Source organism: Aptenodytes patagonicus, chromosome 6 (assembly GCF_965638725.1).
Source record: "Aptenodytes patagonicus chromosome 6, bAptPat1.pri.cur, whole genome shotgun sequence".
Taxonomy (NCBI): Eukaryota; Metazoa; Chordata; class Aves; order Sphenisciformes; family Spheniscidae; genus Aptenodytes; species Aptenodytes patagonicus.
Genome location: NC_134954.1, coordinates 44,273,823 through 44,562,180, shown reverse-complemented (window position 1 = coordinate 44,562,180; position 288,358 = coordinate 44,273,823). Strand labels below are relative to the sequence as shown.

General features: G+C 42.3%; 4 protein-coding genes across 9 annotated transcripts in view; 2 read left to right on the top strand and 2 right to left on the bottom strand.

The window, feature by feature from the left end:
- Window positions 1-452, bottom strand: part of MAIP1 (matrix AAA peptidase interacting protein 1) — a 9,172-nt gene extending 8,720 nt beyond the window's left edge. The window contains exon 1 of the mRNA XM_076342318.1: window positions 132-452. Within this exon, the coding sequence (XP_076198433.1) occupies window positions 132-452 (321 nt within the window). The remainder of the gene's footprint in view (window positions 1-131) is intronic.
- Window positions 453-561: 109 nt separating this feature from the next.
- Window positions 562-11,082, top strand: TYW5 (tRNA-yW synthesizing protein 5). Of its 2 annotated transcripts, none has more exons than XM_076342316.1 (8): window positions 562-865; window positions 1,866-2,020; window positions 5,052-5,121; window positions 6,015-6,059; window positions 6,583-6,720; window positions 8,230-8,317; window positions 8,838-8,954; window positions 10,695-11,082. In XM_076342316.1, exons 1-8 carry the CDS (start codon window positions 779-781, stop codon window positions 10,949-10,951), a joined length of 957 nt encoding a protein of 318 aa, XP_076198431.1. In that variant the 5' UTR covers window positions 562-778; the 3' UTR covers window positions 10,952-11,082. The 2 variants fall into 2 exon arrangements, with proteins under 2 accessions (XP_076198431.1, XP_076198432.1); XM_076342317.1 differs by lacking the exon at window positions 562-865 and adding an exon at window positions 1,191-1,254.
- A 6,427-nt stretch (window positions 11,083-17,509) lies between these two features.
- Window positions 17,510-22,785, bottom strand: C6H2orf69 (chromosome 6 C2orf69 homolog). The gene is made up of 2 exons (XM_076342315.1): window positions 22,441-22,785; window positions 17,510-20,990 (listed from the first exon to the last, which is right to left on the bottom strand). The coding sequence occupies exons 1-2, from the start codon at window positions 22,762-22,764 to the stop codon at window positions 20,151-20,153; spliced, it is 1,164 nt and encodes a 387-aa protein (XP_076198430.1). The 5' UTR covers window positions 22,765-22,785; the 3' UTR covers window positions 17,510-20,150.
- Window positions 22,786-140,413: 117,628 nt separating this feature from the next.
- SATB2 (SATB homeobox 2) lies at window positions 140,414-281,174 on the top strand. 5 transcript variants are annotated; one of them, XM_076342311.1, is made up of 12 exons: window positions 140,414-140,428; window positions 143,893-143,971; window positions 147,703-147,921; window positions 167,707-167,883; window positions 204,422-204,548; window positions 206,721-206,844; window positions 211,649-211,751; window positions 225,140-225,612; window positions 239,220-239,432; window positions 244,104-244,259; window positions 255,325-255,522; window positions 278,033-281,174. In XM_076342311.1, exons 3-12 carry the CDS (start codon window positions 147,753-147,755, stop codon window positions 278,486-278,488), a joined length of 2,196 nt encoding a protein of 731 aa, XP_076198426.1. In that variant the 5' UTR covers window positions 140,414-140,428; window positions 143,893-143,971; window positions 147,703-147,752; the 3' UTR covers window positions 278,489-281,174. The 5 variants fall into 5 exon arrangements, with proteins under 5 accessions (XP_076198426.1, XP_076198429.1, XP_076198427.1 ...); XM_076342314.1 differs by lacking the exon at window positions 140,414-140,428 and adding an exon at window positions 141,561-141,578; XM_076342312.1 differs by lacking the exon at window positions 140,414-140,428 and adding an exon at window positions 142,876-142,895.
- The last annotated feature ends 7,184 nt before the right edge of the window (window positions 281,175-288,358 follow it).

The window sequence follows — 288,358 nt, the reverse complement described above, 5'->3', positions numbered from 1 at the left end:
CCGGCGGGCCGGGGCGCAGCCAGCACGGCTCGGGCACCCTTCCCCTCAGGCAGGCGGACAGGCCCTCCTAGTCTCCCCGAGGCTCCGCACCAGGCCGGGCGACCGCGCCCCGCCGCCCGTTCGGCGCTCACCTGCTTGGCGCCCCGCGTGAACTCCTCGATGCTGAACTCCTGGTCGAAGTAGAGGCGGATGAGGAGGTAATAGAAGCGGGTGCGGAGCCAGGCGAAGGGGCTGGTGATCCTCACCACCACCACCCGCCGCTGCGGGCCCTCGGCCTCCGGCCCCTGTCCGGCGGTGCTGGCGAACCGCGCGGCGGGCCGGAGCGGGCGGAGCCCGGCCAGCGGCAGGGCCGGGGCGGCGGCGGCGAGCGGCGGCGGGACCCGGGCCGCCGCCGGCGCCGCGAGCGCGCGCGCGAGCCAGCGGCCGCGGCCCGGAGCCGCGCGCAGCGCCATGATGTCCGCTGACCCAGCCCCCCCCCGCCCCGTCCGGCCGCGGCGCCCGCTCCGCGGGAAACAGAGCCGCCGCCGCCGCCGGCGGTTCCCCCGCGGCGGGGCGTCCTCCGGAGGCGGTGGAGGTCCGGGTGACCGGCGGCTCTGGATCGCGCTGGCTCAGAGAAGCGCGCAGTTTTCCCCAGGACCCCCACTCCCGGAGAAGGGAGGAATCCGCTGGTTCCCCGGCCCTCGCCTAGCGGGAGGACGCGGGGAACGTTTCTGCGCGAGCTCTTCATTCCGGGGGGAGCGTCGGGAGACGGACGCGCGTCACCGGCACGGAAGCGGCCATGGAGCGGCGGGAGCAGTCGGTGGTGCCGGTGGCGCGGCTGGCCGGGGTCACGCGGGAGCAGTTCCTGCGAGACATCTACCCCCGGGTACGGCTCCGCTTCTCTCGGCTCGGCGCACCCGAGCGGCCCGGAGTCGCTCCGCAGCCGCTCCGCAGCCGCGCGGGGGAGGGTGGGGTTCAACGGCCGCGGTGGGCCCGGGGCAGCTGCCCGACCTGGCTTCGCGCAGGCTGGGTGTTGTGAGCGGGGCCCCCGCTGGAGCGGGCTGGGACTGCACGGGGAGACAAGGGAAGACAGAAGATTTCCTGTGACACCTCCTCACCTGGCAGAGCTAGCGCTGACAAACCGCAGGTTTGGGGTTTCTGTGTTTCGTTAAGAGGTATCGCAGTCCGTTAAGTTGAATGTGAGTTTAGGAGCAAGGAGCTTCTACAGGCAAATCTCTTCTGAGCTGCTGAAAAGCTCTGACAGCTGATCTCTCTGTGAGTTCATTTTCTTTGACAGTCGTTAAAAAAGGTGTGATTGCTGTTTTTGTTGCTTTGTCGTCGCTGCTTCCTCTTTTCCCCAAGGTCCCGATTCAAAGCAAAAGTGTCTTTCTACTGATTTTTTTGTGTGCACTGCTCGTGGTTGTCAGCATCAAGGAGCCTTAATATAGGTGGAAAGAGCTTCTTTCGTGAGAACATATAGCACCACCATAGCTCACAGTCTACACCTCAACTGTATGGTCTTTTGTCTGTTTTCTGCTAAGCTCTGGCTAGAATGACTAAAGCTATTCCTTAGCCTGGCTAGATTCCTCAATGGCCCCAGCACGAAGTGAGTGTTAAAATTGTCTTTGCCTCTCCGTATTCTTCCTTATCCTGCTAGGAAAGAGGATATAGACAATAGAGAAACAGTCCTACAATTTACTGCATTTTGTTTCAACATTCAGCATTCTGATTCACTTTATTCATTTGTGAACAGATCAGTTGTGACTTTGTGTAGTCCCAGTATTCAACTGACTTGCTTGCGCGTACTTCATTTGAAAAACTAATTCTGATTTTTTTTCCACTGGATGCTACGATCGTTTCACCATTGAATTTTTTTTGTTCCTTAGAGAAGGCCGGTAGTGCTGAAAGGAATGGAACTGGGCACTTGCACAACCAAATGGACAGTAGATTACTTGAGCCAAGCCGAAGGATCTAAAGAAGTAAAGATTCACGTTTCTGCAGTGCCACAGATGGATTTCCTCAGTAAGAACTTTGTGTATAGGTACTTTATTCCAAGGCCTCTTGTATTTTAAAGGCATGTGCTTGTAACTTTCAGACATACAGTGCATCTGTTTGAAGCTGAGGGTAAGAATATGAAGATACTTTGTGATAACTTCAAATTACGTATCAAAGTGCTGTCCTTGATTTCCCCCTCATCTTTTCATTCCACAAATATCTCAACATCCTGAACAAATACTTACGGGGTGAAAGGAGGGGCCAAACAGGGCCTTAAAAGTGATGGCATGAAAAAGTGTTATAAAGGTATTTTGACAGAGCACTCCTGTAGGAAACTTGAGCCTGGCGTTTGCTGGTGTTAATAGAAAAAACAAACCAAAAAGCCCTTGATACTAAATGATATGCTATTTTGTTCTAATTATTTGGTGTGTTTTCAATGTTACTGAATAGTGCTAGTTTCTGACTCACCATGTGTCTGAACCTCTTTGAATGCTGGCACGTGGCAGGCATGCTATTCCACTCTAGAGGGATGTTACTAATTAAAACCAAGCTCCTTTCAAAGTTAGCATGTGCAGTTCTCAGAATGTTCAAACTACTGGATGCCACACATCTCACCAGCTCTTTAATCTTGATGTGGGTCACATAAACTCCTGATCTCCTCTGAAGTTCCTCTCGTAGCTGCCAAAACATTTCATCTAATCTCAGTCATTGTGTTGTTCTTCAAGGGTAAATGCCTTTATTTTAGTTGTCATTTGTTTTCCCTAAATGGGAACAAGATGTGTTCAGTCTGTTAAACTTTGAAGAAGGCAGAAGCATATGCTGTAAGTGTAAACAAGCTACAAGTCTCTATGAGTGGAGCCTGTTGTTCAGGGGAAAAAGCACTTTAGAATCATGCTTCATTCTGCTCACTGCATAATGAACTTTTGAATCTTTGAAATTAGGTCGTACTTGAATGACTTTGCCTTATCTCCATATTTCCTTTCCCCTGCTCTATTTCGTTTCTTTTTATAATACCTCTTACTGTGAGTTCACATACAGTTGATCCAGCGTGCAAGTTTTAGCAGGTTTGTAGACAGCCATATGGAGGTGCTCTGATGGTTCTTCATTATAGCAGGTGTTAGGACTTTCACCTACTTCACTTGAAATTCAGGAAGCTTTGACCCTTTCCACAGCAAGCTCCTCATTCTAATATGAAGGGAGAATAAGTAGAACTAAAAGAATGGAAACACTGAGGACTTAACATGCAGTTCCATGATTTTAAACTGATGCACGTGAGTAGTACTGCAGTCCTGTTGTAAGTTGCATGCTCCTACCCTGTCTTTGTGTTGGTTCTGGAACTCGTTCAGCCACATTGTGATGTGCTGCAGAAATCTGAATGTTTTTCTGCTGTTTTAGCTTTGCTAGCAGGTTCACCATGAGGTCAGATGAGCGCCAGTGCTAGCATAAGGGAGGAGATGGGATGAGTGGGGTAGACAGCAAGGGCAGAGCTGTGGCAGCACCAGCATGCATCAGTTTAAGCCGTCATGGAGCTGTGCTCTCACTTTCTTCACTAGAAATTGTAGATGGGCATGATATAACAGCTCAACTGAAGTCAGAGGGTTGTTTTTTGTTTGTTTGTTTTTCCATTGACTTCAGTGGTTGTTGTATTTGACTGTTACAAACAAGCCTAAAATGTTTAGAGAAGTGGTCTAAGTACTGTCAGATGCAGGTCACATTCTGGTAGAAGGGATAACAGGATCACAAAAAATTTTGCTTGAGGATAGTTTCTTCTTAACCCTGGGTACTTGTGGTTGCTCTGAAATTTGATGTTTATATGCAATATATTCGTTATCCAGTGACAATGTGAGATGGTGAGTTGAATGAACGTAACATTGAATTAATGACATAATATTCATAACAATGAATACATGTCCTATTACTACTGCTTGTGCTTGGTTTGCCATTCAGCTATCAACTGATGCCAAAATCTGTAACGCTTATGAAAAGCTCCCATTATTTAAAGAAATATGTAACACTTATTGACTTCAGAGGGACAGGCTTTAATGCCCAGTGATTCTTTTTGAATCTTCTGAAGTTGTCTTTAATAAATTCAAGGAAAACTGTAAAGAAGCACTTGAAAATACCAAGATTCCTGTGTTTTGCTCAGCTGAGGTAGCACATATTTAAAAAAAAAAATCAGATAACATAAATTTTGTAGATCTACAAATGAAGATAGGTATCTGTGTTCATGTACAAATTCATAGCAAAAAATGCATAGATATAAACATATGTATATCACCTGCAGTAGTTTTCTTGATGCTGAGCTTTTCTGCAAATTTATAAAAATGTACAGTAAACAAGCCTAAAAATGACACACTATTAGAGAAATAGTCTAAGCAAGCATTGTCAGGCGTTGGCCACAGTTTGAATCTAATTTGACTGTGAAGAAATTTCTTGCACTGTGACTCAAACCATTCAGACCTCTTAAGCTCAGGAGGGAATCTTATCGAAGTGTATAAATAGCTGATGGAGGAAGTAAAGAAGATGGAGCCGGATTCTTCTCAGTGGTTCATGGTGACAGGACAAAAGGCAATAGGCACAAGTTGAAGTACAGGAAATTCTGTTAAACTGTTTTAAAAAAAACCACCCTCTTTTACAATGAAGGTGGTCAAACAATGGAACAGGTTGCCCAGGGAGGTTTGGAGTCTCCATCCTTGGAGATACGCAAAACCCAACTGGACGCTGTCCTGGGCAATCTGCTGTAGTTGACCCTGCTCTTGGCAAGGGGGTTGGACTGGAGGATCTCCAGAGGTGCCTTCCAGCCTCAGCAATTACATGATTCTGTTTGGATATACACTGGAACAATTTATTAAAGCACAGAGGTTTGTAAGTGTAGGATTTCTATCTCGGTAGAACTCTTCAAACATCCACTGCAATCACTGATTAGTCACGATGTTAAAAAAAAAAAAAAAAAAAGCAGCATATTGCATCTTCAGTTATACTAGATATGGTAAGAGAGCTTATGATTTTAAACCTGGAATTTAGACCATGTGTTGTTACATTGATTCATTGTATAAATTTAAATATTTATATTTCAGAACTCTGCCTTTTGATGTATTTGTACAAAGAGCAGCTGAAATCAAACACAAGGAGTACTTTCTTTCTGAGGTAATTTCCTTAGTGTCAGTTTCTTCTGTCAGTTATTTTGCCAGTATATGGAGGGGAAAATGATGAATTGTAATTTAAAGTCTTACTCCAGTAAAGCACTTGATCTCAGATTTAACTGTTTTGTGTGGCTTGGAGCCAAGGGGAAAAATGTGAGGAGAAGTAATTTTTCTCGGAAGTTGTTTTGTATGTGTACAGTGTGGTTAACTTCAGTCATCCTGTTTCTGTTAACAAAAACTGCTTATATGAGCAAAAATTCCAGCGTAAAATTTAGAAATCAAACCTTGCTTTAGAATAACAACTGTATTATTTACGTGTTTTGTAAGAAAATGTCATGAAGATATTTTAGAGTTTGATTACATCTGCTATCAAAATACAAATACAGATTTATAGTAATATAATTTGTGAGTAGCAAATGTGTGGCTATCTTTACGTATCAGTGTTCAAACTAGGATTTTTCAGATAGCTGTGATTAGGAAGCAAACGGTTTTGAATGCAGACATGCTTTTCTCCTGTTATGCTACGTAGGATGCTGTAAGTTCTGAAGCCAATTGAAATAGCTTCCTGCATCAGTGTTCTGAAGAACTTAAATTATAATCTGCATTTGCTTTGAATCCGTTCAGTAACAGCAATGCTGAAGCAATTCACAAGTCTCCCCCCACTTTACTGTTCTACTTTCAGTTAACATATTTTTTCCATTTCTTGAGATGAACAGCAGGGAGCAGTAGAGTAAAGGCAGTATAACAAAGTAGCTGAATTTGTAAATGCCATTTATTCATACCATGTTTTAATGAAGCCCTGCATTAGATTAATGAGAAAATACAGGCTCTTTGTTTAAGTGGGTTTTTAATTCTTATTAAAAAACCAAAACAATTCTCTTTTTGTGTTCTCTTCAGGATGAAAAGTACTATTTGCGATCAGTGGGTGAAGATGCTAGGAAGGTGAGTTACTTGAGATTACAGTTCTAATATTGTAAAGCCACAGTTTAGGAATATTTTAAAAAGCCTGTTGTCATCTGCTGGCTGTGTAGTACAGGCATACAACTTGTTTATGGTCACTTGGCCTGTGAATGTGACAGGATTTAGGTCAGAATATTTAAACCTCAGTGTCTAAAATAGTTGCTGTTATAGGAGAGCTAGGCTGATCACTGAAGAGTACATTCCTCACCTCCCATTCTTTAGCTTTTGTTGTAAACTAATATAAAAGGATTTCTGATGATCTCTTGCTTCTTCAGTGTGATTTCTAGCAGCCATGGTTCAAAGCAGCTCTCTGGCTGTTCTTATTAATATCGTTGACCAAGTCAACGCTGAAAGGGTGACCACCAAAAAGCATTGCTATTTTCAGCTATTTGCCAATGCTAAAGTTCTAGCCCTGTGTTTCATATGATGGGAAATGATAGTGAAGTGCTCCCTTATTTTAATGTGCATATATGGTTCTCTAAGAGTTATGTCCTTTTTGTTTCAGGATATTGCAGATATCAGAAAACAGTTTCCTATTTTGGCAGAAGATGTTCAGATTCCAGAGTATTTTGAGAAAGAACAGTTTTTCTCCAGTGTCTTCCGTATCAGCTCAGCTGGATTACAGTTATGGACACATTATGATGTAGGTAATACATGTGTTTAGCATAAAATGTTGCAGATGGTATTATGGAGTTGAGATATTGTCGCGGATGGAGTGAGACTGCACTTCACTCATAAGAGAGAAGCAACAGTACACTTTATTGATGGAAAACAGTGAGTTAAAGTGCGAGTTAACAAAGTTCAATGGTAAATGCGACAGTGATTTAACAAGATTCGATGGCAAGGTACACTTGATTACTTACTGCATGGAGGATAGGGTCAGACAAAACCGTCAGGGAGACCCTCCTGTTGAGTCATGAGGTTCAGAAAGGACTCCCTTGCTTTCTAAAATCCTTCTCAGAGAGGAGTCTAGGTGCGGCTGGATCCAATCCTAGTCCCAGACTTGGTCAACGGTTTATGTCTAAAGGATTATATATGTGCAATTAATCCTTTATATCACTTAGCTAAGATTTCAAAGTTCAGCATGCTATTAGTCACTTACCGAGGATCTGTTGCGGCAAGGAATCTCTCAACCTCGAGGACTAACCCTGAGAGGCGTCCCTACTCAAGGGGAGATCCCGCCGTGCAGGCCGCTGCCGCGCAGGAGAGCTCAACGGGCTCTGGGTTGTCCACTATTTATAGAGTAAGATGATTGACTTATAGTCATATTTGCATGTCAGCAAGTCATTTGAGTCACTGCTCTAGACAGCCCTTGGCTACTGTGTTGCCGTCCATTCCCAAAGTCTAGCATAAGCTGGATGGAGCCACAACCACCCCCACTGGTGGTCATTGCCTACGTGTCAGGGGCGGAGCACACCGCCACAGATATTAAGGTGCGAATCTCTGACAAAGATCAGTTAATGACAAACTTTGCATATTTTGAAATAGTGAAATGAATCACATTCGGTGGTGCAGTGAATTTTAAATATGTGTATTGTGTGGGCATAATATCTTACTGTTTTTATGTCTAATTCTATACTTGTAAGATTAAATGATGTTTGATTTTTTTTTTTCCCCCCCCTTTTTTTTTTTACTGTTTTGGGTTTCAGTTAAAACTCTGAAACACAGTAACATTATGCAGTGTAATTCTGAATAAATTTATTTATAAGAAAAAGTTTTTTGCATTATAATTAGCAAAAAGAATCCTTTATCAATAGAAAGTCAGCAAAATGAGATAGGAATAACACTGAAAAAGAAAAGGAATATATTTTGTATTATATTTTGCTGGTTTATATGTCTAAAGTATGGCATGTCTTTTTGTTTTAAGATGGAAGAGCTTGATTCCTATTTAAGGAAAAACACGAAGCTGTTGGAAAGCAAGACTGTGTTTCCAGATACACTGTTTGTCAAGAATGTGCAGCTAAGGGGATAAAGTAACTCACATTCTTGAGTTTTTTAGATTAACTATATGTGGAAGCTCTTTTAGCTAATTCTTTACATATGAAGGTTTTAATAATTCCCTCTTTTAAGCTGATGATATTTTAGATTAGTTGCAGGCTATGTATTCATTCTTAACTCTTGGCTGACATCTCTCTTACTATGCTTATTCCAGGTAATGGATAACTTCTTAATCCAAGTAACAGGGAAAAAACGAGTTGTTTTGTATAGTCCCCGAGATGCACCGTATTTGTATTTATCAGGTATGCATGTCATATATATCTAGTTCAGAGTTTGGTGATCGTAGTTGCCTTTCCAGCTCACAAGCGTTGCACTGTAGAAAAAAATCACTAACAGACAGCTTGATGTAAAAGAAGCCATTTGGTCCCTTAAGTCTGATCCTGTTTGCTTTAGTCAAAGCTAAGCATTTTAGTGGGGCAGGTTAGGAAATTTGCAAAGGCTTTGCCTGGTTCTGTTGTCAGCACCTAACTGTGGAGCAGTACAGTGTTCCGTCTGGATTCAAAATGGTGTTTTAAATGGCAGGGAAAGTGTCTTTTAGTGTTAATAAGGTTGCAGTTACAGGAGAAATATAGACAACAGGAGAATATGTCTCTTCAGTAAATGAGGAGTATCATCAGGTTTGCCTGGTTTTTAGAAGAGTTACAGAAAAATAAACCAGTATTAAATTTGATTCAAGAACTGCCATTTCCAGCAATGTGATAATGCTTTGTTACTGTTGGAAGAGTACGAACATTTATTTACCACTTCTGAAAACTTTCCTAGGTACTAAGTCAGAGGTGCTGGATGTGGATAACCCAGACTTAGAGAAATATCCCCTTTTTGTGAAAGCCAAGCGCTATCAATGTTTTCTGGAAGCAGGAGATGTGTTATTTATTCCAGGTAAGTAACAAATAGTTCCTGACCATGTTGTGTTTTTAAACAGTTTTGTTTGCAATTTCTCATTACTAGTGATGGTAAGAGGTTACTAAAGCATTTCTGTGTTGTAAGTAGGAGCATCTAAAGACATTGGCAAAACTTGTCTACTTTTCCAACTGTACTAATTAGCCTAGTAAGAGGTATTATTACATCTACCTACAAATCTTACCTTCCCTCAAGATTACACTGCATGCTTCTGAATTTGTGTCTTAATAGAGTAGCACTATAAAATCAACTCATGAAACCTGAAATTACTTAAGTGACCTGAGTTTTCTAATGACAGAATTTGAGTGAATTACCATTTCTGTTCTCCCGTAGCTCTGGCACTTAAGAACTGTGAGGGACATGATTTGATGAGAATTATGGATGGTAGAGTTATTGGACCTTCTAGAAATCTATAATCATCTTTGGGGAATGGAAAGACAAGTCCTAATCATTTTTCTGCACAAGCAGAAAATATAAAGCTGCTTCTTGGGCTGAGACGACAATTCTGGTGATCAGGGAAAGGCATTTGAATTAACCTATTGAACTACTCCTACTTGTTATTAATTTTTTATTTTAACTCATCATGAGCTTGGGGCAGATACTTATTCTGTTGCTTTTCGTATTATCTGGGCAATATAAACAGGCCAGTAAACAAGAAGGCAGTAGGTTTTTAGGAAGTTTTAAAATAGATTCCTAGCCTTGGACTCGTTACTTAATTTTGAACTTACCATTTGTGTTTCTTTCTAAAGAAACTTTTGGTTACAGTTAGTGAAAGGTATGTCACACTGTTGCTAATGTCAGCATACATAATTTCTGTTTTATTCTATGCAGTACAGATACTAGTTTGTCTTTGCCAGTAGGTGTGCTGGTCCAAACTTAAGACGCACTTGGCACTCTTTAAGAATGACTGGGGAGTATAGGGATTTTTGAGTCCAGAGAATGGTGCTAGCTTTGTCAGCATTCTGGAATGCATATCACTGAAAAAACGAGATGTTCTTTGAGAAATGTGTGTGGTTATTATGGAGAAGGTAGAAGCAGCCCCTCTTCCTAACCTGAAAGAAACTTCTTGTTCATTTCTCAGAATAAGCTTTCCTTATGTCTTCGGCACATACAAGCAACTAAGCTGCAATAAGCATGGCATTGTCTTTTGGCTTAAAATTGAAATAGGGTAAATATACTATATTAAACTTATTTTTAAAATGTACTCGATGAAGCAAAAATGTCTTTGTCCCTTACATAGCCATGATGATTCAATTGAAAAGCCTCATAACTTCACTATGAAAAGATAAGCAACTTGCATCGGTGACCTGGCTGACGCTGGTGATTTACATGAATGCTTGGATAATCTGCGCAAGGTTAGGGACTAAATCTATGAAAATAGATACCTGCATTCAGAGTAGAGATGAGTGAGGTGAACAGGGAAGATGTATTATTTTCATCCTACGCATGCTTATCGTTTGCTTACATTTGACTATCTCTTTATACTTCAGCAATTGTTACTTTTGTGTGAAGTTATGGATCAACGTAGACGTCTTGAAGAACTTACTAAATTTGGCACAATGCAATATATTCAGGGATGAATATTTATAAATAAACAAAAAATATAGTAGTTGAGGCTTTTCCACAACTAGATTTAGTTTGGGCGATTCTGACACTTGTTATGAGTCACGTGGAAGTTTCAGATAGTAATTTTCATTTTAGACATTCTTCTTTCTACAGCTTTGTGGTTCCACAATGTAATTTCTGAGGAATTTGGAGTGGCACTGAATGTCTTTTGGAAGCACCTTCCTGCTGAGTCCTATGATAAGAGTGACACTTACGGAAATAAAGACCCCACAGCAGCCTCTAGAGCTATACAGATCTTGGACAGGGCCTTGAAAACACTTGAAGAACTACCTGAGGAATACAGGGATTTTTATGCTCGGAGAATGGTGTTACGCATCCAAGAAAAAGCCTATAGGAATGATTATGGATAAAATAACACATTGTAATTCAGCAAGCTCCTATGAAAGTAGAAAATCGTATGTTAATATGGAAACTGTCCATGTGTACATACATATACTTTCTGTAAGACTAATAAAAACTATGCTGATAAACGTTGTTATAGATTAATGTTTATCTTGTAGATTTTTTTTCTTGTTTTTCTTCATGTGCAGTGAGTGCACAGTCTTCTTGATCTGGAGATGGTCTCTCTTCTACAGTGAGGCATACATTTGCAGTGCCTGCACTTACAACTCTACTTTTTTGGAGTGTTCCATTTAAATTTTTCTGAACAAAAGTTTTGGTATCTGGGCTGGGCTGACAGCATGTATGCTTAGAAGTAACTGCACATCTTCCTGAATGCTACCTCGTTTACTAGAGTTTAGGAAAGCCATAGTGGTTTCTGAGGCAGTCCAAGAAAGCCATTGGTGGTGGTTGTAATGGTCATGGTTTCTTTTTGAGTAATAGCCTGGTAATAACTGTTGGGAGTTTCTGCTCCCCCTTGTGGTGAAACTGAGAGTGGGCATGGGAAAAAAGCAAAAGCTAATCATGCAAGGGTAAGCTTAGAATTGTGCAGCAGTTTGACTGCAAGGTAAACGATTTACCCCTTTCCTAGCTGAATAAGGTATTGTGCAGTAAACCTTGTTTGTCACTGCCCCAGTGCAGTTGGGCAGCATTGCTGTTTCTGCAGCTGTGAAATGCTTGCAACTAATGTGCCCACAAATCCATCCAGCTACAGTCCTAGAATCTGAAATTAAGTTCATGGTTCTGGAGTAGATGTAGAATCTATTGGGAGCAATGTTTGAGGTGCATTATGTTACCATATGAAAGGGGGTTGCATCGCACCTTTTGGGATAGAGCCTGTTGTAGAGGTAGTGTAGATGGCTACTTTTCAGCAGATTGCCCTGCTTACAGAAGCCTTGTGAAACAAAGATGGGCATCTCACAGAAAAGATAGGTTGTCATTGTCCCTTTGAAATCCCTCTGATGTTATTACTCATGCTATTTGGGGAATACAGCATTTATCTGACTTAGGTCAGTCTGTTACTTCTAGCAGTGTTTTTTGAGAACTGTAACTTCTTAAAAGCTCTTAGACTAAATAGATATGTGGTGTTAATAAAGTGCTGGAAAAAACTTTCTCCGTAAGAGCAGGAGATTGAAACACTGCAGATTATTCTTCTAAACCTGTTCTTCTTGGCAGTTCAACACAGTGAAAATAGTCTGCTACCATGTGAATGGGCACCCGGCCATCTTAATGAATAGGCATGAATGGAACCAGCCAAGCGATTCTGATGGGCATCATTGTACGTTCTGAGGGTAGAATTTAAATTTGAGATCACAAATAGGTCTCCCAAATTTTTTGTTCAAAAACGAACAAGGATTGCTTGTGCATACTGCTGAGACAGAATCTCTGTGTCTGTTAGGCTGGGGAAGCCTCTTGGCTTTGTTGGACTGGTAATGTCGAGGGCCCCATCTGAATTGCAGAGGTGTACGGAGCAAAGCTTCATGGAGCAGCAATCAGTGTATGAGCGATCTGCTTATGTCTCAGCTTGTGAGAAGTGCCTGCTGTGCTCCAGAGGGAAGCTGGGAGTCATTTCGGGCTCTTAGGGAGAGGAGAAAGTAAAAGGAGGAAAATCCTGTGGGTCAAAGGCATTCACTGCTGTGCCAGCTAATGGTGATATTAAGATTTTCAATAATACTTCTTTCGCAGTATGTATGCAAAAAGCATAAATAAGATCTGTCCAGCCACATGTATTCAGTATGCCATTTTGAGTATTTTTCAATGCCCCTTTTCATTTTGTAAGGGAAACTATTAAACTATTAATCTAAACATCTTAGGCCAAATGAAACCCTTGCATCCCTCAGTTGCAGTTATTAATGCTGAGGTAGCCCAGCAGGAAAGCTGCAATAATTCACTTGTTTAGGCTAGCGTGAAGTTTGGATTGGAAAATGTGTATCTGGCCGGGAAGAGAGGGTCACGCTGAATTAAATGTGAGCCAAGTGCAGCTACTTCCTCTTCACAGTACCAACTTCAAAATGAAGCCTTTATTTGATTTTTATATGTCAGCAAATGAGGTTATCTCACCCTGGTCAGCTGGTGGATAACCCAGCCCTGCTCGTGCTTCTCTTCCACTGTTCTGTAAGAAATCTCTGCAATGATAGTGGTTCTGGGTTTTTTTCCCCTCCCCATGACCCCTTTGGTTTTCACTTCTCTAAGACTGTCAGTAAACCCCACCAGATGTGATGTAAGTGCATATTCAAGAAAGATCAACAAAAACTATTCTACGTAGATCAGTGGGAAAACCAGCAACAGTAATTGTTCTGTCAGCGCCACCCTTTTTTCACTTTGAACCAGTTTCTTCAATTTCTTATTTAATAACTTCTATAAGACAGTTGTTCTGAAATACTATGAAAGAAGAAACCAAGCAGTTTAAAAATATATTTTCTTAATTTGAACATAATGTGACTAGTGATAAAAATCTTGAAGCTACTGTGTTAAAAGAAAAAAAAAAATTACTTGGTGCTTTCTAACCACTGTGCTATATGGTGTGAAACAAGCAGTGAAGTGATGAAATGAATGGTGAAAGCATTAAAGGAATAACTTCCAGCTAACATAGTGAGAGAATACTTGTAGCCATACTTAAAAATCCATTACTGAAATAACACAAAGAATTACAGCCATGGACATTTTGCGGAAGTTTGTCCTTTAGAGACCTAAAGCAAAATGGGATCATGCCACAATAAAACAGATGAAGTTGTGGTAACAGGTATTAGAAAAATAAACACTGACCATCTTAAGCATTCAAAACAGCCACTTCAAGCAGTGTATTCAACAGAGGAGTTAGGTGATGCAGACTGCCCAGGACTGAAAGATGAGTTAAGATACTTAAATATAGACAGTACCTGAAATCAGCAGTTTAAACTTGGCCTACCCCAAACTTTGAATTACTCTAAAAATTTGGTGACTGAGGCTTTTAAAATGTAAGTAAGTTCATTGCAAATCAACACCTGGAAAGAATTATTTATTCTTGGTCAAATGAAATATAAAGGACGACAAATAATTTCAGAAGATGCTTTATACATTTTTCTTAATGTGGTTGCTGTGGAAAGAATCAAATGAAAAAATTGATGTCAAAATATTCTCGTCAAACTATTAAACAGGTCACTAGAAATCTGCCTATCATGTAAGTGCTGAAGATTCGATGTACCTAACTTAAGAATGTGTTTCTTTCCAGGAGCTACACAGGGTCTAGGTTCTTAATACAAGTGTCAAGTTAAATGCCTAATGTGAAAGGGTTTGACTTGATCATGAAGGATCAGAAATACATTTGTAATCCTTTTTAAATATGCAGTATGAAACTATTTGCCTCATTCACGCTGTTAGACCCACAACAGGACTACTAACTTGACTAAGATGAGGATGATTTTATCCCAGTAGAGGTTATATTACATATGGTGTGATTCCAATATGCATCACTTCACAGCTTCAAAAAAATTCCTGTACAGACGTGATTCTTTTTTCCTCTGGCCAAAATGCATCTTCCCAAACCTGAGACATTTAGATGTTTCCATGCAGACAACATCTATGTTGAAGATAGATACACATTCTGAGACAGTAACTTTTACAAGGGATTCTCTGTAAGTTAGTATCACTCAATAACCAAAGATTCTGGTGTTACTAGAAGGACAGATGAAATTTTAAATTTTTTTTTTGACAGTTATCTAAGTTTGTGGTAAAGTTGCATGTTAAGATTTCCTATTTTGGTCAGACTCTAGGAGTGGGGATAGATTCTGAGCTCTGTATGTGGTAATTCCTGAGGGCAATGATCTCTTTAAGTGGCAATTCCTGAGAGCAACAAGAGCAGATTACTTTGTTTTCAATTGTTCAGATCTGTTCCTAGTCAACATTTTTAAGAGCAGACTGAAAACATCAAAAGAACTGCTCAACCATGTAAAACGCGCAGCTCCACGTGCGATGCTATGTTCATACAAAAATGCTCAGAAACTATCGCTTGCAATAATAACGCAGATCGCAGTAACGGACAATTTTTGCTGTGAAAACATTTATACTTCAGCTGTCAAGCAGTATATGAATTGCTTAAAACTTCCATCACACAAAAGCAATGTATTTCTCGTGATGGGGAATGAGAAAGAAGAGCTATGCAGATAGCCTGTAAGGGCTGCAATAGCTTTATCTGACACCCAGGCTTAGGAGTATTGCTCAGAGGGTAAACTCTGGTATGGGAGATGAGAAGAGCCTTGTTTTGCACGTCAGCATTGGTACGTCTCGACTGTTTTCTGTGTCTTGCAGCAGTGCTGTCTTTAGAAACAACTCAGCTCTGAAGTGCCAAGTTTAACAAAGGAAACTAACAATCGTGACTGAAAGTGCTCTCTGAAAGCTTACTGAAAGAAGGAAAATTTATTCTGAACCTTGAAGTAATGGCATTCTGCTCCTTTTCAAGTACATGAGATGTTTATACACATGAAGAAAAAAACAGATAAGAATATATTTTTCCCTTTTGTTCTACCAGATGCTTTTCTGGTCATTTGCTTAAGTAGAATTCGTCACTTCTTGGGTCACTTGGAAACATGTAATGAAGCCTTAATGACAGGAAACGACGACGAAGCCATCACTACTTTATAACCCAAACTACATTATATGCAAAATGAATGCCTGAATCAGTTTTCCATGGTTTCCACAGTGATGTGGAACAGCTAATCCTGTGCAAGTGTTTTTTGTCAGTGGGAGGAGTGAATTATGCTGTTAATACTGATGATAGAATGAATTTAGTCAGGAACGGTATGTCTGGCATTGGGAGAAGCAGTGCCTGTCTCTGCCACATAAGCGTTCTATGATCTTGGAGTACTTGCTTAAGGACTTGTTATTTTATTCGAGTTAAAAACAGTCACCTTGCATCTAAAGAGAGTTAAGAGATCAGTAAGACCAACAGAAAGCCAGCCTTGGTCTTAGGGTCTCCACAAGCAATATTTAAATGTGTCTAAATTTTCATCAGGTTATGAGCATCAGAAGTAAACTTTTTTTTCTTTAATCTACCATCCTTAAAAAAAATGAAATGAGATTTCAATATAAGATTAAAAAGATTTTGAAGAAGTAACTCCAAAGGTGATTTGAAGAGGCTGTCTCTTGTGGATTGCAGTCTGAGACATCCACCTTTGCTTTTGTATTGCACAGGGACACCAGACACACGATTCATGTTTGTGGATTCTGCTAGGCAGTGATGTATCTAAAAATGTGGCTCACAACAGAGCACACACATTCCAGAATTTTTACTGTTGTTTAACTTCTCTCTTATACTAACTAATAAGACCCCATGTAATTTAAAATAAGCATTCAAGATAAATGGATGGGTATACTTTAACCTCAGTGCTTCAACTTTCAGACAACAAATATTGTTTATCTGCAGAGATGGTGAAGTAACTGTTAGCTTAGGAAAGACAGCATTGTAAAAAGCACCATAAGAGGGAGGAAAAAACAGGTGACGTTTTCTTTCTGCAACTAGCTCAAAGAGAATCTGTTGGGAAAACTTGAGCGCATGATCATGCACAATCACTTTTATATGTGAATATCCACAGCTGTAACAGCCTAACTCCTGAACTGACTTTGCAGTCTTATTTAAAATAATTTCTATGACTATTTAAATACATAGCACTCCTGTTAGTTATCTCTATCAGCAATAATGTTAATTTAGTAAGATAGAACAGCTCACCATAAAGTGCTCGTGCTACCATAAGGGAGGCAGCAGGATGTTATCAATGGCAGGACAGAAAAGATTGCTCCTTTCAGCAACATGTTAAGACTCGGACCCTTAATCACCTTTCAAAATTACGGGCTGATACTGATTTATGCAGTAGCATTTACAGAGATGTGATTAAGTTAGTCCTAGATAGGAAGAAGGTTACCAAAGTTTCTAGTATTTAAGATGCACACAAAATAAAATAATTTAAGTCATATACAATCTGGACAATTTCACAGAATCAAGCCGTGTTTTACAGGAATTTAACAGGCACAGCTTAAAGCATTTTAGCATTTCTCAAAATCTGAAGCATTTCTTGTCTATTGTAGGAGAAACAAGCGTGTAATATAAAGAATACCAGCTATTACATACTAGGTTGTACTAAGGACTCTGTAATGTTGCTCACTCCATTCAAAAACAGAAAAGTCTTGAACTAAACCACTGTAAGTAAGCATGAGAATCACTTAACTTTAGGCATTTACATCTAAGCTTATTAAAAACTGCTTTTACAGTTAACGTCGAAAAACAGGCATATACAAATCATGACCCATTTCATCCTGACAGAAACGTTCACACCCTTGGGTACTTCATGTCAGCTTTCCCACGTATTTGAGATGCCAGTAAGCTGTTTTAGAATTACAGATGCTGACTACACAAATATACAGCCTGCCTTGAAGAAAAGCTATCAAATAAATCTGATTTTTTTAGACTAGGTCTCCACAAACACCTGATAAAGCTTAATCCACGAAACGTAACTGCACATTCCTTGTTTAATGGTTTTACATTCACATTGAAGTGGTTTCACCCATTAGAAATAGTTTATTTTCTACATTGTTTGCAAAATTTATTTTTAGCATGCATCGTAGTGAATGACAGAGGCACATTCCAACAGAGTACTACAACTGTTCAGAGAATGAAAAACAACCAGTTTTCCCTCCACAACATGAAGTCTCACAACAAGATTAGTTTTACAACAAAGTGCTTATTCTTCAAATTAATACAGCAACACTTGAGCCTATTTTATTTAACAGTTATTCTAAGCAGCCTCCATCAAACAGGTTAATATTATTTTCATAGGACAGCCATCTGGAAACTTCTGAAGACAACATCAATATTTTACTATCTGTTTCCAAAAGCTTGCAACAACCTACTCCTGCTGTTTTGGCTGGCACAGAATTGTTTAGAAATTGGTCTGTGATCTGCACTGTTATTGGATAGGGCCAGTTTTAGCATACTCAAGTTAGCCTGGTCAGTCTGAAACTGAAATGAGAGGGAGCAAGACCACTGGGGTGTTTTGGGGTTTTTGTTGTTTATTTTTCTTAATTTTATTTTCTAAGTGGATAATCAAAGATATTTCAAGCAATTTGTAGGCTTTCTATTAAAACCACTTTGTGAGGTGACCCATATTTCCTTTACAGAAAAAAGTCCTTGCATATGGTGCAAGTGTTATCAAAAGGACCAAAAAAGGGACATAGCCTTCCTTGGAACACATACACAAGTTGTTATAAGCCCATTAAGAAGGTAATCAATAAATAGCGTTGAACAATGTCTCCAAGAAAGAGGTTTTTTTAAAAAAAAAAAAGCTGATAGAACTAGATTTCAGATTCTTTTATAAAATGTTAGAATTCGTTTGCATGTTGCACTTTTCTCCATCAATTAAAATAGATTATTTCCCCTTTTGATCAACTAGGTACATTAGTCTAATTATTATTAGCAATAGAGTTCATGTTGACATTGTAAGGTGCACACTGTATGCATAATCCTACTACCCTTAATATTTTGAGTATTAAGAAAATTTTCTTAAGAGTTCAACACACTTTCCGCATTCTTCAGTGATCACTAACATGTGCACAACCTCTGCAGGAGTTGTGAAAATGCTGTCTCCGGTAAACCTTGTAAGTTCTAATGATGCCAATAGAAGAAAGATGACCCAGGACTTTCCTTCCACAGTGTAAGAGTCATGGGAAGCAAGAAGCAGGGGGAAGATGTTGCTAAGCCATCAAACATAGGAACAAAGTTGAATAAAACGCCTTTTTTCAGAACTGAGCCACATTTGTCTCTGTAATCTTCACAGTGTTTTGCTAACTTGCTTTTGTATTCCTGTACTTCCAGGAAATCCAAAACCATTTTAAGCTACTGGTTCATTGTTAATAGCTGCAGTTGTCTTTAACAGTGATTCTCAGATTTATTTGTAGACAAATGGAAAAAGTTACTTACAACAGTAGAACAGTTCCACTAATACCCTCATTTGTCCATCTTTCCATAATTCTTTCCGAAGAACATTCGGGTTTGGGGCCTGAACTAGATTACATCTTTTGTATCTGATTTGTCCGGCTTTGTATTTAATTAGAAGGGGTTTTTTCCTGTAAGAAAAATTAGGCTCTGAAAGTAGATTTTTGGGTGGCTCTAGAAGCAACTACTGCAATACATTTAAAGGAGATAATAGTTCTAAAAACTGAAGCATTTTGAAACAGCTACAGTCAACGTAGTCTAAAAATTTTTATGCAACTTGTAATACATTATGTACTTATGGCTCGATTTAGATCAACATCAATGCAGCAATTATCAAGAAAAACCTCACCAGTCCAAGGCAGGGATAAAGACACCTCTTGACTTGAAAATACAGATATTACTGCTGGTCCTTATAGAAGTTAGTCAAAGCAATAGCAAGGTATGTTGAAACAGCAATAAGCTACACCTTCATCAACATTCTTGGTCACTTAACATAGCTATGTCAAAATTTTCAAGCCCCCAGGTGAAATGGCTATTCACTAGCAGATACTACACAATGAACTAAGGAAACTTTATAGAGACAGAAAAGGCAAAGCGCACATAAGGAAGAAAAATGGATTGGCACTATTATTCCAAAGGTAAATATTTGTGACTTTGTTTCAATTAGGAGAAATGTTACAAAACTGGAAGATTTAATTAACTAATTAAAACAATTTTCACCAAAATAGATAACTAAGATTGTTCTAGCAATCATCATTTTCCTTAAGCCAAAAAACTAACGTTACGTCTATTATTGACAAAGACCAAAGTTTTAGCCCTGGAAGCTACTAAATTGAAGTATCCAGACATTTGAGAGTCTTGAGTACTTTAAACTCCCATTAAAGTCAGTATATGATGTTAGACATCCAGGACTAAAAATTTTGCCAACAGGTTGAGAATAAACGTTCTCATTTAACAAAAAAACATGTATAGGATAGTTCTTCATACCACTTTTTTCCAGGAATCAAATGACAACATCTGTTGTAGGTATGGGGTCCCAATCCTCCTTTTTAAGCTACTGAAATGTATATATAGTATCTATCAGCAACGCAGGACTGATTTAGTATTCTCTTCAGAAAGCATCTGCTCAAAGTTGTAAATCTAGATGACAACATTTACAGTGTTAAAAGTGCTTTTACAATGAATATACTATTCAGATACATACAGTCTCAAAATACTTCATGAATTCTGAAATGGTTATCTAAGGAGGGAACGTCATCAGCAAAATGTAGTTGATCATTTATTTCCACACCAAATTCTTCAAGTATCTGTACAAATTTCTCATGCTCTCTCCCAATCCATGACCTCATTGTGTCAAACACTTGGTATGGTGTAACATGAGCATGAACTTCAATTCCTGTCTGTGCAAGTTCTTTCAGCACTTCAGGGTAAGTAACCCAAGTATTGCTTCCTCCCGAGTGACCACCATCCAGCCAGTAAATTGCTTTTATATTTTTTAAGAAGGCATCTGTATTCTTGTCTTTTTTAGCTTCCTTCAGCTCATAAAGCAGCTGGTTCAAAACCACACAACCTTTACTGAAGCCAATCAAAGTAAATGACACTGCACCTACAGCAGACGGTATAATGAAGTTCATAGCAGAATTATTAGAGCATTCACAATCTCTCTCTCTTTCTGTGGATGAGCAGCCATTCGTTGCAGGAACAGACTGCGGCTGTGGTTTACAAGCAGCTATTTTTGCATCCTTGCTGACACCATGCACACTTTTCTGGGACAGCAGAATATTCTGAGAGAGTCTGAATGCATTAACTAGCAATGCATGGAGATGCTTGAAAGCTCCAAAGTCAGTGCTGTGCTCTGGTGCTCCAAACATGTTGCTTGCCACAAAGTTGTCATAACAACTGAATTTGTGCAGGTGCATTCGAGAACACTTTACAACCCAAATAAAGCTATTAGGGAACCGGCGAGCGAGTATGGTAGCAACATTTTCAAAACTCCAGTGCTCCCACTGAAAGTTTTCTGGGTGGCAAGACATGATGTCATGATAGTTCTGAAAAATTAAAAAAGATAGAAAAGACGCATTACTACATTGTGAAAATACTTCAGCTCTGTCTAGTGTACTTATATTAATAAGAAAGGACAGTAACTAACAGGAAAACATGCATTGAAGAGGCGCTCGCTTGCCAGGCTTCCAGAACAAGAAACACATTAAAGAAACGGGCATATTTAGATTTACTAATTCTACTTTAATATTTGTACCACACATTTTTAATACCCCAAAAATTAATTAAAAAAAAAAAGCACATGGAAGTATTCATAATTTTTGTTGACTTCACTCCAAGAGAAGATTAATGTATTATTCAAGTTAGTATGACACAGAATACATAATTTTACTGTATTATCTCCATCTGCAGAAATACTGATTATCTTATTACAGACAAACAATAGACTTAAAATTTCTTAATAAGTTTTCTATTTTTCATACAAGAAACCACACATCCCTCTCATTCAGCTTTAGGGAGTCTTTATTCCCCTTGTTCACATCCATATGGAGCATAGATGGAAAAAAATTAACCCCCGAGTCATGAATGATCCTCACCTCTGAATTCATAATGGCAGAGAATGCCAATTAGTTTATTTTATTAAGGAATAATAAAGCCATACCCAGGAACGGTAATCAAAAAGCTTTTCTTAAGCCATTCCAATCCTTAAAATGAAAATCCACAAAGTTCTGCATCTTTACCTTACCGAAAAGGAAAGCCTTTTCCCAGAACAAAAAGACACTACCCCTGCTTTTGAGAACTAATGACTTTTGAGATTAGCTGAGTACCCAGAGCACCAGAGTATGCAATGTTACAGAGGCCGACCACATGCTTAGGACCGCACTTCAGAGTCTCTCTTTTCAATCTCTTGTCAACTCAGAGACAACACGTGCCTTCTTCAGGACACGCTGAGAAAGCATCAGCACCCGTGAAACATCCGCAGGACGGTGTCCGAGGTGTTTGTACACCTGCACAGAGACGCGGTGCTAAGCCTGCCGAGGAAAACTTGCCATCTTAGCATTTCGTCATCTTCTCTCCACTGAGACTCTTTGATACGATTTCAGATATTGCCGTCACCGCCAGAAACGTCAATCTCAGGCAGGACTATAGAAGACGACTCCCCCTCCATTGCTGCTCCATTTCGGCTTTCAAGAACGGCCCATTCCCGCTACGTCTACCCGACGGTAACGGGCAGAGAGCGCGCAAGAGATGCTTCCCCCAGGGAAGAGCTCTGACTCGCCGCGGCGGGATCCCCCCAGCCCGGCTCTGCCGTTTCCGCCGCGGGAGCTGCGGCCGCCACCCCCTCCCCACCCCTCACCTCCGGAGAGCCCGTGCGGTCAGCGGCTCCCTCCAGCGCCGCTTCCCCGCTCTCGCCCTCCCGGCCCCCTCCGCCTCCCGGGCCGCTCCCACCCGCCATTGCTTATCGCCCTCGGCCGCCCGCAGCCCGCCCCGCCGTACCTGCACGTCCCCCGGGAAGTAGACAACGTGATGCTGCGGCGGGGCCGGGCCGCGCGGAGCCGGCGGCAGCAGCAGCAGCAGCTCGTTGGCCCGGTGCGGGTCCGCGCCCGGCACCTCGGGCAGCCGCAGCCACGGCGGGCTCAGCCGCGCTGAGGAGAAGCCCGCGCCGCTGCCGCCGCCCGCAGGCCCCGCGGCGCAGGCGGCAGGCGCCCCGCAGAGGCTCATGCTCATGCTCATGCTCATGCTCCTGCTCAGGCACAGGGCAGCGGGGCCGACGAGCCCCCGCAGCAGCGAGGCGGCGGCTGGCGGGCAGCGCCTGCTCATGGGAACACCGGCCCCGCGCCCCGCCGGCCGCCTCCTCCCCGGCCACCCACCCGCGGCCCGGCCACGTACCGCGCCTGCGCGCCGCCCCCGCCCCGCCCCCCCCCCCCCAGCCTCCGCCTATCGGCGCCGCCCGCGGCCCCCTCCAGAGACCCAGCAGGGGGCGTTGCACGTGCGCGCCGCGAGGCCGCGTCCGAGCGCCGGGGGCGGGGTAACGCGCGTCTAACGGCTGCCCGCTTCGGCGATGACGTCACAGAAGCCTTTAAAATGAGCCTGGCGGGAAGGCGGGAGCCGTCAGGCGGTTGTCGCGCGGGTGGCGGTGCCCTTCCTCAAGGTGCCCCTCAGCCCCTGGGGGGGCTGGGCCCTCGGGGCGCTTCTCAAAGCCTCCTCGCGCCTTCTCTCACCGGGGTTTTGGGTACCGGCACTCCGTCAGCTGGGCTCGGATGCTGGCTTGTTGCTGGGTGCCGCCCGGCTCTTCTCAGGCTGTGTGGCGCTCCAGGTGAGCCTGCGCAGCTGCCGGCCCCTCGGCCTCGCCCTGCCCTTGCTAAATAAAGTTGAGCTGGCGGTGCCCAGCCGGTGTTCGGTCTGTGCTGCCTTAGCTTGAAAATAGTGCTGGGCTGATAAATCCTGAGGAAAGGTAGGCCGGTAGGTACCTCTGAATTTGACAGTGTGACTGTAGAAGGCCTCCTGCAGTGCAGTACAAGCCCAGAGTGTGTTGCTGTAGCACAGTTACAGCACTGGGGTATCTCACACTCCACATAGAGCAGTTAATTTCAAAACAAAGAGGTATGTGGAGTCTGTTATTTCCTAAAGGTGTTGGTTGTATTTAAAAAAAAAAAAGCTTAGATATGCTTACTTTACTATGGTTATACTAGTGCTACTACATTGGAGGAAAAGCTTTCATGTGTACCATTGTGAGAAACTCTGCATTTTACATGGCAAGCAAAGCAAGGAAATGGAGCCTTTCCTTTATTCCTAAGCATTCCTGGCTGGTTTGTCTAGAATTTTCCTATTCCATGTATTTGTTCCTTTGTTCTATTTTCATAGTCTAGTTAAAAATGCTTCTATGCAAACCTGGGAAACTACTAGATACCAAGTCTGACTTACTAATTGAGTCAGTTATGCAAGAAAGCAAAGTTAATTGAACAGTGATTGCATAATCATGTAACTTGCATCAAACTATTGACTGGTTATCTTCTTCTTGGAAAATTCAACAAATGAGAAGGAAGTATGGTGATATTAAGGTTATTTGTTAGTGTAGCAAGCTAGTAGCAAGAAGAGTACTATAAAGTCGCTTATTTTCTAAGTACAAATTCTGGCCTGCATGCTTTTGTGCAGCCTACTCATGGAGATTCAGTTTGAGCAATGATGTGTTCATGGTCTACTTGGTACACTTGTATTATTCATGGGTATGTATTTGGGCTCATGCTAGAGCAAGCTCAACAGTTCTTAATTCCCATATTCTAAAGCTCATCCAAAGGGTCTTCCAGAAAGCAGACCTTGTCATTGTGGTCCACATACAAACTCGGAGGAACATTGCGTTGTGATGTATACATGTTGTGATATATAGGTTAACGGTTGGACTTGATGATCTTAAAGTTCTTTTCCAATCTAAATGATTCTATGATTCTGTGATTCTATACTTGGAGATTTCATTGTTGTTTATGTGAGCAATATGTATTTTTCTTTACTTGCAGAAATCAGAACAAGGTTGATGCCTGGTCCTCTTGATGAGGAGGGTAAGACATTTTAAAGGATTTTTTTTTCACTTTGTGTGTTTCTAGGTATAACAGGGGTTAATAAAAATTTTTGGTGACTTCTGTGTTTTATAGATGTTGGTTATTTTAAATTGCTTATTTTTAAACTTAACATTACTATTGCTTGTATGATAATTATCTTTGATATGGTTAGAGTTTTCTTCTCAAAGCCTGAAAGAAAAAAAATCCAACTTTTTGCTCACCAGAAGATGGTGCTGTGCAGTGTGGTTTGAAAAATCTGTATCAGAACAGCCATCTGATTAGAATTGCTTTCAAGTCTTGGGAGACTGACATTAGATGTGCATTTCAGCACAGCTTTCTTTTGTTTAGCAGCTGATTAATATAGGCACTATTTCTAATACCTTTACAGTAGAGCTATGGTCAGTTCCAAAGTCTATCTTTGGAGCTGGAATTTCTCTGGGAATTCCTGCCTGTGCTCCCAAGAGTTTAAAGCTCTGAGCAATTTAGAACCATGGAGTGGCTGAGGCTGGAGATGGTCTAGACCAACCCACCTGCTCAAAACAGGGTCAGCTAGAGCAGGTTGCTCAGGACCATGTCTGTCTGGGCTTTTGAATATCCTGTTCCAGTGTTCGATCACCCTCACAGGAAGAAAGGCATTTTGTTGATGGTTAAACACCTTCCTGTATTTTAACTTGTGCCCGTTGCTTCATGTCCTGTCACTGGACACCACTAAGAAGAGTCTGGCTCTGTTGTCTTTACTTAACCTCATCAGGTGTTTATACACATTGATAAGATCCTCCTGATCTTTCTCTTCTCTAGGCTAAACAGTCCCAGCTCTCTCAACCTCTCCTTGTATAACAGATGCTCCTGTCTCTTAATCATGTTGGCAGCTTTTCATTGGACTTGCTCCAGTATGGCCATGTCTCTCTTGTAGTGGAAAGTGCAGAACTGGACACAGCACTGCAGCACTGGTGATGCAGCATCTGAGTAGAGGGGAAGCACCACCTCCCTTGACCTGCTGGTGAAGCTTTTTCTAACGCAGCCCAGGATGCTGTTGGCTGCCTTTGCCACAAGGGCACATTGCATGTTGTGTCCTGTATATTTATCACTTATATTGCATATTTATCATTTTCCTGTAGCATACATCATCTAGGAAGTCTCAATGTTTAATCTGTTCACACAGCCACCAGGGTAAGACACTCCAAATACCCACTTGGTAGAGCCACAGAATAAGTTGAGTGTAAGAACTTACAACACTTTCTGATGAAATTTCAGGCTATATTTGGGAAAAAAGTAAAAATGGATGCCTGAATTAGCTCCTGAAGTTAGGCACATAAACCAGTAGTTTGATTTTCTGAAAAGATTTAATTGAGCTATTTAACATGCCACCTGTATGTATTAGAAATCAAACTATGTGACAGACAGATTTGGACCTTTATACTCAGAAAGATACTTAGCTTGACTATCTGGAGGAGCAGTAGTAAAGTTAGATAATAAAGACATCAAGTAAATGTTTGCAAGTGTGGGGCCCTGTTTCACCCTTCTGCACAGGCTGTGGTGTGGCATTGCCTGCAGGAAGGTGGGGCTGCACTGGAGTTAGTAGGGCTCTGTATGGAAGGAAGATTCATTTAGGAAAAAAGTTAGGGTCAAGGTTCCTAAAAGTCTTGTGAGGCACCTGCATTTGTTGGGAGTACAACTTATTGTGCCTGTGGCCAGCTAGAAATATTCAGGTGTTCACTTTGGAATCTCCCCAGGCAAATCCTCATTCTCCTTCTGGTTTGAGTTTTTGGGGTATAGTTGTAGAATGTTTTCTAGATTTTTCTCTGTGAGCATGACCTAAGGCTAAAATCTTAGTGGAAACTTCCACAATGCCTCTGCTAGTGAAGCAAAATTATTAAGGAAAAAATCTCCAGCTCCTTCCATACGACTGCTTATTTCAGTTCATGCAGACAGATTTTCTTAAGCCAGTTTTGAGCAGTACTGGTCCACGCTGACACTAAAACTCTTAATTAGAAGGGCTAATGAAACTTTGTCACTTCTGTTCCCTATTAGGGACTGTGCCAAGGAAATACTAGGCAAGACCTGCTAAATGTATAAGCATAAGAAAAAACACAGGTGGTCTGCTTTCTCATATTGTCACTGAAAATTTGGAATAAAACTCCTTAACACTGGGGGTATTAAAGAGCAGGCATTACTTTATTTGGCCGGGTGCATGGGGGATCTCTCCTCCTAGCATGCACACCGTATGCTGCATCAACTGTCCCTTATATGGTTCTGCGATATACATATTCATAATAATTTCTTGGAAAAATCATGCATATTCATTATATTTCTAGGAACTAACTATAATATTTTCATAGTCTTTCACGCGTGCGTTTTGAGTCCTTAGGAGCAGCATCTACGGGTGTCTTAGGTGGTCTCTGGAGGTCTCTTGTGGTCTTTGCAGGAGGTGAACTTTTCTTGAGCCTTTGGGCCCTTCTCGTTATATGGTCACAAATTGGCTTATCACTGCCACTTGCCACAGTTTTGGTTGTCCTTGTCTGGTTTCTGCTAGTACTTACCTGTCTCTCATGATGTGCTCATTAGCTGTGGCCTTGTATGTGATGTGCTCGTTAGCTTTGGCCTTGTATGTTTGACGCACGCTTGATTAGTCCAGCATTTTATCTTACAACTATTTACAGCAATTCCCCCCTTTGAGAGTTCCAAGATTCTTTTCTTGGGAGTCTCATAACTCGTGTTCATAGTAATACATGCTCTGTTTTGGAGTTCTACATAAAACTTTGCAACATAGAGTGAATAAAGGAACACACTGTATCAAACACAACTCAATATACATATTACTACTATCCCCACTATAACTAAAAGTATTTCCCTAACCCACTGTAGGTTGGGCAACCAGGAGGTGAGCCAATTCCAATTCCACCAGGGTTTTTCTTTTATCTTTTTCCATTCTTGTACAGCCCTCTCGATGATATTCCAGATTGTTGGATCTTAAAATCATCTTCTGTATAACTGCAGCACTCTTTCCCTATGATGACACAAGTACCTCCTTGACTAGCTAATATATAGTCTAAAGCCATTCTGTTTTGTAAAGTCATCATCCTAACTTGCAGTAGTTTGAGTGAAGTGCTTTGACAGTTTCATTAGCCAATTGTTCAACTAGAGCACTCATTTATATATGTTTCATACTTTCTGGCTACACACATGTGGCACATTACATACAAGAACCTACTCCCCTCACTAATTACTGGTTGATCACTGATGTCTATCATCCTTCTATGTCTAGGGTGTCCTTTGGGTATGGTTTTTGTAACTCTAAAGGGTGGAGCCAGTATTCCCATATGACAGGAACTGTACCATCCAGAAGGAAGCCATTTGTATGCATTGTCTCCACATATCCAATAGGTTCCGGCATTGGCAAGTAAAGCCGCTTTTCCTTCCCTCCACAGTTTACTCATAGATGGAAGGATATAATCAACAAACTGGTCTGATGTGCCATTCGGATGGAGGAATGGTATGGTGGCATTTTGGGTAGGAGTTAGATGATATTTACAAGTACTGTTTCCAGCTTTCCATGATTGTTTCCAGGAATCATTTTTGTTTATACTGAAACACTCAAACCCTTGCTCTCTATGGTTTCTTACTAGTATGGGCTGAGGTTTTTCAGTGGGGAAATAATTTGGTTGATTGCCAAAGTTAATCATACTTTGATTTACCATCAAGGTACAGTTTTGATACACTGCATCAGATGCAGTTATGTTCTGTTTTGTTAACCAAAAAGAATACATCTCAGGCCAACTTAAGGGGATAACTTTCCAAGGAAATCCTGTCCCTCCTGTCATTATTTGTGAACAAATCCAACAATCAGTCATATTCACCGCTTTTGTAAAGCTTATCTTTAAATTCTCACAGGTATTTTCATGTCCAACCCCATTGACAATAGCGGCCCCTTTTAATACACTAAACTCCAGAATGTACAACAGAAAAAGTATCATTGTCTCTTTGTCAGTTTTACTTGCAGACCTTCTTTTTTATTTTCCACTGAGGTTCACTAGGTTCTGGAGCCGGTTTTGTCAGAGTGAAATACACCCATGAATTTATTTGGTCTACCTTTACCGCTGTATGGGTAGTCAGAAGAACTTGCAAAGGTCCTTTCCATTTCTCTTTGAGTGGTTCATCTCCCCAGGTCCGGACGTATACCCAATCTCCTGGATGATAGGGATGTACCTGGACGTCCAAAGTTATTGGAGAAGCTAAAACAATAAATCGATGTAAAGATGAAAGTATCCTCTCCAGAGATATTACATACTCCTTTAAATCATGGTTTCCTTTTATTTGGCTTTCCCCTGGAATGATAGTAACTTGATAAGGTCTCCCATAGAGGATCTCAAACAGGCTCACCTTTTCCTTAGAATTTGGCTGAATTCTGACTCTCAATAAGGCTAGGGGAAGAGCCTGCGGCCATTTAAGTGATGTTTCCTGACAAATTTTACTCATTTGTCTTTTTAGACTCTGATTCATTCTTTCAACTTTCCCACTGGATTGTGGCCTCCATGGAGTATGTAAATCCCATCTGATTCCCAACATTTTAGACAAGTTCTGTACAATTTCTGCTATAAAATGTGGTCCTCTATCTGATGACATTCTGAAGGGAATCCCAAATTAGGGTATTATTTCTTTTAATAATACCTTAGTAACTTCCCTAGCTTTGTTGGTGCGACAGGGAAATGCTTCAGGCCATCCAGAAAATGTATCAATTAGGACCAGCAAATACTGGTATCCTTCTTGTCGAGGTAGCTCAGCAAAATCTATCTGCCAGTAGTCTCCAGGACTATTTCCTTTTTTTGTAACTCCTAGGGGGGGTCTTTTATAGGAATGTGGATTATTTTGTAAGCAGATTTCACACTTACCCACTATACTCTTAACGATTCCTGTCATCCTTACACTAAGTACCTGATCTTTCAAGGCATTTACAATGGCTTCTGCATACCAATGTGTTGCTTTACGTTTGTCTTCGTCCAACTGTCTCATTACTGCCTGGGGTACTATTACTTGTCTATCTGGTGTTATTCACCACCCTTCAGGGTTTAGGTGGGCTTTTAATAGTTCGGCCAGTTGGTTATCTTGGTTCTGATATTCTGGGGTTACATTTGGAAGGTTCACATACCTCGATGGAGCAACAATCAGGATGCTTTCCTCTGCTATCTCTTTTGCTACTTTATCTGCCAATCGATTCCCTATATTGGTTGATGTTTGTCCAGATTGATGAGCTTTGCAATGCATTATGGCTACTTCTATTGGTAGCTGAACACTGTCTAACAGTTGTTTAGTTATATCCCCATACTTGACAGGAGATCCCTGTGCAGATAGCAGTCCTTTCTCCATATAGCTCCATGAGCGTGTACTACCCCAAATGCATATTTGGAATCAGTCCATATGTTGACTCTTTTATCCTTAGATAGTTCTAAGGCTCTTTGGAGTGCCACTAATTCTGCCTTTTGAGCAGATGTGTTCCCAGGTAGCGGATGAGCTTCCACAACTTCAGTCTGAGTCACAACTGCATAACCAGCCACTCTTTTCCCTTTGTGCATAAAACTGCTTCCATCTGTGAACAGTTCCCAGTTGGGATTCTCTATCGGGGTGTCTTTCGAATCTTCCCTGCTTGAACAAACTTGTTCAATGGTCTGTAGACAGTCATGTAATATTTCTCCTTCTACTGATGGCTCAAGAAGCATGGCAGGGTTGAGGGCAGTCGTCCTTTTCAATTCAATGTCTTCTGGCTCCAAAAGCACAACCTGGTATTTCAGCATCCTACTTAGAGACAGCCGGTGACTTCCTTTTTGTTCCAGAACAGCTATAACCATGTGGGGTACGTAAACAGTCATTCTTTGTCCCATAGTTAGTTTTCAGGCTTCTTGGATTAGTAATACCGTGGCGGCTACTGCTCTGAGACAGGCCGGCTATCCCTTACTTACGTTGCCCAGCTGTTTGAAGAAATACCGTACAGCTGTTTTCCAAGAGCCTAATCTTTGAGTTAATACTCCCAATGCGAAATGAAGGCATTCATATACAAAAAGTTCAAAAGGTTTAGTCAGGTCTGGTAAACCTAAAGCAGGGGCTGTCATCAAAGCCTTCTTAAGAGACTGGAAGGCTGTTGTACATTCAGGAGTCCGATACAATACTTCTTTAGATTCTCTTAAAGTTTCATATAGGGGTCTCACAAGCAGCCTGTAATTAGGGATCCACAACTGACACCATCCAGCCATTCCTAGGAAGGCACACAGTTCTCGCACAGATCTTGGCTCTGGTGTCTGACAGATTGCTTCGCTTCTTTCTGTTCCCAAGCTCCGTTCTCCTTGCGATATGGTGAATCCCAAGTATAAGACTTGAGCTTTTGCTATTTGCGCCTTCTTCCTTGACACTCGGTAGCCAGCTTGCCCTAGGAAATTTAATAAACTGATTGTCGAACGGATACATTCCTCCTGTGTGGATGCGGCGATCAGAATATCATCCACATAAGAGAGGAGAGTTAGATCTTAATTTTCTTTCTTCCACACTTCTAATTCTTTTGCTAATTGATTTCCAAACAATGTAGGACTATTTTTAAAACCTTGGGGCAACACAGTCCAAGTAAGTTGTGTTTTTCGGCCTGTACTCGGACTTTCCCATTCAAATGCAAACAACGCCTGACTTCCTGCCTCTAGAGGTATGCAGAAGAAAGCATCCTTTAAATCTAAGACTGTGAACCACTTATCATTCTCCTTGATCGTATTCAATAATGTATATGGATCGGCTACAACAGGGTGTATATCCTGCACTATTTGATTAATAGCCCTAAGATCTTGTACCAGTCTATATTCATCTGAATGAGGTTTCTTTACTGGCATAATAGGAGTATTATAGGCTGATTGACATTCTACTAGTAATCCATACTGTATAAAATTATTAATCAATTTTTCCAATCCCCTTCTTACTTTCAATTTTAAAGGATATTGTTTTTTGTCTTACTGGTCTGGCGTTAGGTTTTAGTTGTATTCTTACTGGTTCTGCTGCTCATGATTTCCCTGGGATTTCACTGGCCCAAACCAGCAGAGTAACAGCATTCTCTACCTCTTCCGGAATCCCTTCTTCTGCCTTGGGTTGCTGTGACATAAAAACTTGGGCTTCCAGGGCTTTACTTTCTGGAATATGGACTTGTACTCACCCGTTTTCAAAAGTTATTTTTGCATTCAGTTTACTCAGGATATCCCTTCCTAATAATGGCATTGGGCATTCAGGCATGTATAAGAATTGATGTGTCAACCATTTCTTGCCTATTTTAAAATTTAATGGCTGGGAAAACGGCCTGTTTTCCCCTTTCCCTGTGGCACCAACTATATTTACGGTATCTTAACTAAAACTCCCTTTACAAGTATTTAAAACAGAGTATGCTGCTCCAGTGGCTACTAAAAAATCTGTCCTCTCATTCCCCAGCGTCAGGGTAACCAGGGGCTCAGCTGGGCATGACTCCCCCGGTCCTCCTCATGCCTCATCTAGAGTCAACAGTTTTACAGCCTGATCAGGGGTAATCCCATTAACTCTCCTCCTTCACGGACAATTTCATTTCCAATGTCCTTTTCCCTGCAAATAGCACATTGATCCCTCTCCAGAGGACGGCTCTGGAGTCCATTTCCTCCATCACCTCCCTGATACCTTACTTCTTGCAATCCTTGTTCTACTAGTGCAGCAATCAGCTTCCTTTCCCGATTCCTCTCAACGACCTCCCTGTTGTTATACACCTTCCAAGCAGCCTCTAATAATTTGTTAACATTCCTGGAATCTTCTCCCTCTAATTTCTGAAGCTTTTTTCTGATATCTGGTGCAGACTGCCCTACAAACAAAGTTACCAACTGCAAAGCATCCCCTTCCTTTTCAGGATCTAAGTTTGTGTACTTCTGAGCTGCAGACATTAATCGTTCGTGAAAGTCAGGGGGAGATTCTTCCCTCCTTTGTATTACCTGGTACAATTTGGACAGATTAATAGCTTTCAGAATAGCATGTCTCATACCAAACACTATCAATCTCTGGTATCTAGTCAATAGTTCGCATTGAGCTGGGTTATTAGGATCCCATCTGGGATCTGTGGGTGGAAAATGGTCATTCACAGTTCCTGGTTGGGCACTCTGAGCATGTATCCTTTCTGCCTCTTCTTTAGCTTTAGCTAATACCGTAATTCTCTCATCTAGAGTTAACAAAGTATCCAACACCACCTGTATGTTAGTCCAATCCAGATACTGGGTTCGAACTACGGCCTCAAATATTTTTGTTACCTTCTCTGGATCTTCTCTGTATGTCCCTGCCAATTCCTTCCAGGACCTTAAATCAATTACTGAAAACGGAACTTTAACAGTAACCGGCCCGTTAGTTCCAACTGCTTGCCAGAGAGGTGCTTGAAGTGCCTCCCCCCTTTCCACATCGCAATGTTCCATTCCCCTCCTAGTTCTCCCGGCTATGGGGCTAAAATCCCCTTCTTCATCTGTACTTGACTCATCTCCCTGCCTTATCCCTGATCTCTCCTGCCTTTGCAACTCCCGCTTCCTTTGCCCTGAGGCCACCAGTAAATCTACATCCTCTTCCTCCGATTTTCCATACTTAACACAACGCTCTCCAATACTACAAGCAGAGCAACATCTCCTTGGTTTCTTTCCTTGATCCTTCTCTAAAGTCAGAACCATAGGGTTGTTCGGCACTAAACAACAACCTTTCTGCCATTCCGGTCAATTTCGCAATGTAAAGAACAAATCAACATAAGGCACTTCATTCCATTTCCCTTCATGGTGGCAAAATAACATTAATTGTAATATAGTATTATACTTCAAAGTCCCATTCTTTGGCCATCTTTCTTGGTCTTCCAAAATATACAGCGATTACAATATTCAATCAATTGCTTCCTTGTGAGGGCGTCATTCCCAACATCCTTCCAGTGCTTTAATAAACATCCCAGAGGTGACTTTTTCAAAATTCCCCTTTCTAAGGATTGTCCAGAACCCCATGATACAACAATTACAGACAACAATTACAGACAATTAACAATATCAGACATGTTCACACACTCTCACAACAACACACACTTCTGCGGATATACTCACATCCTCACACTTTTCCACGGCTGGCACTTGTTACCAAGTAACATGTGCAAACAAGCCTTCCCTTACACGGCTGGCACTCCGGGCATCCCCATAATAACGTGCAAACAAGCCTTCTCTTTAACTGGTTTCCCTTTTAGTCCCTTACGGACTGGTTCCCTTAGAAGTAATGCCTTATAATCCCAAGGCATTTTGCATTGAACTCACCGGATCAGGGGATCAGAGGGTCTCCCCGAAAAAAGCTTCGGTGGCACCGGAGTCCTCTCGATCCCAAGAATCTGTCGAGCGTCAGATGCGGAGTCCCATCTGGGTCACCAAATTGTCACTGAAAATTGGGAATAAAACTCCTTAACACTGGGTGTATTAAAGAGCAGGCATTACTTTATTTGGCCGGGTGCATGGGGGATCTCTCCTCCTAGCATGCACACCATATGCTGCATCAACTGTCCCTTATATGGTTCTGCGATACACATATTCATAATAATTTCTTGGAAAAATCATGCATATTCATTATATTTCTAGGAACTAACTATAATATTTTCATAGTCTTTCACGCGTGCGTTTTGAGTCCTTAGGAGCAGCATCTACAGGTGTCTTAGGTGGTCTCTGGAGGTCTCTTGTGGTCTTTGCAGGAGGTGAACTTTTCTTGAGCCTTTGGGCCCTTCTCCTTATATGGTCACAAATTGGCTCATCACTGCCACTTGCCACAGTTTTGGTTGTCCTTGTCTGGTTTCTGCTAGTACTTACCTGTCTCTCATGATGTGCTCATTAGCTGTGGCCTTGTATGTTTGACGCACGCTTGATTAGTCCAGCATTTTATCTTACAACTATTTACAACAACATGAAGCAGATATTTTAAAAGAATTGACCACAAAAGTATAGAAACAATATAATGCCTGTGCTCTGAAAATCTAGTTACTTGGATCTTGATTGCTAAGGTTTGCTTACACAGGCAGACCTGTTATGGTTAATGATATCCGATGAAGTAGTAAGGATCCATCTAAGAGAAGCGGCTAGGAGAATGAGTTTCCATTTTAGTAATTATTTTTGAGAAATGTGAATAATTACTATGAGTAACGTGAAAAAAATCTGTGCTCTTATCCTCTTGTTGCCTATATGCCCTCCTGGTTTCTCCAGATGAGAGATTAGTTTGTCCGGAAGGGTTTACAGACTTAACATTCTAGTGACAGTTATTTATGGTAACCAAAGGTGATGCTGGTACTTCTGCCCAGAAATCCTTATACAGTGTGTTCATAATGCAACTGTTAACAGATAATTAAAGCTAATATATAAGATGGTATACAGACTTTCATCTTCATCCCAAATGCTACATGGGAGAGCATGAAAATTAGTCCATATCTTAGCCAGAATTCAGATACACACAATTACCAAAATAATGAAATGGGCTCTCTTTTGGTTATAGGAAATAATGATATACATAACATGTTGTTCCCACTTAAAATAGAAAGCACCAACCTATTCTACTTTCAAGAAGATACAAGAAATCTTCCACAGCATACTATAAATTTTAATGGTAGAATGATTGCTCTGAGTTTGTTTCCAATCTTTGTCATGTGGCTATTGCAATATGTAAGCAGATTCAATAAACTTCAGTGAATCAATCCTTACAAATTTCACCCAGTGTAGGCATGAAATACACTTGTCCTGTTCTCTGTGATGCCGCATTCCTCCATTCTTCTGTTTTCTTATTCTTTACAAGTTTTTGCTTGCTATGCTTTCTATCATTGTAGAGGGAAAGACCTTTTCTTTTTACATTCTCTTCTTACCACATCTAGTGGTCTTTCCCTACAGCAGCCCTCACTGTTTTCATATAGTGAATCAGCCATGAGCCAAGCGCTGAGTTGCTAGCCTGTCTTACGTGCCGGCGCTGTGCAGTTCACTGCTCACTTTTGCTGCCTACTATAGGTTGGGCAGGGAGGTAAAGTGCATAGTGTTTTTTTCTGACTCTGCAGAAGTCTACCCATATATCTCGGAGTTTGGCAGAAAGAATGTGTATCATGGTTGATTAGCAGTGATGAAAGACATTCATATCAAAATTAATTCCTCTGGAGAGAATTAATGGCTTATTCACCATTTCAGTCTCTCTGAGCTGCCATACAGACCTTTGTGGCTGCCTGCAGAGTGGTTAGTTTCATCTATCAGAAGCAACTATATCTGCAGTTTCTAAGTAGAAAGGGTACCACTGCAAAAGTAATCTTTATTACAATCAAAGTACTTTTTCTGGAATCGGCTATGTTTCATCGCCTTTATAGCTCATACACTAATCCTGTGCTTTCATTCAGAGCGTATACAAACAGCATAGAAGATAATATAATTCTGGCTATATGTATTTTCTCAGACCAAGAAAATACGTTCTACTTTGTTTTAATCATACCATTTAAATTAAAGCATTTTAACAGATACTTCACCAAAATTCTAGGTGAAGATCAACTGTCTGGTGATGTGACAATAATATCTTTAGCCAAGTATCTAATATATATGAATTTCTATGTGTTCATATGTATCAGCTGTAATATTTCATGGTACTTCAGATATCTTCAGAAAAACACGCTTCTTGCCCAACTAATGTGCAATGTGCATATATACGTATTTGCATATCTGTGTATTATATCTTATATTTGAATTTCCTTTTAAACATTTTTCAGCTGCATATGCATTCAAATTGCTAGTTTGCATTTTGGCAGAGGATTGGAATAGCTGTGAAAACACCTGTTAAATACTGATAGGAAACTCCTTTGCAGTTGATATGCAGCTATGTCTTTCACTATTGAGAGAATGAGCCAGACCTGGCTCATCATTCTTTCAGGTATACTAACACTTAAAGGACTGAGTTACCTGTCTCTGTGGGAAGTGTGCACAGAGAAATTCCCAGCGGCTACACAGTGATGAATGGCTAGGTCTTGACTCATAGTTTTATTAGCTTATTAGGGGCAACAGTTCAAAGGAAATTACAGCTATTATGCTCCATTGTAAGTACTAAACCATTTACTTCTGCTGAAATTCCTACTGATGCCTCTGCCTGCTAGCATCCATCTTTTGTGTATGTATGGATATTCAGGAGAGCATAAGGTAGAATAAATTACTCTCTCGGCAATTTACTGAGTTGTATGAAAGTGAGAATAAAAGCTTTTCAGCATGAAAAATAAATCCTTGTTCTTCTTCTATCAGCTGTGTGGAGAAGCTACTGAAATAGCAGGATATGTGATCTCATTTCTGTTTTTTTCATTGCTGAAATAATTAGGGTGTATAAAGAATTAAGAACTACGGCTACTGTTTAAAACACCTTTTTCTCTTGTTCTGTTTTTCTGTGGAAATGGGTTTTGTTTAATGATGCAGTCTGTCTACCTGTCAGTCCTTTCCAATGTCCCTATTGGCCACTTTAAATGAAGAGTAGGAGTCGCAGAGCAAATAATCTGGCAGTATTAGGAAAACTGCTGAATGAATAGATGAGGATGACTCAAACGAATGGCCCTACTGAAGGAAAGTTGGGGAGAATTCAGCCTTTGTATAGCATGTTTGAAAGCAATAGACTGAAAATTCAGTATGTGTTGGCTCTGCGTACTGGAGCCAGCATGTGCTGTCTCTGTCCTGGTCTGGTTCACAGAGGACATGGTGTGTAGGGAGGGCTGGAATTACTTTAATAGAAAAGTTAAGAACAAAGGACCCGAGTCCATAAAAAACCTTAGGTAGTTCTGCTGTTCGTGGAACACATAATTAAATGACAAGCAAAATTTCTGTGCTTTGCAGTTTGTCTAAGTATACAAGAAAAACTTGTGGCTTAAGGAAGCTGTACGCTGTCTGGTATAAATCAATATAAATTGGGAAATCTATTTGGGATTTAAAAGAACACACAGTGGCCCAGGAAGTGGAATAGAAGAGGATTTTCTTCCTTAAAAAAATGGACCAAAGCTCAGCCTTCTAACCATTTCTGCAGTCTGAGGTTTGTCTGGCAGTGAAATTATGAAATTTTGGCTTGTGCATGCTTGTATCTCAATTTTCCTTCTCTCTCATTCTTTTCCTTGGAATATTCTGTCTGTGTGGATGGGTACTGCAATCTATTCAACATGAGACTAACTTCTGCCATCCCATTTATTAACTTTGATTGCTGCGTGCACAAAAATGAGGTCAGAATTGGCCTCAGACAGTATCTTTGCACCATGGGTTTCAGGAATTTATACCACATCCTCTGTTCTAGTTTTTCTTTCCAAAAGTGGTTTGAGACACTGCTTGCATGGTACATTACACAAATAGGAAGGAAATAGGTCCTCAACTTGAAATTAGTTATTTGTCAAAGAACAATATTTGCTTAGGTGGAGCACTGCAGAAGCTCAGGACTCTGCTAGTTCATTTGTTTATGGGATGCTGATCTAAAAAGGTATTATTCAAGTGGAATACGGTTATATGAAATGAGGGACAGATTCAGCTGTGTGACTTCCAGTGGATACAGATTCTTCAGCTTCCAGTAATATTCTCCAATAGTTAATGACAATGGAAAGTATGCAACAGGCAACATTTGTGAACGTACAGTATCAGGTCTCTAAAGGCAACTCTTCATTCCTCTTAATGCAAATAATCCTGTTGCAGTCAGTGCGTAACTTGGATAAGGAATATCCCTTTTATTTGCAAATAGACTTGGAAGATTTCAGCACATGTAGTATAGATACTGTAAATAAAGGTATCTCTCAACTTAAATCATTATCATTCAAAGTATTTAAGCACATGCTTTTGTTCAGCTTTATCAAAGGACTTGTCTTTAAGTAAGTGCAGGCAGAAAGTTACATATACACTTGTGTGATATGGAGAATTGAGGTTTTTGCTATTTGCTGCATACTTGAAATCTTGAATTTTTATCTTCTAGGGCAGAAATGTAGTCAAGTAGCAATGCTAAATACATCTCCAGATTATGCCTGTAACAGTCTGTTTGAATCAAAGCAACTCCTGTCGATATGTCAGGTAAGAAGATCTCTTATTTTTTTTGTGTTCCTAAATCCCTTTTAGCCCTTGTCCCAAAAGAAACTTCTGTCTGACTAGAAGAAAGATGGGGCTTATTTCCCACTTGTCTGGTGTATCTGCCACTGGTTTTCGCTTTTTCCATTTGCAGAGCTTTGCTATTGCAAGTACCAGTAGTGAATTCAGACTTACTGATGATAGGTTTACTTTTTTCTTATCTTTCTTGGATGGCTATGACATTGTCCATAGATTTGCAGACCTGACTGGAGATTTACTGACTAAATCGGGAGTTAGGAGTCCCTCCTGTGATAATTTTGTAAGAAGGGTTGAACATATGTTTTTTTAATTGAAGTGGATACTTCGTAATAACATTAAACTTGATGGAAGATGTTTGCATGAATGGTGAGATTTGCACATCTACCAGAAGAAGGTAGCTATCTAATTCATATGTACGGTTTGAATACCACCAGTGAGGTGAAAAGACAGTCATCTACTAAAAAGACACTGCTATATCAGGTGATATTAATCCACCAAGAATTTTAATTAGATAATGGAAATAACTAAGTATAAGAAAGCTTGTATCTTAGTAGGATTGTCTGAGTGCTACTTTCAAAAGCTAGAAATAAAAAAAAAATAGTATTAATGTTATATAAGCATTATTTATTTAAATATTCGATAGACTGGTATTTTACCACAGTCTTTACTGTGTCAACATCAAAACAGCTCTTCTATTCAAAAAGAGTCAGAACTTTTTTCTTACACTAAAATAGACACATGCAGGATGGGGACATAGCTATTTTCAGATGCATATGATTTTTTAATTAGTCAGGTCAAATATTAAAATGGCACAAAGCCAATCAGTGGAATTAAGGTTTCTCCTTGGGGAGAATGCTTTTATTATGGCGGCAGTATAAAACTTTTGCCCTTACTATTCATTTTTTCTTGTTGAAGTACTTGAGATTTGCAGCTCACATAAGTGGTTTTTTGTCATACCAACTCCAAGTTGCTTTTTAAATTCTTCTGTTTGATAGACAAATAAGACTTGCCTTTTTTCCTTTAAAAGGCATTGTTTTGATATTTGACATGCACAAACATGCGATATTGATAATAAAGCAATATGTGAATGTCAAGAACCATCAAATACTAACATTCTAACATTCAGTGCCCGAACAAAATAAACTGTTACTGAGTTTTGTTCAGTACCAAAACCAGCAGCATAAAATGCTAATTGTATTCTGAAAAGGTTTTATTTCCCTCCGAATTTTTTTTAGTTAATTTCTTAGTATATTACAGGCTTTCTTAAAATAAGCACATTTCTAAGAGTTGTAAGACCTTGTAAATTTCTTTAAAACCTCTTATCTGAGATCAGGTTGGAGGGGGAAAAAAAAAAATCAAGTTATTGATGTGTTTTCCAAATGTGGATTCATGTGGAATACGTTGTCTTGACTTAAAATGCTTCTTTCCCCTTTCCTAGTACTTCACAAACTCTGCATTATCTCACTCTTATGTTGGAATTATAATTCCTCTTTTGTGGAGCTACTAGACCTTTCCTTCAAACAAAAAAATCACTGAACTCATTACCGAAATATCCAAAGCTAAGAGTACCATTTTGCAAAGCAGTTGTTTCAAATGACTTTAAATAACTTTAGCAAAAGTCAGATATTATTTCTAGCATCTTTGTTGAGAGTCTTTAGTCCTCAGTCAAGAAAACTCTGAGGTAGGACACTCTGGTGTCTGCTAAAACTTAGACTTGGTTACTGAAACAGTGTTGAAGCATCAGTGGAATGATGTACCGTTTTGGCATTGTGATTCTGACCTTTTTCTGGTCTGATATATTTTTGCTTAATTAAGCTTATACAGTTAAATCTAAAAGTTGTTTTCTGTAAAATAAAGAAATTGAATTATGTCTTTTATCCTCTTTCTTCCTTCCCTTTTGACCTATTTTTCTTTGGTTTTCCTTTTCCCCTCTTTCTTCTGATGTAGCTGAGCATCTGACTTTGTCCTAGGAACTAGTGTGTTTCTTGAGCAGGCTGGCAAATGAAGTCTCATTCAAAGAAAGGAGTTGTTTTTTTAAGGAAGGATTTCAATTTACTGGCACTTTAACCTGATGTAGCAGTTCTGTCTTCCCAATGATAAGGTCCAAGAGGTAGGAACTGCAACACTTTATTCCATGAATAAAGTGTGCAAATTCAGTGTAGTCAGCAATGTTCGCTCTCAGCCTAATGTGAAGTCAATTAGTCTATGGAGTAACTCCCATGGAGTTCAGTGAGGCTTTTGAGCATGCTTGCTGAAAGACTTCTAATTCCTTTTGTAAGATTGTTATTCAGACAATGAGAGCAAGTGAGGAGGTCCATTGGTCATCTTAGTTAAATAAAACAATTTGACTTTGTAGTAAAATCTAAACAGATTATGCTGACAGCCATTAAAAAGTACAGGAGAGAGACTTAAAAGGTCTTGGTTTCTAGGAGGAAGGTGAGGCGAGTACATGGTCTGAGTTCTGAGAAATAACTTACTAAATAACTGTTGAGTCATTATGGAAAAGGAACAGAATCTTCCATATGTTTCATATGAGACCAGGCAGGCGTCACTCCCTGCTTTACAAGTAAATCTGCTTAGAATTGAAAATTCTTGTTCAAGACTGGCATTTATCATTATTTTCTCAGCCATCAGCTCCTGAGAAGAAAACATTGAGAGAGAAGCTTCTCTAAGCATTTAAGTTATTTTCCCCATGGTCACGTACAAATATGCAGAGAATTTTGGCTAAATCATCGCTGTTGGTTTTGTTTTTATTTTAAATTTCTATGCGAATCTGCTAATTCCTAATTTCATCCTGAATACTTTATGAAAAATACAGATATGCTTTCTCCCAAATAGAGTAAAAATCTGTGCTACAAGGCACACCACTTCGAAATCATACAGAAGGTTCTTTTTTTATGTTAAAATGTAACCATAAGCAAACTTTTGTCTGCAACAGATTTAATTAACTGTCATTAGAAATTTAGATAAAGGACAAACAAGTAAAAATCAGTAGTGTTCCTCATTTCCAGATCTGAAGTATTATTCAATGAATGTCTGTTAAACTGATGTGTTTTAATATTTCAGGTCTAGTGTTTGCAAGGGAACCTGAAGGAAGATAATTTTCTTTCATTCCGTAACAAACACAAGTAAACTTTTCATGACATTAAATAACTAAGGAAACGACAAGCAAATTCATACAGGCTGTATTCACAGAAGGACAATAAGAAGTCAGGCTATGTCACTTAATCAGAGGACGAAAGTTCATAAAATACGTTTTATGTTTAGGATTCCAAAATGTTATAAATGAAAGTAAACGATGAACAAAGATGACAGAATGGTCCTTTTAGAAGGTCCTGTTATAAACTTGAGCTACAGCGTCACTGTGAGTGAACTTCTATCAGTAAAGTTTAATACTGCAGTGGATTCCATAGGATAGTTCTGTTTTATGTAATAGCTATTATATTTGCCTGTATTGCATCTAATATTTATTAGCAGATACAGGATTTTCAGTCAATGTCTTTCTCTCTCTGGATTTTCCACAATCCATTTAAAAAAAAGTGATCTCTACTTTCTAACTCTTGATGTCTTACAATGTCATATTGCTTGTGGGTGGACTTATCAATATAAGAATCCTTTAGTCACTATTGCTGAATTTTAGTAAATAATATAAATGACAAAATGCCTGAATACTCTAAAGCTCTTATTTGGAATACTCTTTGGTCAAGGAAATGCATAAAAATGTCCAAACTAATCAGATTTTGAATTTTAATTGGAACCTAGCACTGCAGTGAAACGAAATTGAAGAGTACTGTGAAATCTGCCAATGAATTTCCAGAGCATCAGAGATTCTGACACTGCCACTACTGAGAACCTGATTTTATTGGTTGTATGATTGCTCAGGATACATGCAACTTGTGAGCAAATGTAAGCATGGAATAGAAACTCAGGCCACTTTATCAAATGCAAACCTGTATGATGACACTGAAAGTTAATGTGAAGAAAACTTTCCACAATTCTGGTTTCTAGAATGGCTTTTGGGAAAGAGGTCTGTGCACCTGCAGTAAGGTTGAAAACAACCATGACAGGCATTCTGCTCTAGGACTTAAAGCTAAAATTCTGTAAAACCTAGTAGCTTTTGGTTTGTCTCCCAAGCTTTGCTTTGAATTTTAGGGTTTTGAAAACAAATACATGTTGGGGGAGGAGGGAGGGAAGAGGTGAGAGGAAAGGGGCAAGGAGGAAAGAAAAGTCTCCAGACGCAACTCGCTTGAAACCACTGTGTGTTATTTTGCTTCAAAAAAGGGGGTATGCAAAGTCTTGCACCTGTGGAATAGGAGGCTGGCCAGCTGGAAAGCTGCTTTGCAAAAAAGGCACTGTGGGTCCTGGTGGACACCAAGCTGACCATGAGCCAGCAGAGCACCCTTGTGGCAAAGGCCAGTGACACCTTCGGCTGTGCTAGGAAAAGTGTTGACAGCAGGTTGAGGTTTCCCCTCTACTCAGCACTGGTGATGCCACATCTGCAGTGCTGCGTCCAGTTCTGTGCTTTCCACTACGTGGGACATGGCCATACTGGAGCAAGCCCTGTGAAAAGCTGGCAACACGATTAAGAGACAGGAACATCTGTCATACAAAGAGGGGTTGAGAGAGCTGGGACTGTTTAGCCTAGAAAAGAGAAAGCTCAGGGGGATGTTATCAATGTGTATAAACACCTGATGAAGTGACTAAAGATGACAAAGCCAGACTCTTCTCAGTTGTGTCCAGTGACAAGACAAGAGGCAATGAACACAGACTGAAGTACAGGAAGCTATGTTTAAATATAAGGAAAAACTTCCTTCCTGTGAGGGTGATGGAACACTGGAACAGGTTGCCTAGAGAGGTTGTGGAGTCTCCATACTTGGAGATATTCAGAAGTCCAGCTAGACATCGTTGAGCAACCTGCCCAAGCTGACCCTGCTTTGAGCAGGTGGGTTGGTCTAGAGGTCTCCAGAGGCCCCTTCCAGCCGTAGCTGTTCTGTGATTCTCTTAATTCATCTCAAGCAAACAGATGTGAAACCTGAGACAAAGAAATATATTGCAGGCCATGTTGACCTGAAGTTAAATCTACCTGCGATGCAAAACTTTCCTAATCTTCTTACTCATTGATCTAAGGGCTTGTAATGACATTCAGGATGCTGTTTTGTTCTGTCAGGAGTTCCACATCCAGACTTCACTCAGCTGCATTTGGAATGAAAGTCCATCTTCAGAATAGCTGGTGGCATTCACAAGTGTCTCTAGCTGATATAGTCTTGCCCATTTGTGTTTTTCTGGGGAAAAAAAAACCAAACCAAAAAACCCCAATCAACAAACCCTTAATTGATTACAGATCCAACAGAGCGGTTGCTTTTTAAGAAGAATTTGGTGCCATCTTGTGAAGTTTTGTTTTTGTTAAATCTAACATTGGAAGCACAGTGACTGATAGCAATATGAATAGACAAATTTTGGCAGGATACTTTGCCAGAAGTGGCTGCCAGAAACCCACACACAGCAAGAAGATGACAGGATGGATATTTTCTGCCTACCTGGATCATGGGTTTCCCAAAGCCTCTGGTTTGGCTGTGTTCAGGCTTTTATGTTTTTAAAAATTTGGAGCAATAATCACCAGAATGCTTCTACGTGCATATCTCACAAAAAAGACTAATTGGTAGGACTGGTTTTACATAGCTTTAGCAAACACTACAGAATGTCTCAATAGGAACAGGCAAGGAAACAAATTCATATTATCCTACTTTAGCCACTTATAATAGGCAGCTAAATTCCGTGCAGAGTCAGTGACAGGATGCACCTCCAGCTGTTGATTTAAAGCCAGAGATCAATTTAGGAGACTCTCTAGCAAATGGATGCCTGATGTCAGTTTGGTGTGAACTGCTTCTCTAAACTGCCAGCAATTTTCATTGTGTCCCTTACTGAAATGGAGAAGCCGCAATTCTATGATCTATTTTTAAAGATGTAAATTCTTAAACCCAAGTTTATAAATGAAGCCATTAATGCAGCTAGACTCCTCAGCCTGTTTAGTACCAATTTATTTAATCTGAAAAATGTTCAGGGAAAATAAGCAAATATGGTACTGAGCTATCTTTCTCCCTTTAAATAAAACAAGGGTTTTGCATATACTTGAAAAATACATTCTTTCAGAACCTTAGATTTTATTGAGAATGGCAGTGTTTGGATCCATTTTAAGAAAAGTTATATGTGAATAACTTTCTGAGAGAAGAATACATGGTTTTCTTCTGTAATCACTGCTTTTAATTTTCTTAATGTACTTTTCACTGTTGTTTTGTCTGAATACATTTTTATTTTTGCTTTTCCAGACAGGATCCTGCCACAAGCATTTTTAAATCGGACATTAATAGCATAGTTCACAGTTGTTACTGCCAGTGCTCAAACACAAATACTGCATTTGTGTTCGGAGGAAAAAGCAAACATCAGATCTTAATTATGTGCATTTGTGCTTTCTTCTGCATTTAATCTGGCATAAGGAGTTTACATCACTATCAGTTAACTGTAGGTCTTTAACTATCAGGATCACCAGCTGTATGGTTTGCACCGGTGGGCTTTTTGTCCCTTTTTTTTGCTTGTTGTTCTTAAATGGCAGAATTGCCAGGGAAACTTGAAGCTTTGTATGATTCCTTTATCCGTAAAAAAAATAGTAGGAGAGACTTTTGTATTGAATGCTTAACTAAAATTAGTTGATTTATTTGCAGACTATTTGCAAACAGCTTTTTGGGTTTCTTTATGGGATTCAGTATGATTAAGCAGGCTGAGCATTAAAGCAGAGATCAGAATTATGGAGTCCTGTCTTCATTTCTGTGACCAGCACTATAACCTCTCCTTTTTGCGTTCTTGTTTCTGAACAGACAAATGATGAGTGGTTTATCAGCTCCTTGGAGCATGGATTGGGTTTCAGTCTGTCTGTCACAATAGGACTGTCCTTTTGGCATTTGTAGGCACATATCTAGAGATAAGCTTTAAAACTTGAAAAACCTATATAGGTCATTCAGGCTTTGGATTGCTGATCAGTTGTTGAAAGCTGCTATTGTGATGCATCATTCTCTGATGGATCGCTAGAATCACATCACAGTTATTCCTTCTTCCATTTTGTAAGGTATGGGAGGTGCTGAACTTCAGCATGAGTAAACTCATGTAAAGACTTTTATTCTTTGCAAAGAACTATAAACAAAAATTCTTTATATGTTAAAGAAGATAAGAAAGGTCACAAAGAAAATTCTATTACTTGTTGTGGAGCTTGGTCAGATCTCATTTGTAGAAACAAGAATAGAATTGAGCCTATTATGCATTAAGTGCCAGAGAGTGCTCAGAGAACATCCAGCAAGGACTCTGATCAAATCACTACTCAGAATAAAAGAAATATCAGCTAAACCTGAGAAGGCTTGTGTGCCATGCAGAGCCCCAGGCCTTTATAAATAGAATTGCGGCAAGTAAACCAGGAATGCTGTTACCTGAGATTCCCAGTATTTACAAATTGTACCACTGAACAAAGTAAAACTTCAGCGTACTATTTTTGGGTTTATATAAATCCACTTACGCTTGTTTCTCATTTTAAAATCTGGTCTTCTAACATACTAGCATCTTGGTTTAGATTGGTATTGTAAACAGTTGAAATTATTTTTAATTATTTTGTAATATATTTAACAGAGAACATGAATCTGATATAGCTGGCAGTGAATGGCAGAAGGTTTAGATTTGGTTGACTCGTCCCCCTTTTCATAGAAATAGGAGTTAGCATTAATTCATTCAGTTAGAAGTTTGATTATAATCTAGAGACTCTTGTTAACAAGTGTTGGCTAAAAGGAGTGTTACAAGCAAGATGTTTTCATTTTGTTTGCAGCTGGGAAAGTTTTGTTAAGTGTGCTGTTGTGCCAAAGCCGTAGAAATAGTTCCTTTTTTTCTGCAGTGTGAAGTTGAGTCCAGCAGACTGAACATTAAGATCTTTCACGAGCAACAAACATTGGTGACTTGGAGAGATAAGTGCTCGTTAATTGTATTTTAAAGTTTTGGAGACTGATCAAAACAGAATCCATGTTCAAGATTTTTTCTAAAACACAATGATACGTCAATTTATTGTTGATCTTTTTTGGAGAAAAGTATATACCAATTATTACTCACCTCTCAAAAGAATTTGAGTAGATACATCTTATGCTCCATTTTTGAGTAGTGGAAAGAAGTTTAGTATTTATGAAATCAGCTCCTTTTTTTCTAGCTCTTTCATGCAGAACACTCAATAGGAAGACCAAGAGACCCACCTTTGGAAAAATGAATTATTATTTAGGTGTTACTTTATAGTATGGAGAATGAAGCTGGTATGGGTGGATAAAAGGGGACGAATGAAGTACATCTTGTCTGTTTTCAATAAATGCCTTTCTGTGTACATCCAAAAGACCTTTATTTTTAGCACACTGAAACAAAGGAACAGAAGAAATACCAAAGTAAAAGCAAATTGTGTGTACATATTGGATATTTGTGATTAAGAAGGCACTTGGAGAGAATGAACTTTGAGAAATGAAGATAAACTGAACTTAAAATAAATACTAGTGGGACAAGTGGAGGCAATATCAGTCCAGGAACTCTTACCTGAGTCAGATGTGATGCCAGCAGGATAGGTTTGGAAAAGCTAGAACCCAATCTTAATTTTTTTTATGAATATGAAAGAACATGTAGAAGGAAAAGTGAGGGGTTTTGTTCTGACAAATCTGTTTTTCTAATGATTATAGGTATTGGAGCCAGCTCATATGTAATGAGGTGCAGTGTGACTATGGACGCTCAAGACTTGGCTACACAAAGAGAAATAGCAAGTGCTATCCAAGGCAGCAGTGCAAGTGGTTTGAAGGATCTGTGGATGATTGCTTTTCCTCACAATGTGAAAATTGAACTAACTTGTGGTGTGGAAAGCTTTAAAGATGACAATACACTGACTTTGCATGAAGACTGAATATATTTAATACTGTGTTCTTGAGAATGCTTCTTGTATGTCTGTCCTCAATCAGCAGAGGCTTGCTTTAGAGAATTGGCCCATGACCATGGAAAGAAGGCTGCTGGGGTGGCACTAGTTGGAATCACTCCAGAGGACTGTAAGCGTTGTGCATCATGTGCATTAATGAAAGGCACTGGATAATTTTGGAAGAGAGGAAGCAATTTCCATATTATTTTATAAGACGTATATATGTATAATCATATATCTTAAACATATGTATTTTAAATCTCAGCATTGAAAAACTTTGCTGTATTGAATTGGTGAAATATATGAACTTAAATAATCCTAACTTGTCGTGTTTGGGGAAGCACAAATGAACAATGTGAATCTGGAATCATTCCATATTAATGATGGTGCTTTGTTCCAATGGTTTAATTAGGGAATGGTGTCACATATTGCCATAGAACATCAGGATTTATCTGCCCCTATCTGATGATCTTTTGGCTTTAGTAACAAATAAGAGCACAGTCCTCTTTGGAATGGCTTTGAAGGCATGAGATGAAAATATTATTCAAAGATGGATAAAATTAATATATCCTTTTAGAAATACGCACAGTGAAGTTAACTGACCTGCTCAAGATATATTAACAAAGTGTGTCAGCAGTCGAGAGCATTTAAATTTCCTGACTCCCAGCCCCTCTTCTTACTTCATTTTTTCCAGATCAGTCTACAGAATGGTGCTCTCACCAGTGACTGAGGTAGTCAACAGAGCTGAAATATTGTGTATATATTTTTCCTACAATGAGCTTTCTTCTTGTAAGTAACTTACTCCTTTAGGACTTATTGTTTTGGGGTTTTTTTTAGATGAGAGGAAGAAAAAGGGAGTGAGGGAGATAAATAGGGAGGCAAGTTAAATCTGAAAGAAAACTTGGACATTTGTTATTGATACTTATACTTCAGAAGGAAATGGACATCACCATAAGTTAACAAAATGAAAACGTATGTATATTAAAAGGAGATTTTTGTTATTCCTGCCGTCAATAGAATGCCTTGAGTAACAACAGTTGGTTTCATGTCTAGGAATTGGGGTCAGTGGCCAGAAAGAGTTCATACAACAGATTTGTAAGAAATTTATCATTTCCTCTGGCTATCTAAAGCAAGAGTTCATGTGTTATACCTACTTCAAATATGCTCATTTGATGATTTACTTTGTGGGATGTAAGATTGTCAGTCAGTGCATTAAATCCATGCTTTTTGGAGATGTTTTTGACCCTCTTTATTTACAGTTTATGTAGCAGTGGTGATTTCTCTCTTGCACAGCAAATTCAAGTTGCTGTCTAAAAATTAAGCTTCAAATCCTATACGAATGTCTGTGGAAGGTAGGCCCTGTATGACCTGAAGTTCTTTCAAAAATCTTATTTGCCTTGAATTGTATGTAAGAATATAGCTTTGTTTTGGAGAATCTATGCTGTGTTGCTGTCATTTAGCTATTGCAGGGGATGTTACGGAATGTCCAGGTGAACAAAAAATTCATTATAATTAATCCTGTGTTTAGCAGTCCTCTAAACTACAGAAGGATTACAGTGAATCAGACAAACTGGATGCAGTATTAGCAAGGATACAATGACTCAAATTGCATTTTCTGTTTAAATACTGTTAAAGATTGCTCTGTTTTCATTTGTATGGTAAACTTTAGACTCATTGAATTTGCAGGTAATTTTGCCACTGATTCCAGTAGGACTAAAATTTTAGCTACAATATGCAGCACTGCTAGGAATTTCTGCTGACTTTTCCCTTTGAATACCTGACTCTTTTATGCTTTTTAGTATTAATACTTAGATGGCTTTAGTGTCTCTTGTTTGTGAATGTTTACTTTTATTTGTTGATTTACTTATGTCTATTTTGATGTTAAACACATCCCTTCTTTTGAACTGCTTCTTAGCAAACATTCAGCAGACCAAATAAACAGCAAGTGGAACTAGTCCTTGTCACAGCTACATAACAAAACCTCCCAACATATCTCAATATCCAGCAAAGCTAGTGCACCCCACAGCAGAACTGTCAGAATTCATTGATCCTACACATGCTGATCCAATGTGATGATGTACCTCATCCAGTGCACGCTAATTCCTTACTGTTTCACAACAGTTGATCTTACCTGCTTTAGTACTGTTTCTGTGCCATAGGTACTAACTCCTTTTTATTCCTGTCAGGTTGTTTGAAATAATTAGGCCAAAATAAGAGACGTTTTCTAACCTGGTTTTGGCTTCCAGTTTGCTGCTGCTTTGTCAGATCTGATACAAGTATTTTTCCTGAAGTCCATTCTGTTTAAGTGTAGTCGTTACTCAGATGTTTTCCATTGGAAACTCGGATAGCCACTGTGGAACAAACCACAAAAAATGAGGTTTTCGTGACCGATTTGTAGACCAAGATTTTTAAAGCTTGGGAGTGATCTTAAGTGCTTAACTATCATTGAGGAGCTTGATTTCTTAACATTACTCTGTTGTCTCATAACTCAGACACTTTTCATAAAGGATGATATGATTACTCCAAAATTAAGCCATGAAAAAGCATCAGAAACATTTCAAAGATATGGTTGTAAAATGGATCTAAGTTATGGAATCTAAGTTTTACTTCAGAATTTAAAATTCATTGAGGCAAATACAATCTTCTCGGGACAAATAAACCTCTTACTGAAATCATGCTTTTTAGAAAAGCACTGCCTTTAACAATGTTATGCAGCTTCATGTACTTTGTGGTTTTCATCTCCATGTTTGTAATAGCTTTCAACTGCCAGACAAGCTAACACAGATGATCAAAGGCCGATATGTGATTTTTGACAGCTTTGGATGACGTGAGTGAAAAGCAGCATAATTCATACGAACAGCTTACAGGAAGACTGAGTGTTGTCGTAGCTGTTACCACTCAGCTGATCTCAAGAGTTATATCACCCTAACTTCAAGGGCTGGATGCATTTTGTGTCAGACCTTCTTATTATAGAAGTAACATACAGGATAATTGAGTTCTTGGAAGAAATGAAATTAAGGCAGGAGCAAGGGAAGAGCAGAGGAGCTTTTTCTGTGTATTACATTTGTGATGTATGACTCTTAAATTTCTAATAATACAAGTTGTTAAAGTGCTGGTCCCTTCTGATAGTGCTGGACTTTCCGAAGCTTTATTTCATGCATAAAAATGGTCCCATTTGCAGGTCATAGTTTCAGTAATCTTTCAGTTTAATAATTGCAGCATGGATATCTGTATCTGCTATTAACCCCTTCTTCTAAAACTAACCTGACCAAGAGCATAATTTGTTACTGTCATCTTCTGAACACTTGAGCTTTTCAGCCTCTTCAGTAAGAGAAGCAGAGCCTAGCCTTTACCCCCTTATTCGCTAGGTTAATCAAATATACAAAGAAAAATAAAGTAAGCTATTACACCCACCCCAAGTGTATGCTGTTAACCACTCCAGTACATTTCCCAGTACCCTGGCCTGTGTGGTTTTCTCTCAAGCTGCATTGTCAGAGTTCAAGTCACCAAAAATTGCTTCTGCTTTTGCAGTTTCTACTGCAGGATGTGGTTCCATAGCAATATATAACAGTTAAAGTTGGTATAGTACCATGCTCTTATTTCCATGATTTTATCCTTTCCTGACAGTGTTCCTGGCCTTTGTGTGATTAGGGCCTGAGTTTATTCTGCTCAAGATTAGTCACTTTTCTGTTGGCTAATTTTCTCTGAAGTGCTTCTCCATTAGAGCAGTGAGTATGTTGCTCAGGATGGAGAAATGTGTGGGGCAGCAGCTACAGGTCAGATGAGATGGAACCCCTATGGGACCTCTCCCTGAGAACACACCAAAATTATAACCATGGGAGAAGCTATTCCCTGTCGTGTTGCAGCATGGTATGGCTCAAACTTTACAAGTTTTATAACAGCATCTTTCATTTTCACTGAAAAGGACTCTCTTAAACAAATTTGTAGTGAGCAGTTAGGACTTCCCAAATTCTGCTGAATGAAAAGTAAAAAGAACAGTATGCAAGATACACAGATGGCAAAGTTGCAATTTGGAGCAAGCAATTTAACTTTTTCCCTCTCTTCCCACATTATCAGCAATTTAAGATTTTCTCCAGCTTTTATTATTCAGAACTATTAATCAAATAGCTGTGGGCATTTGTTCGTGGTATGTATTTTGCACATAGATGATTGACTGCATACATTTGACAACTCAAATTCTGAGCTGATACGTTTGATTGGATATTTAGGTCACATGATGTGTTTCCTTTCTCTGACTTGATGACCTTTATTTCTTTTGATTAAAGTTTCCTCAATAAATGTTCTTAAGTTATCTGCAAATAATTGTACTTATAAAATTCCCTGTTTTCATCACTTTTGCTGATAAATTGGAGTACTTCTAAGTATCTATAAACAATGGCCATGACCTGAGAGATTGAGACACAAATTTGAGTGAATATTTGTGGGCAGAAAAATGAAATAGTTTTTCAGTTGTGTCTCCATCCATCTGAATTTGAAAGAGCATGCAGGTCAGTAAGCTTGGAGCAGGGCATCGTATGTGTGCCATTCTAGAATATCCTCTCTGGTTATAACAAAATAATTGATAATATTTTATGTTTAGAGAAGGATATTGGTGCTTTTAAACCTAAATGTTTCCAAAGGAAAGCAGCATGTTTTCCTCCTTATGGAGCGTGCTTTAGAGCTGCAATGCATTTTTATGCAAGCAATCTGTCTTTCTGTTCTAAACCATTTCCTGTCCATGGAACACCTGTCGATTGGAATAATTTCATCTGAATCTTTCATCTTAATACTGATTTAAGATTAAAATGTCAGTGTTGTGGCATGTGGTTCAAATGTTGCTGTTATGCAGCCTGTTACATACATGCTGTCTGCATCTTCACATCTGCCACTGCAGAGCTGTCTGCGAAAATACCAAGCTCAGATATGAAAGGTGAGGAATGTCCTCAGTTCCTCTTGCCTTCAGGTGGAGCTAATAGCACTCATGCTTTTGTAGAGCACTGCAGGATGAGAAGTGCCATGCAAATCACTATTCATTCTGTGGCTGGTTGAAAGTCATCACTGTTTCACTGACTTCATAGGCTTTGAAGTCTAAAAATTTTCAGTGAAGTGTATGATAACAATGTACTGGCTTTAAAAAAAAAAAAAAAAAATCTTGATTTATATACAGCTTTATGTGCTAGGTCAGTGGGGTAAACAATTTTCTAAATAGGAAGAAGTGCCAAAATGCATACAGGGTATTCTGGGGGAGCCATAACCACAAGCCTAAACTTTCAGCTGTCTTGAAGTGTTTTGTACTTTCATGAATGTTTAGAAGACCAAATTAGACTAATGTTTCAATTTTATTCAAGCAGAGATGGGTACATTCTGACAGTTTTATGTCTGAGCAGGAGAGGATGGAAAGTCCTCATCTCATGATGACCTTCCCAATGAAATCTGGTCATAGGAATAATTTCTAGAGTGTGGCTCCATTGCATGATGAGTTGCCTGAGAACATGGCAAAGTGCTGCCAATTTTTATTTTCTGCCATATGTGTACAAGAGCAAACACTCATTTTCCTATGGTGCTTGATTTCGCTTGAAATTTTATTGTATTTTGATACTGAACTCTCTGTGTTTGTGGTAGTACTTGCAGGGCTAAGGTGGCCTGAAGTGAAAAACTTTGGTGGAAAGGCTCACTGTTTATTCCACACAATACAGAAGCTTTCCTTCTCCTTCGCGAAAGGTTTATTCATTTCTCATTTGTATCTTATCAGCACAGGATGAGATGCACCTAGCTTTGCAACCCTACCTATTACTGTGATTACTAATTTTGATGTTTGTTTGTGGAGTGAGGAAGAAACAGTTGAAAAGCACTGGGCACAGCCCTGCACTTTCTGAAATCACTAGACTATTTCATACTGATTAGACCAAGAGTTGGAGGAGATTCACTGAGGTCAAAGAAAATAATGTAATGACAATGTCTGAATTAAACATGGGCTTTTATTTGCTGTTGTTGCAGCAAATTGTTTACCGCATTGCACTGCAAACAATGCTTTAGCTTTGTAGAAGAAATCACGGTTTTAAGGAGCAAGAGGAATGCCAGTCGCATTCATATCCTACCTGCTGGTTACTTTTAATACTATGGCTTGTGAGGGTAGTACATCTAGCCTGAACCACAGAAATGAAAAGATTTTCTAAAGACGCAGCAGTGGAAGAAGAAAAATATATACCCAGCTTAAACATTTTAACTCTGAATTGTAGTGAGAAGACTTGGTTATAATAAATCTTGTGTTTAGACACTCGTTTGTTGTTACTCAGTTTAATATTCTTCAGATTTTCTCTGCTGAATCCTCTTTTATTTTGTAGATGCTTAAATCTCATCGACACATCATGCATTGTGATGGAAATTGTCATTGTAGACCTGATTCCAATGTTACAGTAGTGCAACTCAACTGACTTCTGCTTTACAGGTTTGTAAAGTGAGATCAGACCTGGGTCACTACTTAAAGTGTTGTTTCTCAATATGCTGTGTCACTTCAGTAAAGAATAAGATATTGCCGGTAGCCCTCCAGCGTCTATTTGGAGGGAGGTGCATCAATTCACCCTCTCCTTGTTCTTCCATCCTGTTTGCAGGTAAGATTTGATAAAAGCATCTGAGAAACAATAGAATTTGCTTGTTGTAAAGGTTTTTTGTTTTGTGGCCTCAATTGGTCATATCTTACAGATCAATACTGGTAGAAGGGGTCTTTGAGTTAGTCTTTTGGTACAATACAATACATGGTTCTGGGAAGTGTAGGAATAGGTGGGGAGATAGCCCTCTAGACCAGAACTTTGTATTACAGAATATTTTGTTGAAATAATTCCCCCAAATTATTCGTAATGGAAAATATCTTAAAAAATTCCAGTAACAAGAGGTTTTTTTTCTTTTAAAAAAGACACTCGCCTCTAATTACAATGAATCCTTTCTTGTGTTTTACTTAAAACTGGAGCCCATCCCACCCCATGGATGTGGGTTTCATGTCAAATTCCACATTCTAGGAGTAAACATTTAATATATTTGAAGCGCAGCAAGGACTCACTGATAATTTTTTTCTTTACCTCGAACTTTGGCTTCTGCTTTTTCACCTGTGTTTCCATTTACTTGTCTTTGTGTTTCATTTGTGTAATTGAATTGACTTCCATGCCTCCTTGTTTATCTCTGTGCAAATGAATGTTGGCTGAGACTTCACTAAGATCATGAAAATCAGGGTCTACTCCTTTTCGTTTCACTAATTTGTTGTGTTTTTTCCAGAACTAAGTAGCACTGAGTACTTATCAGAGTGTGTAGGAAGATGGAGTAGCATGTAACTTCAATTGCAACACAGACTGCAATACAAAATCCTTGCCTGCTTTGTCAGTCATTTTATAAACTGGTTTGTAGAGCTATGTGGAACCCTAATTACTTTCAGCTTCTCAACATTTTGCTAATCCAGAAAATGTAGCATGTCATTGTTCTGGAGTCTCAGCGTGTAAGGAGCTGTTGTTTTTTTCATCGCTACATTAGAGGGCGGCAGCTGGCTACTAATGTGTGAATCACCCGGACTTAGCATTATCCCTTTTGCTGTCATCTTGCCACCTGGTGGCAAAACACGGAAGGCTGCAGCATGTGAAAAGCAAAGCCTTCCTGCTTTTAGAGAAGGCCTCTCTTATGCTTACATTGAGTACAGTGGACCAAGTCCTACCTGTTTCCCAACAAATCTAGGCTCTTTGTCTCCAAGTGAATCACTTTATTTAAAATACCACAAGAATTTTCAGAGCGGTCCAAAGGTGTTAAGCATTCAGCTTGAAAGAAAAAAAATGAGCTTTCCTAGCTCCTTTTCTCAATATCAGCTTAAAATGGGTTTGTGTTCTGTGTTTCAGAGGGCTGAGTCTAACTCTGCTTTTGCTGAAGTAAACAGTAAAACTTATATTGACTTATGGTTTTGTGCATGTTGTGAATATTAGAAGTAAATATAAAGTTTACTTCTATCTAACAACTTCAATGTTGTGTTATAAAGTGGTCACATTAAATCTCTTCTGTTAATTTTTTTAAACAGCTACCACACAGTAGCGGCTGAAACACACTGAAACAGTTTCTCCAAATTGAAACAGATGAAAGCTCTGCTGTGTTGGATAGTACATGGTGAGTTTGCAAAGTTCTTGTTTTAAAAGAATTAAATTACAGTGGCTGTAATTTTGAAGTTCTCATAACTGTTTCTAAATTACTTTTAAAATGCAGCCCTCAGTTCTATAGAATACACTAGTGAATCAGTGCCTTCAAAGTTAATTAATAAAAGCTACTACACAGCTGAGACAGGAATTCTCTAAGTCTAGGACAACTGTTCCAGGGACTCCTGTGACATTTCTTAAAAACTTAATGTTTGCAATATTTTGTTCTTTTGCTTTTTTCTGAGTTTTCTTATTACAGGATCCTGTTTTTATGTAATTTTTAGCTGTTATTTAACCAGGGAAATAAGGTATATTCTCAGTTTTTAATAAGCTATTTGGTATACTACTTCTTGACTAATGCAAGCCTTATCCCTTCCCTAAGGATGCCATTACTGAGGCAGTTATAGTATGTGTTTTAATGACTACCAGTAGTAAATATATGCTTACCTGATGCAATTTAAAAATAAAGCATGATACAGCTTTCCCATATTTTCATAAGTAAGGTTGTATTCTTTGAAATTTGTAATATAATGAAATATGTGGTGTAATACAAGTTGAACTTTTGTTTCTATGTGTATGTATAAATATAAAGCATATGGGTATACATACAAACATTCAGACATACCTCCTTCAGTGAAAACTATTGCTTCATCATATGAAATGATGGCAGAAATGCTGTCTTCAGTTAATGCTGTTTTGCTGTTGGTTCTGTTATGATGCTTAATTTTTAATGAAATTAAAATGTAGCTCTGTCTTTATTCTTGGACTATTTCACATTGAATTCCTCAAGGAACTGTGCAAGGGCAACATTAGGTTTGCATTAGTGTTATTTTTTCAGATCGTGCACATTTTGCAGTCATTGAGGGTTCAAAGCCCATGACAGTTTAAATAAGGTGGCCATTTAAACTGTAGACCTGAGAGCTTTTCAATTTTTAATGTTTGATTTCTGAATAAGATGATGATATAATTTAAGATGAGTTATTGAATGGAACACAGTGAACTGCTCATGATGAAGTAGGCTTCACTGAGGTAACCTTGGCAGTGGGGCTGATGGGATTCATGCCAGTTCATCGGTCTGAGTATATGAATTGGAATCCCCAGTTGTGCACCGAAACCTGGACATTGGCTTTGGATAATAATTGTGTCAGAGATATCAGATAACTGGATAACAATTATCAGATGGACAGGTTTTCTATTTACCAGCAATGACTGCCAGAGGACATTCATTCTTCCAAAGCATATAGTCAGGCTGTTAATCTGTTATGTTTGTTTAAGCAAGGCTACAGTGGCTTCTCAAAGTACTTAAAAACATCTTCAGCTTGCAAACTAACTTTGTAATTCCACAAACTGCTTAAGCTGACAGGAAGTAATGCTGCTGCTCAAAGAGGTAATTATACTCTCATTCCACCCATCTGGTCATTCCAACCATTTCACTCTCCCTTCTTCAGTTCCAACTCAGCTGTTTATGCACATGGTAAATCAGTTCAGAGTGAGCTATCTTTAAAAACAGCGAACTGGCTGATCCTGGTATAAAAGAAGCTACAGAAATTAGAGCTTGTAGCATGAATGATGAGTTGATTTCATCATCATGTGAAGACAGTGATATGGCAAATTTTTGAGTCATTTGTGTAATCAACAACCTCCTAAGAACATGGTATGATGATAAAAGAGTACTAATGCCGCTTTTAAGGAGACACTTACTAGATAAATCACCTCAAAATTAGTTTTCAGTAAGTGTGCACAATAGCTGGCAATTCACTTTAAAGCTGCAACTTCTTAATTTTGGTATGGTAAGTCAGTGCCCATGGAAGGCATGTGTTAAACTCTGTCACCTTAATCATCTAATTACTCCTCACTAGCAAAACTCAGTTTTTCTTGACCTCTCCAATGCACAAAAGCAAATCTGAGTTCTGTTTTTCTTTTTATTTGCTGGGGGGAGGGGGTGAAGACAAACATACATGCTACACTGCAAGCATTGTGCATTGTAGTTTCGTTGGTCATATTTTTCCAATATCCCTCTAAGTAATGAAAACTCTGGTGTAATACCTAATATATCAAAGATCAAGTGACAAAACTGTCTAGTTCAGTGGAACACAGGTATTCAATTCAAATACCTGTTAAGGGTATAGCTCTGCTGTTCATTTTCACTGTGATTGGCTGAAGAATATTGACTTTTTTTGTGCCAATAGCAACTGCTAACTGTGCTTTTTATGGGTGACAATGCAGCAAACCACCATCTTCGAATATGTCTGAAAGACACTTGCAAGTCAGTCCAGTTGCATCCTAGAATAAATTTCAAAAGTGAGCTGAGATGAAAGCTTGCTTGTTGTTGGGCTGTATCCTAAAGAATAAAGAAAATGTTAGATTGCACAAAGATGGAGAATAGTATGGGAAGGTTAAAATGCCATTGTAGAAAACTAAGACTTGTCTTTACTTGAATTGCTGTGATCTGGTTACCGTTTTGCAAGAAAAAACTAGTGGGTTTGGTGACAAAATAGTTAGAAACCACAAAGTTTTTCATAGGAGAGGAGGCCGAAAATATTGTGTTTAGTTTCAAATGTGGATGAATAAGAAAATACATGGTAGTCTGAAAAGAAATAATGGCTAGCATAGATTGAGAAGTTAGAGTAGAAGGTCTTTTTTCCCATTTCTCATATCAAAAGGAATCCAGGTAGTTTTAAGTGATACTCTTAAAATTTATAAGAGCAAATTTATAATTAACCCATGGAATTCTGCTACAAGGTACTGAACAACTTGAGTCAGAAAAATTTGAGGCTATTTTGTGGCCATGAGAATTACTGTTCCATTTCAATGGGGAGGGGCAGAAAGGAAAGAGATCCTTCGTTTTTGGGGTGTGAACAGCATTTATAGGTCTTAAACTTTCACTACAGTCACCTTTTTCTGAAGTACATTGAATTCTAGCTACTACTAGACATAATTGCATGTCCCAAACTTGTTTGAATTATTCCTATGATAGTTATACATATAAGCATCTCATTTTTATGCGTATCCGTATGCCATTTCAACACAATTGATTGACCTGATTTTCAGTGCTTGCATTAAATCTATAAAACGATACTTTTCTCATTTGTCAATTCACATTTTTTCTTTACAGTTATATAATCTGGTCTGACACAATCCTATTCCTTCATAATTATGTACATATATGTGTGAGTATACACTTATAAATATTTGTTATATATGTGTGTATAGTATATATATTTTTATATATGTGTGTGTGTGTATATACTTAAATGTTGTTATTTATGGCTTGTTTAGCGTAGCAAAGTGAAAACTAAGAATGTGATAGCTTTCTATATGGAGGAACTAGAGATGGAATAAATACCAAAGCAGGAAAAGGTATTTAAACTGAAAGAAAACGTTTCCAAAAAGCAAAAAGACATAATATGGTTATAAGTAAGTTCTGACAGGAACTTAGTAGAAGGCTCCAAACCATCATTAGAGTGAGGCTTTAGAATGACATTGTTAGAGTAGTGGGAGTAAGAAAACCCTGCTAGTTTTAATTCAGAACTTGATAAATTTGAGTAGGATAAGATTAAATCAGCCGTAGACTGGACCTGTAACCTAGGAGGTCCCCTCCCCAGTCTCATATCCCTAAATGAATAGTTTCAAGTGCTACAATATGATGTGGATGTAATATAAAATTCACATTACATATGATAACACTCTTAAATGTGTTAATACAACACATTAAAGGACCGTTTCTCTTTAAATTTTGACGTTCAGCATATTTTTTTGATAGTACGAGAGAACTGCTAGAACCACTCTGTAAAACTGCTTTGCAAGTTGCCATAGCAATTAAATCAGAGTTCTACAGTCTTCCTTTCCTGAGTGTTAATTCTGTTGTATGATTTCCAATATTTCACATTTTATCCTCATTTTTCTGGCTAGTTAGAGAATAAATCCAAATTTTTTTGAATTCTTGTGTTCCTTGCATTAACTGTGCTAAAATATATCAACTGTTTTAATTTACCCACAGTTTGGATTCTTTCTGTCTGCTTAGATTGCTCATGTACATTGCAGGCAGCACAGGGCAGGGCCAATGACTTCAAAAGATCTCTAGCAACTTGGGGATCTGTTCTTGTGTTTTAAACGTTGTCCCTCTGCGTGGCTCCATTTGGCAACACTTCTAAGCTGTATTTCTACTTAAAAATAATAATTGATGGATCTTTTTTCCTTATCTGCTTTGCTGTTGATCCTTACAATTATGAACTCAGGCAGAACTTAATAAGGAAGCTCTGCTTAGACTCTTCACTTATTGTAGCTTTTCCCACAGGCCACAAATTAGCACACAATAAAAGATAACTTCTCTCCTGGAGTGTTTTCAAATCAACCAAGAAAGACTGAGGGAGGGAGAAGAGACAGTGATAACTGCCATGTGACAGAGGGGGACCTGAAACACCAAAGACTGTATTTGGTATTTTTGCTATAGTGACCAAGGTGGAGAAAGGCTTTCTCAGAGAGTTCAAGCTACCTTCTTTCCTGGGTCATTGCACCCTTGTTCATGGAGACATGGAGTCCTGTGTTGATGTGGAGAGAGTCACTGTGGTATGAATGGGACACAAGCTATGCCAACTGAGCATGGCCCAAAGAGATTGAAGGGAGAGTTAGTGGGAATTCAGACCTTTTGTTCTATGGAAAAATCCACAAGAACTTCAGAAAGCTTCAGAAAGTTATTCTGGTTGGGAGAAAAACTTAGAAATTCTGAAGCTTCCCACAGAAAGGGACTTCTAGAAAATTAACATTCTTGAAAGCCCTGAAAATATAATTTGTTTTTCTGTTGCTACTGAAATGTAGCAGACAGCTGCCCTCAACTCCTGGGAGACATCCTGTGAAATCTCATTACATAAAGAGGTCTCCATAGTAAAACTATGAATCTGAAGATCCCATTTTTGCCAGGTGAGCTGGCAGGAGAGTGGCCAGTGTTACATCAGAATTTCATTGAACATGCAATAGTGTTTCATGGAAACTGGTTTTATGAATCAGTATTTTCCAATGAAAATTCATTCAATGAGAAAATTTCCAGCTATAATTAATTCCCGGTTTTAATTAGAACATTTCCTAAAGGCCATTCAAGAAGTCTGTGTCAAGGTTGAGAACTGAAACAAAACCTTCTTTGGGTCCTTGCCTTATTGGCAAGACTAATTCCAAACTGCTGCAGATGAGTAAATAGCTGCTTCCTTCTGTATTAGTAAGGTGATTAGTGATGACTTGTGCTAGAAAATGTGTTTAATAAAAAGCCTTCTCAATCTTACGTGTGGTAGGAAAACAACATTAGGTTTTTCCAGTAATTTACTTTGTACTAGGTTCCATTTAGCAGTCACCTATGAAGGGTCCACAAAACCTGAATGGGTTGTTCAATTTTTTATTCCATAGATTTTCTGTTGAAAGATTATATCTTTTTAGATAAGAGCTCTAATCTTGTTTTCTAATAAGCTACTGTGTGTTAGCCGTAGGCTGATGTCTTCTGTAAAATAAAAAATACTTCATGTTCTGAATTTTGATTCAGAAATGTTTCTTCCCATTGAAGTGAGATCCTGTCTAATGAAGTGGCTTCCTTGTCATATGTCAGATCTACATCTGTATTTGGAATGGGTCAGGTGGCACTTTCTTTGGTTTCCTTACTGGTTGATACTACCCTATGTATTCTGGTGTGTCTGTGGACCCCTTTTTGGCTGTGGAAAAATGGCTGTACTTTGGCTCAGGAATGCAGCACAGTCAGAAATAACATTTTTTTATGTTATGAATCTCAGGAGCTTGAGGATACTTCCAGGTGTGGGCCTTTGCTGATCAGTTGTATCAATAGGGCAATACCCCAGAGCCTGTCTTGGAGTAGGAAAGCTGTAGTCCTAACTAGTGTTTCTGTTTCCTGGATGATGCCCGTAGGAGGAAGGGTAACTTGTACAAACCTCAAATCCTAAGCAAGATAGTATCGTGTGCCTCTCCCTGCCTGAGAAAACAGGCAAGGAAAGGCACATGTTTATTGCTTTTGGAAGGCCTTCAGCTCAAACTGGCATTCTTGGAGACTAAGTTACAGAAGCAAAAGTCTGTGAGGTCTGGTGGACCTTTGTAAGGTTAAAAATTACTGATGTTGAATGCTAACCTTTAATATTCTCCTATTTCTAAACTTGTATATTGTTGCTTTTCTGGAGTTAATGTGATTTTTGCCTGTAAAAGTTACCTGTAGTGCATACTCGTAGTGTTTTTCTAGAGGCTTACAGTACAGATGTTGAGTGTTGTAAATATCAAAGTGATATAAAAAGAAATAACCAAGGAACAATTTCAAGAGAACCATATGTACATTTCTCTAGCAAGAATCAGATGTATATAATAGGTCCTGCTTTTATTGATGGCATTTAGGAGAGAAATGGGCTCCAGCTGGAAACATGCAACTACTCATCTCAACAAGTCATGTCTTAAAATATTTGCCTTACAGGCACTCCTTTTGCCATGCATCTCTGAAATGCCTGTTCCTGACTTCCTTCAAAGAGAGGCTCAACAGCTACCCCCAGCTCTATCTAGGCATAGCTGGTATTGCAGTCCCTGCTGTGGCAGGCCTTCAGCCAAGATGTGGAACAGAGAAACTGGTCTCTAAATGTGGAATACCCTGTTGGAAGAAACCAGAATATCTAGTTACAGATGTCTTAGTTCTAGCCCTTCCCAAAATAGCATTGTCTTTTAATGAAATATCTCCGCTGAACAGAGAAAAAGTTCTTTGCATAAACTTTGTTTTTGGGAGGATCTTAGATACGTGAAGAGCCCAGATAACATTTTACATCTGAGCACTATCTATCGTACATGTAGAACATACTGTTTGTGTACATGTTTATACATATATAGACTTAGATGTGTGTCTATATATGCACATGCATACACACAAAGACACATATAAATCATGTGTGTGTACTTATGAATTTTCCCAATCTGTTTTCCCAGGCTTTTTCTGGGAAGGAGTGGGAACTGGGTAGGATTCTGAGACTGATGGCTTGGAGGAGCCATCTGTTGGCTCTGATCCAGTTTGTAAATGCTTTTGTATTGTTGCTGTGCCAAATGTAAAACATGTGTTAAGAAAGTGACAATCAATGCATTTAGTAAGGGCATTCTTATGCATAAACTCTGCTTACTGTTTAATTTTGAAGCAAAAGACAACGTACCTATGGTCATCCAGTATCATTTTGTTAATCCAAATGAGAAATTTTGATTTATTTTCCTCTATTTATACAAACTGTTAAAGTGCAGCTGATAGTATAGTACAAAGCTGATGGAGCTGAGGCATTTTATACTGGCTGAAGATCTCATCTTGTGATCTCAGAACAGTTCAATGTCATGCCAAATGCTTGGGTTGTTCGCTCACAAAATAATTTTTGTGCATAGATGCAAGCTCCAAGAAATGTCTCAAATGTAATAATCTTATGTTCTGAGGTACTAACTTTTACTTTACTAAGAACCATCCCGAACTACTTATGAGCTTACATTATTTTGTTTTATTCAAATTATATAGTTTATAGAGGGAGTTGGATAGAATACACTACTCCCTCCCCCTTCTCAGTACTGTACAGAGAACATCAATAGTCAGTGCCTTGGAAGTGACAATGAACACTTAATCACTTCCATAAAACTCTTCCATTGACAGGGCAGAGATAAAAAATACTTGGGGGGGGGAGCATACTGATATAATATTGTTCCTTTCAGAGGTAAGTGCAAGTCCTGCTTTCCAGAACAAAGGAGTTGGCGAACAACAGGAAGCAAGTTCCTTGTATATAGCTATACAAACCCTCTTTCAGCTACCTCCTCAAGAAGCTTTTTCTTTTCCTTCAGTATCATGAAGCTCGTGTTTTTGAGACTACACTTGACTTCAGGGCTCTTTCTTTTCCTCCTTTCGTGCTTTGCTTGTCCCATACCTTTATTTGCAACTCCACCTACACAATTCAAATTTCTGACCAATTTTTCGATTGTTCTTGCTCAATACAGTGCCACATGCTAAAGTTTGAAAACAATTTTCATTTTGCAAAGAAACACTACAGTTTTATAGTGTGAGGGCAGCAGTCTTAACTTCAGCAGGGGAAGTGGAGAGGGAGGTGCTGATCTCTTCTCCCTGGTATCCAGTGATAGGACGCATGGGAGTGGTTCAAAGCTGCACCGGGGAGGATTAGACTGGATGATAGGAAGCATTTCTTTACTGAGAGGGTGGTCAAACACTGGAAGAGCCTTCCTAGAGAGGTGGTCGATGCCCCAAGCTTGTCAGTGTTTAAGAGCTATTTGGACAATGCCCTTAACATGCTTTAACTTGGTCAGCCCTGAATTGGTCAGGCAGTTGGACTAGGTGATTGTTGTAGGTCCCTTCCAACTGAAATACTCTATTCTGTTCTATTAATAGTGGAGTCTATCAGTTTCTCTGCTCCATGGTGACTTTAGTTCCATTCTTCATGGCTATTTTCTCTCATTGCCTGGGATATCTAAAGAAGGAAATGAAAACTTGAGACCTATGTTCCTCCTGGTTGCTAGTTTGCTCCTTTCATGCCACCCCTGAATGCTGTGCTGCCTTGCAGGGTGTTTTCCCGTGGCTGCTCCCAGTATTGAGCAAGCTGTAGAATCAGTGGCAATACAGTGCAGACAGCACTGCCTTCAGCACCATGTGCCTCTGAAGTGCCTGCTTGTTAGACTGGAACTGTCATCCATCAAATAGCTGTTTAACTGTGATTAACAGCCACTACTTGAGATATGTTGTTCAACTGTATCCTATTGGACTTGTGACAGGCATTCTATACTGGATTAGCAAATCTATAGCAAAGCTGCCATGGCTGATAAATAATTTTTCTCCCAGTGAAGCTTGTGCTGTTTTCAGTGAATAGAATCAGGTGTTTAATGATGTGGAATCTAGGAATGAGTAATTTGTAAGGTAAGTGACCTTGGATTGCTAAAATACCATGGGCTGCACAGTCTGCTTACACTATGGAAATATTAGGGGGTTTTGTGGTGGTGTACTCTACATGACTGGTTCACATGCTTGAAAGTCTTACTAGTATGCTTAATCTCCTGAGCAGAGTGAGGAGAGAATAAAAATTATACAAATCGTGATGTACTCGGTCACAGCTAGTATTGAGAAGGGGCTGAAGCAGTATCAATGGGGTGATCTGACAGTAGCTTCAGAAAGTGATTAAGTGGTCGGTTGTTCTACTGCTTGGGCCTAAAGAAGTCTCAATTTCTGTCATTCTGTAGGAATAAAAATAACCTTCCCGTGACCTGTTTTCTTTTCAGAGGGTTTTAGTTAATACTTTTAAAGCCTATATTAGCAAAATGGATTGTATACTGACAGTCCCGAAGTACTAATAACTGAAGATATAAATGAAGATGACCTTCTTTTTAAAGGCTATAATTTTCAAAGCAAAAGATATTATTTCTCAGTTGAGGTTATTCAAAAAAAGGACATGCCTGATCATTCTCCATTACAGTATTTTGTGCCAGTTTTACAAAGCTAAAGAACTTTCAATATAAAGAATGACTGTTTTCTATGAATTCTGAAGAGTGATGGACATTGTGGGGCTTACCATCTGTGTGATAAAGCAGAATTTTCAAAGTTGGCTGGGAGATGGGAGGAACACTGTAGGAAACCTATTTGCATCGTCTGGTGTGACATAGCACTCAAGTCACACAGTCCGTCAGGCACAGGCCTCTCCTAGTGGCTTACCTCTCCAGTGACTGTTTGCTTTTTCATTTGAAAACTTCAGCTTGTGACCTGCCTCTTTTCCATTCTTTCACATTGCAAGTAGGAAAACTTCAGCAGGACAGGTCCTTGCACAATTTATGCTCTCGGACACAAGTGCTGTAATTGTAAATGGGTTTGTGAAGTTTAAGGTAATAATCTGAAAAGGACTGGACTTTGCAGTACTTCTTCCACACGTGTGGGGTATGTAAGGGTTAACAGCGATCAAGAGCGGTGGAACTTTTTCCTATGGGTAAGTAAAGCATTCAGCATCTAAGCATTGCTTGGATGAAAATGGATTCAGAACTGTCAGAAACAAGTCCCTAAATAAATGTCCTTATAAGTCACTTTGATATAGATTTATTCACTTTTTATATATTATAAATAATGCGAATTTAATGTCCATCTGGACAGTAGGTTTTTGCCAACTGCTACCAGACCAGCTGCAAAATTCACTGACTACAAGCTATGCAGCTGCCATGTGCAGTCAGTGCCAAGAAGGAGCATACTGCTAATGCTCCTTCAAGTGCCTGGGCTGGTATGCTGTACTGGAAAACTGATTAACAAGGAGTGAGACATCAAGCAGGGAAAGTAAGGGCTTATGTATGGGCATGCACCTTTGTTTTAAGAAGGTCGCTTGGAGAGAGAAGCCAGCTGAGATCTAATCACCTTTGCTTGCAGTGTCCCTCGTGATTCTTGTTGTGTTAACTTGTTTTCTATTGTAATGCATGTTGCTGACATATTGTCTGCACTTTGTGGCATGTTGTAGTAATGAGAGCTACACAAATGCATAGAATCTCTACATGCCTATGATTTTGATGTCTCCTGAATGCTTTTGTTTTTCACTTTGCTTAGTCTTCTCTGGCTTGTAGGCTGCTTATTTGAATGAAACTAGACATGTTTCCTTAGGGAGAGCTCCCTGTCAACATCTTCAAACTGTTTTGGCCACTATGGTTTTGGATCTGCTTTGCACTCTTAAATATTGGGGATATCCCTATTTCCTTAGGCAACTGGTCTGCTTGCTTTGTCATTCAGGATTTTGTTGACGCTCTTCCAACTGCTCGGTGTTTTGGAATGCATGTCCCAGTGGACGTGAAGATGCTGATGAGGAGCCTAAGGCTAATGCTCTGTAAATTGAAACGGAGAGCTCATAGCAAAGGCAATTGAAACTCTGATGACAGGGGAAAATACAAGGTCTAAATTGGAGATGGATCCAAGATTATTGCAAGTTTTTTTTTCATTAAGAGAGTGTTCTTTACCTTCAGGGAGAGATCTATGCTTTTTGACCACTGATATTTATTGAATTGGCTAATATATTTAGATCTCTCTAAACACAAAACTTATGCTTTGGACACCTACTGTATATATTGGCTATATAAAGCAATGCTCAGTTACAAAAGGAATATAGCTTTCTAATAAAGAGTTCGCTGGACAAATATAGTTATCTTAAATTGAAGGCATCTGATACTCAGCCATGTTCTCCAGCTGCTTCAAGGTTCAGGGCAGATTTTGAGCTGGCAAAAATCAATGTCAGCTTTTTGACTGCATTGGATCTATGCAGGTTAACATGAGCTGAGAAGCCAGGCATTACTTTGTTGTCTTGGCGTGTGTGTGTGTCTGGGTGATTATGCTGCTCTGTTCATGTTGTTCAGCAACCCTAGCACTGCACTTGGGAGTTTTCAAGAGCAGGAGGAGCAAGCATCTTGATTATTTATGCTGTCTTCTTCCAGACCACCGTGCATGGTCTGGTGGGAATTAGTCTTCTCTGCTACAGAAAACAGCATCGTAGTACCTTAGTGGGGAGGCATGCATAAACATATATACTTTAACTATGAAATACGTAACTAGCCCCTTCAGCAATAAACTTTTTTAAAAGTCCTGATTCTGGGAGGTCGTATGTTATTGGTGAGTCATTCAGAATTTTGGTTAATGTCAGTCACATTACACTTGATAAAAAGGGTTGGGTTTTTTTATGAAGGGGACTAGGCTAGGCTAGCATGTAGCTCTGGACATTTCAGGTTTTGTGTTCAGCTCTCAGTTGCAGTGGCCTGGCTTTTCATACACTGGATATGGGGGCTGCCCTGAATCCTAGACTTTGGGAAATACAGATCGTTACCTCATGCTCATGGCTTGCCTCATTTCCACATTTTCACTTTGCTTTTGAAGGCTGTTAATATTTCATGGTGTAAACTTTTTGCTGCTCCACAGTAGTTTTAATCCAATGGTTTTCAGTTTTATACAGGAAATTTGCCATATAATGAATCTGGTTTTATTAATTTTAATAGAACTCTTATGACAGGAGTTGAATCCTGAATGTTTTTAATTGAATTAAATAAATATTTCATTTCACTTTGATAGCAGATTTCACCTGGAGAGCTCAGGTGTTGTGTTGTTAGTTGAGAAGTGGATGTATAGCACAAATATGACTTGGCCAATACACAAAGCAAGGAGAAACTATGGGAATAGTTCTGCTGTGCCAGTGCAACTGCCCTTGGGTTTAAAGTTCAGGATGTGCTTTGTCTGCTGTACTGAATGAGAGCCCCAGTTCTGCCATGCAGCTCTGACTGTAGTGTGTTGGCTTTCCATTTGTGTAAGCTCAGTGAGGAGAGGATATAAGGCATAATCTGGATAACACAAAACACGCATATCAAAATGGAAACCAACAGACATAAACAGAAGTGATCTCTAGATACATAAAACAGTGTGGTATAGAGGTATTAAGTCAAAGGGTGATCTAGATTGAAAGGGACCTCTGATGGTCTCCTGGTTGAAACCCTACAGAAAGCAGGGCCTACTTCAAAGATAAACTCAGCTTCAAAGTTGTGTCAGATTGCTCAGGCTCATAGTAACATAGTTCTGAGTAACTCCAAGGCTGGAGATGCCACAACCTCTCCTGGAAGCACGAAGACACCCATTGGATTCTTGCCTGTTATAGGAGTCTGAAATGAGACTTTTTCTTTTCACTGTCAATATATTGAACAAAATATATTGGGAAATGCGACCCTGTTAGGTTTCTGGTCCTGGTTACCACTGTGTCCCCCCAGATAAACCTGTCCCAGGTTACAGTAATAAATACTTACAGGTAGTAAACAGGAATGGATCTATGTTAAAAGTGATGGCTGTATTGCATCAGAGGTTGGAAAGCTCTTTGTCATGTACAGAATCTTATTCACAAGGGTTTGAGTCATGGGAATCAATTCTTCTTTGCAGTTGGTGTTATCTCTGTACTCTAAGTTCACCTTAAAACAGAACAAATAAATGCTAATGTTGTTCCAAAATTATGACCTCTCCTAATGAAGAGAAGGATAAAAAAAAAAAAAAAGGAGAGTTTAGCCCCCTAGGCATTTATGCAAGCCCAGTCAGCACAGCAATGAAACTTGCCTTTTCCCAGATCCTAAATTAGCGTTTCTGGGGTTACTCTGCTGTGCTCAGGATGTCCTGTTCTGAAGAGACACATGCTGGAAGGATTAGAAATAGAAGAGCTATGAGGCAGTCAGAGCTGGAAGCCAATGCAAAGGCTTACCAGATTTTGGAACATCTGCATGTCTGACACTTCCTTGCTAGTCCTGCTCTGTCATCTTCTGAGGTCCAAATGCACTCAAGGTTGCTTTTTGGGGCAGCCTGTGTGAGGATGATCTGTTCCCTGGCTTGTGATGACAGATTCCATATTCAGTCTGAAAGAAAGAGCTATTAAAGATTACCTTGTTTTTAGAGATTGTCAACCTCTGCTTGTGTTCTTCATCTGTGTATTCCCATTAGGGGCTTTTTTCCAAGTGTCTTTGGAGCTGGACTGTCATTACTTTGGGAACAGGGCCTAGACAAACTGCAAAATATTGAGTTATTCAGTGCCATTTATCTTTTTCTAAAAGAAAGAATTATGAATAGTGGTTTCAAGTTGCTTTTTTACAAATGTTCCTGCAGACAAGAATTCTACCAGTTAACGAATCAGCTCAAGCTGCTAAAGTTCTTAGTGATGTCCCAAGCATTTAAATAATTTCAGTGAAAGCAAATCTTTCATTAACTCACTGTGAGCATAGGTGCAATGCTTCTTTATGTGAGTAGGAAAAAGGAAGGTGGAAAAGTTTTCTTTATACAAAGGAAATTATACGGTTTCAGATGAGCATGTCTCCTGCAATATTATATTTAAATAAAATTTCTTTACTGAAAGAGTGGTTAAACATTGGAACAGGCTGCCCAGGGAAGTGGTTGAGTCCCCATCCCTGGGAGTATTTAAAAGACGTGTAGATGAGGCGCTTAGGGACATGGTTTAGTGGGCATGGTGGTGTTGGGTCGATGGTTGGACTCGATGATCTTAGAGGTCTTTTCCAACCTTAATGATCCTATGATTTACCCACCATTGTAACATAAGTGACTCTGGGGAGAATATTACTTTCTAATTAAGACATCATAAAATTTTGCTTCTTCTGTTATAATTATTTTGAGTCAAGTAAAAACACTATATAGAAAATCAGCAGAATTCCTTCAAAACGGAACTCAACCTGGTAGTATTTATCCCAAGTCATAGGTGCTAGAGCTGGCTGCTTTTAAAATTCAGAATTTTAGCTACCCCCAGTTTTACAGCTTTCATGTTTAACTGTCCAATGTATATGGAGAATGAAACGTGCTTTGGGCTGGTCATTCAAATAGTTTGTTTACTGAAGTCTGGTGTCAAAACTATTAAACCCTGGGATCTGTGCACACTGAGATTTTATAAAACCTCTACGTGTTTATGATGGACTCAGCCAGCCCTCAGAACTGAACTTCCCCAGATGCATTCAGCTTGGCCCTGTTTCTATTAAAATCCATTTTGTGAGAACAAGTGCTAACATCAGCTTGTTACTAGGTAAAGCTAATGAGTTGGAGACACCCATCATGATGATGGGGTGGGCGTTGAAGTCCAGTAATGGATTTTGATGGCCAAAATGTACCATTATGGCTTCTAATATGTGCCCTGGAAGACTTTTATTGCATCTATAAAATAGGACTTTTAAAATATGAAGCATTTTTCTAAGAATTTACAATTAGTCAAAGATTGCTTTTGAAGAAAATACTGTGATATAAAGTAGCTAATTGAGCAATATAAGCCATAAACACCTCAGGGAAACTCTTAAAGGACACTTTTAAAGCCGACTTTAGAAATCTGCTGGGCTTTTTTTTAAAGTATTCCTGCCTCTAGCAACACTTCTTTCAAAAGCTGACAGGCAATGAGGAGATTGGAGACAGAACTTTGCTTCCATGAAAGGAAGTGGTAAATTCCCACTGACTCCCACTGCCGGTCCGCTTTCATAAAACAAGGAGGTAGAGAGAAGAACTGACAGACACTAGTGGAGTGGGGAATAGCTTTTGGGGCCTCAGGAGGCTTTGTTTTTATGACTTTGTAAAAGTTACTTTCACATGAGAGAAGAAGGGGGAGAACGCACGTAGTTTTCCACTGCTCATTTTTGGGTCTAGGTCTGTATGGCAATAGGAGCAAAGATGATCATGAGATTAATATATAAATTTGAGGAAATCTTGGCTTTAGTACAGCCATTGATGAAACTGGCTCTTCATCTCTGTAGGGCCAAGGCTTCACCTGTAGTTCATGCAGTGTTTGTACCTTTTGTCAACTTGCTTAATCTGTACCTGCATCACCTGCAAAATGGAACAATATTTATGTAGTTCCCAGAAACCAGTTGTGATTGCAACATCTCTGCAATCAGTGGATTGTAGGTTGAAGATGTTATATTGTTTCCATTGGGAAGTTTTTGTCAAACTACAAATGGACCATTAATCAAATCAGTGAATTCTAAAGCTGCTCAAGATTACCTACTCTTTTCCTCAGTCTCTGTGTTCATCAGAGTATGTTGCAAAAATGAAACAAAGTTAACATGTACATGTTTTTTAAGTACTTCAAAGTTGACTTCACACCTTCTAAAACATGTTTGCTAAAATTTTGCACTGTTTTCATTTTGTGTTTTTATTCCTTTAAAGTTTATTACTTTTATATATTGCTCCTTAATTACAGTAGGATTTTAAAGCATATTTAAAATGTATTTAAAACTACTTTTCAGTTCTCTTGAATTCTGTTAGCAGTGAATGAACATTTTTTGACAAAATTTATTTGGTTTTCATGTAATAAATGAAAAATAACACTTTTAAATGAGGTAATTTTTATGATACTGAAATAAGTTGGGCAAAACGTATTTTGAAAATGCTGACAAACATTGCTCTTTTAATGGAAAATCCTGTTCACTGTAGTGTGCCAAAGTAGATACTTGGCCCTAACTTCTTTTCAGGTGGTTGGTGTAGTTCCTCACAGGGACTTTTAAGATCATGGCTTTCCCTGGTGAAGCAATTATTCTGATGATGATTGCGATTGCTCTTAAGGTTGAGATCTGTAAATCACCCAGTTTGTTTGAATTCTTCCAGTCTTTGCTTAGTACAGGAATGCAAGGAAGGTCTCTATGGAAATCATTATTCACACTCTAACAGCTGCTATGGACATATTCACAATATAGATAGAAGTTATTGAAACCCCTGTGATATGCTGGCTCTGATGTGGTGGTTAAATAATTCACCATCAGATTAAAGAGCTGATTTGACAGAGTTGAGCAGCTATAGGGAACTGGCTGAGATATTGCCAGTGTAATTTTACCCATATAGTAGGATTAATTATAAATCCCAATCAAGCTCCCCTTGGAGACAATGCAAGTTTCAAATGAGCCCAAAATGAGGCTAGAGATTTGGGCTGAGATTTCCAGTGTTACTTAAAGTATTTGGGAATTCAGTTCCCACTGAGATGAATGGAAATTGGGCATCAAACACTGTAGGTGGCTTGCAGATCAGTCTTTAACAGTGATCTTTCAGTCCTACTAAGACTTTATACCTCCTATTATAAGGAAATAAACAGGGGCTCTGACCTGAGCCTGGCATCTTCGTAAAGACAGGCTATGCCAGAACACATGTGCAAAATTGCAGGCACATCCACATACTCTGCCTAATGGGCCAGCCTATTTGACTTCCAGTGATGTACTGTCTTTATTACAAAACTACTGATTAGGCAAGGAGCTTTAATACATTAATAATCAGTGCCTTAGGCCAGGTATCAGGTGGCTTTTATTATGGCAGTCTGTGTGGTCCCACATTTAACTCCATGGATATAGAATTGGTGAAACCACTGTCACCTTCATTTATTTTTGATATCAGATAGCTGAACACCTTTCAGATCTCTGGCCTGTTTCTATTGCTAAGTAGTTCCCTTCCGCATTATTTCAACAAATAGGATATTAAGAGATTTCTGGCCAGAGATGGTTAACTATTTGCGTATGGACAATCCTATTGTTAGCATCAAAGCAATTGTGATCATTCTGTCTTTATTTTCATTTTTTTAATCAGTGTAATAAACCTCCCACAAGCAACTCAGCACTGTTTGATTTTAGTGCCTATTAGCACTGGAATGGACTTCAAGTATTACATCAATTAGCACTATATATATCATGATGAACTTATATCCTGAAGAAAGCAGATAATGCCTCATCTTAAAATAATATTTAATTAGGAAAAATAGAAAAAAAAATTAGAAGTTATTCATTTTTAAAATAATGCAGAACAGCAGAAAGTGCTGGCCTACTTGACTACATTGCTCAAGAGCCAATTGTGTGATGTGGGGCAAACAGGACATTAAAGCATTTAACATGACGATAGTTTAGTACTAGTAAAAGAGCAGCATTTTTTTTAACAAGACTATTTTCCCTTTTTATCTTTACCCATAGACTTGCATGAGAATCTCATTTTTCCTTAAGAGTCTAGTTCTCAAAGTAAACTAAATCTTGAAAATGCACATAGAAGGTACAAAACAGGAAGACTGATAAAAGGAAACACAGATTTATTATTTTTATGAATCTCTTGATTTGGGTGGCCTGGTTCATGATCTTTTAATTTTTGGTGTAGGCAGTGCAGTACTCCCTGGTGCTTTATATCTTTCTTGAGCTGTACATGCATTGTTAATTCACACCAGACCCCAGAAAAAAAGATTAGCTCATTCATAGGTAGAAAACTGAGAGAAACTAAATGATTTGCTGAAGTGTTGGTGCCCGGAGGAGCAGAAATTGGTGCCCTGCTCAGAATTTCAGCTCTCCAAGGCCCAAGGTGCTTGTTTCTTAGCAGCAGGTCAACTTTTCCCTTCTGTCTCTCATCTCATATTCAGGTTTCAGGTAGGTTTGCTTTTCTTCTCCCTGGGCTTGTTTTTTCCCCTCTTTGTGACATAAGGAGGTCCTTTGAAATATCTCTTAGCCTAAAAAGAATCCCGAGATTTTTTTAAACACAGGGAGGTATTTACAGCTCTCAAAACATGTTTGAAAGAATAAAGTTAAACTTTTATGTCTTTATAACCTTGTTGCCAGAAGTGCTGAGCATTCTGGTGACTTCAGCTAGCTTTGGTGTGAATTGGCATGACAGCGACTCTCAAAAACCAGGCTCATTTCTTTGAATACTTAAACAGGTGCCTAGTTACCATATTGCAAGCTTGAAAATGTTGGCTTTAGTTGTCTAGACTGGGGGGAGAAAAAAAAAATTAACATCCCGAGGAATGTTTCATGTTCCCTGAAGTGTTAGGGGCTAGCCACTGTAGCGATTTACTTTTCAACAGGCAGGATAAGTTCTGGGTTAATTTAAGTTTCTTCTTTAATTGTCTACTTCTTCAGCTGGCTCTTTGCATCCACTCCAATTTTGCAAGGCAGTGCCAGAAGGTGCCAGGGAATTCAGCACCAGATGTGCCTCTAAACTGCCCTGCTTGCTCTGCTGTTACATTCCTTTACAGAGAAACCACATTTGGAGCATTTGCTTGCCCCAACTCTTCAAGCTCCACTTTAGATGCATACACGGAAGTGCCCTTTGGGGGGGACTGTGGTAAGGTTTGCACCTCTATATTGGTTCTAAACACTCTTTATTACAAATAACCTCAAAGTTCAGTACTGCAGATGATACACAACTTCAAAGATAATCTGGGCTGTGTATTAAAAGGCATTAGTATCTTGTCAGCACAACAGTTTATTTCCAAATTATCATAATTAGTAGTTTATTTAAACAACATGTTTCATAGCTTTACATTGTCATTTTACTTTGATTACCACGAATGAACTTTGAAATAACTGGTGTTGCCACAGGTACAAGTTCTGACTGGTCTGGGCAGGCATTTGGTCATGTGAACTGCACTTAGCTGTATTTTTACTGCCCTAAAAATACAGTCTTCTAATGCTGGCCGTCTAGAGGTCTGCTCCTTCAAGTGCTCGCTGTGAAGAAACTGTTTGCTCCAAAGAGATTAGTAAGTATTGGGATTGTGTGGGATTGGTGAGGCTGAGCCCACCAAAAAGAAAACCTTTGTGTGCTTTATGAATAGCTCCCATGCTAATATGGCCCAGGGCATAACAAACTTGGTGGCTTTGGCATATTATCAGTTTGTGTTAATGTGAAACTCAAAGCAAACCTTGGAGGGTGTGAATACAGATGTGAACCAAACCCACCAAAACCAGAAGAAAAGTTTGTACAACCCCGTGAGAACTGAAATTAATTTTTTGTACTGTTCTTGTCTGAAAGGGAAATGCATCAAGAAATAAAACCTTTATAGTACCATCTTAGTGAAGAATGATACAGACATTAAAAATTGCTTCTAAAAATGTAATGATCTGCTTTGAGTGGTCAGGAGGACCACTAAGGAAGGAGTAGGGTCAAGCTTGGGGGCGGAAGCCTCCACTGTTTTGAGTGAGGCACACTCAAATTGTGATTCAGATTCATACTAGACTGCTGCAGTTCGATTTCTTGCACTGAGTGAATAAGAAACTCAAGTTCTGGATGTTTCAAAGGTTGACAAACAGAAACTGGATTCACGCGTCCACTGTAGGTCCCTCAATTAACAAAATAAGAGTCCATTTCCATTGAACAGCCTCAATTTCCTTTCTTTTTTTTTAAAGAAGGGAATGTTATAATCCCCTCTTCCTTCTCTTCTTCACTCATCTCCCTTATTCATTAGTAATTTGCATTTATCAATTATTCAAACATATTTAGGACCAGCTTGCAAACTCCAGTGGAGATAGATGCAAACTAGTTGCATAAAGAATCAATAAGCTCACTCATGCGGGTTCATCATCCACAGCACAAGATTCACTAATGTCCCTAGTGATAGAATTGTGAAAAATATTATTAATCAATGACTGGTTTCATTTCTTTGAGACAAGTTTAATAATTGCATTGTGGCAACAGAAAAGAGCTCCAGCAAAGATTATACTGTACTAAGTGCTGACCAAAACCAGAAAAAAAGCATAGTCCCTGCCCCAAAAGGCTTATAGTCAGTGTAGAAACTGCAGTGCAGGGGCAGGAAAGCACAATAAAGACAGTGCTGAACACAGATATCTTACAGGCGTTACAGCAGAGTATATGGAGTGATGTAGAAGAGAACAGTGAAATAGTTTTACAGTTACCTCCTGTCATGCATGAAAGTCCATGTGGGATAAAGCACGAGGAGGTTTTTCTGGAAGTGTAACAGGCGGGTAATGAATGCTTGCATTGCAAAATGGGGGGCAGAAAGCTGTTGTCATGACAGAATATGTGATGATAAAAGTAGAGTAAGACTTGTCCTTGAAGGCCTTGAAATAAAGATAGCATCTAACCCAAGTCCTTTCTAAAAAAGCCGATCAAAGTTGAAAAGCTATGTGAGAGTAAAAAGGAAAGATTCTTTTTTCTTATTTGGTGATTGGTGTATAACTAATTGCCTGCTTTCTGAGTGTCCTGAAATTCCTGGGAAGTAAGTGTCATAATCCAGTATATTCAGAAGAGGGCAGCATCAACCTAAACAAGTGGGAAACACATTTAATGTAAGGATTTCAATCAAAATGGGAGACTCCAAAAGGTAACACAAATACAGGTGTTGAGTTTGTTAAAACCAGAATCTAGTTTGTATTCTGACATTAAGACAAAGCAAGTCCATAATCCAGAATTATAGGAGCATTTGTAGTGTCTCTGCAATGACGTGATAATATTTGTTTTGTTATCTTCCAATAGTAACACATTCCTCAGATTAGTGGTTACCGCACCTTAGTTACAGTTATGACACCTACAGCCCTCTAATTACAGGTCTTTTGAAACAAAAATGGAAACAAAATGAAAAAAAGACCAAAATTCTGCGTATTCTGTTACTGAAATGCTGCTGAAGTCATAGCCACAGCTAATGCAAACTAGGTATCAGTACAGGTGATGACACTTACGCTGGTCCTGAGGATCTCAGTTGGTAGGAAAGCTCTCAAGGACATCAGTTTGGCTTTGGACCAGGGATTGAGTCAGATGCAAGATTTGGACTAAAACAGGCAAATACTCATGTAATTACATGATGGTCTTAGGCTTAAGTGAACTTGCTAGAAGTTTTGACTGAACAAGGACTAGACTGGGTCCAGTGTTATTGGGTTAGCCATTCCTCATCTAGCTGCCCATGACTAATAATGCTCCATGTGATGAGTTAAATTCCGTTCCCATTGAATGGGCCTCTGAGATTTTACTCATTTTACCACAGGATTTTACTTTAACAAAGCACTTGCAAATACGCACAAGTCCCACTCATGTCAGTGATGCTTACATATATGCTGAAGTGTTTTGCTGAGAGGAGAATTGCAAAAGGAAGTACAAATCCTTAGGTCATCAGTATAGCAAGACTGTCAGCCTGCACAGTGGCAATAGGTGATCTAGGAAAAACAAGTGTAGAAGCTTTTCTTGTAAGAGTTAACTAATTGTATTCTGAATCAGGACACGAGGAGATAAAAATGTACATTGCAAATGCTATTGTTCTCCTGTTGACTGCATTTTTTAAGTGTCTGGGTAATTACAGCTTTTTTCCTGGATGTATTTAGAGTTCTTTGGCTGAGGAAGGTGCATCATATTTCACTCGATTCCTTTCTTAAAGGCTAAAAGGACTGGAACATGTAAGCTGTTCTATTTTGTGAATCTCAAGGTGGGTTATTTAACCTTGAATTGTGTCAAAATCCTGTTTTAGCATAAAGACTGCATATGTATACGCTTAATGAATAAGACCCTAAAGGTTTGTAAAGAACCTAAGTTTATATACTCCATTAAATATGATCTTCACAGGCTAATTAGTTAGAAATTTCACCCTTGCTTATAGTATACACCATTTTATGGTCAATAACAGTAAAAGCTATGTAAACCGTGCCCTTTATTAATAAACATTATGTGCTTCTGGCTTTCAAATAAGGAAATGGATTACTTGTTTTTCTCTTGTGACTGGACTACTGGCATAGTAAAATCCAAGCAATTAACATTATGGATAGATCATTTCATGTGAGATATGAAAGCTGTACAGATAATTCTGTTTTCTAGAAAAGTAAGGATGCTAGTACTGTGAAGAAAACTTAGATGAGCAATATCCAACCTCAGAGACTTCAGGGAGAGTTTGAGCTCTCTGGGGGTTAATATTGAATAGTATGACTTTCCCCTGTATGTTACAGGTTTGGATCCAACAAAGATTAGTACTAACTAGAACTGGTTGTTAGCTACTTGTTGTTGGATAGCTTCTGTATGGTTTTTAGCGGATAATGCATATACCTTTAAAACCTCCTCTACAAATGGCATTGTTGGCCTTGCTAACTGAGGCACTGAAATGGAGTGATCCTGGATGTGCACCACCCTCCCCATCCCTGCAGGGGCCTCTCCGGGTTAGCATTTGAAACAATATGGTGAAATGAATGATCTCTATGGAGCTGTAAACTTATGTGACAAGCTGTTGTTCTGCCAACACACACAGACATGATCATCCTCTCTATTCCAGTCCAGGAGCTCCCCAGATGATGTGCACTTTGGGGATGCATATAAATGATCAACTCATTGTAACTTTTCAGCTAATGGGATTTTCTGTTTAAGCCAGCAGAAAATACCGGTGACCTAACGTTTGTACCCCTTACTTCCCCATAGAGTGACATTACTGAAACAAAATGGCCACTCATCCTAGAGTGACGGGTTTACTGTGTACAGTAACAGGCATGTATGTTGTATACAAAGACCTACAAACACATGGAAGAGAACAAATATATTAAAGGTCTCTTGTGATAGAGGTCTCTTCCTTAGCCACGCTCTATAAACAGATGCTGAAAATATTTTAATAATTTAGTTAGAAAAATCAACCTAGTAGCTCCTGTGGCTATGAATAAGAATTTAATTGCCTTTGTACTTTACAAATGTAGTTGTTTAGCACCAAAGGAAGACTTTGGACTGGATGAAGAACAATTGCTTTTTTGCATAGAGCTTGTCATGTTGGCCCTGTCTGAAGAAAGCAGAATTTTCAGCTGGTTATGAATATGGTTTTGTTTAAAATAGTAAGGCTAGCACACAGTGCATCTCCCTTCTCCCGCCAAAGATGTTTCCTGAGCACCAAACTTAGTTCTTAGATATATGGAAAAGCATGTGAGCCAATATCCAGCTGAGAACTAATCACTTCAAAACTTAGAAATTGAGCTGTTAGGTATGGGAGACTTCCCTCTGTCCTGTGTATTCCATTCTTCCATTTTCTTTTTTATCAATTACAAAGTGTATTTAGAAGGACACCAGTTCAGGAAACTTTTCCTACCTTTTTCTGTTCTGTAGCAGTTCCTCCAAAATATGTATGCTGAATTAACTTTATGGGTCACAATTATTGCTGAGTTGGGAATCCTGGGAAGTATGAAGGATGAGTTAACCTTTTCCACGAGTGCTTTTCCCTAAGTAGCTTTGCAGTCCCTGGAGCATCTGTGGATACTTTTTTGCATTACTTCTTCACTAGGCTGTACAACGGCCAGTCCAAGGCAGAGCTGACTCATGTAGAAATAAATAGTTCACTTCTGTGTGCTAGGGCAGTGACTAGTCGTGAAGCCAGATTTTCTTTTTTTTCCAGAGTGTAGATCAGATTTGTGTCTGATCAGTTCTCAAACAGGCATTAGATATATCCAGGTGCTGTGAATATGACTGAAAGGGCCCTATGTGGTGGATGGATGTATGACGTTCTGCAGATGAAGGGCAAATATTGTGCCCCTCATGTCCTCTCCTTTCTGTATCAGTTTTTCTTCCTCTAAAACAATCTTCTGATCATTCACATTTTTAGGTACACTCAGAGAAATGGTATTGGTTTTCCCAAACTCCTATGGCTGTTTCTGACCCCTTAATCTCACAGGTACCTAGCCTTCTTCAAGTTCTTCCCCAGGCCATGGGACCTAACTACTGAAGTCCTACTGTATTCCATATGCTACTGGAGCCACCTAGTTTAGAGAATCTAGGAACATAATACAGGCATAGGCAGAACACAGCTTTTTTCAAAATACGAGCTTGGAATGGGTCATTAACCAAGCTGATTTTATGCTCCTCAGTTTTAAAGGAAAGCTGCTGCTTCTGGAAATGTGTTTCCAAAAGTAAATCACTTTTTCTCTAGAGAAGCAAAGGGAGGTGTTCAGATCACAGACCTGAACTTCCATCTACAGTAGAAATTGTCTCAGTGTGCTAAAATGTAGGGGCTGTGAGCTTGAGTGGATGCTTTTGTTGCTGAACATGAAAGCAAAGTCATATTGCTGCTTGGATGATGGATTTCCCTTAGTAGGCAGCCACCATCTTGTTTACAAGGAAATCTCAACCATTAGGGTGTACGAAAACTGCATATGGTTGGCTTGTTGGCTTTTAGCAGAGATGACACAAAGAAGAAGTGAGACATATATTGGATTGAGGTAAGCAGTCTCTATTACCACAACTATATTACTAACTTATGTTTAATTGCTTAGCATTTATGAGGTGTATAGTTTATTGTCTTTCTTGCCATACAATAGGCTGGGCAAGTTAAAAAAGCTCCAAGTTTCAAAGGCTAGAGTTTTGGGTGCCTGCCAGCACTGATCTGTTTAACAAACGGGCAGCAGGGTGCTTATTAGTAGGTTGTGGTCTGCAAACCATGAAGCCTGTGGGGCCAGATGCACTGATCAAATAGTGAATCTATAGATCAGTAAGCCCATTAGATGAAAAAGGGGAGCACCACTGAGTATAAATATATTTTTCATAGGCTTCAATTAGGCCACCATAAATGACTCTTGTAACTCCTTCTGTTGACCCAGCAGTCTAAATATTAAACATTAGTATAAGCAACATTTGTTCCAAATTGCCTCTCTTAGAATTTCCCAATGACTTATAATTATATGGTACTTGGTAGTAAAAGAACAAGTGCCAAATCGCTCTTATTATTTCTGTTTATTTCAGTGTAACAAATAGTACCTACTCACAACTCAAGGTGCTTATATATTATTCATAAAAGCACAACAAAAATTGGCAGTGAATCAACGACTGCATAAGACCAGGTGATTAGCTGGTCTGAATTGGCATGGTTCTATGGAAGCCAAGACAAGTCTGAGTTCCCTGAAGTCACTGAGGCTATGAAAATTTCTAGTTGTTAAGGATCCAGCCAAAGGACTCTGCAAATGACATTTCATCCCTTTAATTTTCCAGCTTCAGTTGGAACAAATGAAGCAGCATGACACTTCAGTCATGAACTTTCCAAGAGCAGATTTTACTATTTTAATTGCTTGAACTTGATTGATTTTTTTTTTCAATTGTTTCAGCCTGTGAATCACTTGTGAATTCTTTGTGATGACTACTGCTAAAAGTTGATTTTCATGCGGTACCTCATCGCTTAAGTCATGTGGCAAGGTTCCCTTTTCCTGACAGCATACCTGCTGAACCCATGGCACTTCCATGACTTGAGCATTCCCAGTCCTGCTGCTTTTTATCAGTGTTCTTGTGAACACAGTTGTACTCTTATAAATGTTTGCAAGGAGAAAGTGAAAGATGTTGTAATGCCACTAAACCATCACTTTTTTCCTGCAAAAATATGTGAATTCTTTTTGTAGTGAGTACTCAATTCTGGTTTCAGTTGCTTCCTCCAGGAAAGATTAGTAGAAAAGAAAGACCTGAAAGAGTATTTTGAAGGTCGATCCAAGATTATTTACATAATAAAGAGGAAAAAGAAATTAATTCCTGCAGCTGAGAATCTTCTGTTGAAAATGCTCAGAGGCATAGAACAAAACCAAAGTACTCTCCTCTCAGCCTCTTTCCACTCTGTTGTCAGCATCTCCTCTTTGTTTTCCTTCTGTTGAGTAACTCAGGGCTGCCCTAAATTCTGAGTGAAAAAAGAAGACCACAAAAGAAAACATGATGGCAGTATTCTTTCAACGATTGTCTCAGGCTTTGCAAGGTTGACATGAATTAACTTAGTTAAAAGGTACTGGTCATTGGCAAAAAAGTCTTCCTAATCTGTGCTTTCCGTGCCAACAAAAGTGATGTGCTACATCAGTTTGTAAAGGAATCATTACAAATAGTATTATCAGAAAGACATTTAGTTTCAGGTCTTTGCACACTGCCAGAGAAATACATATTCACATAATATAAAAAGTAATCAGAACCCATGGCTTGCTTTGCAACTTATCAGTTTGAATCTATTTAAAAGTCTACAATGACCTTAGTGGCATGCAGCTTTATTTTGGGTCTCACACTGGCAAGATACTTAAGTACATAGCAAGTGTTACGTATTTCAGTAGTTCCATGCTGACGTGCTAAGGAGAGTGCTGTGTTTAAAATTCAATGTGTCCTTATATTGCTTAGGCTAGTGCAAACTGGGGCTTTGCACTAGTGGAAGTGTGAGCATGTTCAGCCCCAATGTCACCAGCTCAGCAAAATTACAAAAAAGTCAGGTTGGCATTTTCAGAATGTGTGATTTACTTGGATGTTTCTTACCCTTCAATTACAAGTCTACTTTAAGTCGTATCAGGGCTTACATTAATTCTTTTTAGGTAGGAAACCAGAGTCTATTGTTCTGAGACTAAATTAGGACTAGAGGCCAGATTAATAAATAATATGATTCACTTTCCAGAATTCTTAAATGTCACTAGGCAAGAATACATCTGTGAGGTTTATTAGCCTCATTATTCCTGTGCAGAACTGACATCTAAGAGCACAAACGGGAACAAAGACTAACTGAAAAAAAGCCTAATGCTAATGCAGAAAACCTACATACCATTGAATATAGGACAATCTAAAACCCAAGAATCTATATTACAAGCATCTTTATTTTTCAAGCTCTAGCACTCCAGGGAAATGCAGTTACTCTGTGACCCTTATATTAAGTTGATCCTTAAATTAAGGTATTTTGGTTCCCATTTTCTCTTTTTAAGGGCCAAGGACTATAACCCAGCCAAAGCAACCACTCACTCCTCCATGTGTGTGAGCACTGATAACCCTGTTCCCTGGTTCAGTTTACAAGAAATCTGTTTTCAAAGCCTGTGAAGTTTATGATGCATTGAGTGGGAGAAGGGTAAGAGCCAATAGGCCTCACTGTGCTGGCATCCTTTTCTACAATATTCCCAGAAAGAACTGGAGGAAACAACTTTCTCTTTTTTTCGTGTCATAGGATGTCTGTAGCTGGAGAGACTCTTCCTGCTTGTACAGCTGGAGCAATAGGAAGTCCTTACAAAATGGCTGTGCAGGAGTTAATGCTTTCCAGTGACCCTGGCCCACTGAAAGGTGTCCTAAATAAAAAGCAGTAATAGTTTTTCTTTGCTGGAATGTCTCTTCAGAATACACAAGAGAACATTAATCCCACACCTCTTCATGCCGATCTCAATACCTCTGGCTGTGGCCAGCAGTTAGTCCAGTATGGGAAAACCTCAGGTGCAGTAAGGAAGTGATGCAGAAATTAGCTCAACCCATAGTCTTTCTCCCATCTCAGGTCTTGTTTGCGTGACCCCACACCAGAAAAGGGCCAGAACTATTTGGATTGCTCAGATAGAAAAGTCTTACACTCTGGTAAATTTTGCCATAGTGTGTGTTAACTCAGACTGGCTAAGCCAAGTTAACTACCTTGATTTAAAATGCCAGAGAAAAAAGGCATCTTGGGTTTTAACTTGGGATAGTACTTGCTATGAACTCCAAGTTCCTCAATTATCTGTTACTTTAACTGATAACCTCAGTTAAAATCTTAGTTGTCTTGTTTTTTCTGCTAGTATAGTCTCAGGTAGGAAGCTCCAGCAACCCCAGATAACCCCAGGTAAGAACCTTTTCTTTTTTTCTTTTTTCTCCCCCCACCCTGCCCCGGGATGGACATATCATTTGAACCTGATTTGCTAAGGGGTAAGCTCCCAAGGGTTTTTACTGAGTTGGAGATGCTCAGGACTTCTGAACTTCAAATCTTTAATGATGCATGGGAAAACCAAGAAAATATTGACACTCCAAGAATGCCACATGCTGCATGTCTGTAGAGAAAGAAAGATGAAAACTCTTTTCTTCTACTAAACCAGTGGATTATAGTATGCCATGAAACTGGACCAATGTTTTCACGAAAACAAGTCGTCTTTTTTGAATTCACGCCATCTTGCTTTGCCTCAAATGCTCTATTTGGCTGAGGTTCAGCAGGGGTATTAGGAACTGCTGCTAGCTGAATGCAGAACAAACTCTCACAGCCAAAATTAAGAACAGTGCTGTCTTCTGCAGGGTTTTTAAAACCTAATTAAAGTAAATACTTTGGAATGATTAAAAGGCACACACCATTTTAAGATAAAAGTTTATTATAGTTAAAAAAGGAAGCTCTGTAATTTAAAATGGAAAGTTTATGAAGCTTCAGGATAAACCTCAGTGAGGAAAAATAACAGGTTTCAGATGTTCCAAATATCATACGTTAACCCCAAATGATTGTTCTATAACACCAGTTTCCTTAGTCCACGGTGGTCAGAATTAGAACACCCACTCTGCTTAAAGGCACAATGCTCACTACGATCAGCCATTAATCACCCTGTTCCTGTCCTGTACCAAGGCTCCAAGCTTCACGATTTAAATAGGGGATGATTGTGTATCTATCCCAACTAGATCTGATTTCATCATATCTGGGCCTGCTTTGAGCAGGAGGTTGGACTAGAGACGTCCCAAGGTCCTTTCCAATCCAAATGATCCTAGGGTTCTAATAAAACAAATGACTGCTAGAACAATATCTAATGAGACCAAACAGCTAGGAAATGGCGTGTTTTGCAAGGTTGTTAGTTTTCCAAGTAATGTGTGTATATGACAGAGAAAGGGAGAGAATATTCAAATGTTATTTACTTAAGAGTAGCTGTTATTTAATCTACAGAGTCAGATTTATTTGGATAATTACTATAAATTCCAACTGACTACTAGAAACATATTGAAAGTTAACAACTATGTAATAAACTTTCTAAGCAACAATTAAGTGTGTTGGGGAGCAAGTCTACAAATCTTTTAAAGGTGCTATCAAAAAGGAGACAGAAAAAATAATATCAGAAAGCAGTATAGTCAAAAGTAAAGGATTAAATTTTAAAATTCAGCCTTTGTTTTGTCCTTTTGGGAGCCCCCTCCTGATAGTACGCAATAAAAGGCAGCGCAGGAGGCTGGTAACAGAAGGACCTGCAACTCACTGTCTGAGGCTTTCAGTGTGCTGTAATTGAAATCTCCCAAAACACGTCAGCTGGAGTCTACTTGCTGTAAGCAAAAAGGAGTAGTTAATAGAAAATTTCTATCAGGTAGGCTACTCAAGGTATTTCCTGATTCAGAATTTACTCCCTCAGGTTAGACCACTAGCGCCTGGCATTTTTAAGGCTGCAGCAAAGTGCAAAGCCCGTTTCTCTTTCTTTTTTTCCCCTCAAATGTATACTGCTTGAGTGAAAACCACCTCTTGCTTTTAGCGTCATACCTGCTGTTCTATTAGGTCTGAACTATAATGTTTCTACAATTGATACCCAATGAAAAGCTCTAATGAGATCTTCTAGTGATAGCCATTTGGCTTGTTTACCTTACCTTGCTTCGGGAAGATCTGGCAAGTTATTATATAATTTGTTCCCCTTCCCATATACTGCTGGGATAACGTTTGTCTGCCTAGCTCACTTATTCGGAAACAGTTGGTGTTTCTGCATGGTCTTATGGTTGCCACAGGTGTATTTTCCTCTCCCTTTGCAGCTCAGAAAAATTACCTAGGCTAAGAAAAGTTTTTTCAAGAGTGGGACTTTATGAATGACATTCCATTTTTCAGCGCTTTTTTTGCACTTGTTTTTATTGCCCTTCATCACTGGTCATTCCATTGACTATGCATAACTTAATCCTGTGACTGCTTGTCATTGGGCATTGTACTTATTGTGGTGAGGGACATTCTCACAGTAGTGAGCATCTGTAGGATTTGGCCTTCAACATGTGATGTCCTTGTGGTTGCAATGTTGTCATTCCATCTTCTGCTTCACACACTGTACCATTTTTATAAGCAGTAATCCAGAGCAACCCTTTGCAGCTACAGAATTCAATAATATGTCAATCAATTACAGAAACACACAGTATTCAAACACACTATTTGTGTCATTATTAAAGTACAATAAACTCTCTTGCTCAGAGGATAGTAATAGCAGATCAGATTTTTACAAAAGATACATTAAATCCCCAGAGCCCAATCAAAACAGCCTCTTTTCTGTCATTTTCCCTTTGTTAAAAGCTTCCTCTGCTCTTTTGAAAGAGCTTTCATTCTTCCTCAGAGAATGCCTCAATTTTAAAATTATCATAGTAGATTCATGTCACCCATATTTTATATTCTCTCCCATAAGAAAAGAGAGAAAATTCTTCATCTGCTAAGTCTTGACTGGTAGTTAGTTCCCTCTGCTTCTTTCTAGTCCAGTCATTGTATTTCTGCTCTGTTTCTTTCTGTGTTGCAGTCCTTAGAAAATATGCTGCAAAACCACAGTCTTGAAGACAGGGTACGCACTGTGCCAATATGAACTTCATTTCAGGATCAGACCTCAGTCACCTGAAATTTCTTATTCAAACTTTTAAATAAATGAAATTGACCCATTTCTGGGCACACTGCTTTAAAATATTAGTTAAGTAAGATCCTTAGGCCAGCATATCCTGACCTATTGTATCTGCCTCCCAAATGAACTTTACGATCCATGCCCCCTCTTTGCCAGCCACAATAAGCATTTATTAAATGTGGGTATTAAAACACTTTCTAGCATGAGGAACTTGTATGATGAACCCTGGAGATGGTATAATGTGCTTCTCAACCGACTCCCTTAACCTGATGAAGTTACCTATTAGAAGTACAGCCAAACACTAATATTTCTTGGCTAAAAATGATGACTAGCTTGAGCTTTTTTAAATACATGCTAATACAAATAGCTGCTATAAAGACACTTCTGTAATTATCCAACCAGGCTACCCATAATTTAACATTGGAAATTGTCCCAACTCAGAGGAAAAAAAAATCTAATCTTCTTATAAAGCAAATGAGCAAGTAGGCTATCAGATGCCTTTTCATACTTTTATGACTGATAGAATCATAGAATGGTTTGGGTTGGAAGGGACCTCTAAAGGTCATCTAGTCCAACCCCCCCTGCAATGAGCAGGGACATATTCAACTAGATCAGGCTGCTCAGAGCCCCGTCCAACCTGACCTGGAATGTTTCCAGGGATTGGGGCATCCACCACCTCTCTGGGCAACCTGTGCCAGTGTAAAAAATTTCTTCCTTATAGCTAGTCTAAATCTACCCCCCTTTGGTTTAAAGCCATTCCCCCTTGTTCTGTCACAGCAAGCCCTGCTAAAATGTTTGCCCCCATCTTTTTTATGAGCCCCCTTTAAGTACTGAGAGGCTGCAATAAGGTCTCCCTGAAGCTGCCTCTTCTCTAGGCTGAACAACCCCAACTCTCTCAGCCTTTCTTCATAGCAGAGGTGTTCCATCCCCCTGATCATTTTTGTGGCCCTCTTCTAGACCCACTCCAACAGGTCCATGTCTTTCTTATGCTGAGGGCTCCAGAGCTGGACACAGTACTCCAGGTGGGGTCTCACCAGAGCAGAGTAGAGGGGCAGAATCACCTCCCTCGACCTGCTGGCCACGCTTCTTTGGATGCAGCCCAGGATACAATTGGTCTTCTGGGCTGCGAGCGCACATTGCTGGCTCATGTCCAGCTTTTCATCCACCAGTACCCCCAAGTCCTTCTCGGCAGGGCTGCTCTCAATCCCTTCATCCCCCAGCCTGTATTGATACCGGGGGTTGCCCCGACCCAGGTGCAGGACCTTGCACTTGGCCTTGTTGAACCTCATGGGCCCACTTCTCGAGCTTGTCCAGGTCCCTCTGGATGGCATCCCGTCCCTCTGGTGTGTTGACCGCACCACTCAGCTTGGTGTCATCTGCAAACTTGCTGAGGGTGCACTCGATCCCACTGTCTAGGTCATTGATGAAGATATTAAACAGTACTTGTCCCAGTACAGACCCCTGTGGGATGCCACTCATCACCAATCTCCATCTGGACATTGAGCCGTTGACCACTACCCTCTGGATGCGACCATCTAACCAATTCCTCACCCACCGGACAGTCCACCCATCAAATCCATACCTCTCCAGTTCAGAGAGAAGGATGTTGTGGGGGACCGTGTCAAAGGCCTTACAGAGGTCCAGGTAGACGACATCTGTAGCCCTTCCCATGTCCACTGATGTAGTCACTCCATCAATCTATTTTACAAATTATTCTTCATTCTTTTTCTTATATTTTCCAACTATTTGATCATGGGAAGATGTGCTGTATCATTGCTAGTATACATAGCGTATGGTATAGTGAAGGCCAGTGCTATGTAAATAAATCTGTATAAACTACTGAAAAAAGGATTATCTGCTTTGATTTCAATTTAGATGAATTCCTAATCAGTCAGAGGACCCTGGAAACTTCTCTCATGCACTTATCAGTCAGAGAACCCTGGAAACTTGACTCGTGCACTTTTGTTTCACAACTGGCATATTTATTTACATTTAAAGATTGCACATAGTATAGGTAAAGATTTCATCCTCTGCTTTATTGCCAAACATGCGATATTATGGCCTCCTGTTCTCTCTCAGCATGAAGGTGATACTGGTATCACAATTTGGATGTGCCTGTCAGAAGAAATGACACTGAGGGACCTTTTGTAGTTGTTTTTTTTTTAATTTGACCATTCTCAATTAAAGAGGAGTCTTTGGAAAACTGCCTGCTTGTCACTCAGCTACTTTTCTCAGGAGGCAAAGTTCAAATAATTTTCACAACTGTAGTAAGCTCCACTTTGAGGCTGTGCATAAGCATGTTCAGAAAAACTGGTAGGTTAGACAAAAGATGGAAGTAGCCTTTCATCTCTCCCCATTTCACAAGAAAACAGGAGAAATTCACACGGAAGCACTCTGCGGTTCATGAAATGTGATCATGTTACTGTTCAGTACCTATCACTACATATTTTTTTAGGCTGCTTAATTTAATTCTAAAATCAGCCTCTTCATTTTTTTGTCCTCAAAAAAAGTCAAACTTCTCTGTCTCTTGAAAATCCACTTACAAGCATAGGGCCTCTCAATCTTTCTTTCAAGGGTAGCTGCTGTGCTTTCATAGTACTCAAGGAAATGCCTAAAAATGAGGGGAAAAAAATCTCTAGCCAGTCGATCTCTAGCTAGCCTACTTTAAGGGACCTAGCCAGATCCTTCCAACAACTGCTTGCTTAGCAGACATCTTAGCTGTATAGAGTCATCCGTTTGTAGTTTAATGAAAATGTGAGGAATAGAGGTTCCTTACAAATTGTTTTTAGAAAGCCAGTATTGTTTGATGAAAAGTTAGCATAACCATTATAAATGTCTCCACTCATTATTAAGTTAATTTTCTAAACTGCTTGTCTTGTTAATGGTAACTTCTGTGTTTATAGTTGATGGTACTATATTTTTGGCTACAACATTTCTTATAAAGTAGATCATCTATTCGTGTAGAAGTCAGATCTAATCAGCAGATGCCGTGTGACGGTGTCACCTGTCAGTTATGATTCTCTTAAGGATCATTAAATTTTGGTGCTTTGACACTATAATGAGTCTTTGGTGAAACAGCCAAATAAATAAGATACAAGCAAATAAATCGTATATAAGAAGCATCAACATTCATGTAAACAGAACTTTTCTAGGTTTATTTTAATACTTCCTTGAGATGGGCTGGATTGGCTTTTCCGACTATAACAACTGTAGCATTGTTTAGGAATTATCTTTCTCAGCAGTTTTGCATCATTTATGCTGAATTAACTAATGAAGTGTAATTTTCTCTGCATGTAATTTTGTATAATCTGATAATAAGCACAGTTAAAAAAAACCTGGCACATGCATCATGTTTTCAGGGGTACAGTGTAGTTTTAACAGCACTTCATGACCTGCTGTGAATTAGTGTGTGTCTGAATGGGACTGAGGACTGTTGTATCCATGGGATCTCAAAACACTCTACAGTACAGTACATTTTTTGAAGTAACTTGATATGAACCGGGAACAGAACACTAATCAACAGGCTTCTGAGTGCTCAGCTTTATCCACTTGACTCCTGTATCTCTCATGGTCTTAAGCATGAAGAGGTTTATTGATTTCTTGCGAACAGCTTTGACACAGTTCGTGTTATCAGTAGCGCTTGCTATGTTTGGGGTGGACATCAAAGTGTTTGTCTACAGCAGACTGAATGGAAAAGTATAGTCACTCACTTCTCCACCTTACAGATTCATAAAGAGAGCTTAGGTTAAGGAAAGACTCCCAAAGTCTTTCTTCCTCTGTTCTGGAATCCCGGTGGCTTTTGTACTAGCGACAGAAGAAGAGGTGGTATTTCCATCTTGGGAAGAGGTCCTAGGCAACCTGCTCTGTTGGTCTTGCTTTGAGAAGCAGTGTTGGACTAGGTGATATCCTGAGGTGCCTTCCAACCTCACCCATTCTGTCATTCCTTACCAAGGAGTAGGACTGATCAGTCAAGAACAAGAATTTCTTTGAACAAGCACTTGTCAGGCTCTTGAGAAATACAGTCAAAGAGACCAGTTTACTGCCTGCAGCCCTCAGCAGTACCAGTTATGCAGCTGGAAATCTTTCTTCACACAGAAATGCTACTGGTCTTCCACTCATTGAGTTACCAGTTTTCTGGTGCAAGGTTTCTTAAGGTGTTTTAATTCAGTTTGTACTTCAAAGTGGCAGGAGCTGATTTAAGATGTTTTAATTAAATTTGAAGTGGCCTACATCAAGCTGGCTAGAGAAAAGTGAGCCTCAAGGAATAGCAACCTTACATTGCTTTGTTTTGTTTATGAGAAGATAACCCTTGCAAAAGTCGAACTTCACAGCCACATGAGCACTAGAAGTCAAAAGCAGAAATTCTTAGCTGCCATCACTGACAGGAAGTATCAGCTGTTATTATTTATGATGCCTTATATGGTAGAAGCTATGTAGCAACAGCGAGCAAGCCCCTTCTGTGCTTGGCATTCACTGCCACAAAAAGCTCTATCTAAATATCTGTAATTATGTAGACCAGTGTCTGCAAGATATCATGAGAGGCTTGCCCTTTTTTACTAGTTTTGTGAAAGAAATTTATTTCTTTTTATTATAAATCAGTGTTTTTATTTCTACAGTTTATTTATCAGAAAAAAGTACCATAAAATAGGTCAGAGAAGGAAAAAGAAGGGAAATTCCTAATGCTGAAAGGAAAATAATTTTGGTTTATGAAAGGCCAGGCCATCAGCTAGTTATTTTTATTTTTCTATTAATACGGGCATGAAGTTGTTATTCTACAGCACCCATTATACATCTTATACCCCATTGGTTTGGAGAGTAAGACTAGTGCCCTAAATATTAAGACTGGAAGAACTCTGCTTTAGTTTAAGTTTGGAGCTCTTCTAATTTGGTGGGTAGATTAGCCGTTATGCAGTAGATTTGGAACCTTTTCAGTGACACCATCTGGGAGCTTCCTAAGAGTAAATGACAAGTTCATTGCTGAACTGAAATGGTATTGCAACTGGAACTGTTGCAATAACTGTAGTGAAGTCACCCAAGTCTTCTAATTATGAATCCTGTTTTTTAGGGACTTCAAAGTTTGAGAGACTTTTACCTTGAAGATTTTATGTTCTTCCATAGCAGACCTCGGCACAAAGGTGACTATATGGAAAATTTGAACAAAAATACTTCCATCACATTTGTGGAGAGAGAGAATGAGTATATTGCATAACACAGAAATGACTGGAAGACTTCAACTAATTTACAGGAACATAATGTTCTCAATTCCAGGGAAGGGGAAATATGAACTTGATGGTGATGAGGGCAATCCTAAGTGCTGATAGATCAACAATATTTACAAGCTTCCTTCTCTATGTAGCCCTCTGCTCCCTGTACAGGATTACTTCATAACTGTATGTTTCACCTCCAAACACTTACAATTTCCATACTTTCATTAATAAGCTTTTAATACTAGAGGGACGTGATCTATTCCAGGTCAACTCCTCTTCATGTTTCCAAATGGAATGACATAGCAGGAAAGGGACTGCATCAGTGAAAGGGTATCCAGCTTGGCATATAGAGTTGTCCTGGTGATTTTGATTTAAATAGGAGTTGGTTAACTGGCCTTAGAAAACAGCCACAAGTTCACATCTATGGAAGTCTAAGGAGTCTGTCTTAAATACTGATAACCACCGTTGGCTTATCAGTAATTGTTTCTGTTTCTTGTGAGCCTGGGAGCTTGTGAAGTTTCAAAGTGTATAGCTACGTCCTGGAAATTCTTTGAAGTGGGTTACTGTTTTCTTCTGTACCTGTGCAAAGCCTAGCACAACAGTGATCCCATACTTTGGGATCCTCAGTGTCATGGCTGTACAAATGAATAGTTGACAACAGCTGGTTTGCTTGCATTTGAAATTAGTAATTCAGACTGAGTGCCTGGGCTGTTAGTATGTATGTGTGTCTGTGTGAAAATACAGGGCAGGCAAGACAGAAAGGTGTTCATACTGCATTTACAGATAGTATTTGAATGATCTTGTGTATGAAGGCATAAGCAGACTGAGCAAAGGCATATATTCAAACTTCTGATGCAAGGATGCATGAACCTTGCCTGTACTTCTTGTGTGTAATAGCATTTGGATTTTCCATCTGCAAATGTTCATAATTCATTCGAGGGAGTAGTCCTTAACTGTGCTGTTGTTGAAAACTGTAGGGATATTTTTTAAGGAAAGGATATAGTTATAAGGCTGTGGTTAAAATCTTACTAAATACTAGTGTATAACTGTTTATCTGGGTGGAAAGAGAACTGAGAGTACAGCCTGTTTGTTCTCAGTGGAAACCCTCAAAAATCCAGGGTCAAAATTTCATCGCCTCAGGCCTATGTCCAACCAATGGACCTGTGCTAACATGGAGGTCTGCCTGTGGACACCTGTGTGCAGCAGCAGTCCTTGGGGACAATGCGTTTTGACAGAATGGTTTTGTACTGCTTCTTTGGTGTCGCTGTACCTATGTAGTTGCTCCCTATCTCTACTTACTGGGAAGGAGAAAGTCACTGTGGTTTTAAAATACTTTAAGGCAAATTAGCTTGCTTTTCCATGGTTAGAATTTGCTTACTGTATCAAGCGGGCCATTGGTAGCAGTGGATATCAGCCACTGGTGCAGCTACAAGTGACGTAGCTGCAAGCTTTGGCAAGAACGAACCTGGTTCAGCCTCATTCACTCCTGGCTCTTTCTGTCAGTAAGGACTTTATTATAGGTCAGTGCTTATGCTTATCAGCCTTTGATCTGTGGATCCTTGGTGGTCTTTAAAAGTGTGAAAAAGCCCTGCATGTATACCTTTGCCCACAAGCAAAGAAACAGAACACTGGAAAAGAGAGGTAAAGGAGTGAAGGCTTTCAAATTTATATTGGTTTGTAAACAGAGTAACTTCGCACAGGATGATGCTTGTTCTTCCCACACTCCCACCCCAGGAATTGAAAAATATTTCTAAATTTTGAGAAACGCTGTACTAGAGTTTGCTAGTATTTAAACAGCCCTTTCCAGCTGTGGATGCTTTGCCAGAGAGATGATATTTTAAAACAGGTGTACATATGCCAGGAGGCACAGAGATTGATATGACCAAGACCACCTTGCAGCTGAGCGGGGGAGAGAGATTTCCTGGTGCTTGCCACTAAAATGCCCCATTTCTCCAAAGAGGATCTGATAGTGCTCTGTCTCTTGATTGATCACTCAGTAGCCCTTTAATCTCTCCGCAGACTGGACAGTGGAAGAAATTGCAGTTCTCTGCCCGTCTCCACAAACAAGCGCAATTCCTTAACCTCAGTATGCACTTAGCCCTGATGCGGAGGGGCCATTAAGGGCAATTCAGTCCACATTGTGTATTTGATTTTTGGTTTCTCAGATGAGGCTGCCAAAGCAGGGAACAGTTAATGCCAATTACAGTTAATGCCAATTACAGTCGTGGCTTTTGTGTGAAGAACATTAGTCCAGTAAGAGCTGTCCTGGGACCACCAAGCTGTTTTACAGAAGCCAGCAAACAAGCCACCCAATGGAAATCGTTTTGAGTCTTGAAAGTACAGCGTCTTGCCAGAGTCTTTGGAAAAGCTCTTGCAAATGCAAACTTTCTTCACATGTTGAAACCAAGAAATTCCTTTCAAGGCCTTGGTGATGTCTCCACCTTGAATTCTTTTTCTTATAATGCACTTCTGTTTTTTCACGAGTGCTTTAAAATGATTTTCTAAATGTGATTAAATTGTGTATGTGCTTGAGGCTTTCATGAACAAAACAGATTTTAAAGTGACTTTTCCTGTTAACATAAAGTTACATGTAACCAAGAGGCTGTGCCAGAGTGTACTGTGTGAAAGCCTCGGTGCCAGGTAGGTTCACATTTCACCAGGGTAGCATTAATTTCTTTTCACTCCTCAGTTTACATTTCCAAACATATCAGTACGCAAGTATTGGAGGATTAATTTTACATCTTTTAAAGAGGTTACCATTGTTCACGATAATGCACAGCCTTTGTTATAATTACAGGAAGTCATGGGAAGGTTCAACTATTTCATTAGCAGACTGAAAACAACGAAGTCTAAAGTTTCATTAAAATCAGATGTAATACTTGCGTTCCAAGATCAGTTGGAAACTAATAGGAATAATCTAAGCCATAATATCCCAACTAAGGCTGAGCTGTGCTAATCACAGTGGGGATCATACTGCAGTGATTTGCATTAAAATATGTAATATCGCAATCCCAGCGTCTGGATGTAATCTCCAGGAGATGTGGAGAGTTAAGGCAAGACGATGTGTGCTTTGCTTATGAAAGTATATATGTGGGACTCTTTCCTACAACCAGGTACTAGGTTAAGGAGCTGACTTGGGTACCTTGGTTGTATTTTTCTCGCAACTTAAGCTGTCACAGATGGCAGCTGGAGTGCATGACAGATTGCCTGAAGATGCACCAGCAGTTTGGGCGCTCCTTAGTTTGGAGGCTGTGCAGAGGTGATGCAGGGCTTCCCTCTCCAATTAATTTTTCCAGGAAATAATTGTGGTGCTGTATAGAAGTGAAATACAGCATCCTGATGATTACTAATGGTCACATTTGGCTTTTCATTTCTTCTTGCTCAAAGAAACCAAGCTGGGCAACTCCTCCCCCAGAAAATAAACAATAGGGTTTGATCGTAGGTACTTTATGTTTAAAAGTCTGGACCTCAATAGCAGCTCCTGATGGTAAAGAAAGGGGACAAGGGGATCTGATTGCTGTTATCCCAAAGAAGACAAAGTCACCTGAACAGCAGCAGTGCTCAGTGCTAAACTTCTGGCTCCCCTTGCTGGACAGGGAGTCATACCCTTCACACTAGCATAGGCAAAAGGAGTTCACAACTGAAGGGTTATGATGGACTCTTTCAACTGGACTTCTCTTGCATCAGTTTCTACTAAACTGAGGCAAGAAATGTGGTTAGGGGTTAAGCCAAAAAATATGAACAGGCAACTTTTAACAGGTCCCTGCATGTAACAGAAGAGAGAGAGCGCTCCAGTTTCCCCATCCCCATAGTCCAGGCAATAAATTCTTGTCCTGCTTTATTCTCCCTTACAGACGGTTTGGCCTGTGGAACGGCAAGATTTTAAAATAAAGGAAGCAGAAGGATTTGGTTTGTTCTTTATATTTAAAAAAAAAAAGTCTTACCCAGCCTGAAAGGCAAGGCTATAATTGTGAAATGAATAAAATAATAGCACAAAATCTAAGAGAAAAAAATGGAGCCCTTTAAATATTTTGTTTGTTTTTTGAATATTTATTTAACTTTAGTGGCTAATGCAGTGGAGGAAAGAAGCCCTTGTTAGAGAGTGGAGAACCATGTATGTTGAGTTAAGTTGTAAAAGCTCTCATTCTACATGTTCTGAGGAAATCCCAGGAAACAGGGAAGTTAGATCACCGTAACATATTTAAAATTAAAGACCATTCTGGTAGGAAACACAACAGCCACAGCAACAACACGATGACATTTGAAATACAACAAAAATCAAGAAACTAGTGACCAGCTTTCAGATCTCCCTCTTAAAAGGTGTTATGATTGAAGGGTTTGGCCTTACTCTCTGTTTTCTATCAGTAAGCCTCAAATGCTGAAGCACTGGAGGGTAATACAATTCACAATCCATTGGCTTTATCTAGAAGTAGATTGAGAGCTCAGTGGAAAACCTACTGAAATCAAGACAAAAAAAAATCCCAGAGACTTCAGTGCCTTGAATCAGATGCAAAATCACTTAGGGTCTTTCTTCCCAAAACTTAGGAGCTGGAACCTTGCCTTTTTGTTAGCTCCCGCGGGAAAACATCTGCGGTGAAGCAGTATGAAACACAATAGAACAAGCTATGTCTGAACTTCAGCCAGACAATGCACCCCCCCCTTTTGATAGATACGAAAGAGGCTGTAAATGAAGAAGAGATAATACAGACAAAAGCAGTCTTTCCAGTGGTAGCAAATAGTCTGTTTGTAGTGCAAGAAGTGAGAGTTCAGCTTGAGGAGCTTGAGAGACTGTTCAGTGGAGGAACAACATCTTTTGTGAGTTGCTAAAGAGGAGGTTTCTTAAACTGCAGAAGTCTGAATCCCAAGGGAACTTTGATGTGCTGCTGGAAAAGTGATTTGTTAGAAAGTGTGCCTGTGATAAAGGCATCTACGTAGTGAAGGAGGCCTGACTGGGTTAGAAGAGAACTGGGAATAAAAAAGCGATGCAATATAACCTGTGTTTTGGTTCAAGAACCCTCTCATGGAATGAAGTAATGAAACTTCACAAAGCCTTAGTTGTGTCTTGGTACCTTTCATCACACAAAATGATACTCAGCCCAGAACTAAAACATTAAATCAGGGGATATGAAATGAAAAATAAGAAGCAGAAAACATGACTTTTGACTAAATGAATTGGCTGTAAAAACTGGGGTGAAAATGTGGTATAAAATTATCAAAGCTCTCTTTGCAATTTTTGCAGCACTTTCTCAGCCACAAATATGCTTTCCCACATAAGACAGTAACTGTGTTTCTTTGTAGAGCTATCATTAAGTACAGCAGAATGCCAAGTGAGTATCAAAGCTTTGAATGCAAACTATTAGTGTTTTCTTTCTTCCTTCCTTCCTTTGGAAAAAAATGAGAGGTTTATTTCAATTATGCATTTTCAACAGATTCAGATTACAAAACAATGTAGAATACACACATACAAAAATGAAGATGCCAAGAATTTCTTTCAGTAAGATCTTTCTAAAAGATGTGTTCTGTCCCGTGGACTGTGTATATGAGACCTTTGGAAAAATGAAGATTATTTTCAGCATACAGATGGCAGTCTGCTTTCTAATTCCACTTTGCCTGACTGGCCTGGCTGAACTTTCTTACTGACCAGTAGTGACTGGATCGTGCATGAAAACATACTAATGCACAGTGCTGAAGCAGTGGTAGTTGACTGAGAACAAGTATTGAAACTGTACATCTGAGGTGTGTTTCATTCTTTGCAATTTTGGAGCCCTGTTAAGTTTCTTCTTCATAATTAGATTGTTGCGAGCAGCATGGTTGACGAAATGTGATCATCACAACTCCATCTAGGACTGAGGTTTCATTACAAGAAATGTAAGTTATGTCTACATGGCACAATGCAGCGTTGTGGATCAGAAGTATAGCCTTGTGAGTTGCAAATATACCCCTAGTGTTGTGTGACAGAGGAAGCTCAGGAATGCAGGCTGATGGCAAGGTAGCTACAGGTAGGCATACTGAAAAGTTTGTGTAGCCGTGACCTCCCTTCTACTACTCTGTTGACCTGCACTGTTTACTTCGTTGTTTACAATCGGAGAAAATGGCAGATACGCGTATTTCCACACTAAATGTGGACTCCAATGCTGGGGATGTACTGGAAGGAGTTCTTCAAAAAGGTTATATGATATAGTGCTCAAGAAGAGGATCCTCTGGATTCATGGCCTGTGTTCCTCAAGGTTACTGTGTGTAGCCCTGCCCTCTAGGAATTGGTCTGCCAATTACCTCTTAAACCAACTGCAAAGTTCAGTAAAACATGATGTGTTTCAAACAGTGTCTGCTTCTGTCTTATCTTTAGGAAACACATAAGTTTAAACCTCTTTCTTTTATCTTTTATTAATGTACTGGTCTATTGGAGCTGAAAAATCTAGCTGTTTTATTTACTGACCCATGTGCAGTTTCATCCAGTTATACAATGAACTACCTTGCTGGGGAGTAACCATTTCAGGGTTTTTTTGTGTGTGTGTCAGCTCTCATCTGGGATATTTAGAAGAGGATTAATCACTTCCCAGTTTTGTTGAACCTGAAACAAGACTTTCTGACTAAAATGCACATAACTTAATTTTCCTGTGGCTGGCTATAAAAACCACCAAGAAATCATGCTATCCAGTGAGGATACTTAAATTTGGTTCTAGGGAGAAAGAGACTCAGTTTGGCAGAGTCATGGGGTAGTGGAAATATTCATACAAAAATAATAGACAGCCATTTGTTTTCCTATACCCCTTATGCAGTAAGCTTATTTTCACTTGCAGAAGCATGGACTCTCTTGCAGGGGTTTCCTTGTTCTGAGAGAAAGTAGAATCGGTTGGCAACAATCAGAATCTTGCTTTTTCAGTTTCATGTTGCTCGCAAGGGGAGCAAAGGCAACAACACAGATTCAGCACTGGAGTGAAGTAAGTTATTACAAAAATTAGGTGTAGAAAAGAGAAAATCATTGTCTGCATTTGGGAGTAGAATATGCATAACATGTCAAAATGCTCTGGGGAAAAGGACATTTTTCCACAGATTAGTTGCTGGAGCCTGTCCTATTGCATCTTCACTGCAGTCATTGTCAGTAGATGAGGAAAATTAGAGCTGGCCTGAATATGCCATTAGTTGCTGTAATCCATCTCCAGTGCAACTGATTTACCTTGCACCTCCTCCACAGAGGTGCATTAGCACACGTGTTAAGTCACACGCATCAAGAGGCAGATTAACAAGTTGACTCCCACCTCACACTTCCGTGTAGTTAGGATGTTTTTTTCTCACAGGGATGCAGTGCAGAGCCACAGCCTTTTCTAAGGTGTATACCCATGGGCAAAGCACAGGTAGTCAGCAGACTACTGAAACCCACCATCCCATGTGTGTTGCGCATAGTGTCATGGAGCAGGAGGGAGGCTGCAAAGCTGATGTCTGGGGCTGGAGCCAAATATCAGACTCTGTACTCAAAGTGTATTTGCTAGTACCGCCTAATACAATGACGTCTTCTCTGTTACATAGACTAATGTGTCAGATGCAGTAATCAACTCAACAGGACATGGCACTGTCTTGTGTTAGAAAATAATTCACCTTCTTTCTAAAGAGGAATTAGAAATCTGCTCTTGTTAAGAGCCATCTTCAATTCTGCAGGTAAATAGTCTTATCAGTTTATTCCAGAGCTCCTCTTGTCCCACTGCTCTTGGGATGCAATGAGGAAAAACACATCAGAAGCATTGAAACAATTTCTCACTGCTGAAATGCTCAACTTGAGGCAGAATTTACTGCTGAAATGTGCTGAGATACTCTTTATGCCATAAAGCATACTACAAACCACTGACAGCCCTCAGACAGCAAATTCTTCACCAATAAAAGGCCAAGAAGCTTCTAAGAGTAGAGCTGGCCAACAGTTTCCTGTCAAAAGATTTTTAAACCTAGGACGGACTATTTTTTCTCAACAAGAATTTTCAGTTTCTGTTAAATGTCTCTATTTTTTACAAAAGAGATGTGGTTTTAAGGAGAAAAAGAATTCATGTTTTTCTAAAAGAACAAGCGAGTATATAATATCAAAACCTTTTCACAGGAAAAAAGGGAAAGAAATTGGGAGCTTTGGTTCCCCCCCCAAAATAGCAGTCAAAATAATGAGAAAACTGTTTCTTCAAGTAACGTGAAAGATATTTTCCGCATTTGAGCTTTTGCTGTTACTCTGTGCTGAGAGCAAGTCCTTATTTCATCATAAATATTATCAACAGCCACTTGTATGATAATCAAAGTGCCTTACAAGCAAATAATAGTTTGTATATCTGGATGATATCTCATTCACAAAACAGCACTTTAAAAATGAAACTTTAATTGAACACTTTTCTGTAATGTAGCTGCTTCCATAAAACCCCAATAACACATCAGTAACTCAGTTTCCATTTCTTAAACTGCTGGGACATCTGTGTTTTAGTGTTAATATCTTTATGGACGTAGAATTCTGACTCAAGCAAAGTATCACGTTAAAGGATCTATGCATTTAGTGTCGTGTCCAGTGAAAATATTGTCATTTAAACCTAGTGTTTTCCAGACTGCCAGCCAAACTTGTGTTTAGGATGTCTGGCTGTAGCCACATAAATGGCTGGGGTTTTCCTTCTCTTGTCACAGGTTGCTTTCTATGACTGACTATTCAGCTTGTTATGTCAGTGTGAACATTACTTTTTAAAATTTGAATATTTGAAATAATTTCCTTGTTTTATCCAAGTTGGAACGTAGATATCTGAAATAGATGGGTTCACAGTATGATGTATATGATGTGGTTCTGAGTGTCACAAGATTTATGCCTAATTTGAAGTGCTTGAAGAAACTTAAACCAATTTAAAATATTTCAGATAGGCCACCACAAAATTGAAACGCTAAAATCACTTCACACACTTCCATGTAAAACTTTGCCTTGATCTACTATGACTTACCTTTGAGAAGTCCAACTGGAATGAAAAGATAAAAGCTGTGCTCATTACCCAATGCAGTAAGTAGCGTGACAGCCAAAGAGCACTTTCCAAACATAAATGAACTCCTATTGCTCAGGATAATCACGGTTGAAACAGGGAAAGATAAAGAGAGCACATCATGAGAAGTGAGCCCAAAATACACAGACATGTTAAGAACTGTATGCATGTATGTATGTATGTAGGGCTTATCACTTGTAAATGTTATTCCTTGTGTGTGTTCCATCAGTGATGAGGGCTTTGCTAGCTTTCACAGTGATGATCCCTTTCCAGAAGTCCTGAATGTGGAGAGGAGGAGTATCTTGTGAAGGTATGTACGCTGATCACTGCATCAGTATCAACTCAAATTCCTGCTTTTCATATATTTGGTATTCAGGGTTGATAGCACCTTCAAACAATCCGAGCAGATCATGATCCTAAAATACGATGCATTTCTAGATCTCTCTTTCCCGGAACAATGCAGTGTATTCTCAGTGGTCATGTGGCCCCCATACTTATGGAAGTCCCATTAGCGTCCCATCTACCCTCTGACTTTGCATAGATTATTTGAGGTGCAGGTATACATGTGAAAGTATGGTAAATATTATTTTTAATTACATGAAAAATTGTACTTCTACATAGAAATAAGAATATAAATTTCTGTGGGACATACCTCATGCTTGCTATGTTTCTGCTCAAGTCTCTTGACAAAGTTGACTGTATTTCAAGGATGCAACAGATGATATTTGGAAAAAAATGGTTATAGCATTTTTAGTACCCAAGGATCTCAGCGCGATATGTGAATGCAAATATACAGCACTTTGCTTGTTCACTGCACTTTTTCCAAAGTGCTGCAAGAACTGTTATTTTGATAAGTATAACATCAGTGTTATTGTAGATAGAAACCCACATTTCAGAAGAGGATTATTTATCTTATTATATGATATGTAATGAACATAATTCTCAAATGCGTTGATGTAGAGCCTTCGTGTGTGACTTCCTTACTGTGTTAAGACAAAATCCTTGCATTTCTAATCACATTGCAAAGATGAGCAGGAAGGAGTACTGTGTAGCTGCCTAGTCACCCAAAGGATGATGATTACAGCCACTGTAAAGAGGTGAGGAAGCATCTCTGGCATGTCCTCTGCTGCAATAGCAGAAGCATGAGTTTGCTCATCAAATTCCTTCTGTAGTTGGTCCCTCAGGGAGATAAGTGTGGTCACCTCCCAAGTTTGCTAGTTCTGACACATCTGCTTTGAGAGTGGCAAATTAAAACATCTGCATGGGGTGGAGACTGCTGCCGCCAGGGCACATGGCCTGCATGTGAAGCTGTGGTCTTCTCGGGATCTCAGAGCATTCTTCACAGGGCACTAGCATGGGCCAGCCCTCTTTAGGACTGATGCAAGCAGGAGTTTCCAATCCCTGCCAAACAGTTAAAAGACTACAGAAAAACAAAAACTTCTGTGGCTTCCTGGAAAGTTTTCTGCGTTGCCCCTAGCTGGTCTGACAGACCTCCAATCACTCCCCGGGAGGAATGGCAATGTTCTCCTAGCATCCAGTCTGCCTCTGGGTTTGTAAACTTGTGCTAGAGCCATTAGCTGAATATGAGGCCTCTAGAAAGTGCCAAAAACCATGATAAAAAAAATCCATTTGTTGCAGATACTGCAGCCTCCTTCTGGAAGGCATGGGACACTTCTGATATCAATTCAGTGATACAAAAGTACTTTAACACCTAGAAAACATGTCCGTCTATTCCTTGCTGGAAATGTGTTTAGCATCAAATTAAATGTTCATGACAGTTCACCACAAGTTATTATATGTTACTTGCTGCCACTGCCACATTGCAAAAGCCTCACTGGTGGCTGAGTAACATGAATTCATAGCATTTGATACAAAGAGCCTTTCAGAAGACAGACATGCAAAGACCTTTAGCTTTAAATTATTTCATTCCTGTCATTCCCTTAAACAGATATGTGAGACGAATTAATCCATCGTCCCTCATCAAATCATTTCTTGCTGCTCAGCTGTGGAATTTTAGGATATTAAGAAGCTTGTGAGACAGGGGTGTTGATTGCCAAGTCAGCGGAAACTTTAGAAGTCTGTGTCAAAACTAAGCTTGTTTGACATGCGGGACTGAAATATTTGCAGTTGTATAATGATGAGGAGGCTTTGGCTTTTGTTTTTGGTTTGCTTTTTATGGTTCTGGGATAGCAGTTGATGTCCTGTTTTGCAAAGCACTAATATTAGAGGACTCTCTGATGTGGAGAGGAAACTGCACTATTTCTTAGGCTGAAACACTAGAGGTTGTTGCTTCATAGTGATGAACAAAAAGTAATGAAAACTGTAGCAATCAGACTCCTGGGATGGAGGTCTCAAACACACACAGTTCACAAATGAGCATGTACTGCTTTGAACTGTAGAAACCACATTGCTTGTTATCGTATGTGCACTGCATGTCTATGACTCACACATTCCCATGTCTGCACGGCTGTCCTCTGGTAGGTGGAAGCTGGGGCTCACTGAAGTACATGCCAGTTCCTTGATTAGATTGTCTAGCCTGTAGATTTTTAATAAGCAGCATACAGGTCTTTTTCATTATGCTAAGCTGTGAGGATTCTTAGAGACTGACATGTCACCAGGAAAGCTTGAAGCTAGTCTGGCAGTGGCACAAGAAACTCTAGGCTTGGAAATTCTGGCTTGCTTTGTTCAATTTTAAAATGAATGCTTCTTATTAATGCAAACTATTAAGAAATTATCATCGTAGTAACTACTACTGTACGTGTTCCAGCACTACCTGTAACAGCAATACAGACCTGACACTTATTCCAGATGACTCATGTATTCCCAGGGAAAGATGTTCTGGGAAAGGGAAATGAGTAGTGGTGGTTGTTACCCTGTCTGTTTTCATTGTTTCAAACAATGCTATCTTTAGATATGTGATTAGTGGGATTGTGCTGCTCTTTTTATCTTCTGCAGCAACCTCCCCTCCCTCCCACCTCCTAACGAGCCTTTTCTTGGTGAGAGACTTGCATGAGGAAATAGGCAAATCTATACACAGCGTTTGTTCCCCTTGGCAGCAGTCAGCTGTCAATCCAGGGAAGCCACAGTCTCCTGCAGGGCTCTGGTTGATGGTGCTAGGAACAGAGGATCCTGCGTACAGTCTTTCAAACATCAGTCACAGATCCATAGATTCTTGGGATTGAGCCCTGTGCTGTTCTGGAGAGGGGTAAATCCCATCACTGCTGGCATCAAACTGATTAAAACTCTACAAAATAACATGGCAGAGAGGTCCCCAGAACGGTATTTCAGCCACCAGAAAATATATGGTCTTAAATAAGCACTGTTTTTAGTTTGAATAAAGATAACAAGTCTTGCTGGCTTAATTGCCTCCGGTCACTTAAAGAGAAGAAAAGCTTTGTAGTTAAGTTGCTGAGCTAGGACTCAGAAGATCTGTGTTCATTTTGTTCCGCTGCAGAATTCCTAGGTGACCTGGACAAATTCTTTAATCTGTGTTTCCATCTAAGAAGGCACAGTGATAAGACTCTCTTTATTTATCTTAAGTTTTTAAATTGTGAGATTTGACAACAGGGGTTGCTTCTTCCTACGGGGATACAAGGTATTCAGTAGGAGGGAACCTCATTTCAGCTGAGCCTTACAGTCTTCTCTACACAGCTACTAACGGTACCTGTGAAATACAACTGTCCGATTATTTAAGTTTAAGATTAAAGGAAGAAGTTACGTACCGACTCCAAGGCTTTTCATGTCGCCAGAGGATTTCTTACACCTCCTAGAAACTTGTATTGTTACAGAGTTGGCTGGAGGCAGAGACTGAGGATCTGGAACTGCCCAACGGGAAAAGGGGGAGAATGGACTCTTGTATTGACACAAATCCCATCAGTGCTCATCTTGTCTGTGGGAGAAGAAGGGAACAGCTAAGCTAAGCACACCAGAGCAGGTGGGTTGCTGAATTTGGTGCACAAAGAGTGAAGTTACTGCTGGGACACAAGCTGGCTTCCTTTCATGTTTTAGGTGGTAAAGGCAGCCTTGATTTGAGAGTAGCTGGGTGGCTTTTGAATGAATACAAAGGGGCAGACGGTTCCACTTAGTTCTGAAATGAGGTGCAATCATATCTGTGAATCACTCAGTGGCAAATCACAGTAATCTGCCTTACAATGCATCATGCTGCCACACTACCAAACTGCAATGTACTGCAGCAGCAGAAAACCCTCATCACTGACCTGGGCTGTATCTGCCTAAGGCATAGTGCCATTCTGAAGCAGTAAGATACAAAAAGAAGTGCTTTCTGCCACAGCAAAGAGCAATCTTAACAGGAGTCAAGTCTCACCAATCCGGGACTAGCATTGTTTTATTCCGTTTGCATGATTGCATGTTGTGAATAGTGATTATTGTTGTTGTTGTTCTAAAAATAACCTGGCATTTCCTAAGTTGGCTTGAACATTTGTGAGGTACATAGAGTGGTGTGAAGAGACATGCTATCTTAGAGCTAACACTTTCAGAACAAATTTAATTTCTCCTGTATTAGCTGCCACTTCTATTTCTGCTGTCTGGAGACACTATGGGAACAACTGGTTAATGAATCTTGCCTGATCAGCAGTAGGAATAGGATCAGAAAATACCCCTACCAGTGTCTTTCTACCCCTCTTCTCATAGCGTTTACTCTTACTTAAATCATTAAAACAGCAAATTGAGGTCCCATAAGCAGAATGTTACTAACGTGAAAGCCAAGTGAACAGCTGATGAAGATCACAACCCAGGTATTCATAAATACCTGCCCTTCTCACCACTTTCTCTCATTCTCTTTTAAAGTAGTAGAATGGCATGTAAGTATTACAACATTGAAAGGAAGGAAACAAAGTAACGACCTGATCTGAAAAGCTTGAACTCTACAAATAAGGAAATTCAGTAGCTAGCAGGTAGAGAATCAGTCATAGAAATCTACAAGAAATCTGTTCTTTTCTGATTCTTTTAACTCCAACATTTAAGATTATAGATCCTTAGAAGAAAGATATTGGTAGAAGTTTGTCTTTCCTCCAGACTGAAGATTGGCTAGAGAATTTTTTAGAATTAGAATAGAATTTAAAATTATTTTGTTTGATTGAGTTTGTTGGAACATCAGGATTTTTGATTCTCTGAGTTTCTGACCAACTGTAGCATAGAAAAGTAGCCTCTGTGCAGAAGGATTCTTATTCCAAAAAGTAGTATGTGTGGGAAAAGTATGTATGCAAACCCAAATTTTCTAAATAAAATAGTATATGTAATTTTTTTTAGAGTTTTTTAACAAAACACTTTATTGTGAAGTAACTATAGAGGTTTTTGCATTTGGCTTGGTAGTGGCTAGTTAAGCAAGAGACGTGGATTAATGAAGTAGAAAATGTTCCTGTGGCAAAGAGTACAGAAGATTTATTTGATTATGAGTAGTAGCCCTTCTGGGTTTGTGTGCCTAACATTTTTAGAAATACACATGTATTCACTGATAATGCTGATAACTAGCACTTGATCTCCTGCCTTCAAAAACCCCCATGTCTACTTTTAAGCAAAAGCAGAGGTTGCTGTCAAGTCCAGAGGCTTTATATTTATAGTCTTTAGTCCTAATGCAATAGATGAATACAGGTTTACATTTCCAATCCACTGTGTTAGGGGGGAGCGTACTTAGCACAACAAGGAACCAAGGTCTCCAGTGTACGCACCCTTTTATGTTCTAAGCACAAGTCAAATATTTTGAATCTAGAGATTAAGAGGGTATAGGTTTTTAGTAATACTTGTTCATTTATATTAACAAGATGCAAGTTGGCTAGCAGTGAAATGTTTTAGAAGCTTTAGGAAGTGGATACCTAGTTAAGATAAAATAGGAAGCAATCCAAATCTGCAGGTAAAGGTAAGAGAAGGTGTGATGGATCGAAGAGCACATTCATATGTAGTTCTACAGCCACAGCAATTGCCTCAGTCTCTTAAAGTATTTGGTTTCACAGTGGAGAAAAGTGTTCAAGACCCCATTGCAGCCTAGCTAGGAAGGCTGTTTGCGGTTAGTAGTCCTGTGGTGATGGGGAAGAGGTAAAAAAGGCAGTGGCCAGGGCAGGAGACTAGAGAGTTTGCTCTGGTACATAAACATCTGCTGCCTGAGGGAGGAGAGAGGAAGAGTTGGAGGGGAGAGAGCATGTGACTATGGATTTGAAAGGATGTCTGCAGGAGTGGCTCCTTACCCTGGGTCTGAAAAAAGGTGTAAGATACTGAATCTAAGCTTGTAGAGCTTGTGGGTTAGTCTGCATACCTGCCATGTCCAAATAAAACCAGCCTCTTGCTGCCAAACTGACTTGCCTGTGCTGCAGTGGTGGCAATGACCTCCCTGGGAGCCACTGATGGCATTTCATGGAGACCACAGACTCTGTTTGGGCTGAGGCTTGCCTACTTCAGTGTTCACCATCAAAGCAGTAAACTGCAGATCCTGTTTTCTCCAGGAAAAGATTCCTGAAGAAAACTGCTTTCCTGCAATTTTATAAGCAATTCCTGCTTATAAAGGAAGACATAAGGAATAAGAAGTGAATGAGAAAGACCTATTCTTGACTGGAATCAAGGATTGATTGAATGAAGATCTTTCAGAAAGGAAGATTTGTGTGGCATATCACAGAAATATGCTTTCCTAGAAAGGATTCTGAAGGCTTTGTCAGATGCTAAGGGAGCCTTTGGCAGTGGGATGCTCACTGAGGATCAAACAACCACACTGTAATTCTCTGGTCAAGTGTTTTCTTATTGTTTCTAAATTACTGACTGGGATGACTAACAGGCAGCAACTTCACTATTGTGACTTTCTTTTTTTCCTTCCTTTCTTTCTTCCTTTCTTCCTTTCTTCCTTTTCTTGAATGTTGACATGCTTTTTTAGTGTGTGCTTGCAGTCCTGCTTTAAGCTGTTGTAACAATGTGGAGCTCTGATGTTGAAAGTAAAAGCAAGGAGTACCAGGCTAGCTGTGTTGGATGAGCTTTTGACACATGCTCTTCACTCAGGTCAGAGGAAGGGTCTGTGGCAAAATCCTGTATAACTCTCTGAAGGTGCAGTGTTGACTACTGGTAGGAAAACTGAGGAAGAGTAGATGGCATTTTCTACAGCTGACAGCATGCAGCTTTATGGCTCTTGGTGTGCACTAATCATGGAATCATAGAATCATTAAGGTTGGAAAAGACCTCTAAGATCATCGAGTCCAACCATCGACCCAACACCACCATGCCCACTAAACCATGTCCCTAAGCACCTCATCTACACGTCTTTTAAATACTTCCAGGGATGGGGACTCAACCACTTCCCTGGGCAGCCTGTTCCAATGTTTAACCACTCTTTCAGTAAAGACATTTTTCCTTACATCCAATCTAAACCTCCCCTGGTGCAACTTGAGGCCATTTCCTCTTGTCCTATCGCTAGTTACTTGGGAGAAGAGACTGACACCCACCTCGCTACAACCTCCTTTCAGGTAGTTGTAGAGAGCGATGAGGTCTCCCCTCAGCCTCCTTTTCTCCAGGCTAAACAGCCCCAGTTCCCTCAGCCGCTCCTCATAAGACTTGTTCTCCAGACCCCTCACCAGCCTCGTTGCCCTTCTCTGGACACGCTCCAGCACCTCAACGTCCTTCTTGTAGTGAGGGGCCCAAAACTGAACACAGTATTCGAGGTGCGGCCTCACCAGGGCCGAGTACAGGGGCACGATCACTTCCCTACTCCTGCTGGCCACACTAGTTCTGATACAGGCCAGGATGCCATTGGCCTTCTTGGCCGCCTGGGCACACTGCCGGCTCATGTTCAGCCGGCTGTCAACCAGCACCCCCAGGTCCTTTTCTGCTAGGCAGCTTTCCAGCCACTCTTCCCCAAGCCTGTAGCGCTGCATGGGGTTGTTGTGGCCGAAGTGCAGGACCCAGCACTTGGCCTTGTTGAATCTCATACAGTTGGCCTGGGCCCATCGATCCAGCCTGTCCAGGTCCCTCTGCAGAGCCTTCCTACCCTCGAGCAGATCAACACTCCCGCCCAACTTGGTGTCGTCTGCAAACTTACTGAGGGTGCACTCGATCCCCTCATCCAGATCATTGATAAAGATACTGAACAAGACCAGCCCCAAAACTGAGCCCTGGGGAGCACCGCTCGTGACTGGCCGCCAACTGGATTGAACTCCATTCACCACAACTCTCTGGGCCCGGCCGTCCAGCCAGTTTTTGACCCAGCACAGAGTACACCTGTCTAAGCCGTGAGCCGCCAGCTTTTCTAGGACAATGCTGTGGGAGACGGTGTCAAAGGCCTTACTGAAGTCCACATCCACAGCCTTTCCCTCATCCACTAGGCGGGTCACCTTGTCATAGAAGGAGATCAGGTTGGTCAAGCAGGACCTGCCTTTCATGAACCCGTGCATGACCTAACGAGATGCCTGTACTCTTCTTGAGTCGCCTGCCCCTTCTTCCACAAGTGGTAAACTCTCCTTTTTTTCCTGAGTCCCAGCAAGAGCTTCCCATTCAGCCAGGCCGGTCGTCTTCCCCGCCTGTTCTTCTTACAGCGTATGGGGACAGCCTGCTCCTGTGCCTTTAAGACTTCCTTCTTGAAGAATGTCCAGCCTTCCTGGACCCCTTTGCCCTTCAGGACCGTCTCCCAAGGGACTCTCTCAACCAGCGTCCTGAACAGGCCAAGGTCCGCCCTCCGGAAGTCCATGGTTGCGGTTTTGCTGCCCCCCCTCCTTACTTCACCGAGGACCGAGAATTCTATCATTTCATGGTTGCTAAGCCCAAGACGGCCTCCGACCACCACATCTCCCACCAGTCCTTCTCTGTTAGTAAACAGCAGGTCGAGCGAGGCACCTCCCCTGGCAGGCTCACTTGCCAGCTGTGTCAGGAAGTTGTCTTCCACACACTCCAGGAACCTCCTAGACTGCTTCCTCTCTGCCGTGTTGTATTTCCAGCAGACGTCCAGGAAGTTGAAGTCCCCCACGAGAACAAGGGCTAGCGATTGAGAGACTTCTGCCAGCCGCTTGTAGAATGCTTCATCCAATGCAGCAGTGCAAACTTGTATAAAATTGTGTCAGGCCACTGCAAGTCCTATTCCGTATTGGTGTGGAGCATTCAGTGCTGTAGATGCTTGAGTAGCACCCTGACAGAAGCTGTCAACTGCGAGGGGTGCACACTTCTACTGCTGAGTATTTTTCTGTAACAAGGCAAGCAACTATTTTATCTGTTTAACTACACAATGCAAATGCCTCTTGCCAAGAGCCTGTCTTCTCAATTTAAAGATGTGTTAATTGAGTAATAGACAATATTTGTCATGAGGGAACTATATGTCTCAGGGTTGTCTGCCACTGGATCACGACAAGTTCTGCAGAGCAGTATTTTTTTAAGAAGCACATCCCTGCTGCACTGTGTGGCTGTGGCTATCGTTCCAGACAGGACTGGCCGTAACCCCTGGAATAGATCAGCAGTGTGAGCTTTGTTTTGTTATTGTGGTAACCCTTGTAAGCTGAGAAGTCAATAGCTGACTTATTTAGTTTAATTTATCTTATAATACAGAAATGGCAATGTGCTTCTGGTAAGGAAACCCAATTCTGTTTATTTTTTCCAATCCATAAAGAAACATTGTGTTCACCAGATCTTGCTGCTTCAATCATTTTGAGACTACAGTCTTGAGATTATGCCCCTCAAAAAGCCTATGAAGGATTGCTCTGTCTAAATACTCTAGGGAACTGGTGATCTCAATGTTTTTAGTGCCTGTCTCCATCTAGGATATCAAGTCACTAATCTTCGAGAACTTTTGGAAATCACATTGCAAAAGACTGTCTTGAGATGTCTTAAGCAAGCTTGCCTCTCTGATGATGGTACTAGAACTTACTAAAATCAGTCTCCTTTCAGATATATCAGATCAGATACTCAAAATCATTAGTCAGTTTTGAAAGCTAGAGACCCTCACTGAGTGCTTTTCCATGATGTATCATGTTGAAATATTACTTGTTTTCTAAAGCTCATGATAATTTAAGACATCTAGAATTATATGAGCTATAGTTCATAAAATATGTATTAAAAAAAGTTGGATTGAAGTTGAAATCAGACTACTCCTGCTTCTGGGATACATTTTACAAGTATTTTACCAAGTTTGTATCAGCAATGATTCAGTTGATTTTGATGTTAACTTCCTATCTGCTGTCTGGAAACACTGAGGTGTGTTTACTACTCACATTAAAAGACACCTTGATTGGCCCCGGTAGCAAACTTCTCACAAGTTGGTAGATCACTAAAACAAATTGGACATGCAGGCACAGTTCTGAGGACCTGTGAGGAGACAGAAAGCAAAATGCCAGAGTTGTGTAGGCTTTGCCTACAGCAGGAGGGTCTTGCTCAAACTTCACAGCTGTTGTCACTGTCCCATTAATGAGAAAGCTTGTGGGGCAAAGTCCCTGTTACTGACAGTGCCTTAATAATTTTTGCAGGGATGTGTCGCTTCACCTTGAGTAAAGTTTGATAATAAGAAAGTTAAAATAGAATCACATTGCTGGAGACAATGAAGGCAAACTCCTTCCGTTAAAATCCAGACTTGCTTGCACACGGCTGATTCTAAAACTGGTTTGTTCTTACATACATTTGGGTTTACGTTTTAAGACACACTTATTGGGGAAAAATGAAAAATGGTCCATTAAGAACAGTGAAGTAGAGAACGGAAGAAGGAGAGCATAGTGAGAAGGTAACAGTGTGGAGCTAAAGGGGCAGAGAAGAGCCAGAACAGGAAAACTGTGTGGAAAAAGGAGCAAGCATGAAGGGTAGTCCCTAACAGGTATCGTCCTGGAGGATATAAGGTACTCTCATTTCTGCTTTCATGGTGTCTCTAATAGAGGAAAGTTTTGATATAGGTATTTAAATATGTTTTTTAAGGAGGAAAAAAACCTGCAGTGTATGGCTTTTAAAACACAGGAAAAGTAAATCACACTCCCATTTAGTCAGGTGAGCCCTGCAAAATAAGTCTTAAGAATTTCCCAAAATCACAAACTTAGAGAGGTTCACCCATCTCTAATATTAAACCTCTGGTTTGTCGAAGGCTGAGTATTGTTTCTGGTTGCTTGGGTGATAAGATAGGCTTTGTTCTGGCTGACGAATTGAGCAAGGGCTTCACAGTGAAAGAGCTTTGTTAGATGACAATATACAATCCATTCTAACACTGCATGTTTTATATAATCTCTTTTTGAGACATACTATTTTTCTTAAGAAGGAGTTGCCTAAAGACCTTGAAAATTCAGTTAAAATAACTAACTTAAAATATATCTAGAATGTGCTGATTACTTCTACTGTTCATAGCTGGCCCACTCAGTTAAACAAATGTAAATTTTAAAGTGCATAACCTCTCCCACTTGATGTATCTGAAAGTGTACATATTGGCCCTAGTAGCAATAACTACAGCCTGTTTATTTGCCTTTACCTTCCATGTGTCTCTGACCAAATGTCTCTTGTAAAGCAACAGAGATTATGAAATAGCATCAGAGCTGCATTAAGAAACATTTTGAGGATGTCCTCTCATTTTTGAGACTCACCCTGAAGGCCTCTATGGTAGGTGTAGCTGTTTTATCTAAAATGCTTTTGCCTTAATTGAACCAATCCCTTAACTCTTGAAGGAAAGAAGCAGGTATTTTTCAAGCTACCCTGTAGCAGTTTATGCAGAGAGAAGAACTGCACTAACTTAGAAAAATTTACTGTTACTCTTTATTGTTTTCTTTAATGCTAATTAAGCTCTTCAGATGAAAATAACTGATATTTTTAATCAGTCCTATCATTAAGGCCACACAAAGGTTTCTGTTACCCAAGAAAATTTTTAGTGGAGCCATCTATGTATTAAGATCTGGTGGAACAGCACAAGCTTCTTGTCTTTCAAGGGGAATTTCCCTGCAAGACCTATTTGTTTTTTTGTTTTAAATCATACCCTCTAGTGAATGACTAAGAAAATGAATGAGAGCGTGAGGGTTTCCCTCACACACTAGAGTGGCCTAGCTGATGATACCATGACATCTGAATTCAGAAAAAAGATTCTGATTTGGTATTTTAGTCTGGTACAAGCTCTTCATGTGTATTTTGGATCCAGACAGCTACTTGAGTTACTCAGGTGTATCAGAGACTGAGAAGGATTTGCCTCCTGAGTAGTCAGAGGAACCTAAACTGAGAGGGACCCTTAGGAACAATTGGCGTCAAGTTCTAGAAATTCAGTTATATTTGGACTTGCAGAGAAGCATCAAAGGTGCAGAGACGGACAGAGCTATTGCAGGAGTTAACCCCAGAGCCTGTGTCATTCCTTCAAGTTTTGCATCTCCACAAACGTGGCTGCTGGTGGAAGTGGAAAAGTGGGGAGCAGCAGGGCATGGAAGCTGAAATCCACAAACCTTTGTGTTGTGTACATATGAAGAAAGGCAAAGAACAGCGTGAAGTAGCTCACTCATAACATTGCTGTGTGGTTAATGCAGGTGTAATATATTTGGAAAAGAAATGAAATTGATTCTAATACTAAAATTAAGGAAAGCAGATTAGTTTGATGCTGGCAGTATGGAAAAAGTGGCCGCACCATTCTGGAAATGATGTCTAGGACCAGGGCAGCGGGCAAAGTGTAAATGTTGAAAGATTAGCCCTTTCCTTCCCCTCTGCTGCCTCAAGTTTTTGTTTAGATCTGGGCAGTTAGACAACAGTAATGGGAGTTTGGCTTTTGCGTGTGTTTTTAAAATTTTATTACACACAGGCAGTTGTTAAACCTAGAGCTATCCTGAGCACGTTCACATTTTTTGGACCCCAACTGATCCATTTCCAAATGGCCTGTGATAAACTTAAGACTGCCAATTTGAAAGTAAACTCAAAGCCATGCAAGGTGTTTCTAAAATATGTGATCTGTTTTGCACGCTGTGGGGAGAATTTCCACTTAGAGAAAAAAAATTGAATCAAGAAAGAATTGGCTGACTCCCCTGACACTGCTGCACAGAGTTGTAAATGATTTTGCTTCCTTTGTGGTTTATTTGTGTGCTGGCCGGTATTGCTAAATCTGCTCTCCAAATTGCACTGGGACCATTTCAGAGCTCAGTGAAGCAGGACTTGAAACACAGTTTCTAGAGTAGCTCAAAGGTATTCACCAACTGTTCAACTTTTTGGAGACCCCAAGACATCAAATCTCATGGCAATGGACATATTGTCTCAAGTGAAGGGTTGGATTGTGTGACAGAGGAATTGGGAATGCATTTTGTGAAGGGGGAAAAAAAAAAGGCAAATAGTTTTCTGCCAAGTCAGCATGGTGTCTTAGCTCACCAAGGAGTCCACCAAAGGGTCCTTGGCCCAGAAGGAGAGAAGGCTGTGTGGTCAAGAGCAGTGGCAGAGAGGAGTCACGTGGGTGTACAAGGAGCAGCATCTTTTCTTTTCAGCAATGGAGAGCAGCTAGTTTGGCTCAGCTTTAATGTAGACCTTTACCCTGGTAAAACATAAGGAAAAAAATGGGTGATGGGAATCAATCATAATGGAAAAATAATGACTGGAAGCGTTAAGATGCTCAGAAAGAAGTGTTTTCTACATGGCCATGGAGAATGCTTGCTGGTTCAGAATGTGTAAGGTCCCTGAAACCAGAAACCAGCGAATGGAAACTGGATGCACAGCTAGTTCTCCCTTGATGGACTTTGTCTGTTACTGCCATCTTGATTATAGATATGAAAAATGATGTGGTTACAGATACAAATCTGGCACATGGAGGAAGCAGTTTTAATTCCCCATTTCATCACACATTTCCAGTGCTGCCTTGAGGAATTCTCAGTCTTTTTGTTCCTTACTTCTTCTTTTGACAAATGATCATTACAAACCATAGAAATTCCCCATTTTGTGGAGTGTTCTGAAAATAGATGCAGCAAAAGTGGAAGGTGCTCAGACCCTGTGCTAATAGAGACCATACTGAGACATTAGATAGATGGCATTATGCATTCATTTCTGCTCAGCAATGAGGAAGAGGATTCATTTCTCCAACCCTTTTAGCTTTTTACTGAAGTATTGTATTGTCTCAAAAATATGCATTTCTTTCCATCAAGGCTTTCTAAGCTAAATGATTCATGGAGGAGGGGAACAAAACCCCATATTTTAATATGATTATAGATAATTCAATTTCCATGCTGGTGATCGGCAATTAATTAGTAGCTGAAAACATTAATCCAGTCTGTGAACCACAAAGCTACAGTCTATTCCAATGACTCCAAGATAGAGCAAACCTTTGGAGCCAGTTTAGTAATATAAGTAGAGCACGAATCTGACCAAAGCGATCTAATGAAAAAGTTCAAGCACAACCCAATGGTCTCTAGAAAGTTAGAATTCCAGAATAATTGAATTCAGAGTAATTTCATCCATTTGTGTGGGCTTCTGTGAAGTGGGAGATGGACAAGAGTTTTATTTCATTCTGGCTCATCTAAAGAAATCTTAGACTTTTCCTTACTGATCAGATTACCTTTAGTTTTCAGTATGACATTTTGTAAGAGTTTGTTGGGACTGTCTGCTATTGTTCCTCACGTAATTTTATGGAAATTCTGGGTAGAAGTAAGCACAATGGTTTTACCACCACGATTGGTACACATTTTCCGCACATGATAAATGTGAGTAATTTGCTAAATGCCTGCCAATTACATACTGTAACTTTCCCTTTTATGCAATTATTCATATAAGCTAGAGACTCCAATCAGTGCTAGTTCGCAAATCTGCCTTTATAACAATTAAACCGGTTGTGGTATTGAAATGAGTTCTTGTATCTTCTACTGGCAGCTACAATTCTGGTTAAAAGGATGGTGAATATAATCTACAACAGTTCCAAAAGGGGGAGGTACTGCAAGCAAATTCCAGTGCAGTTTTTTGTCTGGCTATTTGCTAAGTTCCCAGCAACTTCCATCTGTCTACCCTGGCTTCCATGTAATAAGTTAATAGTGCAATAATAGCTGATGAACTGGGAGGGAGCAGAGGAAGCAGCAGAGCTGTGCTAGGAATGGAACAATGTGCCCTTACGATGATAAACTCATCCCATTCCATTAAATCACAAAGCTGTCTCCACTCTTCTCTTCATCCCACATGAGCGGCTGAAGAAAAAATCATGGAATTGCTATCGCTCACTGCAGCTGTCAGGAAATGATACTAATTAGTTTAATTTGCAATAACACAAGCACTTAACTCTCCAAATAATCTAAGTTAGTAAGTCAGTTTTTATATTATGACAATGACATGTTTAAGAGCCTCTGGAGCAGTGATTTCTTTAACCTCTGACTCAAATGTCTTACAAAGGAACACGGCAAAACTCTCTGTCCCATGTTATTTCGGTACCTGCTTGTGAGGGCAATTACTTGCTAGGAAATTGTGGCGGCATTGAAGGGGAGAAAACCTGGCAGCTGTCATATGCTGGTATTTTGCAAGGCAATGTCAAGTAAAGAAATCTTATTCAAAACAAAAATGCCTGTTCTATGGTATTAATTACTATAAGATAATACCAACAAAAGATGGTCAAACTGACTTGTTTTCCTCATTTAATGTCTTTGTGCTGTTTCTGAATTTGGCCATAGTTTCTTGTTGGTTTCATTTTCTGGTGTTCACACACTTGCCTTCTGGTAATTGTGTGTGAGTTTCTAATGCTTCTGGCCAAGGCAGAAAATGCTGATGAAACATCTGGAAATACTAGCCAAACTCAAAAAGAAAAAAAAAATATCACTACATTGGCTTGAAAATAATGAGATTTTTAAAAAAAACACCTATAAATAAGGTTGGTTTTGCTCTCTCTCTCTCTTTAGACCTCTCATATTTCAGCCTGGACAGTCATAGGAGGTTGTTCAACGTTGTGAAATTCTCTGATATAATCAGCAGCAATTTAATGTAACATCAACATGCTAGCGTAGAGTAATCAAACCTTGGAAATGAATGGGGCACTTTATACCTCTCCAAACTTGTATTTCAGGCTCTATGCAAACTCAAATACTACATTAATTAATGCATTGCTTGTGTTTTCGGTGGTTACTTTGCATTTACTTAATATGATGATGATAATGATGATGTGGAGAGAGAGGAAGAATGGGCGTACACTGTCATGGCTGACCTTCATTATTGAATAAAGACTTAAATTTTGGAGCAGAATTTTGTACAAAGAGGAAAATTCAGTGGCAAGTTCCCCAATGATGGAATTGTGAAAATTGGTGGCTCCTGAAAACAGACACAGTAAGTCAGTAAGCTGATTTAGAAGCCTTGACTTGTGTTGTCTTTTAAAAGGTTCAGTCAGACTTTCAAGATTGGATTTTAAGAGCTTTGTGTAATTGGTACAGTTTCATTGTACAGAATCAGTCACACCCCTCTCAGAATCTCCTCTGCTTCCTGGATTTTATTTCAAGACATCACTTAGAGACATATTCTTCCCAGCCTTTACAGTCCAGAGAGGGTCTGAAAAACCTGAATGCCAGGAACAGTGGTAGCAGTTTTGAAATTCTATCAGTATAATAAACAAGGGAAAAAAGTCTCTGTAATCAGGAAAAAAAAAGTAAGAAAACAAAAGCTTATTTACTTAAAAGAAAAAAACCCTAGAACTCCTCCTTTGTCCTAGTTTCTTCAAACCTCATAATTCAGTTTATCAACTGTCAATAACCAAATGCATGTTTCTTTTTTCCCAAGAGCTGATTAAAGCTGTGGTCTCCTCCTGTAATTCATGGCATTCCATTGTGTTTGTTTCTCCTGGAGTTTTCAGGCTGAATTACTGTAACTAATATACCACTAACTCTGTACTGCAAAAGCCCTGACCTTTTGAATGTCTCCTTCTTAGCAGAAAATTGGCATAGAAAATTTCAACACAATAAATGCTTTTAACGTTTTACTTTATCTTGATCCAGAAATACATATACACCATCTTATTAAGTTAGTTTGCCACCAGTATCAGGTTGGGTTAGAGGTTCTGAAGATGAGGAGATAGGAAAAGACGGACTATTCCATTTGCAGTGGATTAGCAATAACAGGAAAAGACCGAAAACATAGTCCTTTTGGCCTCACACTGAAATGGGACCATACAGTTAACTCGTGTACAAGTACCCATACACACACTGATCACAAGTCCTCCCAGAAGTCCCTTCCCTTTTGGAAATACTCAGTTTTTCATGTTTGCTTCAGAAACAGTTGGAGAAAGGTTTTGTAGCTGAAAAATTATTATCTGAAACATGGTTCTGATTATTCCTTGAATTCAAATCATGGCATTAGCTCATTAGACCCTGCACAAATTGAGAAAGTACTCCAAATGACAGGTGCTAAATAGCGTTGCCAGGCAAACAGATACCATCTTCTTGTGATCATTCATACCATGTCAAGACTGCTGCTTATGGTGGAGCCTTGACAACACAGTCCTGCGTGATATGAAATGGAGGTAGTGGAGATTTGCAGAGAAGAGAATGTCTGTGGTAATCGAAGGGTTATAAAATGACAGTCATCTCGGTGTGCTTATGTGCTGGTTGAATCAGTTTAGGAAGTCGATGTTGCTGTTGAGTCTGCTTTCTTTTTTCCTAATGTTGTGAGGCAAATGTTGGTTTTCAGGCTGTAGTTCTGTAGTATGTTGCTTTTGCAGACACATCCTACACTGAGAGAAAAGCAATAAGCTTTTGATCTGGGTAGCAAAAAACATAAAGTGAAATTACCCTTGGCCAGGGACTTCTGTGCTTTCTGGGTAGCTTTTTCAGGCAGAACGACATATATTTTCCCATGAGTTTTGGCTAGGCTGCAGGCATGGTGTGTGGAGGAATAGACAAATGACGAACCTCTGTATGAAAAAGCAATAGCCAGATGATGCTAGCTCTCTGTGGCAGTATGGAACCGCAGGATTCCTTTGAAGAGTAAAACCTTGCTCAGCATGTGAAACGGAAACTTCAAACTACAGGTGAGTTGCCACTGGAGGACCTCACTGCACAGGACCAGGAATAACAATATGCTACATTTTTCCTAAAGGAGTAGTTTCTGACACCTTCCTCTTTAAGCTGGAGCTAGTAATTTCAGGTAGTAATATGGATAGGACAGCTTGCTAGTTTTCCCCCCACACCTTTTCTTATCCATTGTTGCTGATCCTCGTCCTCAATATACCTGTTTTCCAGTGCTGACTTGAGTGTTATAAAATATTTAGCTTTTTGATGCTAGATCAAATAAAACACCTAGAGCCACTTTACAGCTAGACTAGGCAAATTCCTGTACAGATGGATGTTATGAAAGTAAACAAATAAATTACTCAAAAAAATTAAAAATCTTAAGATAGTTGATCAACAACACAAATTCACTATTTAAATACAGGATTTTCAAACATCTACATTAAGCAGAGTTAAGTATTTAAGGGAAAAACTTTTTGTAGCCTTTGCAACATTCGTATGTTTAGTTAGAATCAAAGTAAAAAGTAGATTTTTTAATGAGTCTGCTCTCTGAGGACAGCAATATAGCTGAATTGAAATACCCATATTCTTTCTGCCATTTTTTTTAATAGGTTGTTATGTTCTAAACCCACAATGAAAAATATCTTCTCCTAAATTGTGTAATTACCCTCTGTCACTCTCAAATCTCCTCTGGTTTCTGAGCTCATTTAATAATACTGAACAGATGACCAAAAGTTACAAATGAAAGTACTATCAATTTGATACTCAGCACATAAATACCTATAATGATAGTGTGCTTGTCAGCATCCATTCTTTCCAGTTCTGCCCATTTTCTGTTTCTACAGGGAGTACCATCCTCTTGTGCAGAAAGTGAGAGACAAACAGGGATTTCAGACCAGGCAAAAAGGGCCCCAAGAATTAGAGTGTGTATAATGGTCTCTGTATTCCCTGAGGTTTTAGATTGCTGAATCAAAAATTTTTAATGTGGAGATTCACATCTGCACAGACCCAAGTCAAATCTGGACTGATTTGCCTACTAACAAGAAGCGTGTTGAAAGAGCAAATCAGGGCAAAAGGCTTATCTCTAGTTTGTCAAAAGCACAAGCTCATTTTGTATGTCATGTTCCCCTTAACCTATCTCGTATCTAAATGGACACAAAACCGAGGAAATGTTCAGAGAAGCGCAGTGGAAATCTCTGAAGGGGTGACTATGGGGAGATTCATGGACAGCATTATTTTGTATGGGAAGGAGGGAGTGAAAGGATGTAAGTCTAAGGGTATAAAACAAAGTATCCCTTACTATCTTCCTTACAGATATTTTGACCTGTGACTATTGCCTTGCTCTTGCCACCTCTCAAAGCTTCCTGGCAGCCAAGCAACAAGCATTTAATTGCAAATATTAGACTAGTGATTGCGCTCTAGTGGAGGATTGTTCCTCTGATAGCTGTGGGCATGTTTGGCTTGTTGTGTTGATGCCATTACAAATTAGAAAGTTCCATGGGCCCGTAGAGTTTTTCGGTATGCCCAGTATGCATGCAGGGCTGGTGAAACACTGTGGTGGAAGGAACCATGCTGCATGCTGCCTTACAGGTTATATGTGGGTGGAACGCTTTAGCCAATAGATTGACTTGGAAGGTGTTGTCAGGGCAAGAGATCCCATATCCCATTTCAAGTGTCCTGGTCTATAGAGGCAGGCCTGAGAGGATTTTGGCCTCTGGTTTCACCCTGGGAGTGCTGTACAGCTTTGGGGGTTTTCTCATTTTCAGACATGCTAAATTTGCATCCGTATCTTACAGTCTTTTCTAAGAGGAAGCTTTAAATTGCACTCCAGAGTTTGCTGGAAGTGAAGAGACATCACAGACCCAGACTAATTTTGCTCATACACTTTAGATCCAGTGGGTTTTGTGACAGAGGGACCATGGGGCACACATATGAGTGAATTCAAACATGCCTGGACCCTGCCACATCCTAGGCCACCCTTGTTAGAAGTACTTCTTGTGCCAGACCTCAGATCTCCCTACGTCCAATAAGGATACGAGATGGGCCAGGTAGGGCAGAGTTCATAGAATCATAGAATCATAGAATAGTTTGGGTTGGAAGGGACCTCTAAAGGTCATCTAGTCCAACCCCCCTGCCGTGGGCAGGGACATCTTCAACTAGATCAGCTTGCTCAGAGCCCCGTCCAGCCTGACCTTGAATGTTTCCAGGGATGGGGCATCCACCACCTCTCTGGGCAACCTGTGCCAGTGTTTCATCACCCTCAGCATAAAAAATTTCTTCCTTATATCTAATCTAAATCTACCCTCTTTGACTTTAAAACCATTCCCCCTTCTCCTGTCGCAACAGGCCCTGCTAAAAAAATCTGTCCCCATCTTTCTTATAAGCCCACTTTAAGTATTGAAAGGCTGCAATAAGGTCTCCCCAAAGCCTTCTCTTCTCTAGGCTGAACAACCCCAACTCTCTCGGCCTTTCTTCATAGCAGAGGTGTTCCATCCCTCTGATAATTTTCGTGGCCCTCCTCTGGACCCCCTCCAACAGGTCCGTGTCTTTCTTATGCTGAGGGCTCCAGAGCTGGACGCAGTGCTCCAGGTGGGGTCTCCCCAGAGCAGAGTAGAGGGGCAGAATCACCTCCCTCGACCTGCTGGCCACGCGTCTTTTGATGCAGCCCAGGATACAATTGGCCTTCTGGGCTGTGAGCGCACATTGCTGGCTCATGTCCAGCTTTTCATCCACCAGTACCCCCAAGTCCTTCTCGGCAGGGCTGCTCTCAATCCCTTCATCCCCCAGCCTGTATTGATACTGGGGGTTGCCCCGACCCAGGTGCAGGACCTTGCACTTGCCCTTGTTGAACCTCATGAGGTTCACATGGGCCCACTTCTCGAGCTTGTCCAGGTCCCTCTGGATGGCATCCCGTCCCTCTGGCGTGTTGACCGCACCACTCAGCTTGGTGTCATCTGCAAACTTGCTGAGGGTGCACTCGATCCCACTGTCTATGTCATTGATTAAGATATTAAACAATACTGGTCCCAATACAGACCCTGAGGGTCTGTATTTTATTATTTGCTGCAATTCTAGCAGAAACTGTATGGACCATGTATGTATGTGCAAACACACACATAATTTCTCCTGTTGATCCTCTGTTTTCTGCAACCTTTCACTTCAAACGAGAACAGGATCTGAATCTGCTATTTCACAGATCTGGCCCTGCTACTTTTTGCAGGTAAAGCACCATTTTGTGCTCTGGTTTTAATATATTCATTTCTTAACATTTTAAATGGAAAAAAAAATTGCAACTGTTCTGTGTAATTTTTGAAAGATCGGTATTTACAGCATAGGCTTCTCCAAATGGGTTGCACTGATGTTGCCCTAAGAAAGCACAGTACAGATGGGACAAGGCTAGGCTGTGACATTTTTTATGAGCAGTGGGAAAATCCCCTCAGGGTAATCATTTGCTTTGCTACACACAGACATTCCAGGGCAGAGTCAACAGCAGTCTCTAAAATACCTTCCTCCAGAATACATCCTTGTTATTGGGATGTAAAATGTCAGGCTTCATCAGTACTATATAGGCAGTGCTCCCATAAAAAAATATTTATGCAGGGCTCCATTGTTTGTTTCTATAGGGAGATACCCCAGAAAACCCAGATACCCAGGAAACCCAGATGCTACTTGTCTGCCTTGTTTGCCCTATTGTATTTTCCAGAATTGAAGGTATAGTCAATGGAATTTGAGACATACGTAAAACCACAAAAGAAAATATTCTGAAGGCAAAGTGGAATTAACCTCTGAAACACACCCCTGCATGATATTTTTGGGGCTTTTTTTTTTTTTTCTTAATAAATAGTTTTATCTGTCAAAGTCAGGCTGGGGGAAACAGTTTTTAAACTGATGACAATTTTGGGACCAAAATTTTTGTTAATAATGTAGATGAGTACTGCCTGGCAGGTGTCATACTAATGTTTCTGAAGATGTAATTTACCTTTTACTTTTCACATGCTTTTAGTAATATCTCCTTAAAATGTTTGCTAAACTGCCAAAACTCATGGCAGCTAGAAAAGGACATGGCTGCCTTCTGATTGAACCTGATCTTTCCGTTGAAACCTGCCCCTGTTCCATCTCTGTCATTTCTTTGGGTATCAGAACTTCAAGCTTGTGATTTCTATTGTAGGATTAAAGAGGGGCGTCTCAAAGAATCAGGCTATGAATAAAACCTGGAATTTTGGTAAGAGTAAGGACAAAGACGAGCCCTGCCCAGCAGCAGTTCTGCTCCCAGCCCTTGCGTCTGCTCCTTCACTATGAGGGTTCCTGTGTGTGTGCACACACATGCGTGTGCATGCATGCACCTCCACAGAAAAGTGAAGCTATTATGTTCTTCATTCACTGTATTCTACCAATTTTAATTTAATTTCATGAGGTGCACAAGACCCTGACATGCAGATAATAAACTATAAGCTACATTCACAAGAGAGAAAGAAGAATAGCAGCCTTTATTCTATTTCTCTTTGGGTTTTTGTGTCTTCTTTCCTTTTGCATCTTCTTTCCTTTTGTTCAGATCAGGTGTGTTTTGTAAAAACATTCTCTGCTTTTTTTGTGTTAGTTTTATAAGAGAACGAGCTCTTTGACCACTTCTGTGAGTTGGAGTGAAGGTTAAAAACGAATACTCTGTTCACCTAATTCGACAAAGCCTTTTTTCCATATCTGTTGGGATTATCATCCATGTCTGATTAGTCTGTTGGGACTAGGTCCAAACTCAGGGCCTCGTCATCCAATCCAAAAGCAGCCCAGGTGGTAAATTCCTGGTCCCAAGGCCCAAAAGCCACAGACTGTGAGTCCTTGCTGCTATACAAATATTCCTCATTGATCCCCTGTTTCCCTCCACCCCCTTTCACCGCAAGTTTTGACCAGGAGCAAAATGCTGTCATGAGCTCTACCAGAAGGATTTCTCATTCGGCATCTGTCCTTGCTGGTTAGTACAGCAGCACCTGTGGGCTCAGCTCACAGTGTGAAAAAGGTGGTAGAGCTACATGATTCTTTGTGCATTGAGCCATTCCTGCAGCAAACAGGATAAACTGCAGCGCTTAACTTCAATTCAGATGTAATGTATGGGACGACAGACTCTGAGACTAGAGGAAATAAAGGAATGGGTTATGGTTTTTTATTGATTGACTAGATGTTCAATCAATATAAACCTGAGGCCAGATTTGTGTTGTAACTCAGCCCACTGATTAGTATCACAACTGTGAATACCACAATCAAATTCTCACCGATTTTATACAGTACTTAAAAATAACTTGCAAAACCACAAGGTGATATTACCTTCCTATAGATCTTTCTTCTTATTAGTTTTTAGGTTTAATTATATTCCTACTTGTTCTATACCTCTCCCAGGCCTGCCTCCCCATCTCACGAACACATGTGTACAAATGATGTACACAATATATTGAAAGGACCCAGAAGTGCTTTGCAAATTGTGGACTTGATTCTCTCTTTTAAGCCGTTACCTTTTCGCCTGTGAAGGAGTGTGATGAGACAGCTAAGCCAGCTGTCAGGCTGTGTCACATAACTGCAGCAATTCAAGGCATTTGAAAGCAAGACAAGGTTTGGTGCTTTAGGTCTTGATGTCTTTTTCCCCAAAGAAAGGGTCTTCTCCATCCCCATCACAGAAATGTGCCTAGAGAGACTGTTAGAGTTAGCAGCCTTTATATGTATATACACATGGGAAAACAGGTGCCAAGTTAAAAAAAGAAATGTGAAAAAGGAATGGAAAAGTCATCTGTTTCAATGACCTCCTAATTCTGCTGTACTGGTACTCCAGAGGACATCACTGTCAATGGCATTTACATCTATGAACTGAAGGGGGCGTATGACCATGAGATAAGGACACTCACCTACTCCTTAAAATTGCTAGTTGACTCAGTTCCCCCAGTTCCTGTTTGCAACAGAGGAATATTGTTTTCTCAGAGCATTTGTAAGACCTAGCTTTTTTTCCCTCAAAATGTAAGTGCACAAGAGCCAACTGTCAGGGTTCATCATGGTCTTTCAAAGGCAGCAAGAGGCAGCATTACAATTAACAATTGACCAGCTGTTCTAGGATGAACACAAATCAGTCCAAATGTGGGCAGGGGGAGCAGGACAAGACTGTCCTGACCGCATTGCATGACACAGAGACATGTGTGTCCAGCACTTCACTGGCCGGTGCCCAGCGAGGACAAAAGACTCATCTTCCTCTTGGTAAAACTGTTGTCAGGTGCTAGCCAACAAAATGTGCAAGTTGGTTTTGCATCTTTCAGAAAGGAAGAACAAAAGGTAGAACTGTTTTACAGGCAGTTTCAGCAGTGAATTAAATCTGTTTCTACTGATATATTTGATTTTTCTTTTAACTATCCCATGGTCCTTATGTTATGTAATCCTGTCTCCCGTGACAGAACAGATTCCTAGTATGACCTTTTAGATAATTTTTCAGAAATACTTGTTTTTCCATTTAAAGGAAGCAATAAACACGTCTTTTGGGGTGAAAAAACCAAACTCATTGTACAAGTTCAGGTAAAGTTTGCTTTGTAACAGTGACCAGATTTTGCCAGCTGAAGCTTGTGTGTGTCCAGTATATCTGATGAGAACAGTTCTCGCTGTTCATAGTACATACTTTGACAACACATTTTACTCAGGAAAAAAAGTTAGTTTGAGCCTTCTTTGAAAAAGCTCCTCAAATATGGTTTATCAACTAGGAAAGCACTCAGCTATCATTTGAGATTATAAGGTTTGTGCAAGTTTGCGTATCAATAAATAATAATACATCTGCTATGCAGGTCTTGTTCCTGGGAGCTGGAGTGGAAGAGCATATATTGTAACTTCTGCAGTTTTGCTTTTGCCTGAGGCAAGATCCTGGCTCCATGGAAAGCAGTGGCATGAGTTTAGTGACATTGGATTTCTTCTCAGATTTTCAGTATTACAGTGGGCGTCACACACCATTGACCGAAGTCTGGCTCGGTCTCCATAGCATTTACAACTGTTATCTATTAGGATGAAGTTCCAGTGCTCACATTACCAAAGAAAATCCTTCTGATTAGAATTATTAATATTGGGGCTGAAGATAGATCATACGATGCCTTTCCACCCTAGCAAAATATGCATATGCACGAGTACTCCACATCGCACCTGGTCTAAGGCACTGGATGAGGGGGAGAGTACACATTGCTTCCAGAACACCAAAACCTCATTTTTATTTGTACTCTTTAATTTATTTCCATAGTTCAGAGCTAGATGAATAATTATCAGGGCCGTGAGTGCACCAAGAGGCCTTAATGGCCCTGATCAGCCTCACCTAGGGCTTCCCCTTACACTCCCTGCCCGTGGGACCAAGGACTCGATTTAAGCTCAGCCCTGGCTAGCCCATGCTGCTTCTTGAAAATAATAAATTTTGTGAATCAGGAAACAAACAATCCACCCAGGAAAAGAAGCACTTCAGGTCAGACTAAAAGATTTTTGTGGTGGTTAAAGAAATAGAATAAAATTTTGGAGGTTAACAAAATAAGCATATATATATATGGAATGGAATATATGTATTCCAAATATATTTATTGAAATCAAAGGGTAAATATTTTTGGGTTGTTTTTTTTATTTGGTTGGTTTGGTGTTTTGTTTGTTTGGTTTGGTTTTTTGTTTTTTTTTTTTTCATTTGGAGCGATTGACCTCATTTTTAAACCATTTGGGTTTTAATTTGGTTACATTTTAACTGAAAAAAACCATGATATCAGAATGAAAAGTGTTGTCTGGAAAATGTTGTGAAGAAACAGTTGTGTCTAGAATCGTATTTGTCCCCAAATACCCCATCTGCTGGGGGGAAATGGGGAAAAAGTAGGTAGTGCAAAGATGTCTTTACCTTCCCCATTGTTTCTATTACAGCAGGAGCTTTATGGAAACCTGATGGCTCCTAACCCTCCCACTGCAGCTCACTATCTTCTCTTTTCAAGAAATTCTTTAACTGAATGCTAGACTCGGCCTACTTCTTCACAAGTTCAAGAATATAGTATATTATACATGCTGAATAACAAGTTCTGTATGTGCATTTTATCTCCTGGTACTCTTCCAACTTCTTCATACTGTTGCTTGTCAGAAGAGTACTTTGTAGCATCCTCATCTGCTGACTGTCCCTAGTTGTTTTTTAATAATCTTCATGGCTGACCATTCTGAACTTTTTCCACTAGCAACCAAGTATTTGCTAAAGACCCACCAAGAATGAAAAGGAGATGAGATTAGAAATGCAGTTCATATGAAATTAGAAATTAAATGCACTTATGGTTTCACTTTCCTGAGGTAAGTAGATTTCCATTTTTCACATGAAACTGCTTTAGCGGATGTTGTTCTTAAAATATACAACTAACATAAAACCAAAGCAGTTACAAGAAATAAATTTCTCACAAAGAGTGCCAGCCTACAGAAACATTACAATGAGCTAGAGCATGTTTTTTTAATCACAAATACCCCAAACAGCATGCAATTGCCTTATTTTTGTACAATGCTTATTACTAATGCACTGTCAGTAGAAAAAAAAAATCAAAATTCCTAAAAATCATTTTGAATAATTAATTATAGCCACCTGTTTAAACTGAATGTCTCTAAACCCTAAGGCAGCAGGTTCTGCAAGAGAATAACTCACCAAAAACAATAGCATCCATCTAAAGTCAAGGTGAACATCAGCTGGAAACTAGCAAGTGCTGATGAGTTTATCCAAGACTTGTAGCTTGGCCAGTGGCACAAAAAGGAAAACTGATGATGTCTTCAAGGCAGGTACCTCAGTGAGGCAGCTCTGTCTGAACAGTAGCTGGGTGGCTTGGTTTATTACCCTACGAAATATCCCAGGGGAATAAAACTCTGCACGTCTATCGAAGAGTCACCCTTTGGAAGTCTTGGATCCCAGGCTTGGCTCCTATGTTCTTCCATGCTTTCTGGGTTTATTCATAGATCAACGTTATTCATCTTGCTGTAGATACTGGTAAACAACCTGGAGTTTTTTCACTGTGTGTAAGGCCCCTTATTTTTTTTGGCAGGTTCCTTGTATCTAGTCAGGGTTATCTGATTTTTCATTTTTGTTGTACTGATAATCTTTGTTTGGTGTTTTTGGAGTTTATGACCTGAAGGAAGGTGGGAACACAGCAGTAAATGTGCCTACCTGGCAAAGTTTGCTTAAAACCTTTCCTCTTTGACATTAGCTACTGATTTTGCCTGTGCAGAAGGGGCTGCGTTGTTTTGTTGATATGGTGATGCTGACAGCTCATTAACCCCTTTGATTTAGTAACAGCACAAGTAGTTTTCTATGAGACAGAAATGACTTAGTGTGACTTAAGGAGGCCTGATGGAGTAACCCAAAGAACAACAGAAGACAGAAAGATTGGGCAAAACTTTTTTTTTGTGTTACTTATCCCAAATTCTAGTTGACTTCATCAACAAGAATTTTTTAATTTGTATCAGGCTGCACAAATCCCAGACTTCAGAAACAGAATAGATGAGAAGGAAATCATCTGAAGTCTTATTCAATGTTTGAACATTTTCTACAGCAACAATTGTCAGTGTAGAAAAGGAAATACTTATGACTGTTTATGTGGATAAACCTTCAGTAAATTGGTCCTTAAAATGATTGAATGGCAAAGGGTTAGCACATTTTAGCTTAGTTACTTTGTGTAACAGCACAGAAACCTACTCCTGATGCAACTGTAGAAATGGGACTTTTGCCATTGATGTGTGTGAGATTCAGCCCTGTTTCTGAAGCTTTTTTCCCACATTGAGTTGATTATTGATTCAGACCAGGTGATGAGCCAACTGAAGTTTTAAAATATTTTAAATGTGTGACAGAAGAGATAATAAGTACATACTATGTTTCCTAGGGAATTTCTAGATGTTACTGTTAAAAGAGACCGACAAAATGTGTAATCCAAATATTTGTGTCCCAACAGACAGTTCAAAATGATTCTAAATATGGAAAGTTTGCACGTCATCCAAAATCAGATGAAAATCTGAGAGTCTGGATTCTGCCTTGCATTTGGGAAATGTTTTCCCAGATTGGGAAGTAGCCTGGTCTGGAAGAATGCACAGCATGGGGAATCAGGAATGACTGGGGAACCTGCCAGTGACTGGCTGCGTAGCCTTGGGCAGTCATTCAGCTCCTTGCCTCACTTACCCCTCTCACAAAATAAGGCTCAGTGCATGGGGAGGGTGAGAAGCTGGGGAGCAGCAGGGCAGGATCCTTGTCTTTCTGAAGCCTGCTTTCATGCGGAGGCAAGGCAGGCACTTGTCTCCTCCTTACCTGGGGAAAGGGCAAGAGCTGCCTTGGCAAGTTCAGTGTTAAGACTTTACAATTGTCAGCAAAACAGATCCTTACAGATCTCTCTCAGACTGCAAAGTGGGTCGGGTTCGTTTCCTTTTACAGATGTAGAAAATAAGAGGTGACTTGAGAGGTTCTCTGTTGTGCTTTTGTGACTTAGGAGGATGTGTCCGGCAGAAGATTAGTAAGACTTGTTCTCCTGTGTGAATAATGTGCTTCTGAAAACCCCACGCAAGAGATCTCTCTGTAGACAGAGAACTGGAGCAAAACTAAGTCTGTAGCCCAAGCCTCTGAGTAGCCAGGCTGTGCGCTAACCGTTAGATCACCTCTTTAAAACAGGAGCTAATGAGACTTGAGCTCCACCAGACATTAATAAGTAAGTGCTCATGTGGAAGTTGTCAAATAGCAATAGTACATCCCGGAGGGTAAGTTCTGTTATTTGTTACGTAGCTTCAGCCCTACTAAGCCTTAACCCACATCCGGCAAAACTGTTCCCAGACCACTCTGGCTCTTGTTGCGTGGGGCAGATATAACCCTTCATATCACTGCAGAGCCTGGGTTATTCTTGATATCTTAAGGTCAGATTTCAGCTGGTGTGGGCTTACTATCTTTAGTGGCTTGTGCTGGACAGTAGAGAAATAGGTCCAGACTTACATGTGCAGAATGCATTTCATCTGCTTTTATACATTGGAAGGAAAAATGTCTTACGAACTGTTCCTAGTTCTTAGCAAATCCTCTTTCTTTTTTGAGAATCTGTGTGCTTTTAAGTATCTGAGAGTCATCTGTTAGCACCTCCTATTTCCAACCTCCTCCTCTTCCACTAAATTCTGGAAACTTTCCAATGGACCATAAAACAGAATGAGGAGTGAGTTAGACTGCCAGTTACTAATCTAGGGTCATTGAATGTGATGAGGACCCTTAACAAAGGTCCTCCAGCATTTGCAGTCAGGTCCCAAGAAGGCACACTAATCTCTCTTCTGTTATGTCAGCCTTTGCTTTTGGCCACTGGAAGTACAATCAGGAAACCGTGCTTGCATGACTGGTCAGATGTTGTAAGTCATGTGTAACTTTCTGTCTCTGATCTGCTGTGCTTTACTGTATTGTCAGAGTCAGTGCAGTTTCTCTTTCTACTGAAGGTTTCTCTACCTTTCTGTTCTCTATATAAGCACTGACTTGCTGTCACTGCTAAAAACATGAAGAGGAAAAGCCTAAGGCACAGACAGAAGCCTGTCTTCTCTCTGGTCTGTCTAAAAAGCTACAGGTTCAAAAGCAGATATTGAATGTGTTTCTGAGTCCGAATATGTCACTTAATAGTTATTACAAGGCAAAAAGCCATAATTATGGTATCTTTTTTTTAAACTAAGTTCTGCTCACAGCATTGTAACTGAGCTAGTTTCATGAGAAGATTCTCTTTATACTCTCTGGCGAAATGAATGTGAAGCATGTGACCCCAAATCCTAAGCATTATTCTTCACTATATTTTAATGGAACTGTGCTGATTTCTATCATCAGAGAGGCTGTGCCTTAATACTTAGGATGCAATCCTGATGCTGTTGAAGACAAGTGGAAGTTTTGTCACTGATTTGAGTTGGACTAGGAGTTTACCCTTAAAAGAATGAGATTTTTACAATGGTATCCGGGAGAAATAATAGATCAAAAATCTAAGCTAATTTTAGAATGGATCAGTTTATGAAAAAGATGTGATTATGTGGTTGCCAGCGATTATCTGAACAGTGAGAGCATTGACTGAGGATTGAAGACCAATGAGGCCCTTTTCTTGTCTGTTTGATGGAAAAGATAAGTTTTTGGGGTTCTACCTGTGTTCACAAAACTACTAGAAGTAGGTATGTTGGTAGATACGTTTTCACTAAAATGTTACACCAGAGATTGCCACTCTGCTGTACCTGAGAAAGGACAGATGTTGTAATGACACGGAGAATTAAATATTGGTAGCATAACACAGAACAAAATTCTGATTTCATCTGCTCTGGTACAACTGTACAGAAGCACATCACAGCAACACTGAATAGCCATTTTTGTTCATCTTCAGCTGGTTTATATGTATTGCACTGTACTATGCATTTATTTTTGCAGCACTGTGCAGGAGCCTGGAGTTCAAAAGCCTGAGCTGATGTTCAGCTCATGCTACTCCATCTTTCTTATGCAGGCCTGACAGAAGCAATGTCTGTACTGGTGTATCAGAAGGGTTCTGTCACTGAGGCTAGCTTGCCCACAACAGTCTCCATTGATACTGTTCTGCTGTCTTGCCCACCAAAACAAGGTGGCCTCATGTGAATTGCCTTTTGGTGTTGAAGTCTGGCCTGGGCTAACGCTTGAGATATGCCCAAGAGCTGTTTCAGATAGTGCTAGTTGGCTTATGTCAAAACCATGCCAAGAATCGGTCTCAATCTCTGGTGGCACAGGCCACTGTGTTCTGGGGCCCAGGAACGTTCCTAAAACTGTGAGGTATTTACTAGTATTGATGGATCCCAAGCTGGTACAGAATTTGCCTTGATAAATGTTTATTAAAAATATTTAAAGAATATTTTAAAACTTTGAAATGTGTCAACAAATGTAGTTTTTATTGCAGTGGAGATGTACAAGTATAGTAGGAATGTCAAAATATGGTGGTGTTGAGACTATGCAGAAAGTAAAAACAGTGAGAGCTTTCCTGGCACTCCATAACTCAAATGGGTATTGAAGCGTTCACCACCTGAGCTGATGATATGGATAACTAAATGTGCTGCTTTGTCATGGCTGTGCAGTGCCTTTGCGGGAGGGGCTTTGTGCTCTTTTCCTAAATGACAGGAAAAATAGAATGGAGCAGGAAGGATATGTAATTCAGAAAGGACTTGCAGTGCAAGTTAATTTTTTTTCCCCTTAAAAGTATGAAACATTCAAAATTACAACTTTCTGTTGTGATTTGAAATGGGAATTGGGTTTTGTTACCCTGAAAATTTTGTTAAACCAGGAAAACATTTTCTGCCCAGCTGTAAGCAAACTATTGCAACAAACTTCCAAACACATCATCATCAACAGGCCAAAAGTGATTCTGCAGCCCAGAAGTCCTAGAAAAGACTTGATGGTGCAGAAAAGGTTGACTTTAATTTGCAGGAAAAGAAAAAGTTTGCATGACTTTAGAAGTGATGAAAGATAGCTGAATAAAGGCTCAAGGAGCTGTGACTGTAGTGAGGGAAGTGGGTGGACAGATCCCTGTATATTATAGTGCTATGAGATGTGAAATTGCTAAAATAGCCCCTGCCTAATGTAATCACCTTTCAAAGAATATTTGAGAGGCATATTGTCAGTCAAATATAAACAAAGACTATATTTGAAATTCAAAACTTGTCCAAAGTAATTTTTCTTTCAAAGGCTGTTTCCCCTGCTTGTATTCATTCTAGTGCTTTGAAAAGACATCTTTTTAGAGGACAAGCTATTTTTAATTGTTTATAAAAAAAAAATACAAAACCTTTTACAAAGCAGTAAGGAAAACCAAATGCATCTTCCAACAACTCCAGTCTTCTACGAGCAATAGCGAGCACAATAGAAACTGCATAAAAGCAGTCATTACCCAAGAACTTTTAGGAAATGCTGTCACTATTTCTAGAGCAGAGATCTCATGAGAATATAGAGAGAACAGTATGCCATGGTACCAATATTTTTTTTACCATTTACAAAAAGGCTGTATCAGGACAATAACTTCAGATCTTATAATGATTTCTCATTCTAAAACATTCCAGATTGCACTACAAACTAGTGGCGTGATCCCTTAGCTGTCCCTGTGCAAGACTCCCATTGGCTTCAAAGGCAGTGCTGTGTTCAGGCTGACATGGGATCATGACCTTGACCCAAAGACAAATTACTCACTCTGGTTACTTCAACTCATGCTGAACAGGAACTACTGAAAGGAAAGGGAGCAAACTGCCTAATATTGTCTTTATTGGCTGTTGCTTAAGGCAGGAAAGGGAAAAAAAACCTTTTTGCAATTAAAATTGTGTTGGGAATTGAATTATGGAGGACATAAGTCAGTAGCATTGAGATAGGGTCCTGAATACAGTTACATCTAGGGTATCTCAGGTATCCCCCGATATCTCTTATAATCACAAATAGTCACCTCCTCCATTTTGCATCTTCAACACTGACGTTCATGAACACCAGGAATAGTGACATACGGTTTCTCGTGGTTTTGTGTCCGGCAGCTGACTATGAGCCACGACAAGGAGTTTCTTTGCTGCAGGTGGTGCGTTTATATCTGCTTTCATCCTCAGTTGATTCTCTGTTGCCTAATAAGATGGTTTGTCTTGCAGCTTTTCTTAAGGCAGGTCACACCAGGGGAGTACTGACAGGATTGCCCCCCTCTACCCGTCTCCCGATTGTTCGTTACTGACAGGAACTTACTGATCTCTCTCACCTGTCATGGTTCTTCAGGTCTCCCTGTTAACTTTTAAACCATGGCTTGTTTCAACCATCAGCTACAAGTTTTTAGAGGGAGTTGTGACTGTGTATGATTTGATTTATAGGAAACTGGGGGGGGGGAAGTCACTGGCGCTATTTGCAGGCATTGGTGGAAATTATCTCAAAAGGAAACGTGTTAGTTTGTGGGCACTAGCATAGTTTTTCTTGGTTGCAATGTAAAGGTTTCAAAAGGTTTCAAAACAAATATATGCCATTGTATATTCTACCCTTTTTATACTCGGAGATTCAAAAAATGTAGGAGCCCTGTTTCAAGGAGGCCTCTGGGAAGGCCCACAGCCCAGATCTCCTCAGACCCTCCACTGTCTTGCTGGGAAATCTCTGGTTGTATGGAATTGGGGGGCGGGGAGCTGACTTGTGAGCTGCCAGTGGCCCCCACTGCCATCTCCAAGTGAAAAGTCACTCCACTGCCAGTTGAGGGCCTTATTCCACTATACATGTCTGCCCAGATGGCCAGCTGCAGCCTAGGCCTCATCTTTAAGAACTGGGGGAAATGACTCGTACATTATCCATCAGTCATGAATATATGAAAGAGAAATCCAGCCTGGCAGTTGCACAGTTACTTTCCATGCGTAGTTTCCCATGAAGCCTACCTCCTATTTTGCTTCTTTATTAGCTGTTGCTTCTAATTTTTGTGAAGGGATCAGGAAGCTTGTTTTAGCTGCAGTGAGTAAACTCTCTTGGCAGAAATGAGGAAACTGTTAAGAGGGAGGGGCTGCTACATTGTGCGGGTTACTTAATTGTCTTAATCGAAAATATATGAATATAAACAGACCTCAGACTTCCTCTCCTCTTTCTTTTTCCAAGCTGAAAGACATCCAAGGCTGTAATAAAATCGAGGGCTGTTGGGTGGCAGAGGGGATGTGCGCAGGGCCTGGCTGGCCCAGCACTGCGCTCCCGTTTGCCTTGTGGGAGCAGGCAGGCGCTCGGAGTTGGGATTTTACTGTTGAAGCTTTCGAAAGCGGTGTAAATCTGTGTGCACAGGCTGCCGGGCAGACCCATAAAAGCAGGACTATATAATCAAGGTGGAAATTGAGAAAATGGTTTATTTGGTTCTCTTCCCCGTAAGGCCCCCGCCCGCCCGGCTCTCGGCTTCTCCCGGCGGTAACGGGGGTGAGACCTGGAGGGGGGCGGGCGGCAGCGCCTCTGCCGCTCCGGGGCCGGCCGCGGCACCCCGAGCCCTGCGGGGACGGAAGGGAGCGGGCGGCAAGCCGGGCTTCTGCCGCCCCGGCTGCGCACGCCGGGGAGACGGGCCGCCGGCGTGCGGGGGCAGCTGGAGGTCTGGTTTCGTTCGTAGGCTTGCGACTAGTCTGCAAATATTTGTTTGTCTGTGGTCGCCCCAGAGGCAGATGTGCCGGGAGGGGCTCCCGGGGCGGTCGGTTCCCAGCCTCGGCGGGTCTTGGGAAGCCTGCGAGCGGGAGGGCTCCCGTCCCCGTCCCCGCCCCCGCGCTGCCGGCGCGGAGCCCCGCTGTGCGCCCGGCGCAGCCCGGGACCGGTTCCCCGGCCGGGCACCGGGACGGGGCTCCGCGCCCCGCAGCGGGGCCCGCGGCTGTGTGAGTGGTGGCCGCTGACCCCTCGGGACTCCCAGTTGCCAGGCGAGGGGCAGTGAGGATGGAGGGCATGCCCGCCCTGGTGCCAGCTCTCGGGCAGGCGCGTAGCTGCTGACAGGCTCCCTGCCCCAGGCACAGCCAGGGCCCGGCGAGCTCCGGCATGGGGAGGGAGACCACAAACGGCAACAGGGGTGAGAAACGGTGGGCCCGGGCGGGTTGTGTAGCGGAGACATCCGTGCCTCCATCTTTCTTGAAGTTAGACTGGCCGTGCGGTCCCCCTGCAGCCCCCACCCCCTTCTCCAGCTGGTACAGATGCACATCCCAGGTCGGAGGAAAGCACCCGGCGGTGAAAACCTGGGAGAACCACCTCCACTTTGTAGGCGTGCAGAGGCCACCATAACCTGCCAGAGGGACCCTGAGTGGGGTGAGGAGGCCCAGAGCAAATGTAAGGACGGGGTTAGCAATGCTGCTTGCACCCTTCCATCCAGTTGCAAGGACTGGCCTTTGCAGGGAGAGTCGACACGCTGTGATAGTGGTGGCAGCGTTTCACGAACACGAAGCTGGGAGGCCGGGAAGCATCCATCCGAGAGAGGGCACGCCGGAGGAATGGGAAGGCCCCGTGCCCTGGGCACTTGGCAGGGTCGGACCGCCGGCCCGATGATGCTTCAGCTCGGTCGTCCTGATGATCTGCGGAGCGCCAGGGAGAGGGGAGAGGCTGCCTCGGTCCCCGGGCTCAGCCCTCCAGTCCGGCGGCCTCTGCCAAGCAGCGGCGGCTCGGTGGGATGCCCATCTGCAGGGGCTGCCCTCTCTCCCGCCGCTCCCTTGGCGGGGCTGGGGCCGGACCCTCTCCCGCGGCCCTGCGCTGTGACGGCGTGCGAGGGGAAGGGTGCGGGAGGGCCGGCTGGCCTTCCTAACGTCTAAGAGAAGCGGCGGAGGGGACAGGCGGCGCTCAGCGGGCCGGGAAGGGGTCTTCTGCTGCCCGCGCCCCGGCCCGCACGCTTGGCCCACGCCCGGCGCTCTCGTCTTGCCCGAGAGGTGCCTCGAAGGGCGAGCGGGGCGGAGGGTCACCGCCGGCACCGAGGGGGCGGGGATCACCTCCAGCCCTGTCTCCCGCCGTGCTGGCCCCGGGACGCGCCTCGCCTCGCAGCACCTGCCGCCCTGCCCCTGCCCGGCTCCCGCGGGCAGTCGCGCCGCGCCGCTGGCGCCGAGTGGCCAAGGCTGAAAGTCTCAAAGCCCGGATGCTGCTGACCCTTCCCTGCCGGGGTGGCAGGAGCAGGTCCGTCCTCTCCCCATCCCATAGGAGCCGGAGCCCGACGCCCGCTGCGTGGGGGCTTCCCCGTCACTCCGGTGCCTGACGAAGCTCCCTGTCCCCTTCCTACTCAGTGCAGCACGCCGGCAGGGCTGCGGGCTCTCACCCGATACGAGCAACAGCGTCCGCCGGGGGAGGTACCGCTGCCCGTCTCGCTGCCAAGCTGGCGAGGAGCCGGCTCGGCTTCCGAGCGGCCCGAGCGGGTGCCGGAGCTCCCTGGGGCCCCGGGAGCCGAGCAAGCGGGGGTGGAGGCTGGAGCCGCCGGGGCGCGGGGTGCCATGAGCTCACCCCTCCGAGGGGTGGGCTCCTCTCGCGGCTGGGCGCCCACTCGCGGCCCCTCAATCCGATCGAGGCAGTTCTGTGAAAAGCCTCCGGAGCTGGCCGGCGGGGTGGCCGGGCTTTTGAGCAGCCCCTTTCTTGCAAGCGATTTAGAAAAAGCCCAGGGCTGAGAAACTTTGCGAAAGTTGGGCGAACTCCTCCCTGTTGTGCGAGGGCAGAGCGAAGCCGCACGCTACGACCCTCTAAGTTGAGAGCACGCACGGGAGCCGCTGCACCTACGCCTTGTCCTCGCTCCGGGGGGAGATGCGGCAGCCCGAGAAATCCCCTCATATCTGGTTCAAAATAGGCTGATAGAGAGTCAAGACGCTGACATACCGCCTTTCTCCCCAGTAAACGCGCACAGAGACGCCCCAGAAACCGAGGGGCTGCTGTTGTTTATGTCCGTCTTAGCGAGGCGGGATGTACGGAGCTGTTCCCAGGGACAGAACAAATACCTGCTAAGAACCGAAGACGCCACAAGTTGTTGCACAGATGAATTGATCCAGTAATCGCTAGGGCTATAACACCCTTATTTATGCTAAAGCATGTGACACAATCTTCAAAATGTGGTAGCTCCAAGTTACCACCTCTCTATTACTTATACAAGCTAATAGGTGAAGTGACTTTTACCTTCTTTACTTGAAGGAGGCACAAAGAAGCAGACAGGTAATTCCACGCTGCTAATTTTTGTGATGTGATGGGTAGGGAAGGGAGAGGTTGAAGTAAAAACTGGGAAGACCGATTATGAAATCTCGGAGTTTAGTTAGTAGTGACCAGCTCAGATCTCATGATTATTTTTTCTTAAACCGCGGTTGCAAATACGTTAGAAAATCTGGCACCTCATCTGCCCGTGCGTGAACCGATTTGTTCTGTCCGAAAGGGTGATTTGATAATAGGCACCTCTTTTTCTGTCACTAATTTGGATTCTCGCCTTAATGTTAGCATTTTTAATCAAGTGTTTAGCTGTTGCATTTCAGGGTGCGGAGAGAGGGAAGTGGTAGCTGTCTCTCCCGCTCCCGCGCTCTGCGGTGCCGGGGAGGATTGCCACTCAGTTCCGAGAGCGGAGCGCTGATTCTTGCCGTCTGCCGCGGTAAAGTTGCGGTAGTGTTACAGTTCCTCTCGGGTGACACTTGCCAGGCTTAAGGCAAAAAAAGTGTCTCGTATACAAAACGGTCAGAATATTTACAGGTAATTGTGACTGTCAAATACTCCGGCGTGTTGACAAAGCGCAGAGATCTTGGAGCGTTTCGTCTTTCGGTGGGTGGGAGGCTGCGGCGGCGTGGGACCCCTGCGAGGGGCAGCGGCGCGGGCTGAGCCCCGGCGCCCGTTCGGCCGAGGGACGGGGCTGCCTCCGGCTCCCAGCGGAACGCTGGCCAGAAGGAAATAATCGTGTCACCCCGCAGGGGCGGTGTGACCGAAAGGCACTTCCCGGGGCAGAAGTGCAGCGGTTCACGGAGCGGAGTAAGCGAGAGCCGCCGTCCCCGCTGGGGACAAACCGCTTGTTAGATGCTAATGTAATCGGAGTGATTCCGTGACGGGGAGCAGACGAGCACTGCGTCTGGTCTGGTTTTGTAATGGGATTTCAAACGGCGGACACCGCTACCCCGTCCCTTTACAAACCTGAAACTTGTCACGGGAGCGCGCTGGCCGCGCTCAGGTCGGCCACCCCTCGCAGAGGGGAGCGGGGTTGGCCGGGGGGCTGCCGGCGCCGCAGGCCGGGGGAAACGCTTGGGCCGGTAGAAGACGCGGCTTTAGGCGGAACCGCGCTCGCTGCGTGACAGCCGTGCGTAGCGCCGTGGGCACCGCTGTGCCTGGGCACGGCGGCCGCGCAGCCACCGGGGCCACGGCGGCTGCGCCCGCGCTGCGGGGCTGGGAGGTGGCAGCCCCCGCAGGCAGCCGGGCACATGCTGCCGGCCCGCTCCGCGCCCTGCCCGCCGCGTGGGGACGGGGACGGCACCGTCGGAGGCTGTGGAAGCGGGGGGAGGCCAGCCCCGCGGACCCTAGCGGGCAGAAGGCAGGCAGGCTCCGGGCAGTATCCCCAGGTCCCCGCTGCCCCGGCATCTGCCGGGGAGGCATCTACCTCGTTCCGCCGCGCCGGGAAGCCGCGTCCAGGTTGGACGGCGCCGCCTCTGCAGGGCTACCGGGGCTGCCCCGGGCGGCCGGCCACCTTTCGGCCACCCTTGAACCTGCTGGGGGCAAGCGGGCAGCCCCAGACCTGGGGGTGGGGGTGGGGGGTGGTGTCCTTTCGCGGGCCAAGTACCAACCCTGGCCCCGAAAGCTCTTTGTAAGTGTTTGTGCATGTAGGCAGGCAAAGTTCTGAAGCCACGGGAAAAGACAATTGGATTGTCTGTAGCAGTAAAAGCGACAGGATTTGGCCTTTTCCTGCCCCGGTGCCCCATGTGTGTCCCCTCTGCAGAGAGCGCCCTTTGCGCTGCTGAGCTCCGTGGCTAACAGTACAGGGCTTGCGAAAACCTAAAACGGCTGAGCGTTACCCGGTCAGCCGCCCGCAGCTTTCTAGCGGCGGTGATATCTCCAGGGTCAGGAACAAGTCCGGTTCGTGGCGCGGCCGGGGAGGCTCTGAGCTGCCTGCCATTTGCTGGAGCTGGGCTGTGGGACGTTTGCTGCCCGTGTGTGTGCGTTAGGGTGCGTTTCCTCGATCTGTTCAACGGCTTTTCCAGCCTTTACCGTTCAATAAAACCTCTGTTGTTTATCTTCACTCGACATCCCCTGCACTGCCTGCCCCTTTTCTCTGAGCAGATCCGCAGCTTTCAGTTATTCGCACAGAAAACTATAAATCCCCAGCGCGGTCCCGCCAGCCCGGGCACCCCAGCTGCGGGCTGGGCTCAGCTCTGTCACAGGCTGACCTGCCCTTGGCCTCAGCGGAGCGGCGGGGAGCGAGGGCGGGAGGTGGGGGCGGGCAGCGGGGACCCGTGCGGTCCCGGCACGGCTCTGCTCCCTGAGCACCGTTTCGCGTGGAAGCAGCCGGCGGGAGCTTCTGCCTTGTGCCGCAGAGCCGTACGCATTTGCTGGTGGTTTAATTTACACGGGCAGTTTGCGTGCAAAGATCAGGCTGTCTGTTAAAAGGCAAAGTTTGGGTTTAGGAGGAAAATGGCACCCTGCTCTGCACAGAAGTCAGTCGCTAATGAGCCGCGCCGTCCCGGGGAATGAGCGCGGCGGTGGTGGCGGGGCTAGGGCTGAGCGCTGCTCCCCGGGAAGCTCCCGGGGACGGCGCTCGGAAGCGGCTCTGTCCTCCCGGCTCTGCCGAGGTCTCTACTCCCATCTGGTCTCCGCCGGCCGCAGGAACTTGGAGAGAGTCTGGGAGGCGGTGGTGTCCAACGTGGGCGGGTGATGCTGTGCTTCCAGGTCGGAGCCGGGCGGGGGAGAAGAGCTGATACCTTGCTAATTTACGTAAATCGTTGCAATTAAAACGATTCGTGCCTCGGGGTACGAGTCCTCAGCCCTGCACGCTCGGCATGTTCTGCTGAGCTCCGCCGTCTCTCGCCCCCACCCCGAGCGAGAGCGCGGCTGGAGGGAAGAGCGGGCTCGGCGCGGAGCCTCCCTCCCCCGGCACCCCGCGCCCCGCAAACACCTTTGGGGTGAAAAGGCAGGCGCCGGGCTGTCTCCTGGGCTGCGGCGGGCGGCTCGCTGCTGCAGCTCCCTCCCGCATTCGTTCATGCCGCAACTCGGGCAGTGCGCGACAGGCGGGACGCTCGTCTCCCCGCGCAGCGCCGCTCGGCGCGGCCACCTCGGGGTGGGAGCGGGGGGCGCCGCCCGGCCCGGGCAAACGGCACTGGAGTGGCCTTGGGTTGCTGCGAAGGAGCAGCCGCAGCTGGTGCTCGGGTGGCGGGACTGATCGCAGTACTTGTTAGTCACTTCTTTCTCGGATCTAGGGAACTTCCCTTAATCTCAACGAAGGCGGCGAAACTCTTCCTGCATTTCCAACTATGAGCCGCTAATTTGAAGGAGAAGAGCCTCAGGGCACAGGCGGTTCGGTCTGTGCTCTCTGCTCCTGACAGTTTACAAATCTAAACAGATTTATTTTAGAGAAGCCGTACAAAACCGAAGAGTCTCGCAAGTCTGTTAAGGTGAGGCGTGTCGATGAGCGCGAAATCACACGGAGGAAATCTCTTGCGGCTCGCACTGCAGCGTGTGATTGCGGGAAAACGCTGACCCGCGGCCAGGGGGACAGCCAAGAGCTGGAGACGAGTGTGAGGAACTAGGGGAAGTTGCAGATCGCAGTGGGGAGCCGGAGGGCGGGGGGGAGCCTGGCAGGACCCCGGCAGCAGCCGGTTCAGCCTCGCACCAGGCACCCCGACGTCCCCTCCGCGCTGAGCCGGCCCGGCCCGGCGGCGAGCCCCGCTCCCTGGGCCCGCCTCGGCCGGGGCTGCGCTGCCTTCTGGGCACCGAAATACGGTGTAATAACAGCTCCGGCCGAGTCCTTCCCTTCCCTGCATACGGCTGGCTGTAGAGATTTCCTCTCTATAGTCCGCAGCTTCTTCTCCATATAACTAACGTTAGCGGCAAAAGACGTATAAATAAAGTCAGTGAGGGGAAGGGTGAAGGCGAGGGTAGGGTCTGCAGAGATACTGCCGTCCCGAAACCGTTTAGTCGGAGTTCGGACGCCGTAAAGACGATTTTGGTTCTGTTTTTTTCTGTTTCAACTGGCGCAGTAAGAACGAGCCGCGTGGACCCCGAAAGGGCTGGAGGCGGCCGGCGGTGCGCAGGGGAGGCAGGGCCGCCTCCGCCGGCTCCCGTGGGGCCGAGGCGCTCTCAGCGGCGGAGCCGCGGGACTCGCCGGGACTCGCCGGGCGACCCGGCGGCCGCCGCGCTCCCCGTCCGGGCAGCCGCCCGCTTAGGCTTGGGCTGGCGGAGGAAAAGCACCGGCGTGCGGCTGGGAAACGGCGATGGCCCGACCCGTGCTCCTGCCGGCACTGTCGGCTGGAGCCAGAGCTCTCCCCTCGAAGTGCTGCGGGCAGGGCTGGGCTCGTCCCGCCGTTGGGATCAGGGACGTTTTCGTTTCGTTTTAGCTTCACCTCCTAAACCTGGCGCCGAGCGAGGGTTCGCGGTAGTGCGGAGCGGCTCCTAGAGCGGCAGGGTCAGACGGCTCGTCCCCGACGGCGAGAGCTTGATGGAGGGGCCGCTCCGCAGAGGCGCTGGGGGAGGCCGGCTCCTCGGCCGCGCAGCGCCTTTCCCGGTCCGCGGGGGGAGCGCGAAAAAAGTGCAGCCGGGCAGCAGGTCAGTCCCCACGCGCTGCCCGCCGAGGGTTTTCCCGTTCCGGCCTCACTGCCCGGGCCGGGCTGGGCCGCGGGCGAGGAGCGCGGCGCTGCGGGGGCCGGAGCCTCGACGGCATGTGGCGCGGCGGGCGAGGCGGCAGGGCGGAGCGGCGCTGCCGGGGCGAGGGCGCAGCGGAGGACGGCGGGGCCGGCGCAGCCCGCGCCGCGCAGGAGGGGCCCGGCGGGCGCCCGCGACAGGTGCTGCTCGCCCTGCCCGGCCGCTCAGGACCGCCGGGGCTGCGGGCGGGCGGGAGCCGCGGCCGCCTCCGGCTGCGCCGGCGCCGGTGCCCGCGCGATGGCGCTGTGCGAAGGGGAAGACGCCGGGACGGGTCGGGCGGGTGGTCCGGTCCCGGCCCCGAGGAGCGGCCCCGGGCTCGGGTTCTGCCGCCATGGCGGCCGCTGGGAAGGGAGCCCGGGCCGAGCGGGAGCGGGGAGCCGGGAGCCCTCGCCTGCGGGAGCCGCCCTGCCCTTCCCGAGCCCGCCTGCCCCGGCGGTGCCTGCTGCGGCCGCCGCCCCCGCGGGCACTCGGCGCTGCCCCGCCGGGGCCGCAGGGCCACCCCGCTCCCATCCCGTCGCGGCAGCCCTGGGCCTCCGCCCTTCGCGGTGGTGCCCGCGGGCGGCGGGCCGGCGCCCGCCAGGACCCAGGTGTGCGGCGACCGGGGCCCCCGCCTCGGCCCAGGCCGCAGCGCTCCGCCGCGTCGCGGGGGGCCCAGTCCGGCCGAGCCCCGCGGTGAGGCGGCCGTCCCGCGGACGCCGTGGCCTCTGGGAGGCATTGGGCGGAAGGGGAGAAAGAAGGCGGCGAGAAGAGCGCACGGGAGCCCGGCGGAGCCGGTGGATCCTGTCAGGCGCGGCGGCCGCCTTTCGGGCGCAGCTGCGCGGGGCGAGGGCGGCCCCGGCCCCGGCCCCGGCCCCGGCCCCGGCCCCGGCCCCGGCCCCGGGGGCAGCACCGCGCGGCATCGCGGGCGGCGGAGGCGCGGGAGCCCACGGCAGCCGCAGCTGCAGCCGTCCGCCTCTGAAGCCTGTGCAGGCACGGAGCTGCGATCGCTGCCATGCGTTTTGGCTTTAAAAGCGGTAGTTAATGAAAACCAAACCTTTCCAAGGAGGTGTTTTTGTTCGTTTGTTTTGTTCAAAAATTTTTTGGCAATCAACCACTTGAGGCGTCCATAAACTTCAGCTACGGAGAGCGCTGGGGACTCGGAGCGCACCCACTCCTGCTCTCACCAGAGTGCCAGAGCAGAAAATTCTCCTACCGGAGTTCGTGTTAGAAAAAGAAAAAGAGGTTAATAATAATAATAATAATAGTAATAATAATAATAATAATAATAATAATAATAATAATAATAATAATAATAATAATAATAATAATAATAATTTCAGTTCTTTTTACAGCGAGATTGAGGACGGACGGGGGAAAGCCATGGGAAATAATCGCCCTTTTTTCCAGTGGAAATAAGGACAACATGTGAAAATCATGCACTGGGGGGGGGGGGGGGGAAGCATTTGTAATCTGAAACAGAAAGAAAAGGCTTTTATTGAGAAAAATATGTAAAAGAAAAATAAGCATCATGTATCATAAAATCTGTCTAAATTAAATGATGTTTACAAAACAGAAGTTACCAACCAGCAAAATTTATGCACTCGGTTCGGTTTCCCGTCATTTTTACTAACAAGCCCCTTTGCTTCCGCGTCGAAATTTTCAAAAGATTACCGCTCCCGATTTCAAAGTTAAAAGAGTATTTTCTGTAAACATTCGGTTTATAAATACAGGAATAAACACGTATTTGGCGATCCTGATATTCGAGTGAACGCGCAAATGAGAAACCAGCTGCCGGTGGGGAAAAAACTGAACGCGAGAGAAAGGTGCAGGGGATTAATTGCAAATAAAGCAATCGCTACATATATATTTAAATGTATTTGATTGTATGCATTATTCAAATGCCCTTCTGACTAGTTTAATAATTTAGAATCGATAGTTTTCCTAAAAACTTTATAAAATATTTACACTTGATAAAATATTAATCGATTAACAAGCCAGTCGTACTCTTATAGGAGCTTTACTAAAGTCCTGTAACCGCGCTGTCGCCACACGTCTCCGCTGTTAAGGAAAGGATCGCTGACAAAATGTAAATGAAGATCTTCAGACGGTGGTGTTTATAAAATAGCTCATTAATGGGCTTGGATTGAATCTCTCCATCCATCCACATCATCAGATATAATAATAGTAACGAATCAGACAGGGAAGATCCTGGCTAAACCATTGGCATTTTTTTTTCCAGAAGTACCGAAGTCCTAAATCACCAATTCTTCTAACTTTCTGGCCATTGATCCGCGGAAATTCGTAGTTCAACATCAAAGGTAAGAACAAAACATTATTCAATTATTCGATAGCTGGTGGAAAATGTTAACTTCCGTGTAAGAGCTGCTGCTGAGCTTTATCAGATTTAGGGAAAAAAAGGGAGAAAAGTTAAATCGGGTTATTTAAAAAGAAAAACGAGAGTTCTCCAAACTTTGAGGCTCCCTTCTGAAAGGAGCGGCAGGAGACCCGGCCGGCGGCAGCCGCTGCGCTCTCTCCTCCTCCGCAGCCTGCGCGTTCCCGGCACCGGCGCTCGCTCCTCCGACAGCTGCCGGAGCCCCGGCCCTGGCGGCGGCCCCCGCGCCCCCGGCCTTCCGCTGTCCCCCGCGTCTTTTCTGGCTTCCCCAAACTTCAGCCGGCGATGGGACCCGGCTCCCACCCCCGTTCACGGCTTGCTGTCGCGGGGCAAGGCTGGCACCCAGTCCAGACTTGGGCGGCGGGTCCCCCTGCCCCTTCCGAGGAGGGGAGAGACACGAGTCCTTCGGCCGAGGCGGGGGACGCCGCACTCGGCGCTGCTTTTCGGGGCCGGGCCGGGGGTCGGATGCGGAGCGAAGCGATTATTTCTCTTACCCTGCCCGGGGATCCGCTGCTTCTCCCGGCACCGCTTCCAGGGGCGGCCCGGAGCCCACTGGGAGACCCGAGCGCTCGGCGGGCGGGCGGGCTGTCACTGCCGCTCGGAGGGAAGGAGGGGGGCAGCGGGGCCAGCGGCGGCCGAGCTCCCGCGGGGGACCTGCCCTTCCCCTCCTCCAAATCCCGGGGCAGCACCGGCGGGGCTCGCCGCACCGGGACGGCTGCGGGCGGGCTCGGGGCTACCGCTGCTGCCCACCCTACCCTCCCCGGGCGTTTACGGGACGGACGGAAACCTGCCGCCAGGGCTGCCCGGTGGCGGTGATGCTCCCGCCGCGCCCCGGTCCCGCCGTGCCCGGGGAGAGGGGGGGCTCTCCGCCCACCTACCCCCCCCCCCCCCCCCCCCGAGCCCCCTCTTTTTTTGACCCTCCGGCGCCACCGTAAAAGGCAGAGCTCTTAAGGGGGCACGGCGGGGAGGGCGGTGCCCTGCAGGGAGCTATCGGCGGACGGGCGGCGGGGGAGGAGGGGGGGGGCGGCGGGCATCTTCGGTGCCCGCCGCCCCCCCCTCCTCCCCCGCCGCCCGTCCGCCGCCCGCCCCCCCGCGCCGGAGGGGATTTCCTCGGTCCACCTTAACGCGGGGCTCGTTCCGCCGCCGGGCGGGCGGGGAGGGCTCGGCGGCGCGGGGCCGCCGGCTCATTCCCCTGCGCCCCCCGGGCCGGGCAGGGGGCGCTGCGAGCCCTCGGGGCGCGCCGCCGGGCATGGCCCTGCCGGGGGAAGCGCCCGCTCCGCCGCCGGCCCCGGGCAGCGGCGCGGGTGCACCTTGCACCCGAGGGAGAGGTGACTGCCTGCCGGGCGACCGCTGGCCTCTCCAGGACCGGCGAGGGGCCCGATCCCGCCCCGCTGCGATTTCCCCGCCGGAGCTTTCCCCTCCCCGCTGGCTGCACTTAGCCAGCGCTGTCGTGCCCTACCCGGAGCTCCGCTATTAAATAATTTAGCGGCGGCAGCAGCAGCGCTTCCCTGCCCGCTTCTCAGCTCCTCCCGGCCCCCGTCATCAATTATTCAGGGCCAGCCCGGTAACTGCCTGGAGCCGGGCGCGGAGAGGAGGGCGGCGGCGGGGCCCTACCTGGGGCCGGGCCGGGCCGCTCGCCCACTCTCGGAGCCCCGGAGGAAGCGCGACCGGCCCTCGGGGCGGCAGCCCCCGCCGCACCACGAAAAGTTACTGCCGCCTTGCCCCGGCGGGGAGAGGTTGCGGGAGGGTCCCTGCCGTCGCTCCGTTCCCCGGGGGGAGGCCCCCGGTGGCAGGGGGCGGCGAGGTCGCACCGGCTGCGTCGGACCGACCCGGACGCCCGGACTGGATGCTGGTGGCAGCCTTGCGCCTCACTGGTCGGTCCGGTCTCCCCAGCGCCGGCTTCCCCACTATCTGCACACCCCCCCCCTTCCCCTTCTCCTCCCGGCTCCTCCTCTCCTTCCCCCTCGGCCCTCTCCCAGCACCACTGCCCCTGTCCTTGCGCCCTTCTGCCCTGGGTCCCTCCTTGTCACCACCACCTCGTCCTGCCGCGCTTCCCCTTTCCCACCCAGCCCGCCCTCCTCCCTCCCTCCGTGCGGCACCGCGCTCGCTTTTCGTGTGCGAGACGTGTTATTTATTTATCGGTGTTTAATCTCCTGCCAGGTGGGTGTCTGCCTCCCACCCCTGCGCGCAGCGGGGCCGGCCGGGCCGGGCCGGGGCTGCGCGGGGCGGGCCGGGCCGGGAGGAGGTGGGCTTCAGCGCGCCCGTCTGCGCCCGATCCCGAGATAGCACCGAGACTTGATTTTTGCGGGGGGGCGGGGAGGGGGAGGGGTGTCGGAGGCGAGGAGGGGTGGCGATGTTTGGGATGCACAGCCCTGGGACGGGAACGCCGCGCAGACAGACAGGCAGACACACACACACGAGCGCGCACACACACCAAACCCGAAACCAAGGACAACCCCAAAAAGGACTCACTCTGCCTCGATGACTCAACGCAACTAATAACCGTTTCTCCGCTCTCTGTGGCGAGTCCCTCCTGCCGCTGCTGTCGCTGGCAGAGAAGGGAACGACTGAAAGTGACACACCGGGGGCCGCTGCCGCCGCCGCTTCCCCGCGCCGCCGGGCACCCGCCGCCGCCGCGGAGCCCGGGAGAGCGGCGCTCCCTCCTCTTCTCCTCCCCTCGTCTCCCCCGGTATTGATTTTCTCCGCTGAAGGTGTGAGAAGTCGGCTCCCTCTCCCCTCTCCCCCGCGCCGCAGCCGGCGGCCCGCGGCTCCCCGCCCCCTCGCCCCGACCTCCCCGCTCCGCTCCGCTCGCCACCCGGGACCCTCCGGGAAGGGGCTCTGGCCCCTGCCGCCCCGCGCAGCGCGGGCAGCCGCCCCGGCCCCGCCGCCTCGGCACCCCCGGAGGAGGGCAAGGAGGGGGCTGGGGGGTGGGGGGAAGGAGTAGAAGGGAAGAAAGCGGCGTGAGAGGAGGAAACAAGAAAACTTTCCACCCTGGATTCTCTACTTCTGATCCATGGACAGAGCCCAACTCAGCCAGCTTACAGACAGGCTATAAGCAGTAAGTACAGCGGCAGCTCCCGGGAGCCGCTCACTAGAGGCTTCCTCGCCGGCAGCCGACTACTCCGCGGCTGCACAGCTGGCCGGCGCGGGGGGGCCGTGCCAGCGGGGCCGCCCGGACTGGCAGCCTCTTTCCCGCGGGCCCCGGGGGCGGGCCGGAGCTGAGGCCGGACCCGGGGCGCAGCACCTGGCTGCGGCGGGCGGGTGGGCTGCCTGCCTGCCTGCCTGCCTGCCGGTCTGCTCGGCGCGATGGGGACCGGAGCGCAGCGCTGCCTGCCCCCGCCCGCGGCAGGTTGGGGCCAGGCGGCGGGACCCGCGTCTCCGCCGCGGCGGGCCCGCGGGCCGGGCGGGTAAGGCGGCCGCGCCGGGCCGGGGCCGTCGGGGCCGAACCGCTCGCTTTTAGCGGGGCCGGCTCCGGCGGCGAGAGCGGGGCGGCATCGCGCCCGGCTGGCGCTCGCACGGCACTCGCCCGGCTTCACCGGGCTGAGCCGCCCGGGGGACGCGCTGCGGGGGCCCGGGCGGGCGGGCGAGCGGGGCCGGGGGCCGGGTGGCGGCGCGGGCCGGCGGCTGCTGAAGAGCCCCTTCTTTCTCTTGCCCTAGGTCCGTGCTCCTTCTACTGCGACCTGCCAGCGGGAGCCGCGTCTCCGAGCATGGAGCGGAGGAGTGAGAGCCCCTGCCTGCGGGACAGCCCCGACAGAGGCAGCGGCAGCCCCGATGTCAAAGGGCCCCCCCCCGGGAAGGTGGCCAGGCTGGAGCAGAACGGCAGCCCCATGGGCACCCGCGGGCGGCCGAACGGCGCCGTCACCAAGCCCGTGGGAGGTAACCGTGCGGCCGCGCTCACGGCGGCACCGCCGGCCGGCTCGGCTCGGCTCGGCTCGGCCCGGCCCGGCCCGGCCCGGCCCGGCCCGGCTGGGCGCGGCGGCCCCGCTGGCCGGGGCGCGCAGAGCGGCGTGCCCGGGGTGGCATGTGGCGGGCGGGTCGGCGCGCGTGGTGCCGGCAGGTTCGTGCGGCAGCTGGCGGTCTGCTGCCCGCTCTCCCTGCAAAGCGTTTAGCTGCGCAACACCGCTGCGGTGTTCGGGGTCCGCGGAAGGACTTCTGCCGAGGTCTGCGGCGTGCACGACTCGCTCGTTAGAAGGCCTCCTTCCTAAAGAGGCCACCCCTAGGCCCGGGCTTTAGCTAGGCGGCTCACAAAAGGCCAGGCCTAATCCTGCTGGAGGGTAACTGGGGGAGAGCTGGGCCCTGCGCTCGGCGCTTGCTGCATGAGAACCGGCGGATCGCCGCCGGGGCAGCCGGCGGGCGTCCCCCGCGCATCGCCGGCGGCTCCCGGAGGGCACGGCGGCGGCCGGGGCGGCGTGCCTGGGCAGCGCCAACAAAAGGGGGCATCGCCTCCAGGTTAGGTACAAGCAGCCTGGCTGCGGTCACGGATGCGGGTGACATGAATTAGGTGTGCTACACCCACCGTCGCAGCTCTGAGAATGGGGTCTCCAGGGTGGAAAAAATGGCAGCGTTTATGTTTGCATTTAGGGATTTTTTTTTTTTCTTTCTGTAAATAGCATTTTGTAGCAGTTGTTGTAATAGAGGACAGGGCAAAACGCGTGCAAGGCTCAGCTCTTTCAGCAAAATTTTTGAGCCTTAGTTTTGCAGCGTTCCTGCAGTTCTCTAGAATACTTTAACTTTCATACTTAGTTTGCTATCTAGTTGCTGGGCAATTTTGTGTTTAGAGCATGTTTAAGTGACACGCGTGGTTGCTTTTTTTTTTTCCTTTTCTTGCAAGCAGCTAAACTTTCCAGTCGCTTCTGCTAAATGCCCTCTTTTTTTCTTCTTAACTCTGATGCTGTCGCGTTTAACGCAGTGCATCCTCGTGTTAGGAAAAATATATTTAAAAATTTCGAAATTAGCCTGATGTTGCAAGCAAAATAATGCAGGGCAGGCCACAAATAACTTTACCTTTTAAAAAAAAAAAAATCTGTATTTGCGTTTGAAAATGTGCAGAATGGTAACACGAATGTAGTTGTTTGTACACAAAGAGTTTGTGTAAATGACATTTCAAGAGATACTTTGATACGGTCATCACATGACTCTCTATTACGTGAGGTTTATTTAGCGATTTTACCATTAGATGCTTGGTTTAGACCTCTTTGGCTCAATAGGCTTCCTAATTGCTGAAGTTTGCTAAGGGGCTGCAGACTTTATTTTATTTTAAAAACGTAGGATTCATTTATATACCTAATGAAGGGTAAGAGATCTCACCAGTTTTTTATGTTTCTTGGATGACTATATGTCTGCTTTTTAAACCTCTTCTCTGTGTTCTTCTAATGTACGTCAAAAGGAGAAACAGCTTTGCAGTGAAAGACTTGTAGTACTGTACCACTTACAAATTGGTGGAGAAATAATTTGTTGAATAATTTCAAAAATGAACTAGTTAATCATATAAAAAGTAATATACGTAGTTTTGGATGCCTTTCTCGAGACTGAGGCATATAGCTGCTTGATTTTAAAGAGAATGTTAGAACTGGAGCTAAAATCTTTTTCCTTGGGGCATTTGTAGAAATATACTTTAAAGGAATGCTTTTAAATGTTTTGGAATATGTATGTTGCTTTCTAATTGCAGCTGTGTTAGCCAAGAGAAATCCACCGGCTTTCATAGTTACATCGGTGGCTCAGCTTGAATCTGGCCTGTTAAGTTATGGAAGATTTCTTCCACTTGAGACAAAGACTCTCATTTCTGAAAGCAAACTTTTAAGAGCCTACATTTTCATTCATTACTCTTCAGCTCATTTATGAAGTTGGTGTAGACTGGAGTGTAAAAGTGTGGGGGAATAGGAAATGCCGGAGTAATTTTTTTTTTTTTCTTTTCCTTAGCTGGTGTTCTTTAAGCAGTCTCAATCTCTTTGGTTTTAGGCTATTCATAATAAAGTTTATTCATTACTCCTTATTGATACTGAAAGCAAGAAGAAAATTATTCTTGTCTGAATACTTACCTAGGTTCTATAATACTCAATACTAAATTAGTTAAGGCAGATTTTTTTAATAAGATAATGGTGCTGTTTAAAATTGATTTCAATTTTTTTTCCTCCTGGAAATGCTCTCAAGATAAATCAGCATAGCTAATTTCCAGATATTTTTTCCTCTGCTCTTTTTCAAGTTTGATCTTTAAGAACCTGTGTGACCAAGTGATCTTTTTCTGAATGCAGATCGCACCGTTTCGGGCATTTCTGGAAGTCTGTATCTTTGCAGTGATCGCTGCAGTGTTAGTAATTTTTTCACTTGAGCTGCAAAATGCAGCAGTAGACGTTCGTGGAGAGGCTTACTTTTAACATACTGGCAAATTAGTATAAAAATTCTCTTCAAATAAATATTAATAAAGGCTCTTTTAGTATTGTTCCTAGTGTTTGATAAAAAGGAAACTATTGAAAGTCATAGTGAAATGACATGTAAGGCTTCAGTTGTCAGTCCTTCAGTTTATTCTCATTTTTCAAGATTTAAAAGGCACTAATATTTATTGAATGTGAACTTCATTCGGGAAAAAAATTTGAAATACCGTACTGGAAACTAGAGACCATTTTAGTTTTGATTTTATTTTATTTTTTTCATTCTATAAAGTGTATCTAAAGGTTTTGAAAGCAAAGAGAGATGCTAGCAATTCTTTTTTTCATCACATTTTGGGCCTTAGATATGTAAATGCTGAAATTCCTTCCTACTTGTCAGGTGGCTTTTTGCTGTAATAATACCTGTTTCTGAACTTAATCCCTGCGAACAGAGCAATAAGCTCTCAACTAACTGGTGCTATGATGAGGCTGATGACCTTTGGTAACAAGTTTCATAATCGTGGTGTTTGCTACAATTATTTTTCCAGTGACTTCCCTGAGAAATAGAGAAATATTATAGTGCTGTAGGTATTTTTAGCTTTCTCTCTAGATTTATGAGTGAAAAAGTGTTTTAAACTAAGCTTTTGTAGTGCAGACAGAAAATCAATTGTTCTCATGAGAAATTTTGCCTTATGACTCTCCTTTTTTTTATTCCTAACCTGAATGTACTTAATTCAAAGGGCCACTACAGCAGCTGTAATAAACTAGTGAAGGTCACTAAAAAGATAAACGGGGTCTTAAAGGTTGTGTTTAATAGGGGATTTAAAAGTTTTGGTACTGTTTACAATGTTGTTAGCATCTGTCCAATGTGTTAGAGTCCAATTTTGGTTTGCCTGACTAACCCGGTGCTTTCTAAAATGTTTCAGCAGTTATCTAACCAGTCTGTTTTAAAACCTGTATATAATAAAGCACAAGTGCTCAGATGTTCAGGAGAGGCAGGTTTTACAAAGGTCCCTGGGAAAAAAAGGCTAATATCGCTTTAAAAAACATATGAAGCCTGGGAGAGAGTTTAGAGCAAGCAAGAGCACTATGGTGTTGACAGCTTTATATCCCTGTTGGGTAACATTCACTTACTAGAATTGGCGTCTCCTCTCAGTTAGTAATTCACTCCATAAGGATTAAAAAAAAAGGGATGATTAATGGCTAGGAAACTTATATTTACAAAATTGTTGATTGCAATTCATGAACCTGTTTGTGTATGAGTGGATGTGCGTGTATATATCTATGTATGTGTTGATTTTGAGGAGCGTAGAAAATAAGCATCCAAAGCCTCTGAATGCAACTTAAAATGCCAGTATGCAGAATGAGCTGTTTTGAAGTTTGGTTTTGCTGAAATAGAAACATAGAACCAAAATATAGCCAAGACACATGTTTAAATTTGGAGCAGGAAATGATTGCAAAAAATTTGCTGGTTAGATTGGTTTGACGCAGTCTGATAGTAATACATTCTTATTCATTTAACTGTTAAAATGTGTGATTTAATTTACAGAATATTAATGGAGGAGAAAACTTTCAGACAATTCAAATTAAATTGTATGATTGGGATGTTAATCTGTAGCTGTGGTTACCGTGCTTGTACAAAGTTGGATGTACCAGAAATGTGGATGCAGTGACTCTCTGGAGCGCTGCTGCTAATTGCTGTAAGCCCCGCAAAGTTCTGGTGTATCACGGTCTTGTCTGCTTAGGTGTAGTTAGAAGTCTGTTTTAATACACCTCTGGGGCGACAGAAATGCCGACCGAGCATGGCTAAAGAGCTGTTTGTCAAAATCCATTCTAAATATTTCTGCAAAAATGTCATAGGGTTTGTGCTACCTTTTTTATCTTTTACAAGGATTTAAAGTACTTTACTGGAGAGAAAATCCACTTCTGCGCAGACGGAAGAGTACAGCTTGATCAAATTTGCTCCTCTGTTGTAAACGGTTAGTTAACATTAAACTCTAAATGGCATCCTGAACGGAGTAAGGAAGCATGTTTCACTTGTCCTTACGAATTGAGCAAAGTGAAAGGTTAAGTTTTAGATAGTCTTCCTGCCTAGATCCTGGATGAAGAATATCTGCTGCCTGAAAGAAGTACGTAGCTATTTGGAAGAATTAAACGCATCGGGATACAGAAGCATGAAAGCCGCAAATCCTTGTTAGTTCGGGAACCAGCAGTATGTGAATATATTTTATGTTTTATCTGTTGCGGAATAGTTGGAAAATGTTGCCCTGTACTTTGATATAATTCATTAGGGATCATGAGGAAATGTAAATTCTTGGATTTTATGCGTTTCTGGTACATAATGAGGAAGAGGCCTCTAATTTAACAGGAACAGTAAGAAAAGCAAGCCAGTGATTTCTTTTTCATGACCGACGGTTAAAAATGAGTTACTGGTCTTTTTGCCGATTTCCACCCCCCACCCCGCTTTTCCAATCAGATTATGTCATGTAAATAGAATAAACAGAGCAGTCACTCCTGGAGGGTCATGTAGTGTATCAGCTGGATTTTTGCTGAGGTAGAAAAATAGTCTCTATGTGTTTTCAGTACTTGGTCTGTTATTAAAATAAAGACACAGTTGGTTAAAATGTACGTGCAATTGAACATACGCATTAAACAGAATATAGGGTATCCACCCATTCGGTGACCTAGGCATAATTTGATGTTTAGAATAATTTTGGAACTCTAAGTTGCATCTGCAGAAAGCCACCGACAATTTTGAATTCAAGATTTAAGATTAGCTGTAGTAAGATTTTATTTTTTCCCGGAACAGTTCCTAAGTGTTTCGAGTCATCTCTCGAATGAGAGACACTTCCTCCCCACCCCATACCCATGGCCACGTTAGTTAACTAGATGCTATTATTCTCATCATGAACCAAAGGAAAGAAAAAGAAACCAGCATCTTTGAAAAAGTCAGTGTTAATTCTTCCCCTGGCCCCCTTTATAAATTGGGTCCTGCCTTTTCTTAGTTTCATTGGGATAGAACAGAGCAGATTTACTGTCAGTTATTTATAGGGCGTTTGTTTGAAAACTCCTGTTAAGGTGATTCTGTCAGTGAGTCCTCAGAATCGGTTTTATGCCTGAAGAAGATGGCAAAATCATATTAAAAACTATAAAGATGCCAGTGAGGAAACGCATTTTCAAGAAATTAAACAGCAACATAGTTCTTACTCAAAATTTAGATGAAGAATTCGGACATCGAAGGAAGAAAAAAGTGTTAAACTTTTATTGTTATGAATAAACACTTAAAGGTGAGGTTTAAAGATTCCTTTCCTTTCCTAAATACTTAATTTTTGGGAGTCTTTATATTCTATTTAAATTATTTTACTGTACTGAATATTTTATCTAGATCAAAAAGTAGAAAAAACCTGGCACAATGTAATTGTAATCGTGTCGTCATTTCAACAGACAGCTATGTCATATTTAAAATTTTTTGTTTGTAGCACAGACTTTCAGATGGTATCAGTTACTTTAAAATACATTTAAAAGTATTGGAGTTTAATACTCTTCATGGAGATGCTAGTCTGGATATTTATTTTTGCAGTTACTTTCCATTATTGCTGTTCTTAAAGCTGTCTGTGTGGAATGGGGAGGAAAAGGGCCACAATGGTGACTTGGAGCTTAAGTAAAATACTTGGACCAGTAAGATTTTTGTCACTCGCATTGACACAGAAGATGGTAATACAATATGGCATCTATGATGTTGTAAAATGAAGACGGTTTTACTGCAGTCATGTATTTATGTTCGCTAAACAGCTGCGTGACCTGTTTAGGAAAATTCTTATTTTTGTGATTGAGCAGTGCCCAACCTGCTTTTAAATCTTATTTTTAAACTTTTCAAAATAACTGAAAATCTGTAAGACTTAGGAAGATTTTATTTCGAATCCCAAATTGCAAGGCATAGATAAGTTAGGCCTTTAATTACCATCCCTCATCATAATTTAGTTAAATTAGTAACTACTGCTGTGTTTCAGGATTAAAGGCCCAGTTTTTCAAGGTATAAAGTATTCCCAAGTCCCTTTGAATTGATACGATGGGGGTTTGTTCAAGATAACCTGTGCCTGATTCAGACTCTGTAACTACCGAACAAGCATGCTCTCCTTGTGAAGCTCGAAGTGGTTTTGAAACCAGCCCGCTGTGTTGAGCGAGGAACCAATGCCCTTTCTAGCTTTGAAAAAATTGTCTTGTGGTAATTGGTTCCTACTGTACGAAATGTCCTGGGTCAGATGCATTGGTCCCCATGATGACATGTGTCATTAACGCAGATGTAAGAAATAGTCACAGCAGACAAAAGGCAGCTGAGTATTTGATGGCTTTGGAGAAATGTTTTCTAGCCTCTAGCCATACTAAAAAAAAATTGCCCTCCAACAAGCTTTGTACTTGTTGCAGAATGCTCATCAGCGACATCTCTGCTGTGGGGTTACATACAAATGAGTTGATTAGTGGTGCGAAAGACAGAAAATACGCTTTGCCGTTTAATTTGGGGGGAATTGTTAGCCCCTCTAGATGAGGTTCTTGTGGCCAGTCACAAAGTGTTGACTGCTTTAATGTGTGATATGTTCTCAGCCAGCAAGTCATGTTGTCCATATTGTTGCAGTTGTATAGTTAGGAATTTTTTTTTTCCAGAGTTCCTGCGCTTTGTACAAAAGCATGTATTGCAGCTGTTGTGTGTACTTCGTCCCTGTCGTCATTTGCATTGATCCAAATATTAGTAAGGGAAAAATACTTCATTTCATATTTCCAATTTTATTTCCTTTATTTTAAAGAACTGTTAAAAAACCATAAACTAGTATTTAAAGTTGTTTTTTCTTTTTAAATACCTGTACTAGCTCTGCTGGTATCCCCTGAAGATTTACAAATATATCAAGATGTCAGCATTTGTCTGTTAACCATTTAAGGCTGCTGACACTGTGAAACCCTTATAGACAATGTTTGAAAGGTTTTTGTTCTGTTTTTTTTCCCTTAAAAAAAGTGTAATTCTTACTCTGATTTTTAAAGGTGTGAACATTGCTAATATCTGAGGACTTATGTAAAACCTCCTTCCAGGAGGTATTTCTACTTGGAATAAGGCTACACAAATAATTTACAGGATTGCTTAAAAGACTGAGTATGAGCCCTGCATTGCTAGTATCCTAAGCCGGATGCTAGGGCAGAGATCTCGTGTCTGAACTCAAGATATATTTTAAATTTCCTGGCAAATGCTGAATGATTATTGGTGTTGCACGAAGCGATGTTAGGAAGAAGAGAGGGTTGTCATTATTTGTGTGAAGGGAACAAAAAGAACTCGAAGAAAAGAGACAGGTAGGTCTAGATAAAAGTTTAAGCATATGACTTGTTTTCTAAATAGAAAATTACCTGGCTAATAGTAAAAATTGTCAGTCGTTTTTCTCTAACTGATGTCCTGGTGTCAGACGACCTGCAATATTAAACAGTCTGAGCACAACTGTACCTTGTTAGTAGCAATGTCAGCAAGGTAAAAAAGCTCAGAAAAAGATTAATAAAAATAACCTGTCAGACTGTATTTTATATGAAGCTGAGGCATCTCTTGAGATAACCATACACCCACTGCATTTTCAGAGTGCAGTAGAAATGTCTCCCACTTAAATATGCTCCCTCCTTATTTGTTCCCCAAAGACACACGCTGAGCTGAAAAGACACTCTATTGACAGTAAACCTTTTCAAAAGTACTGAATCTGGCAAGAAATGTCGGGAGGGGAGTTTCTTTTATCAAAAACCATGATCTGTATCACTGCATACAGCTACAAGGTTACTTTCTCTCTCTCTCTCTCTCAGATGTTCTATTTGTATTTGTATAATGTTGAGAAGTGGCTGGATTAGTCTGTCTTTACTTGTGTATCGCCGAGACTTCACTCTCTAGAAGCTGCTGACTTTGTCTGCATTCGGACGGAAACTTCAGATAAGTGAGGAAACTCGCATGGAAGTATTTACCATCATGGTAGTCTAACTCACAGAGAGTGTTTTGTCATAAATTTAGCTGACAGGCATATATTGGAAATGAAGCACGTCATTTTCAAAACTATAACCAGACTATTTTTCAAGAGCAATATAAATTCATATTTTGAGCATATTTTGGTTTATATGCATTTCCATTATTTATATATTAAAATTAGATATGCACAATTTCCAGCCTTATTATTTTGAATGGTTATTAAGAAATGTAGTTATAAATTATGAGTTACACAATACTTCGGAGTAAAAGGTGATTTTCATAATGTCTTTTCCCAACTTACAAATAACTTTTTTGCCATAATACAAACATGCTAGCAGAGCAACATGATAGATGTCTCTTTAAGTATCGTAGTAAAAGAAAATGACTTGTATTCTGAGGCTGTGGGTAGTTTATGTTGTTTTGGACCCATTTCCCAAGCAGTGATCGAAAACAGATTACAATAACAATTATACAGTCAGAAGATGCAATATCCATTTCTGTTTTAATTGAGTGAAAGAATAATAAAAACATCATTAAGAAAAATGAGGTGGACCTGTCATACACTCTACCAATTTTTAGACTTGGAGAAAATGCAGAGTAACAGAAGTGTGGGGGTTTTTTTATTTTTCCCTTTTTTTTTAAGTCATGTTTGTTGCTCATGCTAGAAGTCTGGATGGTAGACTTCATATGGGCTGCTATGAGCAAGTACGCAGTAAGTACGCGTACTGCTTGACAGTAAAGCTCAAGTTAGGCATCATCTGAGTGTCTGGGTTTGGCTTAATTATGAATGTAATGTTTCTGTCATTGGTTTGAGCCTTCCTGATTATATTAATACGATCACAGTGTCATACTGACCTACCAAATAGATGAGCTCAGAGAATGCCATGGACAGGTAGAAAGCAGTAAAAAAGACTCCTTTGTCCTTCAAAATAAAAAGCTGTGCTACTTTATGGTTTTTTCCCATGTTTTTTGCCTTTCCAAATCTGTGGACATGTATGCCAGTAAGAGTACTCGGTTTCCTAAGCCATTACTATCGGTTTCCTAAGCCATTACTACCTGGGACTGAATCTTCTGTGACCCTTCAGCTACCTCACCATCTCAGTCTTCTGATTAAAAACCCGTAGACAGAAAGGCCCCGTGCTGGGTGTATACTGTGTTCCTCTTGAAAAGGGACCTAACTGTAGTCAAAGGTCAAGAGGCTGAGGGAGCTTGGCTCTCCGTTTTCGCTGAAGCTGAGTCCTAGAGCTGTAAGCAGACGTGTCCTTTCTGCCGTACCATGCGTGGAAAGAGAGATCCTCTCTACGGTAGCCTTGGCTCAAGTCATGTACCATACAGCTTTATAAATCAACATTTGGAATGGCATCCGGAAGTGAACCAGGAGCCAGTTCAGCCTTTGGAGAGCAGATGTAATCTGCTTTCTTTGGCTAACACCTCTAAGCGAGCACATGCATTTGCACTAGCAGAAATATCTGATTCTGCAGTGTAGCTCTGTGTACGTAATGTTGTAGCAATTCAGCCTGTTGAGCCCCAAAAGCATGGATTGCTGACTCTTAACAAGTGAATCCACGCACAGTAGGTCAGCCTGTAGGAAGGTCCTTTCCATTCTCTCCCCAAAATATCACTGACTGGCTGAACAAAGTAAGTGGACTGTGCATACCTGAGAAAGAGGATGTATCTGTTAACTCTTGTTCCTCGACCTCATGACTTGTTTGATAAAGATGTGGTAGTTATTAAAAACTCCTAGATTAATGTGACCTGCTGGCTGATAAAAGTAAATGTTCCTAAAAGAAGAATGTTCAAATGGATAGTTGTCAAATGTATGATCTCGTCTTTGTGAAAATGTGGAGTGCTTCCCCCGCAGCTCTTGGTCTTCTGTCCTTGAAAAAGAAGGAATATGAGAGAATGCCACTCAGAACTTGCTCTCTTTCTGCAGGGGCGTGGGGTGTGGAAGATTGGAGTTGTAAGTAAAGGCCAAGCCCCAGATGCCGGTTCCTGACCCATAATGGGCCGTGGGTGCAGGGCTGTCTGAAGCCTCTGCATATTGACTGGTGGAAAGGGAGACAGAGGGGGAAGTTAGCTGCTTTCTAGGGGATGGAATGACGCAGCGGCTCCTACTCTTTCTTGGTTGTGGTTCTCTCCTCCATTCATTTTCCTGCTGAAGATCTGATGAAGATTTCTGTGGTCTCCTTATACCAGAAAAATACCATCTAGTAATGATGTTGCCGTAGCAGTAGCTGAACCCTTGCTGAAAGTGTAGCAGGATGAAGAGCTCCATCAGTAACGATTGAGTTTGATGACATTTGTTCTGAGACAGTGTTTAATATGGCTTGTCCTCTTGTGTGCTTACTTGTCACTTTTGCCCATGACCAGTTCTGCCATATCTGTTGACATTGTCACTTAGAAATGAGGTTTTCTAGCGCTGCCGGTATCTAAAAGACATGAGGGAAGGAGGCAACGATTACAACAATTACAGATCCATTCAGCTTGTCTTACAGCTGGAGCCTGCAGTTGGGCTTGAAGACAGAGATGTAGGTGCAGTAGTTATGTTAGACTCTCCATCAGCTATTTATCTGGTAACATGAAGGAGGGGTGATACGATTTCTTCTTTTTCTTGCCAGAAGGTGTTCACAGAGGAATGGACACGAAGGAGAAAAGAGCTTGCTGGTGGATCCCGGTGGAGATCCCAAAACAGGCCCGAGTGTGGTACACAGCTCATCTCCAGAAATAAAACCTCAAACCAGCTATGAAAGCTTTTCTGTTACATTCCAGGGGACTTATCCCAGTACCAGGAGACTAGTTACTAGAATCTTCATTAAAATGCTTTTGCTAGAAGATGGTTTTTTGCTTTAAAAATTACATAATATGGTGGCATCTGCTAGCACCACCGAAGTTAAGGGCTTATTAGTGGTTCCAGTTTTCAGGGTTTAAAAATGTTGGTCATTAAAATTAATTCTAGGTGGAACTTGGCATAGAGAGTCTTAGCCCCTTAGGCGAGTTTTGTTACGTAGTTGAGACAAAAACAACAGAAAGCAGTCCCCCAAACCAAAACCCCCTCCCGAACCCTAAACTTGTTTTTAAGTTACAGAAACCAAAACCTAAAACTTATAGGAAATTAATGGCTTAAGATGATTTTTTTAAAAAAAGCCAGTTTAATTTAAAAGCGTTTCCTTCACTGGTTTTGAGTGAAATGAGTATATTTTCCATTAGTTCATATTATAAAGTACTGCTGTGGGGTATTTTTTCTTCTTTTTTAACTGGGAAACAAGTTGAAACAACTGAGCTATTTAGGAAAAATGTAGCTATAGCGTCTTCACCTTTGCCTTTCGATGTGAATGGTTGGACTTGATGATCTTAGGGGTCTTTTCCAACCTAAATGATTCTATGATTCTATTCTATGAATTGGAAAGCCTGCATGTGGTTCTGGCTGAATGCGTGGCGCTGGAACTGCCACAGACGTTCCTGCACGTCGCGGGGGGGCTGGCTGGCAGGGGAAGCTGAGCTTTCCGCTAGAACAACAGGGACAGCTGTTTGTGCCGCCTTCTGACTCAGGCTCCCTTAAAACCGTATTTTGAGGTCTGGGTTATCATCGCTCTCACTTTTCACTCATTGAGGTGGAGAGCTGGAAGTGCTTTCTTCTCCCGTTTAATTGCTTCTGCCTCCTGGCTGCCCTGTGCGCGGCTGTGCCTGGGCTAACCGGGTGGCACAAAGCCCCCGTGGCTGCTCCCTTTCTTGCCCTTTGAACCCAGCCAGTGTGACAGATTCGAAGCTTGGGTTGAGTTAGTGCAACTAGTTTAGCAAAGGGGGTTAGTTACCAGAAGCAGCTGATCCAGTTTGACTAACAAAAGGCCTCATCTCCTGAGAGTAACAGTTCTGTCCCAGACACGCAGCAGGAGAGGCTGCACTAGAGGTAAATACTTCGTATCCCTCTCTCTTTCTCATTTCTTGTTCGTCTCAGCATATGCTCTGAATACGGCTTTTCTTTCATACTGTTTTTTTGAGAAACTCAAGTATTATCAAATCAAGTTACGAGTTTCATAATATGTTTCTGTGGTGGGATAGTGGCCTGGCATATTTCGTGTTAAACAGTAAAGCTGTTATTTCAGCTAGGAGAAGGATTCTTTGGCTAGTTAAGCTGTCAGAAGCAGGGGACATCTGCAGAGACGTTAGTGACTTCTTTGTAAGATTTCCTGAGATCTGGGATAGTTGTGATGGTTGGGAGACTGAAGCCACAGAAAGGACTGGAAGCTGAAGAAGGATGTAAATAATATCTTGTGGTTTGCATTCACCATTGGCTAAAATATAATATGTAGAAATGCATTTCCTGCCTACAGATTTACTGAATATGTAAAGCCAGAAAAAATAACTGAGGAGGAGGAGAAAGATATTGTCCTTAGTTTTACTTCCTCTGGCCTTCCTAAGAAGAAAAATTCTACAATGTAATGTTATTTAACATGATTTTGTTTCTTTGGCAAACGTTGTATTAAAATCATCTGTGGAATGAGCTCTTCTTTACCAAATTGCATCCTGGAACAAATTATTTGCAACGGGCTTATAAACCCATGAAGAGTAGGAGTTTAACAGCATCGCATTACTGGTTATATGCAAAATCAGATACCTCACGTTTTGTCTAGAACACATTGGAGAGCAGAGGATTAGCAGAAAGTAAGGTCCTTGTTTTTCAACAAAACCTTTTGCTGTAATGAGGTGCTTGACGCTTTTGTTTTGCACAGGATTGTACAGTTGCAAAGATCCTGATACGGTCTCCTGTATTTGACATAGAGATTTCCCACTGGCCGCCTGTCAGTGTGCACACACAGCTTTCTTCACGTGGTTCCGAGTGGTTAGTGACAAACAACTGCAAAGTCATTCCTCCAGTCCCCATTAAAAAAGATTTACGGTGGAAGAATTCTCGGCCTCATAATGAGACTGTTGTAAGCTGGTGCTTGATACGTAAAAGGCTGAAACGCAGTCCATTTACCCAAACCAAACATTTATTGTAAATAAGTTAAGTGCCAACAGCTTATATTCTGTCCAATTTAATTATATTTATAATTTATGGGGTAGCTTGAAAGTGAGCCTTAATGGACATGACTAACCCTTGCTGAAATGTGTGAGCTCTGTCTCTTCTACCTCATCACTGAATTGCACAGGCACAGGGTGAACCTGGGATCTGCTTCAAGCCTGATCCTTCTTGAGTGTGAATAGTCACGTACGTGTGGCACTGTGGAAATGGTACGGTTGTGCCTGTTCAGCCTGTCATTGCGAATCCTGTATCTGCAGCCCTCAGCTGGACTCTGCAGGATTTTCTAGGGAAGATCTCACATCACCACCAGCTACAGCTACACTGTGATTTAAACAAAAGTGGTGTTGAGATCAGAACAAAAAAATGGTTTTTTCAAATACTATTTGGTGTCCTTCCTTAGAAAAAAACGTTTTGGAATGCAGTTGGTCTTTTCTCATTATGAATTTATCTTCTCTCATTATATGTGATCTTAAAGGTCTTTTGCAATTGAAATGATTCTGTGATTCTATGTTTGTTCAGCTAGTCGAGTCTTGAATAGAAACCTCCTGATTATTAGCATACGCACTAGGTTTTCATTTCCGATCACTTCAGGATTTGCAGTTTACACTGTTCTGAAGAAGTGGCACGCTGAAGCTTTGAAGCGTCACTTTTTTTTTGGCGTTCTTTTTTTTTTCCCTTGGTGGTGGTGTTAAGTTTTTCAGAATAGAAATTATGGATTTATGTTGCACTAGGATGTAGAATGGCCATCTTTGGTGCAGAAATTCAGGTATTTCTGAATAACTGAAAGCTGTCAAACTTAATTGGTTTCTGCCTTTTCAATTAGAGCTGCAGGATGTGAGGAGAACTGGCAAACCTCTCCTGTGCCGCATGGGTGCTGATTTCTGCCTTTTAAAACAGTTTTCTCAATTTAGGTTCATTTTTCAAATTTGTTTAAAAGAAAGGGAAAGAGAATTGAATACCAAATCAGTATACGTAAGGTCAGCTCTATTGCAGCACAAAGAGAAATAAAGAAATGGACTGCTTTCCCGTCACTGCCTTTGCTGGATAAAGGGCTCTCGCCTAAAGACAAAACAGAGGCAGATTAGGTTTAGGAAATGTTTGTGGTTTGATTGCTTCCTGTGGTTATTGCCAGTTGTGGAAGCATGCTTTATTGTTAAATATATGGAATCTTTATCTAGATAATTTCCTCAAGACGACCCATGCTTTGCTAATGGAGCTTCCTAGTCTCTCTCGCAGGGTAAGGCTCTCATCTTAGAAGTCCCACTGAAGTTGCTCGTAATTCAGTGTTTTGAGGTATGCGTGGGAATAAACATTTGTGGATTCTGCTCTCGCTGTTACCTAGATTTCTTTTTTTTTTTTCTTTTCTCTGTTTTGGAAAGACTAGCTTCGAGAATGACCCATGTTACAGTCTCTGCTAGGGAAAATGTTTTCTGCATACAGTAATGAAGAGTTTTCAGTAGTTTATGAATTTTCAAATAAATGTCCTGGTTTATGAACTCCCAACCATAAAAATTTGCTTTGTCTTTGAGGGAGATTACTCTGCGTGTGTGTCTGTGTTCTGTTTAAAAAAAAACAACAACCAATAAACAAAACCTAAAAAACCAAAGCACAACAGCAACAACAAAAACTTTATTTTCCACTTTCTTCATTTGATAAAAATCTCTCAACTGTAGAATGATTTCCTTTGGGTTTGACACCACCATTTGATCTCAGTTTTTAATAATTTTGGTGGGTTTTACTCCCAGAAGAAAACATGCTTGTGCTGTGAAGTATTCCCACTAGAAATCTGGGAAGTCTTAAAACCTCATGTTACTCAGGGCTAAGAACTGGCTTCTTTATTAATTCCCTACTAGACAACCCCTGTACAGTAAATCTTTCCATAACACCGTGCTGTTGAAATTAATCAAGCTGATGTTTGGAAATTGTTCAAATTAGATTAAATTAAATAACACCTAGACGGGGCTCAAAACTTGTGCTGATGGAAACAGATTTTAATCTAAAAAGACATGAATTTTATTGGTGCCTCTTCTTATTGGTCGATCTTCATATTATACTTATTAGAACACGCAAGTGCTGCTCCCTGTTTAACGGCTGGAGAGGTGGGTGGCTGAAATAGTTTAACCTCCTCCGCAGCTTTCTGTATCCTTTTCTTTTTTGCTTTAGGTGCCAAGCCTATGATGGTTATGTGGAAGTGGACAATGCATAGAAGTTCAGTGCTGATAGTATTACATTTATTACTTGCTTTAAAGCATGCACTGGACAAAGTATCATTTGCAGATGAACAAAAGAAACAGTGCAGGACTTCTTAATATCTGCTCTGTCTTGTCCTTCTAGTTGGTCATTAGAAATTTACAGCTTTTACTTGCAAATCTTACAACTGAAAATGTTTTCCAGGGAGCTGCACGACTGCAGTTTGGTAATACTTTTAGCTGGCTTCAAGTTTTTTATAAAAACAAATGTTTTATGCAGCAGAGCGTCCAGAGTTTTCACTTCATGAATGGAATACCTGTTTCTCCTTCCTTCGTTTTTAAGAATGGATTGCTCCCCTGTGAAATAAAACTATAGATTGAAATGGGCAAGGAGGAGAAAATGTGCATTTGGACACAGGTCTCTTTGATACATATTTAATGTTGTCTTAATTTCTCTGCCCCTTAGAAGAGTCTCAGCAAAAAAAGCAACTGTTTACAAAGTCTTCTCTCTACATTGCAGCTTTTCCATGAAGGCAACAGTGGAGCTTAAATCCCATCTCTAATTTGTTTTAAAATTACATGTTGTACAAAGGTACCGGCCAACTGCTAACCATTCTGTTCTTCTGGGTAACAGTAGGAACAGTTTTTCCCTGTTCTCTTCCATGGATTAGAAGGAATTCTTGCTGTGTATGGGTGTCCTTATAAAAGCCTTTATGTAGATCTTGGTTTATGCTCCCCTAACATTTTATGCAGATGCTATCTATATGGGGTGAAAGCTCTGTGAGAAGCACGGTTAAGTGAATTAACATCAAGGAGAAAAAGTCTTTTGTATAATTCGTGATCGCTCTTAATGTTTTGTGTGCGTTCCAGCATTGTGTTCATCCTTTAAGGAGACAAAGTGTTTCCTTTTTAGCCCTCAGATTACCCCTTGTTTTCTCCGTGTGTGAAAACCAGTGCCGTATGTCATCTACCACGAGCTGTACAGCATCATTCACTGCAGCACCTCTCTAAGGCTGGGAGAGCAAACGCACGGAAGTTCAGCGTGAGAGGGACCTAAGCCTTTTTTGTGCGTATGCATGGGAGAGGGAGGATGACGGTAGTTCTGGCTGATCGGGCATTAGGGAAAGAGCTGAGGAATTTCAGGATTTATGAGCAAGGCTGGCTTGCCTTGCTGTAGCACTGCATGTGAGACTTCTTTATGGATGCTTGATCTCCTGCTCTCTGAGTATTGCTGTAAGTTCTTCAACTGGAATGACAATGAGCAGTGACTAACTTGCATTGCTTTTCTGTAAGGGCCCTGTAGTGAGCTGGAGGTGTAATATATGCATCTAGGAGCAAGACATGGTGTATATCAGTGTGTAAAGAGCATGTTGACTTTTGGCTGCAGATGTTTTTTCTTCTGATTCCAACGTACTGAAAGTATGTTAATTTATTTTCAGATAACATCAGGAAACAGAGAAGTTTGAGGCAATAAATCCATTGGAGACATTATAGCTTAACTCTCCAGTGCAAAATAGAGGGCAAAGCAGATGGAACTTTCTTGGAGTGAGATTTACTTGGAAATAAGTTGGATTACTGTTGTTTCTTAGTAAAATAAGATTGGTATTAAGACTCCAGACACTATAGCGAGAGGCATGAGAATGGGTTAGCAGTGGCAGATGTGGTAACCTGCCCTTTGCTCTCTGTTTTTAAGGTACTAATAGCAGCTTGTCATCAGTTACGCTGGGTCACTGAGTTCAGAGATGTTTTTGCAAAAGCTGTTTCTGTAGCAGGGTCCCTGCAAGCATGGGCAGCAGGAAGGGGCAGGAAAGTCATCATGGGCAAGAGTCCTGTGGGTCCTTCGTGCCATCCATAAAGTGATGTCATGTACAGCATCAGTTCTAGCATTTGACATCTTGTTTGTATTGAGACAGTAAACAACGAGTGTGGAGAATAGGTTCAACATCTGTGCTGAAAAGGTGGACTGTTGTGTGTCAAGGAAAGTATCCAGCAGGAGGATAAAAGGCGCTGTGGCATCCCTCTCATCAGTTTGCATTCACCTACTTTTTACATTGCCAAAATGTAATTTACACAACCGATATCAAAGCCTCAGCATTTGGCCAAGTATCTTAAGCTTTTGTTAAGATATTAATAGCCCCATCAAAAGTGCTATGGCAGACTGTATGTTTGACAGGAGGGGAAGTTTGTCGCTTACAGAGGTTAAATTTCATTTTAACTAGTTAAATGATTTATGGACAAACAGAATTCAGTTTTTAACCTTTGATAGGAATAGAAATTTTGTCATTGATTTCAGAGGAACAGGATCAGCCTTGCACTGTCTTTTCAGGAAAGTACTAGAGATTTTTTTTTCACTGAGGTTTTTTTTTTTTAACACTGTGTGTTAGAATTTGGCTGCTTGAACTTGCAAAATGCATCAGTTTAACCCGGAATCAAGCAGTGAAGAAGGAGCAGCATCAGTGTGATGCCGTAACCTACTTACACATTACTTCAGGATGTGTTTTAAAACAAAGAACTAAAACACATCAACTGGGTATTTCAGCTTGTAGCTGCTGCTGCTGGCCTGCAGTTAGAATGTCAGATTGGGAGCCGCTCCATGCCAGTATAGGTCACTAAATGAGAATTGTGTATCTAAAATATATTTTAAAGTAAATCTAGTCTCTGCAAACTCAAGACAAGGAGGATCTAAGTCCCTTAGCAGTTGTTACTGGTGTGACTATATCTATTTCAGGGCAGGGTGACTCCTCTGAAGGGATATATAACTATTGGTTTGTAGATACTGAAGCTACTGATAGTAGAAGATCTTGAAGATACTTACCTGACTTTGTACGGAAGGAGAACTGAAATGTGGCTTTCTCCTCTTTTTCCCTTAAAGAAGTGCCTGGTCCAGGAGTACAGTGATTTGTATCTGGCCTTTTGTAAATATACTCAGTTATTTTTCATAGTTGTTATTTACTGGAAATGGTTCTATTTCATTCTGAAGAACAGGAGTGAGAGGTGAGCTTCCTGGCAGCGTTACGAGCCTTAGATAGCACATTTGGAGAACTGCTTTAGGCTGAGATTTGTCTCTGCCCCAATATTTCCTAGTTTATCTATGGGCTAACAAATTGTACGTAACCAATTAATAAATTTCTGTGACTGGAGGTAATGGTTTTTCCTTTGCCACTCCCTGACTACAGCCTGGCCGTGCAGTTCTGTAGGTTTTCTCTCTGTTCCATCTTCCCTCCGTGCACGCGCTTAGAGTACTGTAGAGCCGTCTCCTGCAAATTGGCTTGTTTCTCTACTGTCTGTAGTATTGAATCCCTTTAAGTTCATGCCCCACAATTTATTGCCATAGATGACTTGATCCTGTAACCACAAAAGTAAATTTACAATAAAACAGAACAAAATTGAATCCAGACCACCCCCTGAGTTTTCCACTTATGTGGTTCCTCCTCATCCTTGATCCTCTTTCGAAGAGAGCTGTTCTCACTCTCTCCATACATGCAGCGGGAGAACAGCCACTGGCTTCTCTGGGTCTGCATGACCATCAGCTGCCAACACAAGATTATCATTTTCAGCAAAATCAATGCAAGGGTGTTTTCCTTGCACAGTGAGAAGACTGGCCATGCTCTGAAAATGTGCAAATAAACCTACCCCGGCCAAGAACTGCGTATGGGACTAGCCTCTGCGGATACCTCCATACGGTCACTGTGTGGAGGGAAACAGAAGTGGCGTTTTTGTCAGGTTTTCGTATGGCTGAATGTGGAGAAGCCCTGACCTGAAAGAATAGGGACATTCATGGAACTGTAGAAGACTTCTGCAATGTTGAAAAGGTCTTATTAGGAAATCTTGTTCGTCCTCATGCTGACTGTGATTCTGTTCCTGAATTGTATTCTCTGGAGTTTTTAGTGTGGTTTTTAAATGAGTCAAGTGATGAGACTTCAGTATTTCCCTTGGAAAGAAAACAAAAGCTATCCCACAGGGAAGAAAGGCAGATTTCCACTTCAGATGAGCCTTCTAGGAGGTGTTTTAATTTACAGCTTTAATCAGAGATGTATGACACATTTCTTGTTCCTCTCTTATTGATGTTTTGTTGTTTTTTTGTTTTTTTTCATCTAGGTTTGATGATTCCAGTCTTTTGTGTGGTGGAGCAGTCAGACGCCTCTCTTGAATACGATAATCGAGAAGAGCATGCTGAGTTCGTTCTGGTTCGCAAAGATGTGCTCTTTAGCCAGCTGGTGGAGACAGCGCTCCTGGCTCTGGGGTATTCCCACAGTTCTGCAGCTCAGGCACAAGGTATTCAATAAAGTTCTTTTCCCTCTTCTCTGCACTGGCAGAAGGCAGCACCTGAGGTTGTTCGGTGTAAGGAGAAAGCAAGAAAATTGGTGGCAAATCTTGGAAGTGGTTATATCAGTTGTGTTGATGGCTTAATCTTAAACTAGGTGTACAACAAGCCCTACCTTGTTAGTCTGCCTAGAAGGCATTAGTTGGATCTTGCTGAAGTGTGAAATCTGGTGATAATGATCAGTCAGCATATTCATGACACATTTGTTCTGTACCACGAGGCAGGCTGCTGCTTCAAGGAAGTCAGCACAGAAGAGCTGGATAGAACCTCTAGGTGTACAGCTAGATGGCATCTAGTATTCCTCTTTGTATCAGGGCAATTTTGAACAGCGTATTATAGTCTTTCATTTTTAAAATTATACATTGTATATAATGGCTATATATATACACATGCTCTTTTTATGGCCAATAGTTGTAGTGCTAAACGTGCAGGCTGATTTCTGTTTTCACCTACCTACTATATTGCTGCAAAGCCCTTTGTAAAGCTCTACAGGCTCTTCCACTTAGCGATGATTCTCCAGTAGCAGCGAAATCTTAAAATAAACAAAGCTTTCCTCTTTCTACCCAAAATATCAGCTTGAGAAAAACAAACCTAAAATCCTAATCTTGAGGGAGACGGGCAGGAGGTGGTGGGTTGGGAAAAGTCTTTCCAGAATGAACTTTGCATTTCAAGAGGCTTTTTTATACTAAACAGGTTATTTCAGTGCTTATTCTTTTGGATGAGAAGCCTGTAAATTTCAGTTTCATCTCCATGTCATCAATAAAACCTGTGCACATTTAGAGTGGTTTAATAGAAGCTTTGCCTGGGGGTTTGGGTTTTATACGTTGGTTTTAGTTATTTTGTATAGCTAGGTATTTGAACGTGCGAGCAGAGGGAGCAGAGGTGGTGCTGAATCCAGGAGTTCCAGGCAGTGGTTAATAGTGCAGCGCTCCTTGTACAAACTTCTTTCCAAGCAGGGTGATAATGATTCATTTCCTCTGTCAGCCTCTGCTCTGTGAGAGAGGCTCAGGTTCTGCATACAGGCAGAAAACCATGCACATGTGTTTATTTACACAATACGGTAATAAAAGCCCTGCGAGAAGGTAGTTGTTTTGTTTTTTAATATGAAACATTTCATGTCGTTTTAGGGATGCTTTTTTTCTGAAAGTAAAAGGTCAGCGTATCCCACTGTTTCCATCCTGGTGAGCCAGCTTCCTGTTTGACAGCACTATCCATCTCAGTTAACACAGTTGCTCAACGTGTTGCGAGCTAACATGTGGAACACGCTGCATTAGGTGGCCAAGATTTGATTCTTGGCACTTACGAAGGGGAACGGGCTTTGCAAGAAACCTGCTCCAAGGAGGCATGCCATTCAGTGCAGTGATCCACACTGGCTGAGCATCTCACCTGGGGGAACTTGGCTTTTGCAGCATCTCTCTGTTGTGAGAATATCAAGGAGGAGAGACAGGTTGACTCACGAAGGGAATTAGTCATTGTGCAGGGAGGAAACGGCCACTGCGTTTTTGAACTACAGGCTTTGACAATGAGCAGGTTCAGATACTAATCTGTTGCTTGATGTGTTGCTCGAGTAACTCATCTAGAAAATAAAAGTTGAATCTCTAATTGTTGTAATAAGTCTAAAAGAAAAGGCTTGGGCATTTTTGTCTTTAAGGCAGCAATTACCTTCCACTAGAAAACATCAGATGGTATAATATTTAGAAACGACAGAAAATACCTTAAAGATCCGTCAGCTAACAAATCTCTTACTTGGTCAGTTTATTTACCTGTTCTGCAGGTAAATAAACCTGGAGTTTATTTACCTGTTCTCCAGTTCTCCGAAGTCTTCTATACATCCTGGGCAAATACTGCAGGTCATGCTGATTGTAAGATAGGAAGCTGAAGTACGCAGCATGTTCTGTAGTATCTTGCTTCTGTGCTAGCTGACTGCAAGCTGAGAGATGAGGTACAGGCAGAGACAGAGTGCTAATAGATCTCTGAGATTGTTTAGTTTAATGGGAAAATTTATAGAATATTGGGCTATAATTTGTCAACTAGGATTGACAGAAGCATGCTGCTAAATTGTTGATATAAGGATTTATTTGGGAACACAATTTTCTGATATTAAAAAGAGGAAAACAAATAAAGCTATTTGCTTTATTCATTCCGGTAGTAGGAAAAGTCTGCTGCTGTTCTAGTGCTTGGGATTGATTTCATTTAGCAATATACATTGATAACAGTCACTTAGTTCTTCTTTATGCTTTATGATCAGCTGAATTACAGGATCTGCATGAGAAGTTGAAGATCCTCAGGTGCATTTTTCAAAATGGTAAAGCTTTGAGCAACATGCTGTGCAAAACATTGACATGAGTAGGTGTCCCCATGTCCTCCAGGGACAAACTAAATGTGAGCTTGTCAAAGCTTCTGTATTGTAAAGGCTGTCTAAGCTGTAATGTAGCGTGTAATAATTGTCACCTTTTGAGTTGGGAAAGTGTTTCATTTCGCCCCCCTCTTGTTTTGGATGACTGAGAGGAGTAGCAATGTTCACTTCATCTTGTGGGAAACATCTTGCCTTTGCCTGTTCCTTTTAGAACAGGGTCTCCAGTGGCAGATAAAAGAGCTAGTTGTGGGGGAAAAGAGAATTTGTGGCAGCAGAGAGAATTGCTGTGCAATTTCACACCGCCTTCGCTGCAGTTCACCGTGGCACTTCTACAGACCTGCTGAGGCTCGAGCGGGCGGTGCGCGCCTTGCATGTAGGGCCCTGCCTCACACTTGCCAGCTGTACGGCAGCACGGCAGAGTCTGGGTGCCAGGAAGGAAACGTGGCATGGAGGGCTAGGTGGTGCGCTGCCTCCCCGGGGAGTCTGCGTGCCCAAAGGAGCCCCGCCGTGGGGCTGCCTGCCTGGGCAGCAGCCTAGAGCTGCAGAGCTCCCCAAGGAGGTGACGCTGTGTCCGAGCATGTGAGCTGTAGCCTGCACATACAGCTGCCACCTGGCCTGGAGCCTCACGTACCGGCTCGTGGTCACTTGGCTTATCACAGCTAATTTTTAGTCCCGGTCATTAGGTAAATTGAGAAGTCTTAGCATAAATAATCTTGAGACAAATATGTATCAGGAGGAATACATGAAGGCGGCCCCATGCCTCACTGGAAGAAGGTCTTTATTCCCACACAGTTTGGGCAGGACACATTTATTCCACAAACAGCTGGTTGTAAACATTTTTTGTTGATGGTGGCAAGAGCAGAGACTTTTCCAGTGAGTACTGCCCTCGTGAAACTTCCCTTTTCTGACAGGAGCTGTGAAAAGTCTTCTGGAACAGCATGGGAATTCGTTAACAGCTTGGCACTGGGGTGTGAAAGTTGGTGGTGTGAATGGCAACAAAGGTTTAATAAACATTTATGTATTTTTCTTTCATCACTTGAGTCTACACCTGACACTAGGGAACCTGCTACATGTGCCTTCCGGAGAGGAAAAGAGTCATGCTTTAAAGGGGCACCTGTTCTATGTGTAGTTTAATAAAATTTACATGCCCTGATGCAATTTTTTTTTTTTTTGGTGGGTGGGGTATTCTAACTGGGCTGTGCAAGAGAAGGGAACTGGTAGGGGCTACATACAGTATATAGTACTGAGTGCCAGGACCAAAGTAGTATGAAAGTAGCTGCAATATGAAGTACCCTGTGTGCAGTCCTGCAGCTTCGGGACCTGCTGTGAAAGCTGATTCCCTCCTCAGTGTGGGGTGGAGGAAGAGCAGTGCTAGTTTGACACTTTTAGCAAGTTCTACTTTCTTAGAATCCATATGAAAAAGAAAATAGTGTGATTTCTTGTGGATATATGTATATATATTTTTTCTTTTGATCAGTTCCTTGTTAGTTGTCGTGAGTGTATACACAGAACTGGTGCACATTGTCTGCAAAAGCTTGCAAAGCTGGATGGGCCATCAAAATGGAGTTTGCCTTCTCCTCCTAGGTGCTTCTGCTAGGTGTGTTGGCAGGGCTGTGTGGAGTGCCTGCCCTGACTGCTGTTTATGGGTGGCTTTAGCAGGGCACTGGCAAAGTAGTTGCTTGGGTTAGTTGCTGTGTGTGGCCACCACAAGCAAAGAGGTGTACAGAAGAGTGAAACTGGTGCTGAGATGCCAAGCGGAGCAGAAGGAGAGGTGAGAAAACAGTGGAGGGAAAAACTGTGTACTGACTGAAGAGTGGGAAGCCTTATGGTTGCAGAGAGCTGGGGGTGGCTGGTTGGAGCGGAAGGCTGGAAGGAGATGTTGGCAGTGGTCAGTGGGGAAGGTGTAAGACAAGAATGAGAAACAGAAAAGGTTTAAGTATTTTGCCTTGCCGTGTGGAGTTGCAATAGCTGGGCATGGAGGAGAGTAATGCTCTGTGGGGATCGTGTCTTAGCGAGCTGAGGTCAGACGGCATCGGCCCTGTCAGCCTTGCATGACTGGAGTGGGGAAGAGGAGAATTTTGTTGCTGCCAGTCAGTGCCTGGCCAGAGTAGCTGATGGGGTACCTCTGCTCTAATGTCTTGACACCCAGAGGTGTATCTCAGGACCAGCTGTCGTTCTCCAGCTGCCTTGCCTGTGAGGCTCTGATGTTGCTGGCAGCCACGGGAAGTTGTAAGGCAGGCTTGGCTTGGCTTTGGAGCTTCTGCAGAGCACTGAGCTCTGGAGCACTACTGGAGCTGTCCTTGCAGTGAGCTGCAGCAAGAGAGAAAGGTGGATCTCCTGACTGTATAGCAAGGAAACCAAGGCACAGACATGTAAGGGCTCTCCTCTGCATCCATAGTGCATATGGCTGGGGCAGGAAGGAACTCAGGCTGCAAGTGCATTCATTTCCCTCAAGGCTCTAAATATGTGAGCTCAGCCCTGCTTTCTGCTGTTAATTGAAGGCCTCGTGCACTTGCAGTCTGCATTTAAGTAGTATTTCAGAGCAAAGATTGGATATGTTTGATATGGTGACGTTTAGCGTATCAGTCCAAACCCCAGGCTTCTGTGTGTGAGAATGTGGCAGCCTGAACGCTGGGCTCCTTTGCTCTGGCTAGCTTTTGTGAGACCGGTATGACCATCCTGCCACTTAGGGGATTATAACCATGTGTACAAACATTTGAAGGGTGTAAATACTGATAAGGAAATGGATTTGCCTAAGCTGGTCCAAAAGGGTAGGGCTCTGGGGCAATTGGAAGGACTTGAGCAGATGATTAGTAGGGAAAGATCCTGTGAAATATTCCCATCTGTACTGTCTCCAGGACCGCAATAGCTTCCAATTGAATGTCAGGTAAAGGCAGAACATACCAGCTGGGGGCTGTATTGAACACACACAAGCTAGTTTTATAGTTCTGTATCAAGAAAGGTACAGTAAAAGTGTAGTGAAACCCTGCTAAACTGTGCTTGATATGTACAGCTAAGTTTGCTGCAGCTGGGAAGACCAGATACGCTATTTTAACACAAGTGCAAGGTAGCAGTATGGCAAAAATGAGAGGAAACCTGGCCTCAGGTTTCTCCTGTGAATAATGTGCAATATAGGGTGCTATAATCTGGGATCTTCTGACTCCTCAGCCAAGTGCCCAGTGTCTCCCTGGAGCCGTGGCTCCCTGCTCATGTTATCAAAGACCTTCTAGTCAGTATTATACTGGCTTTAATGAATAGGAGAGACACTAGTGATATAATGACTTAAGACAACACAGTGATCAACAAACTAAATGTTGGGTCATTTCCTGTCTCTGTCACTGTTTGCTGCTACTTTTTTCTTTTTCATCTGTACAGAGATAGCACAGTGGTCTCACCTAACAGAGTTGTCAGTCCATGTAGAGTTGCTTATTTCTCTCAGCTCAAATTCTTTTGCTACGGATTATGATCACCCTGCTAAACCAATGCATCTTAAACAAAACCAAACAAAACCCCACCCCAAAGCAAACGAAAGAAACCACCCAGCCCTCTTCACAGCTCTTTTCAGCAGTTCAGTCTTACTCCATCTATAATTAACAGGTCCTTACCTTTAGTAATCCCCTTCTGCCCCCCTTGCTTCTATTGCAGATGCTTTTTATGGGTAGGCTCTTCTTTCTTCTCTCCAGTTTTGCAGGTTAAATTGTAAAAGGCCCAAATCAAATCTTTTAACAGTAATATATGTGAGGGGTACGACTCAAATGGACATCTTGCAGTAAACTCTGACATGCAATTTCATGACAACTTGTGTGGGATTGCTAAGCAGACTGGATTTCTTGCAGCGATACTCAGCCATCCAGATCAAAGTTTTCCTTGTAAAAGCTGCTCCTTCTCGAATTGTACATTGCTTGAGTTGTATTCTTTGTCTTTCTCCCTGATGTTTGAAGAAAGTGGGCTGAGTACTTCTCAAATATTTATCCCCCTCCCTATATACAGACATTTACCAGCAAATCACTGTTTTGTCTACCCTACAAAACTTCATGACAACTGTAAGTGAAACTCAATTACAGGAACCATGAGAGAAAGTCGGAATTTAATGAGAATGCTGAAAACCTCTTCCTTCTTTGTTTTTTGATAGGCATTTCAGTGCATAATGGACACAGGGTTTGAAAGACACTGTTGTTACAGGTTCAGCATCTCATGCCATTTCAATTAAAGCCCCAGAGTTCTCTTTAAACATTGCTTGGAACTCTTAAGAAATCTTACTTAAAAAATAAAAGAAGAGATAGGGATTGAGGCTGCTTATATTTGTAGGGTTTACTAAAATTAGTGTGGGGGTTTTTTTGTGGAAAACATGATATGTTAGGATGTCATATTTATGTATATATATAAAATGGAATATATTTTATGTTTTACTTTGTTTTATATATATAAATACATATCTAATATATCATATAGTTTAATCTAGAATATAAACACACATATTTTATACATATACACGCACACAAATATGTATTTATATAAAAGTATAATATATGTATGGAAACAAAAGATCAAAATCCAATTAATAAACCAACCTTTCAGGTTACTTGTCACCCTCATTCTCCATCTGTAGTATTATTTTAAGTAACCTCATTGTTCCAACAGCATGACCTCTAGTGAATACTTGATTCTTCGATACGCTCACTGTGAAAGTTCTTAACTTCTAACCCCAGCGGTCAGGAAGCGTCTCTCTCCTTTTCTTCCCGGCCTGCCCTCCCCCGCCCCCCATGCTGGTGTGTGTAAGAGTTGCCACATGGTATTGGCTTTCTGATCCCAATATATTATTTACAGGATTCTCGTGATGGAACAAAACCTTCTACAAATAATAATCTATTTTTCTAGATGGCAAACATCTGGGTAGTATAAGTAAATGGGTAATTTATTAGTGTTTGAACAGCTTAAAGGAGGGTAACCAAAGGTAGCCCTGAACAGCTCAGCGCTTCGCAGCAACTTCGCAGCACGGCTGGTAAGCAGGAGAGCAGGCAGGGGTGAAAGGAGGAAGCGGAGTGGACAGAGCAGGCTTCAGCTGTCCCAGTGAAACACCCTTTCTTCCTTCCCTGCGTGTCTGTGAGACTTCGCATACCTGCGATGGGAGTTTGAGGGCAAGTGCTTTGAAATGCATCCTATTTTGGTGACGGCTCCGGGGGCTCTAGTGGACTTGTTGCAGTGGCGTGTGTCATTTGTTTGTGCCACAGTCATAATGGATCAAACTCAGACTGTGCTATGGGTAGAAATCATTAAACCTTTTGCTCCTCTCTCTCCCCCTTTGTTTCTGAGAAATACTGCTAAGGCCGTAACAGCAAATCGGTGCTTCTGTTTGATGAGGGCTGTATTCTGTAGCGCTTTCCGTTCACTTTACGCTGCAGGCTGTGTGTAAAAAGGTAACGCTGCAGGACAGAAGTTCCTTCAAGCTCCGCGCTCTTCAAGGAAAGATTTTCACGTATTCTGCCAGTTTTATAAACCAATGAAGAAATGCTGGGGAAATTGAGCCACAGGCTTTTTTGTGTCACAGCAACCCTTATAGTAGTTTGGGGTAAAATAAAAATCAAGTTCACTCTGAAAGGCCTGTGTGTACTCAATTAAAAACTTAGACCAGCGTATAATAAATTCTGATTTTTCTTGGCCCCCTTCCCAACCTCTCAGCTAAGCCCACAAGCCCATGAACCACTGGTATTTTTGAGGAAAATTGGGAAATGGTCTTTATTAATTTTAATTTAATATAAAATTTTGTTGTCTTTTTCTGGCATGAATCTGATAATGAAGCAGTGCTGTATTTAAAAGTGGGAATAAATTAGGTTAGACTAGGTCTTCCCCTGTCCAGAGAAGGAAAATGAGGTGCAGTTAGCAGCCTGTTAGCTAACAAGCTAAATATTTAAACATTTAGTAGTATGTGAGGAGAGCAAAGCCTGGTGGTGGTTAACACAAGTTAGGGTAGCTTTTTTGCCTCCCACCCCCCCTTTTTTTTTTTCTTTTTGGACATTCTTGTCTGCTGAGATTTTTTCCAGTCCCTGCTCTAGATGAGGGAAGCAGCATTTTAACCCTGTGGTACAAGGAGATGCCTTTCGCCCCAGCTGCAGATTGCCTTGCACCATCTGCCCTCCCCACAGGAGCACAAAGCCGAGCCCAGCTCCAGCCACTTCTTTCCTGTAACCTAGCAGAGGCAGGGCTTATTCCGCAGATTGGCTTCTGCTTATCGGGAAGCACATCCCAACTTTTAGGATCTCTGGTTTGCCTTGGGCGGAGGTTCCGCTGTGCAGCATTTGTAATGGATATGCTGCTGGGGAGAAAGCAGAGCTCTTTCTGCTGACCGGTCTGTCCGAAGTCTATTTTTCATCAGTGCCCTGGTCTGGATCTCGTTGCACGTGTGAAGAGGAATTGGTTTGAGCGTGTGGAGAGCAACGGTGCTGGCTGTGGGGTCCCTTGCAAGCTCATGGTGTAAGGCAGTACTTCTCAGTCCCCTTTAACCACATAGACAAGCTAAGCATGAAAACCAGTTTGTTTTGAAACTGAAAACCTAACAAAGGGGAGAAAACTTAAAGAGGATAAATGGAAACCGTTTCCTGGTTTTTAAAAAAAAAAACAAACATAAAAGAGAGAGGGCAAACACACTGACCCCTGTTCTGTGTCCGATCGTCTCTTTAGGAAAGATCCTTCTGGCACTGACAGCAAAGGGTCAGTTCGGAGGGTTTCTCACCACCGCATGTGAGCATTGTAGAAGGGACCCAGCTTTAATCCTCCTGGCCCTTACTGGAATATAAATGAACCTGTCAATCAGCAACTGTATTTGATGTTTGCATCTTTTCATACCAGTTGAATTTTACAAGGGCAGTCTGCCCTCCTGCATTGTTTGCCATCAGGGGTCTGCAGGAGGTTAAATGGCTACATTTACAGAATGGAAAAGGATGAGAAGAAGACAATGCTATTAGTGACCTCCTTTTGCCTACTGTCCTGCTCACTGGAAACTCACTCAGAGAGTACCGATGAAGGTTCAAATTCAAGCTGTGGCTGAGAGAAGCGGGTGTGTATGTCTTCCTCGTGTCCACTGAGCTACTTGGTTATTTGGGGTGGGTGTCTCTTCCTCTCCATGCTGGTGCAGGGCTTACAGAGAATTGCTCATGCTCTGTCTTCCTTTCGGCCAGTGAATACCTTTGATTTATCCAGACAACTTAAAAAAATATATGTTTATACAGGTGTGGTTAAAAAAAGGCATTGCATCAAGTTGAGTAAGATGAGGTTGGGGTATTTTTCACCGGGTATTTATGGGCGATTTTACTTTCAACTTTATTCCAACAGCAAAATAATTCTTCTAGGATGAAGTAGCTCTCAATTAAACAATAAAGCTATTGTTGGGATCTGGGGTCCGTATTTTATTCCGTTTTCACTCCCCAGATTTGTACATGCAGCTTCTTTGACTTCACCTGGCTGTTTTCGCAGTTACCAATAAAGAGTTAAATTCAAACAAGCAGGCTAGGAGGAGAATGTGTGTGCCAGTCAGGATTCTTAGCTAAATTGCTTTCATACTTTGTTTTTATAATATATTTGCTGCTTAGCCACATTTTGGCCTTTTTCCTTTTTCTAACAAAAATCATTATGTGGGATAGCTAGTAGATAGTTCCTACTTTCACAGCGACAACTCCGTGCTAAAAATGTCCCTTGGCATAGGGATCGTTAACTGATGGCAATTTGTCTGCCTTTCTGAGTAGGTTTTTTTTCGGCACCAGCTATAGAATCTATGAAGTTGTGGGGGGAAAAGTGTTTATCTTGTGTTGAAACTGAGGATGGACCAAATGCTTGAGGAAAAGAATGTATCAAGTAATGAGCTATAGATAATACTAAATCTTTTCAAGATCCTGGAAGGAGATGTTTAGGCAGAATTGTGCAGCAGTCAGCGTGAGAAAATTGGCATTTTGTGAAATGCTACCGTAGAATATGTTTCAAACGTCACTATTTATGTATCCATTTATATAGATAGCATCAATTACATATTTTTAAATGTTGATGATGGGTCTAAAAACTACATGCATTATGAACATAAAAATTTATTTTTCTGTGTCTTGAGCATGGAGAACAAGTCTTTTTTTTTCTCAATCTGAAAGCTGTATTTGCTTGAAAGAATGAAGAATGGTATTTTGTTGGTCATATTCACAAATATTTATTAATATTTTGTTGTGGAGCTTTTAAACAGAGGGCTACACATACTAGTTTTTTTTTTCTGATATCTCTGCTAAAAGAGCATAGCAACACCATGCATTTGCATTTTCTGATCACTAAAAATCCCCCCTACCATAAATGTGTATGTGAAATTGAGAACCTAATTAAAAGATTAACAGCATGTACAGTACTTTACCCAAAAGGCATGTGTTAATTTGTTAAAACACTAAAGATTTTTATGCTGTCTTTTTTGACGCTATCAAAATATTTTCAGTGGAACTGGTTGAACCTGGTCTCTTTATTATAAATTCTTCTGCAGAGTAAGATGACTTAATTTCATATCTAATTGCATAAGGAATTATAAATTATCTTTTCTAAGAGACCTATGACACTAAAATGCAGAATGAACAAATAAAACTGATTTGTTCTAGTACAAATGAAGATATATGGCAGTATTTTTATTACAGACACCATTTGTTTGGGTTGAGTGTCTGAATATTTTACAATAAGATACAAAGTGCTCTTTGTCGAGGAGTCGTTCTAGCAATGCATCTTAAGGTGTTTTACAACTAATTGCCATGAAATGAAGAAACCCAAATGAACAAAAAACAGCCCCACCCATAAAATAAAACCCTACGCAGAATGGGATAAATCTGTTCCAAAGGAAATATGTTTTATATGCATTCATAGGAGCAGCGGAATCTGCCTTTTGGATCAAACATGGAACTTTTCTTTCGTTCGCGGAGGAAAGACCTGTTGATTTCAAAAGCGTGCTTTATCTCAGAAAAAAGGTGACTTGCTATATGTAAAACGGTAGTTTCCAGCTAGGTAAAAGATGCCACAGTCTAGACTAGAGCACACAGGCGAAGGATTACAGGTCTGGTTTCTAGTGGGGAAGCACAGCTGATGTATAGGACAGCGTACTGGAGGTGGGCATTTCCCTGATGTACAGGGAAATGGCGCTCCTGCCGTGGCCCCGTTAGTGCCACGTAACCTGCGGGGATGCCATGGTGCTGCAGTCAGGATTTCCTTCCCTCCTGGGGACTTCTGGAGGAATCTTGAACAAATCCCCCTTCCTGTCCCTACAGCACAAGCAGTAGGTATTCTCCTTTGGAAACAACTGGGTATTTACTAGTAGAAAGCGACGTATTACTTTTAAGAATTGAATATTACCCTTATGGCAGAATTTAGTTGAAACTGGCAATTATTAAAGGTTTGTCTTTTGTGACTACTCTCCATGGATTTCTATTCCGTCATTGAAAGTTTAAAATGGTTTATAGTAAATTTACCATTTTTTACTGAACCGTGTCACTGTTGGTGCCAAGGCTGCTCGAATGTTACTGAACATCTATTTAGCCAGATTAGATTAAATGCTATTACATTATTTAGTGCAAGTATATTGTTCATAAAGGAACAAATTAATATTCTACTGACCTTTCAAGGGCTGAATTAATAAATTTATCACAAGGATTAGTTTGGTATTGTATAATAGAGACATTCTTTTATTTATTTATCCAGAAGTACTTTTATTATGAAGTTTACTGACACAAAGCTGCTTCTGTTAAGCTGATTGTTATTCCCAGCTACTAAAAGACCAGTGCCAAATTGTATGTATGCATTTATGATTTTTTTTTAGAAGGGGGCCAAAAGGGTAGTATGTGATTTTATAAAAGCAAACAGGAAAGAAGTGTAGTAATTTTTAGCTAGAGAGCTTCCAAGGTCTAGTTTGAGTGATAGGAGTGATGAGAGGAAAACTGCAGCATTTATGGTGAAATGTGCATTACACTTTAAAAAAACATTTATGCCTAATAATCAAAAGTTATTTCAATAACAAGGTTAAGGATTATTTTTATTATCATAAAAACATGAGATTTTTTTCCCTTTCCTTTTTGTGGATCTGCAGTAAATTTTCATTTTGTAAGGACTTTTTGTACTTTACACTTTTGAGTGTGCAGGGAGGGAGAAAGCAAAAAAGAAGAGAGACAGCCAAGAGAGCAAGTGTTTCTACACTGTTTGTAAAAGCGATGTCATGTCTCTGTGAGGGACAGCAGTGGTGGTTTGGGGTTTTTTTTTGGGGGGGGGGGCGTTTTTTGGTAGTGTAGTAAGCACCTGTGTCATCTCACCAAGGTACAGCAACGCCCCTGTCCCACTCTTCTCCTTCCCCTTCTTGTTGAAGCAAGGTTGGGATGGAGTTGCAGGTACAGCTGTAGTACTGACGTGGCACTGTGGTGCCCCGTGGCCGTAATGTCGATTTTGTGGAAGGAGAGGCTGTTACAGAACAAAAGTCGCATCAAACATCTTCAAGGCTTCTACTGAATTCTTCTGTTTTTATCTGTGTCTCTTGTGCATAAACTCTGGTTTTGCATGTAAATGTGAGGGAGATGGAGAAATCTTAGATGCAGATGGAAAAAAAACCCCGTGTCTTGATATTTTAAAAAATCCAGAATTAGAAGGAGATAAATTTATGTAGCCTTTGCACCATAATAATGTGGAAAGACCTGACACAAAGCCATAAGGCTTTTTTCACAGATTCAGTTGTCTGGAAATTGTGCAATGCTGTTTAAACGGAATGACTTTTAACAGATCGCAAATTAAAAAAAAAAAAATCATGTTTTCACCAAGGATTACATGATGGCAGTGCTAACTCCCATGCAATTAATAGACAGTGTGTACCTTGTTTTCCTTTGAGTGCTTAGCGTTTTGTCTAGATTTTATGTGGCCATGTATCCAGGAACTGGGTATGGATGCAAGCTGCTGGTAATTGAACTGTATTTAACTCTATTAAAACCATCCTATGTGTTGTATGGCAAGATGTGTAGCTAAATTTGCATTTGGAGCAATGTAGCTGTAGCATGCATATCCTGTAGTAGATAGGCAGCCCCTAGTCCACATGTTTTTAGGTACAAAATGTAATAATTGGTTTATGACAAAATAACTTTTTATATCGACATAACATTTGTCTTTTACAAAACGTGCAGTTACTTTCCCAGAGCAGTTGTGAGGTGCAGTTTGTAGCTTCACAGGAAGAAAGATGAAATACGTTCTAATTTTGGCGTGGATCGTTGGCCCGTCGAGTCAGGTCTTGTGGTACAGCAACTTCTTTGTAGAGGAAGGCTGGTCCTGGTTTCCCCTGATCTCTTACACCTACTGAATGTCTTTTTACATCCAGCTAGTTGTGTGATGTAGTATTTAAGGGGAAGAAGATGCTGTCTGATATAAAGAGTGACGAGTTTAAATCTGGAAGCGAAAAAAGCCCCTTATTTCCATGCTTGCTGGATTAAGTCTTTTATACATGCTTTATAGAAAAAGGGCTACGTTTGTACAGAAGGAGGTGCCAGAACGCTAATAGAAGTATAGTAGCTCATCTGATGGGTGGGACAGACTTCTGCATGCTATTCTGGAACAAAATTAACCCTGTGTGGGAGTATAATACCTAGCATTGTTAATTCTTGACATTTTCAATTTCTTCCCCATACTTCTGGGGCTCTTGATGAGAGGTGCTTCAGCTTCTCTTTAAAAATTTAATTTGTAGGGATAAAAAATAAAATCTTAGAGGATTCCATCAGAAGCTTTTGAGCATGATCGTGTCTTTGGCATGAGAACATGGAATAGAAAAGAATCCAAGCATTTTAATTTGTTGGGAACAAAAAGAAGCTGATCGGTAACTTTGGGATACGGTATTGCTCTCTGAAGCACATTACTTTGCGGCTGTGCAGGCATGTGACAGTGTGATGGTATGTGGGTCTGTGTTGGTTTCAAACACGTCCGGGGCCTCCTGTGGCCCTTTCGTTGTTTCTGAGCCTTTGGCACTGAGTGCCAGTGGGGGATGTGTGGAGATGGGGAAACGAGAGAACTAGATATTAGAATTCAGTAGCAGATTTAAATTAAGCAGAAACCTCAGTATGTTATAAACTTGTAAGGCTATATATACACTATGGCATGTGGCTGGACCATAGTCATGCTCAGCAAACCACTGAATATTATAGGACAGTTCATCTGTTTTCTAATTCTTCCCAGAAAAAAGAGGATTTCAGTACTGAGTAATATCTTATTATCCCATTCCTACTATCGGCAGCACAGCAATTTGAACTTGCAAAAATAGCAGATTAGATATTTCCCTGAAACTACATATACTATTTAGCGTCTTACTGATGTTCTGGCAGAACAGCATAGGGATTGACAGAAACTGGGGCTGAAAGTGGCTTAAGGGAGCTAACAGTTTAGCGAAGGTTATGAAAAAGCAGTGCTTTCCATTAGGCGTCCTATGAAGAGAGAGATGGGAAAGGAAGAGAGATGCCAAAGCGGGAACTACACACTGAACATGGCTTTATGAGCTGGGAGGAGTATAGGCTGACAATTTCATTTGGGGCTTTGCTTCCTTAAGAGTTAAGAACAGAAGTGAAAAAGCTGGTACTAGTAGAGATGATGTCCTGACCTCTTAAAACTTAAGTGTGAGGTGCATATTTCAGAGTCAAATATTCCTTGCAATGGTGGAAACTTAAATGCAGTGTTCTGGTACTACTGTAGTGAGGCCAAAAATGGAACTAGAAAGGTTTGTCTCAGTGTGAAGGCTAAGTGAAATGCAAAAGTTAAACGGGCATCCAGTTGTGTGATGTGGAGTCCAAAATCAGCACACACAATGCTGTTAGTGTTCATAATTGTCGGTGCTGTAGCTTCAACAAGGGATTCTTTACAAGAAAATTAAGCCATGTTTTAAGTTACAGCAGTGTAAATAAAGTCAAATGCTTCTGAAGTGAGTGGAGTTTTCGATTTCCACTGATGCAATTGAGGACAGAGGTTGAAACAGGAGTTTTATTTCCAGACGTATCTCAAGCTACATTTCAAACTTGTTTTACGTGAAGAAGTAAATAACCTGTTGGGAGGCAGGTTGGGAGCATAGGTAACACAGCTTCAGATATGTTTATCTATAGGATCAGTAACCACTGTTGATTGTTTGCAAAGAGCTTGTTTGGGGTGTTCCATCCACGTCATTTTTCAGCTGTGTCCTAATATGGAAAAACAAACTCAATACAGCTATTCTGGAGTGAGTTATTTAGCTACAGGAGGGACAGGTCAAAGCCATTTTACTACCGAACGTTTTTCCTTATATGAAAGCCATCCACTTGCAGGATATTTTTTTTTTAATGATCTTCAGAGTAATTTGATTATTTTTTATAATACATAGTAGAAGCTTGTGTTTAGGTTCTTGCTGGCTTATGTGAATACCTGAGACACAGTGACTTACACTGGGACAATAAAATAGAAATTACTTGTAGGAATCCTCCTACCTCTGCAGAGTCATGGAGAAAGATGACCTGTGTCCTCAGAGGACAGAAGCGTTGGAGCTCTGAGACTGAAAGTGGGGAGGCATGTTTGTTTTAATATATGTAAGATTTGACCTGGTTTCAAGTACTTTTCTTAAGACCAGAGGAAGGAGAAAGCTGCAGAGAGTAGGGAGACACATGAAGCCTGAGGTTAGGAGGCTTACAGTAGGCTATGGTGTTGCTTTGGGGGTGTGTGGGTGTCTGTGTGTGTGTTTGACTGAAGGTGGAGATGGCAAATATCCACCTTTTTGGCAAGGACTGAGGAGTTGGTCTTTAGCTTGACTAATATGTACGTGTATGTAGGAAGGTTTAAAAGAAGGGGAAAATATTTGTTAATTTGGACTATTTGTGGTTGCAATATCATAAACGCTTGGATGTAATAAGAAAAATACAGTAACTTTTTGTTTTCAGAAAACTTGTGAGAAATATTACTTGAAATTAAGATTCATATTTTTTTGCAGAGGAGCTTTCTTTGTGAGGTTTTCATGTAAAAGCAGGGTTGCCTGTCTAACTGCATCCATAAATCAAGGTGGTGCCTTCTTTCCTTTGGAACTTAAGGTAAAGAGTTTTGTCTTTAAAGCATAAGGTGGTTATTACTTGTCTGTAGACTTTTAAATTCTGCACAAATGCACAAGATTTTTCTTTGATTAACTTTTTTTTTCATTTATTAACAAGGTAGTTATGTAGGAACATTCATCAGAAGCTTTAGAAATCGTAGGAGATTTATGATGTCATATGATGTCATTACAGCAATACGCTGCATTGTAAAACTTCAGAGCAACCACTGCTGTACCACCAGGGTGAATAATGGAGCATTCATTCACTCCTACCAAATCCCAACGTCAAATATTCCACAGGCTCTCTTAAAACAGAAGTTGTGCCTATAGGAACATGTAGTGAGAAGTTGCGCTTGGGAGGGTGTAATCAGAGTACCTCAAAAGGAGTGGTAGGTATTTCAGTTCCCGGAAGTCATCGTGTTAAGACTGCACAAAAGCTACAGACTCTCTGAGGTAAAAGCTCCTCAGAAGGAAGTGGCTGAAAAAATCTTGGCTAGCTCATGGAGAGCTTGTGAGAACAAGCACTAGAGGCCAAATTCTGCTCTGTTACACCATCCTATGTTTGGACTGGTGCCAAGGACGAGCGCTTTCCCCGCTGCGACTAGACTGGAGGGAGTACAACTCTGAGGGGTCTGAGCAACCAATGACTCGACTCTAAACCACACATAAAATGAGTTTAGCAATCTTGGACTGTTGAACAATGATTCATTTTATAATACGACCACAAAATGTAGCTGAGTTGGTAATGATTGCTTCAAACAGCTCGAGAAACTGAATGAGCAAGGAGGAGTCGGGATTACCCTTAGCCCTACTAAGTGTCCTTGTTGGGCTGGAGGTCAAGGCTTCCCGGTATATCTTTTGCCCGGGGCTGCACCGGCAGGCAGGGGAGAGCTCTGCCTGCAATAGAGACAGACAGAGGTCTCATTCTTTAGTGGTAAACGTGCTTTAACAGCCACCACTGTATACTAACACTTAAATAAAATGAAAGGAAATGTTAAGTCTGCTGTATGTTACTTGTTCAGGATGTTAACAGCTGTATGGCAAATACATCTATAGTATAGGAGGGCGAGAAAGATACAAGCAAACTTTCACAGCCATCCTTTCATATCTGTAATTACATCCAGACTTAGCAGCAGTGTCATTTCATTTTGCAGAGGAGCGTGGCAGCCCTTGAAGTGAGATTTCTTGGTGTTCAATCCCACACGGTAGAAAAGGTCCATTGTGCTCTGACCCGCTTTAAAACAAACCGTACGAAACTGTGCATGCATGCTGAAAGAGCCCCCCCTTTATATAGAGAACTGCCGTTTGTTGCAGGGGTTGCTATGGCAAACCGGGGCAGAAAATCCTATTTTGATGTTAAAGCGAAATACTTACAAATTGTAAGGAGACAGATTTTGAGAATATAAATTAATTAAATGGCAGTAATTGCATTATTGCACTATCTTGCCAGGGAAATAGCTATTCCTGTGAGAGTCTATTACTGTGTTAGGTCTTGGAGCAGAGTGTAATTTTTTGAAAGTGCTTTAGGTTTTCCAAATCTGTCTTTCTGCTTTTATTTAATTCTAACTAGTGGTAAACTGCAGCTTAGCCCTGCAAAGGTGGTCGTCGTCCTGCATGCTTGAGTTGCTAAAGCTGTAAGAAGACTGAATAAGCATTTACAGTTTGGGCTTAAATTGACAGAAGTAAATAACTTTAACCTCACCAATCTGGCCCAAGTAGCTGCTTGATAGCTTGCCCTGGTGGGATCAGTGCCTTTGATTGGGACAGGAAACATTAGGCTTCTTCCAGATAGGAGTCCTACAGCTGTCTAATGTGCCTTTTGCTCCTTGAGTGCTGGAGGTGCAAAGTGTCAGGCAGGTAGGAGACTTCTATGGTACATTTCTTCATTTGCAAGAAAAAGAAAAAACCCAAGGCTGTTTTATGTTGCTTGCCTTATTTTTTTCCCTGTGTCCTGACTGCTTAACGCCTCTGACCTTACTGTAGTTGAGTCCTTCTTCAAATTTCCAATGAAAGGATGAAGAGTCCACTTCAGAAACAGAACTGATAAACTGGATGCTGCCTAGCATATTTTTAGTCCAATTAGAAAAGCTGCTTGGAAATATTTTTTGCTTTTAATGCTGAAAATAGGCAGTTCTGTATCTTTACATCTATAATAGTTATTCATTAGAGTATTTCCTTACATTTTTAAGTGGGACTATGTTATGGCCCTTTGATAAAGTTTGAGGAAAAATGAAGACTAAAATGCCCACTTCCCACATCTGAAAGAGAAATTCAGATTTACAAGGAGAAAGAGATCAAACCACTATATATGAAGAGAAATGAAAAATGGTTTTTGTAAATGCGTTACCTTGGACCATGAAGAGCCTTACTCAGTTGACCCGATGAATGAAGTCCTTTCTTCAGGTGTTCTCCAAGCATCTTTGGTCTTTGCTCAGTTGATCTCAGTTGATCAGTCAGCCTCTGGTTGGCTGAATGTGGGCACAGGTCAGTGACTCTGTATTGATTATGCCAGTATTGCCGGTCTTATGAATTGACCATCTGCTGTTTGCTTTTGTGTGCACGTTAAGAACCAGACAGAAAGAACATGGCAGTAGCCTAGGATTAATACCTACATCAACGTTCAGGATCTCTTGAGTCTTCTCAGTTTTGCCACTGCCTATTTGTCTTCAAGAAGTCATCTTTGAGTGTGCTACTAGTATAGCTTGCTGCAGTTGGTTGTGCTGGTGAACAAAGGTAAATATGTGCTTCTGTCGAATTTCCAGAGGTAATTTAGAGTGCATTGAGAGTGTCATTTTGTACGTTCCCTTTGGGTTCCTGAGTAGGCAGTAGAGTGTCCAATGCATCCAAGGAATGGAATGGAATGTAACAAAGCAGAATGTGTTGTGGATTGAATTTGATCTGTTTGGGAGAGGGACCAGCAGCTTCCCAAATGAGAATTAAAAAAAAAGAGAAATGTAAAAATGTTTATAACTAGCTCAAGTCAGCATGCTCATCTGGAACTGGCCAAGTCTAATTCAAGATGCTTTTCATGCCACCGTGTTTGCCAGCTACCTCTTAGACTAAGGCATTTGTAGTGATTCAAGAGTTCAACTCTGTGTTAGAAAAAGAAAGGCACTTCGTGTGGAATATCATTAAAAGCTGAGCCAAGTTTTTTCTCATTTAATATTACTTACTTGAATCCACTGTCTTTCCTAGTGTTTTGTGCAGCATTATTCTTTCTTGTTATGTTTATCGTTATTCAGCTGAGAGGTTTTTCACTGCGTTACCTGAGTTAACATGATCTCATGTTCAAGGCTAAAATTAAGGAGTTTTGAAAACCAGGGTATTCTGATTGTCACTAGTGCAGAGATTCAGTATAGATGACAGAGTGCTTTGAAATGGAGCTTTGTATCCACTTACCAGCTTTTCTTATCTTAATAAAAGTGACAAAGTATCAAATAATTTTAAAAATATAAAAAAAGGTTAATTGAAAACTGCTTTTACATACATGTTGCAGTCATTCCTTATGGGTAAACATATGCATAAAACATTGTAACTACACCCACAACATTCATTCTTATTAGATGAATACACTTTTTTATACTAACTCTGCCTGGTAAATGAATAATTTCTATCTTAAATTCTACATTTTTCCTTTGTGGTTACAACCAAAATTATACAGATTCCCTGTGTGGAATTATATCCCGAACTACTTTCCCCCAAGGTATTTTTAAACTTTTTGCCTAAATGATGTGCATTATTTTAATTACAGCACATAACAATTATCTGGAAGCTATTGGTTATTATCTCAGTCCGAGGTGCCACTTAAGTCCTTTTCTTCTCACAATTAACAGAATAATAATTGTTTCAAAGGCAGGCAGGGATATGAACCCCAATCAAATCCTAGCAGGCATGTCATTATCATAGCAGGGGAAAGCAAAGGAGCAGGTCCCTCCCTGAGTGAAAGCATTGGGAAGAAATGGGTGGTTGTATTTGTTTTGGCAGGCTGAAGCTGTCGTGAGCCCGGAGTCCCAGCCAAAACCAAGTGAGCTTTGAGTTGACTTGAGCCATTTCTCAAATGTTTTTGTGAACTCTTGCTTTTTTTTTTTTTATTCCCCATATTGTTTTAATTATACTTCTCAGTGCTGGGAACATCACACCAGCTCTTCCATGTTTCGGGATTATTTGTGAAAGGATTTCTCATCAGCTAATAGCTGTTATTTCAAAAAATCTTCATCGGTTGGGTTAAAATCTGAGCTCAGATGTGTGATCACATAAGGGAAAATTCCGTGGAGACTTGGAGTGGAATGAAGCCCCCTCCTTAATACTTTTGTCTAACATATGTCACTGTATTAAAAATAATTACTTTGGTTCCTCAGAGGGGAAGAGGAAGGGTTTTTTTAAAACTTGGAATTCTATATTGAGTAGGCAAATAAACTCCTGAGATTGCTTTCATTTGAAAAGGATATTTTAAATGGTACCTTTTACTTGAATGTTGGCCAGTTTAATTTAGATTATTGCTTCTGACAATTAACCTCGTGTTGGGCTGCACTTGTCTCATTAGCAATGTGGCGAGTGATGAACTTGGATTCATGAGGGCTCAGCCCTCACCTGGGAAACTCACCCACCAGGGCTACGCTGCTGCTCTGACAATTAACAAATCCACGTAAAAGCTGTCCGGGGAGGCCTGGGGCTGGGGGATTAAACAAATATATTAGTAGTCTTATCAAATTCATTGAATAGTTTTGCTGGGAGAGAAAGTTAAACAGCAGAGGAGGCATGGGCATGGGATTTAAAAATATCTTTTTTAGGTGATCTGGTTTTGAGATTTTCCTGTTTCAACTTTTTCTAGTTTGAGACAGAATTTCTCCTTCAAAATTTAGCTGCTTTAAAAACAAGTTTTTAAATAAAAAGGGAATAGAGTGATAGGGAGTAAGGATAGGGCTAAATAATTAAGAATAAAATTCTTAAATTCTGTTTTAATGTAATGCTTCATCTGCCAGGAAATGATCAGTTGATTTGTTTTTCATTTAAGCAAAACCAGTTATGCAAGTTGTGGTTTCATGAACTGATTTCCCCCCCGATTTTTATCCACTGAAGCAAAATATCTGTTACTTCCACAGTCTACTGATCTGTGTTACACAGGGAATATTCAGGAAAAAATGTCATCTTTTGATGGTGATTTGATGAACGAAAGGATTGAAGATAATTTTCTGCAATAGAAATAATTACTTTACCAACTTTGTATAGTTGAAGGCTTCTCATCTAAATATCATCAGAGAATGACTAGTAATGTTCAAACCCCAACATGACATACAAAGAATTTTCTGGCATTACTAGGAGAAAGACCTGAAAAAAAATTTTGTTTCAAATTTTTTTTTCTTCTTGCATTTTTAATTTCTTAGTTATACCAACATGCTGCGTATCTGTGTCTAAATTTACATATGTACATATAGATCAACTGTATAGTGTCCAGAATTAATACAGATAGACATATCTTTATATGCAGGAAGGGGGAAAAGTGTTAGTCCCTTAAAGTAAGTGTTTTATTTTTTCCTTTTAATTTAAATTCACTTGCATTTTATTTTATCAGCTCCCTACAAATACTTTACTACTTTTGCTGTGAAAATCAGTAAGGGGAGCATGATTTAAACTGACTGATCTGTTCTCTCCCATTTTGTGGCTAAGCGTATAATATTTGCAGCCACTTAAAAGGTATTCTACATGTTATTTAGAAAGAGTTATTCCATTGAATATTTAATAATGTATACATGAAAACTGATCCAGAAGAGACTGTAGGAAAAAAGATTTGCTCTGGCAGTAAAGTGGGTTATTTTAGTGGAAAAATGAAATCTTTTTTTCTCCTTGACTGCTGGGAGAGATGGGTCTGTGCAGCCGGCCAGTTAAATGTGTAGCCCATATGTGCACCATGAGGAAAGCTAATGCTGAGGTGCGAATGTGACTGGCAGAGATCGCCGTGCCTGCCTGCCGTGTTCCTTTCTCTACTACAAGGGTAGCTTCGCCCTGCCCTGGGAGCTTGCACCTTTGTGTTTTCGCTGTACAGGCTGAGTGAGCATGCCTGGTGGTGGGTACCCTTGGGCACGGCTCTTGCGGAGCAGGCATCCCTCGCTCATCCCAGTAGACTAGACCCATGGCAGTCTCTAGTGATCTCCTCTTCCTCTTGTTTATGAATTTGGGTAACGCGCATGGTAAGAAGATGGGAAGAAAAGTCATGACTCAAGCTAAATAGAGTGTAGGTCGTTGCCTTGGGGGTAGGAGGAGGGGATATTAGAGGTTTGTGGTCTGGAGATTTATTCCTGTAGAGCTGGGAGGAGGCTGGCCGTCATTCAGAGATGGGAGCAGCGTGACGTGGGTGAGAGGAGGAAGGTGACAGTGATGTGGCCCCGGGTGGGTGGGTGAGTGAGCAAGCACTGACCAACAGAGCCACTTGCCATGAGGGATTCTCAGCCAGGGTTGAAAGCATCTTATGGACTGTGACGAGCCTGAGCTCTATTTTAGCAGGAAAGAAAACCTATTCATTTATTTGTAAAAATTAAAACTATTTTCTTTGTACAGAAGGAGACCTAAAGGGCTGGCAACAAGGTTCAGACCATTTTCTGTCTGGGGCAGTTGTTGGTGGAGGGTTCTGCTGTCTCACTGAGGCCGAGGGAGAGTGTGCATCATTCTTGCCCATCAGCCTGTCAAGCCTACCTGTCTCTCGTGAGATACGGCACTGCAAATTCCCTTTCCCCTACTGGCAGAAAACACCTCAGCCATGATAATAGCATAATTTTGCAGTTCTACCACGATCGCTCTGAAGTTTTAGTTGTGACATTTCATTACATTTGCTAATTTTTTCCTTCAATATAAAAATTACTCAAAAGATGCTTCAGATATGGCATTCCTCTTATTTAAACAGGGCACATGCAGGCACACGACAGCTAATGGAATATGAAGCCTTTCGTACACTACGTACCTGGGTAAAAGCTGGCTTAAGTCCTTAATGTCTTGAAATTGGTACCTCCATTTCATTGCTGTTTGTAAAGAGCTTACGTTAGCACAGCCTAAAGACAGAGTATTTCCATTTCAAACTGTTATCTTAGTTTCTATGAATTAACAGTGTTCTTTAGACATTTCCAGATGAGGGGCCTCCAGGTTTTTGGTTCCATTCTTGGGGCATGCAATGAAAAGCATTTCACCTCAGAGTAGGTAAAGGAGGTAACAGAGAGGCCAATATTTTGGGCTACCAGCAGTAAAATTACTCCTGATTGTGAAGATTGGGTAGAACATAATTTTCAGCGGAACTTGATTGAACAACTTCTCAAATTTCATGAGAGCAACATTTTTAGTCTAGAACAGTGTATCTCAAGGAAGGCATTTCTCAGAAAATATTTTAGATTCATCCATAATTTATCCATTTTATTTAATATTTAAGATTATTCTCCTAGATTACAATTTTAATGGTGTGACTTTGACCTTTTACATCTACACCACAGTGGTGCCTGGTCACACTGACTGGGACCCTTATTGCATGAGCTCTTCAAATGAGTTATTCTGCGATAAACTGTAAACCAGGGCCATCACCTCGGGAACATGAGAGCTGTTTTAATGCTGATAGACTCCCCTGATTGGATTTTCATCCACCATAAACTCAAATGTGAAATGGAGAAAGGAGGGTATTTCTGAGGCAGTGGATTTTTCCAGGTGGATATGCATTACGATGATGTTTGGTCCTCACCTAGAATGCTGCTGATCAAAAAGGCAGGCAGAAAAGCTGAACCGCCTCTACTCAGAGAGCTACAGACCTGAAGAAGTGCTGAAGCATCCCATGTGGTGGGTGTGCTGCATCACCTCTTTACTCCATATACTCTTTGTTTTTTTCCTCCCTTTTTTTTAACCGATTAGAAAAAGAAGACATTTCAAATGGTTTTGAAGTCTGAATTATTTTAGTATTTTAGGCATCTCAGACTTTTGGGATAATTATTTAGTAATAAAGTTTCTACTTACTCAGAAAATCTTTATTTCTTTGCAGTTTATACCTGTCTTAAGACCTGCAGTATGAAACAACCAATAATACTCCATGTCTCCAAATGAACAACCAACTTTGGGGGAGTAAAATAGACTTTCATTAAGATGCAGATACCCACAGTGCAACCCACGTCCCACCACCTGAGTGAGTGCCAAGAGCAGGGAATAGTTATTGGCTGTGGGAAATGACTGTGTCGGCAGAAACCAGATTGAGGCTTTTCCTCCAGGGTGACCTTTGAAATCAATCAGATTGTGAAAGCGATAAACCTCCCAAAGCCACCTCTTTGTGTTGTGCTTGTTGTGCTGGTAGTGCTCCCTCAGTGCTCAGGTTTACTCTGGTTCCCTGTGCGAGTAAGGAGAAGAGAATACATTTGGATTACTGGGGGGTCGTTCTGGAGTGCATGTGCATGCAGTGTCTTCATCTTCCTACATAAGACTTCGGGAAATACTGTTGTTTATGTCTTATTATCTCCTTTACTATGATGTTATTAGTTGAAATCCCCAGTCAATTACTGTGTATTTGTGGTACAGAGGAGAATGCTGGCAGCAGTATATGTTGCACCTTATGGTGAAATGCATCTTTGGTAGATTCCAGAGATTTTCCAGTATTGGTACCATGTTCGGAATAAGGCATCATCCCATTGTATCTTTATTTAACAATATTCCCCAGAACTGCGATCGAGCCTCTGGATTCCCTTTCTGCTTACATTCATGTAGAAGCCATGCATATGTGGGCCCGAGACACCTGGGGCTTTGGGAGACGATTAGAAATGACGGTCTTTCCTCCCTTTTTTCTTGAAATATCAACGTGGGGGATTTTTTAGCTCTTTGTATTTGAATGTGAGACATAGTTCAGGAAAGAGAAAGAAGTGGTGAGAGCACTGACCTCTGGAGGAACGGAGTTCTGGTACAGAAACTGGTTTAGTACAGGAGTGTTGGTATCAAACAACAGTTTCTTTCACCAGAAGAGCCATCATTGGGGCTGTTGCGGTAACCCATCTCTTAAGGTGTCTGCAGGGCCACAAAGAAAAAGGGGCCTGAGAGTGCTGGTGTGTTGCCTTCCAGCTTCGTGGGTTGTGAAGCACTGTGAGCTACTTACTGTAGCATGGATCTCAGGAGGTAGTAGAGCTCTCCAGCATCTCATGAGGGTGTTTGCAGTGCCACCAGTGCTTGAGACTTACTTTAGTCTTGCAGTGTCTGACAGTGTCCATTAAACTCCTGTACTGGTTTTGGCTGGGATAGAGTTAATTTTCTTCATAGCAGCTCCACAGCTTCTCTATCCTGTGATTACACGAGAATCTTAGCTGCTACATAAAGAAGCAGTAAACTTCTGGAAATGCTTCAAAACATGATCTGCGTGTGCTGCAAACCTCCAGATCCAAAAGTTGAATAACTCTTTCCAGTCTTTGCCATGTGCACAGAAAATTATCATTCAGATTAAAAAAAATAGTTCTTTCTGTCTTTCTATCTTTCAGTCTTTCATTTGCAAACTGACTAACGTGAAGATGAAAATGCTAACGGGATCCAAAAAGGATCTGGTGGCTTTGTAAGGAAATACGTTCAGTTCTAGGAAGATGTGGGCTAAGAAAACAAATCTGGGTTCATCTCAGCATAATGTGGGCTCATCAACGGTACAAGGGAAAACTGTTTTTTCTGAGTCTGGTAACAGTTCCTGCTTGCTCTGAGTCATCTCCTCTAGTGGTGAACTACAGTCTTTTTTTTTCTCCTTTGTTTTCTCTTGATAGGAAATGTAGCATAGTTCAGTAACCAGCAAAGCTTTATTTAGACTTGTCAGAAATGCAGAATGGTTTTGCTCCTCCTTGGAAGAAAAGAGGGAGATGAGGAACCTGAGAATCAGGTTATCAACTGAAATGAGTGGCAGTGAAGGAAAAATTTATATTGAATTTAACTGAGTCTATCTGAATTTACAATGCTGCCCAATTTAGGGACTAGGATTATTAGAATGTATTTTGAAAAGAAATACTGCGACCTTAAAGATACTATTCTCTGTCTCTCTCTAGTAGATCAATTTGTAAGGGCAGGGTAAGGTTTGATCCTTTGCCTTTTACCTGTTTGTGAGCTATGAGGGAGACCTGAGCCTAAAGATAAACAAACCCACAGTCTTTGGTCTGTTGCATATTCTTAAATATATGTGTGCATGCACATTTACATATGGATAATTTTGCTTCCTTATAATTTTTTAATATAAAAATGCTAGAAAACAAGTCTTACCTCCTTTGTTAACTGCTTCATGGTGGATCTAGTTCTTAACTGAATGTCGTTAAAGATACCAGGATCAAGCCTATGGACATTGTTTGGTCTTGTATGGATCTGGATATGCTCTTACAATAATGCAGCTACAGAGAGCAAAGTACTTCTGAGTGAAATTGCAGAGGTAACAGCAACCATATCTTCACATATTGCATTAATCTTGAATTAGTGGAAGCAGTTGTTGTTTGGGGTTTTCAGCAAAGTCCTCAATCCCTCTCTTTCCTCAGCAATACATGCTTTTCTATCCTGCTAGTTAGATGCTGTTCTACTAGTTCTTCAGTTGTTCATGTTGTTTTTTTTCATGGAAGTCAAGAACTGAATGTCTGGTGGGAGGAAAGAAAAGACAGAAGGCAAGCCAAAAGTAGTAATTTAGTGAAAAAACGTTCTGCTAGTCTTTATACAGTGTAAGGAAAACCCCAAAAGACACAAATCTTAAACTACATAGGCCAAAATATGAATCTGCATTCATTTTAGGGCTTGGTTTGTGCAGCACAGCATGCTGTGTGTCCTTATTTTTCTTCGGACTTGAGACCCATGAATTTTCAAATCTACTTACAGTTGACTCAACACAAAGATAGTTGGCTACTGTTGTCTGCAGTCTGAGCCAGACTTTCCGTGCTCTCTGTAGCTGTGTTACTGTGAGTAGGCAGGATATTCAGATTCATACAAGGCCAAACAATGTCCGTAGGCTTAATTCTAAGCCTATTAGCCTCTACAATGTCCTATTAGCAATGCTGTTTTATAACCTTTAAAATGTGTTTTATGTATTCAGTTGCAATGCCATGTTACTGTGCTTTTTTCCTGCTCGGTGGGCTGTCTTTCCATGTGAAGCTTATAGGCGAGCATTGAAGCTGGGTGAACTGAAGGAGTTTGGGGCACTGGCATCTTTTTAAAAACAGATACAGGTTTTTCCCCAAAGAAGGAAACCATCTTTTGCCTCTCCCTCTCTTCTCCGTTCGAAAACATCACAATATAAAAATCCAAGAAAGGCTTCTGGAGGGTGGGGACCAAAGGCTGTCCGCTCAGATGCCTTGTTCTTGCTGGAGGTGTCGTGAGGCAGGTTGTGTCGGTGGTGTTGGGCTGGCAGGAAGCTGACAAAGGAGGTTGGAAAGCAAATGTTTGTGTAAAGTTCTGGTCCTTTTACTCATGTGCAGCCCCTTGTAGGTCATGAGGTGGCAATACAGTCACCGAGTCCAGAATTTGGGGCAAGATGATCCAGGCATCATTTGTGGCTGTTAAAGAAATGTGCAGCAGAGAAAAGCACCACCTGTTGAGTACACTTGCATTCATGTTTCTTAGCAACTGAGGCAAATACACTAAAGCCCCAATTTTCAGCCTGTAAGGCTGAGGTGGAACCACGTTACAGGTCCCCACTAGCAGTATCTGCCTATGTTGGCTCTCTGGGAGGCACCAAATTATAGACAGGAGCCGTGGTCCCAGTGCCAGGCTGGGGGATGGCAGAGAAGCAGGCAGTGTTTTGCCAGGGAGCCTGGGACTCAAAGGCAGCTGCTGTCCAAAGCAAAAGGAACAGCAGTGGTTTTAAGATGGCAAAGCAAACCTCCAGGCATGGGAACAGCTAAGGAAGCTCTTTGATCAGGGAATAGGCTGAGTTGTGACACTACTGGTCTGGATTTCAAAGGTGTTCAGCAGCCAGTGCTCCCTGGGAGGAGGCACAGCCTTTGCTCCTGTGCAGCTGAGCAAGCTCAAGCGTTCCCAGGATTGAGCTGGGAAGGATCTTACCGTAAGAGTAGAGGTTGCTGAAAAGACAGTAATTTCATGCAAAAATGGGGAGAGTACCATGCTTTGGGCTTTATGTGGGGGTCATGTTAGTGAAGGAGCAGGTGCTGCAACCCTGTGGGCAGTGGGGCTACTGAATAATACTGCTGAGAAAAGTAGACCCGGTGTGATGGTGCCTCTGAGGAGAGAACACCCTGGTGGAGGGTAAAGCTGAGCTCCAGGCTGACACGGTCGTGACGGGCAACTGCTAAGAGCTGCTTAGTATCCTGGATGCAGTAGCCTTTCTGTCGTGAGTTTTCATGACTGAAAAGACTTCGTTTTCATGCCATGGAAGTGACGCTTAGAGGAGTGGTTCGCTCTCTCAGACAAAAGAGAGAAAAAGAGGACTTCTCTCTCTTTATTAATGTGTTACTTCTTGCTGTCCAAGGTAAGTGCAGACTTCCCAAAAATGCCGAGAGAGAGATGTTATGCAGGGCTAAATGTGGTTTTCCTCAATGGAGGTAATAGTTTTAAAAGTAATACAGAAAAATGTAAAAACCACTTTTTTTGTAATATTTTGTACCTCCTGTGCTTCCTCACCCTTCTATTTATTTGTGGTATCCATGTACTATCATATAACAGTTGTAAAAATAATCCCCTGAAGTAAATAACATCAACCTTTTTTTTCTCTTCTGTTTCCTTACCAATTATTGGCTGTTTTTTCAAACAGAATAGGGGGTTGGAAAATTAAATAAAGACTTCCAAAATAACAAGCTTCAGAAAATTTTATTAAATTTGTGGGTTCATTCTGTTCTCTCTCTCTCCCCCTCTTTTTTTTTTTCTTAAGAAGATCTTTATTAATTTAGTCTAGTAACTTAGTGCCTATATTAAATTAATCTAATAAAAGTCAGGGTCCTCACATAACGTTTCCCAAATGTGAAGCAGCATCTATTACATGAGCCACAATCTTTTTACAGTAAAATGTAAACCCGATACATAGAATTACAAGGCATCAAACTGTTTGGTGTATGTTATTTAAGTCAAATACTTGAGTACAGTCATGCTGGAGGAAAGGAATGGGCAACACTAGCATTCAAAAAATTAAAAACTCAAACCAAGCTTCATATATCAAAGTGATTTTCATCTGTGAAAGTACTCTGAAGTTCAATTAAACCTTGTAATGCTAACAGTCTTTCTATTGACAGTTACATCCATGTTTCTATAAACATTTTAATATATAATCGTATAAATATATAATGGTCTAAATACATAGTCTCTATTAAAGTCTGCATATTGATACAGATCTGAAAGGCTAGATACGAGTGTTTAAACTGACCAGCGCATAGATGCGTTGTTGTACCACAAAATTTCATTCTGTAAACCACTGTTGGTACACATAGTTTATGACAGCATTTTAAAACAGCAGTAGCAAAGACAGCAGTACAAGGGGCTTTGCGCTGCCAGAGCTTGGGGTAGCTCGGCCGTGCCTTCCCCTTGGGTGAAGGTCACCCTTTTGTGAAGAGCCCTGAAGTTGCACAAGTCTCACGAGCTGGGGTGGAGTGTTCATCATTCAAGGAGTGTGGGTGTTCCTGTTGATTTGTGGATGTGTCCATCACAGTGTAATCACATAGTTTATTCCTGTTCTCTCACTGAATTATTTATTATGCACTGAAATGAGGAAGGAGGGGGATTCTTTTGTATTGGCATAAACATAGGATTATGTTCATTGTGTGCTTTCAATCACTAAATCACAGATATGTCAATTGGCGTAATACAGTCTACCTCATAGGGATGTTATGAAGCTTAATTAATTAATGTTTTTAAAGTGCTTTGGGATCCTCTGATGAAAGGTGCTTTAGAAGTGCAGGGAAGGATTATGCTGATTATTTTTCCCATTTATTACCCCAATATGTCACTGGTTGAAATTCAATAGAATAATAAGGGCACCCTTACAATGATGGGCAAAGACAGTATAATATTTTTTAAATTGCCATAAGAGCTAGAAAAGGCAGCTCAATAATATAATACAAAAATTAATATAATCAGGGGTTTTTTTAGTTGTTCCTGTTGCTTTTTTCTCTTTTCTGCTTGAAAAATCATTCCCTTTGCTGGATTAACAATAATAACTACAAATTACGCCTTTATGTTGTCACAGTTTGATGATATACTACAGCCAGGGCACAGGTTAGAAACACGGGCTGAGTTATTATGTATTGCAGGGTAGTGATTTCCTGCAAACTGATTTATGGATAAATAATTCTATATACTTATTACATGGGACAGGCAATTTTTAATTTCTGTAACAAAGCACAGCTGAACAAAGGAAAATTACATGCTATAGCATAGGGACAAGACGTCTCTGAAGAGGATAAACAGATGCAATCAACGTCACACGAGCCTACCCATCTTGTAGGGGGGCCCTGACAGTAGTGGCTGATAGATAAATGTCTTGATTGTCCTGGAAGCGGGGGTTTTATTGGGTGTTTCATTGAGGTCTTTAATTTGGAGTTGTAAAAGCAATCAAAAGTATTTGGGTGCTAACACTAATCTGCAGTTTCTCCTGGGTTTCTGTTGTGTGTTGATAAGAGCTGCTGTTAAAAAGTAAGATGTTTAAACAAAACTATTTGATCGGACTCACAGCACGGCAGCAAACGACAGTTGTGTTCTTCGCCCAGCCTTGTGTTTGCGGCTGGACACCCTCAGGCTGTGATCCTGTGACGCAGGGAAGCGAACACTAGGGTATCTAGTGCAGCTCTGGGACAGCCACAGCCATGTGAGGCATGGCTCTGGTCCGGTATAACTCCGCAGAATCAAATTTGCTCAAAACATTTGGAAGGGGTGAATAAAGCCCAGGAGATCTTATGCTGGGCTGGGCACTGCTCACATCAACTCCGTGCTGTTTGCCGTGTCTGACTGTACAGGCATGTGTTCTTGCCTGAGCTGTATGTAACTTGTACTGCCACAGCCTGCAACGGTGCTGACCCGGCGTTACCGAACATGGAGCTGTAGCGTAAGAAACAAGCTTTGCACTTCTCCAGTTTCCAGCCTGACTGTGTCCGTCAATCCACAAGGAGAGCAATTGTCTGCTTTAATAACTCACCCTATATGAATCTCAGCAGGTCACATTTGCTTCTGCTGTAGAAAATGAGAGGTTTTGGTGTTGTGCATCAGGGATTCAAATGGTTTGTCTGCTTAGTGTTGACAAGATCTTTTCTTAACAATGTTTGGTAAGGAATCAATGTCCTCTGCTATCCTTCTTTTCCTCTTTAGCCAAAGAACACAAAATTCCTTCTCTTTCCCTCTCTGTACATATTTGGGCAGGTATTACTCATGATTCATTTTGTAGCTGTCTCCAGAAAAATGTTGAGGTGGGAGGTGGTGATACTAATAGGAACTTCCAAAATGTCCTTCATTTGATCCCGTGACTTAATTTTAACCTTAGCGGATTAGCATTTTAAATAAGTTGCATTAATCCTGTGTGACCCACCTACAGGTATCCATTTAAGATGTGCTCATAAATTGTGAAAGGTGAAATCAGGAATCTAGCCGTGGTGGGAGCAGGGGATAGTTTGTGAAGCGAGCCAGTGACCACACGAGGCGTGTTCTGGTCCTGTTTGCTCTGTTTAGCTGCAAAAAGGAATTTGGAAAACGCCCCATTTTAAGAGTTTGATTTTACAGTAGCGATGTATTGAAGTGTCCATGAGATGTCCCAGGAATTCCCCGTGGGACTATCCAGATAAAAAGTTAACTGTGCAGGTGACCGGGAGATGCAGGACCTGGACTTCATTCTGTTTATGACCAAGAAGTGACATAGCTAGGCTATGATTGAGATATATATTTTTTTTTTTTTTTTTCCTAAACCCCAGATGTGGCATTCTTAGAATGAGTGTACTGTATGGCTATCTTTCTGTTTGCAAAGACAAATGAGGCTTCTAGCCCGTATAGGTAAATAATTTTCTGAGACAGTATAAGCTACATGGTAATGAAAAGGGTTTGCCAGCTTAGCTGTATTTTTCTAGGAAAGCAGCTTTTTGCCTTTTGATATTGTTATGCTCCTGATTAACGTAGTTATTCTAGAAGTCTGCTTTAGGCCCAACCTTGCATCCATTCAGTTCACATCTCACTAGGGTGAAGTCCCAGGAATAGTCCCAGTGCTTTGGATGCATCACTCTTTCAGGTGATGCTGTAAAATAAAGGTCATGAAGATCCTGTGACAAGTTCTGCTAGATATAGAGGTCAGCCATGATGTAGCTGGTCAAGGCTTCTGTTCAATGTATTGTTCTGCTCAGACTTGCGTGGTTATCACTTTCTTCTCTAAAGGAGCTGCATTTTAAATGAAACTAAATTGAAAGCACTCCAGCAGGGTGGCACATCATTGGCCTAAGTGGAACGACAGAGGTGAATTGCAGTGGTTGTTATGTGTGAACCTGACACTCGAGCTCACAGAAGTTTGCCGCTAGTGTGTTCTGGCATTCTTGTGGGTAAAGGGAGTTACACAAATTTAAAACTAGGTAAAACTAGGTTACTCTGTCTTTTGATGAAGCTGAAGCTTAAACTTAATAAAAGACCTGTCTGTAGAAGGACATGCGTTCGAGAACCATCTTTTCTAAAATGTGTTTTCAAAAAAAAATCTTTTGTGAAAACTGTTTGGTCTGTTTATTGTCTTTAATTGACTAACTGGCCTGGGCTGCATTCAACCATTTCTAGATGAGTTCTTGACAGCTCTGCTAGTATACAGCCATTTCTTGAGTGTGAGCAAGCTTTGAAATCTGTTGAACTTTCCATTCAGAAAACTCAGAAAAGAGTCCCAAAGGATCATTGATACAGAAAAGAGAACCAGACTCATTAACAGGAGAGTTTTGTGAACTCATGAAAGATGTGCTTTTGAATTTCCTGAGCAGTCTGATCTGCTGTGCATTATCCACACATAATTTTGAGAAGGTCTGGAGCAGACAGAGGAGTGATATTCCTGGAGCAGTAGTATATTCATTAATAACTCGGTGACCTTTGCTCATTCCTGTCCCCGCTCCCAAGTCTCAGTTGTGGTAGGATAAAAGCTCGGTCAGGCCAGCTGAAGTGATTTCTTTAAAGGCCTGAGCTGTATCAGTTGGAGTCAATGGGAGGAACAATAAAAAATGTGTATGTGGAAGTGACTCCATGCTACCAGGCTGTTCTCATCTTGGCGTTGCTGTTACACGTAGAAATACCCGGTCCTGGATGAGAAGGGACCTTTTTAGGGGGAAAATTTTGGTCCACTCAGATTTTACTGAGGAGTCATTCAGAGATGTCTTCTAGCGTGCAGAGAATACGTTTGCTCAACAAGCTGGCATCATCTTCCCAAATGCAGCCCAAGAGTTGCCTTAAGTACAGTGTCGGTGCCATGAAATAAACCACCTGTGAAGTCTGCTGAGGAGCTGGATGGAAACCATGGCTTCTGGCTATCGTTTGGACCAGCGTAATGTGCTCTGGAAAAAAAAAAATTTGCACGTCATATCACACCAGCTGAAAAAATAGTGCACATCAGCAGTGCTGTAACACAGAGTAAAGGACTCGCAGCAGGTGTTAACGTGCAGAGGCACCGAGCATTATGGTAACACCTGTGTTTGTCTAAATCCAGCCAAAACTATTTCCTCTCCAGTTGTAGAGGAGGATTAAAAAAAAAAATCTACCTAACTTCCAGTAGTAGCAGACATTTCCTGTAAAGCAATTTGCATAGTATTTCCCATGGTGCACTGTGGCTGCGCTGTGGTTTTCTCTTTTAAACTTTTTTAGTTTGGGGACACCTTTGGTAACTGGTAAGTGACCCCCGACCGCTTCTTTGTCTCTCGCCAGCGTTGCCAGGCCTGAGCAGTTGCAGATGGTGTGCTCTCTGAGTGCTTTCCTTAATTGAATGAAAAATAAAGCTTCTTGTAAAATATTACCAATTTAGATGTGACTTATGGGGCACATATGATGCTTATTTTTTCAATTACGTGAAAACTTGGCGTGGTTAAACATAGGAAGCCAAGTGTTCTGTGAAGCTGGTATAGATTTCTGGATTTTTAGGTGATTTTGCTTTAAATTATTATATAGCAGAAGGGGGTGAAGGAAGTCAGCAGCTAAACTGTGTTTTCCCAGCATGTATTTCACTCAGTGGACCCTTGATGCTCATTTCATGACTAATATATGCTGTACTATATGCATTTCTTGTTGTCACCAGAGATAACATTAAGTAAACTATCCCCTTAAGAAAAACAGCTTTTCTTGGCAAGTGGAATATGACTCAAGGAGCCAGCACTGGAGACATACGGTGCTGTGAATGAGTGCTGTGTGTTACTCTACTGGATCTGAGTCCAGGCACTATTTATACTGCAGCATATTCAGCACCAGATTGTTAAATCTTAATACTGAAACAGTGCATCATTTAAATGTTTTTGTTCTGTTTATGTCCCATTTTCAAGCATTGGATATCAAGCAACACTTACTAACTTTCTGTTTCATTTGGACAAGATCTTCCCTTGCCAAAAGCTTTCTAATCTGCTCTTGAAATATTAGCCTGTCTGTACCAGCATGTTACAGTGAAATTTTGTGCCACTGAGGATGAACTAGGTCGCTTCGAGCTTCTTTCAGTATGTGGTGATAGAATACCTTGCAAAGCAATACGTCAGCGGTAGATGCAAACATTTAAGTGCTACAGAAAAGGAGTTGTACTAAAATTATTTCCTCCTCCACCAAAAAAATATTCCGTAGCAGTTATTTCATGGGCTCATAAGCACTGTGTTCTATCATTGTCTCTGTGCAAGAAGCTTTGTTTCACTGTTTCAGAGGTGGTATTTATTTTAAGATCATGTTTGGGAAATCAGGATCAAAGACCTTTGCCATTTATTTCAGTTGGATTAGTTCCAGAGCTGGTGAAGAACTGGGAGTACAAAGTGAGGAGGAGAGAGTTGAAGTTTCTTGACATCACAGCATCCTTCCAGATATCCAAAGAGAGTTCTTAGAGCTCCTGTTAAGGAAGTAGTTTTCTCATCTATTAGTGTATTTCTGGCAGTAAAGTTTACAGATGGTCTTTTTGAAGATCAAAAAGTATATTAGCAGACCTCAAAAGGCATCAGTTTAAATGGGAGAAAAGGTGATTGGTGTCTTGTAGGGCTGTGCTGAGAGGAGTTATGTGAGCAGAACAGTGGGGCAATGGGAACACGGTGGAGGAGGGAATAAAAGCAGTAGTTGCAATAGTGCAGAAAAAGGCTGAACTGCTTTGCTCTTATGTAGGATGGCACTGTGGCTTGCTTTGTTTGGCGTCTTCCTGGAAGTCATTCCTGGGTATTAGTCATTGTTTTTGGTGTGGGTGGGCCCTCTGCAATTTCTGTCTAAACAGAAATAATACCTCTGCACCAAATGGTTTGCCATTCAAGTTTACAGTCTTTGTGGCAATCTCATCCAGAAGAGGTGATGATCCCTATTAAAGAATGAACAGAAGTAGAAATAGGACTTACAGCATTCCTCCCCGCCCCCCAAATGCTATTTTGGATCTGCGGTCAGCAGCTTGCAGTTGGTTTTTTTCACAAAGAAAAGCAACCGTCTGCATAGTGCAACTTGTAGCTGGGGGTGAACTCTTCCTACTTCGTGGATTTACAGTGCCATCCATCCACATTGGGAATCGTACCATGCTTAGATTGTAACTGTGTGCTGAAAGCCCACACATAGGAATTTTCCTGTTCAAGTCAAAACCAATGCATTTATTTACTGAAGGGTTTTGTAGACTGCAAAATATAGAATATTTAAAGCTTGTTCTAACTTAGAGAACTAGGCTTTAGTGGGATGATGAAAGATGTGAAGGGAGGAAGCCTCCTGTGCTTCCGTGAAGTAATTTAAGAGCCAGAAACATGTCAGCAGCTCTCTGCTAAGAATTTAAAATCTATTCCTACTCTTCCCCATTGTTTGCTTCAGGAGTCAGTACAACAGATCTTTTTGAGCAAGACTGCAATAAATCTCAAGGCAGATCTTGAATCTCGTGAACAAACAAGCTTATCAAAGGGTTTAGTAAATGGCCGATAAAATATAAAGTATGAATTTTTTGTTTTCTTTTCAGGAATAATCAAGCTTGGGAGGTGGAATCCCCTCCCTCTCAGTTATGTGACTGATGCACCAGATGCGACAGTAGCCGACATGCTACAAGATGTCTATCATGTTGTGACATTGAAAATCCAATTACAAAGGTGGGTGTTTCTGAACATCTGTCCTTCTCTATTCTCTGAGCTGCTCTGTCGATCACAGCATTACTACAGAGATTAGCACATCCTGTCTTCATTAATTTCTGGTCTTTTGATGAAATGAAAAGAAAAATGAAGAGAAGAGTGGGTCACCTGGCAGCTTTTTGGTGCATGTTCCAGCTGATTTTGTATGTTTTCTGAAGTAGCAATATGGCAGCAGAGAGGGGAGGGGCAGAAACGCAGTCAAGTAAAGATACGGGGCCTTTAAAGGCAGACCTTTCCACAATCCCTAATTTAATGGATTTCTGAGGCCTTATTGTATCAAAAAAAATAAACTCCTTGCCTTTTTCCAGGGGCTGCATTGTGAGAATCCAGGTCTTCTACTGCCAGTTGCTGAGATGGGGAGGAGGGGAGCTTGTTGACTTTCCTTTTTTCTCCAGTGGTCTTCCCAGTGAAAAGGCGAGAAAATGAGGAAGGGATGTGTTACTGCAGCTCCATTTGGCATTTGGAAAATATTTTCCTCCCCTGAATGCTAGTTCTGATTAGAAAAGCAAAAGCTCCTGACACTTTTACACTTACTTGCCCTCCCTTCCCCCCCTCCCACTTTTTCTCCCCCTTTCTCTCTATCAGCCTTCAAAAGAGTCCTCAAATAGTTACTGATGTCTGCATAAGGTGGTGTGGCAGGTCCCTGGCAGTGCATGGCACACTCTAGACCTGCTGGTAAGCCTACATTACACAGACTGCTGTAGCTCTATGGCCAGGACATGTCAGAGGAAAGAGGCAAAAATAACAGACAGCCTGGAATAATTTGCCCACAATTCTTTGAAGCTCAGCTTGAACAGAAGAGGGGTCCATTGGGATGTGTGTCTGTGTCCTTTGGTGGCAGGTACATACCCTCCAACTGTTCAGTTCGGTTTGGAATTTGGCAGTAGTTGGTGCCTCACTGACATTAACGTCCCAAACAGCAACATTTCTTTCCTGTTATATCTCTGATGGGGCTTGGGGCTTCCAGTTCCCACTAACAGGCGTTTCCTTGGTTTTATATACTGTTGTCATTTCTCAGCTAGACTGCATCTCTGCAGCATAGTTGTAAAAGAGCATCTAGAGCCTGTAGCCGCTATAAAACTGGAGTGCAGTAACTCATCTCCTCAAAAGTGTGAGCTACCAGGAGTCCATCTAGCCTATTGTCACATCTGTATTACTGCAGGGTATCAACCCAAGATGAAGGTCTCATTCTTTATCTTCAAAGTGCTTGAATGCCTGGATGCCATGTAAATAACAGATAGCGTGTGACTTTGAGATAAAGATGGTCATTGACTGCTTGAACTCCTCAAGCACAACTGAACTTTCAACTCCGAGCATAAAGCTGGGCTGTACAGGCAGAAGGCAGAACCACCTCGGAGGCCGATTGGAGAGCGTGCACTAAGTTTCTCAGGCATGAATGGCAATGACAAGCTTCTCCCAACTTTCTGATGTGCTTCTCGGGTCTGTCCCCATGTATGTAGACACAGACCATAAGCTTGTTAAATTAAAAGAGGCACAAGTCACATGAAGACAAAAGCTTCACTACATACGCAGTTCTTGTAGAATGAAAGTGAGGAGGAACTACATGTGACAGATGTTGGGCATATGGCTTAATGTGTTTCTGAAAGGCTCTCGGATACTTCAGCGATGAGGGCAGTATAAGAACTGGTATAAAATAAAATTAATTTTTCAGACTCACTGCTCAAAGCCTTGCCGCCACACAATGTGGGCCCTTACTGTTTAGTGATTTTCTTAGTGACAGTGTGGCATATATAGTTATTTTTCTATGCCAGCAGGAGTATCTTTCTTTGTCTGGAGAGGATGGCTTTATCCAGCCATTTCTGGGGCTTGCTTTATGCAGTTTCTTTGCTCTCCACCAGGCCCCAGAGGGAATGGTTATGCACACGTATAATATCATAGTAGGATTAGCTGCTATTCCTGCCATGTACTGTCATTCTTTTAGTTAAACTACACATCTTCTGGGAGTCGGGCTTGGTGGGGAGGGGAAAGAGGGGAGAAACACCTTGACGGGCTGGCTAAGCAGGAAACTCCAAGGTTGTGCTCGCTGCTTAAAGGTCTATAGCACTTGTACGCAAAGAGTAAGCATCTATGAAGGTGGTGATTCTATCTACTTTTTGCTTTCTGTTTTAACAGTTGTTCAAAGTTGGAAGACTTGCCAGCAGAGCAGTGGAACCATGCCACAGTTCGCAATGCCTTAAAGGAACTGCTCAAAGAGATGAATCAGAGCACATTAGCCAAAGAATGCCCACTCTCACAGGTCAGTGTTTTTAACAGGCTTAGGGAAAGCCAGATTTACAAGATCTAAAGCTCATATTTGTTCAGTAAAGGGCTTAGACTAAACAATTCCATAAATATCACATCAATTTCTTGTTTTCTTTAGAAAGAAGAAATTTGAATTAATATGAAAAAAAGTATCTTTATACTTTGTTTTCTTAGTGGGTTGCCAGGTGGAAATTATGAATGAATTGGTTGATTTTTATCCTGCTGTTCAGTGAGATGTAAATTCTTCATTCTGAACCTTTTGCAATAGGACTGATGATCCTCAAATGCAAGATTTGAGTTGCTTCTTCCCACTAGCAAAGGCCTGCCTCCCGCACTAACCTGTAGGTAGCTCTCATCAGCCTCCAACTATGATAAAAAGTATGCTGTTTTAACAGTTGTGCCCCAATTTCTAGGAAACAGCAACAAAAAATGTATATGTGATTATGTTAAAAAAAGAACAAAAACTCAGTCTCATTCTCCATGACTGCTTTATAAACGGCAGTGATGTCATGTCTAAGACACTAAGACACAGGTTCCTACAGATATCATGAGTTCTATTTGTACTGCAGATTGTCATAACAAGAGATTCATAAAATTTTCATGACCGAGTCCTCCTTGCCTTTCAGAAAAAACAGAAAAACACTTCAGCACCCAGACCAAGTAACTTTGCTAGGAGTGAAAAATATGTTGCCTTCTAAAAACTTTGTTAGAATCATAGGTTAATCTGTCTGTTGTATCTTAAAAAAGTCAAAACGTCAGTAATCCCTGCTTGCTAAAAATCCGTTGCTTTGCTAGCCTGTATCTAACATTTTTTTTCCTGTGGTTGCCTGTCTTGCATTGTACTGTACACTCATCCTGCAATTCATGATCTAAAGCCTCAGTGAACCAAGAGAATTCTTTCTGTGTATAACCAGCACAAATTTGCCTCACTGTGTTATGATTGCAACTCCAGGGAAAGCACAGAGGTGAGATACAGAGCAGAATTTAGGTCTTTGCAATTGGTAGGAATCACGTTCCTCATCTTCCTTAGCCATGTTGGGTCTGCAGAACTAACAGGAATGGAAAGGCTGTGTGAGGAAAAGCCATGTAACTTGCCTTATTTACCAAAGGAGTAGCAGTGACTCTAGATATGCACGGAGCGTAAGTGTGTTGAATACGAAAGTATTTTTCTTTTCACACAGTTTAAGTGTAATTTCTTTAAATAGAATTATCTGTGGAATCTGGTCAGCTAATGATGATTGCAGCATATGGTTGTCTCTGCCCAGTGTTCTTCAATATCCAGTATAACTAAACTATGCATCATTTCATATGCAGAATTCACTTGTTGTCTGGGTCTTTTCCCTCCCACTTCAGTTTCAAAGCCTACCAGGTAGAAATGCTGCAGTTGGTTTAATCCTTCTATAGCCTCAGTCTGAAATATATTTACAAAATTACTGAAGGACTGCAGCAGCAAAAATCCTTGCCCCAGTATTTATTTAGTGGACAAAACTAAAAGGAGATCCTTCTGTAGAAAATTGAGCTTGCTTACTTTTAAGGGCAGGTGTAAGTGACCTCGAGTAATGACTAACCCTTGAACTGGGACTGCAAGAATGCAGCTTGTATTGTTATTGTTATTATTGCCATAAAAAGTTTCAGTCTCTTTTGTTTTGGCTCACAAAATGCAAGAGATACAATGGAAGGTTGTAGAGGAGCTGTCTATTACATTCATCTGAATATGCCTCTAATACAATTCCTTCTCCCAAATCAGTTTTAAAAAAATATCGTGCCAAATGTGAAATGTCATTACAACCCCCTTGTGGTTAATATATTATTGACAGCAGCAAATTGCAGAGTGGTCTCTTAGGAGTCAAACTGCAGAGTAAATGCTGCTGTTTATTAATGTGTTCACAGTGCCTCAAGTACAGAAGTGGAGAGGGGCAGCGCAGGGAGCTCCGCTCCCACCAGCGACGGTGCTCTGTCTCTGGTTCTCAGTGCCCGAGCTTTCCATGCAGCCCAGATGGGGATTCTGATTGCCGCTAATGGGAAATGTAATCATTCACTTTGATTTAAAATTGTTCTGTTTTTTTCTGCTAGGTGTATTATGTGGCTGCAGCTTAGCTACTCTTAGCATACGGCTCCTTTTCAAACAAATAAATCCCAGTTAACCAAGCAGGGGGGAAGGAGGGTAGGTGGGGGGAGTGTGTGTGGCAGAAAGAAATCCAATTATTTCAGCATTTCCATCTTTGCATAGAGACCTCTGTCTTTCCTGTATATTGTATAACTCATTTTAGCCCTGACCATGAGTTTTGTCTCTTTGCTGGAGCAAGAGTTCTTGGGATGTGAGCACATCCCATATTTTTCTCCTTGAACTTACTGCACTGGATTTTCTTTGTGCGGATATTTCTTAGCTCCTGGTCTAAGTAGTTTTCATTCCACGTGACTGTCATGGCCACACACATACCGAACATACCTGCTACTTCATATAATCTATTCCTTACTTAAGGATTTTCCCAGGAATAATGTGCATTATTTAGAAATTCGCAATTAGTCAATTTTTTTTGCCACTCTCTTCTGAATGGATATTTCCTTTCTGCAGACTTATCAAGATTCCTAGCAGAAATACCCCTAGGATTCCTTTCCATTTAATAGTGAGGATATGCAGTTTGAAAGTTGTTATGGTTCCTTCCCCTGCTCTACTGTCAAGCAGTTGAAGAGAACCTGTCCGGGGATTTTTCGCCAATGGTTGATTTACTATTTGATTTTACTATTTAGTTTAAGCTTTGCTTTCTCAAATAAAGGTTAATGGGTTAATATATTTTGTGATATTTAATAGCCCTGCAATTTCAGGAATGTCGATTTACTGTAGAACTAGAGGATTTTGGGGGGAAAAGGGGGGGGGGGACCAAATTGATATGTAGACGGAGCTAAACAATTTCCCCACCCTTCCTTAGTGACTGGAAATTTACCTAATGTGACTCTAAAAAAAAGCAAGTTAGCTCAACTTTGTTCAAAATCCTTCCTTAGCAGAGGCTATCTCCATGTCAGGCTTTCAGAATACTATTGCTTGTTAAAATGACTTGGAGCAAGGGAGGATTTATGGGGAGGGAATTGCTGCTGACTACCACAATGCTAGGTTTATGTCTCAAAATATTGATTTTAATTAGAAAATTGAATCTCAGTTTTAGAAATTGAAGCTGCCACTTAAAAAGGCTCTTACTTCATAGCCTTCAGACACTTCTGCAGTGCACCATAGCAGCCTTCGAGTGGAAAAGTTGAAGTGAAAAGGCAGAAGAGCCTCTTTACTGAAAGTGAAATTACCTGTTGAAGACTGAAACTAATCTGCACCACCCAGTTATCTTAAGTCTCTCAGTTTTGCTCACATTTTTTAAGTCCCCAAAACTCCAGAGTTCAGGAACAGCTGGAGTCCTGTGATATTGCAGTGAATTGCGTAGAAGGCTGGATAAATCTGGAAGAGGGAGGGGATGTTTTTGTTTTTAAAGCATTGTTAAAATTGAGTAAGCCAACGTGTAAGCTTTGTAGCTTTCCAGAGATGGCCAAGATCCCATTTTGCACAAGAGCCTGCAGGAGCCGGTGGGCCAGAGCTGTAACCCACGGTAAATAGCTTGTTCTCGCTCTCTCATCTCTGTGCAGAAAGGTCATACAATGTGCCAGGGCTTTTTCTGAGCTTTGACGTAAGTGAGGAAGGAGGGCATAAGGAAAAGGTGATTTCTGGAGAAGGTGCATTGGCTCCCATGTGTTAGTGGTGTTAGATTGCATTTCCTTGCTGGAAATGTACACGTGCTGGGAATGATTTGACCCTGGAAGAGTTCGGGAGGGGGGAAAAGGAAAGCAAAATGTTGTTAAAAAGATGCCTCCTCTATAGAAGGGGTGAAGGGAGGGGAAAAAAATAGAAAGGAAGAACTACCAGTAACCAGGCTCTTTCCCACCCTATGGGCAGAGGCACCCCAGATATATAGTATCATTTTTATGGGTATCAGGTGCTGCAAAACAGCTCCGCTCCTCTCTGCTTCAGTTGGCTTGTACTAAGAGTTGCTTGAAGGGAATTCACAAGGAGTAGAGAGGAGTGGTGGTTAAGCAAGTGGTATTTCAGTTTTGTTGAGCTTTTTTGTGGCTTTTGGCTGTTCTGTATTGTAGTATGTGTAGTTCCCTGTGCTCTGAATGACACTGTTAATTTCTCTTTTGGGTGATTTTTCACACAAGGGCTAATCACACGTTTCTATAAATTATATTAATTTAACTTATTTGCCTAACTGTTGTTCTGCAGTGAGTAGCACGGATGTTCTCCGATTCTTGGCTGTGTGGTCTCGCTGCATTTGGAAGCAGAACAGAGACATCTGAAAAGCCTTATTTGGATTATGCATGCTGCAGCATCTAATCTTACCTTTAGGATCTGGTTCCTAAATCATGCTTGTTCTCACCATGCAGTGAGCATGTGTTCCCCAGCATGGCACCGCCTGTTGTTACGCAACTAAAGTTTAGATATTGTAATATCACAAGTACAAAGTAAAGTAGAACTGCCCCCCCTGGCCTGAGCTGCAGCTCTCAGTCTAGGTTTGTACTGCATCTTTTTTGCATTATTATGCGAAATAATAATTATTATTTTCTAATTTTAATTATGGCTGGGAATATAGAATGGAGAATAAAACCAATTTTGTGTACTCATCAGACACTTCTTTTGGTTTTCAAGTTGCAAATGGATGATGATTGTGCACTCGCATGTCATTCACTTTCCCTGGAAAAGATTTCTAATTGTGTAAGATATTTTAAAACACTTTTTGTCTTTCTTTCTGTACTTCCAGAGTATGATTTCATCCATTGTAAATAGCACATACTATGCCAATGTGTCAGCAACCAAGTGCCAGGAGTTTGGGAGATGGTACAAAAAGTACAAGAAGATTAAAGGTAAATTGATTTTTTGTGACTTTCCAAGTTCTTGAACTTCTGCTGACAGTTTGAGATTATTTGCTTTAAGTAAAAGTGATAATAAGCTATAATAAAATTAGTGAATTTGTCTACAAAGAGGGCACAGTCACAGCACATTTGAAATTAAATCTGATACTTTACAAACAAGGCTGGCGTGAAAACACAGGCCACTTAAAACATGCTTAAAATATCCCATTTAGCTGTGCTGAACGATCAACTGTGTTTTGAATTAAGCTAAAACATTTTGGAAAAAAAAAAGTTCTAGTAGCTCTGGATTTAAAAGTTAAATTGCTATGTAAATTACCTTAGTTGTGTTTTATTCATGAAAGCTAAAAACCTGTCTTTCTAAGTTACACGTGCCCTTGCTCTCTGTTTTCAATACTACTAAGTGTACTGGCATTGCTGCCATGTTTTATCGTGTGGAATCTGGATACCAGTAGTGTATTTAATACCTGATTGTTAGGAGACATTGCTAAATAACAAGGCGCTGCACCCATTGAAGTTAAGATGAAAATAGCCCATTGTTTGTATTTTTACTACAACGAAATGGTATTAGTTGGTTAGCAGTGAATGCCTGAGGCAGTAAAATTAGTCTACGGAAGTTCATCCCACTCTCACCACTGAAATGTCTGATCACCTTCTAACAGTACATAAAGTGATGTGACAAGCATCTGTCACATCCTGTAGTTTGTTCTTTTATTCATTCTTTCCTTTGGGAAGGGACTTGCATGTGTACTTGTCCTGGTTTCGGCAGGGACAGAGTTAATTTCCTTCCTAGTAGCTGGTACAGTGCTGTGTTTTGGATTTAGGATGAGAACAAAGTTGATAACACACCGATGTTTTAGTTGTTGCTAGGTAGTGCTTACACTAGCCAAGGACTTTTCAGTTTCTCCTGCTCTGCCGACTGAGAAGGCTGGAGGTGCACAAGAAGCTGGGAGGGGGCACAGCCAAACTGGCCCAAGGGACATTCCATACCATGTGACGTCATGCTCAGTACATAAACTGGGGAAAGCTGGCCGGGGGGGCCGCTGCTCGGGGATTGGCTGGGCATCGGTCGGCGGGTGGTGAGCAATTGCACTGTGCATCACTTGCTTTGTGTATTATTATTATTATTATTATTTATTATTATTATTATTATTTTATTTCAATTATTAAACTGTTTTTATCTCAACCCATGAGTTTTTCTCACTTCTACTCTTCCAGTTCTCTCCCCCATCCCACCGGGGTGGGGCGGGGGGGAGTGAGCGAGTGGCTGTGTGGTGCTCAGTTGCTGACTGAGGTTAAACCACGACAGTACTGGACCATTTGTTTTGGTAGATTTTTTGTTTTAAAACACACATGTGCTTTGAGCAGGAGTTTGGGGATAGTCAAAAGCTTTTCCACAATACCAACTGGCTCCTCTCTCCCCAAACGTCTATCAGCCTTGGAGATTAGCTTTACCCTGTGATAGGTTTTTTCATAGTTTTCTCTCTGTTACACCACTGAAGGGAAGATTCATTGTCTGAAAGAAGACATAAGCTATTTTTGTTGTTTCTGTCTGTGATCCTTTCAGTGGCCAGGAAAATCATAACAGGATTCACAAGCATTATGCAGAAATAGGGTAATATCCTTTCCTTCTTGAGAAACCATTGTATTTGTAGTCGCATGAAGATTAGCATCTTTTAAAAAGAGTCTGCTGTCTTCTTCTCTTAAAAGGCTGGCATACATGAGCCATGAAAGGTTGCTTGTTTAGTTTCCATAGGACAGACTAGAAATCTGCATAATAATGCCATAAAGAGTCTGCTGCTTGAGTTAGGAACACATGAAACAAAATTGCATAAAATATCAGAACAAGTTCTGAGGCATCTGGTTTTCCTCTGCACGTCTGGCTTATGCAGAGCATACCTGTAAGACGCTCAGGCCTGGGCTGTGCAGTGATTAGATTTTCACTAGGGGAAAAAAAAAGAAGAATGTTTTATGGTAAAATTATTCGTGTCTAGAAGATTGTTCAGACAGAAGTGGGGTAACAGTGCAGATGAGGAAATGGAGGTGTTGCTTTTCACCTACTAAAATGATTTAGGCTTGAAGTAAAAATGTTGATTGGACATTTTAGTACATGGTTACCCTCGCGCCAAATAAACTGGATAGTTTCTTCTCTCTTTAAATTGCCATTGTGTGACTTGGAAGTGTTTCTTTTCTCTGAATTGTGTCTCTTAATAAAAGAATTTTATTTGAAGTGCTCTAACATATCCTCTTGGTTAAAAAACAATCAAAGGAATCAAACAGCTTCAAGGTCATCACCATTCGCTTTTACTTGCTGTTCTAGGAGAACAGAGACAGGCTTCCCCCCCCCCCCCCCTTCTTTTTCCCAAACTGGGCAAGGGTGCCAGTTGCAGAGGCACTGGAAGCCCTTAACTGTAGTGTTCTTAACTGTAGAGATGCCACTACAGTTTCTGAGTGTTTCTAGCACACTGCTGTCTTCCACTTTCTTCCATTCTTAGAGCACTGAATTCTTTAAGTTCTTACTTTTTTTACTTAGTAAGTGCACAGTTAAATTGTTAAGTGCAGTAAAAGCAGAATGAGACCTCAATCAAGAGGTCAAGGATCCAAACCTGAAGAGTTTGCCAGATAACTCTGTATCTGCTATTCAAAGAGACACAGCCAGTCATTGCTGTTTGGAAGTGTATGTGCGTGTTAGTAGCAGGAGAAAAAGGAAGGTTAAGGTATGTGTGAAGTAAACACAAGCTGCTATAAAGCAGTTCAAGTAGTGTTGATTCATCAAGCATGTGAGTGGGAGAGAAAACAGTCTATGGCAGGTACAGTGGTGCATGGAGAATAAACAGCCATGCAACTTCAGGGCGGTAATCTAAACCCCCTGGAAACAGGAAGACTTCTGCACTTCTTTGGGTGGTTTCAAGTTCTCATCATCTCTGTTTTCATGACGTTTTGTTTCTTTTCTGTAGCCAGACATTCCTACAGAACAGCTCAGTCAGTATGCAAAATCAGTGACTTGAGTTATATGCTTTGGTCATCGCATACTCCTTTAAAAATAATTTAAAAAAAGGACTTAGGTTTTCCATGAAGGTGGATGGTTGGTGCAGCAATTCATTTTTCAGGTTGTAATCTGGATAGATTGGGTAAAACTATAATTTAGAGCCTTTGGACCAGCACCCATATCCATGTGTAACTCTAGAGCTGGTTATTAGAAAGTAAAAGCAAAAAACAATTCACATGAGCTGTGGTAAACGCAAAATAGGAAGGGGCTTCAAAATAACTTTATTGACGTTGCAAACTAAATGCAGCCTACAGTGTTAAATGTGTTTCCTATTATCTGCTAATGTCTGTTTTAATAAAACAGTGGGAACTAAATGGTTGCTTCTTAATCAAAACCATGATTTCCTAAACATAAGCTATGTGATTCTGTTACAAATTGCCACATATAGATCTCCTAGGTCAAACTTTTTTCCTTTCTCATAGAAATAAATAAACAGTAAAATAATTATACACTCTGGAAGATCAAAGTAATTACAACTGAAGCCAGGCAAAAATAAAAAGTTCTCTGGAAAAAAAAAAACGCAAAGCATCAGGTTGCCGAGTATATAGTTAATGTTTAAATAAATATAAGAAAGTGAACAATCAATAATTTGGTATCATTAGCAACAGATGTAAAAGCTGTACACAAATGGAATTGTATCAAATCTCAAGTAAACATTCGCAGCGTGCATTCTGTTGAACTCACCGAAAAGACAGCTAAACTATTTATGCTTGTAATTTAAAAAAAGTTTTCAGTTAGTTCAGCTCAGCATGGTAATTTTGTCTTGTGTCAAGACGATGCTAGAATAAAATTCTGCTTGAATTTTTTCTCCCACCCCGCCCCAGCCCCTTAAGGTTTTAAGACCTTCACAGTTTACTCAGCGGCACGAGAGTTAGTATACAGATAGATTCGGGAATTGGCTGGTGTGAGGATGGAGGCTTTTTGTCTCCTCCTGGCTCTGAGCCTACCACTTAGGATACATGTGAGGACATGAGTGAGTTTATAACAGGATGTCCACTTTTTCCAGTCTCCTTGGGATACACGTATGTATTTGAAGGAGAGCTTATATTAACACAGTTCTAATGGAAAATGTACAGTAGTTGGGAAACAAAAAACTTACAGTTCTTCTGTGAACTTTCTCTTCCCCTCATGGACGTCTGTAATCATTTGGGGTGGTAAATAAGCTATCTAGTTTGGATTGTAATTTTGTTCAGAACATGCATCGTGAATGAATTTAATATTACTATGTGAAGCCTTTTTTAAACTCTTTTTATTTACTTTTTTGTTTTTCTTCTTTTTGAGAGATGCAAGGCGTTTCAGTACACAGTTGTGCATACATGACGGGGTTTAAGTGGGTTTAAACCTACTTGAATGAAGAATCAGACTTCCCCCTTTTTAATAAAGGTTACATATTATTTGGTGACAATTATACAGCATTGGCTTAGTCCAGTGGTCCTCAAACTGTCTTTCTCCTGCCCAGTCCCACGGGGTGACTCCTCAATCTGAGAACTGCTCATCTGGTTTCTCTAGATGCTGAACTTGCTGAAGCTGGGAGAAGGTATTCAACGTTGTTGAAATTCAGGATTTGAATAATTGTTTAAAAGGCTTGCATTGGTTCTGAAGTTGATTAACAAATAAATACAAAAATAAAAATGATACTTTGTAAGTAACTATATATGTATATATGTATGTATGGAGAGAAGTATTTCAGAACTTTGCCATGCAACTCAGATCATTGTCAAGGGATCAAACTTGTACCAGTTACCTACTCATTGCCCAGTGTTTTGGGTTCATAGCATTTAGAATATTTTTTAGGTCTATTTCTCAATAGATATTTCACTTCCAAGTGTCATGCTTTCTATTTTTATCAGAAGGACTATCACTGTATCAGAATTCTTTCACAACTGAAACTCTTAACTGGTGTGAATTTTTTCCTTTTGCCTGACACAACTTAGCTCGGTGGGAGGAAGTTAGGAAGGCAGAGGGGAGAAATAAATACATTGTGAACTTAAAAATAAAAAGACATATTTTCTTTGTCTGCGTATTAAGAACATTTCATCTTTGCTTCTGCCATCAGTGGCTGTCAAAATATAGCTTTCTGTGGATGTGAGTTTTGAGACTGTGGCTGTCTCAAAGTTTTTGTGAAATGATGAGGCTTTTCAGTTTAAAGGAGGAGGGCTCAGTTCTCTCTATTTCAACAGATCAGGAATGTAAGAAAAAGCTTTCATAGCTTCCTTAAATTGAGAATCTGCTTTGGCTGCTCTTTGATTTTTCCAATATTACCGATTTGTTGTTTGTGTGCTGTTTTATTCTTGAAAGTATGTTTGCTTACTTCCCGTAACAGATAGACAAAGCAATCTGTTTTTCTTATAACAGGTTCTAGAGGCTGTTGTAGGCTGAGAGAGGTTAGAAACAGGATTCAGAAGGGCTCCCAGCTTTGTTATTTCCAGCCTGAAGGAGCCTAGGATTGCGGCATGGTGATAATGCCAGTGCGAGTCTGGGGAAAATTGTCCTTATGTGCTTTGAGGAATAGTTTTTAATTGTTCCTCTGAAGCAGATGATGTGGAAGCCTCATGAAAAGGCACACCAGATCTTTCCCAAGCAGTGTTTTTGACTTTTTAAAATATCCTATTTATTGATACATGTGTGTGTATATATCTCTCTCTGTGTAAATACAGGGGTTTATATATATGTATGTATGTATGTGTGTGTGTATATATATACATATATAGAACTTGACCTTTTGCCTTTTTAACTAACGGATTGAGGCAGAAATGTTAAGTTTTTTAAGAAGAGACCATTTCATGTCTTGTTTGGATATTAGTCGCGGCTCTGGCAGTAAACCAGTTAGGGTCATTCAGGTCAGCTCTGTGGCTCCTGACATTACTATAATTTTTCCTTTGCTTACTTTTACACTCCTGACTGTGTATTTATTTAACTAAAAATAGGACTTCCCTCACTTTCTTAAGGAAAAAGGAAAGAAAATAACATCATTCGCAGGCAAGCTTTTCAGCATCTAGATGACATACATGACCTGAAGATCATCTCTGACTCAGAGACATCCTCTTAGTCTGTGGACTGCTGTGCTGTGTTATGAGGAGAGTAGTTCATCGGTTTGCATTGGTCGTGAGGAAGAAGTGGCATCTCTCTTTAAATATAAGTTTAAAGTTGTCAAGATTCAGCAAGAGTTACAGACCCCTTGACTGCTGTTTTCCACACCCACATTAGCATTTTGTAATTTAGCGTTGTCCCTGATGTTAAGTGCCAGTTTGGGGGATTTGTGCGCGTGTATTGTTAAGAAACAATTTACCCACTGCAGTGCGTTCCAGGAGCTTTATGAGTTGTGGCCCTCTTGGCTATTCCTCTCTCTAAAGAGAATTAAAACAGACCCTTTGGGTTTGGTTTTTTTACTTAAGCTTAACTTTTATCTAAAGTAAATGCATATATGAATTTCAGCTTTGCAGAATGTCTTTCACGTCTTCTGGCTCTTTCGGAGCAGTGGTTCTCACTCTTAATAGTACATGTGTCGTGGCAGAAAAATACATCCGGTTAGCTGAACGCCAACTCTTGCGCGTGCATGTAGCTGGAGCTGCAGCCATTGCTGCTTTAGGGAACATACGATAGTACAATATCAAGTTGTGATATTATGTGTACTATCAACATATGATAGTACAAGGTTGGAAACCTTTCTGTAGAGAAACTGCCTAGCCACTTGTCCTGTGTCTTGTCCCTGCCATGCAGGGACATTATACCTTTTTTAATTAAGAAATGCTGACCAAACCTACTCAAATAATGTCACTCAACTTTATGCTTTTAAAATGTCTGCTGTTCCAAGTACAGTGCTTTTCTCAGTGAGGACCAGTTGTGTGCTGAGGCTGGGACTTCTGTCGAGCTACTTTTGAATTCTTAGTAAAGAATGGTCATCTTAATTTTCTAAAAAGCAAATACTTTTTTTGTTTATCTGCAGAATCTCAAAATGAATTTTCCTTCATATTTAAAAAAATATTTTTGTGTGTTGCCAAACAGCTACATGTTCACTCAAGGAAAGGAATTTTTAGAAAGTAAGCATTAGTGGAGATTAGATTGGAATGGGAGGAAAGCCTGAAGCTTAGGTACAGGCATAAGCTTTCCTGGTGTGAAAGCTGCAATGTGACTGTCTGTGATCACATGGATTTCATAGAGTACATAACACTGAGAGGAGAATTGAATTCTATTCACTCGAAGTATCTGAAGAGTTTATATGTCTGCCTTAATGATGTTGGTGTTCTGTCTCATTCCTTTCACCATCTCTGATGTTACGAGTCAGGGAGAGATGCATATGTATCTCCTGGAGGGATTGCACAATTGACTGGCTATTCTAGGAGGTTTGCACCTCCCTCTTGAGGTGCCCACGAAAGGTTAGTACTTAAATAGCAGGACAGACTTCTGTCACAGTAGTTTGACAGGAAGGGAGATATATTTATATCAGATGAGACCATCAGTCCATCTAAACCAGTACTCTCTGTGTTTCTGTGAGACAGTTCTGAGTAATGTTTGCCCTGCTTCTCCTTTTCCATTTCACCTGACCAATATTCATGCATTAGACCAGGTGGTCACTAAAGCACCTTTAACGTAATGCTTTTCTCTGCCAGATGGATCTGGCGTGACGTGTCCTGTCTACAAATGATGTTAATGTGATTATGAAGAACTGAATTTGTGCTTCTATGTGCCCTCTTGAACCTGTACAGTAACCCAAAAATAATCTAAAAATAAGATCATGGGTTAAATTCTTCTTTTCTGACAAGCATCTTTGGAAGCAATGCAGTCCAGGGACAGCCCATGGGAAGAATATGACTTACTCTGGTTAAGCAGAACTGACAGAAAACATGTTAACATCTCTGTGTCTCAAGGGATGACTTGAATTTAGTCTTTAGGACAAGGGAAGGAGAAGGTCAGCTGCACAGAGAGAGTCAGCAATGTTAGTACACTGTGCTCGGTTCACCTGAAACTGATTCTGATCAAAGGCCCACTTTTAATGATGGTTCTTCTACATACAAAGATAGTGATTTGAGCTTTGGTGGGAATTGAACAATTTGCAACACAAGGAAGAACAGACAATGGCCTTTCCTGTCTGTTTTCCATTAGACTTGGATAAAGGCCTTTGCTACCCACAGCCAGTGGCCAAACAATTTCTGTATGTCCTCTATAGCTATTTTGAGGTTATTTGCTATCCTGCAGGAGTGGAGGAAGGAAAGGTTTTAAAAGTTGCAAGTTCTTATCAAGTCTGCCTCTCCAGTCAACCTGCTTTTTCTCCAGTCCTGACTGCAGGAACAAATGGCCCAGGCAGAGAACAGACAGTGAATGAAGTCAGTGAATGACTTTGGGTAAATACGAAGATTAGATGTTGAATGAAAATGAGACTCCTCAGACCAGCCCTTTGCACTGAAGTGGTTAAGTGGTCTGTGATTAAAAGAAATAAGTAATTATCCTAATTATAGATGAAAAGATACAGAATTACCACTTTAAAAGCACCTCCTGTGCCCTGGAGTGGTTCTGTTATTTACAAAGTGGTAGTTCATAATTATGTAGCATAAGCAAGAGGGCACCCTCTCGGTGTAGTGCAGCAGCCCTGTCTCTCTGAGGCGGAGGGTGGTACTGTGCCGAAGAGTGCTTTGTCCCCCAAGCAGAGCTCCAAAGTTCAGGTCTTGCTCCAGTGAGTAGGATGGTGCTAAGCCAGGAGAAATTGTGGGAACTTTTCTATCTCAGGCTGAGGGCAAGGCATACTAGAGTTCACAGAGCTCTCCCTGCTTGGCCATGACCGCTGCTGGTAATGGCTTTTATGATGACTAGGTTTTAAATAATAAATAAAACAAAGAAGCAAACTCTGAAGCACTGGAGAACAGCCCTGGGTGGTGACATCCTGTCACAATTGAAGCATGGCAATTCTGCCGGCTAGTAACTTATTACAAAAAGTTTCTTTACCAGGCTCTTCCTACTCTGGGGCAAAGTGCCCATATGCCTGTGGGACTGAAAAGTTCAGGACTTGCTGGGTCATGGGTGCTGGCGGGTCCTCTGTGTCCCCACGGCAGTGCAGTGCTGGGTGACGTGTTACGCTCTTGCTCTCCCTGCAGCATCCGTTATTGTGCATAGGAGTTTGGTTTCCAGTGCTGTCAGTCAATTCAGTGCCACTTATAAGCCCTAAATGCCCCACAGGCTGTTTGTCAGAATGTTCCTATTAACAACTCAGTGAAAATAAAGAGTGAGGGGAAGAGAAGGTGGAGAAATAAATCTTAATTTAAATCTTTTGAGCTGGTTTTATTTTAAATGGAAAGTTGCATGTGGACCACCCCAAGCTATTGTGCTGTGGACTGCGTCAGCTGCTTGACTGCGCAAGGAGGATTGGGGTAGAGGTTAAGAGCATCACACAGAGGGGAAGGGTGCACTGGTTTGCTTTTGTGCTGTATCCAGGAAGTTTGTAACTCAGTATGCAGTTGAAATGCATCGACACACGTGGTAATCATTATAAGAAGAGAAAGGAACATTGAAATACGACAATTTGCTGCTCCCATTCTGGGGATTATGTTGGTTTCTGACTGTCTTGTAGAGGTAGAGACATGTTGTAGGGGGGTATAGGAAAATGAAGGGCAGATGCTATCCTGGAGTGCTCTGAGAGCTCTTTGCTGAGCTTAGTGCAGTACCTGTTGTCCAGACACCTTGTATCTGCCTATCTAGTGTATGGCTTCAGAAGGGTGGGTGGCTCTCAAATATGGCAGTAGCGTTGTACTTGGTTTAAAAGAGCTCTTCAAGCAAAGAGCTGCAGAATCATATACCAGGCAGTGCGATGCAGACAGAGAAGGGAAAGGCTGCCATGTCTTTTGCTGTGGTCACACCACAGATGGAGGTGGGTAACAGCATCCTGGACCAGCTTTTGTTTAACTAGCACTGGCATTGCTAGCAGAGGAAGTCTGTCAGCAGTTCTTGAACGTAGACGGCACATGTCCATGGAGCCCCTTCCTTCCCGGTTTAAGGTCCTGCTGCTCTGTCTTCACTGCTTTGTATTCCAATACATTCAAGTACCAGCCAGTTCATACAGGACTACAAGAGCTGTAAATGTATCCCCAGTTCGAGTGGAGCAATAGCAAACAAGGGAAGGATATGGTAAAGACTGCAATGGGGTAGGAACACGGAAAATGTAGGGTGCAAATGGAAAAACTCTGTCTCAGGAAGATCTGAGGCAGAACATTGGTGTCGCAGCAGCTTTGTGGCTCCTGTATCCCTTTTTTCTTAGAGCATTGCCAGCAAGCTGGCCTGTCTCCCAGGGCAGTGCCAGTCTCCATTTTGGGGGGCTCGCTCCTGTCCAGCCCCGCAGAGTCCTACCAGTCCATAGTTACCAAAGAACAACAGGGAATCTGATGTGGGCAATGTGTTAGAGAAGGAAAGAGTCTTGAGGAGTTGAGTAATGCACATTTTTTCCATCCAGCGTAACTGTTAATGGTAACCTTTATTATTGAAGTGGTTGAAGTGACTAGAATCTGGTTTGTTTATTGGGAGTATATGCATGGCTGTATAGTCTAATGTGATCGAAAAAGGAAACTGATAATAAGGGAAAAATACATCTATGGAAGCAAGTCAGGTGATGTCTCTGTGTAATTGTAATTCCAAGTAGCACTGCAGAGATTAACAGCCTGGCAGCCTTTTCATCTTAAACTTTATTTTTATAGGGGTTTATAACTTGGCACTAAAGTCAGGAGTGGGTGGAAACTTGGCAAATGTGGTTCAGCCCAGAAAGTGAATGTTATTTATATTTATTTCTCACCAAGTTTTCAAAAACACTTGGTTACTGTTTTTGTGTTCTAACAAGTAGTAATTTGTTGGTTTCAGTGACTTATTCTCTGTGTGTCTCTTAAACTACAAAATAGTTCAGAACTTATTTCAGCTTTTCTGAAACTCCTAGTGGAAGGACTCTAGATTTCCAGGGGTGTAAATGAAGACCGAAAGCAGTTCTTGTTGTATTTTCTTTTAGCAGGTTGCTCCAAGTATTTCTTGTACACTGAGCAACATCTTTATTGTATCTACATCAGATTAGTTCCTGATTGCCAAGTAGCTACTGCACCTTTGGAATAATTACATTTGGTTTTGCTGGCAATTGTGTGTATTTAATGGCATTACTCAGGTGCAGGCTTACTGCAGAGAGGCTGAGGAGGCAATAGTTAGTATGGCCATGCGGGCTCTGAATCGTCTGTGTCACAGAACGTGGTCTGGGGCTGAGATAAAGCAGCCCCTCTTCCCCGCTCCCCTGCCCACGCATGACATCTCTATATCGACACCGGGTGCGTCCCTGGTATTAACACTGCTCGTATTTCATACTTCACATTGATTTCATGCCTGTTCCTAAAGCCAGAGACTAGTGGTATAGAGCCTTCTGTACCCGATTTTCAGGGAGGCCTACTGACATCATGAGGAGTGGCATTTGAATAGGGGTTTTCAATATTTTCAGCAAACCGAAATACCGCGTTATGTCTCTGGCAGGCTGTGAGTAACGCAGCAAAATGGTCATTTGCTGACAATAGTGTTTGTGTATTGCACAAACATTGCATTGCATTTCGTAGTTGAAATACACTGCACAAATAAGCACTTAGTTAGAAAATCAGTTGGGTTGAAACATTGGCTTTTGTGGAAAAATGGAATTAATAATTGTCTTAGAAATGCTTAATTTTTATTTTAAAACTTTTTTTAAAGCAATTATTTTATAGAAGGTTAAAGATGTTGTGGGTTTTTCCTTTAAAAGAATGGGAAGAGTGAGTTAAAATGTCTTACAAGAAAATCCTGGGTACTAATTCACCTAGTTGTAAAATTCAATACTTGTGATGTTCTGGAATGACAGCTCTAAAGATAGTAACTGTGTGTGTTTGTGTGTGTTCAGGGCATGACTCCCTCCCCAGTGAGAATTCAACCCTCTCCATCTGAGATTAACTCTGGAAGGTGAAAAGAGCTGTCTTTCTATTTAGAAGGAAACAGAGAAAGTCATCAGTAAACTGTCATCCTGAGTATTAACTGTGTAAAGCTTCAAAGCTTTATATAGATTAAGTTTTAAAAAAGAGTTCAAAGCCTTGTACAGTTGTTAATCATTACACAAGTTATAACAGTATTATGGCATTTATGAAATAAATCCTGTCTTGTTACTTGCTGAGAGCAATACAAGGGTGAGGTAGTAGTTTTCTAGTTGTATGATATGCGTCCCTGAACACTTTTCTGTCAGATCAATATATAAATGCCTATCCAATTGCATGTAGTGAGGCTCATAGAATCTGCAACCTACTGTAAAATGACTTCTGATTACTTAAAATTATCTAAGTAATAGTTCTATTTATGTACTTTTTAAACTTCATTTCCTATTTCAAATACTACTTTTAGAGGAAATTTAGCTTTGTAATACACGCATTTAGTTTTGCAGTTACATGAAAAGATACTGCAGTATTGCTGACGTAAGATATTTAAAAGGGGCAATATGTATCTGTATATAAAATTACAGTATATGCATTTGGTTTGTAGTGTTTAATTTTTTGTAGTAGGGTGTCACTTAAAGATCACGGGTCTTTGTTGTGCTAAACAAAGTTTTTTTTCTTAAGAGAGTGAGGCCACTTTCTTTAAAGTGGACATTCATGCAGAGATGCTTTAAGGTTTCTGGACAGACTTACAGTGGTGAGGCTTTGGATATAGGAACCATTGCTTTAAAATTTTCTCATGTGAATCACATGGTTTTGTAGCATGCTGTCACACAAGCAGCTTGATTCTGCTGTAGTGCGCCTGGATGAATTGACATTAACAGATATATTTATCCACACACAACGCAAGGTATAGTTTATGTCAGAAAAGATACAGTTGCTGAGTTTGTAATGAGAAGCTGTTCCATGAGCTGCACAGGGAATGGTCTGGTTTCCATTGGGTTTGTGTGAGTGGATACTAATTTGGGTTTCTTTCCTTCCCCTAGATGCCAGTGATTCTGAAACATTCACCCCTTTCAAAAGTTACTCAATTTGGTGACAGATTCAAAAGTTAGTGGCAGTGTGAGTGGAAATGTCCAAGCTCGTTTCTTTAGGAAATGAGGCTGGAGAGGATACCTGCTACCAATTTGATAAGGAGGCTTCCTGAGCAGTGGGTGACACCTGAGAAGTCCAAAAGAATGTTAATTATTGTTGTTGCTTTTACTTTGTGCTGCTTTTGCTTATGTTTCTGTGAAGCTTTTATGCAAGTGCAGAGTTGCAAACTAAAGCGGGTGCTGTTGAGTACAGTCACCTACAGTAACCCGTACTCTAACAGTCCTCTTGTAAGTGCAAACTGAAATGACAGCAAACTGATTTTTCTCTTTTAACAGTGGAAAGAGTGGAAAGAGAAAACCTTTCAGACTATTGTGTTCTTGGTCAACGTCCCATGCACTTACCAAATATCAACCAGCTGGCAACCTTGGGAAAAACTAACGAACAGTCTCCTCATGGCCAAATTCACCACAGTACTCCAATCCGAAACCAAGTGCCAACGATGCAGACAATGATAAACCCTGGGCTCCTGTCTCCTCAGCTAAGTCCACAACTGGTGAGGCAGCAGATAGCAATGGCCCATCTGATAAACCAACAGATTGCTGTCAGCCGGCTATTGGCTCACCAGCACCCACAAGCTATCAACCAGCAGTTCTTGAATCATCCACCCATCCCTAGAGCTGTCAAACCAGAGCCATCAAATTCATCGGTGGAAGTCTCTCCAGATATTTACCAGCAAGTCAGAGATGAGCTGAAGAGAGCCAGTGTGTCTCAAGCTGTCTTTGCAAGAGTAGCATTCAACCGCACACAGGTATCAATTTCTATTCTATAACTAAGAAGTGCCGAGGGGGCAAAGTTGTGGCTCTTGTGGGGCTGTATGGTTGTTGCAGATCAAGGCAGGAGGTGTGCCATAGAAACAGGTCAAACCACCCTCCGTTTTTTCCCCCAGTCTCTTTGTCACGATGGAACAAGACTCTTTCTTCCTGGAACAGATGTTCGTTTGCATTTGGTCACCCTTGTGCCATTAGCTGAGCTTTGTTCTCTAGCAGTAATTCTGCTCGTGTGCGTTCTTCCCTCAGTTCCTCTCTGTGGCTATAAACTTCCACATCTGCCGCTGCCTGATGGCCAGGAAGAGGTAACAAGAGGCTGTGAGAGTCAGAGGTGTCTTTGGGCTTCTGTCATTTCCTCAATTCTTTCGTGTGGTACAACTGATGCCACAACTAGTGCCAGAGGCTACTGCCACAAGAAATGTATAAGACAAGTGTGCATAGGCCTAAAGACTGACTGCTGGGAAAGTTGTCTGGCATTTGCAGCAGATTGTGTTTGCTTTCACACATCTGACACGGATTTTCTCACTCGCCTAGTGAAACGCAGATGTTGAAATGATCGCATGATAGTGTCAGCTTAAGCCTAGCACCTGGAGTACCCAGGGTCAATGCGTGTTCAGAAAGACAAGCCATTTACGTTTATCCTGCTGCCAGGTACCATTCAAGGCATTCAAAGTATGATCTCTCAATTGTGATACTCTGTAACAAGGCTAAAGAAATGGAAAGTGGCTTCATAGTTAATACTGGTACAAATTTCTTTTGTGCAATCAGAGTTGGTCTTTGAGGTAAGCTTTACCAGCTAGAGAAAACAAGGGCCACATGCGTGTGTCTCCTGGAGGTCTGTCCCTTGCCCCATACAGTGCCTTTCACTGTTGTCCTGGATTAATGATTTTCTTTGGCACTGCCATTTTGGAAATGCCATGTTATGAGGGAACTAATTAAAGTATGGAGCACATTTTTATTACTTCCCTTCTTCCATTAAATTCATAAGATGGCTGCACTCAGAAAAAACATTCACTTCCAATCAACGTGACTTTGAGTTCTGGGGTTAGCCTTGAGGATATCAAATGAAAACTACATAGGAATGCATGAGTATTTCCTCTTTAAAATGCTGCTTTTAATTTGGAAAAGCTTTTCATCCCTCTGGGATCATAACCCATTGTATATAAAGCCTGGTATAATCAAGGTAGATGGTATTGACAGAATGACATATTCTGAACTTGAGCGAGAGGTCAGCAGTAACGTTGCTGGTGAGGGTTTTGCCACTGTCACTGAACAGGAAGCTCTGCTTTAGCCGGACTGGGAGAGCCGGGTTGGTAATGCCCAAGCCTGCCATTAAACCAAAAGCTCATCCCCCAGTGAGAAAGCTGTCATACAACTTGTGAGTTAAATCTACAGTTCTGCTATAGTATTTAAAAGGAGGCAAGGTTTTGATTCTGTGTGTCTAGGAAACCCCAAGCCTTGCACATCACTGACCAGACATTGCAGGTTGACTTTCTAGGACAGCAGGGAAAAGGCAACCATGTGAGAGAGACTACTCTGGCCTTTTCCTAGCAGTGGCACAGCATTGCATCCGCCTATGGTGTTTATTAGCAGCCACAGTAGAGATTGCACCACACTCTTGACAGATAGTCTGAAATCTGGACTAAATCAGCTGCAGTATGGTTTGGGGGGGTGGTGGTGGGGTTTTTTTCCTCTTTTTATAGCTCCTGCAGTGTTCTGGCATAGATCTAGTGGTTTTGGGACACTAAACAGGTCTTTGGGTGAAATGTGGTTTCTTCCCAACTTCAGTGGCTCCTGGCAGTGTAACTGTGGGCCAGTCACACCTGACAGCATTTTCAAATGCCTTATATGACTTAGGACACCAGGTGTGTAACCATTCAGACTGGGCTCACTCATTGGGAGCACAGACCTGAGCAGACATGCCAAGGTAATGTCCTTTGAGAAGGTGCCAAGCACCTTTCCTGGGCAGGACTGTGCCTGGAAATGGGATGTGATGCTCTGTCCTTTGACCAGTTTACATTTGAGTTCAGTATGTAAAATGGGGTCTGTAATTCAGGGTGTACTAGTATCACTGGTTTTGTCAGTCCTCCTGTCTTCCTGCTGACTTTTATCTTCGGATGCACTACCTTCTCTAGCTTTTCTTTAAAAAAAAAAATCTTCCCGATTTTGATCGCTTCATTACAAGATACCAGACACATAATTTTACATAAAAGGAAAGAAATTACTTACTTTTTAGCCCTCCATCATAAGTAATATGATGTACTATACAGTCCATGACACTGATTCCAGAACAGGCAAGTCTTAAACATCCATAAAAGATTTGCTCATCTCACAGCTGTGTTTCATTAGTTTACAGGGCCTTAATATAGAAGACCAGTGGATCTTACATATAGTGCATCATGTCCCTAGGAGCCATCACCGTAGCAAAAGAGCGTAGGTACATATTTATGCTTCCCTGTCCTCAGCTTTTAACTCCAACTCAAATCAATCTCCCCTCGCATCAGAGACTGTTTGAGGTATTAAGAAGGCAGCCAGCCTTGCGCTGCACAGTAGAAGATGTGGGATGTTCCCACACACCCATGGTGAAGAAGCAAACTCTGTAAAAGGCACTTGAAGTGGAAGTTCAAGTCTGCTCTCACCACCTTGCATTCCCCCTGCTGCCTCCAAGGATCCTCTCCTTGGGAGGTGCAGACTTGTGCGTTTCTCTCTGGAAATGTTTGGGTTTGTTGCATTTCACAGGAAGTGCCAGCCTTAGAAACTGGAGGTCTGTTGTTTCTCACGATGGTATGAAATAATAGATGCTGTATGCCAGCCAGCTAATAATTGTATTAATCACTGCATTATGGGCCACTGCTTAGTCTTACTTCATGGTAGCTCTGTGGTGCACATTAGCCTATAATTAAGTATAGCTTCATGAAATATGTACTGTGAGGCTTGTTTAATAGATAAACTATTCTCTAATTTATTTTAAAGTCCAATGACCTACATACTCAATGCTGAAAACCCCCCTCTTACTAACATTATTTCTCCCCTGAGACCTTCCATCTGAGCAAATCTGTTAAATGAAGTAGAGGAAGCTTTGATCCAAACTAGGCTAAATCCATCGGAACAAATGGCTGACACATGTATGTATGCATGTGTGTGTGGGAAGGGGGACGTGAGGAGGGTCAGAAGAAGGAGAGGTGCAACTGTATGGTTTGTGAAACATCCAAATCTTCCTCTTAAAGTTGGAAATACATAGCTTAAGACAACAATATTTGCTTATACCTGTGGCCATGTTGTCTGCACACATGAAAACAAAGCGCTTCAGGCTCTGTGACAAATCCTGTGCATTTCCTGGGGCACAGTGCTCTGAGATGGAGGCTGAACATCAGGCAGCTTTGTACCTGCTGTGCGCATGGGAGAGCTGCACAGGGTGTTTGGCTAGGAGCTGGCCCAGGCTGTTTTAGCCATGAAGAGGGTTTCTTTCAAACAGAAAGTTCCAAAGTGAACATTTTCAGATTTATTTGAAACTGGGTGTGAAGAACCCTCAAAGTGTGTATGACTGATTTTTAGTAAATGCCTTGGACTAACCTCTGCCCCTTATTTTTATTTTATCTTTACAGAGTCAATGTCACAATTTTAATTCACCCTACTGTGGAATCTAAATGCCTATTTATTCAGCAAACAGGACAGGTAGAAGAGAGTTCTCAGACCCACAGAGACAATACAGTTATTGAAGGTGGTTTTAATGACACAGTTTCAAATGAGTAGGAAATTCCTACACAACCTTCAAAACATTTAAAATGGTGGTGCACACTACCATGTTTGTCTAAGCTGGTGTTGCCCACAGCCTGCTCAGCAATGATAAGAATGATGTATGTTGGAAAGACACCCTCTTAGGCTCTATGTAGCCTTCCTTTCTCTTGCAGAAGCTGGCAGCACTGCAGTTTTTAACTCCAGGTATGGTCCTCTCTTGTGGACTGCAGTGAGTCGCTATTCAAACTTGTCAAGGAGGTGGTGTGGCCCAAGGAGTGGAGCCGGGGCTGTTCTGCCCTGTTCCAGGAGCCCCATTGAGGCGGGTACGATGCAGGCAGAGAGGACAACACACAAGGGATGTTTATATTCCTGGCCCTACGCTTAGCTGGCCACCATTTCCCTCCCTCCAAGGCAACCAGGGGGCCCACTGGCTCCTACATCGAAGAGTGGATCAAGGGGGTGGAGAAAGCTTGCCATGACTAAGGCAGTTAGCAGTATTGCTGGGCCAGGAGGTTCAGTTTCTTGCTTGTGTAATTGCATAGTTTGTGCCCAAGTTCTTCATGGCCAAGATCCTTGGCCTTGGCTCCCTTTTGCAGCTCTGCTGGCCTGTGACCCGTAAGTTGGAAATTTGCAGGCTCCTTGATTTGAATGTGTGGTTTACTGAAATAGTTTGTTCCCTTTGTTTGGACTGCTGCTATGAACTAATAGCTTGCTAATGGAAAGCTAGGCATCCTTGTCTGGGTCTTAAAAACTGTGTGCAAGAGTGTGAGTGGGTTTGAATGGAAGGTAGAGAGCTGTATGAGGCCCATCAAACACTTGAGAGTTACGTGGTCATACCTGATATCTTTATTTTAAGATGGAGGGCATCTTCATAAAGCATGTTGATACGCAGCCAAACTGTAAGCTGAAGTTGCTATTAAAACAGTCAGCTTTGCTTTCTGTAAGACTTTGGCACTTTTTGATTGTATAAAACCATTCAATCTTGAGAAAAAAACAAGGAAAAGTCTGATTAATACTGCAAATCCACAGGAGAAGTGCAACTGTCAGAGACAGAGCAGATGCACCTTGCACTTGGAATTGCCCTGTGCACATTTTTGAAAGCAGTCAAAGCTTTGAAAAGGCTAGAGTGAAGGAAGTGCCTGCAAGATACAGGCTGCAGAGGGTGAGAAGGTTTTAATGCGCAGGGGGAGCAGCTGTCCCTCATTGGTCTCAAACAGTGCAGTAAAATCAAAGGGGCTGTCAGTGCAGCCTGGAGTTCTCCAAAAATGCCTACCTGGCTGAAGCATGCATCATCTTTAAATCAGGATAACTTCTAGGTGACTAGTAGCCTCTAAAAGCATGAGCACCCTTCAGGTTGGCCAGCCAAGCTACCGTGAAATGGGAGGCAGGACAAGGGGACTGCTGGCCAAAGCTGTTACCAAGGCTATGGACTTCTTCCTGGAGGAGAATACGCACATGGATTTTGGCCATCCTCAGAGCAGAGTCCTTGTGCCATCTCCCTCTTGCACTGTAGTTTCTCCTAATACAGCGTTCGGGTTGGAAAAGATTGTAATGACCAAAGCTTGCTTATCGCAGGTTGTAATGTATTGAGAAATGGGCAGCTGGTGATGGTTACAGAAGAAAGAGGACTATTTTAAAGGAAATGCCTGAAAATGCTCTCTCGGATTTACCTTGTCCTTCTCTGGAAAATTTTTTAGCAAATCTGGAGGTGCTAAAGTGATCTGTGCTCTTCAAAATCCTAGCTGGAAAATAGGTCATTTGAATCCTGCTTTGCATAAGGAAAATGAACATACGTTCTTTCCTCTCCCCGCTTGCTCAGCACCCTTCTTTGCTGCAGGCTCTTGGAGTTGCAGTCAGGACGGTTGGTCAGGCTGTTTGTAAGAGTCCAGACAGTCTAAATCACTGGATCAGTGAACTGCTGCTCTCCTCCTCGGGAGTGCCCAGTGGACTGCAAAGCCCATAGACTGAATGAGTGTTTCTGTTTATATCTTTTTTTTTTTAAGCATCTTTTTTTTGCCAATGTTTTGACATAATAGCCAAAACTAGTAAAATGTTTGGGCGAGTGGCCAGTGCTTGTTTTACTGAACAGCCTCAGAAACTGGAAATATCCATGAACCTGAGGCTTTTTGAATGAAACAGTTGTGGTGCCAGATACAAAGAGCTGGGTAAAAACACCAGGCTGCTTGTAACTCTCTTCCCAAAGAGCAGTGCTCCCTCCCTCGCGCCCTCCTACCCAGAGTAGCTCTGGGTGAGGAGCATTGGCTTTCCAGCATGCAGATAGGAAGGCAGCGCTTACCCAGCTCAGCTCCTGCCCAGGTTGGCTGGTGCCTAACCGTGCCTCTTTGGATTAAAGGAAGTAACAGCACAGGGAGGAGGAAACTCTACCAGCCTCGAATGTAGTGAAATTTATGATGAAATAAACTCAACTGATCCACCTTGTTGGAGGGATTTGGTCACACCTTGGCTGCAGGAGTGGGTTGAGGCATAGGGAAACTCAGGATCGATGCTGGATGGTGCCCCAGCTTCTGGTGCGACTGTGGGCAAGTCCGGATTCCTGCAACGAGGAAGGGGGAAATAACACTTCTGCAGTGTGCAGAGGTGTTGCCAGTCAGTTATAGAGGGGCTGGGGGCTCAGAGAGCAGGAGCGTGGTTGGTAAGGAAGCTCCAAAGAAAGGCTTTGGAGGCAGGCAGGGAGGGAGGTGGGTGGTGACTCCTCATTTACGTCTAATTCTGCTTTGGCAAAATTCCCCCAAACTGAAGTGGGATCAGAAAAGGGTCCTCTAAGAGGCTTTAAGATTAGAAATACAGTTTGTTGAAATAACTTACTCTTCCACCTCTGCTTGCTTGTGAGCCAAATCCTGGACAGAATTCCTTTTGCAAATAATTTTCCCCTTAACTTAAGTGAAAGGAAGACGAGCAGCTTTAATTCTCTGCCTGGTATCTAGTGAGACAGTCATGCTGCATTCATTGCTATGGTGTCTGCCCCATTGTGCACAGACTTTCAATTAGCAAGGGTTCTGGTTTTGGTTGGGGGGGGGGGGGGGATTTTTTGTTGTTTTTTTTCCCCATAGAAAACTCTCTCTTATTGCATGAAACCCTTTCATGCTGCCTACTTGTTTTATTCTTGTGTGTAATGTGGCACAAGCAGCGTTCTGTTGTACTCACAGGAAAGAAGGCAATCTGTAAGGGAAGTGCTTAATTTAATAAATTGCAGATTTTCGGGACATGGGATATTTGTTCCAACAGTGGGTTTTGCACTGCCCAAAATTTCAGTTTCAATTAACTTAATTGTATTCAATAGGCTGAATGAAAAGATCTTAAGTAGCATGTGAGTCAGGCTTTCAGAATGTGTGCTTGTAGGAGGCGACTGCTGCCTGCTCAGCTGATGCACAGGAGTCCTAAGCCTTGGAAGCAAATGCATGGATATACAGAGCGTGCATGAGCTGTGCGTCTTGCTCATTTCCCGGCATATTTCAGTATAAAGGTTTGACATGCATGTCATATAAATGGTGGCACTTTGTGGCTGCAGGTGGTCGGTCTTTGTCTTCCTCCTTTTCCCCATGCATCCACATTCAGCTCCACATGCACATCCTGTCTTCTCTCATAAAAAGAGATACCATAATAAAAAAGAGGCTTTATTAAACTAATGCAATAAAGGCATTTTCTTTGAGGATTTAAACACTTCATTTTTAATAATAAAAATCAAATTGTCATTGTTGCACCCTGTATAAGTTTTATTCAAATCAGCCTCTAAATGCTTTGTGCCTAAGCAGCTCTCTCCTGAGATGTATGTATTTTAGCATTAGTTAAATGAGTTTAAGAACGAGGCTCATACTCTGGCTGTAGGCGGTGAATCTAGAGATCAGGAGATTTCTTTTAAATGAGGGACTTATGTGATGCATTCAGCTGCACTGAAGGGTAGTGGGAGACAGCTGGTCTCCCATTTACACTGATGGAAAACCAGTCAAAGTCCTTTGAGTTCTGAAGTTCATATGAACTGACACAAAAGTGGCACCGCACATTTTGCCCATTGAGACAAAAGAATTGGTCAGGGAACAGGGTGCAAACACAGTTTTGCCCAATGGAAACTGTGACAGGATGGATACGAAGGTGCTTAGTTTGGCTAACCGCTCAAAAATTTCCACTGATTATCTAAAGCAATTTTGCTGAGCAAAATTAGACTGAACGCATTGCCAGGATAAGCATTTCTAAGAGACTTCCAGCACTTCTGCTTTGTATTCTAGCTGGAATTAGGAAGAGATGCAAGAGAATGGAAACAGCAGTGAGCATTTGAAAATGAGCTTGTGTCCTAAGAAGCCTGCAAGTACTTCATACAGGGGTTCTTGTCAAGTGCTGTATACTTAGAGGCAGAGAAGTATTTTTAGAATTGTTGAATGTATCTTACTCAGTCCAGAAGACAGTATTGAAGGTGGGACCTGGAGTAAATGCAGAGAGGCAAAGAGATGTCATGGTAAAAGCCTGCCTTGATGTGAGGAACACACAGCAGGTGGAGTTGCTTTATTTCCTTGAAATGTTAGGGGAAGTTAGTGCTTCTGCTGCAGAGCTCCCTGGGCTGACCTGCCTCCTCTAGCTTTCAATTGCAAGTAGCAGTCAATTTTAAATATAAACGGTCATTTTAGCCTGGCAAAATCAAGTTTGTTGTTGTATGCTGAAGGTACGATTTCAGTGTAGTTCAGAGTAGCTAACTAGGGGTTCCCTGAGTGCTGCCTTCCATGCTGGAAATAGGTCTTGTGTGCTGAACTGGGATGCTGAGCAAGGACAGGTTTATATCACTGATCCTTAAGATTCAGATATTGAATTTGAATAAATCCCTACGTTTTCTGATCCTGATCAGAGTCGCATCTATACCTGTTGGGAAGCAGGATAGCTTTTCTACTGCGACTGTCAGTTACAAGTACTGGGCTTAAAGTATTTGGAGCTTTAAGTACTACAGGAGCAATATTTTTCTAGTATTTCATCATTTTCTCTGTTGCTTTTGGCAATAGCTGAAGTATGGAGAGGCACAAATAAACCGAAAGTATGAAAAAAGTATTTATGCTTTTTTAGTCCTTCATATATATAATCTCCTGATACAGAACATAAAAACTGAGGTTTAGCACATTAGTTGAGTTTATTTAAGTTTTTGCCTTGGCCAGCTTTTTGATTGTCCAAAGCCTGTTTTGAACCTTTTTAACCTTAGTGCCTGCTCTTGTAGACGCATTGCTTAGGTCTGTACGAGGGGGAGCGGAGCTCCCATCTTAGTCATTGGACCTGACGCATGTGAGGTCCTGGCCAGTGCTCACGAGTCTCCTGCTGCCTGACGGCCCTCATCCTCCTCTGTCCCCAGGACATCAGTGTCTGGGCTGCACTCCAGCATGACCTCCTCACCCCCATCCAGACTGCTTTTGAAAAGCTCTGGTTTCAAAACTGTCCTGCGTTCGGTCACTGGTAGTGCAGTCAGCTGTCCCACTGAGATCTCATTTACAGCCTTTCCAGGCCTGAGGCAAAGCCCTTTGGGAAGAAGGCAGAAAGCCTTCGCTTGCCTTCTGTGGGCTTTGGTCAAGCCTTTGGGTTGGTCTTGATGGCTGGTCAGTTGGTCCTTTGGATGTAGGAGTCAGTCTGAATAACATTTGCTCTACGTTGTACTGCATCATCTTTCAGAAGTTGCTTAAAAAAAGATTTCTTGCCCATGAGGTTTTGGTTGTTCATCCTGGAAATTCTGTAGTTAATAAAAATAAAAGAAATTCGTTCAGAAATCGGGTTTCATAAATGAGTGCAAAGCAAACCCCCAAGATAGTGGCTTTGCTGGCTTGGTTTTGAAAGACTAGATTTCAGCTAGTTTGAAAAAGCACTGTCAAAATTACTCCTACCTTAAATAGCTCCAATGACTTTTTTATTTTGATTGGACATTTGCTCCTTTTCCACCTTTGGTTATTTTTATTTTAAGTCAGTTATGGATCCAGTGTGTAATTTAAAAAATGGTGCAAGTTCCAAGCATAAACCAAACTGTGCCTGCGCAGAGTCCTTGTCTTGGGGTGAGCACACACCTCATTCATGAGCACGGCCTGTGTGAACATTAAACTTTTCATCAGTTGCCTCTTCAGCAACTGCCTTAAAAATGGTGCACAGGAGTGGAAAAGCAAAGATATTATCAAGCTACATATCCTAAAATGTATCCTGAGAGCTGTGTTCAGTATAGAAGATCTGTTTGGCTATTTAAAATCAGTTTAAGACTTTCTGGTCCCTGAGGATCTTCTTTAGGATTGCAGAGTTGGTTACTGTGCAAACTGCCAATTTTTTAATTTTTTTTTTTTAATATGTGAGATGTAAGTAAGTTGGAATGAGCTAATTTAGCCAATGGAATTTTATAACAAATGTACGAATGTTGTGGGTTTCCCTCCCTCACCCCCTCCAGCAGAAACATAATTTGCAGAAATGAAAACAGTCCCTGGCTGGCTTTAGGGTTTTCTCAAAAATAGAAACAGTAGGGTTTGTCTGGCTGGGCCAGTTTCCTCACCACACACCTGGTGTATATCACTTCAAAAAATACATTATGCCTCATTAAATTACAATTAAATGAAATCATGATCATTTGTTTTTCTGGAAGGAAGATGTTTTGCATATTGAAAGCCTAATTTGTTGCAGGTGACAAAAAGGCTGAACAGATTATTTAATATCACTTTATTTTTTATAATGTTGCTCACTGGTTAGTTTGTGTATACTTCAGTAGCTCAGAATTACATTTTTGTAAATGTTACTGCTCTCAAGATACTTTATTTTATTGTCCTACCCTATCACTCAGCTATCTAGCCGCTGTTCTTTACCAGCGTTGTTTATCTTCAGTTGCAGGAGGACATGAGATTTTTCCCTCTGAGTCAGTTTTCTTATTATCTGTCCTGCTGTTTACATGGTCCTAAGCTGCCAAAGCACTTGGAGGAGCTGCAGGAAAAACTCTCTTTGCAACCAGGTTTTCTACCCGCGGGCCTGGAGCAGGGCATGGGGGAGCAGGGCTCGGCCCCTGCGAGGGGCTGCCTGTGTCGCGGCGCTGGGCGAAGGAGCTAGTCCCTCTCCCTGGAGCAGGTGCCTGCATTAGGAGGTGGCTGTACAGCCTGGTGATCGAGCAGCGATGCAAAATATTGCTACGTCCCTGTAGCAGAAATGAGACCCTCGTAGAAGCAAGAGGCACAGGCTAGGGTTCAAAACCACTGAATGTACCCCATGATAAGCTGTTTTTGGTGATGAATCAGAGCCTCCAGGCACAAGAGTTGGTATCTCAGGCAGTGAGATACCTCTTAGTGCCATGACCAAGCCACTTGTACCTGTGAGCCTCTGATTTACATAGGGAGTCAATGACTGCACTGAAAAGTAATTGCTGGCATGCTTTCACATATGTTTCTGCTCTCCATTTTTGAAATTGGACCATAAATTTAGCCAGGCTAAGATGGGAGGGAGAAAAAGCTGTCTGGAGTCAGCTCCAGTAGCTTTCAGGTACCTTTCTTTCAACCTAAACTCATTAATTTTTGAAGTTGCTCTTCTCTTTAAAAAAAAGAAGTTATGTATCCTTTAAAAGACTCAGGAAATTAAGAATTTAGAGAATCTGTGGAACTGGTATTTCATTTATTTTCTGCATTTGGAGAATTTTCCACTGACTTTAAGGGAAAATTGTAGTAGGGACTTGCTGTATTGATCTTGGAATTGTTCAAGTCATGGCTTCAAGCTTCTGTAATGTCCTTTTTTGGTTAATCTCCCTTAGCCTGTGAGCCTGGCAAACTCTGGAAAGCTTTTCAAAATGTCCCTAGCTTCTCTGAGGGGTGGTAAACCCTGAGGAAGAAGCCAAGTACGAGCATGCAGTTGTGTTGAGGTCACAGAGATTACCAGAGGCCAGGCCAGGGCCAGCCCAGCACTGCACCTTCTTCGGACTTTTTCCCAGTGTAGACCTTTTTCACCAGCCAGCTTCTCTCTCCGATCCCATTTCTGACTGGAGGGTCCCACCATGGCTCCATTCCCACCTCCAGTCCTTCTGGTAACTACTCTCATAATTGCAGGAAAACGTAATTGGGAATCTCTTAGCTTGATTATGTAGATGAGGAGCTGAAAAGATGGAGCTGTGTGCAGCCTACCTTCAGGTTGTGTGTTGAGCTTGTTTTGAGCACTTCTGGCATGAACAGTGCTGAAGTAGGGCTTTCACGTATGTGTTTTAATGTAGATGTTCAATAGCAGATAGCAGATAAATGCAGATACAGATACATCATTTGCTGGTCTGTTGGTTTTGTCAGGAAGTCTGGTAAATAAGATCAACGTATACTAAAAATGTTGGCATTTGGTTAATTGGCCAACTTGTAGTGGCAGTGTTTTAGCAAGGCTTTTGGAGGATACTCTCTGATATGGAAGAAAATAAACTAAGACTAAACATTACAGTTTTGACTACATGGTTGTTTTCTACCAACATTTTTCTTACAAGAAAGGAGTAAGCCTTGACTACACTCATGAGGCAGCTTGCCTCGGTTGTAGCTGTAAAGTAACTGCAAAATGCTCATGTCAACAGCGACAGCTAAATCGTGGCTGGGGCACTGCGGTGTCTCTTTGCACGTGGTTGCTGAACGTTGCTCCTCTCACAGCAGTAGGTCGAAGTGAGCCCTCCGAGCTCCGACTGGGATTTCATACGGCTTCTGTGGCCAGCACTCCTGGGAGCAGTGGTGCAGAGAGCCTCTGGGTCGTGGCAGGCGGGAAGCGGGAAGGGTATTGGACTGCTCAGGGAAACATTGGCAGGATAGCCTTTTAAAATAACGAGCCCCCGACCGCCATCTCTTATAAGTATTCTCGATGGGCAGAAATAATCCCTCTCTGCTTCTTTGCACACCAGTACATTTAAACATGTGTAGTTCAGGAAATTGCTGTTAACTGCTTTTTGGAGTGAAATACCCATTTGTGAAGTGTTGGATGTGAGGGGGTGCCTAGGGGAAGCTGGTGGCACACGCTGTGTCCCGGTAGTTTCTGTAGGCCGTGATCCAGGCTTGTGTGTTGTGCCTTTAACTTTTAGATAATCTGTGGAACTGTTGAGTGCGTACAGTTATGCATAAATTTAATCCCATCATTAGATTTAAGCCTCTTTTAATAACATTTTCATCTTTCCAACTCTTCCCCCCCCATTTTTTTGGAAGTGCTGTGCTGGTTAGTTCCTGGAATAATGGCTTTTGTAAAAACTAGATGAATATGGTGTTCATTCATCGTTGCAATGTGAAGCCTGTGGTATTTTAAAATGAGGCATGAAAGAATGAGTTAAATCCCTAAAGCTAGATTCTAAGGCTTTATTACTGCTCCATTTTTCTCCTCTCAGAAATGACTGTCCAAACCAAAATGAACGGACTGTAACATCAAAAACCAGCCAAATGTTTTTCTTTATAAACCTCCTGCACTGTTTAAATGTCGAAACTAAATTTACCAACCTTGGCAGATTTGTCAAAGATGAGCAGGATTGCCAAGTGTTCCCAGCTTCAAGTAAAAAGAGAGAGAGAGAGAGAGATCTAACAGCTCCTAAAATATTTGCAGCAAGCACCTGGTGGTAACTGCAATTTCTTCTACCCAATGCACCTACCTTCCTATCCAGCATCTCCATACTCAGAAGCTTATTACAGTGCCAGAATAGGACAGTCCCAAAATAAACCCCAGCCCCCAGAAGATAAACATTTTCGTACAAAATATCCCCTCTGGGAGAGCCCATGAGATTCTGCTGCAGGTTCTCAGTATTGCAACCCAGCTGGTTACACTAAACAAATTATAAAAACAACCCAAAAAACCAACACTTGACTGGGCTTTTTTTTTTTTTTTTTTTTTAATTTTTTTGAACCAGGGCTTGTTGTCAGAGATCCTGCGTAAAGAAGAAGACCCTAGGACAGCTTCCCAGTCCCTCCTGGTAAACTTAAGGGCAATGCAGAATTTCCTCAACTTGCCTGACTCGGAGCGGGATCGCATCTATCAGGACGAGAGAGAGAGAAGTATGAACCCCAATGTGAGCATGGTGTCTTCAGCTGCCAGCAGCCCAAGCTCCTCCAGAACCCCACAGGTAAGATGCGATCCCTCGTTACCTGTTTATTGTGTGGGTTAGTCCAGGAAAGGAGCTCCTCTCTGCCCTTCTCCCGTCTGTTGCTCCCCTCGCCCAGATGAGTTGTGGAAATCCTTTTGTAAGGTTTTGGAGTGGCTGTTTAGAGACATTTAGTGGATTTCAGCAAGACGTTGTGATGATGATTCTAACTTTAATCAATGCCATAAATGCCAGAAAGTATGTAACGTTAGTACCTGAAAGACCGTGTGGGCATTACATACAGGCTGTTGATACATGTCTACTAAATGGCTATTACAGAATATATTATAGAAAGCCAGTGCACATAACTTTTTATCTGTGTCCATTACATTCTGCAGAACACAGAGGAAATTTCTGGGCTTCTGGAGAGGTTCATGTATGTTGCAATAAAAAGTGTGTAGTGAACAGAGGTCGACAGTGAATTAAATAGACATTGCTAGAAATCAGCGTGCTCCGTATTCTGCATAGGAAATCACAGTCCTTGAGTTAGAGGTTTACAGGAGTAATTATTTGAAGTACAGAAAGTAGAGATGGGCAGGGTGCTGGGAAGGAAGATGATGCTTTAAAGCTCCAAACCAGCTGTCATCTCATTGACTTAACTGCACGTGTTTATTAGCATGCTGTTGCCGCCCACTTCCCCGGGTAGGTTGTTCTTTTGCACTAAGAAAGAACATCCACATACTACACCGTAATAGTCACCCCCCTTTTATCAGACTGCTTGCAGTCCCAGGCATATACTCCGAAAAAGTGAGGGTTCTTGCACAGAGGTGATGATTAACTCCTGTCATGACATTTGCCTGACCTGAGTTTGAAATTTCTAACTGTGCAGACATGATGGGTCAGTTCTAGCACTTCTCTTGATCTTTAGTAAATGGGCCTGTATAACCCTCCTGCTTCGGTGCTTTCATGGTCATGTAGTCTGCAAAGTCTCGGGCTGTGTTAGCCTTGCTTATAATAGTATTACTGAGCACTTCTCATATTGAATTCTGTGGCCACAGCTGCTAAAAATAAGTAAATGTTGGGGGGGGTAGTTTTACATGCAAACTGATCATCCTTAAGGAAGGTATGTTGATTTTGTAGAAACCTGAGCTTGTTCAGTTTAACCCTGGCGTTTGGGTGCACTTCACCACAATACCTGATGTAAAGAACTGTTTTCACTAAAAGCAAGCGTATCCTGCCAACCCAAATTTGACACTGAATTTTTATTACATGGGAAACTCATTGTATAACTCTTACCTTTTTTAGTTACCTTTCAGTGAAAATAAAATTATAAAGGGAACTATTTTAATGTTTAAGTAGTGTATCCACTTTCTGCATTTATATTTATAATGCCATAGATTCCACAACTAAAATCGAATAACAGAAGGAAATGGAGAGGTTAGATGCAATCCAGTGAGAATAAAAATTGGATCTGTTGCCCCATCTCATTCCTCTGTTGAAATACGACATTTTTCCCATGTTCTAGCCACAGCTAGAACATTATTTAAAATAATGGAAATTTTGCCTGCCTTTTTAAGAGGTAAGCATTGCTAGAAAACCATACTCTAGAAGTATAAAGCATCCTTGCCTTATTTCAGCTTGAAGAATCCAGTAGAATAAGAATAAGAATAAGAACCTCCAGTGAGGTTTTTAATCAGCAAAAGCAACACACAAAGGTTTGTGTAGCCAGTGCTCGCCTTGTGCCCGCTGGATAACATTTCCCCAGCCCTCAGAGGGCCAGCACCAGTCAGCACAGGTGCTGTTTTGACAACTTGGACACCTCTGCAAATGAGGCTGCTTCCCAGCTCCCGGGCAGGCAGCACGGCTACTGCGCTTCCCCATATGCCCGGTATTAGTTCTGACGAGACAAATGCCATCCTCGCGTTCAGCGCAGCGATTCCCGGCAGCATCGCCTCCCCAAGCAGGTGTGTTACCCTGGAGCAGGGTGCTTTGGGGCAGCAGCGGTAGGAGCTATACCGCCCTTTCAGGAATTGTGTTAGGGTGCCGGAGAAGTCGATGGAATGGCATTTGGAAACGTGGTTTCCATAGATACCAATCTCCTGCAGCAGTACTTCCAGGAATGATGCTTGAGTGTGCTGGGTAGGAGGAGAGCACTGGCAGATAGCTGTGGAAGTGCTGGTGCTGAGGCAGTTGCGCAGGCTGTCCCAAACTCTGAGCCAGCCCCTCACCCACCTCGCAGGGTGGCCCCTGCTCAGGACCTGCCCCAAGGTGAGAATGGCAGGTTGATCCGGCAAACGGGTGCGAGCGCTGTGGGGAAGAGGCTCTGAGCTGTTAGGGGTTACTGTGTGCACGTGGAAGACCAGCAGCAATGGCTGGGTTTCAGCACTCCGGCACTGTGGTTGCAAGCGCTTCTTTTTCTTTTTTCCCCACTGTTTGCAATGATACATTTCAATAATGGCAAACTCCTTCTTAATATCAAGACCAGTTTTGAATCTAGGCCTCTGACATAAAATACTTTATTTTAATGACTGTGATATTTTGGTTTGGTACTTGCCCTACCTGTTTCGGTGATTAAATAAAAAATGGCCCAGCTTTCAGGGTGTGTAGGGCAGGCTTTTTTCTGACGTGTGGCTGTGGAGCTAGCAGTGTAGGAGACCCATGCAGGACACAGCTGTATTTTAAATGTTTCTTTTACATGCTAATTTTGTTCTTCCCAGGATCTCAGGCCTCCATAACGGCCTTTGAGGCTGTGGTGACCTCGGCTGCTGCGCTAGCCAAAGGCTCCAGTGACTGGGAAGGCTTTTTTTATACCCGTCAAAGCACTGCAGGGCCTTCAGTAAAATTAAGCTCCATTAAATGAGTCCTGACAGACTTGGACAGTCCTCTTCCTTCCCATGATCTCTGTTGTTTTCTTATGTTTCCCACAATTGCCCTAACTCTCATCTATCTGTGAACACTGAATTTCAGAGCGTGGTGTCCCTGTCGGTCCATCCGTCGGGCTGTACCCTGCATGTGTTCATGGCCTGTGGATGGCGGTGGGTTTAGCCCTGGCCTCCTGGGGCCCGGGCGGCTGTGGTCTGCCCCAGCTGCCATCCAGCTGCCCCCGCCTGAACGTGGAGGGCTAGTCTTAGCAGGAGCAGGAAAGTCTTAGACCCTTTCTACGTGGGTCCTGCCTATGTCAAGCAGGGAACAAGCCCAGAGGAGTGCCTGCTGAGCTTGGGGATTAGGAAAGGGAGAAGACACAGGTTGGCTAAAGCTTTTATCTGGAAGCGGTAGGAAGAGTGATTAGTCTAGATTGTTGGCTTGATTGGATTTTGGCTCCATTATTAATGTGGCCTTTGGTACAAAAAGATGTTAGGGAGAGGAAGATTTGGAGGACAGCAAAACAGAAGGAGAAGTTCAGAAGGTTTGGTTTTGCCTAGTTAACCTTCCCATTAACAAATAGGCATTTGGGCATGTCTGCCTAGTTAAAAATTAACATTAGATGTACTCTAGCAGGCTTCAACTCTGGCACAAAAACAGGAGCCAGCTGAAAAGATTTATAATTAGGACAAATATCTGAATGTCACCAGGGTTTATGGGAGGTTTGGATCTATCGGGAAGTGTGAGCTTTGCCACCTAGGTTGTTTTATTTCCTAAGACCTTTACATCTCAAAAGAAAACAGAGATTTTATATCAGTAACCTACGTATTTCACTTAAAAGGTATAAGGGGTACAGTGATCTGCCCTGGTATCTCTCCTCTTTGAGCTCAGGAAAGCAAACGAGATCTGTCTCTCCAAGGGGCTGCTGGTGCCAGGAGCGCTCAGTGAGCATCGCGCTGCCCTCACTCCCTTGTCTGCCTGTGCGATCTGGGGACCGCCTCGGCTGAGGGGCTTTAAAATAGAAGTCTTGCAGCAGCCTGCTGAACTGTATTGATAGAAGCCTTGTAGGGGTAGTCCAGCCCGGGGAAAGTACTGGCAGCATCCGTTATTGTCCTTCATTTGTCACAGAAGCTGATGGGAAATCATTCAATTAAAAGGAGTGCAGCGGAATACACAAAATCTCAATATGAGTTTAGGAGAATGAGGGCAGCACATCAAAGGCATGCCAAAGCCCAGCTTTATGAAATGATTTTTTTTTTTTTTCATTTCCACTGATTTCCTAGGTGAAATTAGGTGACTGTCTGGCTAGCATAATGATGATAAGGCTGGGAAACCATACATACTCAAATGACATACGTATAGTTTTAATAAAGGATGAGGGAGACTTGAGGGAGTGCATTAAATTGAGTAATAATTTATTATTTAGAGACCTCTACCCATTTACTCATTTTTTCTGGGAGAATTGGCTCTTCCTCCAAGGTGTAGGCCACTTTTAGAGAGGGGGGAGAAGGTAGAGGCTGGTGCCACTGCCGCAGTAGCTAGCTGGCAAAGCCAACTTCAGCGACTGCCTGCGGCCGAGTGCCGCGGCTACCTATCCTGTTGTTGAGCTGCTCAATAAACATGCTGGGAGAGGGAGAGGGGGAGAGTTGACAGGGCCTTGCATGTCCTATAGGAATGCACTGCAATTATTTCCAATCACAATTAACCTGATTAGAATAATGGACAGGAAGTGTCCCTCTGTAGCTAATGCAGTTTGGCATCAGCTGACTGAAATCCTTTGATAATTTCTGCACAGATGGCTGGGCTGAAAGCAGCACTTTTTTAATTATTATTTTCATGGTCTCTTGGTAGGCCAAAACCTCGACACCAACAACAGACCTCCCCATTAAGGCGGACGGCGCCAACGTCAACATCACAGCTGCCATTTATGATGAGATCCAACAGGAGATGAAAAGGGCCAAGGTATCTCAAGCTCTCTTTGCCAAAGTGGCTGCCAATAAAAGTCAGGTGAGTGGTAGAGGGGATTTTGTTGTTGCGGGGCTTTTTGGGGTTTTGTTTTTATAGCAAACTCTGGGGCTGGAACTAGACCCATCTCCTCCTCCCAACAATAAAAATACATCTGTTCCTACCATAATAATAATCTTCATCTCTGGGGAACCTGTCGTGTTTTTGGCTTTTGCCTGCTTAAGTGGTTTCCTTTTCCCTTTTAAAATAGGCTGAGGAAAGGATCAGCTCACAGCCAAGCTTTTTCTCCCCTTTTGTACAAACACGCATGTCTTTTCCCACTTGTGGTATATAACTTACACCTCTGCTAGTGGGACAAGGACCATTCAAAATGATGGTATCTTTCTCATTTGGCAGGTAAAGAAATTGTTTTCTTAAGTGATTAACTGAGGGAAGGCAATGGGAAACCGCATATTAGGCAGGTGTTTCCTTTTTTTTGCATGTTGTATGTGCTGCATATGGTATTGCCATGTGAATAATTCACATCAGATCCAATCATTTTTACAAAAAGGCATGAGAGGGCACTGCAGTGAGTTCTCCTGGATTAATTTCTACCTTGGGTGTAAAAAATACATGCGGGCAAACCTAGGTCAGGTGAAATTCTTGAAGAGAATCCATTAATTTAAAAATTTCATCCAACTCTTTAAAAAAATATAATGCACCAGAAGGGATTTTATGGAAAGGAGGACAGACAGAATTTTTTGTAGGAAGGGCAGCAAGTGGATTGGAGACCGTTGGAAGGAATTGTTTACGCAGTGAAAAGGGCTGCTTCTGATCCTGGATGAAATTACTCAGTTGTGCTAGGAAAAGGCATCAGTGTGCACACAAAAATGCACAAGTGTGTCTGTGACAATGAGAGAGGGGGATAGAAGTATCTGGATGCATGCACTCTGCAAAATACATACTTTCTTTTCCTCTGTGCAGGGAAACAACATTGTAGTCATTAAAGTAGATGTGAAATAAGAGGTTGAAAGGCGTATAAACAAAGTATCAAAGGCTATGAACGCACATGGGAAAGCCTTGTCCTTGTTACAGGTATTTGTGCCCTGACACATGGAGGTCTGATTCATTTTTCCTTCCTCATTTAATCATTCATTTTCTTTGCCTTTTGCTTTCTCTTGTCAGGGTACAGCGGTTACAGTCCGCAACCCCTCTACCCCCCAACAAATTCCCAGGCACAGTATGAAATACATAAAAGGAAAATACCATGGAACCCTCTTAAACTGTTAAATGCATAAAAATCTCATGTACCACATGGCAAAATATAATGAGAACTGGAGCTGTTAAACGAATAAAGCTGTTAAAAGCGTAATGCCACTTGGCACAACTACTGTGCATTTAACGGTTTTCCACTGTGTAATAAATGACATATGTGGTAAACGTGCAGTAAATATAAAAACTGCACAATTGATTTTGCAAACGTGCCCCTTATTCTTTACTCCATGCAGATATCAAAGTTCTACCCAGAATCCGGACTGGACAGCTTTTAATAAGGAGTGTTTAACATAGACTTGAATGCCAGCCTCTCTGAGGTTTGGCTTAAAATTGCCTGCAAGCTTCCTGTCATTATACCCAGAGGCTTCTTGAAATAGAGAGGGACTGAACCACCCAACAATAATTTGGGTGGCTCACCAGCTTCGGTGTTTGCCAGCTTGAGTGCGCTTCTCTGGCAGCATTGCACACCAGCACCAAAACAAAAATAAGCTCCGTAGTCTTTCACGTGGAAAAAGAATAGGGCAGATTTTGAAAGCCAGATGCAAAAGGTTAAGAACAGGATCCACAAATGTTATTGTTTAAAGCAAAGTTACTGCACATAAAGGTTTTGTTTCTTCAGCAGCAGCGAATAAAGAAGTGTTTCTGAGGCTGATGTTTCTTTTGTTTCACAGCCCTGCCAAAGCAATACTGGCTCCCTGGGATGACCCAGCATTCACCATGCTGAGATGTCATAGCGCTCTGCTGGAGCATGAAAGTGGTTTATGGGGGCACTGGAAGACAGGGACAGAGAAGCTGTAGCCAAGAACCATAGCGGTACGGGGCCTCCCCCTGCCCCACAGCCCACCTGTGTGCCTGCCCCCTGGCCTGGCTTGGTGTGCCTGTGCTGTCCCTCCACTGGCTGCGGTGCCCTGTGGCCAGGAGGAGTGCCAAAAGCAAGGACACAGTTGCTTGTGCAGGGGAGAGCCACTGGCATGGTGGGATGGTCGGTGTGTCACCTTAGGTCTAAAAACTAGCATGGGGCTTTCCCAGTGCTTTGTGCAGGCCAGTTGTGCCAGTCATGGGCATTTGTGGTGAAGATGCTGCTGATTTCAGCAGCTGAGTGACATGGTGGGAAGTGCTCATTGAAAACTGCCCATGTTTGCAGAAGAGAGAGTTTGAAAGAGGGGAAAAAAGAGCTAGTCTGAGGGTTTGCTTGGACTCTCCGCCAAGGTTCGTTCACTTACTGTTCTCCACAGGCCTGGCTTGCATTGCATTGGCTTCCTCTATTATTCCCTCACCCCAGACTACTGAGAGGCTTCCAGTTTGCTAACAAGGCATGTGTTATGTTGGGCACTGCTGTTCTGTCAACAGCAATCCACGGTGCTGTGAGATCTTCACAGTTTTAGCAGCCAGTGAATCTCCGACAGGGCTGTTTTGACATTTTATACACAGGGCTGTATGTCATGTACCCGAGAGAGCATCCAGAGCCAATGGAGGCCTCATTTCATCTTCTGTCTTCGTACAGGAAGAGTGGTACCCACTGAGAGCAGTTATTGCAAGCGGCATCATCCAGCGGTGGAGTTAATTGACCTCTAATTTAACAAGTAGCCATCTTTATTCTTAAGTCATGGCAGAGTCTCAGTTCAGCAACTAAAGGGAAGGGCAGCTGCTAGAAACAAAGGTTACAAATCACAGAGCTCACAAGTCAACATAAATGCAAGGAACAGGGCCTCACAGAGGTACCAAGGTAGTATGGTGAGACTTCTTTAAGGGAATCCACCTTCATAAAGATCTCAAGCCATTCATTTTAGTCATTGACTTATCCATCGCTTACTTACCTTAATATGCATTTTATTCCTTGCAATTTATATCTAGACATTTTTACTCTTGTTGTGAAGTGCTGTGCATCCCTTTGTATTTTTGAAGGCAGCAGGAGCTGAGGGGCTCAGTGCCCTCCAAACACAGCCTCCAAAGCTGTCATCCGATTTTAGTTGCCAGCTGCTAGTGATGTACCATGCTTCTCTGGGGATGCCGCCTGCTAGTCCCCTTTGTCCTTTAAATGGCTAAACCTGGGACCTGTATTACCACGTTGGGAGTGTTTCTGAGTGTGGCCGGAACACCAGGATTTGGTTTCCAATCTGTGCTTTGGGCTCTCCTGGTTATATTTGATTCACAAGGAGATGGGTTTCCGGTGTGCCATTTCAGAGAGGTTCAGGTGGCCTGTGTGTCTCCAGAGCTGGGCAGTGGGACACGTAGAGACTTTGACCTTGGGTTGCTTCAGGTTTGGACTGTCGGCTTCTACCAGTTATCCAGTTCTGCAGCTGCTCTACAGTACGACTTCAGAAAAACCATTTCCCCTGTGACCATGTGCCAGTGCTTCTGTAATACTGTGCAGCAGCATCGCCCCTCTGACCTCTGCTAGTGAGAGTCCTAGCAGAGGCTGTGCTGTGCTTAGCAGACTTTTTTTTAGACTGTGAGAAATGAGTTTAGGAATATAGTTCTGTTCATAATGAACAGTCACTATCAAAATAAATAGTGGGCATAGCTGGCTGGAGCCCTTGTTGACAGTCAGAGGTAGGGCAAAGTTTGTACGAACATGGAGACCGAACTTCGCACAGTTCTCCCAGGGCAAGAGACTCTCCTTAATCAGGCTGGGGTGGCGTGGGGAAGCGGGGCACGTGCTGCTGGGGATCTGCCCCGGGCAGGGCAAATGGAAGGGTTCGACCTTCACCAGTCCAGTGAAAACAAAAAGTAAACCCTTGAAACTGAAATTCTTCCTCAAGGGACTGGAATTTGTTTCAGCTGCACCACAGTAAAGCAAGAGAGACTCCATGGAGCAACATTTGAAAAAAACGTTAAGCTGGCAAAGCTCAGTCTCTGCTTCATATCTTTGCCCTGTTTAAAAATGAACAAACAAAACATAAACTTGACGGGGGAGGTGGGGGGGTGGAGGCTGGGGGCAGAAAAGCCCTTCAGTTGAGGCCCTTCAGGTTAAGAGAAACCCAGGGCTATGGATGGAAATCACTACAACAGTTCCTCACCTTTCCTCTGACTTTTCCTTTTCATGTTGAGATCTCTGCCTCATTGCCAGGATTGTCTGGGAGCCTGTTCTCTGGCCAAGGGGGGTGTTAGCCCCACAGTAGGAGCCCATGCTAGATGGGTCTCAGCACCATGGCCACCTGCCCATGCCCTCACCTCCTGCCCGTGCTCCGAGAAGAAAATAGAGGTACTGCGAGAGGGATCAGCAGCATCACTCTGGGGCAGGGTTAGCTCTAGAAACCCCTTATTTTGTCCTTCCCTCTCTTTCCTTCCCAACTTACGTTCCCTCGTATACATTCAATATGATGGGATGCCTTCTCTCCCCCTTTTAGCTTATAATAGGTATTTTGTGTGCCCTTAAACTAATTAGCTTCCAGTGGTGATGAACAACAGCTAGAAAAAACAGCTGGTGGTGAAGATGCGTAGCATATATAGTGTATGCATACAGGGCACTTCGTACTGCTGTAGCATCTCGGTGCCTTTATGATGTTGCGAATCACTACAGCTGGGGCATATCTGTTGTACTGATATTTTGATGTTCTTGTTACATATGGAGGAAATACAGAAAGACATTTTTCTCCTTGACTGAACTTAAAATTTCTTTGAAGTACCTTTGGACATTAGCTTCTTTTTTACAAACTTCTATATGCAGTCACAGTGTGACCCCCATCCAGGACAGCATCTGCAGCGGTGTGTTAGCCTCTCAGCAGCTGAGCGAAGCAGGGACAGTTGTGGAGTTGGGGCTTTGCTCAGGAAGTCCTTGGCAGACCTGGGAGCTGATGGCAGGCTGCTTGCCCTAACCACAAGCCCACACTTCCTCGCCAGTGTGGGGAGAAGCTGGTTTGAACTTGGCACTCTGGAAGTATCCTCAGTGCACAGCATCCTTCCCTCTGAGGCCAAGAGCTGTAAGCAGGCTTGGTGTTCCCATGAATCTAAGATATGTCAGGGCTCATGTACCTCATTCATTTTTTTGTATTTTTTCGTGTTTTATAAGGCTAGTGAGAAACTGGCCCTCATGAAAGTGCTTTGCATTTTGCCTTAAATTTTTTGGGGAGAAAAAGTACCGAGCGTTTCAGAAAATCCAGTCTATTGAGTGATTAACCTTGAACTGTATCAAAATGCTCCAAGTAAAGCTTCTCAGGTTCAGTCCCCCTCCCCCGGCCCTCATCAAGAATTCATTGAAGCCATGACAGAACTCTCCATTACAGTTAGTCTTTTATCCATTTCAGCTTTCTTGATTAGGTTATCTTGAATCATTAGGGGGTTTATTTATTTTAATAGACACTTATTGGATTCATGGAAAGAGAGTTTGGCGACTAAGGAACAAGAGCTGAATATTATCTGGCTCATTTCGCACTGCAGAGAGTCCCAAACTGAGCGGAGGGAAGAGAGGCTGAGGAAGTTTGTCCAGAGGACTCCTGTGATCCTGTGTAGAAAGGGAGCTTTCTCTGTGGAACGCAGCATTTCTTTCCTAATCTTTCAAGACTTGCGTCGATCATTGCTGCTGCTTTTTTTTCCTTTTGTCACATATGTTGACATTTTCTGCACTGATGATGTGGGTGAGGAAATGGCCTTTTACATTTATTTTTGAGATTTATTCCTGAATCACTCTTACTAAAAACTCTTCATTTGCCTACTCATGCTTTTACTGGAGACCTTAGAAAATGTCAGCACAGAAAACTAGCTGTATTATTAGTATTATTATTAATTTCAGTGTAACTGCAGGGAAGCACAAGGTCAGTTTAACTGCAGTTTTAGCCAGGCTCGAAGTGCCTCGTGGTCCAGCCTGAGCAGACAGCCTGCCTGTGACTAAGTCACCGCGGACACCCAACTGCCACCTCCTGTGATGGCTTTCAGTAGAGATGCTGCTCGAAGTGTAAGCATAACTGAGCCTGAACTCTTCCCACATGCAGCCTTGTCCTTTAATCAGAAATTTGGTCCTTGGCTGACTGCAAGTCAGCAGATCTGCAGGAAGCAGTTTTTTGGGGTCAGGATATTTGTGCATACCTTTGTTGAGCACTGGAAAACCTGACCATATTGTAGTGTGGTACCTCTGGCTGCTGGAGCTGCCTCCCCTGCTCCAGGGTAAGTCTAGCAAAAGTGAAAGGGTCGAGCTGCTAAGAAGGGCTCAGGGAGAAGTGACAGAGAATATGGCTCGCGATTGCTGCACCAGCTAACTGTCCCTCAAGGGAGTTTGAGTGCGCCAAGGCTTTGGTGTAGTAAGCACGCTGTTTCTTTAACAGCATAAAAGCACAATGGGAATGGCTGGCTTCCTGCAGATTTTTGTTGTTGTTTGCTTAGCTATGTGGAAATGTATTTGATTAGGAGACAGAGAGAGAGGTTAAAAATAGGACATTAATATGATATTATTTGTTTTATCAAATAAAATGCTTAGAAAATGTTTATCTTGTCTCATGAGAACAACAAAAATAGAGGCCAGCACTTCTCTGCAGCTCTCTTTAATGAGCTAAATTGGGCTGCATTCTCAATGCCTCTAGAAGTTTTGGGGTGAAATGAAGGAAGTTCTGAGCAGAATTCCTTGCAACCACAAGCACTGGGTGTGCCTGACTGTAGAGCCAAAAGCATCCTTTAATTGTGCTGTTTTTCCTCCTCTTATTTTTAATGGAAGACATTCCCATTTAAGAACCTTAGAAGCTGACATTAAGGGCCGGATTCTGCCACCCATATTGACACTGGCGCGTATCAAACTGCCCCGGTAACTCTGTGGCAGTCAAGGGGGCTGTTTGTGCAGTGGAGCGAGACTTGCGATGGGCAGAGGAGGAAGGATCAGAAACACAGCGAATCATGGATCTGAGGAAGGATGTGTTAGTTATTAGATTTTCAGAATACGTTCACAGAAGTTGGATTTACTTGTAATGCAGTGAGCTCAGATGTTGTGGATGAGTGGGGGAAAAGGTGGTGAGATAGCGTCTCCTTCTTCACTTTTCCTTCTTCATGCCGATAAATGTAGCTATAGATGAAAATTCACTGTGAATGGCTGTAGTTCCAAGAATGTCTGCATGTTAGCATTTCCTAAATGAAATAATTCTCCTGGAAAGCTCTGTGTAACATACACAGACTCAAAGAAATAAATAAAAGAAAATAAAAAAAACTGCAACCAAAAAACCCTAAGTTGAGATTTTTAACAGAAAAAGGAGATTTGCATATTAATAATTCATGAGTTCTCATTGAACATGCACGAAGAAACGGTGCTATTCAATAGAGAATACTGTCATCTGTCACTGTTTTATTTGACATTTACACTTCTTTTTTTTTTTTGCCTGGTACTGCAAAACTTTCTTGGATGGCGTGCTAAGATTATTTAAATAAATAATTTAAAAAATCCAATGCAGACTTTTCATCTGTGCATGGGGAAGGCGGTTACTTGCAATCATAAAGAATGTGTGAGTAAACTGCAGCTCTGTGTTTTCTCACGTATTAGCCGAAGCTATCGCCTAATAAGCAGCCCCATAGATGGATAGATAGGGTCTTGAATGGATGGGCGAGAGAATGAACGCTTGAATAAATAAAGGGAAGGATAGGAAAAGAGCAATGAAAGGACAGATTTGATGCAGATAAGTGTACACATGCACACAGTGGGTACGCATGTGTGTGTGGGGGGGTGAGCGAATGATGGCTGTTGTGAAGAAAGCTGCCACAAATACATTGCCGTTGCCGATGCAAAAATAAATATTTATAAATGGCGTTGGGGGAGATCCAGTCCAGCACAATGTGAGAGAAGACAGGGCATTTAGCACAATAACAGTTCAGAGTTAGGCGCACCTTGCAATTTCTTGCTAATATTAGGCTCTTTCTGCTCTGTAGGTTAGTTATTATTTATAAAAATCACAGAACCAGCTGATACATTCATAAGCTAATTATTGTAGCAGCTGGGTACACATGGTGCAATATGTCTGAGGCTGTGAAGTATCACAGATTTCTTGGGGCCTGCTGTGGTGGGGGGTGTGCTGTTGAAGGCTAGATCCCTTAATCTGATCAGCCAAGCAAATACTTTGTGGGGAAACTGGATTAATATCTCTCTAAATACCACGGATGTGCTTCACCTTCAGAACCAGGCTCCTTTAAACGTGCCATTAGCTTATCTCCTTTGGGGAATGGAGAAGTTCTCAGGTGTCCTCAGGATGGCGGGGTCTTTGCCTGGTGCCTCCCTTTGCCAGAAATTAATTTGGTTTGCTCATGTCTGCACACATGGTCACACTGCAGTCTAATCTTTTCCCTAATAGCTCCAAGGTCAGGACCTCGCATGTTGCCAGGCAAATTGAGCGCTATCCTTCTTAAAGACTAATGGCAGCGAGTGCCTAGTCCATAATGAGGCCTGTAGTGTTGCTCTAAGTGATTGTAATGAGTGCTGATTATAACGGGACAGATAAATCAAAATGCAGCAGTTGCTGTCGGGCTAGCCGATCCAACTTCAGGAAGGGGAGGTGGCCCTGCCGAGCCATCCCCGGGCTTTGCCGGAGTCGGGCACAGCGCAGCGCCTCGCAGCCCTCGGGAGAGCCTCAGGAGCCGTCCTCCCCCGGGCCTGCCCCGCGTGGGGTCCAGCTCCACCAGGTGCAGGGTTTTGCGTGTATTTACTGTTAAACGATTGGTCTTCGTGCTGCAGCATCCCTAAGGAGATGTTAAACATACCTGCTTGAAACATTTGAAAGAGTTCAGTTGGAGACTTATTCAGATCACCAAAACCAGGGAGAAACGGGAGCTTATTTTTTCCACAGATGGTTTATTTTCCATTTCAAAAATTATTTCCTTTGTATGGAGGAACCCCTGAGAAAACACAGTGGAGCTGGGAGATTTTCTTCCTGTCTTTTCTCTAAAAGAGAGAAAGTTTTGGGGGATTTCTGAGCGGAGGAAAGGGAAAGAGGAGAACTGAGGGCAAGGGATGTGGCCAAACCACATTAAAATGCAGACATCACCTGGCTGAGAGATTACCCAAATACCAGTCAAAATACTTTGAAAATATAGTACAGGGTTTTTTTTTTCCTAAGTAAATGATGAGATATCTTGTTTTCATCCTTGCCCCCCCCCCAACCCTCCTAGTTTATTGCAAGAAAAGATCAGGTCTGCACAAATGTGGCCTCTCACTTGTAAAAACAAGGCAGTGTTGTGTTACAGATTAGTTTATAAATCCCTGGTGGCTTCACAGTTCAGTGCCTACAGCTGCTGCAGATGGGCCTGGGTTTTTGTCTCTTCGCTGTGCTGCAGCCGGCAGTTGAAGGAGAAAATGGAATGATCAGGTTATTAACATGTAGGCCGTGAGGAAGAGGCTGCACAATGAGAACAGCTGGTGTTGCTGTCTTGGCTGATGCAGCGGAGATAATCAAATCTTGCCTTTTTTGGGGGGGTGAAGGCAGAAGACACAGTGGAGAGTAAGACAAACAACGGCTTACGATATTATATACGGGGTTTAGAGTGCACGATAGAAGTTGTCAATGGCTTACAAGTTGTTACACAAAAAAGCAATACCAAAAAACCCCCACATGGGCCGGTAATGAACCTGGCTGATCAGTTTGCTCTAGTTGCTGTTTGGAAAAATACAGTTTTGGCTACTTCTCGTACCGAACATTTTTAACATTGATCAAGCTATCTTTTAGGTATTGCAAGGTGCCTGTCAAAATGGTGTCAAAATGCTGAGTTGTAGCTCAAAAATGATGGGTTATAAAGCTACTAGGTAAAATATTTTGACAGGAGTCAGTAAGGGCGTTGACAGCATCCTCAGCATTATCTTCTCATATTCTGTCATTTGCATTGCATCTCCTTGCGCGCAGGCGGGGCCGGCTGCTGGCAGGCAGGATGGGGCTGGCTGTCCCCTCCCCGGGCAGGTGCAGCAACAGCCACCATCCCTTGTTAACCTGCTGAGGATGCCAGGTCACCGCCACACATGCTCAACACACGCTTGTGCGTCCTCACCTTAACAGCTGTTGCCATTGTGCTCTCTGGTTGGCTTTGTGTTTTAGAGTGGTTTCCTCTTCCTGAAGCACTGGTGCTTTCCCCTCCAGGGGTCTGAGCTCTCAGCTCCTGTGGAGAGGTCCTACAGGACTTCATACAGTGGTAACTTTTTGAAGGCATTTCAAACTAGCTTTAAAACAATATAGCAGGAATAAAATCTACTATTATTATGATCTGTAGTTGGGTTTAGAACAACCTCCTCCACCTAGTATCTTGATCTGTCTAGTAACTTCTGCAGGACCCTGTTTGCTGCTTTCATGCTAAATATTAGAGGATTCCCTTTCTGTGAAGTTACATCTTCTAAGTGACCATTTGATTATTTAAAGCTGTCAAATGTTAGTGGGGTTCAGAACTGGGGGAGTCAATAAAACATAGTGACAGCAGATCAGAGGTCTTTACTTGATAGTTTCTTCTTCTAAACATTTTCAGTAGTGGTTGAATTTCTGGTCCTGCAGCTGCAACCCTTAGCATGAAGGTTGTTAGCAAGTCTCAGGGGTTATGTCTCCTTTTCTCTTGCTTGGATGGAGAAATAAAGGGGCTCTGAAGTGGAAGTGGAGGTGCACCTTTATTTCAACTCTGGTTTTCTACAGGAAAAATATTTATATCCGAGCATTTTAAACATGCTCGGGGGCAAGACGCTGTGCTTCCTGGTTCCTGTTAAGCACTGCTGGTTGTGTCTGTTTCTCCAACTTGCAGGAAATATATCAAGGATTTGTCGAGACCAAAAGGCAGCTGAGGGTAGGGGGTGTTCTGTGTGAGATGAGACCAGCGAAACTTGCAGCACAGAGCTTTAAGTCTAGCTGACGTTCCACTCACATCTGGTTCCTCGGTGCTCAGTGAATTACCTGTGCTGACCCTACCGTTGCAGGGCTGGCTGTGTGAGCTGCTTCGCTGGAAAGAAAACCCAAGTCCGGAAAACCGCACCCTTTGGGAGAACCTCTGCACCATTCGCCGCTTCCTGAACCTTCCCCAGCATGAGAGGGATGTGATCTATGAGGAAGAGTCCAGACATCACCACAGTGAGCGTATGCAGCATGTTGTCCAGCTCACTCCTGAGCCTGTGCAGGTCAGAGCGCTAACTTCCTTCTCAGGGTGTCTGTGGGGGGGAACAGCTGTCAGAGGTAGAGAGAAGCAACTGGTTCCAGCTTCCTTCTGCTTTGCAGGTTGAGACACACCAGTTTTCATCTGTCTGTAGGGCCACATGCAAGCCACAGCTCTCGGGTTCAGAGCTCACTGTGTGTATGTTGCAGCATGTGTGTGAGTGTGTGCAGGTTTGTGTTGGTGGTTGAAGAGAAGGGATGTGACAATCCATGCCACCGATAACAGCAAGGTCAGTAGTAGTGATACTACGGAGCTCCCTTGGTGTCAGTAGTTGTGTTGTGACTGAAACACAATTTAGCTGTCTAAAGCTGCCGACATTTAGAGGAGTACAAACGTGTTCCACAGCAACAGCAAGAAGTGTGCAGTTATTTAGGAAGCAGAACAGGAGTGGGGACTTGGTCACTCGCTCCTTCTCACAGAACCTAAGCACCCCTGATACCCACTCTCAAATGGTGGCCAACGGGCAACTGCAGCCATACATTTGCTTTTGTTCGAAGGAGCCAGATAACACTTCAGGAGAAGTAGGAGGGTAGGAGAGGAAGTTTGTCCATGCATGGGTAACACAGGGGTTTTGAAGAGTGTAACATGGAGAAGTGTTTTTATATTCAGTGAAACTTTTAAAAGTACTTCTAAAATGACCATGGTGAGTATTTTGCGAGGAACAGGCCTTCATTTCACAGCCTCCTCAGGATTGTTTTGCTCCTCTCTACAACCTTTGTGACTAGTATGAATTTTTGGTTTGTGCACCTTTGTTCTATCCTTGTCTCAGGTCTTAATAGTATGAGAAATAGATAGATACAAATATGCGTAGGGAAAATGAAGTGGAAATACTACAAGATTTTTCATCTTTGCAGTTCCAGCTTATGTGTATTCCTAATAACTAGTGATGCACGTCACAAACCCAAACATCTGCTGATGGTCAAGAGAGGCTCAGGAGGTGTTTTTTCAATCTAAAAAGCTGAGGTGATGCCTTCCACAGCAGACCAACCTTGTAGATTGCCACTGGCGCTTGGTGCCATTCACCTGATCCCATTGTGTGACCGCTCTCAGAGAGTCGTCTGTACTGCGTTTCTCTCTGATAATCTCACAGTTCCTCCTCCCACTTTTGCTCTCCCCTTTGTCATTTGATGGCGGCTTGCACTGCTTTGCTACTCTTGGTGTGAACCTTGACATTCAGCCTCTATTCTTTGTCGCTGCTCTTGTTCTGTACTGCTAGCACTGCTGCCAACTATTTAGTCACCTTTTTCCAAAGGCAGGAGGTTTTTCTGTCTTGTAGTCCTGCCCCTTCTGAAACATGTCGGTCTCACCTAGATTAATTATTGCCTAGTTCAGTCTCCTTTGTCTCTTCTGCTACCAACTTCCTTGCTTTCCATGCTGTCTTTGCCTGGAAGAAAAAATACGTTTCCTGAGGTTTGGATTCTCAGAACTATAAAGTAGGGGAAGTGCTCTAAGTAATTAACGTTGCAAGTTTTGTCTTCCGTGTTCCCAAAAGTTTGTGGGATCTTGGAGGCAAGGAGCTACAAAAGGGTAAAAGGCTGAGCTAACATGTGGGAAGATGACTAGACCTGTGTAGATTTGAACATATTAACCCAGTTCTGGTGCCCACAGAAAGTAGGAATATCCTCTAAGGGACAGTTTGAAGAAGAAGTTTCCCTGAGCTCTTGTTTGGTGACCTTGAGGATTAGCCTACTTTCCAAAGCCTTCTGCACATCACTTTTCTGCGTCGTGCAGATTGGCTCTTGTGAGTGACACGTTACACTGCATTGGAATGTGATGCATTTGTATTTGTCAGCAAGTTACAAAGCCATGGATTAATTATTTATTACAGTCAAAATATGAAAAATGAAGAAAAATAAGTGGAACCAGCTGGCAACTACATACAGCAAAACTCTGGAGACCCTGGTATACAGTTGATACAGTAGGCTTGTGTTTTGGGGGTGCTGCATTTTAAAGCTATGTTTGCCCATCCAAAAACCCCAGTAGGTTTCTGAGTGGCACGCAACCAGTGCAAGACACAGGAGGCTTGCTGTCCACCTGCTCCCTACTGTCAAAAGATACCCTGTACCAAACAATTTTGGGGTAGTTTTCAGTCTCTGGGACTTGAATTGTTTCAAGCAGCAAGGTTTGTTTTATGACTTTGCTTCAAGGGTCACTATTAGGTAATTAGCCATGAAGAATCAATGACAGCAGCCAGAGATGTAAAGCTGAGGTCCTCACACTTGCAGTCATTGGAGATTTTTTGACACTTTACATAAGGGTAGGGGTCTTGGGCCCCGCTCCTGGCTGAACTCCAGGCCAAGTAATTACATTCTGCCTATCTGAAATTCCCTCCGTAGTGTCAAGTGGGAAAGCAGTTCTCATTTCCTTCTCAAAGCGGTGGCGGGTGCAGAATGTCTGCCACGATGCCTGGCTGCATTTTAGCAGGGGGTGGAAACATCCAAGAGCTGCAGTCACCAACCTACTTTGCTTTGCAGGCTTTGCTAGTGAAAAGTGCACTGTAAGTCAAGCCCTTACCTGCAGCCTTGATGTCAAGATGACAATCCTTTGAAGAAGATACAAGTAGCAGCGCTGTGACTAACAGCAGGTGCAGTACTGTAACACCGAAGCAGGCAGGAGGCTCTTAGTTCTGCTTTCTCTCGCCGCCCACCCCATCTTTCTCTCTGCTCTGATGGATTTGATGTGTGTACGGTAACTTGTGTCTGATGCTTGAGCCTCCTGCTCCTCCAGCTGTGAGACTGGGAGAGTCTGAAAACAGGCTGCCCCATGCTGCTGCCAGAGCTCTCTGCCACCAGGATCGAGCCCTCTCTGGGCTGGGGATGCCCCTCCGTCATACTGAAGGATTTGGAAGAAACTTCTGGCTGTCATCACAAGAGGCACAACCAGGCAAAAGATAATGGATGGATAAAATTCAGCCTTTTCCCCCGTACGGCTTCTTGGAAATGGCAAAGATTTCATTGTGACGGGTTTTGTGTAGTTCACTGGCCGATTACAGGGTTGGGCACACCTTCAGTGAGGGAATCACCCCAAGGCTGGGTTTGGTTTCTGTCCTGTAACAGCAGGGTGTGCGCAGTGGGGCAGTTGTTGTAGTGCTATAGAAGATCAGCTGGACAGAATTTGGCTCTTGATGTTTAAGGGATTGTTGTTTCTTTTGTGGCAGGTTCTTGCCCTCTTTTCGGTATTATTAGCCTGTACCTCACTGTTTAGTTTTACATTCAGAGCTTTAAAAAGAAACATTGTCTTTTTTCCTCTATTCCATTAGATTTTTCCTGTCAGCCATATATTAATCCATTTAATCAAGTATTTTCCTGTTTCTGAAATAAAGAATGTCTATAGTGGAAGCTCAGTGCACAAGAAATCCCTGCACACTTGATTTGTTTGTTATTGTGCTGAGGAGTCATAAAACGTGAGCCCTGTGGAGCTCTGTGACATGGCTGTGTTCTCTGGCAGCATCGGGTGTGACCATATGGACGTGCCAGAGCATGGATTTTCCTTCACATGCTGGTTGCAGAGCATCCACGCTACACCTACATGTTGCTGTACGTGCAGGCTGAGCTTGCCACAGCCGCTCGCTTGGTTTTTAAGGAAATTCAGGTGTGCACTAAGTGACTCTCTCTCCCCCCGTTCTGTGCAATGTGGTGTAATCACAAAGTGCTGCTGTGGGACTAAGGAAAAGACCTGTGAGTTTGTTGCTAGCTGGATACCACAAGGACATCACCTCTGATTTACGGAGTGCCTGAGCCACAGGTTGCTGGAGGACGGGAGCGTGTGTTGGAAAGCATTATTATATTTTTGCCCTGTTCTCAGCCTCTTCCACCACCATCAGACGCAGGATCCTGGCTGGACCTTTGATCTGGCCTGGCCTGGCTCTTATGTAGATCTGTTGGACAGACTGCATGCAGAGTAGTCACTTTGCAGCAAGCAGTCCTCATGCTTCTGTGTTTAGCTTCCTACTCTGCAGAGGTGAGGGTACCCTGTCTTACTTTCCATCCCTCCCTAAATCGCACCGTTCCCGGGCTGTTCGCTGGCATTGGACCTTTCTGGAGTGTTAATGCTGAGAAGTGCCTACAGCCGCTTCCCATTGCCAACCAGGGATTCGGGGATTCGGTGTTTGTTACAGATGTGCTGGGACACAGTAAATCTAATTTCTCTCCCTTCTCCCACTATTCGTCTGCTGTGTCCAAGGTGACTACTCCAGAGAATAACCATCTTGCCTGGCACTTTAATATAGTGCTAATTCATTGTTAATTGCTGGGGCAGAGAAACCTGACTCAGTTGGGAAAACGATGAATCAAGCTGTTGTCTCTGGAGTGTTGGGGTGGATAAGCTGGTTCTCTGGAGTAATGAGCCACCGCTGCAGCAAAGTACCTACTATTCAGAGAGCAGGGAAACCTTGCCTTTCATTTTCTACATAGCTGACAGATAGATCTGCTGAAGCTGGTAGGTACATATTGATTTAAGAGCAGTCAAATGTTGACTTTAGAGAAACAGGAATGGTTTTCACATGCTTTCTGATACACTGTTGCTTTTGTCACTTTTTAAAAAATTATGTCCCTCTGCCCTTTTTTTCTCAGAGGCTTTGATTTAGACAAATCTGGCAATTTATAATAGTTCAGATCTTAAATCATGGAGGAACATTAGTAAATAAAAGAAGGCATAGTAGAAAGCTGTAGGAAAGCTCTTTTGTATTGTGTGTTCACTGCAAACATTGTGGTCTCTCTTTAAATATGTGGAAAATAACATACCACAGAAGTAAATTAAATACTAATTTTGTGATTTTGTGAGGGGTGGAAGGGAACAAATATTTTAGAAATGACAATGAAATACAAAACAGCAGAACATAGAGCCCTCGTAAAAATGGGTCAAGGCAAGTGGCAATGGCAATCCAATGAAACTAATTTCATATTCTCTTTCTAGAAGTAATAAAGAGGGGAATGAACACCACAGTAGTGCTTTCTAATGAAATATCTGATTCTAAACAATGTCTTAGAGTTCAGGGGTCACACAACGCATAGCATGCAGATGGAAAAAACAGTGAGACTTAAAATTTTTTTTCTTAAAAATAAAATTAATTAATAATAGTTAGGCAATCATAGATGATGAGTGAAGCAAAACTGTTATTCCATAGGGGAACATGGTGTGCTTAATGATCTATAGGACGATGTGCACAGTGAGTTTTTCCTGTGTTTGTGTGGGTTACAGCAGGGGTTTTTGCATACTGGAAATCAGGACTGAGTTGTCTGGGAGACTTGGACAAAAACTACTTTCCCAAACCATGCTAGCTCTCTGACTTTGGTGCTTACTGTTTTATCTAGACAATTTTTTTTGTGGGAATGGTGTGCTTTGTGATTCATTCTTAACGGCTGCGCCCTGATAATTTTGCTTTTTGATCATTTCTCTGCACCCAGAAGACAAGACCATAGATGGATACCCACTGCTTTTTGATTCCACCAGCTCCTTATTCCATGGCTGGTTATGATGTCTGCTCAGACAGGGGTGGTCAAGACTGGTGAGACAACTTGTACTCAACAAGCCCAGATGGACTTCTAGAGATATTTGTATCACAGGTTTATTCATTCCACTCAGAAAGCTCAGAGCTTTGGTTTGGGTGGGTTGGAGCTGGAATATCTATTTTGTCTTTGATTTAGAACTACAGGGGGAAATGCATATCAGAAAGAGATCTGTGAATTTTGTGAGTAGAGAATATCTGTCTTCCTCAGTTATTACGTTATCTGGAGTTCCATTGTCTCTCTCTCATCAAAATTAGACAACAACAGTCAATTTCAGTATCTCCTTTCAATCTAAACCATTCAAAAACCACTGAAAAAAATGTCAAACTGTGCCACTTCTATTTCTGTGCAGTATTAAAGCTGAAGGCAATATATATTGCAAATGCCACTTATTGTGCATTTATCTCTGTCGTGTGTGTGTCTGCTTTTGGGTGGGGGTAAGAGACTCTCTTTGAAGAAAGCAGTACATGCAAAACTCTCAGAGGGCTTCCACCTCTGAACTGTGTTCTCATACTGCTCCGGTACCCACACCCTGCAGCCAGACATGCTGCGTTTTGGAACAAAAGCTGTGGCTGTGCGCTCTGGTTTTCCATCCTTTTGGTGCACACCATTTTCCTGACGGGCCACAGTAGCTCAGGAGCCTTGCATGAGGTTTGACAAAGGCAACAGGAGCACATATCAGACAACGAACCCCTTACATCCAACTCTGAGGTGTCCAATAAAGCTTCTTGTGATTGATAGTTATCACAATTGCACTGGAAATCCGCTGAGCTTTGACTGCTATAGCCAAACATGCCTACTGTGCCTTCTCAGCTGTTTCTGTTTAGTGTGGATATCTAACGTGGCTGAAAAGTGCTGCTGATTTTTATTAACTTTAAGCCTGCAATTCCCCTTGAAATGATAGTGGGGAGTGTACTTGCAATTAAAGCAAAACTGCTTCTGTTCTGAAATTAGTTTAGGTTTAGTACTATTCCATTTAACCCTAGAAATGGGAGATCAAGTAAAGTGGATAGTTTTGGGTTTTTTCTGAGGTGGCAAGTTTAGTCTTGTCAAAGTAGTACATCCTTTCCATATTTGTTCAGACTCCTGGAACTGTGAGGCCACCTCAGTGCCACCTGCTCTGGGACAGCTTTCATTTGATCCAGGATCAACCGAAGACAGGGCAGGAATGAGGTGGGACTCTTAAGCAAGGGAGCCCTGAGGGCATGGCAGGTGTTTTTCTTCACCAGCTTCTTACAATGAAGACGACTGTGAGGGTACTGACACCACGGTGGAGGTAAAGGTTGTTCCTGGGGCTGAGGACGCGTGCGCTGTCATGCAGGACGTGCTCCCCTGTTCGAGGCAGAGGCGGTTCTGCCCAGATGGCGGCTTGTGCAAGGCTGCCCCAGAGCAGCTCTGCTCAGGCTGCCCCGGCTCCTGCTGGGGGATGCTCCAGGGAGAAACTCCGCTTAAAATCTGAATGTGCAGATTTAGCACTGCGGAGACTTGGCAGTAATCGGCAGGGTGGTGGTTTGTGTTGATGTTGCTCTGACAGGTCGTCTTTTTAGCAAATGACATCACTGTAGCTCTGGCCCCTGTCGTCTCACCCTTTTGCCTTTCACACACAATTTGACCAGATTTAGCCCTCATTTCTTCCAGTCCTGGCCCTCTCATAAATGCTAAGCTGCCAGCGTTGTAAGGAGTCGTAGTAGGTTGAGGATGAGCAAACATCTAGAGCGAGATTACTAAATAAAGCTCTTTAAATTCACATAACCTTTGAAGCTTGCCGGCTGGCAGCAGGCAAATCTTGAAGGCTGAAAAGACACTAGATGAGCCTCTGTTCCATTTACGTTTGAAAATTTTTGCAGTTAAAAGTGTTGCTCTTTTTAATTTCATTTTAATGCTCCCTAAATACTCCCTGTCCCTCACACTTGTACATAAATGATAATATCAGGCTTTAGAGATGTGTAAATTTTTATAGGCTACTGGCCTTATGGAACATTTTGTTCTCGGGCTCCTTACAGAAATCTTAGGATAAAGTTAGAGCCCTGGATCATTGCAGCTGGCCTTTCTGTGCAGATAGGCAATTGTAAAAATTACATGGGGAGGGAAACAAGATTGTATTGTGCTACCAGAGCACAGGGACTGCTTGTCCCCCAGAGATCTCCGAGAGCGAGCGAGATGCTCTTCCTCCCATGTTGCACGGCATCCCCCAAGGAAATTGTGCAGCTTCTGGGCAGTGCTGGGAGTTAGGCTATCACAGAGCAGGACATAGATGCTCGGTCTCCTTGCCCTGGGCCAGTCTTTTTGGAAATTCATTGGTGTGGACTTTTCTTTTTTCTTCTTTTTTTTTTTTCTTTTTTTTCCCCTGAATGGTTGTAAATACTCAGAGACTGTAATATGGGCAGGGATATGTTTTTTTCAGGGTTAGTATGCTGTGTATGTTGTTCCATGTTTGTATGGACTTCTACAGGAATTGCAGATTGAAACGGGAAATGTTTTTGTGTGTATGCACTATTCTCACACATCAAGTATCCAGAAGTACAGTAGCACATATTTTTTCTCACAGTCATCTATGCTTACAGTGTTTCAAAGAATATTCCAAAATATCTTGGCACAGACAAAGTGAAGCTGTTTGCAAGATCCCTAGCTGTGGAACAACAAAGGCTACATTCTCAACACACATCACACATGACTTTTATTAAAGTCTTAAACAAAAATCAGACAATGTATTTAGAAAATTGAACTTCACCATTTATGATGCTACTCACATTGTGAAAGGAAGTAGGTATCCCCTTGTGCCTCCTTTCCAATGTCTTTTCCCCCAATTCTACTCACTTCTTCATGTTTCAAATTAGAAGGTAAAAATCTTATATTTAAGTACAAATAAAGACATTTTAAAACCAGTAATTTGGGACTAACTCGCATTGTGGTGCCTAACTTAAAAGGGACTTGCTGTTCAGAAACCAAGGCATACAAGCACATAAAAGGTGCCTCTGGTGGAACATTGAGAAGTTTGAAACTTCTAAAATCATTATTAATGTCTTACCATTACATATGGCAAAAAGGATGTGGTAAATCACAGAACGTATCCTGGATATTACAGACCCAGCCGTCTCATTAACTTTGTGTCAAAAAACATTCCTCGGTTTCCAGTTTGGATTAAATTTAGTTTTATGCTATTTGTACCATCATAGTACAAAATAATGTTGACACCCTTGAATTTTCTAGTTGCTTTTTCCTTAAATTTATGGTTTGGATCTCTACATTATGCTCTTACTAGGCCATGCCCATTTGATGTGCTGCACTTGAATCCAAGGCATGTGGGCAGGGAGGATTGTGAAGAGCCCTCTTCCTTCCTGCCACAAGTCCCATCACATGGATGTTGAGGAAGGCGAGCATGTTCTGCAGAAAGGCTTAATGCAGACCCATAGTTGTTAGGGGCTTTTATGAGAGTTGTGTGTCTAAGTCTTTTGGTTAGGTCTGGAAAACCTTGGTCTTCTCAATCTTGCTTGCAAAAAGCTTGGCAACCTAGATTTCTTTTTACTTCTTGGGATTCTGGTAATTTTTAGATTTGAAACATGCAGAGTATCGCAGAAGTCCCTTGTGCTACCACAGGATACAACGAGGAGTTGTATCCTGCCCATGACAAGTAAGAGCTGGCTCCTCTTTCCGTGCTGTGTTGAGGGAAGCTGCGGTAGCAACTGCAAATCCATCCAGTTGTAGCAGAAAGAAAGAGACACACTAAAATTCCAGGATTCAACAGGCCCCATAAAAAGATCTGTCTGGACAGCACTTCACTAGTTAAGTGCTAAGTTATTATTATTATTTATTATTTATTTCCTCTTCTATTTTTCCTCTTACTGAACAAGCAGGAAATATCTTTGTTCTTTCATCTTAGAAGTGAAATAAATGTATTCCCTGCAGCATTTGAAATTTTAATAATCCATAATAAATAAAATCATATCTAATAACATAACTGCTTTCAATTGGCAATGCGATCTCCTAGATGCATTGCAATGGCAGAAACATAAATAGTTGCAGCCTCTGAAAGCCTACTTCCTATTTGCTAAATATACTTGGCTTGCTTTAAATTCCTTTGTGTGCAGTCATTAATACAATCCTCTTTGACAGCATTTAATTAAAGTGCTTTTCTCTATTAAATTCATTAAAACTTTTTTTTTATATACAACTGTTTCCCAGACACTGAATGTTAAGGACCTGTAGGCCTCTCTTTAAATAACTTCTCTCTCCTTGTTGTAAATTGTTAATTAAATTTAACTTAGACTGTTTAAAGATGGCTTGGAAAAGAAAGCCAGATTTCACGATATGGTCTCAATCATGTCTGATTTTTTTTTTAACACAATTTTTTCCATGTAGTTATAGACTGCGTATTATATTGTTTATGAATGTTGCTGTACTTTCAGCTGGAACCAAGCAAAGAAATACCCTAAAAAGCTCATTTCCATCTCACTTCAAAAATTTCCATCTTTTTAGTGCAGTTTCTTAGCCTAAGAGTATTTGCATGGGGGAGTAAGGAGGGAGGAGCTGTTTAGTATTAATAGATTATTGACAGTTTAATGTCTTGGCACCTAGACAGCCCATAAGGTATAATAAACAGGAAGCTGTCTGATGTGAGCGCAGTCAATAGCGTATTCAATCAGAACCTTTCAGTTAATTGCTGGTTGACCTCAGAGATTTCCTTTAAGTGAAACTGTCCTTCGCTCAGATCTCATCTGGGTTTCAGGGTTTAATTTGAGAATGCCCTTTCCATATGGTAGCTTGTGCATGCGTTCCTGGCTGGATTTTTGCTTTGCTCCCATGCATGGCATTCCAAGAGCCAGCATCTGCCTGGAGCTTTGCAAAACACGTAGACATGCACTGCGTGTGTGCCACCCCTCCAAGGGCTGTGAGCATGGATGGGGATACACTGTGTAGCCGGCCTGCCAGTGGGCACCGGCACCACAGTTAAAGCAGGCAGGGTTGTAAACGGATGTCAGGGGTATTTTCAAAGCAGCTAAGCTGTTTCCCAGAGTGTTTTGGATAGAGTTAGGCACGGCTCTGGTGCCTGGGCAGGCACAGCGGCATTAACGAGACCTGATCCGGCCTCTGCAGATGAGGTGTGCCACAGCCCAACGTGGCTGCCCTGGCAGAGGGGTCGGCACCACTGCATCCATCCCACCCATGGGCACAGATTCCCCTGCTCATCTGCACAAGTGCAAACCAAGGCTCATTTGTATTTAGTTTCCCTAATTCCTGTACTTAGCCATTCTGATTTTTTCGGACTGCATATCTTGATGAGATTTAGATAAGCTACAAAGGCAAGCAGGCAGGAAACCACACGGGCAGTCCCTGACCCTGACTAACTGGAAACCATCTGCTTATTTGGGGAGGGAACCTCCATGGAAGTCTTTTCTAGCAAGTCTGCCACATTTGGGTTTTTCTTCCTTTCCCTCCAACTGTTGACTTTGAGCGTGTGTGTTTTCCTTAAGCGAGATCAGGGAGGGTCAGCTGCAGCAGCCCTCGTTTGCAGCAAACGGGTCTGGATTTCCCGATGGCAGCGAGTACTGCCCTATGAAGGAAATGCTTTTGTACCAGAGTGAGTTTAATGTACATTTCATTCAGTCAGGAGACCTTTTTTTGTCTCTAGATCTTGCAGTGATTGTGTCTTTTAGCCACTTACCATGCATTCAGACAGTGGTTTGCTGAATTATTACTTTTAATCTCTAATTTTTCCCTGGTTTTGATTCATTTCTGTGGTTGTCTTTGTCCCTCTATGTCAAACAAACTGCTTATGCCTTTTTAATGGCCTGATTAGCACTGCGGAAGCATTGCTGACTTGGAGTAATGTTATTCCTGGTGTTCCCTTGTTTAAATGGGATCAGGAGTAAGAATGCTGCATTGCTCTGGGATCCATTAAAGTCCAGTCCGGAGCCCTGGCTGAAGCAGGTTGTAAATTTTTTGGGTTCATGCGTGCTGGAAAGGTGAGGGGAAATAGTTTTGAGATGATGCTTCCTTTCCAGGAAGATTCAAGGATAAGAGAGGCTTGGAGACGTTCTTTCTGGAGAGAATGGAACAAAACCATGGCGAGATGGAACAGAACCAAGGAAGAAATCCCAAGATACGTGTGTGCCCCTGGGGCTATCAGCTGCAACACGCACGCTTCACTCCCAGGTGTCTCTGGCCGGAATATATTCGAAAGTACTTTCTGGTTTTCAGACTTACTGGCCAAGCTGCTAATCAGTATTACATAGACCAAAGGACTCCCACATGCAATAAAAATCATAAGCTTTATTGGATTTTGAGATAGGAAAGATTCACATCCAGCTCCTTTTATAAACTGCATTACATTTCATTCTTTCAGAGCTCCCTTCAGTACAACCCTTTGTAAATATGATGGTGAAGGAGGTAGGTGGGTAGATAGATAGATGGCTATGAGATGCTGTTCCTTGGGTGGTACAGCCTAGAGCTATAGAATTGCTTGAGCTGAGTTTAAGGGGTTGCTGACATTTCTGAAATACTGAAAGAAAAAAATACGTTGGTGCTTTTTAAGTTATTATTTTCAGTTAAAATTTAAAAAAAAAAAAGGTTTGCATCAGTTTAGAGCAACATAATGCTTTAAAGGAAAATAGCAAGAATTTGAAGAGCAAAAGTTGTTCTGAATAAAAGCAACCAGAATATGCTGTTTCATGCCTAAACAACTGCTTGAACTTTGTCAGAATATCCACCCCCCCCGCCACCGCAGGCAAACAGCTTGGCAAAGTAGACTTTATTTAGGCAATACTTTGATGCCACTCAGTCGACACGTGTGACCAAAAGAAAGATTTTTGACTGAAAAATGCCACACAATTCTAATCTTAATGAAGCAAAGAATGGTGTTTTGCATTTCTAGCAAAAGCCTGGGGCTCCTTGCACACAGATCTACACAAGCTGCAGCCTTGTGTTAAGTGTGAGCTTACCCCTGCGATTATGTGTGTGTAGCCAGCCACGGGCTGAGCGGTCCACAGAGCTCCCCACAGCAGGCAGCGGCAAAGCCAGGGATGGACCCCAGGGCCGTAACAGTGTCATCCTCTGCTTTGTTCTAATACTGCCTCGCTGGCCATATATTAAACCATTTTATTAAAAATGAACAGCTGCATATTTTCCCCAACTGCGTATTTTCTAGTACTGTGAATATAAACTGCAGGTGCTGTTTACTTTCCATAAAGCCTTTTTCTTCCAGCATCCAGAACCTATAAAATAGGTACAGGTCAGAGTAGTGAGACATGGAGAGCGGTAACACCAGCGTAGCTTCCTCAGTCTTCCGTATGTGTCCACCTTTTCCAGAGTGTAATCAGGAAGACAAAGGATTTCAGATCTAATTCTCCGAGGCCTCCTGTCCTCAGTGCCCTAATCTGTGCGGGAGACTGTACTTTGGTCATTTGATTTTTATTTACCCAGTTTCAAGCTAAGGGTATAATAAAGCACATTATGCCAGTTGCGTGTGTGGTAATGCTGGATATTTTGCCTTTTACCATGGTAGTTGATTATAATGCACTTTTTAAGACTTGCTTTCTAAAAAAAGGAATATTTATACTTTTATGTGTTTGATTCACACAGTATAGTTTGCTCAAGTCCTGTTATTAAGTGCATTGGTGGTTACGTCTAGAAAGCAAAAAACATGCTGAGTAGTGTTTTATCAGCACAAATCTACTATTTTCACTAACCATAACAGTCAGGTTCTTCTGACTTCTAACTGCCCCCATTGTAAAAATTAGCAGTACAGTTGGGTATTCCTGGAACCCCAAATAGCCATCTGTAAGGCCCTAAAACAGTTTGATGGGACAAATAATTACCCCCCCATACACCCCCCCAGAATCCAGTGTCTAATCCAAACATATCCTTCCTGAAGTAATGCAGTGCCTACTCCTGATCTGAGTAACTGGAAAACAACATGATTATAGTGGCGCCATCCGTGCCACCATAGTTAGGGGTTTAGAGCTTGGCCTTAAGCATGGTTCTAGGTTGGGGCTTGTCAGGGAAGATCTTGCTCACGCTGCCCGCAAATACTCTTCTGATTTTCGAATGAAAAGGAGAACATCTATAGTGTTAATTAAACACTAAACAATAAAATGTAGAGGATACAAGAAGTATTTTGTCTGCAGAAAAGCAAACCAAAAAGCCTTTTGTTACTTCCTTAGTTCCTGTGGCATTCTGCCAGCTCCTCATTAGGATTAACAGGGTTGGGATGGGGAAACTCAGAATTGACCCGAAATCTTTGACAGACCCTCTCTCCAACCACAACCAAGTTCAGTCTCTATTTGGAAACTGCCAAGCAGGGCTTTACACACCGTCGCACCCTGGAGAGCCTTGCTAGGGCTGCAAGAGAAAGCACGGAAGAGGCAAGTCAGAGGCCCACAAAGCTCATGGTCCTGTTTTTAAGGTTTTGTGGTCCTTGATGCATTCACAGATGTTGAAAGTCCCACTTGAGTGGGACTCCAGTTAGCATCACCATGCAGAAGGGCAGCGTGAACGTTTATGGGGCTGTTGCTTTTTCCCTTGCAGGGGGAGGCTGCCTTGCTACCGCAGGTTACAGGCAAGAGAGGCTTGCATGGCTTCTTCGAGGCCGGCAGAGTCCTGCCTGCCTGCCAGGGGATGCAGCAAGCCAGCCCCCATGCCAGCTGTGCTGGCCATGCCCCATCCCCAGACAATGGAGCCATCCATCACCGATGCCTTCAGGAGGGAGTTTGCAGCGGCATTGTGCAACACTTCCTGGCCACGTTGGCCTCTCTGTCACCAGCACCCTGGTTTGTGCCAGCAGAAGCCAGAATGAATCTGGCCTGTTGCGTATTTATACAGTAGGTACGTGCCGGCTCCACCTGCGGGCTGAGTAGTAGTTGTTGACAACCCTTCCAGGCTGCAGCTAGGTATTTGAGAAGGGGATATCCACTGCTGGCCACAGTTACTATACAGTAAACCTAAGAATCTGGCTTAAACCAGCCAAAGATGGGAAATTCAGAGCTAATCCACTAACGTTCATCAGCATGAGCTCATTTATGCTACTCCATAAAATCAGCTAGTTCTCAGGCACTTGCACAGCAATGAAAGTTGTGCCTGTGTTTTTGTGGGAAGAGTTGAGTTAGCATTCGAGGGAGAGCAGTTACCCCAGGAAACACCGGGACACTGCTCTGCATTGTCAGAGTTTTGTGATTTATTTTTTTAACATTATGCAGACAAAATAGTGGCTATTGTGTAGGCACGTGCTGTCTATTAACAGAGTTCAGGAAAGGGAAATAAACCATGCATTACTGAAGAATAAGATCATGATTGTGGTCAAGTGATGGCAGAATTTTTTTTTCTCTTTGTCAAGCTGATTTGTAAACATTCTTCAAACAACTGTGCAGACAGCAGTGCCATGGCTTCTTGAAAGGAAAGCAAAGACAAGGAAAGATTCCTCTGCACAGATGTTTTACGGTAACCTTAGACCTGTCCAAAAGTTATCTGGTCATTTCCAGTTGTCACCGTGAGCTACGCTGCACATGTAGCCTCTTAGCAGCGCAGTGTAATCAGGCTGTAATTTATATTTTATCTCCAGTGATGATAGCTCTTAAAAATGTTTTGTGGTGTATTTGCTCTTTGATGCATGCTAAGCTCCTGTTAGCATTAATGGGTGCAGTGTGTGCCGGAGGGGGGAGACACCTTCCCCCCGCCTTCAAGTCAAGATTAATTGCATTTTGCTAATGCTTATGCTTATCACTTTGCGTGGGGTGGCAAAAGCAATGCACAACTGAAAGTTTTGGGTTTTTTTGATCTTTTCTTTCTTCCTGTTGTCTTTTTAGTCACCTTTCTGACCAATTTTGACAGTTCGGTCCTGAAGAAGAATTGCAGGATGGGGCCGCTATTTCAGAGACTGGGTGTTTGTTCAGTGTCTTGCCATGTTTTCAGATCACTGCCTATTTCCTGCCCTTAAGCAAGGCGACCGCCATAAAGCAAAGGGAAGCATGTGGCAAGTGTGCTGCAAAGATGTTGAAATGAATCACTTCAACGAGCTCACATTCCAGCCTGGAAACCAAACTTGCCGTTGACTTTGGATTCTCTGTGGAACTCATTTCTCTCCTCATAGTTCCCTCTGATTCCCCTTCTGCGTGGCTCAGAGAGTGACTTGTACCTCAGAGCTGAAAGATTTAGGACTCGGAGTTTGTCTAATCCAATATTCTGGTGCCAGTGGTGGTCAGTAGCAGATGAAGGGTGATAGGAAAGGCCTGAATATTTGGGGGATTTTTTTACTGGGTTGACTGCTTTGTCTTTGCAGCTGAATAGGACCCAGGGCTGCTGGGTTACAAGTTGTTGTAGCCACCAGCTCTGGTTGGCTGATTTGGTCTGGCTTGCATGAGGTGGTGTACATCATATCACAAACATGTATTATAATTATCTCTAATAACGGTGTTTACTCTTGTGAAGCAATTACTAAGCTGCATTGGAAAATGCACAGGACGTGCGGCTAGCATTTGAGCTACAAAATTAAAAGAAGCTCAGACTGAAGTTAGATGAAAGTGAACATATTTATCCATGTCAGACTTCCTACCATTTTGCACGCTCATATTGATTTCTTTTGACACGGTCTTCTTTTATTGAGTACCATATTTTTTTTTTAAATCCCTTACCGATAACAGTACCTGCTGAGGGCAATTGTAAAAGGAAACTAAAGTATATTAAACCTGCCTGGAGTCAAAATGTAATCTAACACCTGTAGTCTGCAATTTGTCATCACTTCATAGATACTTTTTCTTTTTTAATAACAGTTTTGGATTTTCCTGAGTTTTGACCTTAGGATACTGTATAATCCAAGAAAAGCAAGGAAACTAAACCACGGTCTTTAACACAGCTTTATGGTGTCAAGGTGTGAAATCACCACTGTGAGAATAAGCCCAAAGAAAATACTTCATTTGGAGCTGCGACTAGTGCTGCAGTGTTTACCTAAATGAATGTATTTTTGGAAGGAAAAAAAAAAGAGTAGTCTAACAACCACATTTTTAAGAGGAAAGAAATGAACACAGGTGCAAATTGTAACTTCTGCTACAGTTTCTTGTACAGACATTCCTAGGAAACCTGTAAAGTGTCTTGGCAGAGTGATTGCGTCTAATTAATGCTCTTACCCCTGCAAGCCCCAGCCTGGGGAGGCTGTGAGGGTGCAAGCCTGTTTGTGGCAGCAGCTTGCTTTGTTCTCTTCTTGTACATTTCTGTATACAAAGATAAGCTGCGAGAGACTGGGAGTATAGTGAGGGTTAAGTTGGTTGTTTGGATAGATAATCTCCCACAGATTGTTCCTGAAAGATCTGCTAAGAGGGACAGACAGTGCCTCCTTCTAGGTGTAAGATTTCTTTGCAAGGTGATGGAGGTTGTCTCTTAAGTAAACTCTTAACATGGTAGGTAGGCACTGCCCGGGAGCTCTCAGCTTTCAGAGGTGAAGTGTTGCAAATTCCAGCTACAGGTCTCGGTAAAGTGCAGCTGAACACCTTGTTTAGGCTTGTCCTCTGCCCTCCCTTTGACTTTAGCTAGTCATTGGGAAGGAGCTTTTCCAACAGGCTCGCTTACACGAAGTATGTAGTGAATCAGGTTTTGCGTTGAGTCAAACCGGTGGTAAATCCTGCTGACTCACTTTGAATGCTTGTAAGGGATGTAATAGATGACCGGTGTTAGATGGACCAAACACAGGTACTGAACCTACGTTTTGTAAAATGTGGGCATTCTCTCTGGCTTTTATTTGGGGCTCCTTAAGCAGGCTAAAAATTTGCTCTCTTTGGCATAAAGTCCTTGGTGTGATACAGTGTCATGGCTGGCTACGAGAGCAATGTAGATGTGAAGGAAAGCTAAAAAGTAAGACCCCTTCCCACTGTGGAGGAGAGAAGGCCAATCCATTCAACTCTGCTCCATGTGGGTTTGGGTTATGAGAATCGGTACTGGCCAGCACACGCCGCTTGAGGTACCTGTCGGTGCTCGCTCCGCCTGTGTGCAGAGGAAGGCAGGGTCTGTTCAACAAGGGCAGTCTCTGCTGCAAATGCACAGTCTTGTCTGCCAAGAATGTAAGATTTTTGGTGTTTCTCATAGTAAGGGGCACCTCTTCATCTCGGCAAAACTGGTCGGAAAGGAGCTCACATGACTAATCCTGTCTGCAAAGGGAAGAGCAGAACCACACTACAAAACAAAAGAGCTCGAGGTTTTCACGTAGAAATGCAGTTTCTGTTTCTAATCCACTGCAATGGCTGTTCAGGGAACGAAAGGTGGCATTTCACGGAGTGAGTGTTGTCAGCCAGTGCCTCGCTGCAGTTGGTGCTCGAGTGCGTGTGTGTACCCCGCTCAAGCGTCCTGCTTGGCTCCCCTTAGTGACTCACCATTTTCATGTGTCTAGTTGTAGCTAGAAAGTGGGTGGAAATGGAAACAAACATCAGTAGGGTAGTGAATCCAGCCAAAATTAAATACAGTGCAGACACAGACTGCAATTACATGACGTTCATCATTCAGTTTGGGTTTGCTCACCTCTCTTTTCTGTGGGAACGTGGCTGGCCCAGTCTGCCGAAGTCAGGTTTTTTCTGCGGGAGCATCCCGAGACGTGGGGAGCAGGTACGTGTAAAACAGTGCAGTGATCCCTTCCCCCCAGTAATTCTTGGCTTTGGATTTTAGAAAGACCACAAACCCTTAGCTTATTACAAGTAATCCTGATCACTCCCGTAATGATACACTACATTATATACTCTCCTAAACTTAATCATTCAATATCTCACTTCCTCCCCTGTAGGCATGTACTATTATACTTTACACATGGCTTCCAGCTGGTTTTCATTGTGGCCTTCAAATCATATTTCAGTACAGTGCGATTTAAGACCAGTCGCTTTTATCTTTTAAAGTCAACTTCCATCATATTCGTTTTCTTGCAAGTTTTCTACCAGTGCTGGTTAATTTGTTTGAAAAAATGAGTTTGTCTGTGAGGTTAAAGTCTACCTGAATGAACCTTCATAAAGCAGCATCTTCCGTACCCGCGTTGTTGTGAAACACTGAGAAGGCAGCCATGCCTGTAGAGTTTAAAAATTAAATCTCTTGAAGGGATGGAAAAAATAAGTCCTGTGGGCATGGAAGGAAATCTATATCTTCACATTTGATTTGAAAGTAGATGGGGAGTCGGTGAGGAGGGAGGGAGGGCAAGGGAAGTCAGCTCCAGATGGTGGTGGCTGTGAAGGAGGAGGAGGCTGCCCCACCTGTGGTCGGGGAGCGGTGGGGAAGGGCACGGAGGAAGGAGAGGGGAGTGGAAAAGGGGGGCACGGTGCACCTATGCCGGGATGCGCACCCTTCCGAGCCCAGCGCCAGCTTTCTCGGGAAAAGGAAAGCTGAGCGTGGCCACTGTTTTTATCCCCTCTCTCTGAAGCCCGCCATACGCCTGGTGTTTCGTGGTAGGTCAGACCATCATTTGGGGGGTTTATCTGCACTGGAAAATGAGCTGCAGCCTGTACTTTAATCAGGGAAGATCAGTGGGGTTTCCTTCTTTGCAGTACAGAAGCAGAGCAGCACTGACCCAAAACCCGAAGTGTTATGGCAGAGTGTGCACAGCAGTGCATGAAGCCAGTGGAAATTTTACCTGCAGATTTAAGAGCAGCATAATGACCCCAAAATCGGAAAATCTGGAACTGCCAAAAATAGGTGGTTTCCTCTATGAGGCTGTGGCATGCAGAGCCCAACATGAAGTAAGCAAATTGCCCACATTGACCAGTGTGTTTTACAAATGTAGTTCAAAGCAAATATTTAACAAAAAGGTAATTTAGATTTCATATTGTATCATGTGTCTCAACAGTTGATCTGTTTCCCATAGAAAAGCATGCTTTTTTGTATTAAACAGCCCGTATTATCAGAAGGAAATACAAAACTGATCACAGCCTAAACCGGCAGGAAATTCTGCACATTTATCCATCTCTCTGTATACGGGTAATCTTGTGTCACTGAAATCCTTTGTTAATGCCACTGGAAATCCAGAGCAAGCCCCCAGAAGTTAGTGAAATCATGAGATTTATGTTATAAGAGTAGCTTTAGGGTTTTGTGTTATTTAGGAAAACAGTAAGTCAAATAAAATACAACCTTTTTCTAATATTTTACGCTGATAACCCCCGAGTTACATGTTTTCTCTTCTGGAGAGGACGGAGAGGTCACTCCAGAAAAGGAAGGGTTAAGTGAAATTATTCTTTCCCTCCCGCTCTCAGCCCTCTCTTTGGTTGATTGCTTTATAGATGCTGTAGGCATCTCTTCATCTCCTTCAAATTAAACATTTTACTGCTGCTGATCCTGTATCGTTGGATTTTTTTCATCATTATATTTGATTGGAAGTCTTGTAACATTTTTCAGGCTGGATCATTTCTCATGCTATTTGTCAACTGAAAAGGGAGAAAAAGCCCACTTCCAGCTCCAACAAGAATGAACTGAGTAATTCGCACTCTTTCTGGATGTGTTTCTATCTCTGTTAGCTGCCACTTGAATTCAGCTTCTGATTAGCAATGCTACTTGAGGCTTTTCATATGACGCTGCCTGTAAATTCCCTGGCAGTTATTTATTTGTGGCCCTTTTCTTTTTTGCTGCTCTGGGTCTTACAGTGTCAGGGAACAGGACCAGAGGGCACAACAGGGGAGACAATGTAGGTAGGGGCTGTGTGACAAATTTATGGGGCTGGGTCCTTGGCCAGTGCCAGCGATGCCAGCTCTGCTGCTTTCAGCGCTCCCTGCCGATGTAGGTACGGATCTGACCCTCATCTGTAACCCCTCTATTTCAAAACGTCAGTTCTTCTCTTTGAAAACAATCCATGGACAAAAACGAAATCCTCAAAGAGCAGCTGAGTGATTCTGTTCATTGGAACATTATGCTCTTTTATTACAAGAGATGTAATAAAACATAAACCAGAATACCCGACATTTCCATTTGAGTTTCTCCTTTCCCCCAGCTCCCCGGTTAGCTCCGTGTCTATGACACCCTAAGTATTTATGCGCTTGGGAGGAAAATGAATCTATTGGCACCGAAAAACGTTGCAGCGCTTCTGCCCACCAGCGGTTCTTGCCAGGAGTGTGGCAAGCCCTGCCTGTCACCAGTGGTGACACCTGCGTTTAGCTGACAATGTGGAGCTGCCATGAAGCTGCCTCCTTGTTCGGGTGCTTTCCGTCACTGTCACGAGCATCGCTCCGCGGTGGCGGCAGCAGTGACTTGTGCTGCAGTCAGCAGGACGTGCAGTTGTGTGTCTGCATGGGCCCGCCCTCGCACACACACCCGCCACTCATCGAGGCACTGGGGACGTGGCGCCGGGTCCTGCCTCCGTGACTGGTGCTGAGCAGCAGCTGGAGATGTAGCCCCTTTTTGGACAGCCAAGTGCCTCCTGCTGCCATCAGGTGCAGCAGAAGAAAGGCAATCCCTTGGCCAGGCTGCAGGTCGGGTCGTTTTCACAGCACCTCCTCCAGGTTCGGCTCATGGGCCACACGTGTGTGGTGGGCAGTGGCTGGGGACTTTGACGTGCTTTTCAAAAACTGTGACTGGAGATCGCTGATGTTATAAGTTACTATGACAGCAACGTTTGATGAAGGAAATGAATAAAGGGCTCATCGGCACAGAGCCTTTTTATTTATTTGCATGACAGGCTGATATTCCACAGTGGACTTCCCTCTTGCAGTGATAACTGGACTAGTATAGCGTTTTACTGGGGGCTCCACATGTGTGTAAAATTCAGTGCAAGTTCTCAGCACATTTCCATTATTTATCCTTATTTTTTTCCCTTTAGAGAGCTTTAATGTAGGGTTGATTTTCTGGATGTTACAGTTTGCAGCAAAGACGTTTTCTTCTTTGGGTGAAGAGCCAGAATTCCCTCTTACTTGTGGAAAGAAATATTTATCCATATTGATTTTGGTAGCTCTGTAGCATTGAGTTCTAATAATTAATTTCTCTGCATCTGAAGAAACCTCTGGGCAAATACAGCCCTCAATCCTGTAGGGGATTTTTGCCGGTAATCTCTCTTGTATAGATTTGGTTTTAAAGAAAGCATATGGAGCTCCTCTGTATTTCTAACAATTCCGAGCAGGTATTTTTTCCTCTGGAATAAGGGCTGCACAAGGCCCTTTCTTAGTCATTTTAAGTGGCTGTTAGGAAGATTAAGAGCTGCATATGCTTTCTTTAAACTTGCCAAAAAGGAGATACTGCTGGTGAAAATCTGTTACAAGACTGAAAACCGTGTTTGCCCAGAGGCTTTCTCAGAGTGGAGCGATATAATTATTTGAACTCGGAACTTCTCAACTAGTGAAATTAATACAGATGTAATACAGAGAAATCTGTTCAAGAGGTACATTAAAGCCAGCTCTGCGAAGCAACTGAACCGACTACAATGTCGCTCTTCATAGAAGGGAAATCTTAACAAATGTCTGGCCTTTTTTTTTTTTCTCCTTTTTGTCATAAAGCAGCTGTGATGGATTTTAATGCCAAATCATTATTCATGCTAAAGTAGCACCTGACAATCCCACGTGTGATTAGGCCTTTGTGGTACTTGGCATCTTGTAGAAACGGTGAGAGTCTCTAGCCTGAAAAGACAAGAGGAAACAAGGAGCGGGGAGAAGAGGAGCAAAGTGGGAGAATGACTTGTCTGAGATGGGACAACTGGCCAGTCATCATGACCACGAGACTGTAATACCTTTTGACTTAATTTTTATTTTGGCTATTTTATATTTCTTTTTATCACCTACATTTTGTATTCATTATTTATTTTGTGGTTTTATATTTATTTTGTATCGTTAGCTTTTTATATCGCTTTCTCCTTTCAGTCTGTAGTTACTGGTGCAGCTGTCTTACAGGTAAGAAAGGTAGTGGAAAATGAATATTAATTAGTACTTCTCTTCACCAAAACAAAGTAGACCCTGTGTAAAGACCTGTACAAGTGCCCTTATCTCAAGCACTGAGGGGGTCAGCATGTACGTGAAGCCTGTCTGTTTGATCTTGTAGGTGCTGCACAGACAGCAGTCCCAGCCTGCAAAGGAGAATTCCCCACCTAGAGAAGAGGCTCCTGCTCCACCCGCTGAGGACAGTTGTGCCAAAAAGCCAAGATCCCGTACCAAGATCTCCTTGGAAGCTCTAGGTATCCTTCAAAGCTTTATCCACGACGTGGGTCTCTACCCTGATCAGGAAGCCATCCACACCCTCTCTGCTCAGCTGGATCTCCCCAAACACACCATCATCAAATTCTTCCAGAACCAACGTTACCACGTAAAGCACCATGGGAAGCTAAAAGAGCATTTGGGAACGGTGGTTGACGTGGCAGAGTACAAGGATGAGGAGCTGCTGACGGAGTCGGAGGAGAACGACAGCGAGGAGGGCTCTGAGGAAATGTACAAAGTGGAGCCTGAGGAGGAGAACCCCGACAAAAGCAAGGTGGCTCCAGCGGACATCGACCAGAGATAATGTGAGATAGGAGCGCAGAAAGCAATACATTGATCCAAGGATTTTCTGGTTTTATTTTTAATTTTTTTCTCTTTTTACTTTTTTTTTGTTTCCGTTGCGCATGATCCATGTGCGAACCGAATGAATTCAGCGTTGCCCGATCAGACATCGCCTTGACACAGACACTCGAGTGTTACACTTCCTACATTTGACTGAAGTAATCATTGTAATCACATAGGATTATGCCTTCATTAATCTTGCACTTATGAAAGGGACATCTAGCAAGTAAATGGGAAGAAAAAGTCCTATGAAATCAATGAAGGAAAATTTACAACTTTGTGTGTATATATATATATATATTTACATAAAATATATATATATTAAAATTGCATGGGACGGAACTTTACAACCTGAAAGTATAGACTGTGAAATGAGTTCTTTAAAGATGAGACTTGTTTATGTATTAAAACCACTTCACAATGAGTTGCTTTGGCTTTTTGATAAACTGCCGCCTGCTCTCAGGGTGTGGTGACTATTTTTGAATTCCTATTTATTTTCTATGTTTATCCCTGATTTTTTTTTTTTATTATTATTATATGGCTTCCTATCTGGCAACTTGATGGGTAATTTTTGAGATATGTATTTAAAGACGTAAATCAACACTGCCAAAAAAAGAAGAGAGGAAAAAAAGAGAGAAAATGGAAAAATAAATCAGGGCACCTTAAAAAGAAAACTAGTAAGTTAAAGTACTTTAAACACAATGCACACTTAAAAGGATACAGCATGTTCCACTCTCCAGACAGTCCTTTCCATAGTGAACAGATGAATTTTCATGGGATTCAGAATGACTAAAACTGAAATTCAGTGCATAGAAGACTTGTCCGTTAACGAGGTCTTTATAGAAAGAGAAGAAGGATAATGTGTTGAGATTTGATGTATGGAATTCATACTATGAACCACATTTTACTGTGGATTTTATTTACCTGTTCTCTGTTTCAGATCTTAAAATTTATAAGCTTCCTTCTTGTTGTTGCTTTTTTGTTTATACTGAGGTGAAACACACACACACACACACAAGTGTAAAGTTACATTGGGACACAAAATGCCACAATCCCAACAGTCCCGTCCAGGTAAATTGCTGAGAGACCGAGGGTTTGCGTTGCTGACTTCCCGTTCGCCCTTCTCGCCAGCCTCCCCCGTGTTTCTGTTTTAGCTGGGCTTCCTCCGTGTCACGCGTTTTGTGCCAGTGAAATGAAGTGTTTTCAGCCGCGGGTCCCCCAGGCTGCAGCCCACCTCCAGTGCGCGGCGTCCGAGGCACGGGCGCTTTCCAGCCTCCCTGCCGCAGGGGGCCGCAGGCGCGCGAGGCCCTTCACACCCATCCACCTCCTTGTCGAAGGGTTTCGCAGCGACCTAGCTAGCAGCTACGTTACATAAAGCAGAGCTAATACTGACTGACTCTTCAGTGGCATGAGCACTAAAGCTGCAATCTACTATAGCATCCACCCGTTCTGAGGCACCATGTCGAAAGAGACACCAAGTAGCATTTCCTTTTCACTTCCGTGCAATGATTTCCGAGACAAGACCTCACCTTCGCTACTCTTGCAGCTGGATTGATTTCAGACGCCTGTTCAAACTGCAGCCATAACCGTACCAACAAGGCTTCTGGTTTTTTTCTTCCTTTTTTCACATGGGCTTTTCGTGTAACCTTGACAAAGACCTCATGCAATATCACTTTGAGAGTTACTTTCTGTTTACTACACCAGGCAATGTAATATAACTGTTAATACTATTTATATATTTGAAAGGTATAAAAGGTAGGAGTTAAAAACGAAAAACAAACCTCTACGTGTAGATATTTACTCAGAACAGACAATATACAGGGAGAAGACGTTGCAATACAAGCTAATTCTAGCTGCTCAGTAACCTCTGGAGTTTTTAAGGGATTTTTTCAAAACTAATGTTTGAAACATAAGAGTATCTCTGCATAAATTTCATATACCTTTGCAAAATGATGGTGGGTTGCTTACTTAATGCCCCTTTTGCTCTTCACCCTTTGTTTCTGTAGTATGCTGCAGCTTTAATCAGAATTTCAATGGTTGCTGCTTTATGTTTCTCTCAGAGCTACTCTTTCAAAACTGTCTTCTTATCCTGTAGCTGAAATCACTCCATACGTTTGAAAGGAAACTGAATTTTGCCAAGCTACGTAAGGTTGTTCATCTGATGATGGCATCAACATTTGGTATCTTTTACACTTCAACCAAAAATTTTATTAGGTATTTTTTCAATGCTGAGTCTTGCCTTTTTATTTTTAATTTCACTGCCAATTTTGCAGTGGTTCTAAGTGAATCTGTGGGCATTTTAGCCTGTGGTCTTGCCAGAACTTTGCGAATTACAATGCATATATGTCTATTTATTCAATATCCATCATATAATATCTATTTGGAGAAAGAAACTTTTCTTGTAGTGCCTCTTAACAAAGCACAATTTTCCGCCTTTTTTGTGAAATAAAAAATAAAAAAAACAAATTGTGTTTTATTGCGGTATCAACAATGTGAATAAGGATTAACATATTGTAAATGTTCTTTTTTCCATGTAAATCAACTTTATCTTTGTTATCACTAAGTGATAATTAATTTTTAACTTATGTGCATTGTTAGGCTGTTAGAATTTTTTGGTTGTTGAAATAAAACGCATTCAATAAATATGACTTAATTTGTCAAGTAATTTACTGGGCCTTTTTTTTCTGCTGAGTTCAAGCGGAACGAGGTCTGCAAAATGGAGGGGGGCATATTTGCATATTGAAAAAGGGATTGATCGCTGTTATTGGGGTTTGAAAACCTGCGTAAGGCTCCTGGGGTCGACCCAGCTGACAAATCTATATCACCTGAGACTGATCGGTTGTGTTACTGTTTTTTTGTGTACACGTACGTGCACACGCAGAGAGTCTCCGATGGGATCAGGAGGAGGGTGTGGGTGCCATCAGCCCGTCGGAGAACATACTCAAAACACACACATAAAGATCCACTTCCAGTCTGCTGTCTTCTTTTGCTGGTAGATATTTTCTGTTTATAATTAAAAAGCCACAAATGACTGCGTGTCAGGAAACTTTTGGTGCACACATGTCCATGGTTAATGGACATAATAAAAGGCTTTATTATATTTATAGCAGGGCATCCTACTGAGTGTCTAGAGGAATGCCGGAAGGATTGATGTATCTGAGAAATGTGTGAAATGATTTTGGGGAGAATACAGATAAATGGAAAAAATTGCTCAAAATTCTTAAGCTAACAAAGCGGTGAGTGCCTGGATTCAATCCTAGCAGGCGGATCACACACTGCACGTCAGACTTGAGTTGTCTAGGAATTGAGGTAGAGCAATTTTTAAAAGCTTTTTTTTTTTTTTGGTAGTTCCAATGCAATAGTTCTTCTTTTCATGGCTTATTTACATCCACAAATATCTATGTGCTCCCTTGTGAACAAAAATAAGGGGGGGGGATAACCGTATTTTTGGATATCCAGCCACCTGCTTGTCACTTGAGTTTCCTGTTTGTATCGGGAAAGGGCTGTAACTTGGAGCACCTGGAGCCTGGCGCTGGCCAGCTACTTCTGCTCTGAACTGCGGGCACAGTCCCGCTGCACGGAGCAAGCAGGCCAGGCTGGGGTTCCGCTGGTCTTCATGGGTGTGGGAGGTGACAGAGGGCATGAACTGGCCTTTGAAACTGCGCCTGCGCCCCAGGCAGATGCTGTGAAGATGCTGATGGTGTTGGATTGCGTGTCCTTTTCTGCCTGCCAGTGGGACAAGAAACAAAAGGAGAGGCAGCTCTCACTTCACTGATAGACAATTTTATACATGCACTCCGTGTGTGTGTGTCTAAATAATATTTACAGAAAGACACACTCACACATACACACATATTTTAATTGGGGGGAAAAATCCTATAAACATATGGGTTCTTCTTCCAAACTGTAAAAAAAATCATTTAATAGCTGCTATAGTAGAAATATTTCTATTAATGCTTCTATTTCTCTATACTTTACATGCTGCTGCTCCTATTTGTTGTTCATGTTTTAGTCATCCAGACATATGTATTTCCAATTTCAGACCTGTGTGAGTGAAAAATAAACATTTTAAGATTAGTTTAAAATGTTCTTAAGATTATGAACATACTGTCTATTGCCTGAAGTTCATTGTTGCTTAGATAAAAGTATCCGCTCAATCTCTTCCCACTTACTTAGTAACCAATTATTTGCTCTAGACTAAATGGATTAGAATCCTTCATTGATTAAATTTTGTTTCTATCCTGAACCTGTTAAACATGGAGGGATAAAAGCTAGATACATTTGACAGTGAGCAAATGGTATCTTAAAATCATGAACGAGTCATTACAAAAAATCTCCACTTACAATATAAAGTGCAGTGATTAATTAAAGATGCGGTTTTAACTTATTTATAGCCATTAAAAAAACATACCAGTTTTAACACAAAATAACACGAGCCAAGTCATCCAGGGGAGAGATGCTGGCAGCCTGAGACTTGGAGAGCAGGCAGTGTGACAAAGCCAAGAGGGAACAGCAAATGCAGGCCACCCTTGAAACCTTTGGAGAAGTTCACGGAAGCAAGGATGGAAAGAGGTGGCTCTGGCACCCCTGCCAAGATCCCCTTCTTTTTGCTCACAACAGACAGTTCAGGAGTGCGAAAGCCCCGTCTTACTGTGATGGCAGGAAACCTGTGTGCTCACTCCTTGGCTGTGGTGCAGACGGCAGGGAGCTTGCCAACCGGAGAGCGTGCTGCGGGTGAGTCAGCCCTACCTCAATCAAAAAGATGATATGGGTGAGAGAGAGACGGCAGCAGTTCAAGCCCAGATTTCTGTGAGCTTTCCCCCTCCTTCCAAAATTTTTGGTTGCTGATGGCCAAATGCTGGTCTTGCTCAACTGGCGGGTGTGGTTCACTGGAGCCAGGGGGGAATAAAGGTGGTGGGAGGCAAGGCAAAGCTCACACGCTGAGCTGGTGAGCTGTGGCTGCTGTTCCCCTGGCTGGTTTGGGAGTGTGAAAGGCTGCCCTGCTGCTGAGCAGCTCACTTCTGCTGGGGGTCCTATGCATGCACCAGGCATGCCACACTCCAGCCCTGCAACCGCTGCCTCTGTCTGCAAGGCAGCACATGCTCAAGGCAAGAGTCGTGCCCTCTGTCCTGTGTTAGTGTTTCAGGAGCTACAGCCAGTTCCTCCTAAGAGGAGTGGTGTAACTACCCTTCAGAAGGAGTCTGGTCTTGATTTGAAGACCTCAGGAGCTGGAAAATCTACTGTTGCCCTCAGTAGTTTGTTTGAATGGTGGTTTCTCTCCCTGCTAAATCTGTACCATATTCTAATGGGAATTTGTCTGGCTTTCCTTTCCTGGTTTTGTTTTTTGTCAGGCTTTTCTCTTCTGGGTGAAAGTCCCAGGTACTAAATGGCATTTTTTTCGCCCCTGCAGTAGCTGTTCTGATCAGATGAATTTTCTTGAATTGAGGCCTTAGTTTCCAACTGAGGCTGGTTGTGGCTATTTCAAGGAAAAATCTGCTTTGGCTACTGACAGTTTCCCCTTGTACTCCTTTTGAGAGTACATCAAGACAATGACAGGAAGAGAAGCTTTTTAATAAAAAGGCTATTTGCTGCTTGTGAACCTTGAATGTTCACAGATACTACCTGTCACTGTTTAAGTTACATAGTTTTATTCTGCATATATGCTACGTAATTGTCGCTTTTCATCTCATTAACCATGAGAAATGACATACCTTGGCATGGGGTGTAGATCTCCAATGAAATGTTCTCAGAAAAGAGACCAATCTTAATCGACAGTGTAATTTGCAAGAGCAGAAATGCAGGTAGTGTTCACTAGCAAATTCTTACCAGGTGAGGTATGGGAGAGGCACAGGGTGGGTTAAGCGTTCCTCCCAAGACCAAGAGAACTGTAGGGCTGCTGTAAGAGCAGGGATTATGGGACCAGCATGAATAGCAAGGTACCTGGGTCAGCATAGACAGGGCTCCTGCAGCCTGAGAGATGGGTCGGGTGCCTTCAGACAAAAATCAGAGCCCTACTGAAGTAAAACAGACATTTTTTGTCCATAAGGTAGCTCAGAGATCCAGACACAGGAAAGATATTGGCAAGGGAAGATCAGAGAAGATAATTTCTCCTTTGTCTCATGCAGTGTTTTCACACTCGAGCAAGAATAATAGAACGGGATTTTGTAGTTCTGGGGCAATGTTAGAAAGTGCTTCATGCCTCTGGCACTGCCAGGGCCTGGCGTGCATCCCCCTTGTAGGAGTTTACCTGGCTGAGACCCAGGTCAGCTCCTTTGCTGGCAAGAGCTGTGGTGAAGCGAGCAATAGCCAGTGAGAACAAGCCAGATCTGAGCTATCAGAGACCAAGGATGAGTGTGCCCTGTGGAGGACCACGGCGGGTGGCTCTGAGGGCCCCATGCTGTAGGCATGGGGAGGTTTCCAGACTTGCTCCCATTACAGCCCCAGACTAAATGTGCCACTAGCCAGCATCTCCTCTCTGAGTGACTCTGGGCACAATTTTAAACCTGGGGCTTTCTGAGGGACTGACTTCCTTCGGATGGAGAGTGCCAGCCAAACACAAAGTAAGTGCATGTGCATGGACCACAACCCTTCTGAGACAAGAAGAGCTGCAGAAATATAATATCCCCTGTGCAGACCCCTTCAGAGGAAGATACCAGTCTCAGCCTTGTTGAGGTATTGTCAGCAGGCCTGTGCCTGCCTGTTTCTTAACCTGTGTGCTGCAGGTCTATAAAGCTCATGTTTGAATGGATGTGCTTCATGCCATAGTAGGACTGTGAAGTATGACGTTAAATGCTGGCATTTAACTGGCAACCACTCCCAGAAAAGCTATTTTCTATTGCAGTTGTTCTCATCTGTTTCATATCGCACTTCTCTGTGCACTGCAGAGCTACTAAGGTAAGCATGAAACAGTGTTGGAGGTAATGTCATGCCGTCCTCTCAGACACCCGAAACTCAGCTGAGCCATTTTGTCCATAGTTGTACAAAGAGACTGCAGCTCCTCTGTCCTACTTTGTTACTATGCTTTTCTTTTCAAAGGATGGAAATGTGAGAAAGAGGCTGCTGGAGGGACACCATTCAAGGTTGCATAAGCCAGCATGATGCTGAGAGAAAGCAACAGAGCTGCTCTGTCTCTGCCTTGGGACAGCCACTCCTGGGTTGAAATTATTGAGTAACCTGAGTGTGAGCAGCAGTGCCTGAGCAGCAACAACCACCACGATGTCCCCAAACACCTTCCTTACAAACAGACTTGAGAGGTGACCTCTCCATGTCCCAAGTGTGACCAGGTCAGTAGGACATGCACATGCCCTTGGCTTCGAGAGGAGAGGGACCAGCTCCTTGCCTTAACAGACTGTTCCTTGCTCGCACAGCCTTGGTCCATCTCTACCATATGCTACACTCATCACAGTCTCAGCTATTTATGATGAGAGATGACCAGAAGCAGCATTTGGCATGTGCTACTCCTCAGGGGAGGACAAATTGCAGCAGATTGGTCTCATGGACATGAAGGGGACTCTTGCAAGGGAAATGGAGTAGGACATGACCAGCAAACACAGTCCTTCAGCACAGGGTCCAGCCATTGGTTTCACAAACCAACCAAGTCTCCTCTATTTGTATTTAAAGGCTGTTGCAGAATACCATTCCCTTAATGGATCTATTTTCACAAGCCATTTAGCATCATTTGTTCTGTGTCAACATTGTCCTTTCATTTAGTTTCCCCCACCCAGAGTCCCCTCCTGACCTCTGGCCACCCATCACCCAATATATTCATAGACAGCAACTGCACCTCCTGCAAGCTCAGTGTCACTGCGCCAAGCCAGCTCAGCCCTGTCCCATCATGGACATCTGTGGCTAGCTGGTACTGAAATGACAGGCAAGCCTGTTGTTTCCAGCGCTTGCCTGGCCAGTGCAGGGCTGCAGGCCCTGGCCCTGAACTGTGCCATCTCACCCCTGTCACCACAGGCCTCGGCCATCCAGCGGCTCCTCACGCCTCAGTGGGTCCACCCAGCTCTGGAGCCACCGGGGCTGCCCACATGTTCCCGCTCTTGCACCAAAGTAATTTAAGGACAACATAAGGCCTTCCAGAGCCCGGACTGCTAGCAAGGTGGAAGCTGCCTTCAGCCCAATGGTCTGACATTCCCAAGCTGGCCTGTGGGTGCCTGCACCCCCTCACACTGCCCCCCACCCCCGGCAGCTGCTGCCCCTGTGCTGCTGAGATGGACCGCAGGCACAGCCAATCAGGAGCAGTGCTGCTGGTGCCCCAGCCAATGGGATGGGGAAAAGCCAGGGTGGGTGAGGCAAGCTCGCTGCTGAGGTGTTGTGGTGGCCATTTTAGCATCCCTGGTGGCCATCTTAGTCGTGTCAATCACCCATGGAGGCCACGTTGCTGGGACCACCCAGCCCCATCGCTGCCAGGGTCCTCCCTGCCATGGGAGGGGATGCCTGGGGCAGGCGTGGGTCCGCTTGGCCCAGGTTTCCTGCCTGCAGAGCTGGGGGCCCCCCCGGCATGAGGCTGCCAGGCCCTGCACAGTGGTGCAGGCGCAGCCCTGTCCCACCAAGTGCTCCAACGGGCTCTGGCAGCGTGCTTCAAAGGCGAAGCTCGTCCCTAGAAGAAAAAGAAGTGCTTGCAGCTGCCCCAGTAATGAATGGCTGGGACACAATCCAGCGCGAAGGCAAGCCCGTACTCCAGCTCTTAGAAAACTTCCTCGGCACACAAGGGAGAAAACAAAAATGCCCCATGCAAGTGAGGTAATGAAAGACCACAACGAATAGCTACCAGCAAGAGAAGCATATGTATTAATCACAACTGACTTGGAAGGTAGCTGGAGTCATTAACTTTTCTCTAAATGCACAGAGATGACAAAACATGGGTTGTGAGCGTATAGGACACAAACCATGGTACAATTATCCAGTGAGGCCAGCTGCTCTCTGCAGGAAATGAACCCCAGTATAATGTGGGTGGATAAACAGCGTCATTCAGTCCTACATGACCACGGGCGCTGGCTACCCTGCCCAGGCAGCTGTGGCCCCCCATGCCAGTGTGCCTGGAGCTGACAATAAGTTTCCATGCTGGAAAGCGAGCAGGATTGTGGGGCTGAGAGAGGTAAGCCCACCTGCACCAGCCTGCTGAGACCTCAGCTTTGCCCTGGCTGGGGTCCCCACTGAAAAGAGGGGGGGGCTGTAAGTAGGCCTCTGCCATTAAGGGTTTTACCTTTTATAGTCCCTTGCCCACCATGCTGAACTGGGCCGTATGGTGCTGCCTCAGGGGAGCACTAGAAATTAAAGACCTGGGAAGTGTCTGCTGCTATAAAGTCCAAGGCTTTAGGGGCTTCTTCATGCCTCCCATCCATTTAAAGCCACAGAGGATTTGGCCTATGACATTTTAGTGGGTGTTTTTGTTCCTCTGGCTGACTTCTGCTGTCACTGTGTATGGCCATGAAGCTCTCTCGGCCTCTGACAAGATCTTCTGCTGTTCTAGTGCCTTGTGTGTTTCATCTCAAAGGCCTTGGGATCTTTTCCTCTTTCTTGTTGTCTTTAAAAATGCGTGCGTGGCTGCTGGGTGAATGTTGGTTTCATAATTGATGGACATGGTCTTGGCAACCTCCTTTTTAAGAGCCATTCCTTGTCACATAAATATCATCTATCAGGGCCTGTTGTCTTTATAGCGATCTTGAGCAAACAGTTTTATTTCCAATCAGGACATCACACATTGATCTAAACACTCATCTGTAATGGATCAATTTACATTAGGAGAGCAGTATTGTAGCATTGCTGTTCATTATATTGAAAGAAGTATATGTTTAGTTACAGGCTAAAATCAATTAAACAGCCCTGT

What these genes read in the sequence shown, in the direction of transcription:
- SATB2 (XM_076342311.1), top strand. Translation starts at nt 147,753, where the DNA reads ATGGAGCGGAGGAGTGAGAGCCCCTGCCTGCGGGACAGCCCCGACAGA. An exon ending in CGTCACCAAGCCCGTGGGAG is followed by an intron (nt 147,922 to 167,706) that starts GTAACCGTGCGG and finishes TTTTTCATCTAG; the next exon opens with GTTTGATGATTCCAGTCTTT. An exon ending in GCTCCTCCAGAACCCCACAG is followed by an intron (nt 239,433 to 244,103) that starts GTAAGATGCGAT and finishes GTCTCTTGGTAG; the next exon opens with GCCAAAACCTCGACACCAAC.
- TYW5 (XM_076342316.1), top strand. Translation starts at nt 779, where the DNA reads ATGGAGCGGCGGGAGCAGTCGGTGGTGCCGGTGGCGCGGCTGGCCGGG. An exon ending in AGTAAGAACTTTGTGTATAG is followed by an intron (nt 2,021 to 5,051) that starts GTACTTTATTCC and finishes TTTATATTTCAG; the next exon opens with AACTCTGCCTTTTGATGTAT. An exon ending in AGGAGTACTTTCTTTCTGAG is followed by an intron (nt 5,122 to 6,014) that starts GTAATTTCCTTA and finishes TGTTCTCTTCAG; the next exon opens with GATGAAAAGTACTATTTGCG.
- C6H2orf69 (XM_076342315.1), bottom strand. Translation starts at nt 22,764, where the DNA reads ATGAGCAGGCGCTGCCCGCCAGCCGCCGCCTCGCTGCTGCGGGGGCTC. An exon ending in ACTTCCCGGGGGACGTGCAG is followed by an intron (nt 20,991 to 22,440) that starts GTACGGCGGGGC and finishes TTAATTTTTCAG; the next exon opens with AACTATCATGACATCATGTC.